Raw genomic sequence first — 288,358 nt, 5'->3', positions numbered from 1 at the left:
GGCCAATCGTGGGTGGCGATCAGCTACGCGCTCTCCCACGCCCGCTCCTGTCCAACCCCTCCAATGGGGAAAAAATTCCCTCCAAAGAGACAATTACCAAGCGAAGACTGGACAAGAATGTTTCTTTTTTTCTCATTCTGCTCTCCATTTAGTCTCCCCCAGCACAGCTGCAACCAAGAAGTCAGTGGCAAGGCAATGGGTGGAACCTCGGTCCTTCCACTCCATTCCACCAAACATTGGCACAGAATTTGCTGGGAGTGGGACATCTCACAGTGTGTCCTATTAGTTAGATTTGATTCTGCATCCCGTTGTGGGGAGTGTGAGCTGATAATGGCATAGTGAAGGAAACAGGGCATCTCAGGCCTCGATGAATGACAGGACCAACAGCATCCAACATCTCATTAACCAAAGAGATTTAGGGATTAAGGAACAAACAGGGCAAGAACTGAGATGGAGGATGGATTAAAGGGGTTGAATTCAATATCAAGTTAGTTTCAGGAAGAGAAAAAAAGGGCAAGATTTGTCAGATTGAGAGGTTTCCTGTCCCACAACCCAAAGAGCAGCACCACAGCCATTTAACACTCCAAGGAGCATTAATCGGCCAGGGATGAGACTTCTGCCTCCCAATCAGACAGGAATCCAAATTGGCTGGCAGCTCTGTAGTCCCAGCAGTGCCAGGACTTGGGCAAATCCAGTCCCAAATTTTATGGGCGGAATTTTACAGCAGCAGGTCTTTTGAATGGCTCATTGCATTTTATGGACCCCGGCCCCCACCACAACAGGGCCGTAAAATTCCACCCTATGGTCCTGGAGTCCAGGACCAGGTAAGTACGACGGGACTCACGGCGGGGAGGGGATTTGAGGCCTCGGGAAGAGGGAGGTGAGGATCTTGATGGAGAGGCCAGGGGGGGAAGGAGCAACCACTAGGGGCAGACGTGGTTAGTTGGAAGGGATGGGGGTGGGGTTGGTGGCAAGCCTGATGTAGAAAAGAGGTCCTTGAGGGAGGCACCTTCCCTCTCACCTTATGAGGCCCGAACAGGGTGACCTGACAGGCGTCCCCCCTGTCGCTGAATGCCTCTTGCCAGCCTCAGAATTGAAACTGGGCGGGAAGCAGCCCTTACTTGGGCCTCCATTGGGATGAGAGCTGGCAAGCCACCTAGGCCTCATTCACCCCATGTGACATTGCAGATAGGTCAGGACCAGGTGGCTGGTCAGCAGGAAGGCTACCCAGGAAATTTTACAGGCAACCCCTGCTTGTAGACCCATTGGTAGAGGACTGTAAAATTCTGCCCAAAGAGGCGGAAAGAAAGATGTGGTTAAGGGAGAGACAAGAGATAGAAAGGAAAATTAAGACAAAAAAAAACCAGTAAAAAATTAATACTTTAAAAATTTCTTATAATAATTCACAAACTGAAGGAATGAGACTCCACACTTTTTAATTGTTCACTTTCTGGCAAGAGAGGTTGATTGTTAGTCATCAGCAACATTTATCATGTTCTTATATGAGTAGTTCCACTATTAATTACAAGTCTTAACTTTATATATCGAGTTTAATGGGTGATTAATGTGAAAATTCATCAAATTCATTGAACTCATGGAGAGTTAAGTGAGAGATGCCGTTTTCATGAAGCTAAGTGGCACAAGGGGCTGAGTGGCACAAATTGACCAGTAACTTGTAACAATTTGTAATTATGGGATAACTTTTTCTCACCATAAGTTGTTGATCAATTTACACATTAATAATGGTGTGCATCATTCAGACGCTGTTATTTTTTCAGTAAATTCTGAGCCATTATAGGTCCAAATGCTTTCAGTTAAAACACCGCCCAGCAGAATCAGAATTCAAACTGTCAAACTCAGTAATTGTTCACCAAATGAGTGTTTGATTAAATCTAAAAAATAAACTTCTTAAATGAGAACACAAATTGATCAAACCTTTGCTGTATGAAGCAGAGAATCCACGGCTGACTACGTGCTTATCTGAGCGGAAAATGATTGACATCACATGCCAGGACGAGGTGAAGCGAGGAGGAAAGACTTGGCCACAAAACTTGCCCAAGAGATTTCCCTCATCCTCAGAAACTCCATTATAGATTTTGATGTAATCATATTCACAGTAAGTGTGAAATTCAAGGTCAAAGTACTGGAAGGTGAGCAGAATGGAGGAGCCCTCTGTAACAACAATGAGCCATGTACATTCAGTGTCATATGGATAATATCCTGGGAAGTTAGGGCTGGTGAAATTCCCATTTGTCGCAGACAGGATGCCACCACATTTAACCCCTAATGAGGAAAAAAGCAAAAACCATAATTCTTCTGCATAACATTTACTTCAATACTTAAAGGATGTTAATAATCTTACATAGAAAATGGCCAGAAGTTCACAACAGTTCAGTGGACAGTGTAGCACCTGGTGTGATACTGAGCTATTTGGGAAGGATGCAGGTTCCATCCCTTGTCTGTGCTGAGCTAGTTGATCTCGATTAAGTGATTGTTACCTCTTTTACAAGGGAAGGAAGGAAAGAATTGCATTTATAAATCACCTTTCATGACCTCAGGATGTCTTCAATCACTTCACAGCCAATTGAGCACTTTTAAAATGAAGTCACAGTTTTAATTTTAGGGAACACAGCAGAATTCTGAGCGAGGTCCCACAAACAGCAATGGGATTAATGAGCAGATAATTTGCTTTCATGGACTCATAGAATGGCAGCAGCGCAGAGGAAGGCCATATGGTCCATCGTGTCCATGCTGACTCTCTGTAAGAACTACACCGCTGGCCCCACTCCCCTGCTTTTACCTGCTATCCTTGCAATTTGTTTCTTTTCAGATAATCCTGAAACCTGGCCACCATCTACAAGGCACAAGTCAGGAGTGTGATGGAATGCTCCCCACTTGCCTGGATGAGTGTAGCTCCAACAACGCTCAAGCTCAACACTATCCAGGCCAAAGCAACCTGCTTGATTGACAACCCATCCACAAACATTCACTCCCTCCACCACCGACACACAGTGGCAGATGTATGAACAATGGAACATTCCTTGTTACAGTCCTACTCAGACCCCGTCCCACAACTCTTTCTACGATACATCGATGACTGCTTCGGTGCCACTTCATGCTCTCGTCTGGACCTGGAAAAATTTTTAAATTTTTCTTCCAATTTACACCCCTCCATCATTTTCACATGGTCCATCACTGACACTAGCCTTCCCTTCCTTGACCTCTCTGTCTCAATTTCTGGTAATAGACTGTCCACCAATATTCATTACAAGCCTACTGACTCCTACAGCTACCTCGACTACAGCTCCTCACACCTTGCTTCCTGTAAGGACTCCATCCCATTCTCTCAGTTCCTTCGCCTCCGTCGCATCTGTTCTGATGATGCCACTTTCCAAAACAGTTCCTCTGACATGTCTCTTCTTCCTTAACCAAGGTTTTCCACCCAGGGTGGTTGACAGGGCCCTCAACCGTGTCCAACCCATCTCCTGCACATCTGCCCTCACACCTTCCTCTCCCTCCCAGAACCATGATAGGGTCCCCCTTGTCCTCACTTATCACTCTACCAGCCTCCGCATTCAAAGGATCATCCTCTGCCATTTCTGCCAACTCCAGCATGATGCCACCACCAAACACATCTTCCCTTCAACCCCCTGGCGGCATTCCGCAGGGATTGTTTCCCTCCTGGACACCCTGGACCACTCCTCCATCACCCCCTACACCTCAATCCCCTCCCACGGTACCTTCCCATGCAACCGCAGAAGGTGCAACACCTGCCCCTTTATTTCCCCCTTCCTCATCATCCAAAGGCCCAAGCACTCCTTTCAAGTGAAGCAGCATTTCACTTGCACTTCCCTCAATTTAGTCTACTGCATTCGCTGCTCCCAATGTGGTCTCCTCTACATTAAAGAGGCCAAACGCAGACTGGGTGACCGCTTTGTGGAACACCTTCGATCTGTCCACATGCATGATTCAGACCTCCCTGTCGCTTGCCATTTCAACACACCACCCTGCTCTCTTGCCCACATGTCTGTCCTTGGCCTGCTGCAATGTTCCAGTGAAGCTCAACGCAAACTGGAGGAACAGCACCTCATCTTCCAACTAGGCACTTTACAGCCTGCCAGACTTAATATTGAGTTCAACAACTTCAGATCATGAACTCTTTCCTCCATCCCCACCCCCTTTCCGATCCCCCTTTTTCTAATTATTTATATTTTTTAAATATATTTTTCTTTTCCCACCTATTTCCATTATTTTTAAATGTATTTCCAACCATTGTTTCATCTCTACCTTTTAGTCTATTTCAATCCCTTCCCCCCACTCCACCCCCACTAGGGCTTATCAGTCACTTGCTTGTCCTGCTTTCTACCCTTAATGTCACCATTAGCACATTTCTTAGCTAGTATCACCACCGTCAACACCCCTTTGTCCTTTTGTCTATGACATCTTTGGCAATATCTTCTTTGCCTCCACCTATCACTGGCCCTCTATCCAGCTCTACCTGTCCAACCCCCAGCTTATAGTTCACCTCATTTCTATTTTTCCTCAGTTCTGATGAAGAGTCATATGGACTCGAAACATTAACTCTATTCCTCTCCGCAGATGCTGTCAGAGCTGTTTTTCCAGCTATTTTTATTTTTGTACAATTTATAAGATGCACTGCAGGAGCTCACCAAGGTTCCTTGGTCAGCACCTTCCAAACCCAGCACCACAGTGTAGGTACAAGTGGTTCAAGAAGGCAGCTCCACCATCTTCTCAAGGGCAATTAGGGATGGGCAATAAATGCTGACATCGCCAGCGATGCCCACATCCCATGAATGAATAAAAAAAGATCCAATTCCTATTTGAAAGCCACAACTGAATCTGCCTCCACAACACTCCCAGGCTATACATTCCAGATCTTAATGACCTACTGCGTAAAAGAAAGTTTTTCCTCATGTTTTCTCTGCTTCTTTTGCTAATCACCTTAAATTGGTGTCCTTTGGTTTGTGACCCTTTGCCAATAGGAACAACATCTCTATCTACTCTGCCCAGACCCCTCATAATTTTGGAGACCTCTATCAAACCTCCTCTCAACCTTCTCTTCTCTAAAGAGAACAACCTAAGTTTTGTCAATCTATTCATGTCACTGAAGTCTCTCATCCCAAGAACCATTCCCATAAATCTTTTCTGCATCCTCTCCAATGTCCTCACATTCTTCCTAAAGTGTGGTTCCCAAAATTGGACACAATATTCCAACAGAGGATGAACCAGTGCTTTATGAAGGTTCAGTACAAGTTCCTTGCTTTTATATTCTATGCCTTCATTTATAAAGCCCAGGATCCCCAATGCCTTATTAACATCCTGCCCTGCCACCTTCAACGAATTGTGCACATATACCCTCAGGAGCTTCTGCTTCTGCACTCCCTTTAGCATTGTATCCTTTGTTTTATATTGCCTTTCCTCATTATTCCTTCCAAAATGAATCATTTCACACTTCTCTGCATTAAATTTTATCTGCTATGTGTCCATCCGTTCCACCGGCCTGTCTATCACTATCATTTTTAAGTTATGTTGATTGAAGGATAAATATTGATCAGGAAACCATGGCGAATTCTCTTTCTCTTCTTCAGGTAGTTCCACGAGATCTTTCATGTTCACCCGAGAGGGTAGACTGAGTGTTGATTTAATATCTCAACAGAAAGCCAATGAGGTATTTCCTCAGTACTGCACTGAAGTATCAGCCTAGATCAGCTGCTCAGTTGCATTAATGTCCCTGAGATGAGGCACATTAACCAGGATTTGCAGTCAGCACTATCCTGTAACCATCTATGGACGCAAGGTGCAAAAATGATTTGGCTAGGCTTGATGACCGTTATAATCAAATAACTCAACAATACGACTGTCTAGACTCATAGGTGAGGAATGTTGTACAGAATTCTGATGACATGCAGTCATTAAGGAGTACAGAAAACTAAGGATGGGGTGTGGGGTGCAGAGGGTGAGAAGAAAATTGAACAGACTGCAGAGGTGATCTTCAGCACAGGATTTTCATTTTCACTAAAATTACAGATTTTAAATCCTAACCACAATTTCACCCTGTGAACAAACACTACTTTGGCAAAGTGAGCTGACACCAAACCCTGCACCCTACATAGTCTGTGTTCTCTAAAATTCATACTTTTGTTTCTACTGGCCCTGAGTTCACTGGAAATCAGCATAATATTGTTCACATTTGTTCTTATCAAGATTGAAAGTAATTTCCTAAAAACAAAGGAAGGAACGAGAGTATATTATCCATTTAAACCCATGCAATATATATGTATCAATTAAAAACACACGATGGATGTATTACCTGGTCTGGCTGTGACTCTGCAGACAATCCACAATAGCAACACACCCACAGCAACCTGCAATACACTATTTTGCATTGCTGAACGTATAAAGAAAACTAAAAACTCAGATAGGAAAGGAAAAATTATATAATTCTTTACAGCAACATATGAAGTAATACACAATGGTTGTAGAATTAATAGTGGCATTAATAATTCAATGCTAGTCTGCATTAGTAACGTGATCCATCTCTGGTTCCTTTCAGTAAATATTAATGAGCTGGATCCAGTGTCCTCATCCTCCATCCTGCACTGTACAACTTGTACAATCTCTGGAACAATGATGTAAATATTTAATTTACTCAAGTCATAAATATTCTCCTGTAAATTTTGGAATGATCCCAGCTTCATTAATTACTTTATGGAAATCTTCACAATTTAACATTAAAAATTGATTCATTTAACAGATGTGGGACCAGTTAAAAACCTGGAAGTACAAAAGAACAGAAAAGTCCCAAAAGGAATTTTAAAAGCTCAGAAGTAGTTAGCTATAATGGCTGTAATTAGAAACCAATGGACAATCAGGTCCATGAGTCCCCCACCCTTCCTCCTGACCACTCTTGGTAGAATCCACCCTTTTAACTTGTGTTCTTTTCTTTATTTTCAATAGTGATTTTTGAAAATCTTTGCAAAATTCAATTCAATTTTCTCCTCTTAAGGCAATGGCCTAACCTTATCAGTCTAGGTAACCCTGGAAAGTATGCATGTGTAGGTATTGAGGAAAAAATATGATCAGGCACAGCAATGAGGATCTTCATGATTGAACAGCTTGCCGACACTCAATATCTAAGCTCATACATGAAGAATAGCTACTTAGGCACAGCACTAGTAGACAGCTGGTGCCCATGGAACATATCCTAGCAAGACTTGGCATGTTCTGGACAGCAGGGGAGAAAATGCACATGAGAAAAGAGTGCATTTTAGAGTCCATTATAAAAGATTTAATAGTTGAACATTTGGAAAACTGTGAAAAAAGGAATACAACAATTTAGGTAGACCATCTGATTAGAAACAAGAGCTCTTTTAATCACTTCATCATTTCAAAGGTCAAAGTCATTCTGAGTGTAAAGGAATGGGAGATTTTTATTCCCAGGATTGTAACTGAAAGGAAGTCTTCTGTCTCCCTCATCTTAGCAGGAGATACTTCACTGCAGTGAACAAGAATATGTTCATTTGCAGGATTTACCATGCTCCATTAAAATTTCAGCAGAATAGAGGAACGTAGTATCTTCAAACCAAGGTGAAAAACAATATAATGTCCACATGTTACTGTATATTTCTTTACTGATATAGCTTTGAACTCTGACTTATGTGCTTGCTCCATGTTTATTTAAAAAGGGAGGTAGAGAGAAAAAAGGGAATTATAGACCAGTCTGATATTGGTAGTGGGGAAAATTCTAGAGTCCATTATAAAAGATTTAATAGTTCAGCATTTGGAAAACAGTGGCAAAATCGGACAGAGTCAGCATGGATTTACAAACGGGAAATCATGCTTGACAAATCTACTGGAATTTTTCAAGGATGTAACTAGTAGAGTTGATGAGGGGGAGCCAGTGGATGTGGTTTATTTGGATTTTCAGAAGGCTTTTGACAAAGTCCCACATAAGAGATTAGCGTGTAAAATTAAAGTGCATGGGATTGGGAGTAATGTATTGAGATGGATAGAAAACTGGTTGGCAGACAGGAAACAAAGAGTAGAAATAAATGGGTCTTTTTCTGAATAGCAGGCAGTGGCTAGTGGAGTACAGCAGGGATCAGTTCTGGGACCCCAGCTACTCACAATCTATATTAATGATTTAGATGAGGGAACTAAATGTAATATCTCAAAATTTGCAGATGACACAAAGCTGGGGGTGGGAGAGTGAGCTGTGAGGAGGATGCAGAGATGCTTCAATGTGATTTGGACAAGCTGAATGAGTGGGCAAATGCATGGCAAATGCAGAATAATGTGCATAAATGTGAGGTTATCCACGTTGATAACAAAAACAGGAAGGCAGATTATTATCTGAATGGCTATAAATTGAGAGAAGGGAATGTGCAACAAGACCTGGGTGTCCTCATACACCAGTCGCTGAAGGTACACATGCAGGTGCAGCAGGCAGTAAAGAAGGCAAATGTTATGTTGGCCTTCATAGCGAGAGGATTCGAGTACAGGAGCAGGGATGTCTTGCTGCAATTATACAGGGCCTTGGTGAGACCACACCTGGAATATTATGTGCAGTTTTGGTCTCCTTATCTGAGGAAGGATGTTCTTGCTATAGCGGGAGTGCAGCAAAGGTTTACCAGACTGATTCCTGGGATGGCAGGACTGACATATGAGGAGAGATTGAGTTGGTTCGGATTATATTCGCTGGAGTTCAGAAGAATGAGGGGGCATCTCATAGAAACCTATAAAATTCTAACAGAACTAGACAGGGTAGATGCAGGAAGGATGTTCCCTATGGTGGGAGAGTCCAGAACCAGGGGTCACAGTCTGAGGATACGGGGTGGACCATTTAGGACTGAGATGAAGGGAAATTTCTTCACCCAGAGAGCGGTGAGGCAGTGGAAATCGCTACCACAGAAAATAGTTGAGGCCAAAACATTGTATGTTTTCAAGAAGGAGTTAGATATAGTTCTTGGGGCGAAAAGGATCAAAGGATATGGGGAGAAAGCAGGAGCAGAGTTGTTTGATCAGCCATGATCATGATGAATGGTGGAGCAGGCTCGAAGGGCCGAATGGTCTATTCCTGCTCCTATTTTTTGCGTTTCTATGTTGTTTATTGCAAGATCATTTGACAACGACTGAACCATGATGATTTAAGTCTTGTACTTTATAGTTCAACCATCTCAATCATGGTCTTTCACCTGGTCTTTCTCCAACCTGGGCTTTTTCCATCAATTTCTGAAGGGACCAATCTACAGCTATCAGAAAGTTCCCCTCAAGCCACTCACCATCCTGACTTGGAAATATATCGCTATTCCTTAACTGTTGCTGGGTCAAAATCCTGGAACTCCCTTCCTAATAGCACTGTGGGTGTACCTATACTATATGGATTGCAGCAGTTCAAGAAGACAGCTCACCACCATCTTCTCAACAGCAATTAGGGATGGGCAATAAATGCTGGCCTAGCCAGTGAAGCCCACATCCCTTGAATGAATTAAAAAAAAACTCTGTTCATTTCATTCTTCTTGGTCTAACAAACTCTGATAATGTACACAGGCTAATGGAGTATGGTAAATCCTGAAAATGAATATATTCTTCCTCACTGCGTTGAAATATCTCCTGCCAGGGTTATGGAGATACAGCAGACTGCAATGCTCCTTTCAGTTACAATTCTGGGGATAAATATCTCTCATTTCTTTACACTCAGAACAACTACACCTATTTAAATAATAAAGCTGCTTATTACCTTAGTTATAATCACTCTATATTCTCTATTCCTTACAAGTAGAATACAATGGTATATTGCACTTTCCTCTTCATAGTTAGAACATATTCATTGATAGCATTAATATGTATATTTTAAAATTTATTTTATTTTCATTAGGATTATTATGAGTATAAAAAGTGTCATGCAATTTGGCTCACATAATAACTGCTCAGCTTTTGATAGGACTATTACAGATGGTGGGACCTGGGAAGCAGAGTTGTTTTTCTGATCCTGAGATAAATGTCTCAATTATACCTTGTAGCATTAAATTATGAGAATGCGGTATAACTGGGCCGTGATATTGTCACTTTGATGGTGCACTAAGTTATGGAAAGTGGTGTGAGACACCTTAGACATCAAACAGCCGAACTCGCGCTCCATGTAAACACATATGCGCAGAGACCACGTGCCTACCAAAGCATGATATGGAGCAAGCAGTATAATTCTATGCTGCCAATATGACTGCTCAAAATAGGTACTGGTGTCAGTTTAATGTCACTATTAAACACGTATGCAAAAAGCCAATTGCTGCTGATGTTGGAAATCTATAATGAAAAACAGAAAAAAAATGGAAATACTCAGCAGCTCAAGCAGCATCTGTGGAGAAACAGAAATCAACCTTTTGATTCTGGCCTGAAATGTCAATTTCTATATCTCCACAGATGCTTCCTGAACTATCATTATACACCAAGTTGAGACAGAGACTGCCTCATTTGGCATCAGTGCAACCTTACTGTTGTCCCTATTTTGATGAGCCCAAAATGCACTAATATATAGAAGAAACATGTGTCCATATAAATGTGTACCAATGCAAATGATAATTATCAGGGATCTTTTCAGTTATCCCCAGAAAATTCATTGTGTCTTACTTTGCGCTGTTCCAAAGCAAGTCTCTCTAAGTGTGATGTAGATATGCAGTAAGGTCACTACTGTTCAGCTTCCATTTGTTATCAAAATCTGACAGCTAAGTGCAAAAAATAATCAGTGCTCTTTAATCAAGTTTATCACTTGCTGACATGGGTCTCAGCATCCAATTAAACCAAAGAAAACAACTTCCCAAATATCAAAGCAGTCTTTTTTTGACATATTGACTGTTGGCTCTCTCAACAGTCTGTTACAAATCTGAATGTAAATATTGTCTCATAGGTGCAGTATGGTATTTGTTTCTGTTGTTGTGGAGTGAAAAATCAACAGAGAAACTGCGATACATGTCAGCAACTGCAGGCAGAGAAGATGTGAAGTGCCAAGACACAGCCACATTCCAACTCCGTATAGTGACTGAAGCTAATTTTGGGTACCTGAGGCCTCTGAGTAGCTTTAAACATTTACAAATACTAAGGGCGGAATCATCCCAGATTTTCACTAAGTGAATAGTGGACGGGAAAATGGCGGCTTTTCACGGCATATCGTCCCCTTCCCGGTGCGTCAGGCCTCATTAATATGCATTCCTGGGAAACACACCGGGTCACTGATGGGGCATCATCTGCTTCGCCCGCCCCGCTGTCAATTCAGGCCTTCAGCAAACCCTGCGCCATATTTAAAGGCCCCCCCTGCACAGAGCTGGCATTCTTCAAGGGATAGGAAGCTGCTGGGAACTGATGGCTGCTAAAGGGAGGAAACATGCTGCCCCCATATTTAGCGACGCCACCCTTGAGCGCCTACAGGACGCAGTGGAGGCTCACTGCAAACCTCTACCCCCACTCTGGGAAAAGCAAGCAAGGTTATCAGTCCAGCATGGGAGGTGGTGGCAGCACCAATGCCCTGGAAAAGAGGGCAGCCACAAGTGCCAAAAGAGGATGAATGATATCCTCCATTCTGCCAGGGTAAGTCACTGTTCTCATCATTCTCAACGCACATACTCACAAACCCATCACACATCCACGGGGATCTCACTCCCTCCACTTCAAGGGATATCACCGTTCACTTAATCTGCCCTCCAGATCGTGTCCTCATCCCATCCATGGCTCCACTCATCACCCACACATGCCAGGCATCCATATTATCTGGCCTGGTAGGCATCCTGCTTCCACTCTCTCCATCTGTATTCATGTAGGACAAGCTGGCACACAACAAAAAGGAGAAGTCACAGACTGGTGGAGGAATGCCTAACATCAAGGTCCTAACAGACTTTGAAAATAGAGTCATCCGGCTGGCTGGTGACGTTCTGGACCATTCCTGTGGTGAGGTTGGCGGTGCTCAACCAAGTGAGGATCCAACATTCCACATCCATCAGACAACCATGCTGTCAGCGAGTTCCCCTGTTTCACAGTCCCCTGCCATGCAGACACATCTGGGAAGCAGCTGAGAGGTTCATGACCTAGGACCTCGACTCAAATCCCAAAGACACCTCGGAAGAAGGATCTGATGACAGCCTCATTGAAGACCCATCAAAGTGCTCGCCCATGCCCTCTGCCAGCTCAGAGACACACACCTTGTTGGGACCTAGTCCTAGAGTAACATCGGGATCACAATCTGGTGACCACATCGCACTGTCTGATCCACAGCAGGCAGCCACAGGGACTTCCCAGGTTTCCGGCACTCGGAGGACTGCTGGAGGCCAGAAATCTGCTGGAGTACTGTGTACAGTTTTGGTCCCCGTATTTAAGAAAGGGTATACTAGTATTGGAGGCGGTTCAAAAGAGATTTACTAGGCTGATTCCTGGGATGAAGGGGTTGACTTTTCAAGAATGGCTAAACAGGTTAGGCCTTTATTCATTAGAGTTTAGAAGAATGAGGGTTGATCTTATTGAAACGTACAAGATTGTGAGGGGGCTTGACAGGGTAGATGTTGAGAAGATGTTTCCACTAGTGAGGGAATCTTGAATTAGGGGTCATAGTTACAGAATAAGGGATACTCACTTAAAACTAAGTTGTGAAGGAATTTCTCTCTCAGAGGGTAGTGAATGTCTGGAATTCTCTACCCCAGAGAGTTGTGGAGGCTAGATCACTGAAAGTTTTTAAAGAGGTGGTAGATAGATTTTTGAAATATCGGGGAACTAAGGGCTATAGGGAACAGGCACGAAACAGAAGTTGAGGCAGATCAGCCATGATTTTATTGAATGGTGGGGCAGGTTTGAGGGGCCGAATGGCCTGATCCTGCTCCTATTTCTTGTGTTCTTATATTCTTATGCATCCAAGTCAGATGAGGAGCCTCTGGACTCAGTCATACTTCAGTTGCTGGAGCTGCAAAGGCAAACTTGGGCACATCAGGAAGGGATGTTCGCTGGACACCTCAGATTGCAAGGCATGATGGAGCAGTCCAACCACCTTCAGTCTGAGGTGATAGCGCTGGCATGCCAACACACCGAGGTCAACACTGGCAAGATGGTGACCGCCATGGAGACCTAGGTCCAGGAATTTGGTCCTGCGCTGCTGTGTGGGCTGAACTCCATCGCTGATGCTGATGCCAATGGTGTCAACGTGAGAGGGATGTGGGGCAGCTCAATCTCACTCCAGCTACCCCTTCTCCTCAAGGAGTCAGCCAGGGGCCCTTGGGCACCCATTCAGAGGAGGATCAACACATGCACACCCCGGGGCTATCCACCCAGGTGACTCCGGGAGTGCTTGACCCATCCAAATCCCCTCTTCCTGTGACCCCAGCAGCTCCAGCTCCACAGGCTAGCACACGGCGGGACCCCAAAAGCAGGCCAGGGACCTTCAAGTCTTGGCCCTCCAGAGGAAACCTGTCGAGGACATCCCAGACAGGGCGTAGCAGTTAGCAAACTTCCTCTAGCTCCGCTGTGGATGTCTGGGGAACACCAAGGTTAGGAATGTTAAGAAAATGTAGTTTCACTGCTTAGGCATGGGTGTTAATCATTTGTACATAATGTTCACTCTTGTAAATAAACTCCCAAGAATGTCTCCCTGTGTATGGCTCCTTGTTATGATGAGCAGTGTTTGTCACTCTGATGTGAAACCTTGGTCCCTGCACACAATAAAGATAGGTGTCCCAGTCCAGGGCCTCTTTCCTGTGCTTTGTGCAACTATCCCAGCACACTGATGGTGTGCATTCACTGTCACTATCAATCACATCAATCATGCCTGTAACTCAATTGGCTTTTCACTGCTGCCAGAATGTACTGGGGCTGCGGCAAATAGTTCTGTCATTCTCTCAGCACCTATGAGATGCGGCTGGGCCCCCATCTCATCAGCATCTGTGTCCGGTGACAGTGTGATCTTAAAGGATTCTGCTCACAAAGGATGCTATAGAACCAAGAGGAGTTAAAGTTTGCCCACTGCATCTCCATGATATGACCCTGTTCCCAGAGCACATGCGAGGTGCCATCAGACAGGCAGGAGTCAGACATTCACATAAGCTATGTAAGGATCTATGGAGTGTCCCCACTGCATGACATCATCATCCTCCTGGAATGTAGGGACTATGGGCTCTGCTGCATCTCCATGACAGGAGCCTTATCACAGGGGGTATGTGCACTGCCATCAGCCAGACAGGAGTCAAAAGTTCACAGATGCAAAGTGAGAATCTATGGAGTGTCCTCACTGCATGTTGTCATCATCCTCCATGAATCTAGCGGCTATGAGGGCCTCTCGAGTGCGCCTGCCTTGTCTAGACAATGCGATGGCCTCATCGGCGTCATCCTCGCCTTCAAGGACCTCATCACCCTCATCCTCGTTGACATCCTCCTCATCGGAGGAGATGTGCAGCTCCTCAATCCACTCCTCAGGTGGCAGCACCGGGTTGTGAAGGGCGCAGCAGGTGATGACAATGCATGACACCCTCTGTGGACTGTATTGCAGGGCTCCGCCAGACTGGTCCAGGCACTAGAACCTCATCTTCAATTTCCCAATGGTTTGCTCCACCAAAGTGTGAGTTGCAGCATGAGCCTTGCTGTACCTTCTCTCTTCTACACTCTGAGGCCATTACACAGGTGTCATCAGCCACATCCTCTGTGGGTAGACCTTGTCACCAAGGAGCTAACCTTGCAGCCTCTGTGGACCCTGGAAGATGTCAGGGATCTGAGACCTACTGAGAATGTAGGGGTCGTGGATACTCCCTGGGAACCATGCGCAGACCTGCAGGATGCGTCTGCTGCGGTTGTTGACCAGTTGAACATTCAGCAAGTGGAAGCCCTTGTGGTTGACGTAGTTGACTTGCTGCCTAAGCACCATGTTAGTGCAGTCAATGGCACCCTGCACCTGTGGAAAACCTGAGACCTGTGCAAATCCCAGTGCTCTTGCTTGCTGTCTTGCCTGATCCTGAACAAAATGCACAAAGTTGTGCTCCTTCGCAAATATGGCGTCTGTGAGCTCCTGGATGCACTTGTGTGGGGAGGCTTGCGAGATCCACAGGGATCATCTGTAGAGCCCTGGAAGGAGCCACTGGCATAAAAATTGAGCGCCGTGGTCATTTTTACTGCCACTGGCAGTGGGTGCTCTCCAAATCCCCATGGCACCAAATCCTGCAGCACATGGCATATGTGACCAATCAGTTCCCTGGACACAGTATTTGGTGACACTGGTTCTCAGTCATCTGCAGGAATGACAAGTGCCATCTATAGACCCTGGCTTTAGCTAGATGCCGACCAACGACGACTCGCTGTGGCTCTTCAGCGGCAGGTGCAGAAGCCCCAGCTGCCCCTTTTTCTTGAGGGTGCTGTTCTCCCTCTGCCCAGCCAGGCACCTCAGTCGCTCTCTTCTCCTTCATCTCTGCTCCCTGTAAGCCATAAGGCATACAGGTAGGTCACCAGGCTCCATGCTCCTGATGTACTCCTCCTGCAGGGTGAAAGAGAGAGACATGTGGGTTAGCATGGCTGTACTAAGAACCTTTCTTAGTTAAGACTGAAAGCCCCTTAACTCATGCCAGAGATTGCTGGCCACCTCTTGGATGGCCAGAGTTTAATGTGCTGCATGGCTTCCCAAAACCCCACCCACCTCCGCCCCACTCCACCTGACCCATTGGACTGCATGCTGTGCTCTCAGCTCTGTTGCAAGCATTCATCTAACCCGCACTGCAAGGCTGCGCTGTTAGCTTGAACAATAGGGGAGGCTGGTCCAAACTTCAATGGACATTAAGGGGCTGTGAGCACCTCCACCAGTGACTGCTCCATGGCCACCTTTCACAAGGAGATTGCACAGTTTCCACAGTCGTCCAATTGTTCTGAAGCCCCCTAAAACACTAATTAATTTGCAGCCTGTGTCTGAGGGATAAAAAGTTTAGGAGCATTTGGTGGCGCTTTCATGCCTCTGTGTTGCTCAAGTGGGCAAATAAGCTAAAGGCACAAGTCCAAGTATGTCAATGTAGCAGTGCCTGCACTGTCTCAGCTGTGGAGGAATGGTCACTTTTTACAAGGTTTCCCTGATGCGTGACTGCTTCCCTCCCACTCCCGTGTGTGCTTGTGCACTACAATCGGACCGTGCTCCCTTCCCCTCCCCCGCACCACTCGCCCCAACCACAGTGCAGCCCTTGCCCCAATACCGCAGTGTCAGCCAGCCGGGAGAAAGTGACTTGCCTGTGCTCTTGCCTGAATGCGCGGTGCCTCTTCCTTGAAGTTGAACGAGTGACCCTCGTGAACGTTGCACAACGTTAGTGTGCACTCACTTCCTCGTTCCCCTCAAAGTTCAGCTCACCAGATGCACGCCTTTTAAACGCCGTTGTGAATCATGCTGTTCTGAAGTCACGCCGACATGGGAGGTAAATTCGACATGGGGGGATGATTCTGGTGACGGCTTATAATTGGATGTAAATGCATTGAAATTATGTTCCCAACGTTGGACAGTGGGAAAGGCAGCCTGCCATTGACAGGCGGTGCAGACATTCGCAAACTGGTTTCATGACGGTGTAAAACGAATTTTTGGCCTTCTCACCATATTGTCCACTCACGCCCACCATGACGCCCAATGTCAATGGGGGCAGAAAATTCCGGCCTAAAAGTTTGTTCCAGATGCACCCAGAGATAAGATTTCATTGACCTGAACTGGCATTTGGCTTTTGTTTTTGAAAGTTTCTACCAAGTTTGTGAGATGTGAATATAGAACTATACAAAACGAGCATAGATTGTGAAATATTTGACATAGTTTAGAGATCTGCATGGATTTCACTACTGTGTTCTTAGAAATTACTTCTAAAATAAAAATTTAGTGACCTACTCTTAGTTTAATGTGTGATCAGCTTAATCTAATGTTCGTCTATGTAAGCAATTAATATTTATGCAAAATTATATTCGCACCGTTGTACTGACATTCATCTGAGAGCTCATTAGAAACTTTACTTACAATTTTTATAAGCTAGCTTCTTGTATATAGCAGTGATGAGGGAGGACTGTGGATTGGTTGTATTTTCACCAAGTGATTTTACCAAGATTAATGGGGTGGATAAGGAGCTAGGAATCCAGAAAAGTTATTAGTCCTGTCCAGCTCAGCCTCTTACAATCTTCAGTGACCACCTGATATCTTCTGACATTGTTTCTGATGATACAAATTCAACCCAAGCAGGAATCTATTTTTATTGACATACTGCATGCTCCTAAATATTCCCATCTCACAAGTCCTTCCAGGAGTTAGTCCCTCACAAATGCTCCCAATCCTAAAGCTCCCATTATTGTTCCCAACCCTCATGCATACCAATGACATACATTCGAACATACATATGAACATAGGAATTAGGAGCAGGAGTAGGCCACTTGGCCTGTTGAGCCTGCTCCGCCATTCAATAAGATCATGGCTGATCTGATTTTAATCTCATATTCCTGCCTAACCCCAATAACTTTCACCTCTTTGACATCCTATAAATACTCCAATAAAAACTTACCCAAAAGGAATACTTGCGAACAATACCATTCTTGATGCAGAATATATACAACCTAAACATGGGTATACTCTAGATGCAGACTACCTACGTGCAAGGCTACAGGATACTAGTCATCAGTAACCGAATGAAATGGTAGATTTAGTATGCATTTGTGTCCATCACACTTAGGCGTCACATATAAAAATTTCTGTGTCAAGCTTAAAAAATGTAAAAGAAAAGAAAGCCAATCACTTGGATCGTAATTTGATACAGAAATATGTAACCTATTAGCAACAATCCAATCACATTGCAAATAGAGAAAGAAAGACTGACATTTCATTCTGGGTTCTGACCAGCAACCTGAAAAGGAATTAAACTCTGATTGATCTTGCCCATTGTTTACTTAACAGTTATTAGAATTTGTGGCCTTAAAGAGATATTGTTTCACATTAGCAGCAGAACACATTGTGCATTTGGAGTATAACATTCCTGTGCTTATAAAACAGAATATCATCTGACTCACAACAATAATGTTTATTTAGATTGCATCTTTAATGTAGTAAAACATCCCAAGGTACTTCACAGGAATGTTATCAAACAAAATTTGGCACTGCAACACAGAAAGAGAACACAGAAGACTAAAAGGTCTGGTCAAAGAGGTAAGTTTTAAGGAGTATAAAGGTGAAGAGAGAGGAAGAGAGAGAAAATTCCAGAGCTTAGAATCTAGGCAACTGAAGGTACAGGCAGAGCAGGGGAGAGGGGGATGCACATGGAGGTAATCAATGGAGCCTGTGCCTTCAGGGGGACCCTGGTTCAGGCAGCACTGGCCCTCTCTCAAACCTTACGTCTCAATATGCTCGCAAACAAATGCACGGTGGGCACTCCGCTCCAGGACAAGCTCCAGCGCTCGTGATTTCCATCGTCCTGGAGCGAAAGCCGGAGTCCATATATGTTATAGAGTTGATTTTCCAGGCAACTTTTCTTGGTGGAAACTTTGAACTTTATTTACAAGACAGCAGCCGTGGCTACATATGTGCATGTAACTCTATAACTAAAGAAGAACTCCACCCTGGAGGTTCCCCGTACTGCTAACTCATTGGTTTACACAGATCATGTGATCTTACAATACAGGATTATTCTTAAATCTACAGTCCTACGTTTATCAAAACTATAATTATTATAGTGTGGTCATTTGTTTTAACAGCAAGGGTGCTTTCTGGATGATTTAGTCTGTGTCCACCTTTAGCCGCACTCTCAGCCCCTGATGCAGGTACCGGCCACTAAAGGATTCCATGTGCTAGTTTCAGAGCACACTGTCCCGCAATGGAAATTGAAATGTCTTCACCTGAGTTTGGCAGAGTGAAGATGCAGGTAAATCTTGTGAGTTTTTAAGTTTCTTATTTCTCTCCTGCAAAATTTCCTCTGATTTATTGCAATGGCTTTAGCATTGTTCTAGTTGTTTTATTGTACGTGACAGGTTACACATAACTAGTGGACCATTACCATTAGACCATTACTTTTTTTATTTCTCTCCTGCTCTTCCTTTATTTCTTTGATTAATTGCTCATTGACTAATATCTTAATTACTACCATAAGTCATGTTAATAATCTCTGTACTATGAATTTCTTCATTAGGTATTTAATTACTAGCTCTCTATATAATTCATAAAACCATTTTCTCTCTTTTGACTACTAAAGTCAAATACCATTGCTATATACATGTAATACACATGGAATGCTCTTAGCAAATATATTTCCAGTTCAATTATCTAAATCCTTTATAAGTTATTTTTTCATTTTAACTGGCCATTTACACAGTATTTTGAAACAAAATAAAATAAAATCAAAAATAAATTGCCTCTTGATGGTGTGCGGTCCTGGGCCAGGCCCTTCCTGTCTCTTGATTGTGTGACATGAGAGTGAGTGAGTGTGAGTATGAATATGAGTGAGCAATTGAGAGAGTGTGTGAACCCTGAGGGGGACTGAGCCATGCATGCACACGCACACACAATCCTCCTTGTACCTCCCCAAAAACCTATCCACGCACCAGCCTGGGAGAGGAAGAAAACCTAGGCTGAAAGGCAACCCACTTCCAACCCCCACTTTTGTATGAATTCCACTGAGGCCAGGTGGGGATGTGTGCCACCAGAGGTGAAAACACAAAGTTGGAGTTAATTAAACTCAACTCCTTAGCTGGTCCCTGGTCCATTTGCCTTTCCTGGTGACTAAAGGAAAATCCAAAGTTATTTTACAAGTACATTAAGAGGAAGAGGATAACTAGGGAAAGGATAGGGCCTATTAAGGACCATAGTGGTAATTTGTGTGTGGAGCCAGAAGACGTGGATAGTGTTCTAAATGAATACTTTGTGTTGGTGTTCACAAGTGAGAGGGACGACATGGGTATGGAAATCAGGCAGTAGGACTGTGATATAATAAAATAAATTAGCATAGAAAGGGAGGAGGTTCTAAGTGGATGGGCAGGCTTAAAAGTAGATAAATCTCCAGGCCCAGATGAAATGTATCCCAGGCTGTTGAGTGAGGCAAAGGAGGAGATAGCAGGGGCACTGGCAATAATTTTCAATACCTCTCTGACCACAGGAGAGGTGCCAGAGGGCAGGCAATGTGGTACTGTTATTCAAAGAAGGGAGGAAGGGATAAACCAGAGAACTATAGGCCAGTCAGTCTAACATCAGTGGTAGGGAAACTATTGGAAGCAATTCTGAGGGACAGAATTAATCTACACTTGGAGAGGCAAGGATTAATCAAGGACAGTCAGCATGGTTTTGTTAAGGGGAGGTCATGTCTGACCAATTTGATTAGATTTTTCTAACAGGTGACCAGGTGTGTAGATGAGGGCAATGCATTTGACGTGGTCAACTTGGACTTCAGCAAGTCTTCTGATAAGGTCCCGCATGGGAGACTGATAACGAAGGTAAGAACCCATGGGATCCAAGGCAATTTGGCAAATTGGATCCAGAATTGGCTGAGTGGCAAGAAGCAGAGGGTGATGGCTGGGGGTTATTTTTGTGACTGGATGCTTGTGTCCAGTGGGGTTCCACAGGGATTGGTGTTGGGTCCCTTGCTGCTTGTGGTATATATAAATGATTTAGACTTGAATGGAGGAGGGTTGATCAGTAAGTTCGCGGATGACACAAAAATGGGTGGGGTGGTAAATAGTGAGGATGAGAGCCTTAGATTACAGGAGGATATAGACGGGCTGGTCAGATGGGCTGATCAGTGGCAAATGGAATTTAATCCGGATAAGTGTGAGGTGATGCACTTGGGCAGGACAAACAAGGCACGGGAATACAAGGTGAATGGTAGGACCCTGGGAAGTACCGAGGATCAGAGGGACTTTGGTGTACATGTCCACCGGTCCCTTAAAGTAGCGGGACAGGTAGATAAGATGGCCAAGAAGGCATATGGGATGCTTGCCTTTATTAGCCGAGGCATAGAATATAAGAGCAGGGAGGTTATGCTGGAACTGTATAAAATGTTGGTTAGGCCACAGGTAGAATACTGCGTGCAGTTCTGGAATCCGCATTATAGGAAGGACGTGATTGCACTAGAGAGAGTGCAGAGATTTACCAAGATGTTGCCTGGGCTGGAGAATTTTAGTTATGAGGAGAGATTGGATAGACTGGGGTTATTTTCCCTGGAGCAGAGGAGATTGAGGGCGGACATGATTGAGGTGTATAAAATTATGAGGGGCATAGCTAGGGTAGACATAGAGGAACTTTTCCCCTTGGTGGAGGGATCATAACCACGGAGCATAGATTTAAGGTAAGGGGCAGGAGGGGATGTGAGGAAGAATTTTTTCACCCACAGCACAGTGGGAAGCTGGCTGAAAGGGTGGTAGAGGCAGAAACCCTCATAACATTTAAGTAGTATTTGGATGTGCACTTGCGATGCCATGGCATACAAGGCTATGGGCCTAGTGCTGAAAAGCAAGATTAGAATAGATAGGTACTTGTTTGACTGGTGCAGACTCGATGGGCCGAAGGGCCTTTTTCTGTGCTGTAGGCCTCTATGATTCTATGACATGGGGCATTGTCTGTGTCCCTCTAGCTCTGCTTCTGAAGCAAAAAGGCAATATAAAGATTTTATTAATTAGCTCTGCTGCTTAGCACTTTTTAATGGCCATTATTACTAATTATTCATTTTTTAAATTATCAATTTATTGCTTTGACATCAATTTTTCTTGTTGCTCATTAAATTGTTTATGTTTTCTTCATAGCTTAACTTTTTAAAAAATGTGTGTTTGATGTTGTGCCAAACCAGATCTGAGGCAGATGCTGCTGGGCTTCTTGCTGAAGGGTAATGAGAGGATCACAAAAAGTCTGACTGCTTTTTGGAGGGCTGGCAATAAGGGTTATTTTTGCTCCAATCGAAACAAGTAGTGTTGGAAATGCTCAACATGTCTGGTGTCATCTGTGCAGAGAGAAACAGAGCTCTTTGCTCCTTCATCAGAACAAGTGCAGATCATGGACCTGAAGCGTTGACTCAGTCTCTCTCTCCACAGATGCTGCCTGACCTGCTGAGCATTTCCAGCATTTTCTGTTTATACATCAGAATTCCAACATCTGCAGTATTTTGCTCTTCTATTATATACACCATGCTGGGCATTTGTAACTGTGGTTCGTTTCAATTTAACCTGAGAAAATGTTTATCACTCAATGCAAAATGGAATTTTTCTGCTCACAGATAGAAATAGCGCATTGTTGCAGGTGAATTGGTTGCTGCTAATTTACGTTTTGCCATTTTTAAACCGCAAGTGAAACCAGGGGCAGAATTTTACATCTCGCGGGCAGGCGCGCGTCTCACCCAATTGGGCGTAAAATAGCGCGAGAAGATGTCAGGCGAGTGTCCCGATGTCATCCTGTATGCACGCAATCTTCAGGTTGGTGGGTGCAGGTGTCGGAGCCATGCTCGCCATCAATTAAAAGGTCACTTAAGGCCATTAAAAACCCACTCAATCCAGATTATACATTGCTGTGTGATTTCACACTCATCACACAGGCAGAACGGGCAGGCAACATTTTGCAAAACCTCATCCAAGGGTGGGATTGAAGAGTGTCAGCAGCATTGCCAATGTGAATAGTGAGGAGTTTAGGAGATAGTTTGTTGCTGGTTGCTTATTTGAACTTGACAGCTTCATCTCTGTTCTGAGATTCATTCTTAGCCGTTCTAGGCTTCATTTCAGGACTCACCAAGGCCCCTGGAAGATTTTGACCGTGTGGACCCTTCCAGGTATCAGACAGCCTTGCGTTATCCTGATAATGGGGATTGTGGTCTCCACTGGTGGCACCTCCTCTGAGGAGGAAGAGAGGGGCAGAAGGGAGAGGAGGTCAGGTGTCCCAATGTAGCTTCCAGAGGTGTGACCTGTGGGAGGAGAGGCGCAGGCAGAAGGGGTGCAGGGCCAGCAGGTAGTCCAAGGCAGGCAACAGGACTCTGAAAGCAGGCTGGGACCCTCCAGGTCTTGCCCCTCCAGAAGATGCCCGCCAAGGTCATCACAGATAGGATGTAGTAGTCAGCAGGCTTCCTCCTGAATGTCAGGGGAGTACCAAAACGTAGCGGCAGGGTTTAGGGAGGTCAAGAGGATGTAGTTGCACCACCTGGGCATTACTTGTAATTAAGGTACACTATTGTCAATAAACTCCCAAGAATGTCTCCTTGCCTATGGCTCCTTGGTCTGACGAACAGTGTTTGTGTCACTTAGATGTGAAACCTTGATTCCTGGACAAGATAAAGGCAGGTGTCTCAGTGCAGGGCCTCTTCCCTGAGCAGTGTGTAACCTTCGGTCCAGCTTAACACTCACTGGACACATTAGTAAGCGATGGCGCTTGTCATTGGTGCCAGAAGCTTGTGGGCAGGAGCCACAGAGTTCTGTCATTCTTTCTATGTGCTCTTTGAGATGGGCTGGCACCCCATCTCTTTAGCATCTATGACTGGTGGCACTATGCTCCTGAAAGGGTCAGGTGCTGAAGGCTGACTAAGGATCAGGTTCGTTTAAAGTTTCACGGCTGGGTCTCCATGATATGACCCTGATCACAGAGCGTAAGCGAGCTGCCCTCAGCCAGACAGGAGTCTGACATTCACAGGGGCTATGTGAAGATCTATAGAGTATCCTCACTGCATGTCGTCATCATCCTCCTGGAATCTAGCAACTATTAAGGCCTCCGCTGTGTCTCCATGACATGAGCCTGAGCACTGAGAGTATGTGCGCTGCCATCAGCCACACAGGAGTTAAACATTCACAGGTGCAAGGTGAAGCTGTCAGAACTGTCCTCACTGCATCTCATCATCATCCTCCACGAATCTTGTGACTATGAGGGCCTCCTGAGCACATCTGCTTCATCGCCGGCATCCTTGCTTTCGAGGGCCTCACCATCCTCAACCCCTTCAATGTCCTCCTCATTGGAGGGTACATGCAGCTCCTTCATCTCCTCCTCAGCCCGGTCCTCCCCCTTTTGCAGTGCCAGGTTGTGGAGTGTGCAGCAAGCAACGATGATGCAAGACACCTTCTAGGAACTGTATTGCAGTGCTCCACTGGAGCTGTCGAGGCAGCGGCACCTCATGTTCAAAACGCCTAGAGGTTGCTCCACCGAAGTCTGGGTCACAGCATGAGCCTCATTGAACTGTCGCTCTGCTGCACCCTGAGGCCGCCACACGGGTATCATCAGCTACGTCCTCTGTGGGTGGCCCTTGTCTCTGAGGAGCCAACCCTGCAGCCTCTCTGGACTCTGGAAAATGTTCTAGGGTGTAGAAGTCCCTGGGAATCGTGCGCAGACCTGCAGGGTGTGTTTGTGGTGGTCACACACCAGCTGAACATTCAGCGAGTGGAAGCCCTTACGGTTGTCATAGTTGACTGCTTGTCGCCATGGAGATCTAAGCACCACGTGAGTGCAGTCGATGGCACACTTGTACCTATGGAAAATCTGAGATTTGCACAAATCCCAGCACTTTGCTTCCTGGCTTTCCTGATCCCAGACTAAATGCACAAAGTTCTCTGCCTTTGTGAAGATGGCACCCATGACCTCCTGGATACACTTGTGTGTAGAGGCTTGCGATATCCTGCACAGGTCACCTGTAGAGCCCTGGAAGTAGCCACTGGCATAAAAATTGAACCCCACAGTCACTTTCACAGTCACTGGTGGATGCCCTCCGTGTCCCCATAGCACCAAATCCTGCAGCAGGTGGCACATGTGACCAACCAGTTCCCTAGACATGCACAGTCTTCGACGACACTGGTTCTCAGTCATCTGCAGGAATGACAAGTGCTGTCTATAGACCCTGGGTCTAGAGAGGTGCCTATGAATCACAGCTTACTGTGGATCTTCAGCTGCATGCGCAGCAGGCCTTGCCACCCCTTCATGTTGAGGGAGGTGCTCTCCCATTTGCCAAGCCAGGCACTTCTGCTGCTCTCTTCTTCTCTGGTCTCTGTCAGCCATGAGACATATCGCTAAATCGCCAGGCTCCATGATCCTGATGTTCTCCTCCTGCAGGATCAAAGAGAGAGATGCATGGGTTAACTGAGAACCTCTCTTGGTTAAGTCTGAAGGCCCCTTCACGCATGCAGGAGAGTGCTGACTACCACTTGGATGGCTGGTGTGTAATGTGTTCATTGGCTATCTGAAAAACCAGCCACCTCCACCCCACTCCACTTGATCGATTGGCAGCAGCTTCAGCTGCTGGACTGCATGCTGTGCTCTCAGCTACGGCGCAGGCATTCTCCTAACCCGCAATGCAAGGCTGCGCTGTTAGCTTGAACCATAATGGATACTGCTCCACACCTTAATAAAGACAATGCAAGGGGCTGAGAGTGCCTCCACCACTCACTGCAGCATGGCCACCTTTCTCAAGAGAATTGTATTGCTTGCCCCGTCGGCCAATTGCTCTAATTCCCCCTTAAAACGCACATTAATCTGTAGTCTGCACCAGAGGGGTGAAAGGTTCTGGAGCAATTGTTGGCACTCTCATGCTTTTGCATTGCTTGAGGAGGCGGAAAAGCTTCAGAGGCCCGACTCCAAGCATGTCAATGGAGCTGCAGCTGAACGGTCTCAGCTGCAGAAGAATGCTCACTTTTGACAAACTTTTTCAGGTGTGTGCCCGCTTCCCTCACATCCACTTCCCGTCACCAACCGCACCCCCCCACCTCCGGCATGTGCTTGAGTATTTCCTTCAGTCTTTCTTTGTGCTGCTTTGCCCCCTACAACCACTCCCCCACCTCTGAGTCACACTGGAGCCCTCGCCCCAGCACCGCAGCAAAAGCCAACTGGGAAAAAGTGGCTTGCCTGTGCCCCCAGCGAATGCTCTTCCTTGATATCCTACAGGTGACGCTCGCGTGCCCTGCGCTATGTTGTGTACACTCACCTCCGAGTTCCCCTTGCAGTTCAGGTGCACCCCTTTTAAAGTCAGTTGTGAAGTACGCCGTTCTGAAGTCATGCCAATGTGGGTGGTAAATTTGACGCGGGGGGGATGAGTCTGGTGGGCAGGGCTTATAATTATATGCAAATATATCAGGATGTAATAAATACATTAAATAAGTGTGTTTATTTCCCGTTCCTGACGTGTGACAGTGGGAAATGTGGCCCGCCATTGATGATCACAATACGACATATTTGCAGGCTGTGGGGGAGGGCACATAAAATAAAATGGGTGGCTCGCCCATCGCCTTGCTGCTTACCTCTGAGCTGTCCCCATATTACGGTGGGCAGGTAAGGCCATCACCCAGCCTGCCTGGCCCTTAACTGGCCAATTAATGGAGAAGCCCTTTTAAAAGTCGGTGGGCTCAAGACCGACTTTTCTGTCTCTGATTTACATGGTAAATTTGGATTTTGCAATTATTACAGCTTGTACTTTGTAATTCATAAAATCCATTCTAGTTTGGAATTTATTCTTTTGCAGTGATGAAGCCATTTTAATTGTAATCTTTAACTGCTGTCATCTTCTGTATCTGGGTTGGATTTGAACTAACTGAACAATAGTTGTTCCACCTTACCAGATGTAGCACCTTCATTTGAAGAGAATACTTGGTAATTACCCTTTCTAAACTGAGTACAGTAGTCATAATCCATAACAGTTTAACTAAACTCAACATCATTTGTCTGTCTGTGTTGGTGCTTTGTTCTAAATTTACTTTCAGAAAAGGAAGGCAGTGAGTTGGACAAAAAGAGTTAAACCAACATAGTAAAAGAGAACATCTTGGAAGCTATTAGGGAGAAAGAAAGACTACAACATTCTGAAATATGCATTGTAGAAACTGGGCAGGGAAAACTATAAAACCAAACACAGGAATAATGTAAGATTTTGGACTTCGGGCCCACGGATACCTAAATAGGCAGTCAACTAGTCATAAGTAATTTTAAGATGGTTTATTAAGTTGATTAAGAAGCAACAATTTAGATATGTGCATTAATTAATTAAACAGATAAAGTGTACGACCCGATGATGGACAGATGGCTGCAGCTGATCTTTGCAGCCCCAAGTGGTAGGGTGGCAGTCTTCCTTTCTTTCCTTGTTTGCCTTTCCCTCAGTTCGGCTGAGACTTCAGGAGGCTCTTGGTCTTCTCTCAGGCAGTAGTTCATTTTCCCTTCCTCCTACGCAGCCATTGATATACTCTATCTCTGGGAGCTGGTAGCTTACCCAGTGTCAATCCCCTATCTCAACCCTTCAAACCAATGGATAGGGGGCAAGTACTCAGACCAATAGGTTGGTTGCCATCCTTCCCTGTTCGTCATCCTGCTCGTGGTCAGTTTTTAGTCTACATCGCGCTGAGGGTCATATCTTGGTCTTTTCTAAACACTTGGGAGATAAGGGGGTGCATAGGACACCACCTAACAACTTAGCAATGTCAGCATGCAGCCTGAGCTATGACTATTTAGAGGTCAAAATGTTTAGAAATCCTCTTTCCAGAAAGAAAATCAATGCTGCTTAGCTAATCCCATAAAATGCTGAAAATACCCGCTTATTAAAGACCCCAATTTCTTACAACAGGAGTTGGCTATTCAGCCACTTCAAGCCTGTTTCAAAAATCAGTTAGATCATAGCTGCATCTAAACTCTACCTACCTGCCTTGGCCCTGTAACACTTAGTACCCCGGACTATAACAAAAATCTAAAATTCAATCTCAGCAGTGGGAGGGAGGGGGAAAGTTGGAGACCTGGGAGGGAGATTTGAAGTCTCATTGGGGAGGTTTGGGAAGATTGAAAGGGTCAAGGGATGTCCGGTTGTGGTTGATTGGCAAAGCAGGTATGCTGGATACAGCAGATGTGGAAAGGCACTTTCTCCCTCACCATCTCATATTTGCCAGGTTTCCTGAGGCTTGGAAACCCAGCTGCCCAGAGTTAAATTGGAAATGTGGATAAATATGAGACATTCAGCCTCATTATAATATCTAAATTGCCTAGCTGCCACATGGGAGCAGGTTGGCTGCCTGCTATCCCCCATCAATTAAGTTGGAAGTGGGTGGGTTGGAGGCAGTTTGGAATCAGGATTCAGATTTTTAACAGTTTAACCTCCCAACTGACCCAAACATGTCTATTTGTTGGGCTTAAAACTCCCCCCAGTGTCTCAGAGGACAAGGAAAACTTACTAAACTGGCAAAGTTACTAAATTGTTACCTTGTGACTGCTTTTACATTTAGAAGTGGAGAGAGGTGACTGGGTTTGAGAGTAATAGGAGGGACTGAGCAGACTGAAAGACATTGTTGGAAATGTTGGGGAGCTGAAGGTTAACTAGGCTCCAGGCTTTGACAATTCCCATCGAAAGTACTAGTGGAATGGATGAGCAGATGGTAAACCCCTTCCCTAATATTTTTCAAAGCTCAATGGAATTGGGTAACATTGTAAAGAATGTCAAATGTGACCCTCAAATTTTAAAAAAAGAGACAAGGATGAATACTGAAATTATTGACATATGAATCTTGCTTCAGTTTTATGGAAAATGTTTAAGATTTAGATAGCATCTGAAAAAAACAGGTCTGATTAGACAGAGTCAACATGGCTTCAGAAGGAGCAGGCCATGTCAGATTAACTTACTTATTGACTTCTTTGAGAAGACTACAACTATGGTGGTTGAGTTATCTACATAGTTTTCATGTCAGATTAATTAACTTTTTCAGTTCTTTGAGAAGATTACAGGTATGGTGGATGAGTTATCTACATAGTTTTCATGTCAGATTAATTAACTTTTTCAGTTCTTTGAGAAGATTACAGGTATGGTGGATGAGTTATCCATGTGGTTTTCAGGGCAGCGGCTGACACTATCCCACATAAGTGGTTGATTCAAAAGGCAAGTGCATATGGGACAGATTAGTCTGTATGTTGTCAGAGTAGAAAACAAAAGTAACACTACAGGGACCACTGTAACTTAGAATTTTTCAGAATGGTTTGAAGAACAGATTATTGTCAAGGGTGTCTAAATTTGTGGGCGATGCTAATTTGGTGCATGGCCAATAATGCTGACCAAAGTGAGATAATCCAAAGACATCAGGACAGTCTAGACAATGGGCAGAGAGATGGCAGTCAGAATTCAACATCAATAAGTGCACGTTAATGAGATTGGGGGTGTCACATTTTAGGATTTCTGATTATTTGTCCATGAAAGGATTTTGATCTATTTTATATTAAACTGATGATATTAAATTAAATTCATCTCATGAGGATGAATCCATAATACAGTGTATGGGGATATAAATAATGGTTCAACTCATTAAGCCCAGCTAAAGCATTTCCTGGAATGGTATTTCTCACATTCCACATCAAGTTGAGACAATAAGATTCATTCCAGAAATGAGATTGGGTGATTACACTTCCCAGTTTGGGCCCAGGTTAAAATACAGTTGTGGTTCCACTGACATAATAGGAGCCTGATTTCAGTTAATTCACGAGGTTCTTGCTCTCCCCCAACAGGCACTCCAGCCACCTAACTATAGTGAGTAGTTAAAATGTTGGCCCGTGGGATTCCAGTGGGAAGGGGGCTGTAAGACACACGGTCCATTTTAAAGCTCCCCCATGCTGTCCCCATTGGCAGGATGAGTTAAAATTTTTAATGCAAAGATATGAACAAAATGTATTTCAAATAGCTCAAAATATTGATGTTGCTCATCAGCTAAAGAACAATTAATAACCATAATATGTGATACAATCAGCCACCAGCTTCTTTGATAAGTCTGCCAGCATACAGAGGCTCCTAATCTCCAGCCATAAGGAATGAAACTAAAGCAGTCTTCAGCTTCAGAGGATTGCTGGCTGTCCAAAAGATTACCAGAAATCTCAAGGTAACAGCCAAAATTTCTAACAATATTTTCAGACTCATTAATTAAACAACTGATTTCGTAGAATGGCTGACTGACTATTTAATTTTTGCTAACTGTGCTTGTGATGCAGCAAATAACTGTTAGGAGACTCCCTATCAGGAATTCAGAATCACAGGGAACCAAGCCTGCCACCATTATCAACCCTCTGGTATAGTCACGAGGGTATTTGTCCCTTCTGAATGTTACTGTAGAATCTGTTTCCACCTTGCTTACAGGCAGTGCATTCCAGATCACAGCAACTTGCTGCATAAAAAAATGGCTACTCATGTCACATGATTCAAAATGTTTACTCATGTCACTTGATTCTTTTGCCAATTACATTAAATCTGTGTCCTTTGGTTACTGACTCATCTGCCACTGGAAAGAGTTTCTCCTTATTTGTGCTATCAAAATAGTTCATTATTGTGAACACCTCTCAGATCCCCTCTTAGCCTTCTCCCCTCTGAGATATAAACATTTATGTTTGTGCACAACCACCTATCTAATAGAGAAACTATACAAATAATGGCTTTAAACATATATTTCCTTCAAGGCATCTGGTTACATACCACATCTATATTTTAGAGGCAGTGGTATGACTGAAGTGGGATGCTTGTCCATGCTTCCATAGATAGAGAACACTACCTTGAAAGGTGAATTTGTTCCCAGGGAGCAAGTGCAGATGGTGACAATTGTAAATGGTAACCAAGGTTGCCATTTAATTTTGGTTGCAGCCCTCTGGCGTTCATGTTGCTTGTCAGTACAAATTCTCTGCTGATCTTGGTGAAGTTTTATGGCCATAATAGTAATGTTTATGAGCTTTGAACAATTAGGGATGTGCAGTTCCAGTCTATATACTGAATCCACCTCATGTTATAAATGGGAAGACTTTGGAAGAGCAGGTCAGAGGCTAGGAATCCTGTGGGCAAATAACTTTCCTCCTGACTCCCCAATGCTTGTCCACAATCTACAAGGCACAAGTAAGGAGTATGATTAAATACTCTCTCCTTGCTTGGATGAGTGCAACTCCGACAGCACTCAAGAAGCTTGACACCATCCAGGACACAGCAGCCCGCTTGATAGTCACCCCATACACAAACATTCACTCTCTCTACCACCAACGCACAGTGGCAGCTGTGTGTACCATCTACAAGGTGCACTGCAGAAACACACCAAGGCTCCTTAGACAGAACCTTCCAAACCCACGACCATTACCATCTAGAGGGACAAGGGCAGCAGATACATGGGGACACCACCACCTGGAAGTTCCCCTCCAAGCCACTCATCAACCTGACTTGGAAATATATTGCTGTTCCTTCACTGTTGCTGGGTCAAAATCCTGGAACTTTTTCCCTAACAGCGGTGTGTGTGTACCTACACCACATGGACTGCAGCGGTTTAAGAAAGCAGCTCACCACCTCCTTCTCAAGGGCAATTAGGGATGAGCAATAAATGCTGGCTTTGAATGAATAAAAAAACTATAGAAAACTACATCAGGCTGAAGCAATAGTGAGAGTCTATTGTACTTTAATAGAACAGAAAGGTGAAGGATTATTTACCAATACTATTCATGTGCAGAACTTGACAGCTATGAGACGGTTGGAGGAAAAGATATTGCCGATAATAGTAAATCTCTTAGGATCAAATATTAACAATGACTAAGCAGGGTACTTAATATCCCAAATTATAACCTTTTATGCATGTAACTGTGCATATTCCACCTTTTTTCTATTTATTCTCAGGAGCAAGGTCACATTTGCTACATATTCCTAGTTGCTCTGATAGCTTGAGAGGTGATATGATTGCTGCTTTTAGGATTCTCAAGGTACTAGATAATGTAGACCATGATGTTTTGTTTCATCATGTCTGGAATAGCAGGAATAGAGGACACAGAATGTACTCGAAGTGGGTGGGGTAGTAAATTCAAAACTAAACAGTAGGCAAGTTATTTCAGTGAGTGATCCATTTATGGAAGAGGATCCCAAAGGACTCAATAGAAGCAGATAATACTAATTAATTCAATGCAAATTAGGGAGATTTATTTCTTAAATAATATTTCAGGATCCATTATAATAGTAATTTGAGACAAGACATGGTAAGTGTAGCATGCTCGAAAGGAATAGGTGATATAAAGTTCCCAAAGCTTTCCACCACTAGGGGTTTTCCTCGCATCCTGTCTGGGCCTGTTGTAGATTAATTAATGGAGACTGATTACTATAATTAGTAAAAAAAATCATCATTGTTGTATCTTGTGATTGCTAGGATGGTAGAAGGCAAAATAAATGAATCTTAATCTTTTTCCATCTAACAATTCGTATGTACTTATTTTACAACTGTGTTTTGCTAGGCCATTGCAAAGGGCATTACGAGTCAACCACATAATGTGGGATTGGAGTTACATGCAGGCCACATTGGCTGGATAACAAGTTTCCTACAACTTTCATTGTGCAGCCCACAAATTACTAGCTTTACTGAATTCAATTTCACAGTGTGCCATGGTAGGAATTAAACTCACAGCCTGAGTTCCTAGGTCAGTACCCTAACCACCACACTACCAACAGCAGTTAGCATGTAGAAACAAACACTGTTTCAGATTAATCCAATTGTGAGTAAAACTGGTTATAAGTAGTTGTGTACTTACCAGCTTTGCCTATGTCAATCTATTGTAAGTAGTTGATTAGCATCCTTCCATCTGCAAGAGATAATGGGAATGCAGCCTCGGAACTTTGGTGAGGTCAGATGAGATCATTTGCTTATTTTGATGGCTGAACAAGCCAATTCTGGAAAGGCAAAGTCTGCCACAAGTGCCACACATGGGGCAGAATATTGTGCTTGTTGGGTGGGCGCGCATTTGACCCGAACGAATGTAAAATGATGTGCGATGACGTTGGGTGAGTGTCCCGACATCATTGCACACTTGCGTGATATTTCGGTCGGCAGGCGCGTGTGGGAGTCAGCAGTGTGCCTGCCGACAGTTAACAGGCCTATTAAGGCTATTAAAGGCCTAATTAAATGAAATTTTTTGCTACAGTCACCAGGCAGGCGAAAAGGCCAAGCGGCCTTTGGATTTTTTGCGAAACCTCATTCACGGACAGGATGAGGTTTCGATCAGTAATTTTAAAAAAAATTTCAAGCTAATGTGTAACATGTCCCTGCTCATGTGACATGAGTGCAGACATATTATTAACATTTTTAAATTCTTTTTGAAAATAAAAAATAAAGCTTCAGCTCCCTGAGGCAGCTCTGAGTGCTGCAGTGTGTGATTCATGCTGGCTGGCCATTAATTGACCAGCCAGCGTGAAACAGCGGTTGCGGCCCAATCGCCGGCGGTGGTCCGATTCCCGGCCACCCTCGCCCGACGACCAGAAAATTCTGGCCATGAAGTTGTTCCTTGCTGGTAGTGCGGGACAATCTCTGCTGATGCCTTGTTTAACACATTTGCTAAATATCAAACCCAAAAAGCCTTCCATTTCCAGCCTGGTGTGTGGATGCAATGCAAAAGATAAAAAGGAATACATACATTTCATTGTGTGGATCAGAGAAATTTATGTAATATATAGACTTTGTATTTAAATTGTAAAAAAAATATATACACTTTTTCTTTCATGGGATGCGGGTGTCACTGGCCAAGGCCAGCATTTGTTGCCCATCCCTAATTGACCTTGAACTGAGTGGCTTGCCACACCATTTCAGAAGGCAGTTAAGAGTAACCAACATTTCTGCAGGTTTGGAATCACATGGAGGCCAGAGCAGGTAAGCATGGCAGATTTCCTTCCCTAAAGGACATTAGTGAACTAGATCCTGCCATGTGAAGCAATCAGGTGCCAAGGATATGGAACTCTTTATGACTAGCTTTATATTCCAGATTTATGAATTGAATTTAAATTCCACTAGCTGCCATAGTGGGATTTGAACCCATCTCCCTTGAGCATTAGCCTGGGCCTCCAGATTACAAGTCCAATGACATCACCACTACGCTACAATTTCCCCTAACTGATGTGAGGAAAGTAAAAATCAAAACCCAGAGGCTAGTTCATTTGAAGGTGTGCAAATTCTGGACATGCGCACGTGTAAAAACATGCCCATTTCCATTTATGCATGCCTAAGCAGATATGCATGAATGTAGAGCCTTGTTTACAATCCATCACTGGAAAACAAGACTTTTCCTGCCAGAATCAATACTGGTTGGATGCTTCACCTGGGTCTGCACTGGGACAAAATGTCACTGATTTTTAATAAGCTTTTTGTGACAGCAAAACAGTGAATTCAGTGAATTAATCAGTGATAGCTAATTAACCCTATTAATCTCTTCAGGCTTGGTCTGGTGTTTTTCTTGTACCAAAAATATCCGGCAGCCTCCAGTGTTTTGTTTCTGAAACCCTTGACAATAATGTTTTACTTATGTGCCAATTATATTCAGTCTTAATTCTAATTGGGGTAAAGGTAACTTCCCAACAAATTAATCAACATATTTTAAATGTTTCCTATTATAATTAAAGGAATTAGATAAAGTAAGTTTATTTTATGTCTTATTTATTCTTATTGCAAACCACAATGTAATTAATAATAACTACTAGCTTGATTAATATATGACTCATAGGCCTATAATTTTCAGTTCACTCATGCCAGTATTTTATTGTCAAATTTCTCCTGAAGGCTGTGACTTTTGCTTCAGTACAAGAGTTCCAAGAGCACTAGTACAGCTCTGTCACCTCACCCATGTGCTTTGTTTATAAATGAGCCCCGATCTCAATGGCTGCTGACTCACTATTCACAGCAAATCACAAAGCGATCCAATTTTACCCGATGTCACACATTTAAAGTAATTATGGTTTTGTGTGAAAGTATAAAATGATAATAGTGAATCAGCAGTCTGCTTAACCCCGCTGTTTTTATTTTCGTCTATTTCAATGGAAATAAAAATTAGGACAGATTTTAAAACGGGCTGCCGACTCACTTTCACCTATTCTACACTATTGCACAAAGTCAAAATTAATCCCATAAATTCTTTCTGGCAGGAGCCAATGAGGAATGAGATCCTGACTGATTTTTCCAACAAAATCACAATGTGCTATTTTAGCATCCCAACTGTGACCTTAGTTGAGATCAGCGCAGATTGATCCTGCAGCCTTCCTGGTCTGAATAACCAGCTAAGCAGTTAATTTGTCCACCAAACTTTTGAATCCTTATGACAGTACTGGTTTCCTGATCCATTTGATGAATATTTTCATTAATTACTCAGTACATATGTCTGAGCTAAGAGATGATAATCACAATATGATTATGGATTTGTGTTGCATAAATATTAATTATACTGTTATTTTAAACTGATATGACATGTATCAATGCATCCTCTAAGTGGAAGCCCATTGCCAGTCACATATGATTAAACAGGAGAGGTAAGTGCAGAGGAATTTCTCTCAATATATAGGTGGAACTGCTATTTCACAATTTTCCGACCTCCCATGCAGCTCTTCTAGTTGTCTATATCAATGATTTGGATGATAATGTGGTGAACTGGATCAGCAAGTTTGCTGATGATACTAAGATTGGAGGCGTTGTGGACAGCGAGGAAGGCTTTCAAAGCTTGCAGAGAGATCTGGACCAACTGGAAAAATGGGCCAGAAAATGGCAGATGGAATTTAATGCAGAAAAGTGTGAGGTGTTACATTTCGGAAGGTCAAACCAAGGTAGGACATACACAGTAAATGGTAGGGCACTGAGGAGTGCGGAGGAACAAAGGGATCTGGGAGTTCAGATACATAGTTCCCTGAAATTGGTGTCACAGGTAGACAAGGTTGTAAAGAAAGCTTTTGGCATACTGGCCTTCACAAATCAAAGTATTGAGTATAGGAGTTGGGATGTTATGGTGAGGTTGTATAAGACATTGGTGAGGCCAACTTTGGAGTATTGTGTGCAGTTCTGGTCGCCTAACTACAGGAAGGATATCAGGAAGATCGAGAGAGTGCAGAGAAGATTTACTAGGATGTTGCCAGGTCTTAAGGAGTTGAGTTACAGGTAAAGATTAAACAGGTTAGGACTTTATTCCTTGGAGCATAGAAGAATGAGGGGAGATATGATAGAAGTTTACAAAATTATGAGAGTAAATGCAAGTAGGCTCTTTCCACTTAGATTAGGAGAAATAAACACAAGAGGACATGGCTTTAGGGTGAAAGGGGAAAGGTTTAGGGGGAACTTCTTCATTCAGAGAGTGGTGAGAGTGTGGAACGATCTACCATCTGACGTGGTAAATGCGGGCTCACTCTTAAGTTTTAAGAATAAATTAGATAAATACGTGGATGGGAAAGATCTAGAGGGTTATGGACTAGGTGCAGGTCAATGGGACTAGTGGAATAATATTTCAGCACAAACTAGAAGAGCCGCATGGCCTGTTTTCTGTGCTGTAGTGTTCTGTGGTTCTATGGTTCTATGGAAACTACTTGAGTAGCTAACTCTGGAGAGACAAATGATGTTGAAAAGAATATTACAAAAGGTAAAGAAATGTTAAGGACAGATTTTGGTTTAAAGCGCTGTTTAAAGGTTGCAAATGTAAATTTGGAGGAGCTTTGAATGAGCACAGCACAGTTGCTGAAATGTCTGCAACATTAGGTTTTTGGTGGCGGATTTGATATTGGAGTAAAGCTTGTACAGGCCAACAATACAAAAGTTGTATTATTGATGTACAGGAGGCAAAATAAGACGACTTCTTGAACAATAGTCTAACTGTCGAGCCAGAGTAGCATTAAAGAAAATACCTGGGGCAGAGGAGAAACTACCCAAATGTACATATGGATATTTTACACAAAAATAGTGCTTCATAACTAGAATAACCACCTGCAAAAATATAATCTAATGACTATAGGTTGAACATGAGAATTGAGTTCATATGTATACAAATAAAAGACTAAATCAAAACAGTTGAACAGCACAAACTCATATTAGATTAGGGGTAATTTAGAGGTCACATTAATTATTATCTGCTTGTTGTTACAAGGTACCAACATGGTCCTCAAAACCAAAGTCTCATTTTCCTTCTGCCAAGGCATGGAAGTTGACAGAGGAATACCTGGCAAACAAACTGTCAGAAATAGCTTATGATTCAGAGAACTGCTCACATTTAATCAACTAAATCATTGAAGATACAAAAAGTATAGTGCAAAAACTTACACCTCCTCAATACAAATTAATTTGTTACACAACAATAGGAAGAAAAGAAAGTGAGGGTATGCTGGTCATAGGTTGCTGCCTGCGGGGTCCTTACGCTAATGATTTTGTCACATACACCTATCAGAATGATTTTCTGTTCTGTGTGGTCACTGTCATCGCTATCTAATATGAGTAATTCAAATTAAATGAACCAATTTCAAAATTTCAAAGCCCATTGTGTTGTGTGGCAATACCACTGTGCTAAATGGGATAGATTTCGAACAAACCTAACAACTTGAAACTGGGTATTCATGAGGTGCTGTGGGCCATCAGCAGCAGCAGAATTGTATACAACCACCATCTGTAACCTCATGGCCCAGCGTATCCCCCACTCTACCATTCCCAACAGGCCAGGGGATCAAACCTGGTTCAATGAAGTAGGCATGCCAGGAGCAGCACCAGGCATACCTAAATTTGAGGGAACAATCTGGTGAAGCTACAACACAGGACTACTTGTGTGCCAAACAGTGAAACCAGCATGCGATAGACAGAGCTATGCGATCCCATAACCAATAGATCAGATCTAAGCTCTACATCCAGTCGTGGATGATGGTGGACAATAAAACAAATAACTGGAGGAGGAGGCTGCACAAATATTCCCATCCTCAATGATGGGGGAGCCCAACACATCGGTGCAAAAGACAAGGCTGAAATATTTGCAACAATCTTCAGCCATAAGTGCCGGGTGGATGATCCATCTCGGCCTCCTCCGGAGGTCCCAGCATTGCAGATGCATCTTCAGCCAAACCGATTCACTCCAAATGATATCAAGAAATGGCTGAAGATATTGGATACTGCAAAAGCTATGGGCCCTGACAACATTCCAGCAATAGTACTTAAGACTTGTCCTCCATAACTAGCTGTGCTCTTAGCCAAGCTGTTCCAGTACAGCTACAACACTGGCATCCACCCAGCATTGGGGAAAATTGCCCAGGTATGTCCTGTCCATGAAAAGCAGGACAAATCCAACCCAGCCAATTACTGACCCATCAGTCTACTCTCAATCATTAGCAAAGTGATAGAAGGGGTCATCAACATTGCTATCAAGTGGCACTTAAGCAGGAATAGGCTGCTCACTGACACCCAGTTTGGGTTCCGCCAGGGCCACTCAGTGCCTAACCTCATTACAGTCTTGGTCCAAACATGGACAAAAGAGCTGAACTCAAGAGGTGAAGTGCATGTGACCAAGTGTGGCATCAAGGAGCCCTAGCAAAACTGGTGTCAATGAGAATCAGGGGAAAACTCTCCACTGGATGGAATCATACCTAGCACAAAGGAAGATGGTTGTGGTTGTTGGAAGTCAATTATCTCAGTTCCAGGACATTACTGCAGGGTAATGTCCTAGACCCAACATTTTTAGCTGCTTCTTCAATGATCTTCTCTCTGTCAAAAGGTCAGAAGTGAGAATGTTCGCTGATGATTGCATAATGTTCAGCACCATTTGCAACTCCTCAGATGCTGAAGCAGTCCATGCCCATATGCAACAAGATCTGGACAACATTTAGGCTTGGGGTGATCAGTGGCAAGTAACATTCGCACCACACAAGTATCAGGCAATGACCATTTCCAACAAAAGAGAATCCAACCATCTCCTCATGGCATTCAATGGCATTACCATCATTGAAGCCCCCACTCAAAACATTTTGGGAATTACTATTTACTAGAAACTGAACTGGACCAGCCATACAAATAATGTGGCTACAAGAGCAGGTCAGAGGCTGGGAATTCTGCAGACAGTAATTCATCCCTTGACTCCCCAAAGCCTGTCCACCACCTACAAGGCACAAGTCCGGAATGTGATGGAATACTCTTCACTTGCCTGGATGAGCTCAGCTCCAACAACACTCAAGAAACTCATCACCATCCAGGATAAAGCAGCCTACTCGATTGGCATCCCATCCGCCACCTTAAACATCAATTCTCTCCATGATCGATGCACAGTTGCAGCAGTGTGTACCATCCACAAGATGCACTGCAGCAAATCACCAAGGGTCCTTCGACAGCACCTTCCAAGACCGTGACCTCTACCACCTAGGACAATGGCAGCAGACACATAGGAACATCACCATCTAAAGTTCCCCTCCAAGCCAAACATCATCCTGACTTGGAACTATATCACCGTTCCTTCACTGTTCCTGGGTCAAAATCCTGCAAATCACTACCTAACAGCAATGTGTATGTACTTACACATCGGAGACTGCAGTGGTTGAAGAAAGTGGTTCAAGGGCAACTAGGCAATAAATAGGCAATAAAAATGCAGGCCTAGCCAGCGACACATCCCATGAAAGAATTAAAAACATTGTTTAGATCCACCAAATGAAATCTGAGTGTATGTGTTTGAAATAGAAAGACTTGAAGAATTATCAGTGAATAGTTTATTAGAATCCAGTTAGCCAATGCTCGTTCATCACTGGTTTTACAAACATGCATTATCAACAGATATAGCAATGTGCTAATAAAAGTACATTAAAATATAGGAACTTCATGTATTTCAGATATGTAAGCAAGAAAGCAAGAACTTCCATGAGTGACTCCTGTAAATATAGCAGTTTTCTTCGACTTGTAATAGGTGAGGCTTCCCTAGTGGATAGTTGGATAAAGCTGGGGTGGAACTAATCTATAACAGTTAAATTCCGTTTTAATCTCTGTTGTGTGCTGAGTTAGCTGATCCCCATCAAAACAAATAGGAATGCTACAATTAACAACTGTGATTCAGTGCTAAGCAGGGTCAAACTTAAGTCATTTTTCCTGCCCTTGATTGCTATTACAAAGCTATTATCCCAGCAAGAGGCAGCACCTTCAGGAGAGGTGAGAGAAAATTGGAATGGAAAGGAAAAGAATTCATGATAAAGTTGACTGTATCATGGATTTCATATCTTCTCTTTCAGCTGGGAGACATCAGCCCCGATGGAATTCTTGAAAAACAAAATCACTGACTAGACTGCATTCTATAAAACATTTTGGCAAAGAATCAGCATTTCTTTCTGGATGGATTTCATTTTGATTTGACAAAAGAATCTCCACTTTGATTGCATGCCTTCCACGTAAAAGAGATCTGTAAAACATTGCACTTTTATCGGCATGAATGGATTTCCTGCACATAAATTATTCATTTGTTGAAAACGCACCATCGAAGTAATATAGGGAACCATCGTTTTGTTTGTTTCGCCTTACTGTTAATCTGTAATAAGTTAATGTGTATCATCTGTGGCTCAGTTGGTAGCACTTTTAACCTCTGATTCTGAAGATTATGCAGATTTTTTGCCCCTATTCGGGGTAGGCGTGTTCGGTGGCGAGATTGGAGAATGTTGCAAGAAGGCCCTAGCCGCGCTTCCCGACAATGTGAATCCAGGACAAGATTGTCCACTCCCCCGTCAATGGCAGGCCACGATTCCCGCCGTCGAAATTCGGGAACTTAAGTTTAATAAACTTGCATATAATTATTGTGGCCACATGCCAGAATCATCCCTCTACGTAAAAGAGAAAGCCCACGTCGCCACGATTTACAACGGCCTTTAAAAGGCATGAACCTGGTGAACTGGGGGACTCGAGAGGTGAGTGCACACAGCTTTGTGCAGTGCCCGTGATGAGCACAGTGGCTCCGTGGATTCAGGGGGGAGATAGGCAAGTCTCCGCGGTGGCTTCTTAGTGGCTCGCTTGTGGTGTCTGGGGGACAGTGCTGGGGAGAAGTGGGGGGAGGCAAACCCAGGGCAAGGGCCAGCAAACAAAGGGGAAAGGGTGAGAAGGCAACCTTGGGGCAAGGGCGACAGTGCAAAGGGAGAAGGGGGAGAAGGCAACCTCGGGCCAAGAGCAACAGTACAGGGGGGATCATGGCAACACCGACTGAAGTTTGAGCAAAAACACATGATGGGGGGCAGGGGGGTGGGGAATCGGCTGGGTTAAGTGCAAAGCATGTCAAAGATGATCACTCTACCGCAACTGAGAGTGTTCAGCTTGAGCTCAATTGACATGCTTGAAGTCAGCCTAATCAAGAACCAGATTGTGATTCCCCAGGCTTCTCTAGAGCTAGGTCCCACCGAGGTGTGTGTCTCTGCACTTGTGGAGGGTGTGAGTAAGCGTTGTGTTGGGACTTCAATGTCGGTGTCTGCGGATTCCTCTTCCATGGTGTCCTCGGAGCTTCAGTCAAGTGCCTGGCTCATGGACTCCCTCAGCTGCTTCCTAGATGTGCATAGAAAGCAAGGAGAGATAATCAGTGCATGGCAGGGGCCTACGGAACAGGGGACCTCATTCACAGTATGGTTGTCTGATGGATGTTGCACTGCTGGATCCTCACTTGGTTGAGCACCGCCAACCTCACTGTCAGCACAGGAATGGTCCAGATTGTCGTCAGCCAGCTGGATGTCTCTGCTTTCAAATTTTGTGATGACCTTGATATCCAACATTCCTCCATTAGTCTGTGACCTCTCCTTTTTGTTGTATGCCAGCTTATCCTGCATGAATACAGATGGAGAAAGTGTAAGCAGGATGCCTGCCAGGCCAGATGAGAAGGGTGCTTGGCATGTTGGATGGTGAGTGGTGCCATGGATGGGACAATGACATGATCCACAGGGCAGATGAAGGTGTGAGAGACAGTGAATGGTGATGTCCCTTGAACTGGCAGTGAGTGAGATCCCTGTGGATGTGTGATGGATTTGTGAGTATGTGAGTTGAGAGTGATGAGAAGAGTAACTTACCCTGGCAGAATGGGGGAGATCATTCATCCTCTTTCAGCACTGGCGGTTGTCCTCTTTTGCAGGCATTGGCAATAACCACTGCTGCCACTACCTCCCATGCTGGATTGGTAAGCTTGCTTGGTCTGTACCCAGAACGGGGGTAGAGGACTTCGCAGCGAGCCTCCACTGCATCCAGAAGGTGCTTGAGGGTGGTGTCGCTAAGTTTGGGAGCAGCATGTTTCCTCCATTTGGCAGTGATGACTTTGCAGCAGCTTTTGATCCCTTACAGAGTGCTAGCTCTGTGCAGGGGTGCCCTTTAAATATGCTGCCTGGATTACTGAAGGCCTGAGGTGACAGTGGGGTAGGCGAACCAGAGGCTACACTGCCAGCAATCTGACATGAAATCCGTGCCTCTGCATTTTTTAAACAAAGTGCCGCATGATACAGCGGAAAAAGCTGCCACTGCCATCAGTGGGGCAAATGCCGCTTTCCCCGCCTAATATCGGACTTTGCTGATTTCTGGGACGATTCCGCCCTATGGCTTCATTGTCTCCACTTCAGAGACTTCAGCACAAAAATCTGGGTTGATAATCCAATATAGTACTGAGGGACAGCTGTATTGTATTGGAGGTGCTATCTTTCACATGGGACTTTAAATGAGATCTCGTCTTCTAAGATGGATGTTCTGATGCTGTGAAAGGTGCTTGTCTTTCTTTTCCATAACTTTGAACTACTGGGGCTTTATTAAAAAGAATTAATTCTTATCAACCCTTGGCAGAATTTATTTAGTTACAGTAGCTTGAGTTACTCAGCCTAAAATTACTTCAATGCAAACACAGTTTTCCCCATAAGTGCCAGGATGCAGCCTCACATTAGTTTGATGTTAGTGACTTTTTCAGACAAAAGAACTTGCATTAAGAAAGTGACTTTCATGACCTTGCAAAGCGCTTCACAACCAATTAAGAATTTTTCTTTTGAATGTAGTCTCCTTTGTAGTGTAGGAAACGCGGCAGTCAGTTTGTGCACAGCAGGCCCCAGAAATTAGATAATGACCAGATAATCTGTTTTAATGATGCTGGTTGGGTGTTAAATATTGACCAGGACACAGGGTGAACACCTCTTTTCTTCTGCAAGTACTGCCATTGGATCTTTGACGTCCATATGGGACACGACCTCAGTCTAACATCTCATCCAAAAGACAACAGTTCTGACAATGCATCATTCCCTCAGTACTGTACTGAAGTGTGAGCCTAGTTATGTATTGAACTGTTTGGATTGGCACTTGAACCCACAATCTTCTGACTCAGAGGTAAGAGTGGTACCACTGAACCAGTGTTGACACAAGGAACCTTGCCAAAGAGTGTCCGATTGTTACTGGTACTAATTGGTAAAGATGAAGTCTTAAGACATTTTTTTATTCATTCATGGGATTTGGGTGTCGCCGGCTAGGTCAGCATTTATTGTCTATCCATAATTGCCCTTGAGAAGGTGGTGGTGAGCTGCCTTTTTGAACCGCTGCAGTCTATGTGGTGTAGGTACATCCACAGTGCTGTTAGGGAGGGTGTTCCAGGATTATGACTCACGGACAGTGAAGGAACAGTGATATATTTTCAAGTCAAGATGGTGAGTGGCTTGGAGGGGAACTTGCAGGTGGTAGTATTTCCATGTATCTGCTACCCTTGTCCTAGGTGGTAGAGGTAACAGGTTTGGAAAGTGTAGTCAAAGGAGACTTGCAGGAGTTGCTGCAGAGCATTCTGTAGATGTTATATATTGCTGCCACTGTGTGTTAATGGTGGAGGGAGCAAATGTTTAAGCCAATCAAGTGGGCTGCTTTGTCCTGGAAGGTGTGAAGCTTATTGAGTGTTGTTGGAGCTGCATTCATGCAGGCAAGTGGAGAGTATTCCATCGCACTCCTGACTTGTGCCATGTAAATGGTGGACAGGCTTTGGGGAGTCAGGTGGTGAGCTACTCGCTGCAGGATTTCTACCCTTTGAACTGCTCTTGTAGCCACAGTATTTATATGGATAGTCCACTTTAATTTCTGGTCAATGGTAACCCCCAGTACGTTGATCGTGGGAGATTCAGTGATGGTAATGCCATTGAAGGTCAAGAGGCAATAGTTAGCTTCTCTCTTGTTGGAGATGGTCATTGCCTGTCTCTTGTGTGGCCCAAATGTTACTTGCCACTTGTCAGCCCAAGCCTGGATATTCTCCAGCTCTTGCTGCATTTGGACATGGACTGCTTCAGTATCTGAGGAGTTGTGAATGGTGCTGAACATTGTGCAATCATCAGTGAACATCCCCACTTCTGACCTTATGATGGAAGGAAGGTCATTGATGAAGCAGCTGAAGATGGTTGGGCCTAGGACACTATCCTGAGGAACTCCTGCAGTGATGTCCTGGAAATTAGATGATTGACCTCCAGCAACCAAATTCCTTTGTTCTAGGTATGACTTCAGCCAGTGGAGAGTTTTGCCCTGATTCCCACTGACTCCAGTTTTACAAGAGCTCCCTGATGCCACACTCGGTCAAATGCTGACTTTAAGGCAAGGGCAGTTACTCTCACTTCAGCTCTGGAGTTCAGCTCCTTTGTCCATGTCCAAACCAAGATTGTAGTGAGGTCAGGAGCTGAGTAGCCATGGCGGTACCCAAGCTGAGCACCAGTGAGCAGTTTATTGCTAAGCAAGTGCCGCTTGATAGCACGGTTGATGACTCCGTCCATTACTTTACTGATGATCGAGAGTAGACTGATGGGGCAGTTATTGGCTGGATTGGATTTGTCCTTTTTTTTGCATACAGGACATACCTGGGCAATTTTACACATTGCAGGGTAGATGCCAGCATACTGGAACAGCTAGGCTAGGGGCGCGACAAGTCTGGAGCACAAGTATTCAGTACTATTGCTGGAATGTTGTCAGGGTTGGAGGTCAATCATCTCAGTTCCAGGACATCACTGCAGAGGTTCCTCAGGGTAGTGTCCTAGGCCCAACCATCTTCAGCTGCTTCATCAATGGCTTTCAGCCATTTCTTGAAGTCATGTGGAGTGAATCTAATTGGCTGAAGACTGGCATCTGCGAAAGCTGGAGACCTACAAAGGAGGCTGAGGTGAATCATCCATTCTGCACTTCTTGCTGAAGATTGTTGTGAATTCTTTAGCCTTATCTTTTATACTAATGTGCTGGGCTCCTCCATCATTAAGGATGAGGATATTTGAGGAGCCTCCTCCTCCAGTGAGTTGTTTAATTGTCCACCACCATTCATAACTGGATGAGGCACGACTGCAGAGCTTAGATCTGACCTGTTGGTTGTTGGATTGTTTAGCTCTATCATTTGCTGCTTATGCTGTTTGGCATGCAAGTAGTCCTGTGTTATAGCTTCACCTCATTTTTAGGTATGCCTGGTGCTGCTCCTGTATGCCCTCCTCACACTTCATTAAACCTGGGTTGATTCCCTGGCTTGGGGGTAGAGTGGGGGATATCCGGGCCATGAGGTTACAGATTGTGGTTGAGTGGAAGTCTGCTGCAGCTGATGGTCCACAGCACCTCATGGATGCCCAGTCTTGAATTGCTAGGTCTTTTGGAAACCTATCCCATTTAGCACAGTGGTACTGCCACACAACATGATGGAGGGCTTCCTCAAAGGGAAGATGGGACTTCATCTCCACAAGGACATTCCTACTGAATCTGTCATGGACAGATGTATTTGCAGCAGCAGGTTGTGCGGATGAGGTCAAGTATGTTTTTCCCTCTTGTTAGTTCCCTCACCACCTGCCGCAGACCCAGTCTAGCAGCTATGTCTTTTAGGACATGGCCAGCTCGGTCAGTAATGGCACTACCGAGCCACTGTTGGTGATGGACATTGAAGTCCCTCACCCAAAGTACATTCTGTACCCTTGCCACCCTCCTTCAAGTGGTGTTCAACATTGAGAGTACTGATTCATCAGCTGAGGTGTGGGGGCAGTATGTGATAATCAGCAGGAGGTTTCCTTGCGCACATTTGACCTGATGCCATGAGACTTCATGGGGTCTGGAGTCGATGTTGAGGACTCTCAGGGCAACTCCCTCCCTAGTATATACCACAGTGCCGCCACCTCTGCTGGGTCTGTACTGCCGGTGGGACAGGACATTCCCAGGGACAGTGATGGTGGTGTCTGGGACACTGTCTGTAAGGTATGTTTCCATGAGGATGACTATGTCAGGCTGTTGCTGGTCTAGTCTGTGAGACAGCTCTCCCAATTTTGGCACAAGCACCCCAGATGTTAGTAAGGAGGACAATGCAGGGTTGACAGGGCTGAGTCTGCCATTGTCTTTGTCGGTGCCTAGGCTGAAGCCATGTGTTCAGTTTGGTTCCATCTGGCTGCATGATGGAACTGGAAACGTCGTGAGTTGGTGCACTGATCTTTCACTTTGTTAGGTTTTTGGGTTTTAATCAGACATTGTTACTTGTGCTCAGAGCTAATGACTGCTTTTGTAATAGATTCTCATTCCTAATGAACAGCAGTGTACCTTTATTCACCTTAATATCTGGCAGGAGGTGTAAACCCAGGCCAGCAAGCATCCTCCAGGTTTCAAATTGTTGTGGCTGTTTGCTAGCCTGCTGCAATGGAAAGAGATACATATTTTGATAGCATTCCTTTTGGTTAAACTTCAAAATGCAATAGAAATTATACCTCAGAGACCAGGCTGCCTTTTCTTCTGTGGCCATTGAGGGTGGAGACTGTGAGTGTAACAGAAACACTTTCTAATGGCTATAAGGGGATTAATTTATTCCGAGTTCAGTTTTCTACTTGCACAAAGCCACAACATAAAATGATCCTAAATTGGCATGAACGGGCTAAATCACTCAAATGACAAAAGAATTATTGAAAAATGCAATTGCCACATTGGCAGTTAGGGTGCACTCCTCCAAAGCTGGGCTAAGACACATTGTTCTTGGAAGTATGGGGAGCTTTACTTTGTATCTAACTCCTTACCCTGGAAGCGCTTAACAACAACAATGAATGCAAAATATCAGAAGAAAATACTGTTTTTCAGCATTGACATCCTTATCTTGATTAGTTTTTTAAAAAAATAATTGATTGAACAAAAATTATATTTTATAGGATTTTAGAGGAATATATAAAGTTTACAGATTTAGAATGGATTTAATTTAAATACATTTATCACTAAAAACAGCAGCAGGTAAACCCAAAACTACACAGTTTAAGACTCCAGGCTTGTCAAGTTTGCCATTTCTCAGCACCAGAACACCATGTTCCTGTTTCATGATCACAAGCCATACAGACTCAAGCCCGTCTTCATAAAATCCATTCTCTCTTATCTTGTCTTTTGTAACAACTACTACAGCTTTCAGTGGTCTAGTATGACAGATATCAGAAAGAACCAATGCAACAGTTTCAACCGCACAGCAGCATGACACTTCAACATTAAGAAAGAGCTGAATCTGTTTCACTGGGTAAATGCACAGTCAGAACGTACAGCCACAGTGGACCCAGGTTTGAACTCTGTTCTATGGTAAGCTAGCTGATTTGAACTAGAGGTATGGGTGCTTCTGATAACTTCAGGGTGATTTGGGCAAAAAATACTGACAGATCACTATTGCTTCTTCTGATCACTATCGTCTAACTTTGCTGAACCGGATTGGGTTTGGTGGTGAATCCCAGCTGAACCCTTTGAATGTCCAGCAGCCTTGTTTTTCAGAGATTAATACGCAGGCTCCTCTTCCAATTTCTGGATTCCAGCATTAATTAATTTAGTCACAGACAAGTCTTTGGAATGCATTCTTCCACTAATGTCAGAAGCTCTGCTACGTATTAAAGTAGGATTTTATGCATATAGGTAACAAGCTTCTAATTTTCTAAAACATAAAATGCAAATCTTCTGAGAAGCCTATACGATTGAGATAGTTGAGGATGTCTTTGTTGAAAGTAATGGATCCACAAACCACAACGAATGGTTTCCGTCTGCATGAGCTTACGAAATTATTCACCATATCCCCACTTACACGTCCATTATAAGATTTTTCTCGATAACTCCAGGGAAGTGTTTCCAGGTCTCGCTCCTAAAATAATTTAGGTCATCAATAATTTGTACAAATGTGGGTGAAACTTGTGTTTGATAACTGGGCTGTTTATGATATTATTGTTACAGCAGCAGTTTCATTTCTTAATAAGTTGTGTTTAAGTGGACAAAATTGAAAAAAACATATTGGTTTCACCTACACCATCCAGTTGCTCAGTCAATGGAGTCACAAACCAGAAGTAAACTGGAGATTTTTTTTTTTGTCTGTTGATCTTTGTAAAATTAAGGAAGCTACTGTGTTGGACAGTCAGTCATCATCTTGTATTGAAGGACAGTCTTCGTTTGTTGGATCAAAAAATTCTCATAGCCTCTAATGCCCCTTATTCAGAGGTACTGGCACCACGAGTAAGGGCTGAAGTGTAAGGAGTTGAGTGTTTGAATTGGGACTTGAACCCACAATCTTCTAGCTCACTTTCTGCTGCCTTTTATTTGTTTCCCTTTTCCCACTTCTGTTTTTTTGGATTCTTCCTCGCTTTTATTTCTCTCCTCCTGGCGTTTTTGCTCTCTCATTTACTTCTATATTTTTCTCACTCCTTCACTTGTTTCTCATGTTCTCTCTTCTCCGCTTTTGTTTCTATTTCACTCCTCCTTCACATGTGTCTCACTCTTTCTGTTTCCCTCTTTCACTTGTTTCTTTCTCTCCCCTCCCTTCACTTTTTCTCACACTCAGTTCACTGGTCTTTCATTCCTCACTCCTCACTCAATCTTGTTTCTCTCTCCCTCCCCCTTTACTTATGCATTTCTCTTTCTTGCTGCTCTCCACTTATTTTGCTCTCTTCCACTTTCCTCCTTCATGGCTGGTTCTTTCTCCCCACCCCTCCTCCTTATTTGTATCATCCTTATTATCCTGGTTGTCTCACTTCTTTCCATTATCTGTTGTACTCCTTACCTTTATGTTACCTTATGGGGTGGTGGGAAGGGTGCATGCACTGAAAAAGCCTATAAAGTAGGAGTATGCACAAAGCAGACAGAAGAAGGGAGACTTTCACCTTTTGCATCCTTGGTTATAAACCCAGCTCTCAATGGTGAAAGGTTGCTGCTAGTTCATTGCATCAGCCAATCTTAATGTGTTAATCTTCAAAGGCCCACATTTTGTGCTTTTAAAATGGTGAAACTGACAGCATTTGCTGTCATTACAACCATGGAACTGACTGCAACTTCTGGTGACTGTACATGTGCAGTTAAATGCAGAAATACAAGTTACTGTTGGTGATTCCCTGCTCCTCTATAGGATGCATTGTTGAAGATCCCACAGATAGTGATCTTTAAATATCACTGACAAAAACTTCTGCTTTTGCACTGTAATATCACTATTAAAAAACCTCTGAAAATGTTATACCTTACTAATGAGGTGTAACTGGGTCTTTAAAAGCACATTAAGTCATAACTACTGCCAAAGAACCTTTCTGACCCTGGAAAACTAATTTTACACTTGTGTTGCGCCAAATTTTGCCACTGTGATAAATAGTGCTTTAATTAAAAAGTATTTTTAAAAATTGTTCCCGCCATTTCAGCTTCCAATGTGTAAGCCTCAACATGTATTTTGTGGTCTGTAAAATTCCTTTAAAAAGTGAAGGATGATCAGTAGATTTTACTTCTTCCTTTGCTGTCTGTGAGACTTCTTCAACGTTGTTATTGGCTGCTTATCCTGTTGCTGATATTATTGTTATTCGAAATCTGAAAATCCCCTTTCCTTGGCATAGGATTTAAACTGACGTCAGGAAAGGGAAAACCCAGAGCACAGAGATTGCTAGATTATTGTGGACAACTTTCTTCAAGGTTTTTGGAGAGTGGCCACTGACCCGCAAAATCTGGGCTAATGTGTCATCTTACCTGGCTCAGAACAAATAACGTTTTCACATTCCAGTAAGCTGCAAGTTCCTGAAGTCGAGACTTCATGTAGATATCTTGGAAAGTCCTGAAGCAGCCCACCAAGGTAACAAAAGTTTCATCCTCTTCATTTGCTACAATATATTTGAGCAGAGGCACCATTGGAGCTATACCAGTCCCTGAGGCAAACAGCAGCAGCTGCTCATACTGCCAGATACAAAGAAATGGTGTCAATACACTGCAAACCATTAATCTTTACCTTAATAAACTGCAGAAATTTAGTACAATTAATCAATTGTTTTAGACTGTCAATGTTAAAGGTAAGTTAAAGTAAGATATTGTTCAGTCTAAGGTCAATGTTTGCGAACTAATAATCAGAGACACGATATTACAGAGCTCTGCATTATTTTCTTGCTAATGTTCAGATATCTCACATAGCCTGCCCAGTAATTTCTTCAGGAGAGATAGAGAAGAAGAAAATATATAGGGACTATTTATGTCTCTTTCTAACTAATCACAACAAATATTTGAATTATATAATTACATTATATTACATAAAATTTTGCCACTATGATAAAAATTCTGGTTTGCAAACTACTCCCACTAAGTGACTGACCTGATTTGATTTGTATGGAAAGCCTCCAAAAGGGCCCCGCCAACATACACTATCCCACTCCTTCCAGGTCTTTACATACTGAGACATTAATCCATCTTCATAGATCTATTATAAAGTCAAAATGAAACAGCTGCATTTATCTAGCACCTCGTTGTCAAGACATCTCAAAATACTTCGTACCATGAATTACTTTTGGAGTGCTATCATGTGTTATGCATTAAACATGTTATATTATAAAATTGAACACAATTGCATGGTAGAATTATCCATTGACTGATAAATTGCTCAATTACAGTACAGTATCAAAAGTGTAACAGTCTGACTACAGCACAGCAATGGCACAGTACCTTTATCAGAACTTCAAAATAACCTTCTGCATCCACAGGGTTCACTGGAGTATATGCTCTCTGAACTTCCAGACCATTCACAATTCCCCTTTCAATTAAACAGAAAGCTTGGAATCAATTACATTATGATACTTGCTTGATAATCATATTTGTGTTCAATTAAATAATCAATGAAATTCCACCATAGTTACATCATGTGGTCCATAGCATCTGCACTCTTTAACTGGGGATATCTAAGCTAAACACATTCCATGTAACATTTTATGTTCTTTTTTCAAATAATTATCCAATTCCCCTTTTCAATGATGTTACAGACATATTCAGTCTTCTTTTCCCAGTCTCCTCCCTTTTACGACTTCTGTTTTAGTGCAACTCTGACTGCAGTGGTTCAAGAAGGCAGCTCACCACCACCTTCTCAAGGGCAATGAATGCTGGCCTAGCCAGCGACTCCCACATCCCATGAATGAATAAAAATAAAATTTCAAGATTTCAACATCAAAATTTTATTCTCCCATCTTGTATCCCAAGGACTGTGTCAGATTCAACCTGTAGAGCTGCTGCCTTTATTGTCCTTTTGCTCCCCTGGCTCTTGTATGTGTGCCTCCACACCCCTTGGTGCTGCTCCCCTCACCTGTCTTTGGACCTGACTCAGTTTTTGGGACACTAGTTCATGCTTGCACTGGCTGCATCCTTGAAACATGTAAGATCCTGAGGGGACTTGACAGAGTGGATGCTAAAAGGATGGTTTCCCTTGTAGGAGAGACCAGAACTAGGGGATGCAGTTTAAAAATAAGGGCTCTCCCATTTAATATGGAGATGAGGAGAAATGTTATCTCTCCGCGAGTCGTGAGTCCATAGGACTCTTCCCCAGAGCGTGTTAGAGGCAGCGACATTGAATATTTTTTATGGCAGAGGTAGATAAATTCTTGACTAACAAGAGAGTCAACGGGTATCGATGGTAGGTAGGAATCTGGCTTTGAGGCCACAATTAGATCAGCCATGACCTTAATAATGGCACAGCAGGATCAAGGGTGAATGGCCTCCTCCTGCTCCTAATTTGTATGCTTTTATGTTCGTTTGTGCTCCAGGCACCTTCATGTCTCACCCTGCCATCGTCGGCTGTCCCTCGATTTGAGGATGCCATCTACTCAGGGTTGTGAATTTCTTGCTATGGACTTCATGTGACGGAACAGCTGGTTCTCAATCCAAAGATCTTTGGACACATTGGGCCGGGTGTCCCACGGAGTGCAGGATTTGCTTCCTTTTCTTTCCTTCTCTCTGACCGCTCTGCCTCATCACTTAGACATTGTGACTCAAAGCTTGATGCAACTTGATGGGTAAGTTATGATTGGTAGCAAGCTCCTCCCAGTCATTAATGTCAATGCTGCCATGCTTCAAGGAAAGCTTCAGAGTGTCTTTGAAATGTTTCCTTTGTCCTCCTCTGGAACAATGGCCATTTGAGAAAACAGTACCTGGCAGGGAAGATGCTTTTCGGCCACCTGGATAGTGTCCAGTGCATTGAATTTGATTTTGCAGGAATTTTTGCCCGATTGCTCATGGAACTGGCTTCAGGAAGGACACTCGCAATTGTTCGGAAATTCTCCTATTGAATCCAGATGATGCAACAGAGGCATCACTGACGGAATCTCTCTGGCGTTCTTGTGTGCAATTGATGCACAGTCCAGGTCTCACTGCAGTACAGAGTGTGGTGACGGCAACTACTCTGTACACTATGACTTCTGTTGGCTTGGGTAGGTCTTTGTTTAAATACTTTATGCTGTAGTTTGTAGATGGCTGACCTGGCGCAGTTGATCTGGTGTTGGATCTCCTCGTAAATGTGGCCTTTTGAGAGGGGTGGCTGCCAAGGCATGGGAAGTATTCAACATTTTCCAGAGTCCCTCCTTCAACATATATGGAAGGTGAAATATTTGGCTGATCAGGTGTGGGTTGCTCTATGAGTTTTGTTTTGGCAACATTCAAGGGCAAGCAGAGTGTCATGTATGCAAAATTGAAGAGATCGATAGTGGCTTGCAAAACAGGTGCAGAGTGGGCAACGCCACTTCAGTCATCCACAAAGGTAGATCATGTATATCTATGATGGTTGGCGTAGTTTTGGCACAGAGGCAACTGAGGTTAAAGAGTTTTTTTATTTTGGTGGTATTTACTGCTGACATCAGAGGACAGCTTTCATTGATGAGGTGAATAGCCACTATTGGGTAGATTGTAAAAAGTATGGGGGTTGTCACATAGCCTTGCTTGACCCTGGTCTGGATCTTGAAAGCATCTGTTTCAGATCTCCCACTCAAGACAGTTGCAATTATACCATCGCAATTGCAGGTAGTGATGAAGCTTCTTGGACATTCAAATCTTTGGAGCACAATCCACAGAGCCTTGCAATTAACTGAGTCAAATGCTTTGGTCAGGTCAATGAATTCAATAAGCAGTTCCCGCTGTTGTTCTTAATATTTTTCTTGTATTTGTCTGGCAGCATAGACCATGTCAGAGGTTCCTCTGGAAGGTGTAAAACCACACCGTCGGGGTATTTTATGGGGCCTGCAAAAACGGGAAACATGGCGGGTGGGGTGACTCAATTAGGTTGGAACTGGAATTTCACTTTCCTAATGGTGGGTTCAAATCTAGAGATTAACTTGGCGCTGTGTTTATGGCAGGGCCAGCCTCACGCCATCCCATGGCAGATATATACTTGTAATACGTTTGCATCTCTTAAATATTCATTAAATGAAAACTGTAATTATGTCCTACCTTCGTGATAAAGTCAGCAGCACATGAGAATTTGTGGCACCTGGTTCATGTTTATTTAAAGTGGTGTGCAACAGTCAGCTTTGTGTAATTGTGTCTGAGCTCAATGGTTTTCCTTGTTGAATTCTGTGACACAAGGGAGGGGAGCAGGAGAATGGCAGCTTGCATAGCAAGGGACCAGAAAGGGTGAGTTAGTGGTTGGGTTTGTGGGGGGGGGCGGGTATGGAGGAGTAAAGTGGGAAGAGCCTGATGTCCTGGGGGTGGTGGGAACAGTCATTCAAGTTAAGAAATGTAGGGACCTAAAGGGCGGTGTCAATACTGTCCACATGTGGGTCCATCTCAAGGTATTGGCTGGCAGAGTCCTTACAGGACTTTGAGTTCATTTAGACCATTTCAATTAATCCCATTGAGAGTGACCTTGGACAAAATCCTTGGACAATGCATTGAAGGATGGGCCAGCTGAGCCTGCAATTTCAGCTATGTCCTACAGAGTAGTGACTATAACACTGGACACTAAATGAACTGTCATGTCAATAAGACATGAAAAGAAATCAAAACCGTGTGCATCAAAACTTTTTTTTGCTATTTTTAAAATGGACTTTTGCCAGACCAAAAGATGACTGCTACAGGTCACATGACTCAGAAGATTGATCATCTGTTCTGGAAGCTTTCAACAGAGATCACAAGAACAAAAGAGTTCTACTCTCCTCCCTGTGGAATCTCACGCCCCATTGTTAGGCCACATCATAATCACGAAACTAGAAGGCTAACGGATGAATTGGCTCCCCAGCCAGGGCTAAAATAAAGAGAGACATTGAAACTCATTATACCTGAAGAGATGTTAGCAGCCACCATTTCACTCCTAAGGGAAGCAATGGATTTTGGCCAGGGGCACAGAAACTGCTTGTGAAGCTGCAATTAACTCATTCACGGGGCCACATAACATGACCCCATGCTTCTAGCCTCTTGGACAGTTTTAATATTACATTTCTAGCCTCCCAAAGGAGTCTGCTGATTACTTCCAACCTGAAATAAACAGCAGCAGGACTCCCAGCTGACCAAGCAGCCAGCCACAATCTCTCAACTCCTGGATGCCAATTTTTATTTTTAAGGCCTGCCATTGCCTGCCAAACAGTCTATATACAGAACTTCTTTTGTTCTTGTGATCTCTGTTGAAAGCTTCCGGAACAGATGATCATTGTGCTGTATCCTCATTTGCTTTCAAGAATTTTAGTGCTGCTGTCTGCAACCAGGAACTCATCTGAACTGAACTCTGCTACAAAGGAAACACCTTCCGGACTTTGACTTTCTGGACTATGGAAATCACATGAACTAATATTTATTTCTGTGGTTCTATTACTGTTGTTATGCATAGTTGTAAAAACTCCCTCCTTTCTTTCCCCCTTACTGGATATATGCGTGTGTATGTGTATGTATGTGTGTCTGTGTATACGTGTATGTGCGTGTGCAAGATTGTGAACATCACTTCCCACCCCACCCTGGATTTGAATGTGGAATAAACTAATCCTCTGAGTTAATCACAAAGAGAGTTTGCTGCATGTTACTTATAAAATTGGATCACACAAACTGACGGTCTGAGGAAACAGGCCATAACCTACTTTAGAAACATTTAAAAACATCTCTGCTTATATACAGATGGTGAAAGGATAAAGAAGTTCAGTCTGTCTCTCTCTCTCCTGTCCGTAACAGAACATTCAATACACAGTGAAGGTAAAAACACAACATTGTTTCTTCCATAATAAAAAAATGTTCCTAACTACTCTGTAATCACCAATGTGTGCCAATCATGAGGTGAGCCAGTATGTTTAGCTCTCTGACTAACTAGACTCAAAAAATAACTGATGCACACATGAAAAGAGTGAAAACAAAGTAAAGTGAAATATTTACAAATGAAATTTAAATTTGACAACACCCATGACACCTTTGTGCTCTCAATAAGTCTTATGTTGATGGCAATGGAGTTGGGCGGGGAAGTTGAGCCTCCTTGTTTGTCCAGGAGGCTCTTTAGTCCACCCATAGCTACTGCATTGTCAGTTGGCGGCGGGTTTCACCACTGAAAAGCTTCCTCCCACCACGTGATCACAGTGTTTCCCGTGCAGGCTGGCAGTGCATTAAATTTTAATTGGAATCACGTGTGAATGAGCAAAAAGCAAGAGAGCAGAAGTGGCGCCATTTCCTGTTCTGTCATCATGAATGGCATTCCCTTGTCTTTGGGAGGACTTCTTTAGCCACAGCAGGTAGGAAATTCAGGACAATGTGTGATAGGATTTTTCCTGTGTCATGCCCAGTAAAGGCATGTCTTATTTATAACTTTAAACATGGGCTGCATTCAGTATATAATTCTCTGGAACTGTCTTTTATTTTAAAATGGACACCAACAGGATTGCTAAACTGGCTGCCAAAGATCAGGTGGCTTTTGCAATTCCTACACAGACTACCTCAAGTCTTCATTGAATGACCATGGGCCATCTGTGAAATTTACACCTGCCATTGTTTGTGGACTCGCCCAAAAATGGAAATCTAGATCCTGAGACTCCATGACTCCGAACTTGATATTCAACAATAGAAAGTTGCAGAAGTCAGTTTATCATAAATGGGTGTGAACAGATCCCCCATCCATTCTTCATTGTAAAGCAGTGGCATCTAACTTTAAACCATTCTGTATGAACCATAGAATTATTTGATCAGGTGGTCACCTGATTGAAATGGTCTTCAGATAACAAATCTAATATCTTAAGAACCAGGGGGAAACTAGTCAGCCTGCAAGAAACACAGCAAGAAACAGCCATTTCATAAAAAGACAGTAATACCCACACTTTTTAAAACCCGGAGAGGGCTACATCTCAAGTCTCCCAGATGTTCCTTTTCAAAGCCCACTAGTAAAGAAACTTAAACTCCCGGTAAGGAAATGACAAGTAACTCACTTCGTGACCTGCTGAACATTCATTTCTTCGAGGGAATCCTGCAATGATCCTGATATATGACTCCAGCTATTGAAATCACCTAGACTACCCTTCAGGAGTAAAAATGCCTTCTTTAATGGGACCGCAATGACTGCTTTACTTATGACAAACCAAACACGTGAACTATGAATTATTCTTTTGTTTAAAACTTTAAAAAGCACACCATCCTCTTTATCTATAATATTTTCTTGAGCGAGCGTGTGTGTGTGTGTGTGTGAGTGAGTGACATAGTATTTAGACTTTCAGGGTGAATGTGTGAATAAATAATCTACTTTATTTAAATCCATGAAAACTTGCTGCTGGTTAATCCATTTGACCACACACTCGAGTTAAGAAACACATACATCTTCCTTTCCAAAAAATTGTTTATGTACAGTAAGGGAAAGGGAACAAGTGTTTTATTTCTCTCCTATCATTGCCTGTAACACTTGTTACGGACAAGAGTGAAATACCTTGATAGTTTCTGCAGCATGATTTATCGCCCATATTGAAGAGAGTTACAATTGTCACATTCCTGAAGTAAGGACGGGAGCAGGGGAAGAGTTCTTAGGATGAGGACTTATGAGCAGGAGTAGGCCATACAACCCTTTGAGCCTGCTCTGCCATTCAATAAGATTATGGCTGATCTGCCTGTGGTCTCAACTCCACTTTCCTGTCTGCACCCCAATAATTCCTTTGTCTACAAAAAATCTATCTAACTCAACCTTGAATAAATTAAATGACCCAGCCTCCACTGCTTTCTGGGAAAAAGAATTCCACAAATTAATGACCCTCAGAGCAAAGAATTCTCATCTCCATTTTAAAAGGGAGATCTCATATTTTTGAACTGCATCCCCTAGTTCTAATTTCTCCCACAAGAGGAAACATTGGCCTGGTATCCACCCTATCAAATCCCCTCAGGATCTTATATGTTTCAATAAGATCACCTTGAATTCATCTAAACTCCAAGGCCCAACTGTTCAACCTTTCTTCATAAGATAAGTCCTTCATCCAGGAATGAGTTGAGTGAACTTCCTCTGAACTGCTTCTAATACAATTATGTCTTTTTTCAAATAAGGAGACCAAAACTACACAGTATTCCAGATGTGGTCTCACCAATTCCCTGTAAAACTGCAGTAAAACTTCTCTACTTATATATTCCACTCCCTTTGCAATAAACGCCAACATTCCATTTGCCTGCCTAATCACTTGCTATACCTGCATACTAACATTTTGTGATTCACATACCAGGACACCCAAGTCCTTCTGTACCACTGAGTTCTGTAATCTCACTCCATTTAAATAGGAACATAGGAAATAGGAGGAGGAGGCCATTTGGCCTGTTGAGCCTGCTTCATCATTCAAACAGATCATGGTTGATCATCTACTTTTTATGCCATTTTTCTCACTATCCCCATATCCCTTGATGTCATTAGTATCCAGAAATCCATCGATTTCTGTCTTGAACATGCTAGATGACTGAGCTTCCACAGCCCTCTCGGGTAGAGAATTCCAAAGATTTACCACCTCTGAGTGAAGAATAATAGTATACTGCTTTTCTATTCTTCCTGCCAAAGTGGACAAGTTCATATTTTCCCACATTATACTCCATCTACCAAATTTTTGCCCACTCACTTAACCGATGTAGACTTTTTACTTCCTCTTGACAAATTATTTTCCTAACTATCTTGATGTCATCGGCAAATTTAGCAACCATACGTTTAGCTCCTTCATCTAAGACATTGATACAGATTATAAATAGTTGAGGCCCTGTGCTGACTGATCCCTGTGGCACTCCACTAGTTACAGCTTGCCAACCCAAAATTTACCCATTTATCCCTACTCTCTGTTCCTGTTAGCTAACCAATCCTTTAATCATGCTAATATGTTACTCCCTACACAATGAGTTCTTATTTATGTAGTAACCTATGATTGGCAGCTTACCGAATGACTTTTGGAAATTCAAGTACATACATCTACAGGTTCCCCTTTATCCACCTTGCTTGTTACTTCCTCCAAGAACTCTAATTAATTCATTAAGCACAATTTTCCCTTCCATAAAACCATGTTGCCTGTTCTTATTATGATTTTCTTAGTATCCCGCTATAACCTCCTTAATAATGGATTCTAGCAATTTCCCAATGACAGATGTTAGACTAACTGGCCAATAGTTCCCTGCTTTTTGTCTCCCTCCTTTTTGAATAAAGGTGTTACATTTGCTATTTCCCAATCTGTTGGGACCCTTCCAGAATCTAAGGAATTTTGGAAGATTACCAGCAATGCCTTTACTATTCCTGCAGCCACTTCTTTTAAGACTAGGATGCAGGCCATCAGGTGGGGACTTGTCAGGCTTTAGGTCTTATTGATATTCAGTACCTTTTCCCTGATGATTATGATTGTTTTAAGTTCCTCCTTCCCTTTCACCTCTTGATTTTCAAGTATCTTTGGGAAATTTTCTAAGTCTTCAACAATGAAGACTTGTTCAACAAGTCTGTTCAACACTTCTGCCATTTTATTGTTTTCCATTATTAATTCCCTGGACTTATCCTCTGGAGGACCAACACTCGTTTTAGATACTCTTTTCATATTTAAATACTTGTAGAAACTCTTACTATCTGTTCTTATATTTCTAGCTAGCTTTCGCTCATACTCTAACTTTCCCCCTCTATTTTTAATCATTCTTTGCTTGGTCTTTTTCCTCCCAAATGTATGATGAGTGCATGGAGTATTGCTGTGAGCAAAAACATACCAGTTTTGAGGACATCAGCTGGAATGCCACTGGGGCCGCAGGCTTTGTTGTTCTTCATTGTTTGATTGCTTGTTGCAGATCTCCCATCAATGTGGTTCACCCATGGATTCTAACACAGGGTGCTAGGGGGATAGCGTGGAGAGTATCAGCCACCACTGTGGATTCATGGTTGAGAGGTTGTTGAAAATGTTCTTTTCAGCACTACCAGATAACAGTGTCATCTTTAAGAAGAGAAACACCATGCTGTAAGCGAAGGGGACTTTGTCCATTTGATCTTGGTCTATATATGGCCCTGGTGGCTTCAAAAAAGCTTTGTGTGTCATGATGGTCAGCATATAGTTGGATCTCTCAGGCTTTATGTTCCCACCACACGTCCTTTATCTTTCAGACTTGTCTTTGGGTGTCAGCCTTGAGCTTTTGGAATGCTGCCTTTTTGTTCTGCCAGGCAATGAAAGTCACTCATTTTTGTTCTAGGGGACTTCACATATTTCAGCATAATTTTCATCAAACCAGTCCTGGTGATGACAATGCTCAAACCCAATGGTCTGGGTACGGGAGTCCAGTACAGCTGACTTTATTTGATCCCGCTGTCTAGAATTGAGTTGGATGTGTGAAGATTTTCCAGATTGGTCATGGGCTGCACTTGGTCAGGTTGCTTAGGTGCTGATCTTCTTCTTCTTCCTGGCTTTTGGGCCTTGCTATGTCTTGGTGCTAGGCGGATGTTCATTACTGACTGAACAAGCCTATGACCTGTCCAGCAGGCATCAATCCCCCTCATGGATTGAGTCATACAGACATCACTTAGACCTCTGTGTTGAACAATTACATAATCTAGGGTGCCAAAGCTTTGATTTAGGATTCAAATGTTTTTTTTATTTGTCCTTCTGGCAGCAGCAGGCCTTTGTTATAATGAGGCCATGCTGAGAGCACACTTCGTTAACAGGAGGACGCCATTTGCATTTGCTTTTCCCATCCTATTTTTCCCAACAGTTCCGCTGCAGGTATGGGAGTCACGGCCAAAGCTGGCATCGAAGTTCCCGAGAAGGATAATCGTTTCTTCTTTTGGGATAGCAGTGAGGACTTTATCAAGGTCAGAAAAGAACTTTTCTTTAAAACCTTCATCGTAGTTAAGGGTTGGGCATAAGCGCTGATGATGGTGGCATATCAGTTACGGCTGAGTTGTGGGTGAAGTGTCAGGAGCCTTTCATTATACAATTGAGGATTCTGACAGTGCATCCAATATCCTATTCAGGATAGCAAAAACATTGTGGACACAAGGGTTGCTGTCAGCCTTTCATCTCCAGTCGAAGGTGTACCCCCCTACATGTTGTTCCCTCAGCTGCCCCTCCCTAAGAAGATGGGCCTCACTGAGGATGGTGATGTCAGTTTGGAGTCTTGATAGATCACATGATATGATTGCAACTCTTCTTTCTGGATGATCACTCATGAGGTTATCCATCAGTGTTCTAACATTCCAAGTTACAAAATTTAAAGTTTTCTTTCTTTGACCACAAAGATGGTGCCCTGCAGTGTTTGGTTCCCCAGCCAAGAGAAAGTGGGGCAGTCTATTTTTAGGGCACCTTTTCTAGCTCCCTGCCTATTTGTGGTGAGCAGAGGATACCCTGTTCAGTCACAGATGTTACTCAAAGATGTCCCAACACAGGCGTCCAAAGGTCTTCATGCATCTATCACCTCTGTGCAGATTCTTGACTGGGGTTCACAGCCCTGTCCCCAGCGCCACAAGATTTAGCAAATGAACCCTAGTAGAAGCTTGCAAGTGATTTTCCTTAATGTGGGGACCTTGGGGTGCCATCATTGTCCACATAATCTTGACAGGCTGGTGGTCAGGTTTCAGTAATGTGCCAAACCATGATGACCAACACATCCTGCCACAGCAGCCTTTTTCCGCCTTTGCAGCTAATGAGACACACAGTCTTCCTTTGCCTGTTCTGCCATTGAGGAATTTTTGGACCATACTTTGTCTGGCACATCCCGTGATCTTGCCACCATGGGTAGTTCTACCAGGAGTAAGGAGCTCCCAACAGCATTGCTGGAGCGCACAAGTCTCTCCACCACATCAAAGGTGATGATCTGTGGAGGATCTCATCTTGCAGTCTGCAGGCAAATAATTCTGATTCTGTCATTTGTACTGCTGCTTTTGATGCTCCATAACTTGGCTGGCTTTGTCCCAGTTATTGTTGACTCTGATGCCACTTCTTTACTAGGGCATCCTCACCACCGAGATGGATCTGATCCAACTGGACCATCCTCTAATCTTCCGGAATCTTGTCCAGTGCCTTCCAAAAGGTTAACCTCCTTCCCCCTCCCCCATCCAATGCCAAAGTTGGAACAACAGTTTCTTTCCCTCTTTGCACCTCCCTCCAGAATTTTCACTTGCTCAGGGTGAATGATACCTGGCACGGACAAACATGATTCCTTCCTCCTTACAGAAACCTCCCTGTCTGGCTACACTTTCCGACATGTGCTCTGCCCAAATAATCATGGCTGTGGTAGAGTCTCACCTCCAAGTTGTACACAGGCATCTCCTGACTTCTCTAGTTTCTCCTTCATCTTTCATTTCTCACAACTTTGATTCAAAAACTTCAGAATTTGTTGCCTCAAATGCAATAGTACCAAATATATCCACTGCTTTCTCTTCCGTGAGCCTCTGCACTGAGTGAGACCGCAGCCTTAGGGATCTCAATTCATCCCTGCTAGACCCACTTTTTCCCCAATTCATCCCCCTACTTTTCCTCTCTCAATGTCACACATCCTATAAACTTCCCTGGCCAGATCAATAGTCAACTAAATAACCTGACCATATTTCATGGTCCCTCCCTTTGTTCCTGTATCTCAATCTTTGATAAGGTGATCTCTGACAATTGCTTGCATCCCTTACTCCCTATCCTCCTCCAATTCCATTATTTTTACCATCTCTAAATGGAAGAAACTCTCCTGTAGGTCGAACATCTCAGCACTGTCAGTGAAACTGGGGCTGCCATTAGCAGCATTACTGTAAAAAAAAGAGTCTATTAAAATGTTCTCAAAATGATTTAATTTAGACAAATTTGGATGAGATGTTAAGCTGAGGCTCCATCTGCCTGCTTGGGTCCGTGTAAAAGATCCATGGCAACATTTTGTAAAAGAGCAGATCTCCAGTGTCCCAGTCAATACTTACCTCTCAATCAATATCAGAATAATGAGATTGTCTGGTCATTATCACGTTGCTGTTTGTGGGAGTTGGCTATGTGAAAATTAGCTGCTATGTTTCCTACATTACCATAGTGACTACGCTTCAAAAGTACTTCATTGACTCTAAAGTGCTCTGAGATGTCTGGTGGTTGTGAAACTTCCCATATAAATGCAAGTCTTTCTTTTTGTTTTTCATAGTATTGATCTGAATGACCAATACCTTGAATATAAATAAATAGTACTCCCCAGGTCTCTTACCTGGCTACAATGTGCTGTCCTACAGTCAACCCCAGACAGCATCCACTGGGCAGCTGGAATCTATACAGGTAAGTGTCAGCTGTCTGCTGCTCCACACACTCTATCTGAAAAGCACTCCATTTCTCAGTTCCAATTAACCGCAAGTCATCCTGCTTTGACTGAAACAAGACATGAAATAAGATATTTTCTAATTAATAATGGCCAATGTCATTGAATTTCTGTTCCATTTGGGTAGTTCTATGCTGAAACAAGGAAGATTGAGATGCATAAGCCCACAGCATTCATTTGTGCTTACATCAAGATGGATTTCAGATAGTTACCACAATACAGTGTTTGAATTTCACCTTCTGCCATCCACACATCATTTCTCTTCTAATCTGTCAGAGTAAACTTTCTTTCACACCTAAAAAATGGTCTTATTGAGAAGCAGTGCCATTTATATAATATATAACTCTTGTAGTCAAAGCAGAATGTTTCTTTTTAAACAGTATGACCTTAGAACTGAAAGTTTGTTATGATTGTTGTGAAGAATTACTAGACATGAAAACAATTTGTTTTCAGTTTCAAAACTATTTATTATTGACCATCCTACTATTAAAAATGTACCAGTGTGCTATTATATAGACTGGTCATTGTCTCAGGATCTGTGCTGCATACATAGGTCTTGGATTTGTAGCAAAGGCAGCGATGCATGCACTAGCCCACTTGTCCAGGGTCAGTATACTAATCTAGTACTCTATTCCTTCCCTGACCTGTTCCAGATCATTATTTTTTTACACTGGTCTCGGATCTGTTCAAAAAGCAGTGCTGCATACAGCAACCCCAACGTGCCCTTGACCCCATAAACTGGCCCTAGGTCTAACCATCAGTGAGTTCGGGAACATGTTAGTTTTAAAACTCCAACTAACCTGCCAAATCTACATCCTATCAGTTTGTATCCAAATCACTTGTTGTACAATGTTGTTTTTGTTTCTAAACTAACTAAACTAGAGTACCCAGCTGTTTCACAACTTATCAAGGGTCTGACTTACGTTCAAATGATATTTACTAAAATTGTTAACTGTACTCAGACACACCATGTGCAAATTATTTTATTTTAGGCATAAGGATTGCAGTGGTGTTAATCTTTTTGTGCTAATATTCTCCCTTTCCCTCCTGAAGATACAAACTTTCAGTACAGTATAGACCCACAAATTCTTATGGTCCTCTAATACCCAAATGGGAATTCTTTGAGCTTGGATGAAGCCAACTTGCAACAGATTATCCCTCTATGGTGGCATCAATGTCAAGCCAGATCCACGTCCCACCAGACACACACACTCAAGTAGGGCTCACCTCAGTGTTAATCCGGAACTTTCTAGTTTGTATACTTCAGAACAACATGACCCATTTATCCATTGGGACATGGCAGCAGGAGGCCACAGGTGGAGGGAGAAGGCGTGTGGAGAAGCTTTGCATTCATTTTAACAGCAACTATGTTTGACTTAACACACATCTTTGAAAGGATTTCCAATCTACATTTACCTCATTGCTCTGAATCAGAAGACTTTGATCTCCTTTAGCTTTTGCCTGCTCCCATTGCCTGAGTTCCCGTTCGTAAATATCAAATACACATGGCTTGCATCCACTACCACAACACTGGATGGGCAAAGGCTCTTGTGGTCGAAGAGAAAACCATTCATCCTCATTATCAGCCATCACCTGCAAAATACAATAGAAATTTTTAAAAAGTAACAGTCTACAACTTATCTTTAACTTGTTAAGTACAAAGACTTAACCCTTCACCACAGGCACAACCATCTCCAGCTGCTTCATCAATGACCTTCCTTCCATCATAAGGTCAGAAGTGGGGATGTTCACTGATGATTGCACAATGTTCAGTACATTTGCATGTTTCAGATACTGAAGCAGACCATGTCCAAATGCAGCAAGACCTGGACAATGTCCAGGCTTGGGCTGACAAGTGGCAAGTAACATTTGTGCCACAAAAGTGCCAGGCAATGACCATCTCCAACAAAGAAGAATCTAACCATTGCCCCTTGACGGTCAATGGCGTTACCATCGCTGAAACCCGCACTATCAACATCCTGGGGGTTATCATTGACCAGAAACTGAACTGGACTAGCCATATAAATACTGTGGCTACAAGAGCAGGTCAGAGGCTAGGAATCCTGCTGCGAGTAACTCACCTCCTGACTTAACAAAGCCTGTCCACAATCTACAAGGCACAAGTCAGGAGTGTAATGAAATACTCTCTACTTGTCTGGATGAGCACAGCTCCAACAACATTCAAAAAGTTTAACAACCATCCAGGACAAAGCAGCCAGCTTGATTGGCAACCCATCCACAAACATTCATTCCCTCCACTACTGACGCAAGGTGGCAACAGTGTGTACCATCTATAAGATGTACTGCAGGAACTCACCAAGGATCCTCAGACAGCACCTTCCAAACCTACGACCACCACCATCTAGAAGGACAAGGGCAGCAGACACATGGGAACACAACCGCCTGGAAGTTCACCTCCAAGCCACTCACCATCCTGACTTGGAAATATATCGTCGTTCTTTCACTGTTACTGGGTCAAAACCCTGGAACTCCCTACCTATTGGCACTGTGGGTGTACCTACCCAACATGGACTGCAGCGGTTCAAGAAAGCAGCTCGCCACCACTTTCTTAAACATTTAGGGATGGGCAATAAGTGCTGGCCTAGCTAATGATGCCCACAACCCATAAAATAAATGATTTCACAAGTTATATTCTGACTTATATTCTTAACTGCAGAGAATTTTGGAAGACAGCTTTCAAGTCATATTTGTAAAGGTTTAACTCTAATAATGGCTACAGAGCATGTGCGTAAGGAGCTATGTCACAGTGATGTCACTCACTGAGAGAAGATGACTTGAAAAGCATCTGAGAGAGTAGCTCCAGCTGAGTCTTGGTCTTACTTAACCATTGTAAACAGTTAGTATGTAAATAAATGTGTTTTCAACAAAAGACTGTTGCGGACTGAGATGGAAGCAGTACACAGTTAATTCTAGCCCCACTTCTCCACAGGTATTAACAATAGATTAAATATTTAATTCACCCACAAAACTGGCCTATTGTTACCCTTTGATACTGTTATTTCCAGTTTAAAAAGACCATAACCAGGCATTTTTCAATAAACACAAAAAGATTGATTTATTAAAAAACAAACATCTTTTTTAAAACATCTGTTTCATAAATTCAGAATAAGTTGGCATTGGAACAATTTCATATAGAACCAGTCAGCACAGTATCCATTTAATAAATTCAACAACTTGTATTTATATAGCACCTTTAATGTAGTAAAACATCCTAAGGTGCTTCACAGTGGCACTATAAAACAAAATATGACATTGAGCCACCTAAGCAGATATTAAGGTAAATTACCAAAAGATGCAGGTTTTAAGGAGTGTCTTAAAAGAGGGAAGTGAGGCAAAGAGAGGTAGAGGTTTAGGGAGGGAATTCCAGAGCTTAGATCCCAGGCAGCTGAAGCCATAGTCACCAATGATGGAACAATTAAAATTGGAGATGCTCAAGAGGTCATAATTAGAGGAACACAGATACCTTGGAGGGTTGTGGGGCTGAAGGAGATTACAGAGATAGGGGGTTTATGGAGGGATTTGAAAACAGGGATGTAAATTTTAAAATCGAGGCATTGTTTATCCAGGAGCCAATGTAAGTCAGTGATCACAGGGGTGATGGATGAATGGAACTTGGTGTAGCATCAAGTTTACAGATGCACTGTATGGGTCTGAGAGCTGGAACCTAAATAAGGCTGATGAGAAGAGGATTACAGCTTCTGGAATATGGCTCTGACAAAGAGTTCTTAGAAACAGCTGGATGGAGCGAAGAACCAATGGATTTTTTTGCAAGAAAATTGGAGTTTTAGCATATCGTGGGCTTTTAACTGAAGTGGAGAAGCAGAAATTGAGAAAATACGACAACTGGAAAAGGCAATGTGAGAGTCTGGTGTTGTCGACAATAGAAGGTGGAATATCAGGAAAGGACAGGCCAGGCTGGAGAAGGATTGGTTGGGTGGACATCATCAGAAACTGGAGGAGGGAAAAAAAACGACAGCAACACACAGAATTGCAGTGAATAGAGAGATGCCTACGGCCCATCATGGACTGTGGCTGGAGAACATGGGAGGTTGGTCAGAAGTGTCTAAGAATTGTCAAATCTGGAGGTAGCAAAGGCATGAATGAAGGTTTCAATAACAGATGAACTGAGGCAGGGGTAGAGACAGACTACATTACAGAGGTAAAGATAATGGTCATAGTGATGCCGTGGATATGTGGCTGATAGCTCATCTCGGGGTCAAATATGACACCAAGATTTCAAACAGTTTGGTTCAGCCTGAGACAGGTGCCAGGTAAAGGGATGGAGTCAGTGGCTAGGATCAATCAGACAGCAACCTACATATTAATGTTACTAAGGACATCTTGTCAATAAATTATCTTATCCATAACTAACTTGCAAATTCAAATCCATCAGCATGAAGCATATGTTCATACTGGACAGGTCTAATATTTTATCGGTCACAGACAGCTACTCAATGATTATTTTTCTCTCCAAATGTCAGATTGGCCCACTAGTAGAAAACTTACTTCTGAATTACAAAGTTGCAAGTTCAAGGCACATTCCAGTGCTTATACGCATAATGTAGGCTGGCACCAAAACAGTCAAGAGTAATGCATTGTCAGAGGTGCTGTTCTCCAAATGAGATATTAAAAACTAGATAGGGTAGTGTAATGGTTACCATACTGGACTAAATCCCACAATGAGAATTTGAATTCAGTATTTTAAAATGTGGAAATAGAAAGCTGATATCAGTAAAAGTTACTCCTGACTGTTTACTAATGTAATTTAGGTGAGAAAACCTGAGGTCCTTACTTTTTCTCAATGCTGACTCTTGACTGCTCCCTGAAGTGGTCTTTCAAGTCACTCAGTTATACCAAACTGCTACAAAGAACTGCAGAAGATTAAGAAAATCCACCATCACCTTTTCAAGGGCATCTAAGGATGGGCAATAAATTCCACCCTTGTCAGCAACACCTACACCCCAACAATAAAGAAAACAACAAAAAAGGAGATGCCTGTTCCAGTCGACTTAAAAGATCTCATGTTATTCAAAGATGGGGGGGGGGGGGGGGGGTACTCCTGATATCCTGGTCAACATTTATTCCTTATCCCTGTAGGTGGGACATTGCTGTTCACAAACTGGCAACTGTGTTTCCCTACAAAACAAGTGACCTCTCTTCAAAAGTAGTTCGTTGGCTGTGGTTTGTATGGGATGCCCTGCGAATGTGAAAGATGTTTGACAAAAGCGCCTTCCTTCTTTCAATTTCTCCATTTGAAAATTACAAAGCAAAAAAAAGCTAAGTCTCACAAGACTGGTGTTCCAATGCTGGATAATGACATAAAGCCCAGGGAGAGACAAAAAAAAATCATATTTTAAAGTAAGGCAGCCGCTCACGAATTAAGTGTTCTCATCTGGCACGGCATTTGGAGTAGCACAGGCCATAGTAGCAGCCTTAGTCTCAGCAAGGGAAAAAAGTCTGTCCGAACTAGTTCACCCTCTCCTGACAACCTTCCACAATCAGCAACTGTCACCTTTGACTCCGTCAACTCGATCGTCTCTTCTCTCATTGGTGCAATATGACAACACCCTGTGTCTGTATGGTCACGTCCAATGTCAATCAAACACGAGACAGACGAGGTCAAAGTTCAACACCCGCCATGCCTTTCAGAACCCCCTTGTTGCCAGAGTAACGCGGCCGGGCCTAACATTTCTCCTGCAGCCTCGGATTTGCCGGCTGATCTTGTTTTTTTTTAAATTCCCCGCGATGTGGAGCGGGGGTTCGCGTGTCCGGGCGCTAACTTTAGTGCCGGCGTTGCCAGGCCGCCGTCTTCTCCGTGTCGCCGCCGGGTTGTCCGCTCAGGCCCAGCGGCTGCAGAAGAAATTGGAGCCGGTGGAAATCCCGGGCCTGGAGCCCATCACATACTGGGACAGGATGCATTACGTGCCGGGCTTGGCTGACCCCAAGTGCCCGGTCTGGGACAGAGGTTGGGAAGACCCGTTCCACCGCCGGGGTCCCAAGTATGAGGAAATGCCGCTGTATAAGGAGAAGCCATGTTACACATTCCACCAGAGAACCAAGATGCTGGAGGGTAAGGATTGGGCTGCCCGGGTACTAAACTGCCCTAAACGGTTCGTCAATGGGCCAGCTTTTTGCTGCCCTGATTATTTCGCGTTTCAGTGTCTAGATTGGCCATTTTGTACAGTTTGGGAGGAAAAAAAATGCGAGGCCCCTTGGATCCCACTGAGGTGCAGACGGTCTTTGCTCAGGAGGCCAGCTTTACCATGCAATCCATCAATGAAGGGTGCAGGGGGGCTTGTCAGGAGCAGCATCATATGTACCTAAAAATGAGGTGTCAACCTAGTGAAACTACAGCACAGGAGGACTTATGTGCCAAACAGCATAAGCAGCAAGTGATAGCCAGAGCTAAGTGATTCCACCACCAACAGGTCAGATCTAAGCTCTGCACAGCCCTGCCACATCCAGTTGTGAATGGTGGTGGACAATTAAACAACTCACGAGGAGGAGGCTCCACAAATATCGCCATCCTCAATGATGGGGGAGCCCAGCACATCAGTGGAAGAGATAAGGCTAAAACATTTGCAACAATCTTCAGTCGGAACTGCCGAGTGGATGATCCAAGTCGGCTTCCTCCTGAGACGCCCAGCATCATAGATGCCAGTCTTCAGCCAATTTGATTCACTCCACGTGATATCAAGAAACAACTGTATGCACTGGATACTGCAAAGGCTTTGGGCCTTGACAATATTCTGGCAATAGTACTGAAGATTTATGCTCCAGAAGTAGTCAGGCCCCTAGCCAAGCTGTTCCAGTACAGCTACAACACTGGCATCTACCCGGCAATGTGAAAAATTGCCCAGGTATGTCTTGTTTACAAAAAGCAGGACAAATCAAACCTGACCAGTTACCGCCCCATCAGTCTACTCTCGATCATCAGTAAAGTAATGGGAGGGGTCATCAACATAGAAATGTAGGAAATAGGAGCAGGAGTAGGTCATTTGGCCCTTCGAGCCTGCTCCACTATTCAAAATGATCATGGCTGATCTTCTATCTCAAAGCCTTACTCCCACTCTCTCCCCATACCCCTTGACACCTTTAGTTTCTAGAAATCTTATCTATTTCCTTCTTAAATATATTCAGTGACTTGGCTTCCACAGCCTTCTGTGGTAGAGAATTCCACAGGTTCACCACCCTCTGAGTGAAGAAGTTTCTCCTCATCTCAGTCCTAAGTGGTCTACCCCATATCCTGAGATTGTGACCCCTTGTTCTAGATGCCCCAGCCAGGGGAAACATCCTCTCTGCATCCAGTCTGTCCAGCCCTGTCAGAATTTTATATGTTTCAATGAGATCCCATCTCATTCTTCTAAACTCCAGTGAATACAGGCCTAGTTGACTCAATATCTCCTCATATGACAATCCTTCCATCCTAGGAATCAGTCTGGTGAACCTTTGCTGCATTCCCTCTGTGGCAAGTATATCCTTTCTGAGGTAAGGAGACCAAAACTGTACATAATACTGCAGGTGCGGTCTCACCAAGGCCCTGTACAGCTGCAGTAAAACATCCTTGCTCCTTTACTCAAATCCTCTTACAATGAAGGCCAACATACGATTTGCCTTCCTAACTGCTTGCTGCCCCTGCATGCTTGCTTTCAGTGACTGGTGGCCAATGACACTCAGGTCCCTTTGTACATCAACATTTCCCAATCTATCACCATTTAAATACAACTTTGCTATTCTGTTTTTCCTACTGAAGTGGATAACTTCACACTTATCTACGTTATACTGCATCTGTCACGTATTTGCTCACTCGCTCAACTTGTCTAAATTGTCTTGAAGCCTCTTTACATCCACCTCACCACCCCCATTCCCACCTAGTTATATGTCAACAGCAAGCTTGGAATTTTTTTTTTAATTAATTCACAGGATGTGGGCTTTGCTGGCTGGGCCAACATTTATTGCCCATCCCTAGTTGCCCTTGAGTAAGTGGTGTTGAGCTGTCTTCTTGAACCGCTGCAGTCCAAGAAGGCAGCTCACCCCCACCTTCTCAAGGGCAACTAGGGATGGGCAATAAATGCTGGCCTAGCCAGCGCAATATAAAAAAAATAAAATAATTTTTAAAAAATTTTTTCCCAAGTTTGCTGACGACACAAGCTAGGTGGGAATGTGAGTGGTATTACATTTGGTCCCCTCATCTAAATCATTGATATATATATTGTGAATAGATGGGGCCCAAGCACTGATCCCTGCAGTACTCTATGAGTACCTGCCACTCCGAAAAAGATCCATTTATCCTACTCTCTGTTTCCTGTCCATCAACTAATTCTTAGTCCATGCCAATATAGTATCCCCAATCCCAGTGCTTTAATTTTGCACACAAACCTCTTATATGGGACTTTATCCAAAGCTTTTTGAAAATCCATATATACGACATCCACTGGTTCTCCCTTATCTATTCTACTGGTTACACCCTCAAAAAAGTCCAGCAGGTTTCTCAAACATGATTTCCCTTTCATAAATCCATGTTGGCTTTGTCTAATCCTGTTAATATTTTCTAAGTGTCCTGTCATCACATCCTTTATAATACACTCTAGCATTTTTCCTACTACTGATGTTAGGCTAACTGGATTGGAATTCCCTGTTTTCTACCTCCTTTTTTAAATAGTAGGGTTATATTTGCCACCTTCCAATCTGTCAAGACTGTTCCAGAATCTATAGAATTTTGGAAGATGACAACCAATGTATCCACTATTTCCATGGCCACCTCCTTTAGTACCCAGGGATGTAGATTATCAGGCCCAAGGGATTTATCAGCTTTCAGTCCCAATAATTTCTCCAGCACTATTTCTTTTTTTTACTAATGCTAATTTCCTTCCATTCCTCCTTCTCACTAGAGGCTTGGTTCCCTAACATTTCTGGGAAGTTATTTATGTCTTCTTCTGTGAAGACAGAACTAAAGTCGTTGTTTAATTGCTCTGCCATTCCCTTGTTCTCTATTCAAGATTCTCTTATTTTGAACTATAAGAGACCTACATTTGTTCTCACCAATCTTTTTCTTTTTACATACTTATAGGAACTTTTATAGTCCACTTTTATGTTCCTTGCAAGTTTACTCTCATACTCTACTTTTCCCCTCTTAATCAATCTCTTGGTCCGACTTTGCTGAATTCTAAATTGCTCCCAGTCCTTGGGCTTGCTGCTTTTTCTAGCGATTTTATGTATTTTCTCTTTGGATTCAATACTATCATTAATTTCTTTTGTTAGCAATGGTTGGGCCGCTTTACCTATTGTGTTTTTGTGTCAGCAGTGCTATCGAGCTGCACTTGCTTAGCAAAAACCTGCTCACAGTTTGGGTTCCATCGAGTCACTCAGCTCCTGACATCATTACAGCCTTTGTTCAAACATGGACAAAAGAGCTGAACTCCAGAGGTGAGGTGAGAGTGACAGCCCTTAACATCAAGGCAGCATTTGGCTGAGTGTGGCATCAAGGAGCCCCAGCAAAACTGGAATCAATGGGAATCAGGGGAAAACTCTGCTGGTTGGAGTTGTATCTAGCACAAAGAAAGATGATTGTGGTCGTTAGAGGTCAATCATCTCAGTTCCAGGACATCACTGCAGGAGTTCCTCAAGGTAGTGTCCTAGGCCCAACCATCTTTAGCTGCTTCATCAATGACCTTCCTCCCCTCATCAGGTTGGAAGTGGGAATGTTCGATGATGATTGCACAATGTTGAGTGATTTACCACCCCTCCGATATTGAAGCAGTCCGTGTCCAAATGTAGTGAGACAAGGACAATATCCAGGCTAGGGCTGGCAAGTGGCCACACAAGTGCCAGATAATGACCATCTCCAACAAGAGAGGATCTAACCATGATATTTAATGGCATTACCATGACTGAGTCCCCCACTATCAACATCCTGGGAGTTACCATTGACCGGAAACAACCGGATTAGCCATATAAATACTGTGGCTACGTGAGCAGGTCAGAGGCTAGGAATCCTACATCAAGTAACTCACTTCCTGACTCCCCAAAGCCTGTCCACGATCTACAAGGCACAAGTCAGGAGTGTGATGGAATACTCATTTGCCTGGATGAGTGCAGCTCAAACAACATTCAAGAAGCTTGACACTATCCAGGCCAAAGCCGCCCACTTAATTGGAAACCCATCCACAAATATTCACTCCCTCCACCATCGACCCAAGATGCACTGCAGGAACTCTCAAAGGCTCCTAAGAAAGCGCCTTCCAAAGCCACAACTGCTACCATCTAGAAGGACAAGGGCAGCAGACACATGGGAACACTACCGCCTGGAAGTTCCACTCCAAGCCACTCAACCATCCTGACTTGGAAATATATCACTGTTTCTTCTATGTCACTGGGTCAAAATCCTGGAACTTCCTCCTACTAACACTGTAGGTGTACCTATTCCATATGGACTGAAGCAGCTCAAGAAGGCATATCACCACCATCTTCTCAAGGGCAATTAAGGATGAGCAATAAATGCTGACCTAGGCAGCGATGCCCACGTCCCATGAATGAATTTTTTAAAAATAAGTGTGTAGGGGAAAAGGGGGCCAAACAAAGAGATAGACTGTGCAACTCTTAACACATTCAATCTGCAACTGTGCAAAACATTGGAATTAATGAATGGGAATTAAGGCATTAAATAGAATTGAATGTTAAAAAAAAGTGATGACATCCTTTTCAGCACCCCATCCCCTGGTCTAAAGTTTGTTGTGGGTTACAGCACCATCTCTGGACACCTGCTCAGGCTGAACCAGACGGTGCAAATTCGTGGTGTGCTATTTATTGAGACGGTGTACTTCCATGACACTGCCAGCACAGTAATGCCAACCCACCTTCTCATAAATCATGAGACAAACTTTCAAAAGTAAAAGATCTGGTAGAAAATCATAAGTTGCTATTCTTTGAAACATAAAGTAACGTAGATTGATAGTTTGTTTTCAAAATTCAGTAGTGGCTCATTTAACCTGGAACAGATCGGAGCTCTTTTGGAAAAAAAAATGATGTGGTTCTGAAAATGCTTTACATAATTTTTTGTAAGTTTCCTGTTATTTGGGTATGATTATGGCTGCACTTGGGGGAAGGGGGTTAAATGCCACGTTATTTTCTGAGGCCAAGCAGTCTGCAGCAAAAAGCACTGGATGTAGAACTCAGGCCTCACAGCCGTCGGAAACCAGACACGGGGAGGCGAGCGTTCCTCACCATGTTAGTGTATTTGCATGCATCAGTCTTATTAGTTAGACTGATGTATCTCTTAAATGAATTTGGCTGCAAATATTAATTTTTAATGTCTTTGATAACTAACATGCAAGTGTGCAATGTCCCTATGTTATTTATAAATGTTTTTATGTATATCAGTTAGTTTGAGCATTTAATTTTAACTGTTGTGTATAAATGTATTTATCTGTGTTACTGATCAGTACATTGTCCTATTTCCCATCTTTTCTTTCCAATATATTTGGGCTCTTCCCTTTATAGTTTGTTGAAATTAGCCTTAGTTAATGTACATTTATCATTAATTGTTTCCCCTCCTTTTCAGTTTTAATATCAAACCTAGTTACATTCTGACCATTAAGTCCCAAGTGTATCCCTAGAAAGAGCTGTGAATTCTGAATCCTGTTTGAGTTTTGGTGGCAATGCTGTGTGTGCAGCAGGTGTTTGAATACTGAGAATCCAGTAGATCCCTGTCCACTCTGCACCAAACCCTAGATTGCTACCTTTCCTACCAACTCCCTGTCATTCTCACAGTGGCTGTCAGTCCATCAACTGCCATCTTTGTCCTAGCTGTGGTACTCACGAGTCTGTGGACAGTTCCCCATATGTCTGTTGGAGGCTTTGCTTCCATACTGAAGGGGAAAGTAGCCCTTGTCATGTGATCCACTAGGGCAGAGCAGGACCTGTTTTTTCCCGTCAAAAATATCCTTGCTTTTGTCACCGCTAGATTCACACTCTAACATTCTCTTATTGCTGTGTTCTCTGACCTATCTTGGCTCCTGGCTAAGCAACAGCTTGATTTTAAAATTCTCACCCTTATTTTCAAATCATTGCGTGGCTTCACCCTCCACCTATCTCTGTAAACTTCTTCAGCCCTTCAACATATCTGCACAGCTCCAATTCTGGCTTCTTGCATATTCATGATTTTAATCACTGCACCATTGGCAGCTACGGCTTCAGCTGCCATGGCCCTAGCAATGGACCTTGCTCCCCAAACCTCCCTTTCTTTCCTCCATTAAGACACTACTTAAGGCCTTTTTATTTGATCAAGCTTTTTGTCATCAGCCCTAATACTCCCTTGGTGTCAAATTTTGTTTAACGCTTTTGTGTCGTGGGATGTTATATTACATTAAAGGGCTGTATAACTGCAAGGTGTTGTTGTTGACTACTCATCCCCACTGTCCACAATTGACAATGTATACAAGTATTCTGTTCCTCAGTGCATCCTGCTTGCCGATCACCTCTTGCCTCCCTGATTTATATTGACTCTCTTAAAGAGAATTCAAGAGGAGACAACATGTAAATGGGAGCAGAAAGTTGCAAAGAGGTAGTGGTAAATTAAGTGAGTAGGCAAAACTGTACCAGATGAAGTGTATTTTGGAAAAGTATTGGTCACCTACTTTGGACCTAAGATCAGAGCATATTCTAAATGGCGAAAAGCTAGGGATTGTGGATGACCAGAGAGATTGAGAAGACCAAGTGCAAAAGTCACCAAAGGTAATTTAAAAGGCTAAAGACTAAGGAAAGAGAGAATAACAACCTATATAGTGCCTTTAATGTAATGAAATGTCTCAAGGTGCTTCACAGAAACATTATAAATGAAGTACTGTATGACACTGAGCTACATAAGATATTAGGTTAGATAATCAAAAGCTTGGCCAAAGAGATAGGTTTTAAAAAGTGTCTTAAAGGAAGAAAGTGATGTCAAGATGTGGAGAGGTTTAGGGAGGGAACTCTGGAGCTTGGGGAATAGACAACTGAAGGCACTGTCACCATTGGAGCAATTATGATAGGAAATGCTCAAGAGCCCAGATTTAGAGGAGTGCAGATATCTCAAAGGGTTGAGGGATTAGAGAAGATTACAGGGATAAAGAGGGGCAAGGCCAGGGGAAATATGAAAACAAGGATGAGATTTTTAAAATCAAGACATTGTTTGACCGGGAGCCAACGCGAGCACGGGTGATAGGGGAATGGGACTTGATGTTAGTAAAGACACGGGCAGCAGAGTTTTCGATGACTTCAAGTTTGCAAAGAGTAGAATTTGGAAGATTAGCCAGGGGCTCATTAGAATAGTTGAATCCAGAGGTAATGAAGGTATGGATGAAGGTTTCAGCAACGGGTGAGATAAGACAGGGCAAAGTTGAGCAATGTTAAAGAAGTGGAAATAGGCGGATGTAGAGATGGCAGGAATATGAGGTCAGAAGTTAATCTCAGGATCAAATGTGCCACCAAGTTTGGGAACACACTGGCTTAATCTTAGATTGTTGCCAGGGAGAGGGATGGAATCGGTAGTTAGGAAATGGATTTTGGAGCAGGGACAAAAAACAATGGCTTCAGTCTTCCCAATATTTAATTGAAGGAAACTTCTGCTTATCCAGTACTGGATACGCAGTTTGATAATTTTGCAATGGTGGAGGAGTCAAGAGAGGTGGTAATAAGATATAATTTACATGTGAAAACAAATGCGTACCTTTGGATGATATTGCCTAGGGGCATCATGTAGATCAGAAGTAGGAGGGGGCTAAGGATTGATCCTTGGGGGACACCATAGTTAACAGTGTGGGAACAGGAAGAGAAGCCATTGCAAGTGATTCTCTTAATGGAACCATGTGAGAGCAGTCCCACCCAATTGGATGACATTGGAGAGGTGTTGGAGGGGGAGGGTGTGGTCAACCATGTCAAAGGCTGAAGATAGATTGAGAAGGACGAGAAGGGAAAGTTTCTTTTGTCATTTGTGACTTTGATAAGAGATGTTTTGTTACAGTGGTAGAAGTAGAAACCTGATTGGAGGGATTCAAACATGGGGCTCTAGGAAAGATGGGAATGAACTTGGGAGACAAAAACATTCAATCTTCAAGGATTTGAAGAGGGAAGGGAGGTTGGAGCTGGGACAGTAGTTGGCAAGGACAAAGGGATTTAGGGTTGGTTTATTGAGTAGAGAGGCGTTGACAGCAAATTTAAAGGAGAGAGGGATAACACATGAAGAGAGAGGCTATTTACAATATCGACTAACATAAGGGCCAGGAGGGGAAGTTGAGTGATCAGTTTTGTGGGAATAGGATCGAGGAAACAGGAGGTGGGTCTCATGGACAGAGAGATAGGTGAGAAACTAGAGGAAGATAAAGATGGAAAAGAATATAATTTGAGCAAATAAATCTCGGATCTTGGAAGAGTGGTAGATGGCAAGAGTGATGTGCTGAAATAGGGAGCTGCTGGGTAGTGAATAGGAATCAAGTTTAGACTATTTTTAAGGGCATTTGATTATAAGTTACATACTATAACTAGTTTGTAAAACTGCATTTACTGCATCTTAGGTTACCTAAAGGTGCACTTCTGTAAAAGGACATGAATAATTTGGAAGATGTTCAGAAAAGGACAACAAGGATGATTCCGAGACTTGAGGTTTCAAGTTTATAAAAAGAGACTTGCAGGGCTAAACTTGTTCTAACTGAAAGAAAAGAGGTAATCTGATCCCGGAATGTAAAATGTATAAATGTATGGGAGTCATTTTAGTTCTACTGTGATTTGTAGAATTAGAAGGCATGAGTGTAAAATTAGTAAGCCTAAAGTGCAACTGAAGATAAGCATATTTCCAGTTTGGACCGATAAAATCTGTATTTGTATTGCTGGATGTAAATTTCATACATCTATTATAAAGCTTTATTGAAATTCTAGAGACAACACTTAAGTAGTTATTGAGTTATGCTTGTCAGTCATCTCAGTTACCTGAACTGTGTCCAAATGATGCCAGGAAATAATATTCACCATAGTGCTGTCACATACTAAAATACATGTCAAAGCGTTTTACAAAAAAGTAGGAAAAATGACATGCAAAGCTGGAGGGAAAATGAAGTATTTGAGGATAGGCAAAAGTCTGATTAAAGAGAAGGATTTTGAAATGGGGGGACAAGAGGAGAGAGTTTCAGAGAATGGAGATGGAGTGGCTGAAAGAGTGGTACCCAACAGAGTGATATGGGTAACAAAGAGTGAGTGAGTTGGTGGGTTTGGGAAGTGTGGCTGGAAGGGATGTCAAATAGAAAGAGAACTTAATCTTGTTACAAAGGGCTAGAGGTGGAAATGCAACAGACTGTCAAGGATCTGACAAAGTGTGAAACTGGAGAAAGATGAATGAGTGGGAACGGATGCAGAAATTGAACTTACTTGTAAACTATCCCTAGAACTATTTGTTTTTAGATCTAAGCATATCCTTTGCTCAGAAGACACCATTTTTGCATCATGCTCAGAAAATATTAATTAATTTGTAAGTGCATACTTCACTGCAAATATATGTAGAGCATAGATGTCTAGCCTGAATCTTTCAAATCACACACAGCTCTTCTGTGCCTAAATATAGCTCTTGAAAGTCTTTGTAACCTGCTCTTCATATCCTCAATGTCTCTTGGCAGCTTACTTCCAGGAGTTTCTCTGTAACCTGTTTCCTAATATTTGCTAATTCTCCCTTTTAAAATTATTAATCTTTCTACCTGGAGGAATGAAAACGACAATGAAACAAATCACTTAAGTATATGTCACAATATTAGTTCCAGGAGTTCATAGAAGGCACAAATTTCTCTTGTTCTTTCCATATTTAATTGGAACAAAGTTATTGTAAATTAGGAAAAATTTTGATCTCAAATTTTAACAATTTGTTTCAGATCTTAGCATAATTTAAATTCACCACTTTCTCTCATTTCAACTTAGAGTTTCTGTCGTATTTAATGGAATGCTTGTTTTTCTCTGAAGATGCCTTTGTTGGACAAACCTTGTAGACATTTCTTGGAAGCGTTCCCTGCTTTGTCTGGACACCACAGGGACAATGTAGAATATACTGCCACAGTGTAAAGTGTAATGATTCGCTCTTTGTTTTACTCTGCATAATAAGTTCTTAGCTTAGCTGATCAATGTGTTCTAATCTTGATTTAATAGCTGCTACAATGTGTAGGTTGATAAAGGATCAATCCTGTATGAGGTGGAAAATGCTTTACTGTGGTAATTGTTTTTTGTCACTACCTACCCACATTTTCATAGATGATTAAAAACAAGGGCTTTGCAGCAATATTTTCTGATTTATAGTTATTGGAGGATTGCTGAATTAAGTGATATTAATGCAGTACTTAATGCATTTTCATTTAATGCCCATTATCATTGTGTACTTTTGTAATTTAAACACCATCTTGGAGTAGGTGACAACTAGTTATCTTGGGAAAGAAATTAATCTAATGAAATGTGGGAGAATGCTGTATTTTCTCTAGGTAATGATTTGCCAATCATGGGGACTTTGAAAAGTACAATTTTTAAAGAATATGACCTTATTAAGCTATTAATTACAGAGGAAAATGAGGATTTTTCTGTTATTCGTTAAGTGAATTTCATTCTTGGAAGGTAGTATAGGCAGTGAAATCCATCACCATTGGTAGTGATTATGTTGATACGAATATCCCACTTCTTGGGGCCAGAGAAAGATGCTACTGATTACAGATTATCCAGCCGTGACAGTGGTAGAAATTTTTTGGCCAGATTGTATTGTCTGTCAGCACTGAACGAAGCTATACAGCAACAAGGAATTCCATCAATTAAATCCCAGCTCAATTTTGGGAGTTAAACAGTAGAACAACATTTTGTATAATTGGACGTGTAGATCATTAAAAATCTTGTATAGGACTCACACTTATTGGCCACATACCTCATGTAAAAATTTATGGTCATTTTATACTGCAGCTTTTACAAATTATATATTTTCCATTCAATTCTGCTGTCAACTTTTGTGTAATTGCGGTCTGAGGCCACTATATGGCTCTGTAAAGCAACTTTTTGAAGTGTCTATGACTACATTCCATTTTTGTATATGAAAAGAAGCTTGTATTCATTAACTTACTATGGGTAACGCCATGGGCAATTTACTAGTATCTATATAAATAAAATTATTGCTGGTGTTACTGCAGTAATGTTGGCTTTCTTTAAATTTGCACACATTAGGATTTGTTTTTGTTTCCAGGTGTTAAACAAGCTCTTTGGCTGACCAAGTCTAAGCTAATAGAAGGCCTTCCTAAGCAGATACTAAGCATAGCTGAAGATCCTGCGAATTGCATTGAAGACCAGGATGAGCGTGTAAAGACAGCTATCAGTCATGCTCGTTTTTGGACCACCACTGAAATTCGTCCCAAAAGAGATCGCTTTTGGTGAGCAGACATATGTTGCTGTTAAGATTGTTAAAGCTAGAATTTTTCTCTATCTGTGCAATTGTTGAGAAATGCTGCATGGTAAATGGTAAAAGGATTTCTTCTAAAATGGGGAAAATGATAGGATACTTTCCTAACAGAAGTGAAGGAATATTTCTGGTAGTATTAGCAGATGCACCTTGCTGCAGAAACTTAGTTGATGGAACTTGGTTTGATGGAAGTTTACGTTATTATATAGATAATCTGAATTAAGAGAAACCAGGGAGTTAATGAGTTTATAAAGCATAATATTGCATTAGGAACCTTTAACTTACTGCAGCTTCCTGTTCGACTTGAATACCTGCATTTAGCCTGATATTGAACTCTAATGAGATTCATGTCCGATTGTGCAAACAGATTGCCAAATTTGTAGTAATTGGTGTATCAATTAAGCATGTTTTTTAATTATGTGTGGTCAAGATTGTGAAACCTGAGCTATGGCATGACTATAGGCTGAACTTGTATTTAAAAAGTTAATTCCGTTTTTATGGTTCCTCACACTATAATCTATTCCAGCCAAGGGAAATACAGATGGCTAATTATGATGCCTTGTTCTTTATCTTGCTGCTCATGGGGAATCAAGCTGCTTTTATATATTATTATTCTGCCACTGGCAATATTGTTAAACTAATCTCATTGGGATTTTAAAACCAGGAAGAACTTATTTTTACTTCCAGACAATTCCATTCTGCAGTAATAATGCTGTTCTAATGACATCAGTGTAGTCCTGGACATGACCTCAATATATGTACTTAAGACTTCCCTATTGCCATATCATGACCTTAGTTGTTGCTGACACAGGTAGTCTGTGCATTTGCAAAATGCTAGGACCACTTTTGTAGCCAATATGCAGTGAGACCAACTACACATTTCAGACAGAAGAGTGGTCCAGTGGACAAAACAAAAACAGAATTACCTGGAAAAGCTCAACAGGTCTGGCAGCATCGGCGGAGAAGAAAAGAGTTGACGTTTCGAGTCTTCGTGACCCTTCGACAGAACTTCGACAGTGGTCCAGTGGGTTGTTCCCCCAAGATCTAATGACAACTTAAAGCAATGACAGTCCAAATCTGGTGCCTTGCTGCCCTTTTTGGTTTAGATCCTTGGTAATAATGGCACCAGTAAACTATTCGTTTGTAGGAATTCAAACTAATTAAAATTGTACTCTTGATCTCTTACTTTGAGTGCTAGCAATGGATTTCTCAGCAAAGCCTGTGTTGAGCTGGAAAAAAACCCACTAGTATTAATAACAATTATGAAGTAGTAGCAGTAAATTGCTGATGATTTTTTTTGTTTGTAGTGACAATACATATGCTGAATCTGATTTTGTGTCCTTAAAACAATACTCTTAAAAGATTTTACATATTAACAAACAAGATTTGAAGATACTAGCGGGCCCATTATTATATCTACCAAGTCAAAGTCACTTACCTTTCAGAGTTTAAGAATGAACAAAAAATTGTATCTGGCGAACAGCTACAAATGTTCAACTTCTAGTAATATTACAGCATGGGTTCTAGAGAGCAACCATAAACATAATAAAAACAGGAAATGCTGGAAAAACTCAGCAGGTCTGGCAGCATCTGTGGAGAGAGAAACTGAGTTAATGCTTCGAGTCTGAATGACGTTAGAGCTGAACAGAGATAGAAATGTGGTGAGTTTTATGCTATTGAAGAGAGGGCTTGGAGTAGGTGGAGTAAAATAGAAAGTCATGGATAGTTTGGAGTTCAGGAGAGATTAAATGAGAAAGATGTCATGGACACAAGACAAAGGGAGTGGTAATGATGTGTTAAAGACCAAGGCAGGTATTCACGGTACCATAAAAGCAGAATGTGTTAATAGTAGAACAAGGGTCATCACTTTCTGAAGGCAAAATATGGCCATAAACCTAAGGCTTGTTGCAATCAAACCCGGGTTATTTGTGTTCAGGATACCACAGTCAGCATGATAACTACACATCTACAAACAGTCAGATTGCTATTCCACTTCTAGTTACTTATCCTTAAATGAAGCCGCACCTTGCTCGCCTGACCTTCCGACTCGGGCTGGGTGAGAAAGGTGCAGTGCAGTGGGCTCCGGAGGCCTTGTGTCGAGGGCAGCTGAGTGGAAAGGGATATATTGGAGGGTGGGGAGGGGAGGGAATTCAAGGGGGGGATGTGGTCATTGGAGGGGGGGGTGGTCAGTGAGGGTAGTCTGGGGTTAGGAGGGTAGTCGGGGGTGTGGTCAGTGGATGGAGGCCAGTGAGGTTAGTTGGGGGGGTAGGGGGTTAGTTGGGGGTTGTGGGGAGAGATTGGGGTTAGTCAGAGGTTCCCATGTAGGTCCTAGAGCGTTGTGGGAGGGAGGGTATTTGGGGGCCCCATGGAGGGCAGTACTATAGTTACCCAGGAGTTAGAAGTGGTTTTAATCCTTCTAATATTTTTGGGTAACTACTGCTAGAGACTATCGAAACCATCTGACATTTACAATTTGTTTCAGAAGGTTCCCATTGCAAGGCAATTGCCCAATGCAAGTTTGAACTTCCCGGGCAATTGCTGTGCAATCCTTACAGGACCTCCTAGGGGGGCCAGCACATCTTTGGGGTGACCCCTATAACGACACCCCTGAGATTGGAAGTTATGGGCTGGCGTAAAATGTGTTATTAAAACATTACTAGGTACTATACTGTGACAGAAGGAGGGTTTTGTTCTGTTTCAACTTTGAACATTTCTATTCTCTTGTTTCGTTTAAATTGTATAGTGAGAGATTTTGAAAATGGAAAACATGGTTGTTGCTTCTATCATGTTTTCTTTTGTTTTCAGTTTACAAGTCTAGGCAAAGCAATTTCTGTCTTGCTTCTTCCACTTAGGTCCCTTCTTAAAACGTATCTTTTTGAACAAGTTTTTAATCACTCATCCTAATATCTCCTCTTTTAGCTTAATGTCAGATTTTGCTCCTGTGAAGTGCCTTGGGATGTTTTCCCAAAGTTAAAGACATTATCAATGTAAGTTGGTACTGTAGAAGCATTACATCCATTCATTCTCTTTCACTCCTGAAAGTAATTTTGATAACTTTATGCCAACATTTGCTACAGAATTTAATTATAAATGTAAAGAGTTGCATGTCACTGTGGACTTGCAGCCTCTTGACACTTGTGGAATAAGTCACATACCAATTGACCAGCATTTTAATTTCTCCTGAAGATAGTGTTTTTCCTTTGTTTATTGGGTGTTTAAAATTGAATTTCAGGTTTCTCATCTTTGTATGGGGAGACTGGTTCCTACTCATCCTGTTCTTTTTACTTTGTGGCATAATGCAGAGATGCCCAATTGGAGAAATGTGGACAAGCAGTGAATGGGCTACATATGTTAGCATAAAAATGCAAGCCCCATACAAACTATCACCCCATATACATACAAGCATAGACCCCATCCTCCTTTCCAGCTCATTCACCTCTTTTTTTTTTCTTTCATTTGCACACTTCCTTGAAGCATGTTTCTTTGACTTTCCTCTTGTCTTTCATCCTGCTCATTTTCTGGTTTTCTGCGGTGTGGACCGGGTGTACATGTACAACTGTTCCTGACACCTTTCCAGTTGGCAGCAGGAGTTAGTATTTCTGCCCCCTTCTGCTATTTTGTGTTTGTTCTTTCCTTCCCTGGTCATTAGTTGGCTGGCTATAGGCATAACACAATTACTTGTAGGATTTGAAATTGAAGAATCCAGTAATTGCTCTGTCATTACACATCAACACAGCCCATACTGAGAGAAGAAAGGACTCACATAGCACTTCTCAAGAACACAAGCTGCTCCATGACACTTTACAGCCAGTTAATTACTTTTGAAGCTGCATCACTGTTATAAATGTGCATGTTATAAGATTTTTAGTTTGCAAATAGTAATTTTTAAATGTAGGATAAATGAATGAGGTCTGAAGGGCCAGCAGACAGGCCTGGGGCAATTAAAGATCAAAAGCAGGCCCACGTTATGTTAGTGAAGCTATGATATGAGGTGTTAAAAGATAAACAATGGGAGCCTCGTTAACTATCTCTTGAGGAGATGGTCTGTCTGCGAGGGCCCGAGTGAGGTTTTAAATTATACATGTAATTTCCCCAGATCAGAGAAGGATTTGAAGGAAACTGGTAAACAAGGGAAAATCTTGAAGTACCCATATACATTTCAGATCAAAGGAAAGGTTTAGAGTTAAATATGATCAATTTGCATTTCTATCTGAAGACAGGTCATGGTTGTTATGTTGCCATGGAGATGGGTTGAGAAGGCAAGATTTCAATGCAACAGGTAGCCTGAGTGAGGTCTGGCAGCAACTTGGAGAAGGCAGAAAGAATCAGCCAGGAGCTGTGGATAAGGGTAACAGAAACGAGGAGTGTTTTTCGCGGAGTGAGTGAATTCTGGAAGTCTAAGTACCAGTCTGGGAAACAAAGGATATTTGGAGTGAGTTCTTGGAAGTTGTGACATAAAAGTGGTTTGGTTCGAGGCAAATCGAATGAACACTCCAGAAACTCAAGTATTGTAACAAGGGATTCTCGGTTGAAATTAAAAATAGAATAGGGAGTGTTCTGTTCGGAATTTTGGTTTAAAGTACAAGTGCCTATTAGATATAATGTTAAGTTAATAGTTTATTCTTTTTGTGTGTTAGAATAAAGATTTTCATTTAAAAAGTGAAATCTTGTGGCATGGTCCTTTCAGTTAATACAGTGAGTCCTCACTTTAAATTGCCCCACTTAACGTCGTTACATTTTAACGTTATTTATTCTTTAGGACTTTTTTTCGACTTGAGGCACCATTTTCAGTTTTACATCATCTGCATTTTAGCCCACCACCCTATGCGCTGCATCTCGGCCAACTGCTGCCATGTTTTGATGTTGCCCCCACAGTCACCAGAAGCTCAGGTTGCAGGGAGAGAGAGCGAGGCCCAAGTTCCAGGAGAGCAAGGCAGTCACTCTCACCTCACCTCTCGTGTTCAACTCCTTTGCTCATGTTTGAAACAAGGCTGTCATGAGGTCAGGAGTTGAGTGGCCCTAGCGGAACCCAAACTGAGCATTAGTGAGCAGGTTATTGCTAAGCAAGTGCAGCTTGATGGCACTGTTGATGACCCCTCCCATCACTCTACTGATGGTGGAGAGTAGGCTGAAGGGGGCGGTAATTGGCCAGGTTGGATTTGTCCTGCTTTTTGTGTATAGGACATACCTGGGCAATTTTCCATATTGCCGGGTAGGTGCCAGTGTGTAGCTTCGTTAGGGATGCGGTAAGTCCTGGCGTACAAGTCTTCAGTACTACTGCTGGAATATTGTCAAGACCTTTGCAGTATCCAGTGTCTTGAGCCATTTCTTGATGCTACGTGGATTGAGTCAAATAGGCTGGAGACTGGCGTCTATGATGTTAGGAACCTCTGGACGAGGCCAAGGTGGATTATCCACTAGGCATTTCTGGCTGAAGATTATTGCAAATGCTTCAGCCTTATCTTTTGCACTAATGTGCTGGACTCCTCCAACATTGAGGATGGGGATATTTGTGGAGCCTTCTATTCCAGTGAGTTGTTTAATTGTCCACCACCATTCACAACTGGATGTGACAGGACTGCAGATTTTAAATCTGATTTGTTGGTTGTGAAATCGCTTCACTCTATCACTTGCAGCATATGCTGTTTGGCAATGAAGTAGTCCTGTGTTGTAGCTTAACCAGATTGACACTTAATTTTTATGCATGCCTGGTGCTGGTCCTGGCATGCCCTCCTGCAATCTTCGTTGAACCAGGGTTGATCCCCTGGCTTAGGGGTAATAGTAGAGTGGGGGATATGCCAGTCCATGAGGTTACAGATTGTTGAGTACAATTCTGATGCTGCTTATGGCCCAAAGCACCTCATGGCTGCTCAGCCTTGAATTGTTAGATCTGTTCAAAATCTATCCCATTTAACAAGGTTGTAGTGCCGCACAACACAATAGAGGGTATCCTCAGTGTGAAGACGGGACTTCTCCACAAGGACTCTGCAGTGGTCACTCCTACAGATACTGTCATGGAGCGATGCATCTGTGACAGGCAGGTTGGATGAGGTCAAGTATGTTTTTCCCTCTTGTTGCTTTGCTCACCACCTGCCACAGACCCAGTCTAGCAGCAATGTCCTTTAGGACCAGGCCAGCTTGGTCAGTGGTGCCACTACTGATCCACGCTTGGTGTACATCCAGAGTATATTCTGTACCTTTGCCACCCTCAGTGCTACCTCCATGTGGTGTTGAACATTAAGGAGTACTGATTCATCAGCTGGGGGGAGGGGGCGGTACATGGTAATCAAAAGGAGATTTCCTTGCCCATGTTTGACCTGGTGCCATGAGACTTCATGGGGTGCGGAGTCAATGTTGAAGACTCCTAGGGCAACTCCCTCCCAACTGTGCTGCCACCTCTGCTGGGTCTGCCAGGGTATGGACAGGATTTTTACAACAATCTGCAATTTTTATTGAATTTAAATTTCACCATCTGCAGTGGTGTGATTGGAACCTAGGTCCCCCTGAGTTTCTGGATTACTGGTCCAGTGACAATACCACTGTCTCCGCTTCTCCAATCATGTTGGTTTTTCCAGGTAAGAAATATCTGAAGGAACTCTACTCCAGCTTTCACATTGATTCATATGGGAACCCATGATTTACTGAAAATTGTGATTTTTCAGGAACGCAACCATAACTTTAAGTGAGGACTTATTGTAACTGGGAGATCGAATTTCTTTTCAAAAGTTATTTGTCTCTACCAAGATTATAACAGTTTCAGTGTAGGAAACACAGCAATCAATTTGTACAGACAGCAATGTGGTAATGATCAGATTATCTGTTTTAATTACTTTGGGTGGGGTCTAAATATTGGCCAGAATGCTTGGAGAGCACTTCTTTTCTTTGAATCGTACCATGGGACCTTTTACGCTCACCTGAGGGGGCAGTTGAGGCTTTGGTTTAATATCTCATCCAAAAAATGGCACCTCCAAAGATGCAACACTTCTTCTGTGTCAGCTTAATTTTGTGCTCAACCTTTTAGCACGGGACTTGAACCCACAACCTTCTCAGATCAGAGTGTCTACCACTAAACCATGGCTAACACCTAATGCAATAAACTCTCTGCAAGTTTTAAAGCTGTGTTGAATAAGTTTTCTTTGTTTCAATCTGCTTGCTAGCAGAATCCACAGCACAAATATATCCCTTAATTGGCACAAAAGTTGTTAAACTCGCCTCAGGATCATTAACAAAACATTTCACAATGATCTAATTCAGGATGCTATTTTGAGTTTAGGAGGGTCTAGAGGAAGCTTTAACTCTTCAGCTGACTGTATATATACACTTGATCTTGTTAAGAAATAATTGTAGGGGAAACTTTTTATCAATATCTACTAACAGATATATTAAAAGCCTAAAAGTACCACCGCACCTGCTACTAACAGTAACAAAATGAAGGGTAAGAAAAAAAGACAGTTTCTTTGTTAACTTTTTTGGTGTTTTTTTTCAGCCCTGTGCTATTGCAGGACCTCTTACACTTATGCGGGATCCTGCAACCTCGATTTCCCACACTTGGAAACAGGATGCTGGCAGAAAATTACCGTGTGGCAGCAATATGGGAGAGAGGTTAGTCAGTATGACTTCTGTTCAAGTAGTAATATGTAAAAATGTCTTTGCCCGTTTTCTTTTTCTGGTAATGCCCATGAGCAATCTAAAAGTTTTCACCCAAATGTAATGCTCATTGGCTTCATTTAGGAACACAGGATTCTATCAAAAATACGGCTTTGCCCATTCATGGCAACTGACAACAATATATAAGCACAGAAGGCTATTTAGCCTGTCATGCCCTTTGAATGATCTGACAATTTAGTCCTATAAACCTGCAACCTAGTCCTTTTACAGGTACATGTCCAACTGCCATTTGAAGAGCCAACGGAATCTGCTTCACCTACTCTTTCCTGTTGTGTGTACCACATCCTAATAACACTATACGTGGAAAACCATTCCTCCTCATTTCCCTTCTAGTCTTTTTGCCAATTATTGAAATCTATGACTTCTGGTTATTTTCTCCCCACTTGGTCAAACAAAACCCCTCATTATTTTGTATACCTTATTTTAAGTATCAGCTATGGCTCAGTTGGTAGCGCTCTTGTCTTTAGCTTCCAGATTCAAGTCCAGGCCTTGAGCACAAAAAAATCAAGGCTGACACTCCAGTGCAGTACTGAGGGAGCGCTGCACTTTGAGGTGCCACGTTTTGGGTGAAACGTTAAACTAAGGCCCCATCTGCCTGCTTAGATGGAAGTGAAATATTCCATGGTAGTATCTTTTAAAAGAGGGGGGAAATTATCCCGTCTCCTGGCCAACGTTTATCCCTCAATCGACACCACAAAAACAGATTATGTGGTCATTATCACATAGCTGTTTATGGGAGCTTGCTGTGTGTAAATTAAAACAGTGACTGCATTTCAAAAAAAGACTCTTAATTGACTGTAGAGTGAGGCGTCTGTGGTCATGAAAAGCGCTATGTAGATACATGTCTTTATTTTACTCTATTAGGTTACCCCTTAACCTTCCCTACTCGAAAGAGAACAATTTGTTTTTCCAATCTTCTCCAATCTCTCCAAATAACCAAAGTTCTTCATCTCTGGTTTCCTCCTGGTAACCTGCTCTGTATTCTTAAGGCCTTGACATCCTTCCTAAAGTATGGTACCCAGAATAGTGTACACTATTCCAGCTGAGGCTTAACAAGTGACTAGTGATATTTATAAAGTCATGTTCCATAAGGTTTCTTAATAGCCCTGACAACTTGCCCTGCCACAAATACATTTAACAAATATATGACAACAGTACTTGTACTTCAAAAGTATTACAGGGATGCACCAAAAAATTTAAGTAAATACAAGTTGATTTTCCAATAAGATTAATGTGCTAACTAATGAATTTGTGCTTAATATAATTTATTATATTAATGCTTTGAAGTAAAACCAAAAATTACCAATGAATCCCTCAGGAAAAGTTGGTTTTGAATTGCATATTCCTTTGTAGTTCTCATAGTTACTTAAAAACAATTACATAGAAACTAGGAGCAGGAGTAGGCCATTCGGCCCTTCGAGCCTGCTCCGCCATTCATTATGATCATGGCTGATCATCCAACTCAATAGCCTGTTCACGCCTTCTCCCCATACCCTTTGATCCCTTTCGCCCCAAGAGCTATATCTAACTCCTTCTTGAAAGCATACAATGTTTTGGTCTCAACTACTTTCTGTGGTAACAAATTCCACAGGCTCACCACTCTCTGGGTGAAGAAATTTCCCCTTATCTCAGTCCTAAATGGTCTACCCCCTATCCTCAGACTGTGACCCCTGGTTCTAGACTCCCCCACCATCGGGAACATCCTTCCTGAATCTACCCTGTCTAGTCCTGTTAGAATTTTATAGGTTTCTATGAGATTCCCCCCTCATTCTTCTGAACTCCAGTGAATATAATCCTAATTAACTCAATCTCTCCTCATTTGTCAGTCCTGCCATCCCAGGAATCAATTGAGTAAACCTTTGCTGCACTCCCTGTATAGCAAGTACATCCTTCCTCAGATAAGGAGACCAAAACTGCGCACAACATTCCAGGTGTCGTCTCACCAAGGCCCTGTACAATTGCAGCAAGACATCCCTGTTCCTGTACTTGAATCCTCTGGCTATGAAGGCTTTCTTTATTGCCTGCTGCACCTGCTTGCTTACCTTCAGTACTGGTGTGCAAGGAGACCCAGGTCTCGTTGCACATTCCCCTCTCTCAATTTACAGCCATTCAAATAATTATCTGCCTTCCTGTTTTTGCTACCAAAATGGATAACCTCACATTTATCCACATTATACTGCATCTGCCATGCATTTGCCCACTCACTCAGCTTGTCCAAATCATACTGAAGCACCTCTGCATCCTCCGCACAGCTCACCCTCCCGCCCAGCTTTGTGTCATCTGCAAATTTGGAGATATTACATTTAATTCCCTCATCTAAATCATTAATATATGTTGTGAATAACTGGGGTCCCAGCACCGATCCCTGTGGTACCCCACTAGTCACAGCCTGCCATTTGGAAAAGGACCCATTTATTCCTACTCTTTGTTTCCTGTCTGCCAACCAGTTTTCTATCCATCTCAATACACTACCCCCAATCCCATGCACTTTAATTTTACACGCCAATCTCTTATGTGGGACTTTGTCGAAAGCCTTCTGAAAGTCCAAATAAACCACATCCACTGGCTCCCCCTCATCAACTCTACTAGTTACATACTCGAAAAATTTCAGCAGATTTGTTAAGCATGATTTCCCTTTCATAAATCCATGCTGACTCTGTCCGTTTCTGCCACTGTTTTCCACATGCTTAGCTATTAAATCTTTTATAATGGACTCTAGAATTTTCCCCACTACCGATGTCAGACTGACTGGTCTATAATTCCCTGTTTTCTCTCTGCCTCCCTTTTTAAACAGTGGGGTTACATTAGCTACCCTCCAATCTGTAGGAACTGTTCCAGAGTCTATAGAGTCTCAGAAGATGACCACCAATGCATCCACTAGGGCCACTTCTTTAAGTACTCTGGGATGTCGATTATCAGGCCCCAGAGATTTATCGGCCTTCAATCCCATCAATTTGCCCAGCACCATTTCCCTACTAATACTGATTTCTTTCAGTTCCTCCCTCTCACTAAACCCTGTGTTCCCCAACATTTCTAGTATGTTATTAGTGTCCTCCTTTGTGAAAACAGAACCAAAGTATGTATTTAGTTGGTCAGCCATTTCTTTGTTCCCCATTACAAATTCCCCTGTTTCTGACTGTAAGGGACCTACATTTGTCTTCAGCAATCTTTTTCTCTTCACACACCTATAGAAACTTTTACAGTCAGCTTTTATGTTCCCTATAAGCTTACTCTTGTACTCTATTTTCCCCTTCTTAATCAATCCCTTGATCCTCCTTTGCTGAATTCTAAACTGCTCCCAATCCTCAGGTCTGTTGTTTTTTCTGGCCAATTTGTATGCCTCTTCCTTGCATCTAATACCATATCTAATTTCTCTTGTAAGCCATGGTTTGGCCACCTTTCCTGTTTTACTTTCGCGCCAGACAGAAATAAACAATTGTTGCAGTTCACCCATGCACTCATTGAGTGTTTGCCATTGCCTATCCACCGTCATCCCTTTGAGTAACGTTTTCCAATCCATCATAGCCAACTCGCACCTCATACCATCATAGTTTCCTTTATTAAGATTCAGGACCCAAGTCTCAGAATCAACTACGTCACTCTCCATCTTGATGAAGAATTCTATCATATTATGGTCACTCATCCCCAAGGGGCCTTGCACAACTAGATTGCCAATTATTCCTTTCTCATTACACAATACCCAGTCGAGGATAGCCTGTTGTCTCGTTGGTTCCTCAATGAATTGGTCCAGAAAAACATCCCATATACACTCCAGGAATTCCTCCTCTACGGTATTGTTACTAATTTGATTTGCCCAATCTATATGCAGATTAAAGTCACCCATAATTACATACGTTCCTTTATTACATGTGTCTCTAATTTCCTGTTTAATGCCATTCCCAACATCACCACGACAGTTTGGGGTCTATATACAACCCCCACTAACGTTTTTTGCCCCTCAGTGTTTCTCAGCTCTACCCATACAGATTCCATATCGTTGGAGCTAATATCTTTCCTCACTATTGCGTTAATTTCCTCTTTAACCAGCAATACGACTCCACCGCCTTTTCCTTTTTGTCTGTCCTTCCTAAATACTGAATACCCCTGGATGTTCAGTTCCCATCCCTGGTCTCCCTGCAGCCATGTCTCTGTAATCCCAACTATATCATACCTGTTTTACATCTACTTGCGCGGTTAATTCATCCATTTTATTGTGAATGCTCCTCACGTTAAGACACAAAGCCTTAACACTTGTCTTTTTAACATTACTTGTCCTGTTCCCACTATTTTTCACTGAGGCCTTGTTTGATTCTTGCCCTTGATTTCTCTGACTATCACTTTGCTTATTCCTCTTTCTATCTTTTGTTCTTGTCTTTGATTCCCCTTCCTCTGACTCCTTGCAAAGGTTCCCATCCCCCTGACATTTTAGTTTAAACCCTCCCCAACAACTCTAGCAAATACTCCCCCTAGGACATCAGTCCCGGTCCTGCCCAGGTGTAACCCGTCCAGTTTGTACTGGTCCCACCTTCCCCAGAACTGGTCCCAATGCCCCAGGAATCTGAAACCCTCCCCTTCACACCATCTCTTCAGCCATGTATTCATCCGATATATTCTGCTATTTCTACTCTGACTGGCACGTGGCACTGGTAGTAATCCTGAGATCACTACCTTTGAGGTCCTACTTTGCAACTTACTTCCTAAATCCCTATATTCTACTTTTAGGACCTCTTCCCTTTTTTTACCTATGTCGTTTGTCCCAGTGTGTACCACGACCACTGGCTGTTCACCCTCCCCCTTCAAAATGTCCTCTAGCCGCTCTGTGACATCCTTGACCCTAGCACCAGGGAGGCAACATACCATCCTGGAGTCTCATTTGCGGCCATAGAAAAGCCTATCTATTCCCCTTACAATTGAATCCCCTATATCTATTGCATTCTCACACTTTTTACTCCTCCCTTGTGCAGCAGAGCCAACCACGGTACAACAAATTTGGCTATTGCTGCTTTCTCCTGAGAGGCCATTCCCCCCCCAACAGTATCCAAAGCGGTATATTTGTTTTGCAGGGGACTGCTTGCCTAGTCCTCTTGCTTTGCCTGATGGTCACCCATTCCCTTCCTGCCTGTGGATTCTTAGCCTGCGGTATGACCACCTCTCTATACATGCTATCCATGATACTCTCCGCCTCGCGGATGCTCCACATTGTCCCCAGCCACTGCTCCAGCTCCAAAACCCGGGCGTTCAAGAACTGCAGCTGGAGACACTGCCTGTCCCAGAGTCGTCCTCTCGCTCTCCCCTCAGGTAGATCAGGTAATAGGAAAGCTTATATTTCCTGCTCGGGTTTCTTGATTATGATCAACATATGTCATCGGTTAATATAACAGGGTACCAGGAAAAACCAGCTAATGATAATTAATCAAATATTATTATTTTATACATTTTATGTAAAAAGAAACTGAACCAGAAACTGAGAACTCAATACCTAGATTTGAGTATGTAAAATAATAATTTATTGACAATCGGATATATATTTGAAAAATAAAATTTGAGGGCTATGGGGCAAGATATGGGGCCTTGGAACTAATTGGACAGTTCTTTCACAAGAGTCAACACAGGCATGATAGCTCCAGTCGCTGCTTCCTGTCCTGTTTGATCCTGTGTGTTTTTTAATAATTTGAGCAAGAAGCATTCAATACATTTACTGTATCAAAGTAATGAATGCAGATGCCCTTAGGCTAGCTCAGTTGACAGATACATTTTCTAATGTGGAGTTGAACCATACCGCCAAGAAAGTCCAGGTTTGAACACCTGTCTGTGTTGAGTTAGCTGATTCGATCATAATCAGGCAGACATTTTATTAGTCATAGCACAGTTGAAAAACACCCTTCAACTATAATTAGAATTTAAAAGTAAATAGGTGGCTGGACTTCATGAGAGCTGAAGCTAACATTTTGGAAGGATTTATACTTAAAATTTTATCTCTTCAGATGTTGATTTGCCAGCTGTTGATTTTCCATATGATTCAAATTTTGAAAACTTGACATTTTTACTAGTTAACCTGGACTTCTACAAGAAAATGTATATGTGATTAATAGGGATAGGATTACATTTGACTACGATGTCTCGGACAATCAAATGACATGTATCAATTTGCACAGTTGACACATATGTACGGTGCCTAAAGATGGCTAGCATCTATGAAGCTGCATCAGCAAACAGTCAGCACCCTCAGGAAATTGACATAGATGAGGGAAAATTATAGGGCAGCTGACAGAACTTGAGCTACAGTCCTACACAATAGTTAGTTCCCTGTTTAATGAATATTTTATTTTCTTTGCAGAGTCTGACATATTCCGGGTTTGCGGTTTAAATGGAATCCTCTTGAGTAGTAAGCAGCCTTTACCAGCAGTAGCAGGAAAAGAGGAGATATTAAGCACTGAAAGTCATGCCCTCCCAACCTTCTATCCCATCTCTCCCAACATTGACCTGCAGCCTACACTTGTCTATAAAGAATGCAATGACACAGGTGGGTTTTTGATACTGCAGTCTATTTAATGTGGCTTAGCACTCATGTTTGGAGTTGAATTAGCAAAATGTTGAGCACACTGTCTTTGTTTTTGCTGTTAATGGGATTATGAAGGGGCTGAAGGAAGGAAAGAAACTACTGAAATGGCGTAAGTGTAATCCAAGAATTTATTTTGACAGTTCAGTTTAATGGAATGCTATTTATGACATGTATTTTGGGACATCAAGTCTTCACAAGTCAATGGGATTTATCTACAGTATTCTTTTTGTAGTTAACACACTTTCTGTAATATTCTCATCCATTTACAATTATTTTAATTGTGTCAATACAGGTTTCCGTGATGGGTACCCTTTTCCTTATGCGCACACGCTGTATATTGCAGAATCCTCTGTTAATATGACAAGGTTCAAACCAGAACCACTGAGGGCCAAGATGATCATGTTCACATTTGCAAATGCTCTTGCAAGGGCCAAGCTTCTGTATGGTGTAAGTGTCGCTGCCTCTGGTACACATATTGCAATGTGCATGTGTTGAAGTAGAAATTCCATTTACTTTAGACTTAATGTGTTTGTAGTTAAATGTGCTTGAATTTAGGAGTGCACTCAGCTTTAACTCAATAATTATGGTATGAGACAATGATGGATTTTGTTGCATCTTTCATTTGGGGTGTGAAAAAATCAGAAAGGAAAAAGATAGAGGAGCAGATTTGCAAAGAAATTAGGGAGGTGCAAGAACCATAGAGTGGTGATAGTGGGAGACTTTAACTATCCTAATATTAACTGAAGGGTGATTGTGTTAAAGACAGAGAAAGGGGGACATTTCTGAAATGTTTTCAGGAGAATTTTTTTCAATCAATATGTTTCCTGCCCAATGAGGAAGGAGGCATTGCTGGATCTTGCCCTGGAGAATGAAGTGGGTGGAGTAGAGAATGTCACAGTTAGGAAGCAACTCAGGTGGTAATCATAACATTGTAAGATTAGTTATGGAGAAAGACGAGGAGCAAACTAGAATAAAAATACTTAACTGGAGGAGGGCTAATTTCAGTGAATTGAGAAGGGATCTGGCCCAGCTAAATTAGAATCAAAGACTGGGAAGCAGAAATGTAATTGAGCAATGGACTGCCTTTAAAGAAATGGTTCAGGTGCAGTCTAGGTACACTCCCACAAGGGGGAAAGGGAGGGCAATCAAAGCTTCCTTGGTGATAAAGGAGTTAGTCAAATGAAGCAGAAAAAGGAGACTTATGACAGGTGTCATCTTAATAATACAAGGGAGAAGGCTGAATATAAAAAGTACAGAGGAGAATTGAGAAAGGAAAGAGTGCATGAGAATAATGTGACAACGAATGTAAAAGGCAATCCAAAGGTCTTATATAGGCATGTTAATAGTAAAACGATTGTTGGGAGCAGCTTGTTCAAAAAAGGGGAGAAGGATAAACCTGGCAATTACAGGCCAGACAGTTTAAGGTCAGTGGTGGGAAACTTTTAGAAACAATAATCTAGAAGAACATTAACAGCCACTAGGATAAGCATGGACTAAAAGGAGAGCCATTATAGATTTGTTAAGGACAGGTGGCATTTGAATTTTTTTATGAGGTAATTGAGAGGTTGGATGAGGGCATTGCAGTTGATGATTTATATATTGATTTCCAATGGGATATAACTGGCAGTGGAAGCACAATTAGCTAAAAGATAGGAAAGTGTTGTGTTAATGGCTTTTTTCCAGAGCGGAGGGAACGATACAGTTCCAAGGTTTAGTACTAGGACTACTGCTGTTTTTGATATGCAGTAATGAGTTGGACTTGGGTGCAGGGGCACAATTTTAAAATTTGCAGGTATTACAAAAATTGGAAGTGTAGTAAACAGTAAGGAAGATGGCATTAGACTTCAAGAGGCCATAAACAGGCTAATCGAATGGATGGGCAGTTAAAATTCAACATAGAAAAATGTGAGGTTCTACATTTTGGTAGGATGATGAGAGATAGACAATACAAACTAAATGGTCCAATTTTAAAGGCAGGATGCAAGAACAGAGACCTGGGGGTGTTTGTGCATAAATCTTTGAAAGTGATAGAACAGGTTAATAAAGCATATGAGATTCTGGCCTTCATAAATAGAATCATAGAATACAAAAGCCAGGAAGATATATTAAAAAAAGAAAGACTTGAGTTTAAAAAGCACCTTTCATGACCACTGGACATCTCAAAGCACTTTACAGCAATTAAGTACTTTTTGAAGTGTAGTCACTGTTGTAATGTAGGAAATGCAACAGTCAATTTGCACATAGCAAGCTCTCACAAGCAGCAATGTTTTGAAGACCAGATAATCTGCTTTTCTGATGATGATTACCTATATAAAATTCGAGTTCAGCTCCAGCTAGAATATTTGATGTTCAATTCTGGACACTAAACTTAGGAAGAATGTGAAGGCTTTGGAGAGAAGTACAGAAGAGATTTTTTCAGGGAGGTTCCAGGGATGAGAGATTACTGTTATTTAGACAGAGTGGAGAAACTAGGGTTTTTCTCCTTAGAACTGAGAAGGATTTGAGGAGATTTGATTGAAGTGTTTAAATTCAAAGCATTTGTATAGAGTAAACAAAGAGAAACTGTTCCCAATGGCTTAATGATTGATAACCTTAAGACACAGATTTAAAATGATTGACAAAAGAATGACATGAGAAAAAAACTTCAATGCAATAAGTGATTAGGATTTGGAATGCACCGCCTGATATGGTCTGGTGGTGGCAACCATCTGTCTCATAAGTTGACTGTTTGCACTTGGTGGTCAACTTTTTGTTAAGCATCTTCAGGTATGGCTCAGGAACCTCCAGACTGGCCTGGCAGTCTCTGACACATTTGCTGCAGAGGAACACAGTGGGCTGAGAGGTTCGCAATTTGTTGGTCTATATTTTCCAAGGGCTCTGTTCTCGGCCAGCGGAGTTTTTCGTTTCTGCTCGCCTCTTCCAATGCAGCTCCAAACAGTCAGCCTCCAGAGGTCACGGCCATCAGCTACTCTCTCCCAGTTGTTAGTGTCAATGTATGCCATCTTCATATCTCACTTGCAGGTGTCCTTGTAGTGCAGGTATGGACACCCAACAGGTCGTGTCCCAGTGGCCAGTTTACTACACCAAAGATTTTTGGGTAAATGGCCAAATTATATATTGATGAATGTGGCACAAAACTCATTGGCTTGGTAGTGAGTGTTCGCTAATGAAATTAGCACGCTCCAGAACCTCTGAGTCAGTGACCTTGTCCTGCCAAGAGATGCCGATGATAGTCTGAGACACTGAAGGTGAAAACTGTTCAGCCTTTTCTCCTGTCTAGCATATATTGTCCAGGTTTCACCACTGTCCAGGAGTGCACTGAGGATGCAGGCTTCATAGACTCAGTTTGGTGTTCTCAGTCGGGTTGCTGTTGTTCCACATTCTCTTTCTCAGCTTGGACATAACTGTAGCTTTTGCGATTTCAGCATCAAGTTGCAGATTGCGGGTGGTTATGGAGCCTAGCTATCTGAAGCTACCAACAAACCCCCAGTGTCAGTGTCACATTGTCAAAGCTGATAGATGGCAAGATCCTGGACCATAACATTTGTCTTCCTGATGCTGATGGTCAAACCAAACTCTTAACAGGCCTGAGTCTGTCCATTTGCTGCTGAAGTGTTCTTTGATATGCAATGCTAGTGCGGCTCTCAGCAAGCGTGGTCTCTTGCAGGATAGCTATGTCAATGTTGTCCTATGAAGTTCCATGTTGATTACAGCTGTCTTGTGCATCTTACTGACCAGTTGCAAGTCATCTGTCAATCCCACGCACATGGTCATGATGTTCTAGCTTGCCAGTCGAAGAGTTGACACCTTTTCTTTTGTTTGCCTGGTGCAATAGATTCCATCCACTTATTGAGCGGTGACCTTAAGCTCCAAAGACCCATTGAAAAAGATGGACTATGGCAGGCCAGCACCTTACCAGTTGGAGGCTGCCCTACTTGAGGTGGGTGCTGGCTGACTTTGACACATTGCTGCTAGCCAGCAGTGTAGGCTGAAAATGAAAAGCAAGCCACAAAAAAGCAGAAAGCATGTTAACACTTACATTTGAAGTTTATAAGATAGTTATGTTTTGGAAACCTAAGGTAAAATGATGGGGTCATGTAACCTGTTCTGAAGTCTGCCTGACAGCAAGCCTGAGTGGTTTGTTTTTTGGAGATTAAACAGGGCACAGATTGTTCCGCTGGGAAGATGCAGCAAGGTATTTACTCTTGGAGACATGGCAGCAGCGAGTCCACTAACATTGGTAGACTGCGAGTCTCCATAGTCCGAGAAAATTGTTGAGAATGTCAGGTTCTAAACGGCTGTTCTTTAACCTGTCCATTTAGTTCCAAGATAAAAAAATATTGGCCTCTGAATGATAATTAATCAGCATCTCTACCTGGATACAAGGCTCATGTGATTCACATTGCCATGGTGTTGGACTTTGAGATGAGAAGGGTACATTGTGCTATTGGATTGCAGGCTTTTCTAAAATATCACTGAATATCACAGACAGGTTGGTCTGTCGGGATCTGGGGGAGAGAGAGAGTAGCAAGAGCCCAAAAGTCCCTATGGTTCACAGCGGTGGAATGCGTGTGGAAGCTTGGGCTCAGCTTCAAAAGACCAAATTTGTGAGGAGTTAAAATAAAGCTGGTAGAGGTGTCTAACTTGTGCCAGAGGGAGGATCTCCAGTAATACTTTCACTGTGAAGGACAGTTCTGAGGTTAAAAGTTACCAGACTGAGAAAGGAAAGAACAGAAGTAAAGCCTCGAGCTAAGAATCGTTTCAGAGTGATTCTGGGTGAGTTGAATGTCTACTTAAAGGACAATGTAACATATACCCGATGGTGGGTTTTTACGGTTGTGCTAAAATTAAGGGAGTATTCCGTTCTGTAGTTTAAAGTATAAGTTGCCCATAAAAATAGTGTTTAGTCAATGTTGCTTTTAGTCTATTACAGTAAACATCTTAAAATGTGAAATCTTGATGTCATTCTTTCAGCTATTAAGTGGAAGTTTGAATTTCTTATAAAAGTTGTCTCCATGGGGATCGTAACGTAACGCTCTTTACCCACACACTAGACACATCATATTGACCTGTTGGACACACCTATTGATAGATAATGATTAAATAGTAGCCGACAAAAGAGCATTGGATAAATACTTGGAGAAAAAATTACAAGGATATGGGAAAACATCAGGAGAATGGAAATAACTGGATTGTTCCTTGAAAGAGCCAGTGCAGATTTGATGGGCTGAATGGCTTTTTGTGCTGTATTATTCCATGATTTATCCCTCAGCATTCCGGGCATCTACTAACAAATGGTTGCTGAAGCGACCATTTATTAGATGGATAAAGAAGAAAGTCCCATGGGGCCAAAAAGAAAATTGGAATTTCCCAAAACCACAAGCTAAACCTATCCTTAAAGGATTTTAGTGTACTGAACAGCTAAAGGATTATATATAATTATGTTCAGTTGTTTATAGTGTGTTACAAAAGTATAATAATTTTCATAATATTTTTCTGGTTTGTTGTAAAGTAGGTTTATGGGTGTGAGTGCAGATAGTCCTGTCTGTGTGATTTAATTACATTTGGAGTCAGGTAGACTGCAAGCTTGAAATTATAAAAAAAAAAGTTAGGTGTAGAATTGTACTTGAAATGCTAATGAGTAAACATGGATGCTATCTTAGCATGCAAGGTGTGAAGGGATTGTTTGGATTTCAAAATGATGTTAGTCTGTTTACAACTAGCCAGATAAGCAAGACTAAGGAGTGTGTTTATTTTTCCCAAAGGTTACTGACACTATTGGCAACATTAAAGTTTTATATTATGGGAAAGGGATAGTTCCAAAGATATATGGAACAATGGAATTTACATATTAGAGAGAGAAACATATATAAAGGAAATGAAAGGCTATGTTGGGGGCCATGTAAGATCTAACAGGAGTGTGTGAAACAGCCTTGAAGAAGCCTCCAGCCATTTATGCTTAAGTTTGTTGTGTCCAGTAACTAAACTTGGAGCAAACCATTTGGAATTCCATTGTCAAGTGGGTACTGTGTTAACTTTTTTTTTATCTAAAATCTATTTTCCTTAAAGGGGGTGTGTAACTGGGAAGTCAGGCTAATTAGGAATTTTAGGATTTGTTATAGTATTAAGTAATTGCAGTCTTATGTATGTGCTTGAAATCTTTTATTTTGTTAAATATTTTAATTCAATTTTAAAAATCTCTAAAGGTCTTAGTGGACTCATTACTTCTGAATTCAGTGCACACATCTTCTCGTAGTAAATACAAATTGCAAAACCGTTGTGATGGTGTGGCCAATTTTCCCTTGTGGATTTGGTCCATCTGGCGCACATCGTCTGCCACGTGTGGTACAGGGAACTTTGAATCTAATATCTGGCTTCTCTCTTCATGTAATTGAAAACAGCTGAAACAATTTAGAATCTTGTTTATTGTTTTGATTGTCTTGCAGCAGCTGAGGAGAACTGATTTTAGATGAACTTGCTTACTTTTTTCTATTTCACAGGAAGAGCCAAAGGAATTGGATAATCCTATCACAGTGCAATGCATTGCCACAAATGGAAGAATGTTCCAATTTCTGGTGTTGCAGCTAAATACCACAGATCTACAATCAAATGATGGTGTGAAAAACCTAATTTGGTTAGATAAAGATCAGCTACTGTATGACTATGCAAAGTGCCGTCCATCAATCAGAAAGAAAATAGTCCAGGTGAGTACAGTTGGGGAAGTGATCCTTAAGAACATGCATCAGCAGTGGCGAGACATTTTTTGTATCAGTGGTTCCTTGCTGGCATGCTGACATCTGCAGTTTTCCATTACCTCATCAAAGTGAACTGTCTTCCTTTGAGGCTGTTCAGTGAAGGTCAACAGATGAGTTCCTATGTGGAGGCATCACCATCCTCACACATATTACAGCATTACCTGCTGAATAGCAACCCAGAGTAGGGTTATTGGCTGAGTTTGATTAAGTTTTCTTGTCTCGCTCTTTCTCCTTTCCTCCCATTGTTATCACACCCACAATGACTGAGATCAACCAAGATCAGGAATGAACTGGGCAATTAAGATCAGATTTAATGGTCCAATAAGTAAGGACCTTGCTGTAAGCAAGCCTTTTCATGGTTAGCATCGTGTTGTGCAGCAGATAGGCCCCACAATAAGTTAATTGGATTCTTTTAACATATTGGTTATGATATCTCCAGAAATGTTTATGCATTCACAGGATGTGGGCTTCAGTGGCAAGGTCAGTATTGATTACCCATCCCTAATTGCCCTTGAGAGGGTGATAGGGAACTGTCATCTTGAATACAACTGAGTGGCGTGCTAGACTATTCAGAGGACAGTTGAGAGTCAACCACATTGCTGTAGGCCTGAGGTCACATGTAGGGGTAAAGTTAGCAGATAAAACCGGAGATTTTTTTTTTTAAAACAACAATCTTGTAGTTTTATGATCAACATTACTTCTACCAGCATTTTATTTCAGATTTATTTAATTAGTTGAATTTAAATTCCCTGGCTTTAAAGTCAGAATTACGAGTCCACCAACAAAACCACTATGTGTCCATACCCCTAGTGTAATTTTAAAAGAGACTTGTATCTGCTTGTGTTCAGAGATTGATGGTTTCTTTTCCCTAGGTTCCTGCTGGACTGTCTGGATATTGTCCAGAGACATTCAGTAAGTTCCTTGCCATGTACTTGCACGGAGCTGTATAAAATCATATGGAAAACAGATCAGTGCTATCATGAAGAACTGTAACTTACCTGGAAATGTCAAGGAAACGAAGGATCTAAGTTGGATACCAGCAGAAATACACTGTAAACTGATTTGAGGTATAAACAGTGTAACCATATACAATGTTACTTAGACTTTTATGAAGACTAGAACTGAGAGATAAATGAATTATGTTGGAATTATTTATGTGAATAATGCTACTTTAATAAAAATATTTTTTTCACAACCCATTTAATGTTTATCTGTATCATAATGCCCCATTTCAGCCAAAGAAAGCATCTGTACTACAGAAACAATGCACTTTGCGAGTGTCAAAATTAACATATTCCTTTTTAAAAGTAAAAGTCCATCCATTAAGTTGTGGGGGAAAAAACTCCAGGCCCTTGTATAATGTCACATATCCATAATAAAATTCATAATAGGCATGAGAACGGCTAAAAGAGCAGTATTATATACTTGAGAATTAGATCAGCTAGAAAGGGTAGACCTTATGTATGCAAAGCCAAGGAGATTAGTAACACTTAGCATAAAGGACTGAAAACAACAGCAGTACAGAGTGAAGAAGATGTTTTATTAACAAACCCTGATGAAATAAAAATATGGAAGGTGTATATTGAAGAACCAAATGCAAGAGAAATAAAATCTGAAATGATTAAGCTAAAAAGAGGAGACCAGAAATGCTAAAGAGTGAGATAAGAGCAGCAATAATCAAGATGAAAAGTGGCTGAAATAGATTAAATACCTGCACTGTTGATTTAGAACATGGGAAAGAATGTAACAATTGTGTTTATTAAGCTGTACAAAGATATTTACTTATCAGGAGAATAGCCAGAGAACTCCATGCAGACTATAATGATCACCTTAAGAAAGAAGCCAAAGGTATGCCAGTGTTCTGACTTATGTACAATTAGTCTGATTTCCATATATTGTAGATTTCGGGTGGGAAGGTGCAGAGCTACATCAGAGAAGGCCAGTTTGAATTCCAGGGATGACGAGCGACTGGAGATGCAATCAGCATTATAAAGTTAATGAGTGAATGCAGTTTAGAGCTTGGACAGGAAGTTCTTTTATTTTGTAGATTTTGAGAAAGCATTCAATTGGGATGCCTGTATTAAGTTCTTGACAGTGCTGAAATATATTGGAGCAGGCTGGTGAGATAGATACTCATAAGAAATCTGTAAATGGGACCAACAGCAAGTGAAAGTAGCCAACAGGGAGTCAGAACCATCTTAAATTGGAATAGGAGCTCAACCAGTCCTTTTTCAATTTCTATGCAGAAGCAATGATTAAAGAAGTGTTTGCAGATACAGAATATGGTGTTGAGATTGGGATGGGGCATATGATTACAGATTTGCAGATGACAAAACACTTGTAATCCTCCTCCTGTGCTTTCTACAAGAACTAGAAGACAGACTAGTAACAGCAGACATGAACTTGGGAATGAAAGTGAGCATCGGCAAAACCATAGTGATGCATATCTCAAAATTACCAAGAAATATTCATAGAAGGAAAGGAACTAGAACAAGATGCAAGAATGCCAACATTTGGGAAACAAAACATCTGCGGACTGAAGCTACAATAAAGAAATAAGAACAAGGATGGTAATGGGAAAGGCTGCATTTAGTAAGGGACAACAGTTGCTAACTAGAAATGCAACCCATGACGTGACTTGTAAAGAGCTTGATTTGGAGTGCCAGGCTTTGTATGGATGCCAGGCTTAGACCTTACGGAAAGAGGAGACCAACCTGCTAAATAGCTTTGAAATGTGGGTTTGGAGGAGAATGGAAAGGATCAGCTGGACAGAAACAGTAACAAATGATTAAGTGCTGAGGAGAGTGAAAGAACAAATTTGCTGACTGTTATTAGGGAACGGCAGAGAGACTGGACAGGGCACACCTTAGAGAAAACGGACTAGTAAGAGATGTTATGGAGGAAAGTTTCATGGAAAAGAGGAAGCGGAAGGAAGAGAATATCAATGCTGGGTGGCTTGAAAATTGAAGGAAATTATTGGAAAATTAAAAGACGCACAGGACAGACCTTGAGCCAAGGACCTTAGGCAGAGCACACATGATGATGATAGGTCTAGTGCTCCATTTAAAACTGCTATGTAAGCAATTTCTATGGGAATTCCTATATTACATACAAAATACAACACAGGAAACAGACCATGTTTCAGTCCACGGTAGTGTTTATGCTGCACTTGAACAACCTCCCATCCTTCAGCATCTAGCTCAATTCTTTTCTCCTTCATATGCTTAATGAGCTTCACATTAAATGCATCTATACTATTTGCCTCAACTACTCTCTATGGTGGCAAGTTTCCCCATTCTCACCTCTCTGGGTAAAGACGTTTCTCCTGCCTTCCTCATTTCATTTCTTGGTGACTGTCTTATACTTTACTCTTCCCCACAGGTGGAAACAGGAATGGTCATTGATCTGAGATATTGGCCCTGTTTCAGTCTTCACAGATGGTGCCAGACCTACTGAGGAAAAACAAGTTAACTTAATTCTGATTTATACACAGCAGCTGATTCCTTTTGACATCATTTGTTGCTTTACTTCTCCCATTACCGCTCCCTTTTGTCATTTATTTGCTCCTGCCTTCTCCGGACCTCCCTTTTTGTTCTTTTCCCACCCTCCCTCATTTCACTTGCTTAAAATCTGTTACATCGCTAACTTCCCAGTTCTGATGAAGGGCCATAGACCTGGGGCATCGACTGTTTCTTTCTCCTTGGATGCTGCTGGACCTGCTGGGTGTTTCCAACATTTTCTGTTTTTGTTTCAGATTTCCAGCATGCACGGTATTTTGCTTTTGAATTAATTTCTTTCTCTTCACTTCACTAAAATGGTTTCAGGGATGAAGGTCTTCAGTTATGTGGAGAGATTGAGGTAACTTGTACTGTTCTCCTTAGAGGAGGTTGGGAGGAGATTTGATAGAGGTATTCAAAATCATGTGGGGTCTAGACAGAGCAGATAGAAACTTCTCATTTGTGAAGGGACGAGAACCTGAGGACATTGATTTCAGGTCATTGGTAAAAGAACTAAAGGTGACATTTTTATGCAGCGAGTGCTTAGGATCTGGAATGCACTGCCTGGAAGTTTGATGGAGGCAGATTCAATGTTTTTTTAAAAGGGAATTGGATAATTATCCAAAGAGAAAAGGTTTGCGGGAGTAGGACTAGCTAAACTATCGGCATGGACTCGACAACCAAATGACCTCTTGTCTGTAAAATATTCTATGATTCTAACTCTTACCAATTTTTACTAAATCTAGGGTGAAAATTGAATTTTGTTCGTTTTATTCTTTCACAAGTTGTGGGTGTCGTTAGCTGGGCCAGCATTTTTGGCCTGCCCTTAATTGCCCTTGTGAAAGTGGTGGTGAGCCGCTTTCTTGAACCGCTGCAGCCCCTGCAGGTACACCCACAGTGCTGTTAGGAAGGGAAGTAAATCATGCATGTGGCCACTCTAATAAAGGTAAAAGGAGCTGTGCAAAACAAAATTTTAAATGGGATCTATTTTCAGGGGTCTGTTGACCGACCAGCCACCTAGAAGGTAGATTCCTCGCTGGGGTGAGAATTCCAACCACTTTGCTCCACATAACCCTCCCTGCTGGGAAAGCTAATAAGTACTAAAGCAGCTCTCTGGATTTAGCCAAGTGGGATGGGCCCCCGAGGAATTTTCTTTGTCCTCCTCTCAGCAGTTAAATAGAAATTCTATGTGCTCAAAGTGACATGGCTTGAAAACTCAAAACACGAGGTTAAGCTTCTACACGCATGCTGCCTTCACTACCTTATCACAAAAACTTTACAAAACATGCAGTGACTATCTTACATTTGCAACTATCTTTTGTTCCAAGAATACAGCTGCTATTTTTGACCCTTGCATGACCTACAGTCTGCAAAAGTGCCTTTTGTATGCAGAGAAGAAATTGCATTCCACAATAAAATATGTAGCGGGTTTCCTGAAACAGAATGAAGTATTTTGCATCAAAGCCTGGAAACATATATGGTATGTATGTATTCTCCTGTATATCAATGTATGTTAACCCAAAGTGAATATTATAGGAATAACCCTGAGTTTGTCTTTGAAAATCAAAGTTGCTTCGTGCGTGTGGTAATTTTATGTCTCGTCAAAGCTGCAAATGAACCTTGCTGGTGCCATCTAATGTTTGCTGCAGGATACAACATGTTGCAGTGTGCAAGCAGCTTGATTTATTCATCCCCTCCCCTACTCACTTGTACCATACATTCTCTTTAGTTCCTGTCACATCCTGCATCCTTATCCTCTCCACAAGGCTAATTTCAATTACATCAACCACTTAGTACAGAAAGCATGAATTTAGAAATGAAGGCGATAAATGCTGGAAATGCACAGTTCATCAATACCTGGAAGAAGGCTAGTTGATAACGTAAGAAATAGGAGTAGGCCATTCAGTGAGATCATGGCTGACCTTTTCCTTCAACACCATTTTCCTGCACTATCCCTGTATCCCTTGATGTTTTTAATATGTAGAAATCTATCGATCTCGGTCTGGAACAAACTCAGCAACTGAGCGTCCACAGCCCTCTCTGGCTGAGAATTACTCCTAATGTAATTATATCTTAAATATTACACACTTACACACAAAGAAATGGAAGAATTGACAAAGCTCAACACATGGCAACACCAGTGGAAAAGACTAAAAACAAAGAGAAACAAATAGAACGTTTGTAACAGAATATCTATAATAGGAAATTGAGTATTTTCAAACCTCATGCTTGGCATCGTTAATGATACTTAGAAGGAAGAGAAGGCAATGCTCCCAGGTAAGAATAAATTAACATTAGTATACTCTTGATTTCAACACAGTGAAGGAAGAGGAGGGTCAAAGACAATGCATTTGGAGGAAATGAGAGGAAAGCTTGGAATAGCACAGACTAAAACAGTACTAATGAAGTGGATATGCAGAGATTGAAAATTAGAGATGAGTGGGTGGATCAGACAACCTTTTCCTTTCCAGGAGATCAAAAGGTGTCACAAGATCTTCTAAGTATGGAAGCAATTTCAAATCTTCAGCAGAAGTGAGCAGCATTTGAAACTCCACACCTCTAACTGGTGGTTAATATTTAGCGTAAAGGAGAGCAATCTTCTTAGAGGTAGCTGATGTAATGTTGGAGATGGTGAGAGAAACACAAGGGGTCAAAGATATTAAGGACAAGAATCTCCATAGCTGATGATTAATATGGTACAGAGCATTGAGTTGACTGAATCAAAATTTCACTGCTCCAAGAACATGACATAAAAACCAAGAGGGTAGTAATATAAGCAATGCATGGAGGATGAGAACTGAAAAGTTGGTAAATGAAGAACCAAAGTCATCAAAAAACTGGATAGGGCTAAATGATAGGTTAATAATATCTTTGATGTGAATCATGAAGAGTGAGTGAGGAACCAACACTCGTAGAACCCAGAGTTAAAGCAACAAGAGCAGGAGGTAGTGAGAGTGGGTGTGTGTGGACTTTATTTAAAACAGAGTGGGGAGACTTCATTTAAAAAGACTGTGGAGAGCAACTGATTGATGAGAATTTTTAGTTTTAGATTAAAATTAAGATCTATAGTTAGTGTTTAGATCTCTAATTTTTATTTTCTCTTTCTTAAAAATAGACTGTTAATTATAAGATCAATACTGGTGTAAATAATTAATTTCAATAATGTGTAAAGAGCAGGAATACTAGAATAATTAATTAATAAATTAAATAAGATAGTGACGGCAGGATAGGCAATGTGTTGCTGCTGTGGCATGTGGGGTTGCTGGACACCTAGGTGATCCGGAGCAAACACACCTGTAGTAAGTGCTTGCAGCTTGAGGAACTTTGGGTCCGAGTTAAGGAGCAGGAGTCTGAGCTGCAGATATTGCGCCACATCAGGGAGGGGGAAAGTTACCTGGACGCTTTGCTCCAGGAGGCGGTCACACCCCATAGGTTAAATAATTCAAATTTGGTCTGTGATCAGGGACAGTAGGGTGTAATGGCACAAATAGAGATTAATGGGTATGATTTATAGCCATTATGGATACATGGTTACAAGGAGATCAAAGGTGGGAACTAAATATTTGGGGTATGTGACTTTTTGAAAGGACAGGCAGGAAGGAAAGGGTGGTGGGGTAGCTTTGTTAGTACAAGATGGAATAAGTACAATAGCGAGAAAGGATCTTGGACTGGAAGATATGGAATCCATATTGGTAGGAGGTAAGAAATAACAAAGGGATAGAGACAATGGTGGGAGTAGTCTAAAGGCCCCCTAACAGTAGCTATGCGGTCGGACAGAGAATAAATCAGGAAATAATGAGGGCATGTAAAAAAGGCAATATATTAGTCATGGGTGACTTTAATCTCTATGTAGATTGGGAAAATCAAATTGGCAGAGGTAGACACAAGCAAGAATTCATAGAGTGTATTCGGGACAGTTTCCTAGAACACAATGTTGTGGATCCAACCAGGGATCAGGCTATTTTGGATCAGGTAATGTGCAATGAGGCAGGTTTAATAAATGATCTCAGAGTAAAAGATCCCCTAGGAAGCAGTGACTACAACATGGTAGAATTTGGCATTCAGTTTGAGAGTGAGAAACTTAGTTCGGAAACATCAGTGCTAAACATAAATAAGGGTAAATACAAAAGAATGAGGGCAGAGTTGGCAGGAGTGGACTGGGAAAGGAGTTTAGCACTAAAGACAGTTGATGAAAATAGTTTTAAGAAAATAGTTCATGATTCACAACAAAGATATATCCCAGTGAAGAAGAAGGTTTGTAGGGTGGGGATAAGCCAACCATGGTTAACTAAGGAAGTTAAGGATAGTATCAAAGTGAAAGAAAAAACATACAATATGGCAAAGGTTATTGGTAAACCAGAGGATTACCAAACAAATAATAAAAAAGGGAGAAAATAAACTTTGAGGATAGCAAGTAATATAAAACGGACAGTAAGAGCTTCTTTAAATATATAAAAAGGAAAAGAGAGGCCAAAGGCAACATAGGCACCTTAGAGAATGAGGCTGGGGAAATAATAATGGGGAACCAGAAAATGGCAGAGGAGTTGAATAAATACTTTGCTCAGTCTTCACGGTAGAAGATACTAATAGCATTCCAAAAATACTAAATAATCATGAGCAAAAGGGATGGAGGGGGCAGTGTAGGAAATAAATACAATAACTATCACTAAAGAAAAAATACTAGGGAAACTAATGGGGCTAAAGGCTGATAAGTCACCTGGACCTGATGGATTGCATCCTAGGATATTAAAGGAAATAGCTGCCAAGATAGTGGATGCACTAGTAGTAATCTTCCAAGAATCCTTATATTCTGGAAAAGTCACAGATGATTGGAAAATGCCAATGTAACACCCTTATTCAAAAAGGGAGAGAGACAAAACAGATAACTACAGGCCAGTTAGCTTAACATGTCATTGGGAAAATGTTGAGGTCTATTACAGAGGATGTAATAGCAGCGCATTTAGAAATACATAATATAATCAAACAGAATCAGCATAGCTTCATGAAGGGGAAATCATGCCTGACAAATTTATTAGAATTCTTTGAGGAGGTAACAAGCAGGATAGATAAAGGGGAACCAGTAGATGTAATATATTTAGATTTCCAAAAGGGGTTTGATAAGGTACCACACATAAGGCTACTTAATAAGATGAGCCCATGGTGTTGGGGGTAGGATATTAGCATGGAAAGAGGACTGGCTAACTAATACAAGACAGAGTTGGGATAAGGGGGGCATTTTCAGGATGGCAACCTGTAACTAGTGGGGTGCCACAGGGATCAGTGCTGGGGCCACAATTATTTATGATCTATATTAATGACTTGGATGAGGGAAGTGAATGTACTATCACCAAGTTTGCGGATGATACAAAAATAGATGGCAAAGCAAGTACTGAGGATGACACAAAGAGTCTACAGCAGGATACAGACAGGTTAAGTGAGTGGGCAAAAACGTGGCAGATAAAAGATAATGTGGGAAAGTGTGAGGTTATGCACTTTGGGAGGAATAATAGAGGAGCTGAATATTATTTAATTGCAAAAAGACTGAAGAAAGCTGGAGCACAGAGGGATTTGGGGTTCCTCATGCATGAAATCCCAAAAAGCTAGTATACAAGTTCAGCATGAAATAGGTAAGGCAAATGGAATGTTGGCCTTTATTTCAAAGGGAATGGAGTATAAAAATAGGGAAGTCTTGCTAAAACTATACAAGGCATTAGTTAGACCACACCTAGAATATGGTGAACAGTTTTGGCCCCCTTATCTAAGGAAAGATATACTGGCATTGGAGGCAGTCCAGAGAAGGTTCACTATGTTGATGAAGAATGAGAGGTGACCTTATTGAAACATGTAAGATTCTTAGGGGGTTGACAGGGTAGATGCTGAGAGGTTGTTTCCACTTGTGGGAGAGTCTAGGACCAGAGGACATAATCTCAGAGTAAGGGGCGCCCACTTAAAACAGAGATGAGGAGGAATTTCTTCTCTCTGAGTAGTCAATCTGTGGAATTCTTTACTGCAGAGGGCTGTTGAGGCTGGGTTGTTAGGTTCATTCAAGGCTGAAATAGACAGATTTTTAATCAGTAAGGGAATCAAGGGTTATAGGGAAAAAGCAGGTAAGTGGAATCGAGGATTACCAGATCAGCCATGATCTCATTGAATGGCGGAGCAGACACAATGGGCTGAATGGCCTACTTCTGCTCTTATGTCTTATGGACAGCGAAGGTGGACACTATTTACCCTTTTCTCCTGTCTAGCAAGTGTTGTCCAGGTGTCTCCACTGTACTGAGGATGGAGGCTAGGTAGACTCTCAGTTTGGTGTTCTTAGTCAGGTTATTGAGGTTCCATACACTCTTACTGAGCTTGAATAGAACAGCTGCATCCTTTGTGCATTGATTTCATCATCAAGTGACAGTATGCGGCAATTGTGGAGCCTAGATATGTGAAGCTATCAACAACACCCAGCATCACATTGTCAATGCTAATAGATGGCTTTATGGCAAGACATGGACTATGATATTTGTCTTTCAGACAAATCTTTCAGTCAAACCAAATCTTTACAAGCTTGAGAGAGTCTATTCATTTGCTGCTGAGGTGTTCCTCAGCATGAAATGTGAGTGTGGCATCATCGGCATAGAGCAACTCTCCGATGAAGACTTGGCAAACCTTTATATTGGATCTCAGTGATCAAGGCTGAACAGCTTTCCATCAGTTCAGGTTTGTGGTTAGACACACTCTGTGGATGACTTGAAGGCATATGACAACAGCAAAGAGAAGAATGTGCCAAAGAGTTTCTGTGCCTGAACACAACACTGTTTGACCCCACTGGGGATCTCAAAGTGTTCCAGTGTTGCCCTGTAATAGCTGACTTTCCCGTCATGCTGCCACAGAAAGGGGTGGTCACACCGAGCAACTTCAGCAGGCAGCCAAACCTCCAGCAACTTAAATAGACTATTTCTGCTCATGTGGTCAAATTCCTTCTTGAGATCGATAAAGGCAATATATGGTGGTCTCCTTTGGTAATGGTATTTCTCTGCAGCTGCCAGGCTGAGAACATCATGTCAATTGTAGATCTTCCAGTTCTGAAACCACACTGGGATTCAGGAAAGATGTGTTCAGCCAGGATCTGCAGTCAGATAAGGGCAACACTGCAAATACTTTATCCACAATGCTCAGCAGGGAGATGACTCAATAATTGTTGCAATCACGCTGATCATCCTTCTTCTTGTACAGGTCACAATCTTTGCACCACATACATCCTTGGGTATTGTCCCTTCTAACCAGAGACAGAAGTTCGTGAAGAGGCTGAGGGAGAGTGCTGGTTTCCTATACTTGATGAGTTCAGGCAGTATAGCATCTGCACCCGGAGCTTTGCCCATAGAAAATGAGTCAATAGCTTTACTAAGTTCCTCCACTCTGGGTTCAATATCCAGCTCTCCCATGACAAACTGGCTTTCTATGGTGATTAGAGGTTCTTTGGTAGCAGTTTTCTCCCTCAAATACAACTCAAGGTAGTGTTCCACCCATCTCGCCCTGTTTATTGTAGTCGGTGATGACCTCTCCTGCCTTTGTTTTCAATGGAGCCATTTTTTTGCTGATGACCCTATTGCCTTTTTGATCCCTTCAGACAGGTAATCTAGCATTCCGTGTCAAAGGACATCTGGATATTCTGGGAAAGTTGTAATCAGTACTCATTGCCACAATGCCAAGCAGTCTGTTGGACTTTACTTTGGCTACAATGACAGGTTCCATCAGAGTGATGTTAGCCTCGAACCAGTCAGAATTTTTCTGCTCTTGCTTCCCATACATTGAGAGTGCAGTATTGTAGATACCGTCTCAAAGTACATTACATTTCACTTCTACACTGTGTGGGGGAATACTGGAGATTGCCTGTTCAGTTGAGTTGGGGGAATGTTGGTTTTCACCTGGGTAGGCTGACGCTGATATGAGGATGTCATTTCTGCTTAAAACTTCGAGGGTTGCTTCCTAACCCTGATGCACAGCACACCAAGGAGTGATCCGTATCACTTTCAGCACTGTGGTAGCTGCATGTGCTGACAATGCTGTTCAAAGAGTCATGTCTGTTAACGATCAGATCCAGCTGATGACAATGTCCTGATCCTGAAAGTTTCCATAACACCTTCTGGCATGGTTTGTTCCGAGAAAGTGGTAGTTAGTGTTAGGGGGAGGTAATGGCGTAGTGTTATTATCACTGGACTAATAATCCAGAGACCCAGGAGAATGGTCTGGGGACTGGGGTTCAAATCCTATCATGGCAGATGGTGAATTTGAATTTACCTGGAATTAAAAGTCTAATGATGACCATGAAACCATTGTTGTAAAACCCATGTGTGGTCTAGCCTAGCCGTGACTCCAGACCCCCACAGCAATGTGGTTGACTCTTAAATACCTCCTGAAATGGCCTAGTCAACCACTCATTTAACTGCTCAAAAGTCTCAAATGAATGAAACCAGATGGACCCAACCCATATCGACCTAGGCACTGGAAATGATAATCCTGCCAAGTCCTCCTTACTAACATCTGGGGGGCTTGTGCCAAAATTGGGAGAGCTGTCTCACAAACTAGTTAAGCAACAGCCAGACATTGTCTGTAAGGTATGATTCCGTGAGTATGATCATGCTCCAGACACCATCATCCCCATCCATCCCCATCCCAGGTATGTCCTGTACACAAAAAGCAGGACAAATTCAACCCAGTCAGTTACCGCGCCCATTGGTCTCTCTCGATCATCAGTAAAGTAACAGAAGGGATCAACAGTGCTATCAAGCAGCCCTTGATAACCTGCTCCCTGCCACTCAGTTAGGGTTCCGACAGGACCATTCAGCTCCTGACCTCATTACTGTCTTGGTTCAAACATGGACAAAAGAGCTAAATTCCAGAGGTGAGGTGAGAGTGACTGCCCTTGACATCAAGGCAGCATTTGACCGAGTGTGGCATCAAGGAGCCCTAGCAAAACTGGAGTCAATGGGAATAAGCGGGAAAACTCTCCGCTGGTTGGAGTCATACCTAGCACAAAGGAAGATGTTTGTGGTTGTTGGAGGTCAGTCATCTCAGCTCCAGGACATCACTGCAGGTGTTCCTCAGCGTAGTGTCCTTGGCCCAACCATCTTCAGCTGCTTCACCAATGACTTTCAGGTCAGAAGTGGGGATGTTTGCTGATGATTGCACAATGTTCAGCACCATTCGTGACTCCTCAGACACTGAAACTGTCCATGTCCAAATGCAGCAAGACCTGGACAATATTCAGGCTTGGGCTGACAAGTGGCAAGTAACATTCACACCACACAAGTGTCAGGCAATGACCATCTCCAACAGGAGAGAATCTAACCATTGCCCCTTGACATTCAATGACATTCACATTGCTGAATCCCCACTAGACTGAAAAGTGAACTGGACTCGCCATATATAAATTGTGGCTACAAGTGCAGGTCAGATGCTAGGAATCCTGTGGCAAGTAACTCACCTCCTGACTCATCAAAGCCTGTCCACAATCTACAAGGCACAAGTCAGGAGTGTGATGGGATACTCTCCACTTTCCTGGATGAGTGCAGCTCCAACAACACTCAAGAAGCTTGACACCATCCAAGGCAAAGCAGTCCACTTGATTGACACCCCCTTTTACAAAAATTCATTCCCTCCATCACCGACGCACAGTCGCAGCAGTGTGTACCATCTACATCTCTGCAGGAACTCAGCAAGGCTCCTTCAACAGCACCTGCCAAACCCACGACCCCTAACATCCAGAAGGACCAGGGGAGCAGATGCATCAGAATATCACCACCTGGAAGTTCCCCTCCAAGTCACTCACCATCCTGGCTTGGAAATATATCACTGTTCCTTCACTGTTGCTTGGTCAAAATCCTGGAACTCCCTCCCTAACAGCACTGTGGGTGTACCTACACCACATGGACTTCAGCAGTCCAACGTGGCAGCTCACCACCACCACAAGGGCAATTAGGGATTGGCAATAAATGCTGGCCCAGCCAAAGCCCACACTCAATGAATGTTTTCAAAAAACTTGGCCTGTCATGCCTGTGCCAGCCCTCTGCAAGAGCAAATCAGCTGGTCCCACTCTCCAACCCATTCCTCATCACCCTGTAATTATCTCTCTTCACACGCTTAACCAATTCCATTTTGACAACCATGATTGGATCTGCCTCCACCACTCTCTCAGGCAGTGCATTCCAGATCCTAACCTAACTTTTAAAAAAACTTTTCTGGATGTCACCTTTGGTTGTCTGGTGTGTGTTTTGGCTGGGCCTTGTCTCTAGGGAGCAGACTTAGAGGGAGGAGCACCGGAGCAGTGACCTCAGGCACAGAGTAATTGAAGCCAAAACTGAAAAAGTAATGTCACAGGAAAGCTGTGACCTGATTGGTTGGTAGGAAATCTGCACCAAATTTGAAAAACAAAACACTGCAAAGCTAATTAATAAATTAATTATCTAAATAGGGATGGCTGAGCAGGTGATGTGCTGTAGCTGTATGATGTGGGAGCTGGCAGATTCCATTGCGAGCCGCAGTGACCACATCTGCAGCAAGCGTTGGTTGCTGGAGGAACTCCGGCTCAGAATTGATGAGCTGGAGTCTGAGCTCCGGACACTGCGGCACATCCAGGAGGGGGAGAGTTACCTGGACGCTTTGTTTCAGGAGGTGGTCACACCCGGTAGATTAAGTACCTCAAGTCCGGTCAGCGGTCAGGGTCAGCAGGATGTGACTGCAAGTGAGGCAGGTAGAGGGATCCTGTGTTCAGGAACAGAGGAGCCTCAGCTCTTGACCTTGTCCAACAGCTGCGAGGTACTTACTCCCTGTGTGGATGAGGAAGAGGGCTGTAGGGAGGATGAGCCAGCTGACCACGGCACCGTGGCACAGGAGGCCATTCAAGAGGGGGGAGCAAAAGGACTAGTGGTAGTTGTAGGGGTTTCTATAATTAGGGGAATTGATAGCATCCTTTGTAAGCAGGATCGAGAGTCCCGCATAGTATGTTGCCTGCCCGGTGCTAGGGTGAGGGACATCTCTGACCGGCTTGAAAGGATATTGGAGAGGGAGGGGGAGGGGGAGGGGGAGGGGGAGGATCCAGTTGTTGTGGTCCACATTGGGACAAATACCATAGGTAAGACTAGGAAAGAGGACCTGTTTGAAGATTATCAGGAACTAGGAACTAAATTAAAGAACAGGTCCTCAAGGGTTATTATCTCCGGATTACTACCCGAGCCACGTGCAAATTGGCACAGGGACGCGAGAATAAGGAAAGTAAACAGGTGGCTAACGGAGTGGTGCAGGAAAGAGGGGTTCCATTTTGTGGGGCACTGGCATCAGTATTGGAACAGGAGGGATCTGTACCGTTGGGACGATCTCCACCTGAACCAATCTGGGATCAATGTTCTAGCGAAAAGGGTAAATGGGGTGGTCAACAGGACTTTTAACTAGAAAGTGAGGGGGAGGGAAGGGTAAAAATTCTGACTAATGGGAAACAAAGCAGCAGGTTAGCATGTCGGGGGGCCGGGGGGGGGGGGGGGGGGGGGTGGGGGGGTAGATTCAACTTCATGGAAAATTATGAAAAAACTGAAAAGAAAGGAGAGCCATGGAGAGGCTATTAAAGTTTCCAGAACACAAAATAGGACAGTGTTTGGAAAGGGCTAGGAATCTAACTTCAAGCACATCAGATAAAGGGATGACGATGAGAAAGGGGACGGGAAATACAGGACTGAAGGTGTTGTATCTGAATGCACACAGTATACGAAATAAGGTAAATGAGCTTGTGGCGCACGTTGAAATTGGCAGGTATGATGTGGTGGGCATCACGGAGACATGGCTGCAAGGGGATCAGGACTGAGAGCTATACATCCTATCAAAAAGATAGGCAGGTTGGCAGAGGGGGTGGGGTTGCTTTCTTAGTAAGAAATGAAATTAAATCAATAGCAAGAAATGATGTAGGGTCAGATGATGTAGAATCTGTGTGGGTAGAGTTGAGGAACCACAAAGATAAAAAAACATAATGGGAGTTATGTACAGGCCTCCAAACAGTAGTCAGGATGTGGGGCACAAGATACACCAGGAGATAGAAAAGGTGTGTAAGAAAGGCAAGGTTACAGTGATCATGGGGGATTTCAATATGCAGGTAGATTGGGAAAATCAGGTTGGTCGTGGATCCCAAGAAAAGGAATTTGTGGAATGTCTACGAGATGGCTTTTTGGAGCAGCTTGTGGTGGAGCCCACTAGGGAACAGGCAATTCTAGATTTAGTGCTGTGTAATGAGGCAGATTTGATAAGGGAGCTTAAGGTGAAGGAACCCTTAGGAGGAAGTGACCATAATATGATAGAATTTACCCTGCAATTTGAGAGGAAAAAGCTGGAATCAGATGTAACAGTATTACAGTTGAATAAAGGCAACTACAGAGGCATGAAGGAGGAGTTGGCCAGAATTGACTGGGAGATGAGCCTAGCAGGAAAGACAGTGGAACAGCAATGGCAGGAGTTTCTGGGAGTAATTTGGGAGACACAGCAAAAATTCATCCCTAGGAAGAAGAAGCATACTAAAGGGAGGACGAGGCAACCATGGCTGACAAAGGAAATCAGGGATAGCATAAAAGCTAAAGAGAAAGCATACAATGTGGCGAAGAGCGGTGGGAAACCAGGGGATTGGGAAGCCTACAAAGACCAACAGAGGACAACTAAAAAAGAAATAAGGAGGGAGAAGATTAAATATGAGGGTAAACTAGCCAGTAATATAAAAGGAGATTGCAAGAGTTTTTTTTAGATATATAAAAGGTGAGAGAAAGGCAAAAGTGGACATTGGGCCACTGGAAAATGACACTGGAGAAGTAGTAGTGGGGAGAAAAGAAATGGCGGAGGAACTGAATAGGTACTTTGTGTCAGTCTTCACGGTGGAAGACAGGAGTGACATCCCCAAAGTTCAAGAGAGTCGGGGGACAGAGGTGAGTATGGTGGCCATTACCAAGGAAAAGGTGCTAGGAAAACAAAGGTCTGAAGGTGGATAAATCATCTGGACCAGATGGATTACACCCCAGAGTTCTGAAGGAGATAGCTGAAGAGATAGTGGACGCGTTATTGGTGATCTTTCAGGAATCACTGGAGTCAGGAAGGGTCCCAGAGGACTGGAAAATCGCTAATGTAACCCCCCTGTTTAAGAAGGGGGTGAGGCAAAAGACGGAAAATTACAGGCTGATTAGCCTGACTTCAGTCGTTGGTAAGATTTTAGAGTCCATTATTAATGATGAGATTTCAGAATATTTGGAAGTGCATGGTAAAGTCGGGCAAAGTCAGCATGGTTTCGTCAAGGGGAGGTCATGCCTGACAAATCTGTTAGAATTCTTTGAGGAGGTAACGAGTAGGTTAGACAAAGGAGAGCCAATGGATGTAATCTACTTGGACTTCCAGAAGGCCTTTGACAAGGTGCTGCACAGGAGGCTGCTCAGTAAGATAAGAGCCCATGGTGTTAGAGGCAAGGTATTAGCATGGCTGGAAGATTGGCTGTCTGGCAGAAGATAAAGAATGGGGATAAGGGGGTCCTTCTCAAGATAGCAGCCAGTGATTAGTGGAGTTCCGCAGGGGTCAGTGTTGGGACCACAACTTTTCACTTTACACATTAATGATCTAGATGAAGGAACTGAGGACAATCTGGCTAAGTTTGCAGATGATACAAAGATAGGTGGAGGGACAGGTAGTATTGAGGAGGTGGGGAGGCTGCAGAAGGATTTGGACAGCTTAAGAGAATGGGCAAAGAAGTGGCAAATAGAATACAACGTGGGGAAGTGTGAGGTCGTGCAGGTTGGTAGGAAGAATAGAGGCATGGACTATTTTCTAAATGGGGAGAGAATTCAAAAATCTGGAGTGCAAAGGGACTTGGGAGTCCTAGTCCAGGATTCTCTTAAGGTTAACTTGCAGGTTGAGTCGGTAGTTAGGAAGGCAAATGCAATGTTGGCATTTATTTTGAGAGGACTAGAATATAAAAGCAGGGATGTGCTGCAGAGGCTTTATAAGGCTCTGGCCAGACCACATTTAGAATATTGTGAGCAATTTTGGGCCCTGTATCTCAGGAAGGATGTGCTGGCCCTGGAGAGGGTCCAGAGGAGGTTCACGAGAATGATCCCAGGAATGAAAGGCTTAACATATGAGGAACGTTTGAGGATTCTGGGTCAATACTCAATGGTATTTAGAAGGATGAGGGGGGATCTGATTGAAACTTACAGAATACTGAAAGGCCTGGATAGAGTGGACGTGGGGAAGATGTTTCCATTAGTAGGAGAGACTAGGACCAGAGGGCACAGCCTCAGTGTAAAGGGAAGACCTTTTAGAACAGAGATGAGGAGAAACTTCTTTAGCCAGAGAGTGGTGAATCTATCGAATTCATTGCCACAGAAGGCTGTGGAGGCCAGGTCATTGAGTGTATTTAAGACCGAGATAGATAGATTCTTGATTGGTAGGGGGAATCAAAAGTTATGGGGAGAAGGCGGGAGAATGGGGCTGAGAAACTTATCAGCCATGATTGAATGGCGGAGCAGACTCGATGGGCCGATTGGCCTAATTTCTGCTCCTATGTCTTATGGTTCTTCTGTTATTCGCCTTATATTGGTGTCCTCTGGCCCTTCTGCCAATGGGAACATTTACTCTATTTACTCTGTCTGGATCCCTTATGATTTTGAACAACTTAATCAAATCTCCTTTCAACCTTCTCTTTAAAGCGACAATAACCCCAGCTTCTCCAATCTATCCACATAATTGAAGTCCCTCATCCCTAGCACCATTTTCATATATCTTTTTTGTGCCTTCTCTAAAGCTTTCACATCCTTCCTGAAGTGAGGTGTCCACAATTAAACACAATACCCCAAGTTGAGGCCGAATCAATGTTTCATAAAGGTTCACCGTAGCTTCCATGCTTTTGCACTTTACGTCTCTATTTATGAAGCCCATGATCCCATATGCCTTTGCAATCACTTTCTCAAGGTGGCCTGCCATCTTCAACAATTTGTGCATATTTATCCCGAGTTCTCTCTATTCCTGAACCCCCATTAGAATTCTACCCTTTACATTACCTCTTCTCCTCCTCCATGCCAAAATGTATCATTTCACACTGGTCTGTGTTAAATTTCATCTGGCATGTGTCTGTCCATTCCATCAGCCAGCCTATGTCCTCTCGAAGTCTATCACGATTTTTCTTTCATTTCACAATACTTCTAAGTTTTGTGTCATATGCAAATTTGAAATTGTGTCCTGTACATCCAAAGCCAGGTCTGGGAAATTGGCTGAAGGGAAAAGATTTTTAAAAAAACTGTAAAATTCCACTTTGTGAATGTCAGGCTTTTCGCTGATTTAAAAATACCACAGCTTAGTCTACAATAAAGAGTCTCAGCCTTGATTGATTTCGCCTTCTGTTACAACAAATGGACTTTGTCACAGGTAACAGTGAAGGGTTAAACAGATAGTCAAGGTGAATAGCACAGATGCATTTAAGCGGAAGCTGGATAAACACAGGGATAAAGGAACCTCTATTATTGACTTCGATAAAGGGGCTGATTGTATTGTAGCCACATTTACTGATGATACAAAAATATATAGGAAAGCAAGTTGTAAAGAGAGTACAAAAAGTCTGCAATTGGATATAGGTAGATTAAGTGCGTGGGCAAAACGTGGCAGATGGAGTATAATGTGGGAAAATGAGAGGCAGGAAGAATAGAAAAGCAGAATATTATTTAAATGGAGAGAGACCGGAGAATGCCACAGTACAGAAGGACCTGGGTGTCCTTGTACATGAATCGCAGAAAGTTAGCATGCAGCTATAATAAGTAAATAGGAAGGCAAATGGCCTTTATTGCAAGGGGGAAGGAGTATTAAGTTAAGGAAGTCTTACTACAACTGTACATGGCATTGTTGAGACTGCACTTGCTGTATGTGTACAGCTTTGGTCTCAAGGATATACCTGCATTAAAAGCAATCTAGAGAAGGCTCACTCGGCTAATTCCTAGGATGAAAGGGTTGGCTTGTCTGAAAAGTTTGAACAGATTGGGCCTATAGTCATTATAGTTTAGAAGAATTAGAGGTAATCTCATAGAAACATAAGATTCTGAGGGGGCTTGATAGTGTGGATGCTGGGAAGAAGATTCCTCATGTGGGAGGATCTAGAATTAGGGGGTAGTGTTTCAAAATAAGGGGTCTTGCATTTAGATGGAAGAGGAGGAATTTCTTCTCTCAGAGGATCATTAGTCGTTGGAATTTTCTTCTAGAGAGCAGTGGATGCTGGGTCATTGAATATATTTAAGGTTGTTAGACAGCTTTTTGATTGACAAGGGAGTGAAGGCTCATGGGGGACAAACAGGAAAATGGAGTTAAGGCCACAATCATATCAGACATGATTTTATTGAATGGCATAGCACCCTCGAGGCACCGAATGGCCTACTCCTTCCCCTCTTATTATCTTATAATAGGTTATGCTGAGAGTTAGATGAAGAGGGATGGGAGGCAGCTCCCATAGAGCATGAACACCTGCATAGGCTAGTTGAACCATTCCTCTGCTGTACATGCTAGCTAGTTTTATCTAATCTCACCCGTGAATCCACAATCATTTTTAAACAAATTAATACAGACCTTTACTTGACTGGCATTTCACATGACAGGCAAAGGTTGCACAAAATAAGATTTACCTGGACATTACATTGAATGACTTTTTCTCATTTTTTCCTTTAACAACTTGCTACTCATATGAAGGCAATGCCTCATCTAGTATCTCACCCAAGTGGCCATCTTCATGCCTGAATCTGGACAAGTGATTCAAATATATGGCAACACAGTCCCTAGCCTAGAGGGATGAAACATCAGATAGGGTCTTTGTTTCTGAGCTCGGTGATGCCCTCATCTAACAATCTCACAAACACAATTGTCAGTATAGTGACCATGAAAAAAGACCTTGCCTGACTTTTCATCTCTGGCTTGTTATGCTCAGTAAGGATATCATATTCCTAACTTTCAAGATGCACACTTCAATGTGGACTTTTTGAAATTGACTTTAAAAAGTGGACAATGTGCATCAAAGATGGCCACCAAAAGGGTGACCTTCAGTGTTCTCTGCACAAAGGATTAACTCATGTCTGAATGTGCTTCCAGAAAGTTCTTAAAATGTAAATAACAGTGGATGGGGTGTCCTCCCTTGAATAGGCATGCTGGAGATGAAGCCACTTGTGGAATTTACAGCCTCATTGTCTGTATATTTACCAAAACTCAAAACCAATAGTTCCCCAGATGCAGTGTCTGTGAGCTTAACCCTTAAAGCAAGGTGCAGAGAAACCAGTTTATTACAAGGAGGTGCAAACAGCCACCATTGAATTCCCCCTCCCCGTTCGTTGCAATAACCTATATTGTCCACATAAAATGATTCAAAGTTAGAAGTATTGATCATGCAATTAGATGATTGAAACTCACCAGCAAAGATAATTCAGTCTAGAAACCAACAGGATCAATAACCAGGGGGCATAGATTTAAGATAAGGGGCAGGAGGTCTAGAGAGGAAGAATCTTTTCACCCAGAGGGTGGTGGGAATCTGGAACTCACTGCCTGAAAGGGTGGTAGAGGCAGATACCCTCATAACATTTAAGAAGCATTTGGAGGTGCACTTGTGAAACCATGGCATACAAGGCTATGGGCCTAGTGCTAGAAAATGGGATTAGAATAATTAGGTACTTGTTTGACTGGCACAGACTCAATGGGCTGAAGGGCCTTTTTCTGTGCTGTAGACCTCAATGACTCTATTACTTTGGACCATTCTTCCAGCAATAGAACCCTGCCTGAACAACCAGTCAGTGAGATTCCAGAGTGGGTGGGGTGTGTGTGGTTATTGCAAAGGTTCATCTCTACAGAAACTTGGTCATGACTTTGTCTAAAGACCCAGAGGCTTCCAATTTCCATTTATCCAAAGAACCACAAGAAAACACACATCCAGACATGGAATGCATGCATCTCAAAGGACTGAAATTTGACCATGTGATTTACTCATTGTATTTTTGTTAATAACCTAAACATGTGCTTTGTCTCTAGAATTCATCTTTATTGTGTGTGTCTGTGTACACGAGGGATGAATGTTTCATTGCATTTACATTTTGGAGGTGTATGAATAAACATCATCTTTTCTGATTTAAACTTACCTGAAAGCCTGCTTTGTGTTTATTACCGAAAATCAGAAAGCGTTTAAAAACACTACCTCTAAATCACATATTGTTGCGGAGAGCCGAGGGGTGAGCAGAAAGGGGGAAAAGTTATCCAGCAACTCTGACCGTAACAAGCCAGAGGCAATACCTTTATTACTATAGCCTACATGAGATTAACTAACTCGGCAGAGACTGGAGTTGCAGTATTCCTGTAACATTTGGATCAGGGGAAAGGTTGCTGTCTAAGACCTTTCTGCCATAGTGCACCAAGGGGCTGGGAAAGGTATAGACCCTGAGGCTGTACGGCTCACAATAAACGTATGCATTGAATACTAAATGTATTATTATTGTATTGAAGCACCTCAGAGTGCAACATGGTGTACGTTGATAACTCAAACACCATTGCATTGTCTGACAGTCTGAAAACCATACTGAAATGATTGTGATATTCATTGATTGTATTGAAACACCATGATTCATGTGTAAAAGTTGAATGTGATTGCACTTTTTGTGATGGTGATTTAGAAATGTTTTGGAATTTTCTTTCAGATATTTTATGAATAAAGTATATTTTTCAAAAAAAAAACATATGGATCAGTGCCACAAAGATAGTGCTTTTACCCAAATCACTGGGGCACAAGAGCGGTGTAGCTTCATATAAAAGCTCCCTCTTACCTGTGCTGTGCAGTTACTCAAGAGTGCAGAACTATCAATCAATAGAGAACTTCAAGACACAGGCTAAACAACCATCCTTACCCATTGATTTTAAATGGAAATTCTTCTTTGCTTTCTCGCCAACCCACAATGAACTGTCAATTAATGTACCTAAGACAGGACAGAAGATGCTAATATCGTTTTGCTTCGCTGTAGCAGATTGCACATTTAAGGTGGTAAATTCGCTTCAATGTAACATTAAAACATTTCTAGACAACTCAGTACTCTGTGCTTGTCAGATTGTTTGAAATAATTTGCTGTCAAACCCAATTTACCTTCAAAAAGCAACTCTTAAGTGTTACATAAAGGCTCTGACTCGCCAGCTAAGAGCATTAATTACACAACTGCAGCGTGCATGCTGTTTAAAATGTCAGTCATCAGTATGCAGCAACTAACATTACACAATGACATTTGAAAGCAAATGTTGGAGTAGAATTAGGTGGATAATGCTCTTAAGCATTACAAATCTACCTGTATTAAAGTTTTATTAGGAAAGCTTTGTTCACATTTAAAATGATATACAAGGAGCAGATTTAATCAGTGACTGCAAATTAATATTGAAAGCATTTGCTATTAATGACAACTATAAAAATAGCCATGTGAAAATAACTGGAGAAAAAATTGACACCAAAAATGAATAGCATTTTTCTTTTACATCATATAATCTGACCAGGGTTTCTCAAATATCGCAATATCCAATTTGGATACAACTAATTTTATTTTGCTCAAGTAGTTTTTAGTAGCAAATATTTTGAGGTTAAATCATAATGAACCTATCATCCAGCACACATCCTTAAATATACCTGTAATTAGCTGTAGGCAATATTAACATGAACACAACCCTCTTATCTGTAGCACTCTCATATTCTTGGGCTAATATTTTTAATTTATCTCCTTGTCTTCTAAGGTTTGATTTTACCAATCTATCAAGATCAACCAACTTCCAAACTGGTGTTCTGATGTATTGCATTTTTATTATATTTAATAGCAAGAATTTTCAAAATGAGTTCAATGGACCCAATAAGCTGGGTGGGAGGAGGCTCATGCACCAGCATGAACCAGTTGGGTCGAATAGTCCGTTTTACATTCCACTTTTTTTTTCCATCAGTCTTCTCGCCCAACTCAATTTCTGTCTTCCAAGGATGCATTTAATTATCTACTGAACACTTTTACACTGTTCCCTTCAGTATATTTCACTGGTAGTATATCCTGCAACCATCACCACTTCCACTCACTTCTCACTTGGTTAATTGTGCCTGGTATTTGACCAATTAGCTAAAGAACAATTTAACTGAAAATTTTATATTATTACAAATTACACAGTTCCAGTGAATTTTTAAAGTTTATGAATCTCTGGCCCAACATACTATCCTGGACAGACAAGACTTTAAAACAATTAGGATTACAGAAAGATTTATGGATTTTTGTAAAGTACATCCTATGGTGCATTTGACCATCTGTATAGTTTCAAAAACTTACAAGAAAGCACAAAGGCAGCAAAGCTAATGATTGCTGCAAGTAAAGATTAGGATATGAAGGAAGAGCTAATTACAGGAATTGAAGCAACCAAGAGTTGAGTCTCTGCAATGTAGTTAACATTTAAAAAAAAAAATACTACCAAACATTTTAAAACACCACAGGTTTCCTATATGCTCATTTTAAACAGAGGAATGTTCAGACATCTGAGAACTGAAATAGTCCAGCTATTTGGAAATACCAAATCATATTTTGTTACCACCTGGATATATTTTCCAATATTAAGCATGGGAAACAAAGGTATTTAGTGTTTGCAATCACTCAGATGCAGGGCAGATCAGTTCCTGAAATCATTTGTGCCCTTCTCTATGAGAGCATTTAACAGAAATTTGATGTATGGATGAGCATATGCACTCAGGGTGGGACTCACTGATTACTTGAATGCATTGTATAATTTTTAATATATATTTTAATTAAAGTTAGATCTCTATGATAAAATTATTTTATTATGCATGATGTATTTTTTTTAAAACAAAGGAGCAATGTAATCAAAATGTATGGACAATAAAGGTTAATTTGATTGATTGATAAATGCAGAGAAAATAACAGCACTAGTTCTAAGAAATTAGGTTACATCTACACAAAATATTGGCGATTTCTTCCAACAGAGACAATTCAACTCCAGTCACGCTTTAGTAGTTTAGGGACATCACTTGGGCCAGGACCACGGATCACATATTAGGCCAAAACATTCTTAAAAGTCTCATCACTGTGCTAAATATCAAGAGTTAGAAACGTATATTTGATCTAAATACCTATTTTTCCCCAAAGCTTTTGTGATATACCAAAAGCAATTTGAGGGAGAGCTGTCAGACATGCCAAGACAGAGGTAGACAGTCTGACAACTGATATATTAAACTTAACAGCTCACGAGTCATTTTTACAATTTTCACAAGTTTGTGTTGTTTGGTTAAACTTTTTTTTTGAGTATCCCAGCTCCCTCGATTATCTTCAGTCCCATTAAAAATTTGCTGGCATTTACCATTCTCATTCACTGCCCCTGGGTCAACTGTCCCTAGTAATCCCTTCTTGACAGCACAGTGGGTGTATCTACACCACATGGAATGCAGTCTTTCAAGGCAATGGCTCACCACCACCTTCTCAAGGGCAATTAGGAATTGGCAATAAATTCTGGCCTTGCCAGGCGATGCCCACATCCTGTGCAAGAATAAAAAAAATACATTCAACTCCGCCAACTGAGAGTTACTAATTACTTATTTAAAATCTTCAAATTTGTAGTGTGTAAAGGTGCCAGATTTGACTCCTGTTCTGTGCGGAGTTGACTGATCTCAGCCTGGGTGTCAACTGAACAGCTACAATAGGGCTTGGCATCTCACAGATGGCAAGGCTATGGGTGGAATGACTGCAATGCAACCAGCAGTTGGATTACAGATTTGTCACACAAGCTCCAGCACATTGAACCCCCTGGTATTATCTTAAGTGGCTGCATGAAAAGAGGGCATTGATTCTCCCCTGTGAAACACAGAAGAGGCATGCAGTGATGAGGAAAAGGTGAAGGAAGGGGAAAGTGTGGTTTGATATTTCCAAACAGTCAAAAGTTCAAAATCCTACACAAACTTAAAACATTGTTTAAAATATTTCTCCCCTCTTTTAAAAAGTTAGATATTTTAAGAACAGCTAATGAGTTTCATTAAAAACAAGACAAGCATCATCCAAGGGTAGCACTGTTTTAATACAAATTTGTATGCTACAGACTTAAAACAGTGCAACTCTTTTGGAATTTCATCAAGACCAACACTGAAAGAAATGCTTCAAATCAATTATTTCACTTTAACAATAGCACTTCAAATCAGAACTGCTTGGTTTTGGTACCCTTTTTCCTGAGTAATATGTTTATTAATACCCCAAATTAGCATAATGTAAATAGTTGATTTTGCTTCCCAGTGCTCAAACGTTCCAATGCTGGCAATGTTCTGCTCTAATGGACTGTGGCTGATCAGGTAAAGTCCCCCACCAAAACTAAATCCGAGCTTATTTTTTGTACTGACTACAGAAAAGGGAATCACCACCAACATGCTAAACACTTTAAAAATAATCTACTGAATTTCACCAAGTTCAACTTGCACTATTCAAAGATTCCCAGTTTTCATTGGTTGCAACTCACTCCCACAATGGGCACTCCCATTGAATACCTGTGAAATTGCAAAAAAGGTGTTTTGCCACTGTTACAGAAGCAAACCATCCCATACGGCAATATGCACAGTCAACAGAAGAGCAAATAGGAAAAGAAAAAAAGGGTGGTCATTTGGCCTCTCTAGACTGCTCTGCCGTTCAGTAAGATCATGACTGATCAAATTGTGGCCTTAACTCCACTTTCCTGCCCCCATAACCTTAAATCGTTTGTAGATCAAAAATCTGTCCAGCTCAACTTTGAACATATTCAGTGACCCAGCCTCCACAGCTTGTTGGGGAAGAAAATTCTAGTTAACGACTCTTGAGAAGAAATGTCTTACCCCCACCTTATATGGGAAACCCCTTATTTTGAAACCATATCCTAGTTCCAGATTCAAGGGGAGACATTATTTCAGCACCTATCTTGTCAAGCCCCCTCTGAAACTTGCATGTTTCAATAAGCTCACCTCTCATTTTTCTAAACTCCAATGAGTACAGGCCCAACCTGCTCAACATTTTCATTTAGGATAATCCCATCAACACAGAAATCAACCTAGTAAACCTTCTCCGATCTACCCCCCCAATACTGGTATATTCCTCCTTAAATAATGAGACAAAATTATACACCATTCTCAAGGTGCTGCATCAAAAATGCCCTGCACAGTTGTGGCAAGGCTTCCCTACTTTTATATTCCATCCTCCTTGCAATGAAGGCCGACATTCCATTTGCCTAATTACTTGCTGTACCTGCATACAAGCTTTTTGTGTTTCTTGTACATGGACACCCAGATCCCTCTGTACCGCAACATTCTGCAGTCTCTTTCCATTTAAATATTATGCTCTTCTATTCTTCCCAAAGTGGACAGCCTCACATTTTCCCACATTATACTCCATCTGCCAAAAAATTGCCCACTCACATTTAAGTCTCCCTATATCCCTTTGCATACTCAGTGTCCACCTCACATTAACTTCAACATTATATAGTCCATTGTCACACAGCACAAAGCAAATAAATATGCTTAACGTTCCAATGTCAGCCACTTTCCCCACCCATCCTTTTTTTTTTGGTTTCACTGTTCTTCATGCTTTTGACTTTCCTTCATGTTTATCCCTTCTTTGCAGTTTAGAAGCTAACTTTCTTTGCATCCAGCCCTTATTATTTTAACTTAATTCTTACAAAACAACATATTGAAAGAAGTATTTACTTTCTGCCTTGCCTTCTATTGCTTATATTTTATTTTCTAGAATTTCTGTCTGTACTCCTCTTTCATAATGTATTTTCTTTTTAACCATTTTAATACAATATATATATACATTTATTCAGTAAAGTTGCTGTATGATCTAGTCAAGTGGTACTTGCAGAGAAATGCATCGACACACCAGTTTTATTTTGGAATGCATAATTTTGGGATCCACTGTACATACAAAATCTTATTCACTTTTCATTCTTTTTCCGCTCCTATTTCTTTGGGACAAGTTTATCACATGACCTCCTCAGGGTTGATGCCTCTTTGTATCCTTGGAGATTTAATCCATGCATTCATTCTGGGTGAGGTTCTTCACCTAATACCAAGAGATTTTCCAAGTCACAAAAAATTCTTGGAGATGGTAAATGACAGAAGACTGCTTCATAAATCAGTAATTGGCTGGAGATTCAGGAAAATCCTGAGAACAAAGGCGGCAGACAAAAGTACTTTCTTTTATTTTAAATAATTTAATACTTCTGACAAGTGGTTACTGAGGCAGCGGACATAATGTCGCTTAAAAATGAATTAGATTTGAAAAGGGATAGTAAAAAGCTACAGGAAAGCAGCATGGAAATGGGATAACAATAAATGCTCCATGAGAAATACAGAAATACTGATGTGATGGACCAAATTCCCTTGCAAAAATCTGCATTTCACCCAAGAAATGGAAGATTGGAAGGTCAGTCAAAACTTGAATGTAAACACTGAATGGGGCTGAAGCTGATTTCCAGTCCATATTCACATAAAAAAATTCGAATTACAGCTCATAAGAAACAGGAGATTACCATTCAGCCCCTCTAACCTGCTCTATCATTCAATATTATGGCTGATCTGATTGCGGCCTTAACACCACTTTTCTGCCCCCACCATCCAAATATAAAATTAACTCCCTTTTAACCAAAAATCTGTCCAGCTCAGCTTTGAATACATTCAATGACCCGGCCTCCACTGCTCTCTGTGGAAGAGAATTCCACAAACCAACAACTCGAGAAAAAAAATTTCCCCTCGTCTCTGTCTTAAATGTGAGACCCCTTATTTTTAAACCAAGTCCCCTAGTTCTAGTCTTCCTCACAAGGAAATGCCCTCAACCTCCACCTTGTCAAGGCCCCTCAGGGTCTTTTCAATAAGATCACCTCTCATTCTTCTAAACTGCAATGAATACAAGCCCAACATGCCAACTTTTCCTCATAAGGCGACCCATCACTTCAGGGGTCAGCTTAGTTAACTTTCTCCGAACTCCTTCTAATGCACTCCTTAAATGACCAAACGATATACAGTATTCTAGCTGCATTCTCACCAAGGCCCTATACAGCTGTAACAACACTACCCCATTTTTATACTCCATCTCCCTTGCAATAAAGGCTAACATTCCATTTGCCTTCCCAATCACTTGCTGTATCTGCATGCTAGCTTTTTGAGATTCACGTACCAGGATATCCAGATCCCTCAGTACCGCAGATCTGTGCAGTCGCTCTCTGGTTGAATAATATTCTGTTTTTCTATTCTTCCTGCTCACATTTTCCCACATGATACTCCATCTGCTAAATTTTTGTCCACTCACTTCACCTATCTATAACCCTTTGTAGACTCTGTGTCAACAACAAATTTAGCTACAATACACTCAATCCCTTCATCCACATCATTAACATAAATTGTAAATAGTTGACGCTCCAACACTGATCCCTGTGGCACTCCACTAGTTACAGCTTGGCAACCTGAAAATGGCCCATTTATCCAAACTCTCTGCTTCCCGTTAGCCAACCAATCCTCTATCCATGCTAATGTTACCTCCAACAGCATGTGTATTTATCTTGTATAGTAACCTTTTATGTGACAACTTATTGAACACCTTTTAGAAATCCAAATACACATTGACTGGTTGCCCATTTTTCACTGTTTATTGTCTCCTTAAAGAACTCCTGTACCATGATTTTTTGAATGTCCCACTATCTCCTTAATAAATGGATTCAAGCATTTTCCCAATGACTGATGTTAGACTAATTGGCCTATAATTTCCTGCTTTGTCTCCCTCCTTTCTTGAAGAGAGGCATCACATTTGCTGTTTTCTAATCCGCTGGATCTTTCCTGAATACAGGGAATTTTGGAATATTACAACCAATGCAACCCCACCAGCCACTTCTCTTAAGACCCTATGATGCAGGCCATCAGGTCCAGGGGACTTGTCAGCCCTTTTGTCCCAGTAGTTTACCCAGTACCCTTTCCCTAGTGACCATTTTAAGTTCCTCCCTCCTTTCTCCCCGTCTTGATTTTCAACTATTCTTGGGATGCTTTGTTTCTTCTAGGGTGAAGACTGATACAAAATACCTAGTCAATGGTTCTGCCATTTCCTTGTTCCCATGATTAATTCCCCAGTCTTACCTTCTAAGGGACAAATGTTTACTTTAGTCACTCCTTTGCTTTTCATATACCTGTAGAAACACTTACTGTTTGTTTTTGTATTTCTAGCTAGCTTTCTCTCATTTTCTAATTTCACCTCCCTTTTTTTAAGTAATTCTTTGCTTTTTCTGCCTACCCCTCTGAACCCCACCCACTGCTGTGCCAATGCGAGATCACCATTTCCCCATACCATCCTGTGTTATTTGGGAATGCCAATGTTTTCTCCAATTCAGGTCATTTGTGCTGCAGACCCAACCCACTGCAAATTGAGATGAGGCTTCACAAACTCGCTTCAGCATAACCAGCAGACAGGAAAGGTTTTGATTACATAATCTTGGTCTGGATTCAAACCCTGGCTACAATTGCACTGGGCTGACCTGGCTTACTACATATCCAGACAGTTTCATCTATGTACTCGCCACAGCTTCGTACTTTCATAACTAATTTCCTTTGCCCTATTCAGGTGAAAACTCAGTTTTTCCTGATGTGGCATTACAATCAAGTGTGAGCATCACATTTCAAACATATCCATATCCAGCTCTGCCACAGACTACTGCATTTCACTTTTCTGCAAAATATAAAAGGAAATGTATTTCAATGGCAACTTCTAATTTTGCTAAAAGTCTTTTTAGAAGAAAAAACATTTTTTCAATACTTCTTCGACCAATCCTTATGGTAACAAAGGGTCAAGTTAGCAGAAAAGAATCAAAATTAAGTTTTACGTTTATATTTATTACAGCGTTGGAGAAAAGAACCGTTTCATTCAAAACCATCCCAATGAAGACAATAATTTAGCGAATTTGTAAAATTACATTTGCCAGACTTGTCTTTTTTTCTCAGTTTAAAATGCACGATTTCCTGGAGACTGGAATCTACAGTAAAACACCAAAATTTCATCAGTATGTTCCAATCTGACTGCAAATAGGAGATTTACATACTCGTTCAGCGACTCTACAGCTAAACACAGTTAGAATGATTTTAAACACATCTAAAAAGGCAATTCATTTAGAAAGATCTTGCTATTCCCCCAACCCCCCACCACCCCCCCAAAAAACAAAGAACAAAGTATGGTAACATCCCATAACCTGCAGTCAGCACAATAAACACAGTTGACGTTCCTGAAAACTCTGTAAAGGGATGCAGAAAAAACATCCCTCAATAAAACATTAGCAACAAATATTGAACACAAAACTACAATGTAGAATTTTTTTCTTTTTTATAACCAGACTACAAGGTAAGAAACACAGAACAGCTACAATGTTATCAAGAATCAGCACAAGGGTTTGTCCAGGCAAGATAATATTTTACATAACTTGATACACATTGTATAGAAGTGGGTTTAAACAAAAGACCATCTACAGGTAGTGTGTAACTGTACAGAGATCCCAGCACGATTGTAGTGCCACTAAAACTGTTTATTTTCCTCTCTTTCTCTCAATCACGTGTCTGCAGTTGTCTCTTTCTTGTATACAGAGTTTTCCTCTGGATCGATAAAGGTAAGTAACAGAGGGTTGAACCAATCCAGATTCGAGGTGTAAATGTACGTGTGGGCGCAGGGAAGGGAGGATAGCGGGAGCTGGGGAAAAGATATACAATCCTCGCAATCTGCAACCCACTACGCAAATCATCGTTCAGCTACACAGGTATGGAACAAGCCACTGATTAACACCTTGCAACTGGAGGGGAGGGCTCACAGAAGCAAGAAAAAATAATCTGCGCCACCAAAAAAAGGGTCTTCGAAAGTAAACCACATTGTGTAAACGTCCCAGATAAAATGGCTACAATATGGACAACATCGGATCTTATACCTAGACTAGCGCCTTATTCAGTTCAGCACAAAAATACACAGGTTCAAAGGATGAAGCAGAGGAGGTCTGTTCGGGTGCTAGAGGCGTTTACATTTTTTTCTTTGCTTCAAAAAGATGCGATGTGTAACGTACAGTCCTTCCAGGAGAAGGGTTTTATGTCTTGAATCTTTTTTTTTGTCCTTCATGTTTATGGAATAAAAGAAGTTCAGCCTTTTTATTGCGTGAAACTCAAAATTGGGGTTTTGCCCCCAGTTCCTCGTCAACACGTTGAACTGCTTCTTGCATACGTTCTTTAATCTTCCAGAGGGCAGCCGTCTCGTCATTCTGGTCCTGGAGAAGGGGGAAGGGGAAAAATCACACGCTCATCGTCATGCTGGGGGAATACTGAAAGAAAGTGACAAAGATTACATGGGTTGGAACCACACATCTTATACCAGACCAATTCAGAAAATCTGGGTTCTATTAAACATGGCAGATCTGCAAATATAGTTTGAGACTGGCTGTTCATCCCATTGGCTACAAGGCAATGATTTAATCTCCACTGCTGTGTGGGTGGGTGGGTGGGGGTTGGGGTGGGGGGGGGGGTCACTCTCTCATTTAAGCAGTTTCCTCTTTCTTTGACACCGAGAGAGAGCTGAGCAACTAAGCTGTAGGTTTCCAATGAGCAGCAGGGGCTCCAAGTTAGTTGCATGAGCATAACTCAGCTTTCCCATAACCTCTCCTCCCATTCTCTACCACTCGCCCTCCCCAACACCAAGGCTGGACTTCCACTCAGAGCTCCCTGTAAGGACCTGCTTGAGATCAACAATTTAGCATATTTTTAATAAAGCACTTGGATCTTCAATTTCTGAAACGAAAAAAAAAAATCACTTACTTTCAATTAAAGCTTTTCTCGCCAACTGTTTTTGAGAATTTACTAATTTCGAGCTAAAGTTAAGAAATTGCCAGATATTCACCTAGGCACACAACTGCATTTTGTGATCCTTGAAACAGTATTACTGCAAGAAGGGAAAACTAACAGCATTTAGGAATTAAAACAAATGGCTATTTACAATGGAATTTTCACCATTTCCATTTTTCTTTCCTTAATCTTTCTTCCTAAGTGTAATGGCTCCGTGCTTTGGTTCTTCAGGTACTGACAGCGCTTCAGCATTTTACTTAGTTTTAGGGAGAAACTAGAGAAACCAGAGGTTCTTCTCATTAGAGTAAAGAAGGTTAAGAGGAAATCTGTTCAAAACAGTGGTTTTTGATGAAGTAAATCAGGAAAACCCATTTTCACTGGTCAGTTAATAAGTGAAAGGTTTCAGTGGTTTTACATAAAATGTGGGTTCTAATAATCATGGCTGACTTTTATTTTCAATTCATTCATGAGAAATGGGCATCGTTGGCTAGGCCAGCATTTATTGCCCATCCCTAATTGCCCTTGAGAAGGTGATGGTGAGCTGCTTTCTTGAACAGCATCCACTGTGCTGTTAGGAAAGGAGCTCCAGGATTTTGACCCAGTGATGGGAATATCCTTCACTAAGTCAGGATGGTGTGTGGCTTGGAGGGGAACTTCCAGGTGGTGGTGTTCCCATGCATCTGCTGCTAGATGGTTGTGGTCTTGGGTTTGGAAGGTACTGTCGAGGGGGCCTTGGTGAATTCCTGCAGTGCATCTTGAAGATGGTAGACCTGTGCCACTGTGTGTCAGTGATGCAGGAAGTGAATGTTTGCGAATGGGGTGCTAATTAAGTGGGCTGCTTTGTCCTGGATGGTGTCAAGCTTCTTGAGTGCTAGAGCTGCACTCATCCAGGGAAGTGGAGAGTATTCCATCACACTCCTGACTTGTGCCTTGTAGATGGTGGACTGGCTTTGGGGATTCAGGAGGTGAGTTACTCACCACAGGATTCCTAGCCTCTGACCTGCTCTTGCAGCTACAGTATTTATATGACCAATCCAGTTCAGTTTCTGGTAAATGGTAACCCCCAGGAAGTTGATAGTGGGGGACTCAGCAATGGTAATGCCATTGAATGTCAAGGGGCGATGGTTAGATTCTCTCTTGTCTAAGATGGTCATTGTCTGGCACTTGGGTGGCCATTTGTCAGCTCAAGCCTGGATATTGCCCAGGTCTTGTTGGATTTGGGCATGGATTGCTTCAGAATCTGAGGAGCCGCCAATGGTGCTGAACATTGTGCAATCATCAGTGAACATCCCCTCTTCTGACCTTATGATGGGTCATTGATGAAGCAGCTAAAGATGGTTGGGTCTAGGACACTACCCTGAGGAACTCCTGCAGTGATGCCCGGGAGCTGAGATGACTGACCTCCAACAACCACAATCATCTTCCTTTGTGCTAGGTATGACTCAAACCAGTGGAGAGTTTTCACACTGACTCCAGTGTTGCTAGGGCTCCTTGATGCCACACTTGGCCAAATGCAGCTTTGATGTCAAGGACAGTCACTCTCACCTAACCTCTGAAGTTCAGCTCCTTTGTCCTTTTTGAACCAAGGCTGTAATGAGGTCAGGAGCTCAGTGACCCTGTCGGAACTAAAACTGAGCTTCAGTGAGGTTATTTCTAAGCAAGTGCCGCTTGACAGCGCAGCTGGTGATCCTTTCCATCACTTTACTGATGATCGAGAGTAGACTGATGGGGCAGTAATTGGCCAGGTTGGATTTGCCCTGGTTTTTGTGGATGGGACATATCTGGGCAATTTTCAGCATTGCTGGATAGATGCCAGTGTTGTGGCTATAATGGAACAACTTGACGAGGAGCACAGCAAGTTCGGGAGCAGTCTTCAGTAATACTGCTAGAATATTGTCAGATCTGTAGCCTTTGCAGTATCCAGTGCCTTCAATGATTTCTTGATAACATGTGTAGTGAATCAAATTGGCTGAAGATTGGCATCTGTGATGTTAGGGACCTCCAGAGGAGGCTGATGTGGATCATCCACTCAGCACTTCTGGCTGAAGATTGTTGCAAATGCTTCAGCCTTATCTTTTGCCTTGATGTGCTGGGCTCCCCCATCTTTGAGGATGTGATATTTGTGGAACCTCCTATTCCAGCGAGTTGTTTAATTGTCCACCACCATTCGTGACTATGTGGCAGGACTATGTGATCCATTGGCTGTGGGATCGCTCAGCTCTGTTTACTGCATATTGTTTATGCTCTGTGGCATGCAAGTAGTTCTGTGTTGTAGTTTCACCAGGTTGACACCTCAATTTTAGGTACGCCTGGTGCTGCTCCTGGCATGCTCTCCTGCACTCTGCATTGAACCAGGGTTTATCCCCCGATCAGGTGGGAATGGTAGAGTGGGGAATATATTGAGCTGCAAGGTTACAGATTGTGGACAAGTACAATTCTGCTGCTGCTGATGGCCCGCAGTGCCTCACGAATGCCTAGTCTTAGTTGCTAGATCTGTTCAAAATTTTTCTCACTTAGCACAGTTGTAATGCCACACACTATGACGGAGGGCATCCTCAATGTGAAGACAGGATTTGGATTTGTGCCTGCGGTAGGCAGATTGGAGAGGATGAGGTTAATTATGTTTTTCCCTCTTGTTGGTTCCCTCATCACATGCCGTAGACCCAGTCTAGCAGCTATGTCCTTTAGGACTCGGCCAGCCACTTTTGGTGATGGACATTGAAGCCCGCCACCCCAGAGTACATTCTGTACCCTTGCCACCCTCAGTGCTTCCTCCAAGTAGTGTTCAATATGGATGAGGTACTGACTCATCAGTTGAGCGGGGGTGGGGTGCGTGAGGGGTCGGATTGTGGTTATCAGCAGGAGGTTTCGTTGTCCATGTTTGACCTGATGTCATGAGACTTCACGGGGTCCACAGTCAATGTTCGGGACTCACAGGGTAACTCCCACCTGACCTGACTGTACAGAGGCACCACCTCTGCTGGGTTTGTACTGCTGGTGAAACAGTACATACAATGTCCCAGACATCACCACCCCTGGGTACGATTCCATGAGTATGACTATGTCAGGCTGTTGCTTCACTAGTCTGTGAGACAGCTCTCCCAATTTTGGCACATGCCCACAGACGTTAGTAAGGAGGACTTTGCAGGGTCGACAGGGCTGAGTTTGCCACTGTTGATTCCAGTGCCTAAGTCGATGCCAAGTGGTCCATCTGGCTTCTTTCCTTATAGACTTCATAGTGGTTTGATACAATCGAGTGGCTTGCTAGGCCATTTCAGAGGGCATGTAAGAGTCAACCACGTTGCTGTGGGTCTGGAGTCACATGTAGGTAAGGATGGCAGATTTCCTTCCCGAAAGGACATTAGTGAACCAGTTGGGTTTTTACAACAATCAATAATGATTTCGTGGACTTTTAATTCTAGATCTTTATTGAATTCAAATTCCACCATCTGCCATGGTGGGATTTGAACCCATGGCCCCTGAGCATTACCCTGGGTCTCTGAATTACTCGTCCAATGACAATACCACTACGCCACCACCTTGCAAACAGAATTGGCTGATGTCACCAGAAGAATGGAGAGAAAGGTTAGGGCACATAATACTTATGGAAGCAGAACCCATAATAGTTTTTAAAAGGGAAGTAGGAAAAAGACAAAAATAAAACAGGGTATGGGGCATGGGGCTGATTGAGCACGTCTGCTCTCCGCATAAACCATCCAATGGACCAAATAGTCTGCTCCTGTTCTGTAAAATTCTATGAGCTGTTCAAATGGTAATGGGACATCAAAGCCAAGCCCAATTCTTTTCTTGCCTAATGGCCACATTCAATTTTCCTCTCCTCTAATCTGGGATTCCGTGGCAAATTGTAGCTCTCCTTTTGCCAGTTTGCCACCTCTGCATAAATTGAAAAATCAAATCCAGGGCTTTCCTGCTCTTGACTGCTCAATTTTATGCATTCAGTTGAAAGAATTTTACATTGACCACAGGGTCAAGAAGTGTTCAAGGGGACAAATGTTTTGCTACTTCTAACAACCCTATTACAGACAGTTTTGTGCAAAGCCAAACACAGCAGGTATAATCAACCCTCAAACACTGCCATCTTGTAACTTTAAAATGTATTTTTACAAATTTGCCAAAAAAAGAATTCTTGGTGATACAAAACTTTGTCCTTCTTCAAAAGAACGCCAAGCAAAATCTGCCATGGTTATTTGTAAGTACTCTTCTTTGACATTCACATATACTCACATTATCATTTTGGAAGGAGTGGAGAAAATTGCCTCCTAATTCACCGTCATCCCTTGGAGTGCCTGGAGGATTAGTAATGCTGCTCATGTTGTTGGGAGAGTTCTGGAAATTAAAGTTTCACTGTCAGTAAAACAGATATTTTCCCCTGCAAAGATACAACTAGCGTATCAGCCATATCAAGCAAACCCAAATCCACACAGCTGCTAAACAACAACTTTAAATTTCCGTTACTGGTACATCCTTGTTAAATTCTAAATTTATACTTCAACATGGTGTGTATTGCTCCCTATTAACCAGATTTTAATCTGATGGCATGGTATATGTCAGCTCAGAGAGAGAGCAATGCCACTCAACATTCTGGATAGGGGTCATGTTGTAAAAAATAAATAAAAATAGAGTCCAGCGGGTAAACCTTTAAAAAGTTTGTTACTGGATTACGTCTGCAATTCTTAACCCGTGGGTTGTGATATGGAGTTCCTGGTTCTCCACTCCCCAAAGAGACAAAAACACCCAAAAAACTGTACATGCCAAGAAATCTGAAATAAAAATAGAAAACTGCTGGAAACATTCAGCAGTTCAGGCAGTATCTGGGAAGATAGGGCTAGCATTACAAGTCAATGACCTTGCGTCAGAACTGGAAGATTACATAGGATATATGGCACAGAATCAGGCCGTTCAACCCAACTAGTCCATTCAGTGCTTAAGTTCCTCCCGAGCCTCCTCCCATCATTTCTCATCTATATCTACCATTGTAACCATCTATTCCCTTCTCCCTCATATGCTTGTCTAATTTCCCCTTAAATGCATCTATACCATTCTCTTCAGCCACTCTGTGGTAGAGAGTTCCGCATTTTTACCACTCTTTGAATAAAGGCTCTGAATTTCCTGCTGGATTTCTTGGTGGCCATCTTATATTGATGGTCTCCAGTTATGCTCTTGCCCACAAGAGGAAATATTCCCTCTACATCCACTCCATCTAAACCTTTCATAATTATGAACATCTCAATTAGGTCACCCCTCAGCCTTCTTTTTCCAAGAGAAGATTCATCAATCCTTTCTCAAAATGTATACCCATGCATTTCTGCTATCATCCTTGTAAATCTTGTCTGCACCCTCACCAATGCCCTTCTATCCTTTTTATATGGTGACCAGAACTACACACCATACTCTCAATGTTGTCTAAGCAAGGTTCAATACAGGTTTTGTATAACTTCCCTACTTTTCAATTCTATCTGCTAGAAATAAATTATGGCACAACTTTTAATGATTGATGCATTTGTTCCTCTATCCCATCTAGATTTGCACTTTCCAAGTAATAACTGACCTCCCTATTCTTCCTACCAAAATATACTACCTCACATTTATCGGTGTTGAATTTTATTTGCTAGTGATTCACCCATTCTGAAAATTTATTAATGTCCTCATGTAATTTGTTGCAGTCCTTCCCAATTTGGTGTCATCTGCAAATTCAGAAATTGTATTTTTTAACCCAATGTCCAAATCATTAATATATGTTGTGAACACCTGTGGTCCCAGCACTGATCCTTGTGAAACACCATTTCCTACCTTCTGCCACTCTGAATAACCTTCTGCTCCCACTCTCTGCAGTCTGTCTTGAAGCCAGCTAGCAATTCACTCTGCACTTGTTCCTGACTGCACATTCTCTGACCTTATTCATTAGTCTATTATGGGATACTTTATCAAAGGCCTTTTGAAAATCCAGATAAACTGCATCTCCTGCATCACCACTGTCTACTCCATTTGTCACCTCTTCAAAAATATCAATAAAGTTGATCATCAAACAAAGTTTTCCCTTTTGAAATCCATGCTGACTATTCATTGCTATATTTCTCTCCTTTAGTTAAGGGTTCCATTATTTTTCCTACCACTGATGTTAAGCAGACTGGTCTATAATTCCCTGGACATGTTCTGTTTCCTTTCTTAGATATAGGAATTACATTCACTATCTGCAAATCCTATACAACTTTTTCTAACAAATTATTAAGTAAGTGTAGCAATGCCTCTGCTTCTCGTCCCTAGATTCTTTTGAAATATGTGGATACAGTCTATCCAAACCAGGGGCTTTATTCTCTTTTGAGTTTATTTAGTTTACTCAGTACACCCCCTATATTTTAAATATACTTAAATAATTACTCATCCCATCATCAATGCCATGTTTTCCTGTTCTGTCTAATAGTAAATACTGCAGCAAAATAATTATTTAATATTTCCGCCATCTCTGCCTGCGATATTATTCTGGCTATCTCTTAATGCCTATCCCCATCACAGCCTCTCTTTTCTCATTGGTGTGCCTGTAAAATATTTTATATTTTGTTTTATGATCTTCAGTAATTTAATTTCATAGTTCCTCTTTGCTTCCGTAACTTCTTGGCTTCAATGACAACAGTGATAATGGTGAAAGGCAAAAAGAGTCAATTTTGAGAGGAATTGGAGAAATAAAAGACAAAATGAGATCCACAGGATGCAGTGTAACAGCAGAGTGGGGAGTGTGTGTGTGTGTGTGTGTGTGTGTGTGTGTGTGTGGGGTGGTGGGGGGGGGGGGGGGTGGAGATGAGAAATGAATTCCCCATTTCCTTCCCATTCCAACCCCTCTATCCTTGGTCACCTACATGGTTCCAAAGAAGCTCAATGCAAGCTCATCTTTCTGTTACACATGTCACGTTCTTCTGGCTATAATATGGATTTCAACAATTTCACACCTTTACCCCAACTCGCATTTACTCTCAGACAATAGCTGTTGGCAACATAGGGTAGGGGCATGACCGTTTCCAAGGACTGGGACTGAGGTGGTGGTAGGCTGATGCTCGGGACTATCACCCTTGATATCTCTCTGCCTTTATCTTCCATCAAATTCCTGGGACACTGCAGCTTTCTCCACTTCTCTAGATTTTTCACCCTTCCCTCACCTTTCTATTCTGCTGTAATCATTCACATATTCTCGGGGTCCTGTATACATCTTTTATTTCTCCAATTTCTCTCCGTCTTGCTTCCTTTTGTCACACCATTACCACCACTGTCACTTAATCACTACCGCTTCTCCGTGTAATCACAGGCCCCTCTCATTTTTCTCCCCACCTCTTTTTCCCTGGCTGCGGTCCAAAGAGAATTTTGTTCAGACTTTGTACATCCAAAATCTGCTCTGACTCAGATTACACATGTCAACAGCCCAGCACGTGCTCAGGAGAAAGGAAGTCAATCAACATGGGGCCCTTTTAGGAGATGAAGTTGTTTGTACATTTAAAGAAAACCAGATGGTAATTATAGCCATCTGTGTAGTGTAGGCAAGACCCAAAAATGAATGTATGTTAAAGCAATTGGCATGATTATCCCCTTTAGACGATGCAAAGCAAATTGTAAATTTCAACTCGATTCATGTGCATTATCTACAGAAAGGAAACACTTGTGCTCGTGCTCCTGAATGAGTTTGATGTGCTGAACATTATACACTCGTGCAGGAGATTAAATTAGTGGACTCCAAGAACCAAACTACTGCTTGTGGTTTTGTCTACAGCGTACAGCATTTATTAGCATGGAAGTAGTAATACTTTTCTCCCCTCATCCCCTCCATCCCACTCTCCACTCTTCAACAATTCCATTTGTGAGTAAAGAAGCTCTTCACCTAGGAGTTTCTGTTGGAAAGTTATATTCGGTAACACACTTTGGATGGAATTAAATATTAAAGCTAGACTTGTACCTTAGGGATCCCGTCCATATCTCCTGATCCTGAGGAGAGTAACAAAAGGAAACAATTAGTTTAAGATGTGTTTTTCTTCTAAAAATTACCATGCATGTCAGACAACACAACACTATATTGGAAAAATATTGTTGGAAAATCTATCATTGTTTGCAACGTTACATGCATAAGGCTCACTAAGATACACTATGACGGTACTTCACTCTTGCAGGTAAATAAATCCAAATTCGTCTCCTTACTGACTCCAATACCTCCTTCCGATTCGAGAACTCAGAAGCATGCTTACTTACAATGAATTTTATACCCCTGAACAGGCTTCAGTTTTAACACAGATTTCATCATTATTTCTGGTAGGAAGACAACTTACCTAATGATCCATTCATGTGATGTGGCTCAATTCCTCCCATTCCACCCATTGGTCCCTCAGAGCCAGGCCCCAGTGGGAACTGAAATAAAAACAAATGGAATTGAAATAAAACTGAGCGCTCATGATTCCTGTGACTGATGCAGTTCAGTGACAAAATGGCAAACAATCTGCTTATCATGGCCACCGGAGAGTCTCTGGCGATGGGTTGCGATGATAAAACCTTGAACACAATTAATGGTTATTGCCATTGAAGAGACAATATCAAAAAACATTTAACTCTTGTCGTCTTTCCTTCTAGATGTTAACTGGCCTGTTGTCTAAGTCCACAACTGTCTATTTCAATCTTTTTAACGTTTCAATTAATTGAATTGTTTTCAGCCTAAATGGAAATTTTGTGCTTTATGAAACATGAAGGAAAAAGTTGGCATTTTTGTTTCCATTGACTTGAGTTGTGATGGATCAAGGGGTTTTCCCTAGTGGCATTTTTTTCTTTCTTGTGGAAACTAAACTTACATTTGATCGGCTTCCTCCGGGTGGTACTGGATTAATCATTGTGTACATATTGTCACTGGAATTCGTTGAATCTGTATTTGAGAAAAACAAAAAAACAGTCAGCATCATTAACTAAGCCTCCATTCATACAGGTTAAACATGCGGCACTTGCACAGGAAGCTCAGTTTCTTGGCCTCAAGTGGCCTTTAAAACTGAGGTTTTCCTTTATTGAGCTGCAAGTCATTTGGCGTTGAAAGAGTTTGTTTTGGCTACTTTGTTCATTACATAATATCTACAGCATAGAAACAAGCTATTTAGTCCAACAGCTCCACACGAACTCCTCCCACCCTTCAACTAATCCATGAACATAACCTTCCAGCCCTTTCGTGTTTTATCTAGCTTCACATTAAATGCATCTACACCATTCACCTCAACTACTCCATGCAGAGCGAGTTCCACATTCTAACTGCTTTCTGGGTAAAGAAAATTCTGCTAAATTCTCTATTGGGGATTTATTAAATAATGTCTTATACTTATGGCGCCTAAATCTGGTCTTCCCTAAGTGGAAACATTCTCTCTGCGTCCACCCTTTCAAATCCTTTCAGAATCTTTAAGATGCATATCAGATCAGCCCTCAGTCTTCTCAAAGAGTCTCAGCCTGTTCAATCTTTCCTGATTGACAGAACCTCTTAGTTCTGGTATCATCCTTGGGAACACTTTTTTGTACCTCATCTGGTGCCTCTATATCCTTTTGTGATATGGAGACCAGAACTGCACGGTATTCCAAGTGTAGTCTAACGAATATTCCATACAAGTTCAATGTAACTTGTCTGCTTTCAAACGCTCTCTCTCTACAAATGAACCCCAGTGCCTTGTTTGCTAAAAACGGCATTAACTTGCGATTTAGTGATTTGTGCATCTGTGCCCCCATAATTCAGCTATTTTCACCAGACAAGTGCACCACAGAAAACATTGCTGAACTTGCAGTTTATAGATGAATTAGCTTAAGCTTGCCACCAGTCCAGTCTCTAGTTAAACTCTACAACACAATTATCCATGTTAATCTAGTGTTGTGCACTAAACTTCTATTGAAGGAGAGATAGAATTGAACACAGTTCATGATGTATCATTTCATTTTTTTCGTTTTAAATTGAATAATGATGGTAACCAGCTGTTAATTGTAACTTAGCACCACCACATAAGGAAGCGCAGTTGAAGGAACTCAAAGTCAATGAAGCATCCCAAATTACAGTGAATTGTAAAAGTCCGTTCCTTTACACGTTCAGACCTTCTCCTTTCAGAATCTTTAAGATGTATATCAGATCACCCCTCAGTCTTCTCAAAGAGTCCCTTACAGATTTAAAAGGAATGAGGGATTTTAAAATCATAATCCTTGAGGAAACAGAAGCGGTAAACTTAATCAATCAGTTTCCAATATAACGGATCAAACTGGGTGCCGCAGCTTGTCATTTGTTCCTAATGTTCATGGTACTGAAGTGTTTCAAGTAGGTTAGTGGTACAACAAAGGAGGGGTGCAGTCTTCCAAACCACTGTTTTCCTACCATATAATCACAACAGACCAGTGATTAACCAGTAATTCATGGAATGTTGTTACTGGAACCAAGGAGTAATCACTTTAATCTTATTCATAAATTTACTACACCAAAAACAGTAAAAAAAACTAGATTATGTAAACCCTGACACTTTACACCAAAGTTCTGGACTCCACAATCCGGTTAACAAAACGATTCAAACATGTTCTTTGGTTGTAGAAACCAATATTACAATCTTAAAAATGATCCAAATGGTATCTCAGAGACTCGCCAGAGCAATTTCATGTACAATTTATTCAGTATACAAGTTAAACAGGCAGCTCAGATAAAAATATAAAATTTTATATAACTAGTTTCTGAATTGTATCAAATTTTAAGTGTGATTGTAGTGTGCTTTTAAGAAAACATTGCTCATGATCAAAAGGTTAATTTATCCAATTGTACAAATCAAAAAGTAAACTATGTAGTAAGTGCTGATGACACAGTTGAGGGTATTAATTTGGAGTACTTATTGAATCCAACACATGGGGGAACCCATCAACACAGAATTATTAATCTCTTCTGTTGGCCTTCTCTCAGTCAGTGACAAAATTGTGTAGGACCGGGACTGATGTCCGAGGGGAAATATTTGCTAGAGTGGTTGGGGAGGGTTTAAACTAAAATGGCAGGGGGATGGGAACCTATGCAAGGAGTCAGAGGAGGGGGAATCAAGGACAAGAACAAAAGACAGAAAGGAGAATAAGAAAAGTGATAGGCAGAGAAATCAAGGGCAAGAATCAAACAGTGTCTCAGTGAAAAATGGTGGGAACGGGACAAGTAATGTTAAAAAGACAAGCCTTAAGGCTTTGTGCCCTAACGCAAGGAGAATTCGCAATAAAGTGGGTGAATTAACCACGCAAATAGATGTAAACAGGTATGATATAGTCGGGATTATGGAGACAAGGCTGCAGGGTGACCAGGAATGGGGACTGAACGTATTCAGTATTTAGAAAGGACAGACAATAAGGAAAAGGCAGTGGAGTTGTATTGCTGGTTAAAGAGGAAATTAATGCAATAGTATGGAAAGATATTAGCTCCGACGACGTAGAATCTATATGGGTAGAGCTGAGAAACACCGGGGCCAAAAAACATTAGTGGGGGTTGTACATAGACTCCCAAACTGTAGTGGTGACGTTGGGAATGGCATTAAACAGGAAATTAGAGACACATGTAATAAAGGAACATCTATAATTATGAGTGACTTTAATCTGCATATTGATTGGGCAAATCAAATTAGAAACAATACCGTAGAGGAGGAATTTCTGGAGTGTATATGGGATGTTTTTCTGGACCAATACATTGAGGAACCATCTAGAGAACAGGCCATCCTAGACTGGGTATTGTGTAATGAGAAAGGAATAATTGGTAATCTAGTTGTGCAAGGCCTCTTGGGGATGAGCGACCATAATATGATAGAATTCTTCATCAAGATGGAGAGTGACGTAGTTGATTCTGAGACTAGGGTCCTGAATCTTAACAAAGGATACTACGATGGTATGAGGTGCGAGTTGGCTATGATGGATTGGGAAACCTTACTTAAGGGGATGACGGTGGATAGGTAATGGCAAACGCTCTAAGGACGCATGGGTGAACTGCAACAATTGTTTATTCCTGTCCGGTGCAAAAGTAAAATAGGAAAGGTGGCCAAACCATGGCTTACAAGAGAAATTAGAGATAGTATTAGATCCAAGGAAGAGGCTTACAAATTGGCCTGAGGATTGGGAGCACTTTAGAATTCAGCATAGGAGGACCAAGGGATCGATTAAGAAGGGGAAAATAGAGTACGAGAGTAAGCTTGCAGGGAACTTTAAAAGCTGACTGTAAAAGTATAGGTATGTGAAGAGAAAAAAATTGGTGAAGTCAAATGTAGGTCCTTTACAATCTGAAATGGGAATTTATAATGGGGAACAAAGAAATGGCTGACCAACTAAATACATACTTTGGTTCTGTCTTCACAAAGGAGGACACAAGTAACATACCAGAAATGTTGGGGAACACAGGGTTTAATGAGAGGGAGGAAAAGAAAGAAATCAGTACTAGTAGAGAAATGGTGTTGGAGAAATTGAAGGGATTGAAAGCCGATAAATCCCCAGGGCCTGATAATCTACATACCAGAGTACTTAAGTGGCCCTAGAAATAGTGGATGCATTGGTGGTCATTTTCCGAGATTCTAGAGACTCTGGAACAGTCCCTACAGATTGGAGGGTAGCTAATGTAACCCCACTATCTAAAAAGGGAGGTAGGGAGAAAACGGAATTATAGACCAGTCGGCCTAACGTCAGTAATGGAGAAAATTCTAGACTCCATTATAAAAGATTTAATAGCTGAGCACTTGGAAAACAGTGGCAGAATCGGACAGAGTCAGCATGGATTTACGAAAGAGAAATCATGCTTGACAAATCTACTGGAATTTTTCGAGAACGCAACTAGTAAAGTTGATGAGGGGGAGCCAGTGGATGTGGTTTATTTGGGCTTTCAAAAGGCTTTCGACAAAGTCCCACATAAGAGATTAGTGTGTAAAATTAAAGCACATGGGATTGGGGGTAGTGTATCGAGATGGATAGAAAACTGGTTGGCAGACATGAAACAAAAAGAGTAGGAATAAACGGGTCTTTTTCCAAATGGCAGGCAGTGACTAGTGGGGTACCACAGGGATCGGTGCTGGACCCCAGCTATTCACAATATATATTAATGATTTAGATGAGGGAACTAAATGTAATATCTCAAAAGTTGCAGATGACACAAAGCTGGGCGGGAGGGTGAGCTGTGAGGAGGATGCAGAGATGATTCAATGTGATTTGGACAAGCTGAGTGAGTAGGCAAATGCATAGCAGATGCAGTATAATGTGGATAAATGAGAGGTTATCCACTTTGGTAGCAAAAACAGGAAGACAGATTATTATCTGAATGGCTATAAATTGAGAGAGGGGAATGTGCATCGAGACCCGAGTGTCCTTGTACACCAGTCGCTGAAGGTAAGCATGCAGCTGCAGCAGGTGGTAAAGAAGGCAAATGGTATGTTGGCCTCCATAGCGAGAGGATTCGAGTACAGGAGCAGGGATGTCTTGCTGCAATTATACAGGGCCTTGGTGAGACCACACCTGGAATATTGGTCTCCTTATCTGAGTAAGGATGTTCTTGCTATAGAGGGAGTGCAGCGAAGGTTTACCAGACTGATTCCTGGGATGGCAGGATTGACATATGAGGAGAGATTGAGTCAATTAGAATTATATTTGCTGGAGTTCAGAAGAATGAGGGGGGATTTCATAGAAACCTATAAAATTCTAACAGGACTAGACAGGGTAGATACAGGAAGGATGTTCCCGATGGTGGGGGAGTCCAGAACCAGAGGTCACAGTCTGAGGATAGGGGGTAGACCATTTAGGACTGAGATGAGGAGAAATTTCTTCACCCAGAGAGTGGTGAGCCTGTGGAATTCGCTACCACGGAAAGTAGTTGAGGCCAAAACATTGTAAGTTTTCAAGAGGAAGCTCTTGGGGTGAAAGGGATCAAAGGATATGGGGAGAAAGTGGGAGCAGGCTACTGAGATGGATGATCAGCCGTGATCATAATGAATGGCGGAGCAGGCTCGAAGGGCCAAATGGCCTACTCCTGCTCCTAGTTTCTATGTAATCAGCACATGCTGTTTGAAGAAAAAAATACAGCGGGGAGGGGGAGGGGAAGGAAGGCAAGGCTTTGATTTTTTCGAATATAATTACTGACAGGACATTCGTCAGGTTAAAATGTGGTACCTGTACACGTTTTCATGTGAAATCTTGACAAGTAGTTAAGATTAGCATGTGTTTAAGATTTTAACAGCAGTATCGAAAGACTCATGGGTAAAGGTTTACCTGCTGGACTTGGCATTATCGGTGTCCCTGGAGGACCTCCACCACCAGGGGGCCCCTATGAACAAAACACACAAATCAGCCTCACGATTGAATTATTACAGTCTGCACTAGGTTATGCTGCTGTAAGCATACTGATCTGGGACCTTGATGCATTGCTAAATATTCTCAATGCAACACTAGAAAACAGTCTACTGAGCATAAAGTGATTTTTGAGGGCCCAAAGGTAACAGGGGATCATTCCAAATGTCAGGTCAAATTTTGTCTGCCTCCAGACTGTAACCGACCCAAGTTCCTGGTCACAGGCGGTCTTTAATTGACAATTAAAAATATGGTTGGAATATCACCCTTTGCTTAGTTGTTTTACCTTCATGGTCTCTTTCCATCAGGGAAATTTTTTTTTTTTAACCTTTGCAGCCTGTCTGTGGAAGTCAATGCCAAATATATTCCAAGTTCAGCATTTTGCACAAGTCACTCACCAATTTAGCAAAATATTAAATGTTGCTTTGGTCAATTCAAGAATTATGGGGAGTTTTTAAAAAAAAAATGTAAATTGCATATTTGAAGCTTAACTGAAGAACAGCAATGTTTCATTGTGACAGCTTCTCCCAAAATAAAAAGATTTTCAATTTTCAAAATTTGCAGTTGAGTACGTTCTAGTGCATTAAACCATAAGTGGCAATTGAGGTGCTGATGCTAAAACTATCCCCAAAATATACTCTTTGCCTGGGGGCAGAAGTACACCATTTGTTTCTAGCTATATCAATTTGATCATCGCCCTCGGTACCCCGGTCTTCCAGAGAACCTTTTTACCACCTATCCTTCCCTCCGCGACATCTTAAAGGGATGGGGTTTATACTAAAACAGACATGTCAGTTTGAAATTTCCCACAATCATTTCAGATCATCTTCAGCAGTCCTAGAATTTTTCTTCATCTACAAGCATTAGTACAGTGCAAAACATGCTCAAATGCAAATACATACCCCATATGTGCCAGGAGATGATGAGGAATATGGAATCTGTAAGTGAAAACACCACATTTGAGAGATTTAAAATCAAATTTGCCAAACATTAGTGAAGCCAGTCTCAAACTCTACTCAAGTATTATGAATTATGGTTTGGGTGAAGCCTTGCACACAGAATTGCAATAGTTTGCCTCAAAATCTAAACTGATAGACAGTTAAGATCTACGTCATGAAAAGAGGGGAATATACTGTTCCATTTCTTGTTTTTTTGCCTTGTTTTTCTTCCTATTTCTCTAGAAGACTTACCCAAATGGACATTGTTCACATTTAAGCTGGCACAAGTATTGGGAAAATATTTAAATGAGGAGGACATGAGACAATCTCAATCCTGCCACCCATTAGTAAACTGATTTTTTTTAGGTAGTGATTAACAGATTGATAAAATTCTGTTTTATTTCCCCTCTCCCAAGTTCATGGGCACCAAAAAAAAAAACTAGAATTTATATAACGTGTGATGACATTCCAAAGTACTTTACAGACAACTTTTGGAGTGTTGTCACTGTACTGTAACGTAACTAACTAATGCAAGATTAAGGGATAAATATTGGTCAGGACTAGTGTTGAAGTAGTGTCATAGGATCTTTTAAGCCAATCTGAAAGGGCAATACAGGACCTTCGTTTAATGGTCTCAACTGAAAGAGAGCACTTCCAACAGTTCAGTGCTCCCACTGTACTGCAGTGGGGTACACTGCAGTGATTCAAGTTCACACTTTTATTTCAAGTATTATTAATATTCAATTGCTGTATTGCAGGAGCGCTGCACTGGAGAGCCAGCCAAGATTCTTGCTCAGGTCGAGTGGGACTTGACCTCAAGTGAATTGACGGACAATTGTAGCATCTTCACTGTCACTCTAATTGGCGCAAACTAATTGAGCAGGGGGCCATGGACTACACCTTCTACTGTGTTTTGCTTAATTCTGCCAAAGTTACGCACTCACTCACCCATTATCAGGATAACTGCTTTTGTCTACTATTATTATTTACAGGAATTATCACCACAGAGACTGATGAGTTATAAAGGCACGTATTCAACTCATCTTGCAGGGAGATGACAATCACAGATAGCTTAAGGAAAAAGAAAATCAGTTCTTCTAATTGTCATCATACAGTAAATGAACCAAACTTAATGTGCTAGAGTTGGGATATTCAGAACAAGTAGCTGATAGACATAATTTATGGAAAGGAAGAATGTTTATAACCTCTCAGGCACACTATTGATCATGAAACACAGATGATTTTTTTTCTTTCATAATGTTTTACACTAAACTACTTAATCACATGGGGTAGAATTTTTGGGCCAGCAGGCAGCCACGATCGGCGGGCCCAGGAGTAGCTGAGGAACGGGCTGCCACCTGCAATTGGCCACTGGCCGCGATTTCACGCTGGCTGGCCAATTAACAGCCAGCCAGCCAGTGTGAAAGGTGCGCTGAAAGGCACAGCACCGCCAGGGTGGAGGTGGGAAGAGGACAAGCGCTAAGGAAAGCTCCCTGAAGGGCAGAGGGCTGACGAATTTAAAATCAATAAAGACAGAATTTGAAATCTGGAAACAATGTCCACGTGTCAGAATGAGTCACCTGTGCAGGGACTTGTTAAAAATTCTCTGCAACGGATTAAAAAAAAAAATTTAATTACGAAACCTCATCCCACCCTTGGGTGAGGTTTCCTGAAAAACGGAAAGGCCGCCTGGACGATTCACCTGCCTGACAACTGGAAGGGTGGACAGGCAGCGAAAGGTCACTGTTAATTGATACTTTAATGGCCTTAATAGGCTCCTTAATTGCCGGCGGGCATGCTGCCGACTCTCGCACACGCCTGAAATATCACGCGAGTGCGCAATGACATCGGGACGCTCGCCTGGCATCATCGTGCGCTATTTCACGTTCGAGTGTGTCGGGCGTGCACCCGCACGCCGAGCTGAAAATTCTACCCATGAACTACTACACATTATGCACAGGAAGCTTTCTTGGTTCACGCTTTACATATGGGTCACACTGCTTTGAATGATCTATCAAACAAAAATTATTAACACTGTGTTTACATGGGAAATTATAAACATTACTTCTTTTTATAGCAGGTAGCTTTGAGCCACTTGTCCTGAATATCACAGCTCTGGGACATTAAGTTTGGTTTATAATAATTGAAAGATAAGGCACACAGATAGAACCCCTTGTCTCTGCTGAGTTATCAGTCTCCCACCAGGGCAGCAGTGGGAATATTACAATCTGCCTCAGCTACCATGATGTAGGGCAGGAAACTGCAACTAATGCTCCCTTGCATCGTTACCCAGTGACCTCTAGCAGAAAGTACACTTTTGTGTACATCAGACAAGGAGAATACAAGACTCAAGCTAGACTGCGATGGTCCCTGGTGGTCAACAGACTGCTGGCGCTCTCTGCTGAGGCCTACATGTGAATAATAGGCCAGCTGGTAAAGTTGTCCGTAGGACTATATCCCAGCAGAGACAATTTTCAGAGGAAAATGAAAAAAAAAAAGCAACTCGTGTAGTGATCCTGAAGCCACAAACAACATGTCACAGTGGTTGAATGGTTGCATGTATTGAAACTTGGTTGCAAATGTCCTTGGTATGTCCATATCGAATGGCTCTCCACTGTGCACTGTCTGAATTGCACGCACCACAGTAAATGTTTTCTAGGATTAATAGCCATCACCAAGACAGCAGCTGCTCTCTGACCTTTCTGAACCAACTTTACAGCTCGGGAGTCTCATCAGCCCCCTGAATAGAAGGCACCGATGTACTGTGTCAATTTGTTAACTCCCATTTCCTTACACTGGTACCGTTAGGGGTAGCACAGATATTTCAGCAGATCCTAAATGGTTGAGGACTTTGATGTTTTAAGGCAGAATATGAAAAATTGTGTTGACAACCTCTCACTGAAATCCAACATGTTCAACTTGTGCTTGAAAATCACACCCCCACCCCAAAGTGAACCGTCGATTTCATTCATAACACTGTAGGTAGCTATTGCTTCTCAGTCCTGCTATCAGCAAAAATTAAAGCAGCTGGGGAATTGGGGGGTCTCTTTAGACAAGGGAAGGCTGAGGGGAGACCTAATTGAGGTTCGTAAAACTATAAAGGAGCTCAGTATGGTAGACATGGAGATGATGTTTCCACTAATGGGGGTGTACAAAATTAGGGCTATAAATATAGACAGTCACTTATAAATCCAAGAAAAAATTCAGGAGGAACTTCTTTGCTCAGAGCATGGTTAGATTCTGGAACATGCTAGCATGCGGAGTAGTTGAGATGAATTGTTTACATGCATTTAAATGGAAGCTAAGTAAACACAAAACATTATGCAAATAGGGTTAGATGAAGTAGAATGGGAGTAGGCTCATGGGGAAGCATAAACATTAGTATAGATCAGTTCTGCTTCTGTCCTATAAATTATATGTAAAAGAGTTGCCTACCACCTCCCACAAAAAGAGGGAATAAAACTACAAGGTCAATAATTCTGTTTTGTTAGGGCCATTCTATTTGCTGTATGGTAATGTGTAATAAGCCTACTGCCCAATAGTAAATGAAGCACTGAATCCCAACTTTAAATATTCCACAGCTAGGAACATTATAATTTAGGACCCAGAGTCACATGGAACTGTGAATTTATCAAGAATCCCAGTTAAAGGATAAGGCTGAGGCAAAATAACTCGAGTTGCATTTCATGAACCATTAAGACATTGCCAGTTCAGCTTTTTTGGATTTTATCAGGACATGAAAAATCACAAACTGCTTCAGCTTACCTTCCAAATATGGAAGGAATCCACAGGATTCACCGTTTGTAATCAGTGGAAGGCATTAGCATTAAAATCAAAAGCAGCAAAAATACATGAGATGGACAAGAAACGTGACAAAAACTGAAAGAACGAGCTGGTAAGAATATGAGAAAAGCTTTCTCTTGCTATTTGAAGTGACGTGAATGGAGTTGATAATGGAAACAAGGGAAGTAACAGGGTAATGATATGCCTCATACAGAAACTCTAAGTAGGATGAGAAAGACCTTACAGTACAGAATGATCACCAACCAATTGGATAAGTAATCTGCACTTTCTTGTTGGACTGCCAAACATATCCATGGTGCACAGAAACTAATAAATGAAGAGCTCATCGTAATAGGCAGATGCAGGTAACATGTTGTTTGTATACATCCTGAATCAATATTAAAAAAATTCCCTAAAGATTAGTAATCAAAATTAACTGCTTTTCTACCGAATTCATTATTAAAGTTGACGGCCATTGGAAAAAAAAGTGCATTTCACCATCTAGTTAAGTCATAAAGAGTGGCATGCATCAGATGGAAAATGTACAATCAATACACAAGCAATTGTTTCATAAAGCATGTAGCTACAAGTTTTCATTAAATTTTTAACTATGCTTCTAAAGAACACCTTACTATATTATAATGGTAATGAAATATAGAATAGATGCAACAAGGAAAAGGACACCCTATATGAGATGACAATAATTAGAAACAAAACACATTCCTGAGGGTGAACTGACAGACGTATTTAAGATTATGAAAGGATTTGATTGGACAAACAGAGAAAATGATTCCACTTGCAGAGGAGACCAGAACTAAGGGCCATAAATATAAAATAGTCACTAATAAACCCAAAAGAGAATTCAGGAGTAACTTTTTTGCTCAGTGGTTAGAATGTGGAACTCGCTACCACAGGGAGTAGTTAAGACAAATCGCATAGATTCATTTAGGGGAAGCCAGATAAACAAATGAGGAAGAAAGGAATAAAAGGATATGCTAATGGGATTAGAGAAGGGTTGGGGGAGGCTCATGTGGAGCATAAACACTGTTGGGACAAATGGTCTATTTGTGTTGTAAATACTACGGAATACAGCACTACTTACTGAGTTAGCATTGGAAGGATTAGGCCATGGTCGTCCAGCTCCTGGGCCCCTGCAACAAAAATATATTAAAAGCATTTATTTTCACAATGCATTAACTCACCCTGTCCATTCTTGCAGCACTAAGTCAGAGCTGCTTTCACTAAATCTTTCGTCGTCTTTGTCACAAATTAAAATTCTGCTACAACTAAATTTACCCATAGCATTAAAGTTGCAAACTCTTCAAAAATGTCAAAAACATACCTCAATTTTCCTCACCTAACATCTAAAAACATGCAACAGAATTCAGCAGAGGAAATGGTTATATCTTGCAAAGTGATGATCATCAATGTTATAAAAAGTTTAAAATTGACTTTCCCCACTTTTGACAATGACTTATCTGAACACAGGTAAGAGACTTACATGTTCATTCCAGCCATGCCTGGACCTATTGAATTGGGTGGAGGTCTCATTGAACCGCCGTAGTTCTGCAACGATAACCAAGGATCAGACTACCATAACGAGAAGAAAAGCAGAGAAGGGGACGGAAGGGAAGAAAAACAGAACATTAATTACTAAGTATTTTACGCAGGTCCCAAGAGCTGTGCTAAAAATTAGCCCCAGTTGAAATCAACAAGTTCATGCTCTGCCTTTTTGGGCAAGTTCAAACTCAACTGGAGTTTGCAATCCTATGGAGACTTTTGTTTTCATTATCTCACTCACCCCCACCATCTCAGACCTCAGCAGCAGTGGAGATTCATCTCAATCATACACCCCATAAATTCACAACCAGCGCAGTCATTTTCCTTTATTCCCATTTGCTAAATGACTTGCCTCTTCCGGGTTATAACACCTGATCAGGTCTGAAAGGGTAACTTGGTGTAAAAAAAATCAACTAGCTTTGATGCTACGCATGTTGATTAACAATGCAACATTGTATATTCTAAATATGTAATTTCTACCAAATGTTCAGTTACCACCCAAATATTAAAAGGCGTTGTACTGCTACAATACATCATTCCTTTCATTCAGGCACTTAACTGGTATTTTCATAATTAAAAATCCTGAGAACTAGCAATATTTAACAGTTTTAACTATCACTTCTGCCCAACCACTTGCACCATATATCACTCTTGAAAATAAATGTTCCAAGGCACTTTAAAGAGTAGGGAGAGGAACCAAACACCAACCCAGGGGAGAGCGTTTGTGGTTAAGTGTTCACAATTGCACTGAAAAGCACTGGGACATTTAAAACAGCCTTTTCAGCATGTTAGTGAATGGGTGAATGTGTAGGTGGACAGGGAAGCAGCTGGGAAAGGTGGGTCCGGGTCTAGTCGGATTTGGGGGGTGGGGGGGGGGGGGGCGTCGGGTGCTGTGGGCTGGGGGCTAGGCACTAGGCAGGTCAGGTCGCAGGGAGTGTGGGGGTTCATGGTGGGAGAAGAATTGGGTGTTAAGGGCTTGTTGGGCTGGGTCAGGGCAGTGGGGGCTACTCAGGACGGTTTGTGGGGTGGGGGAGAGTAGTCAGGGGTGCCAATTATATAGTTACCCAAGAGTTAAACTACGGCTTTTCTGTCTAACATTTCCTGGGTAACCATCCAGGTAAGTATGTTGGAATGGTCCGAAGTCTCCAACTCTAACTCAGAGTTGTAGACTTTTTCCAGAGGGTCCCAGGGAGCAGGGCAACTGCCCATTGGAAGTTCAAACTGCCCGGGCAATTCCCACGGAGTCAGTGCATTGGGGTTTGGACACTGGATTTTATGGAACCTAAGGCAAAGGAAGACAGTCGGCCAATTGGATAGTCTGCTTTGGTGACATTAGCTGAGGGATAAATATTTGCCAAGAGAACTCTCCAGTTCTAAAGTGTCACAGCAACTTTAAGTCCACCTGAGGGGGCAGATGAGCTTCAGTTTAACATCCCATTAAAAATAGCACCTTCCACAATGTAGCACTTCCTCAGTGCAGCACTGAAGGGTCAGCATGGATTTTGTGCTCAACTTTCTGGAACGGGAGTCGAAACCATGACTTTCTGACTCCAGCAAGTGCGCTATCAACTGAGCCAAGGCTGACAGGGAAATATTCATTATGGCTGCTATTTTCTCTCTTCCTAGATCAGAGGTACTGTGAACAATTGTTGCACCTCACCTTCAGAGGTGAACTAATCGCAGTTTGCAGTTTAAGCAACGTTACTGATCTACACGGAAATACATCATGGAAACAGGGAAATTGCAAGAGGAGGCGGCCAATCGGTCATGCCAGCTGCTGGACACTGAAAATTAAATAAGAATGCTTCAATACCAGAAGGTTCAAAGACCAGAAGCTGAAAAGATGCAGCCCCTGTGCTGCCTACCTGCTGTCCCATTGGACCCATGCCTCGTGGAGGAGGATTCATTCTCTGCATTGGCCCACCCATACCAGGGTGCCCTACAGAAGGAAGAAACAACTCTTATTACATACACAGCACGGAAATATCTCTAAAACCTCGGTAGCATTGTGAACACATCTCACCTTGCTGTCGTGTGGGATCCAATGTGTTGGGTAGCAATGGCTGTGCACCTGGAACACCACCTGGGGGCTGAGAACAATTACAGCGTTACCATGCAGCATCCAATTTCAGAACATCTGCCATTATGCTAACTCAAGAGATATACACGAATGCTTGTGCATTGAGAGATGGGCGAAAGGACACAGGGAAAAGCAAACGAGGAGGGGGTGAAGTGAGTGCGAGTGATGAAAAGGAGCTAGGTGAAGAGAAAATTGACACTAAAACATCCTATTCCCAACTTAATACTCCTGGATATGTATGCTTCCAATTATCAACAATTCTCCACAAGTACACTCCTGCAACTCAGAAATTTAAAAACCAATAACTATTGTATAGAAAATTGAATAATAAAGTCACAATGTAAAATAACCATATGCTAAAGTAATTAAATGACTCCCGCCCTGCATCAGATTTCTTCCCTCCTCTCCTGAAAGCACTGCTTCTTTCCGGGCTACGGAGTCAGAAGGTGCTTGCAACTCACAACCAACTTTCCCAAGTCATCTCCAAGGAGTGTTAGTTGGCTGTTTGAACTGTTGGGGAAGTCACAAACCAACCCAATCCAGTTCTTCCCCCAATCTCTTGACAGGCATTTCACTAGAGAATAATTTGACATAGGAATTCTTAGATTTTTTCCCTGCCTCCCGGAATCATAGAAGCTTACAGCACAGAGGGACAGCCATTTTGCCTCATCCAGGATCTGGGGTCAATAAAGGGCATAGGCTAGGCTACCTGGTCGACAGGGCTCGACTCAGCTCTGAGCTATCTGAAGATCTATGCTTATTTGTTTTGTGTATTTTGTCAGAGCTTAGTTCCACTAGATGAGGACGCACAAATGAAAACAAGCTCATAGCAAAATGGACAAAGTTTGGTCTTGGGTTTAAAAAAGTAAGAAGTGGCCCAGGGTCATGGATATTATTTAGAAATTATATCTTCTAATCATCAAGCTAACACATGAGCTATTTATGAGATTAATGGGAGATGTGTGTCCAATCCAGAGTCAAAGAAATTCCCCACCCCCACCCAAAAAATTTTGATTCCAAACCATCAGAAATCAAACTGGATGACGATTAGAAAATGTGGCCAAAACAATGATTTTGGCAGCATAACAAATAGTGCATTGTTGCAGAATCATGAGCTCAGCAACAATTCTGGCTGGGTGCACCTTGTAGTTAACGCTTAAAAATATCCTATGCTGCACAACTAGAATTTTCTCCAATTTTTAGGGTAAAAACAGAGACAGACTTGCACGTTAACCACTGAAAATTTCTTAACCAGTTAGTTTCACACAACCACACCATAAAAACGCCACATCTACTGAACTCTTCAAGGTCAGTCAGCCCTTCTGTTGCTACTACCTTGTTAGTTAAACTGTGTACATCAGTCACTGAAACACACTCGCTTAGGTGCAGTGCAGTACAATACAGCAAGGTCATTTTCTTTAACATACTCATGGAAGAGTCTGGAGCCATTTATGGCTCACCTCAGCTTCACTTATGGTTCTCAGTAGAATTTCTGCTCAATCTGTTTCTATACCTCTATTCATGGCCAAGGTAGTTATGAAATAGTAGACTGAACTAAAATTCAACACTGGTCTCTCTTCATTTCTTGCTCTCCAAGTGGATTACTCCATCTTCTATAAAGGATAAGGTTCTATTAAAATTAAACCTGGACAACATCCGACCTGACTTGGAATGGGTTGGCAATTGCCCACTCTGGCCTGATTGAAATAAGATGTGCATCATTCGGGTAATCCCATTTTTATATCCCACTGTCCACAGTACAACAGTTATAGCATTCCAGGATAGCCCTCAAATAAGATATTCATGAGGACTGTGTTCCTGGAGATAAAGCCAGTGAACTCTGTAGTTCCAATGTGACAAATGAATTGACAGCAAACCCTTCTGGCAGCTTTGGATACTTTTAAGGAGCAGAAGCCCCTGATGGAATCCATTCCATGAAGAAAGGAAAGAGAAGGCTTGCAATGCAGCGCCATAAGTTATTTAATCCTTCTCAGGAGAGTGGGGTCTCTGGAGATGAAACTCTAGCAATCAGCTGACATCCACTAAAGGAATAATGAATAGGTTTGTTGTGACACAGGGAAATGGAAGCCGCATTTCATAAGGTCATCGGGTGTGGGGAGCAGGCACACAGCGCAAGGACTGGACTCAAGCTCTGGAAATGGAGCTGCTGACTGACATTTTGGAGAAACCAAGTTAAAAGGATGATGGGGAGAGAGAGAAAAGCAACATCTTTACAGCTTAGAATTACTTGTAGGAAATGGTGGCACAGTTATATGAAATAGTTTAGCAATGTTAAACTCATTTAAAACCAATTGGGTAAGTTTAATTTCAGATTTCAGTTACTGGTGAAATTAAACTTTTCCTCCTTACATTTAAGAAGGGGCAGGGGAGGGAAATAGCATATGGTGGAGGAGGAGGAGTAAGAGGAAGCTAACTGATTAAAAACATAGCATACTAAATATCTCAACATTTGCCACCAGGGCTAATGTTGAAAGTGTTGAGGTTTCCCGCTCCTGAGCATCATACCCAGCAGGCCAGTGGAGGAGGGTAAGATCAGATTCAGCTGTGATGCTACCACAGTTGAAATGCCTGTACTTGCTGTCTCAAAGTATAATTGAAAAATGGCCATTTGAACAGGTACCAGAGGATCATTGGTGTTCCTAGAAACATGCCTCCCTGACAGTCACCTAGGGAGCAATCGGGGGGGGGGGGGGGGGGGGGGGGGGGGGGGGGCAGATAATCCAGACACTTGGGCACCACAAAGCAGTGCTTTAATTGAAGGAATCAAATGGCATTGCAAACAATAAACAGACTTTGAATTCCAAGGTGTACCTGGACACCCAAATCGTTAATTCCCAGTTTAGGCACAATGGCCTTTTACAAATAAATTGTGCATCCAGAGAACATTGTAAAAGCAAATGTGCTCCCATTAGCATTGTCAGGCCCTAACAAGATGGATACACCATGCAAATAACTAAGGAGAGCCAGCTCTGTAATCAGGCTTTCAGCTTGAATTCCCACAGGTTATACTGCAGCAGAGATGGGCTGCTATACATTTCAACATATTTTTACTGTGAGCAATATTCCTCAGTATAATTCCAAAGATAAAATCACTACTTTGACAGCTTGTGTCAGAGTTTGAAATTCAGAAGGGAACCAGGGACACTGATGCCAAACTTTACATCAGCACACAGAGAGCGCAGCTCCATGTCTTTACAAATCTGACATTCAAACCAACTGAGGTTACAGCACAATATTTGCATAAGTGCATTGAGCAAAACTGCACAGGTGGTATGACACCATGCACAACCTGGGTCACATGTGTCACACATAATACAGAAAACCATTTTGAACTAAAAAAGGATAGATCCGAATTTCATTCAAATGATAAAAAGCTAAGAGCAGTGGAACTCCGAAGAGATTTAGGAATCCATAAACAGATCTCTAAAATGCAGCTGTCAGGCAAAGGCAATAATCAGAAAAAGTTAATGGAATGTTAGCCTTTAAAACTAGAGGATTAGAATATGAACAGGAGGAAGCTTTTCTATAGCAAAACAAAGCCCTGGTTAGGCCACATCTGAAGTGCTGTGTACATTTCTGGGCGATGCACCTTAAAAAGGATATAGTTGCCTTGGAAGGAGTGCGGCCAATTTTCACCAAAACATTACCAGAACTCCAAGGGTTAGAGTACGAGAGAAGACTCGGCTCACATTTCTTGGAAAACAGAAGGTTACAGGGTAAGTTGATTGAAGTATTTAGGATCTTAGAAGAAATTGATAGGGTAGATATGGAGAAACTTTTCCACTGGTGAGGAGAGTCTAGGATAAGGACACATAACCTGAAAGTCAGCCAGGCCGTTCAGGGGAGAAGCTACAGAATACTTCCTCATGCAAAGGGTGGTAACAAAGAGCAGTAAAAATGTGGAACTCACTCCCACATCCGGTGCTAGATGGTAGCTCAATTCATCTTTTAAAATCTGAGCTGGTCAGATTTTTGTTAGGCAAGGCATAAAGGATATGGAGTCAAGACAGGTGGATGGAGTTAGGACTTGGATCAGCCATGGTCTCATTAAATGGTGAATTAGACTATAGAGGGGGTGAATTTGGCCTAGTCCTCTTCCTATGTTTCTAACACTCATTCAGTATTAAACAACTTTGGCAAGCCAGTTAACTAAATACTGTTACAGGATGGGAGCATTAAGTGTAGCAATGTTAGAAGCACAGTGGTTACAATACCTGGCTTCCCATTCTGATGGGGGGCCTTGGACCTCCTGCGTATCGCGGTGACATAAAAGGCTGCAATCACACAGAATTGGTTAAATCTACAATCAGCTGAAATTCTAAAAGCTTTAATATTCCGTAGTGGAAAACCTAGATAACTCATACAGTTTTAAAAAAAAAATTACCAAAGCCAAAGCAAGTGATTTGGTGCTGCGTGATACAATCTTATATCAAATCCTCCGAATTCCTGCACTTTTGTGCTGTGTGTGGGTAGCACAATTTGACCACCCAAGTATTGTCATTTTGCATAAAAGGTCCTGCTGGAAACGAATAATGAAGTTTTGAGTGATATATCATTGTCGGCAATAAATCACTTGCCCGAGCCGATGCTTGAATGCTGGATGAGGACTTTGAGGTAACATAAAGAGGAAAATCATAACTCACTTTTTAAACAATATGCTATGCTTTTAAAAACTTAATTTCCCTTCAAATGCCCCAATGAACAGCACCGTAGCAAAGAAAGTTAAACAGAGACTGGGTACCGTACCCTGCAACTCAATTTCCCTGACCCCCACCCCACCCAAAATAGGGGGGCAGGGGGAAGGGGCTTTGTAGCTTTAATATTGAACCACCTTTATTCACACAGTAGCAAACTGCTTGGTATAATTAAGCAACATATTCCACTCTTCAGTGGTGTCTGAAATAGTAAAAAGGCTCGTGCATTGGTTTCTGGCAAAATAAGGAATCTGTCCACTGCCAAGGACACCCCTCAACAAGCCAATGTTGTCAAAGCAACACTTTAGAAATGAGAGAATCGGCTCTGCAAAAATTGCAAAGAGAAACAGATCAAATGTAACTCAATCTCTGTTCAGTTACAAAGAACTTGCCTCACTTTACAAACTTAAAACTGGAATCAAAGCGATTTTACTAATTTACTGAAATTCATATTTACACAGACACTATTTTCCTCTTAATAAATAAAGCTACAGTAAAATGTGAACAAAACCAACTACTGCAAATGCTGGAAATAAGAAGCTTTTTTAAAAAAAAAAATAGGGTAAAGAAACGAATTCAGAGGTCCCTGATGAAACATTTGAGGCATCCACATAAGAGGTGAATCTCAGCATACACTTCACCAAGATTTACAATTCTAATAAATGCTAATTTTCTTGTGAAATACTCTTTTTTGGAAAAATAGCCAGAAAGTGAAGGGGAAATTTGTGAAGAATTGTTGACTTCTCTTGGGCACCTCTTACTGGCTAGATTGGAGCAGCCAAAGGGCAAGGGAGCTAAGGAGGCAGAAACAAGAAAAATCAATATGAAAAAAGTCATCCAGATTTCTTGCTGGAATAAAGTGACCATGTTTATTCATAACTACCAGTAGTTTAACACATTAAGTATGATTTTTAGCACAATAAATTTGGATTTATGTACATATTCACTTATGGGTCATCAGGAGTACTAATGCTTTCTCGTCTGTCTCGTGTGTTGAAAGGATTCAACACATCAGGAGTTAGAAATATACAACTTTGCAGGCAATGAGCTCAATATAAAGGACGCTGTGACTGAGGAACTCGGTGATCAAGAATTTGATAGCAACAGTGTGATTGCATTCCTTAGCACTGCAGAGTAATGTGATAAAACAATCCTGCAAGAAGGCTATTAACGGGGATTGCACATTTTATATGGACACACAGATATACACACAGACATATACATACACCAAGCGGTCAACACTTCAAACACACGCATTTTTGGAACACAGTTGCAAAGAAATGAAAATGTTCACAAGCCCAGTATCAGGGCAGTGATCTGCTCACTAAGCTGTGTACATGTAAAAGCATTTACAACCAGAGAAGAAAAAATTATAGAAAGAACTAATCCGGTTATCCCAGGAGTGAACCTTCCTAACTCCCATGGATCACTTGGTTTTGACCATTGGGCCATTACCCTACAAAGACTCCAAACAAAAACAGAAGTAATTGGACTTTCTATCTGAACTTGCAAATGTTCCTACGATGCTGTGCCAAACTGACTTAACACACAAGTTTAAGACAGGGGTTTCACCCTGCCCAATGGCTCAGTGGATAAATGCACCTTATGGGATCATATTGAACCATGCGGACCAAGAAGTCCAAGGTTTAGATTATGAACCGTGCCAGATTAGCCTAGCTCAGCCAGGACAAAGCGTCAGTAGTACTACTGAAAAGGGTGATTCTGAGGGGGTAATGGAAGAGTGGGTGTGTAGGGCAGGTTAGAATGTGAGGCTGGGAGAACAAAATTTAGCCGGGTTCCTGCTTCTGTTTTATTATCCATCGGTTCTTGTGGAAAAGTATGCGCGTTCTGTATGGATGACGGCTCAGAACTGGGCTTGGGTTGAGATGCCCTGCAGGGGCAAACAAGCTCCTCACATTCACCAGGGATCAGAATAACCACTTGAGCTCATCATCAGAGGGCAGCCAACACCTCAGAACCATACCCCAGCAGCATGCCTTTAGGAGAGGGCACAGGAGCAGCGGGGAAGAAAAGCTGATTTAAAAAAAAAAACGTGACCTGTGGGCTGACAGAAGCCAAAACAAAATCCATCTAATTTAGAAGAACCCCAAGTGGAAGTTTCACTTCTGAGGACAACCTGATCAGGAGTCTCGTACATAAGACAACAGCAAGCAAAGTCAAATCATTAGTCAAATGTAGAAACTCTTGCCCCTCTTGAATGAAAGAACCCAAGCAATTGCACCAGCTCATTACCTGATTGTGGGGTCCCATCATGTTGTTAGGATTGTGAGGAGGCGGCTGTGTATGTGGCGAGGGCTGAGAACCTGGGGGTCCCTGCGAGAGGTTAGAGAGCAGAGGAGGGGGGTTACAGCGTCAGTGCATCAAGTTGCAGACGGCTCAGAGAACCATAGAGCCACTCAAAAAAGAATCTTTTTTAAGAAGTGTAACAGCTGTTGCAGACCTGCCATGTTTATGCTTTCAACAAGTGTTAGTCTCTAGGCTGCTGCCAGCGACAATGTAGTTTGTTACCACGAGCAATTTTCTTAATTAACAGACATTAATTAGCCATTTAGCATTTCTGCAAAGCAGCTTTACCAAACATGAGTACCACTGTGATAAATAGTACTGATTAGAGGATGCCCTAATTAACAGCAACGAGCAAGAGAGAAAATGAAATTACGCAAATTAAAAGGGAGTGGAAGTTAATGAAGCTGGAATGCATTTGCACCTGTAGTTCTTTTGTGTTGGTGAGAACGGAACACCACTACAGAATTTACATCTCATCATTTCATTAAAAGATTCATGGTGAAACACAGTAAATAAAGCTTTTGGACCAATTAGTTTGAGACTGAGCCAACCACTTCCATTTCTAGACTTACAAGAAGCAGCTTCATAGTAATTCACTGCACTGCACTCACTGGCAGTTCTGCATTTTTAAAATTCTGGGATTTGGGTTTTACGTCTTAAACATCGTTGAACAGAAGGGAGAGAGAAAAAAAAAGACAGAAGACAACAAACTTTCTCACAGAGAACACTCCTCCCTCACCTCATCAACTAAGCCCAGTTTGCTTTCAGCTTGTGCAAACCCACGAAGTACTTCAAAATTAAACATGTTCCACCACATTTTTTAAATTTAAGAACAGATTTAATTCTGGAAGGTCAACTCATTTAAATTGGAGGTTTAAAAGTCACAAACTGAGGACTTCCATCACCTTCAACGATCACATTAAAGCTGCACTGCTTCAAGTTATTTTAGTCGGGAGTACTCTGGTAACTAGCTACCTAAAGGAAACATTTTTCTTCTTACCTCTCCTGAAGGTACAGACATCTTCTGGGACGCAATTCCATGAAACACCAAAAGCTCTGCACATGAACCTGACATGCTATTCAACCTAAGGCCTTGAGAGAAAAACCCAGTTCTGTCCTGTCCACACTTTCCATCAAGAGTCCCTGTATAGCAATTGGAAGCAAAAGCCAGATTTTCTTCCCCTTTACCTAGTCCAGTGTTGTTAGTCTAACACTACAATTAATGCCCGACCTGAGGTCAGCTAAGTCAGCACAGACCTGGAAAAGAACCTGGTATTTTGCAGATCTGTACGCTGCAACCTCACTAACACAAGAGCTGGTGCATTTACTCACTGAGCCATTTGGGGAGCAAGTTTTTTTAAAAAAATTTGATTGTTGTTATGAATAAGCCAATTTTACCTATCCCAGTGTAATGGGAGGAAGCACATTCTTAGGAGGAACAGAAAATGGACAAATATATTTCCACAGAATGGGAGCTGGTTATGTGGATTGAAACTCAAAAGCAGAAACATCCATATAAAAAGTTAATTTATCTTAATCTAATCTATCTTGCCACCAGGACAAACAAGTTTGAATGGTCAAAGAACCCAAACTATATTTTACTTGAAATGTAATCCACATGAAAGCTCAAACAGGACACTTTTTCACCCTGCACACTCCAAGACATTCAGATTACGAGTAAATTTCCCCCGTTGTTTACAAAATCTGGTTATGCTCCCAGACAACATGCTAATGTAAGGGTTCATTGACTGGCAGCTCTCTAATAAACTTGAGGACTTTGCTGCAAAAGCTACTGTAAAACTAATGTATCTGCTTGCAAGCACTTGAAGAAACTGTTAAGACACTCCCAGAAAATCTAAGACCTTGCAAAGCCTCCCAATTGGCAGCAATTTCTCAGACGCGCATCAAAATCTCACGGCGACTGTGACCTCTTGCACTAATGCTTCTGACAGATACTTCCTGGATAATGTAACTGCAGATGCAGCATCAATGTAAACATTTCAACAAACATCACATCCTCCAGCCAACTCACTTTGCAAGGGTGGGAGGGCCCAGCTGTCTGCATAACAAAAGCATTTTTAAAAACCATGGCTGTCCACTTCCTCCCAGCCTCCCTAGAGACACTGATTAAAACACACTGCGCACTGCACCTCAATATTCTTGTAGTAGCTGAGAAACAGGATGCATGCGAGACAAGCAGATTTTCGAAGGAATGCAACTGGTTTCATATTACAGGAATATTCAAAGAGTTCATAAATTAAAGACAATTTTGTTTCCTAAAAAAATTCTTATCCATGTTTTTACAAGTTAAGCTAACTCTCCAGTTTGGAATATTGGAATGTGGGGGAGCATGGTCAGAAACATGTTTAGAAAAACATTTTAATCCAGAAATGATGGATGGGGAGGATAGCTGGAATTGGTCACGTGAACTCACACCATTTTGAAATCAGCTCGGAGTCTAATTTCAAAGTACAGCACAATCTGACCCATGCAGTAGCTGGGGCACATAGCACAACATACACAGAATCCAACGTGCAGCACAATGTACATACAGCCCTGCACACGCACCATCAGCATAGACAACGTAGACACAGCCCTGCACATAGTACCCAACAGACAACACAATGCACATGTAGCCCTGTACTTGCAGTAATAATTCAATTTTAACATCTGTGTCATCTTTGAGTTATAGTAAAAGTATGGTCTGGGGTCAGGGGAAAGTGCCCTTAAGTATAGTCAATATCAAAAATAGGTTGATGCTTACATAAACTCACTTATCAATTACAGACCCCTGCTTATGTTTAAATAGTACTCCATAGTGAAAGTGCAAAGTGTCTTAAATAATCAGATATGGATGAAGCAATATAGAATTGCATATGGTGGTTTATTATATTTTAATTATTAAATAGAATTGCAGTGTGCCCTCCTGCAGAAATTCTGTCCAAGCAGTTTCAAATCAGAGCCACTGATGGCAATAACCAGCATCAGCGTATTCTGGTCCAGTGTGCTCTGCTGCTGTGATACATTTTGCAGCAATTGCAACACATATACACACAAATACATGGTCACACGCACACAAGAGTAGCATTAATAAAAAGTGCAAGCATGTGTGTGGCAGTGGAACAATAAATCTTTGCAAGGTATCAACTGAATAGTCAAGTGGATCCAATTACCTTTCCTCTAGTGCATGCAATGTGTATACCACTAAGTATTGCATCTAACAACTCATTCTACAGAAATCGTTCTGAAATTCCACTTGTACCCGGTTCGGTGCAAATGCCCATTTGGATCTGCACAAATTTAGATAATGAATCTATTGTTCATTTCTTAGTAGTGCACTATAAAAGCACTAGGGGGCAATGTTGGCACATGAGCTTTACTGCTTTGTTATTCAACATGCTGCAGACTAACTGCTGATGCATAGCAAACACAGCAGTGGACATTGATTTATGAGCAACTTTCCATTTCATCAGTGGAGGTTCGAACTCTACATGGCTAGTTTTCATAGAAAAGAAAACCTGATTGCTGCAGCCTAAAAGTTTCCAATTTACAGGTGAACAGATATAAATCTCCATGAATTATAAATGAAAAACTATACCATGAACATTTGATAAGTCTTTGGTTCATAAGGAATTCTCTTTTACGGAAGAAGCAAGAGCGAAAGCAATCACATCTACCTTGCAAATTTGGAAAACAAGCACAACCTTTTAATGGTGGGGATGCTGCAATTGACCTCAGAGTGCACACTTCTTTTTGGGTGGTGGGGGAACGGGTGTTCATGGAGAAGTCAGTGAGGGATCCCACTCCCGATCACTATCTGGTGATGCTGCCAGAAGGTGCATATACGCGTGTCTATCAAACTTATCACCTGAAAACCGAATTGTCTGCGATGCCTCTCACATGGATGAAGAACCTGCCAAGCTGACTATCTGGGTTCACAAATTATGACTGGCCCTCTCGAGTGAAGTGATGCAGAACAGCCAAGTGTGCACCACAGCACAAGTCAGTGACATCGGCGGAGGAGAGAACAGTGTGAATTCCAGAGTTTTGAAGTACTTTAGAACTAACCCACAAGTGCACTCAACAGCCAAACCTTGATGCTTAGTACCAAAGATGCTCATAAATCTTTAACTCTAAGCTGAGGTAGCATTATCAGTACAACGATTGGCCTGTGTGTCACTGGGACACAGGTAAAGATTAAGTCAGCAGGATGCCCACTCTATCACTAACCAATCACGATTGCTAGAATGATAGTACACTCTAGTTAATTTGCTGTGATGCTGCACAAAAGGAGCCAAAACCAGGCATTTTCTTAAGGTGAAGAGGAGTTACGCTCGGGCGGAGGATAACCAGACCAGTACATCCACCTGTAATTTAATCCTCCATTCAAACTCACACATTGTCCTTTTAAAAAAAATATTTCCATTGTAAATTCCTATGTGCATGGTTATAATAGAATGAGCTATGTAAACTTTGCATGCTTTAACTAAATCTGGTAGTGTTGTAGCATCTCCACTGGCAGGAGGGTGCAATTACAATGTGACAAGTTTAAACAAGCAGCTTACGCAAGCAGTTTCCATTATAAATATTGACATAGGAATTTATAATGAAAAATGTGTGTAGACTTGAGATGTTTTATTATATTCAAGAGAAAAATGGGCGTGGTTTACTATGCCGCCATTGCTGAATAGCTTGCCAACAGTTATCACCTAATTTCAACCTGTATCCATGGAACGATACTCCAGATTGAGTCAGCATCTCTAGAGGTGGGAGAAACTAAAATTGCAATATGTTTGTTTACCATGCAGTTAGAATGAATAAGATTGCCTTCGCTTGAAAAAACACTTTTCTCAAAGTCACCCTTTAAGCCCTTCCCCACCCATGAGGACAGGTATATGTTCTTGGCTCAAAAGTCCTCTGGAAACAGCCTTCAGAAAGTTATCTAGCAGTGGTCGAAGGCGAGAGCAACTTAATTTCCTTCCCTACAAGAAACAGATGTTGTGTTGATGGGCTAAAGACTGAAGTTGCAATTGTGAAACCATGATCTTTACCTTCCCCTCCACATCAACATCAAACAACTTCATCCCCGAGTTCATCTAGTCTACGAGCATAAATATAGAAAATTCACACAATACAAAACCCATGTTAACTTATCACCCAAAACAAACCTACAACTCTTAAGAGTTACTGAAATATTTAGCATTTGTACAGTGCCTTTTGTGAACCTCAGTGTGTCCTTAAGTGCCTTACACCAATTAAGTCGTTTTGGAGTGTAGTCACTGTTAGAATAATAATGTCACCCATGGTATGGCACCATGTTTCCAATCTCATTTGGACACTAGAGAATGTTTTATTCCTTCTCTGGTTTCAAGTTCTCTTGTACAACCACTGGTTTAAACTTTGAGGAATAATTTCTGCTGGTCCCAGCCTGGGACTAGTGGAATTTTTTTTTACCCTGAGCGAGATTAATACCAATTTACATATTTCCTGTGCTTGCATAATTAACACATCTGCCTGCTGGCTTTGTGCTGAATGTCATTTTTCCTTTTCCATTATGTGGCCCTATTAAGCCTGCTCTCTGGTGAGTTGACTGCATGTTTGTTGTAAAATCCTCCTGAGATTCCGACATGATGCCTATCACAACAAGCAGCATCTATTCCTTCAAACGTCATTCGGCTGCGATAAAGAACATAGCTAAAAGCTGTACGAGAGGCTCCAATTAAAATTTCTAATTTGAGGGGAGGGGAAAAAAATCTTTAAAAAAAAAACTTAACCCAGTCTACACATGGTGATGTAATACTGTTCATAAATCATTTCATTTTCCTAATTTTCTCTTTGTTCCAGGGCATCAAGGCCTTGGTGAGGGCGCAGAGATTTTCCAGAATAACAGGAGTGAGGGACTTTGTGTAGAGGGATCAGAGAAGCTGGGATTCTTGCTCTTAAAGCAGTAGAAGTCAAGGGGAGACTTAAAGAGATGCTCAAAATTACGAAGTGTTTTGATGGAGTAAATAAGGAGAAAACGTTTCTACTAGCAGGGGAGTTAGTAACCAGAGGCTGCAGATTTAAGATAAAGAATCACAGGGACTTTAAGAACACATGATGATGATTTTGAATGCACTGCCTGAAAGGGTGGTGGAGGCAGGTTCAATTGCAATTTTCAAAAGGGTATTTGGTATATATTTGAAAAGGAAGAAATTCTATGGCTCTGGGAAGAGAGCAGGGGAGCTAGACTAGTTGGATAGCTCTTCCAAAGAGCCAGCACTGACACAATGGGTCAAATAGCCTCCCTTATGTGCTGTAGGATTCTATGATTTTTAAGTTGCTGGTTCATGGAGGAATATGGTTCCAAGGATACTTCTTGTTCTTCATTTTCCCATCCAACAGGACATTTTTCAGTTGAGCTCTCAAATGAAGTTGATGACGGCCTTTACAATTCACCTGCAGAGCTGGTGGAGGCCAAGCTATCACCCATGGTCATCTATACATGCAAACTTTCCATTAGGTGCCCTTGGACAGCCATCAGAAATGGCTGATTTTTCCCCTCCATACCACAAGGGTGCAGCACAGCCAGCAATTACAGCACGTACCTCCATGCAGCTGAGAATAGTTGAACAGTGCCAAGGGAGCCAATCTGGAATTTTCCTGATGTTCATGACTGAATAACACCAGGCAGTAAACCAGGTGCCAGGGTGGGCAGGGTGGTCTGGGCGCAGGGACAAGGGAAGACAAGATGCAGCAGGGTGACATGAGGTGGGCAGGGATGGGAGGGGAGAGAGATGGAGGGTGGGGAAGGTGTAATGGCGTCCTCTTCTGGCCATTTATCTATTTACGTAAACCAATCGGGATTGAACCAGCTCTCACTTGGGTACTAGGCTCCATGCTGTACACTGTTATCGTACTGCAAAGATATCACGGTTGGCAACCAAGGATGGGATTGCGGATTCCCTAGCTGAACAAATTTGGGTTGGAGAAGCTTCCAGAAAACCAGAAGAGGAACTTGAGAGATTTATTTCAGTGAGAAATAAGCTTAAAACACCAATCTTGGACAGAAGGCTGTTTGTATATGTGGGTGGATTGACCTTGGAAGAGGGCTGCGTCAATAGGTATTATTGGGCTACTGGGAGTGTACAGCTGTGACTGAGTGTCTTTCGGTAGAAGGTCTAGAGGTATTTTTCATTGCTAAAACCTCAAAAATCCTGATTATCCAGCTGTTAATCAGACATTGGGGGAAAAAGTAAAAGGGTGATATTTTTGATTGGAGCGGGCCCAATTAAACACTGAAAAACTTGCTCACCCCTATTAAGCCCAAAGACACGCCGCTGTTGGACATTTTGCATAAGCTTAAGCAGCACTACAATCCTAAGCCAGCCATTGGAGAGTGCAGAAAAGTCTTGGTTTGGAACAAGGAATCAGTTACCCGGTGAGGACACAGGAGTTTTCCATTCATTGTAACTTTGGAAAATTTCAAGAGAACACATTATGTGTGTGCGGTTTAAAATGTGAATGCATTTGCAGTAAGTTGCCAACATTGCCAAAGTTAACTTTCGACATAGCTTGCCAAACGGCGTTGTCCCTGTACATGGCAGAACATGACTTGAGAAAAGTTAGAGTTAACAACTGCCAGTTGCCTGAAGTAGATAAGCTGCAGCTGAATAGGCAGAAGGCCCCAACAATGAAAGTTAGTAGTAGCAATGCTACAGCAAAGTCCTGTTACCGGTGCTTAAGCCAACTTTGGGCACAAAATTGTCAATTTCTGACGGTAGAGTGCTACAGCTGCAAGAAGAAAAGGTCATCTTGCCAAGGCATGTGGGAAGAAGGTAAATCGAGAATACACTGACTGAAGGAAATGGCAGTTACTGCATATGGTTGTCGAACAGCAGGTCATTGACAGGCCAGTTGAGATCCATACAATCCAAAGCACAAGGATGTCTAATAGAAATTCACAAGGCATTGGTGGCCCATGTAGCATCGGACGGAGCTCTGATAAACACCGGGGGGGGTGGTCAACACGGGTGCATCAGTTAGTGTGATTTCTGAATCGCTGTATCTTGAAAAGTTGAGTCAACATCAGATGGAGAAATTGTGAATACAGTTACAAACTTATGGAGGAGGGAAAATTCCCATGGTTGGAACTGTATCAGTTCTAGTCACATACAATGAGCAAAAGTGCATCTCCCAGGTGCAAATCGCTTCCTAAAAGCACTGTGGGTGCATCTACACCACATTGTTCAAGGAGGTGGCTCACCACCATCTCATGGGTGATTAGGGATAGGCAATAAATGCTGGCCTGACCAGCAACGCCCACATCCCATGAACGAATATAAAAAATAAATTGCCCATCATTGTGGAAAGGTGAAGACCAGCCTTGTTAGGAATAAACTGCTTAGTAGTACTTAAGTTAAATTGGAATGAGTTTTTTCACGTTGAAGCAAAATTCCCATTGCATGATAACGCGATTGACAAATACCCCCAGGTGTTTAGTGAAACTGGCAAACCGATTACAGGATACAATGTATGGGTTGAGAGGAATGCAAGACCAGTTTATTGCAGGCCTCATCCAGTATCCTATGCTCAGAGAGAATGGGGACGACAAACTTATTTCACTTCCAAAAAGGCAGACCCATGATAGGTTGAAAAAAGTGCACCCCGTTTTGGAAAAACATGGAGTTCAGGTGAAAACACAAATGTAAAATGTTTCAAAACTCTGTTGGGTATTTGGGTCACAGTAAACTTTCTACAATTTCTATGGATGACTTGGATGAAGGGACTGAGGGTATGGGTGCTGAATTTGCTGATGACACAAAGATAGGTGGGATGTGAAGGGGACACAAGGAGACTACAAAGGGATATAGATAGATTAGGTGAGTGAGCAAAGACCTGGTAAATGCAGTATAATGTGGGAAAGTGAGAAATTGCCAATTTTTGGCAGAAAAAATAAAAAAGCAGCATAGTATCTAAATGGTGAGAGATTGCAGATCTCTGAGACGCAGAGGGATCGAGGTGTCCTAGTGCATGAATTGCAAAAAGCTGGTATGCAGGTACAAGAAGTAATTAGGAAAGCTAATAGAATGTTATAATTTATTGTATGGGGAATTAAGTACAAAAGCTATGCTTCAGTATTACAGGGCATTGGCGAGACCACATTTGGAGTGCTGTGTACAATACTGCTCTCCTTATTTAAGGATGTAAATGTGTTGGAAGCAGTTCTGAGATAATTTACGAAACTAATACCTGGATTGGGCAGATTGTCTTATGAGGAAAGGTTGGACAGGCTAGGCTTATATCCACTGGAGTTCAGAAGAGCAAGAAGCGACTTGATTGCAACCATCATGAGGGGTCTTGATAGGATTATGTGGAGAGGATATTTCCTCCTGTGGGAGAATCTAGTACTAGAAGCCACTGTCTGAAAATAAGGGTCTCCAATTTAAGACAGAAGATTAGGAGATATTTTCACTTAGAGGGTTGAGAATCTTTGAAACACCCTTCATCAAAAGGCGGTGAAAGCAGAGTCTTCGGATATTTTTAAAGCAGAGGTAGATAAGCAAGGCGGTGAAAGGTTATCAGGGGTAAGCGGGAACATGGAGCTGAGGTTACAATCAGATCAGTCATGATCTTATTGAATGGCAGAGTAGGCTAGAGGGGCCGAGAGACCTACTTCTGCTCCTAACTCGTACGTTCGTAAGATGGGTTACATCCTACCAAGAGTAAGAAATGTGCCACACCCTCAAAACATCTGAGTTCAGATCTTTTTTCAGCTTAATGAATTAATATGGTAAATTCATACCAAATTTGGCAACCTTATTGCATCCATTGGATAAACTCGAGGAAAGGGGTTCTGTGGAATTGAACAAAGGAATGTGACTTGTTCAATTTACGTAAAAGTTAACTGGTAGATGCCATAATTCTTGTACATGTGCCCAAAAAGATTAAGCTAGCATGTGATGCCTCTCCATATGGAGGTGCTGTGATCTCTCATGCATTGATTAATAGTGAGGATGTCCCAATTGCATTTGCCTCAAGCACCCTCAGTGCCAGTGAGTGAAATTATTCTTAGAGAGAAGCGTTGTCTTTGATTTTTGGGCTAAGATGATTTCAGAAATACTTGTATGGTCATAGCTTCACAATCAAAACTGATCAGAAGCCACTTATGGCTATTTTGAAGTCTCCAGGATCCACTTTAGCTGCAGACTGAATGTAGGGATGGGCTTTGATTTTGTCTGCTTATCGGTACATTAAGTACAGACGATTAGATGATCATTATAATGTTGATACAATGTCGAGATTATCACCCCCCTCAGAGGTAGAACCCATAGGGTTCTTTTCGCACAAAGAAAAGTGGCCAGTCACAGATAACATTGCAGGAACAACTCATCGGGACATTGTACTGGCAAGCGCATGACTATATGCAAATGGGTGGCCAACGCAGGTACTGGGTTTAGAAATCAGGCTGCTTTTTTATGCAGAAGAATGAGTTGTCAGTTGATAAAAGGCTGTGTTATGTGGGGAACCAGAGTTGTAATTCTTGAAAGGTACAAATCATAGTTGCTATCCGATTTATATGGTCAACACATAGGGATGAGCTTGACAAAGAGTCTAGTGAGAAGCTGTCTTTGGTAGCCAGGGTTAGATAAGGACATAGTAGACATAGTAAAACAATATAGAGTATATCGAGCAGTAGAGAGGCTGCCATCATTGGTGCCTTTGCAACCGTGCAAATGGCCAGCTAGCGTGTGGCTGAAGTTGCACGCAGATTTTGCAGAATTTGAAGGACAAGAGTTATACCTTGGGTTAAAAAGCCATTCGAAGTGGGGTGCAGGGTTTCTGGTGAATCGAACAACTAACAAAAACTATAGATAATTTGTGTAGTTTGCTGCTTATGGGTTCCCAGAGGAAATTGTGCCTGATAATGGGCTTCAGTTTTGATCCGAAGAGTTTGTAAAATTCATGGGAATGAACAAGGTAATACACACTGAAGTTCCACCATATCACCCTGTTTCCAATGGAGCGGCAGAGCACACAGTACAAATTAAGGGTGCTCTTGCTATGAAAATGCAAGATTCAAACTGGAAGAAACATCAGTTATCATTGGATCTCAAACCAGTGAATTTTCTGTTTATTTATTGTAATGTACCTCACACTACTACTGACAGAATGCCAGCTATTGTTCTAGACTGTTTCTTAGAAGACAAGGTTTTATTGTTGAAGCCAATTTTGGCAGAGTCAGTATAGAATAAAACAATCAAGGCAGAAAAAGAGAATCATGATAGGGGCAGAGTGAGAGAAGGAAGTCTGAAGTTGAATCAAGAGGTTAACATAGAAACATAGAAAATAGGAGTAGGCCATTCGGCCCTGCTTTGCCATTCATCGTGATCATGGCTGATCATCCAACTCAATAGCCTGCTCCCGCTTTCTCCCCATATCCTTTGATCCCTTTTGCCCCAAGAGTGAAATCCAACTCCTTCTTGAAAACATATAATGTTTTGGCCTCAACTACGTTCTGTGGTAGCGAATTCCACCCACTCTCTGGGTGAACAAATTTCCCCTCATCTCAGTCCTAAATGGTCTACCCCGTATCCTCAGACTGAGACCTCTGGTTCTGGACTCCGCCATCATTGGAAACATCCTTCCTGCATCTACACTGTCTAGTCCTGTTAGAATTTTATAGGTTTCTGTGAGATCCCCCCCTCATTCTTCTGAACTCCAGCGAATATAATCCTAACCGACTCAATTTCTCCACATATGTCAGCCCCGCCATCCCAGGAATCAGTCTGGTAAACCTTCACTGCACTCGCTCTATAGCGAGAACATCCTTCCTCAGATAGGGGGACCAAAACTGCACACAATATTCCAGGTGTGGTGTCACCAAGACCCTGTAAAACGGATGAGTTAAGGGTGAGGATTGACACGTGGAAGTGTGATATAGTAGCCATCACTGAGACGTGGTTGAGGGAAGGGCAGGATTGGCAGCTCAACATTCTGGGATATAGAATCTTCAGGCAAGACAGGGGAGGGGGTAAAAGAGGAGGAGGCGTTGCATTATTAGTTAAGGAGTCAGTTACTGCAGTAAGGAGAAATAATATCTTGGAGGGGGCATCTAATGAAGCTTTGTGGGTAGAGCTTAAGTGTAAAAAAGGGGCAGCCACACTGTTAGGTGTTTATTATAGACCTCCAGATAGTCAGCGGGAAATTGAGGAGCAATTATGTGCACAATTTGCGGAGGTGTGTAAAAACAATAATAATTATATAAGGTGATTTCAACTTTCCCAACATTAATTGGGATAGACATAATATTAAGGGCTTGAATGGAGTGGATTTCTTGAAACGTGTACAAGAGAACTTTTTAGGTCAATATGTAGAAGGTCCAACAATGGACAGTGCATTGCTGGACCTAATTCTGGGGAATGAAGCCGGACAGGTGGCTGAGGTGGGGGTGCATTTTAGTGATAGCGACCACAACAGTTTAAGTTTGTTATAGACAAAGAAATAGACAAGTTGCAAAAAATTGTTTTGGATTGTGGAGAGTGGATTTTAGTAAAATAAGACAGGATCCGGCCAAGGTAGACTGGGAACAGTTACTTCTGGGGAAATCTACAGAAGAACACTGGGGGGTGTTCAAAAAGGAAATGGGGAGGGTACAGACTCAACATGCTCCCTCTAGGGTGATAGGAAGGAGTAACAAGCCCAGAGGACCACGGATGACCAGAGATATTCAAGTTACGATGAGAAGGAAAAGAGAGGCTTTTAGCAGGTACAAGGGAAGCAAATCAGCAGAGGCATTAGTGGAGTACAGAAAGTGCAGGGTGGAGCTTAAGAAAGCTATTAGGAGAGCAAAGAGGGGATATGAGAAAGCTCTGGCTGGTAAAAGTAGAGAAAATCCCAAGATATTCTATAAGTATATCAATGGGAAGAGGATAACCAGGGAAAAAGTAGGGCCCATAAGGGACCAAAAGGGCAATCTATGGGTGGAGCCAGAGGACATCACTAGAGTATTGAATGAGTACTTCACATCCGTCTTCACCCAAGAGAATGAGGAAGAAGGTATCGAACTCGGGGAGAGAGATTGCGAGGTTCTTAAGTAAATTGATATAGGGAGTGACAAGGTATTGGAGGTGTTGGCAGGCTTAAAAGTGGACAATCTCCAGGTCCAGATGATTTGTGTCCCCGACAGTTGAGGGAGGCAAGGGAGGAGATCACAGGGGCTCTGACCCAAATTTTTAATTCCTCTCTGGCCACTGGGGAGGTGCCAGAGGACTGGAGAACAGCTAATGTGGTTCCACTATTTAAGGGCTGTAGAGATAAGCCAGGGAACTACAGGCCAATGAGTCTCACGTCAATGGTAGGGAAACTATTGGAGAAAATTCTGAAGGAGAGTATCTATCTCCACTTGGAGAGGCAAGGTTTGATCAGGGATAGTCAGCATAGCTTTCTCAGAGGGAGGTCATGCCTAACAAATTTGATTGAATTTTTTGAGGTGGTGACCAGGTGTTTAGATGAGAGTAGTGCAGTTGATGTAGTTTAAATGGATTTCAGCAAAGCCTTTGACAAGGTCCCACATGGGAGACTTATAAAGAAGGCAAATGCACATGGGATAAAGGGTAATTTGTTAAAGTGGATTCAAAATTGGCTTAGTTGTAGGAGGCAGAGGGTGATGACAGAAGGATGCTTTAGTGACTGGAAGCCAGTGTCCAGTGGCGTACCACAGGGATGTGTGCTGGGTCCCCTATTATTTGTCATTTATATAAATGACATAGATGACTATGTGGGGGGTAGGATTAGTAAGTTTGCAGATGACACAAAGATTGGCTGGGTGGTTAACAGTGAGGTTGAGTGTCTTGGGCTACAGGAAGATATAGACAGGATGGTCAAATGAACAGCTAAGTGGCAGATGGAATTTAACCCTGAAAAGTGTGAGGTGATACACTTTGGAAGGAGTAATTTGACAAGGAACTATTCAATAAATGGCATGGCACTAGGAAGTTCTGAGGAACAAAGGGACCTTGGCGTGTGCGTCCATAGATCTCTGAAGGCAGAGGGGCATGTTAGTGGCATGGTGAAAAAGGCAAATGGGACACTTGCCTTCATCAATCGAGGCATAGATTACAAAAGTAGGGAGGTCATGTTGGAGTTGTATAGAACCTTGGTGAGGCCATAGCTGGAGTACTGTGTGCAGTTCTGGTCACCACATAATAGGAAGGATGTGATTGCACTGGAGGGGGTGCAGAGGAGATTCACCAGGATGTTGCCTGGGATGAAACATTTAAGTTATGAGGAGAGGTTGGATAGACTTGGGTTGTTTTCGTTGGAGCAGAGAAGACTGAGGGGCGACCTGATTGAGGTATACAAGATTATGAGGGGTATGGGCAGGGTGGATAGGGAGCAGCTGTTCCCCTTAGTTGAAGGGTCAGTCACAAGGGGGCATAAGTTCAAGGTGACGGGCAGGAGGTTTAGGGGGGATGTGAGGAAAAACTTGTTTACCCAGAGGGTGGTGACGCTCTGGAATGCGCTGCCTGGGAGGTTGGTGGAGGTGGGTTGCCTCACATCTTTTAAAAAGTACCTGGATGAGCACTTGGCACGTCATAACATTCAAGGCTATGGGCCAAGTGCTGGTAAATGGGATTATGTAGTAGGTCCGGTGTTTCTCATGTGTCTTGATGGGCCGAAGGGCCTCTTCTGCACTGTGATTCTGTATAATTGCAGCAAGACATCCCTGCTACTGTACTCAAATCTTCTTGCTATCAAGGCCAACATATCATTTGCCTTTGTTACCGCCAGCTGCACCTGCATGCAGGCGCAAGATCATAAGTAGTTTTAAGTGGCTACCAGGAAGAGTTGTAAAAATATGTGGTCCTTGCACATATTTGGTCATGATGTTTGATAGTGGAAAGGTTAGGTTTGTACATATAACCATGTTTTACCTTCAGAGATTCACAAAGGAGGGGGGAGTTGGAAAGGATCAAATGAGTCCGATGAATCAGGTATTTGAGACATGAATAGAGTACCATTAATTAGTCCAACACAAGTCATGCCTGAAACCAGTTCAGATCCAAGTCAGAGTCAGACAGACAGGCTGATGAAGTGGAAAATTTATCTGAACGCCAAAGTCAATATTAGTTTTAGTGGCAAAAAAACTTCTCAGACTCAGACGAGATGGGTCTAGATCTTTCCCCAAATTCTTAAAGTTTGGGTCAAGAAAGGAGGTATCCAAGGAATAGGAAACCAGTGGATAAGTTTGATTTGTAAATAAATGAAAAAAAAACAAGAAATGTATGAATTGCGTGGAAGTTGTTTGTGCAACTTTCCCATCGAGACATGAGTGTATTAGCACCCTCTTGCGGCTATTTGTATATGTATGTATATAAGCCAAAACAGACTAAACCAGTTCTCACTTTGGTAGCAGACTCAATGCTGCATGCAGTGTTTTTGTAACCCAAAGATATCAAGGGAGGGGAGAGGGGTTGGCCAAGAGCTGGGAAGAGAGAAGGGGAGCAGAATGGAAAGGTTGGAGGTGGTGTTGGGAAACGGATGAAGAGAGGGGGCAAAGGGAGGAAGGGATGGGAAAGAGGGGGAGACGATGGAGGGGCTGGAGAGAGGGTGGCGTGGAGGGGCCCGGCGGGGGTGGGGGTGGGGTGGGGGCCCAGTTAAGGTGACGTGGGTAGGAGCGCAGAGTGCATGGGCGAGTGGGGGTGAAGCAGAGACAAATTCAGCAACAATTTTAACATTGAGACGTTGCTGGACCGACAGCTAATGTAGGTTAGATTACAAGCAGCAGAATTTTGAATGACTCAAGTGTATGAAAAGTGAATAGCATACATAACCAAACACTCTCATGCCCATTGTTGACGCAGTTATAAGTGTTCTAATTCCATAAACAGGGGAATTCATGGAACATAAGTCGTCATTTTTACCACGCTCAGTATACACAATTCCTGGGTGGGAAATAAAATTGGCTAACACTGATCTGGATTGAAGAGCGCACACACGATCGATCAAATATTTCTTCACCGCATGCCGCAAAACCCTTTGGAACTGACCATAAAAGGAATACATTCCTACATTACAACAGTGACTACACTTTAAAACTAAAACCAAGAAATTCAAGGGCCCTTGCTCAGGTTCGGCAGTCACTTCCCTGATTTGAAATTCTAATGTGGGATTTGGCAACAGAAATTAGTGTGCAGTCAGCTTTAGCTTGGCGACTCATCTAAGCCCCTCTGCACCTTTAGAAAGGCAAATATGTCAGATTCTCAAAATATAGAATCTACAAAAACCAAAAAAAAACTTCAGCAGCAGTTTTAAAACTGCAAGTAGACAATGATTTGGGTATTGGATGAACACAATTGATAACAAGGGATCTTGCATTTTGGATTGGCCTGTCACTCTTAACTGTTCCTTTGAATTTTGGTCCACGATACACAAACCTGTGGGATGAAATAGTGCAGCAACACACAGCTCACCATCTTCTAATCACAAAGTCAGCTGGCACACTCCCCATCTAACTGGGAGCGGGTGAATCAACCAATTTTTAAAAATCCTATGAGAGGAGTAAGGGGATTCCAAATCCCTGCCCTCCCCACACCTCTTCACACCAACACCACCCCCCAAGCAAAAAAAAAACCCTGAAAGCACAAAATAAAACGCAAATAAATCTCACAGTAAACATGCATTAATTGAAACTTTTTTTTTTGTAAAAATCGTTCCCAATATTTCAAGTGAGGATGATATCACTGGTACCTGAAAGAAGCCTGGAGGAATGGGGCCTCCTGGTATCCCATCATTGGGAGGAATGTTTCCAAGCACTGGACTTGGAGCAGCGGCTGCACTCTGTAATAAACAAAATACACATTAAGATTCAACCCTGGTACATTGATAAACTTGATGTCCTCTCAGTCAGCCTATGAGCAGTTTGGCTGCCAAAATGCCAAAGATTCAGAGGCTAGCTAGGCTCAGTGGGAATCTGTGGTGGTATTCTACCTGATGTTACTTTCTTTTATTCAAAATAGCAAATTGCAAGCTCCTCTCTTCTTTGTCTCATCCTCTCATCTTTCCATCATCGCTCCAGAATGCTTCCAATTCTTCTGAGGTACTAATCACTCCAGCATATTACATAAGTGGCCATTCTTGTGCTTGAATCTGGATGTTGTCTCTCTACTGGCAGCCGTTTGACCATTGAGAACATCAGAGCTGAACCAGAACCTGTCCATAGGGAGGTTTTCCAGCAGGGGTCACTGGAGAGTAAACAGTGGGAGCCCTGAGTGATTTTTCTGATCTCTGCGCAGAAAAGGGTTCAAACATGGGACATCTGTGGTCTATACAACTCATTACCACACAGAGTGGTCCCTTTACAAAACAAAGAGAGATAAATCTATGTCAAATCATCACAGTTCCTTTCCACATTGTTCTGGAAACTCAGCACCCACTGATCCATTATTATATCACAGTTCTTTCACCCAAAAAAACTGCATCACTTCCCTCACACACTTGTTGTTAAATGCTAATGCACGCAAATAGAGTTCCCGACATTGTTCGTAGGGAGACCCGACCCACCTTGAAAGTCAGGAGCACAAAATTCAAACAGTTTGTCCTGCCACCGAGAAACAGGCTTTTTGCCTCCTACCCACCAGCACTCCTGTCTCTGGCGGGACCGAAAGATTTTGTCCTAAGCTGTCAGGAAAGATTGAACAGGTTGGGGCCTTTTCTTTAGAACAGGCTTAGAGGGGGCCTGATAGAGATCCTGAAAATTATGAATGGATTGGATAGGGTAGACATGAAGAGATGTTTCCATTTGGGGGAGAATCCAAAACTCACTGCTGTCAGCCTTCCGCTTCGTAAGAAGATCGATAGCACCATGGTGGTCAACTCTGTAATGGGCCGTGACAGGTCAGCACCTTAAAGAGTCATGTCTGCCTAGCTTGACGTGGGCCATGGCTGACCGGTGAGACACATTGGTCCCCCTCAGTCAGAGACAGCCTGTAGCACCCGTTCTCTACGTCAGTTGAGTTGGATTTATCACCCTTAACTGGTGTCCCTTGTGCTGTGTTAATGCTCTGATGCAGCGAAACTGGAATTTCCTCTCCCCTGCAAGCCTGGACAAAATTTATGAAGATCCTGGGCTGCCCAAACATTGGGGTCTCCCTCTTGACCCTCACAGTTGGGTCAAAAGGAATGCAAAGCACTAGGTTTGGCACTGGCTGGGTTGCAGAAGTTGCTGGAAAGATTGCATATTTAGACTTCAGTGGTTTAGGCTCCACTCTAAATTTTTCTTGTTAAGAGTTTACTCCCTTTACCTTGCTCTTATCCAAAATTAGAGGCCATAGATACAAGATAGTTACTGATAAATCCTAAAGTTACTAATAATCAAGGAAAACTTTTCTTTACTTGATTAGTATGTGGAATTCGCTACGAGAGGAAGTGGTTGAGGCAAATGGCTTACTTAGATGCCTTCTAAAGGAAACTAGATGAGTACATGAGATAAACAGGGATTGGAATATCTTCTGAGATGAGGTAGATGGAATGAGTTATGCGGGGTGTAAACACCAGCACAGACTAGTTGGGCTGAATGGCCTGTTTCTGTGTTGTATATTCTGTTATTTTATTTATTTAAATATTTCAATTTTTACTTATCCTTTTTATAAGCCCCTTGATATGCTAACAACCATTGCTTTCCCTCTCCCCACCCCACCACTTCCCAATCTTGGAATGCCTAGTTCCTCTCAAATACCCTCTCAGGTTCCAGGCGCATCTGACAATTCGACTAGTGATCTGGTTCCTAGCAAGTACGATAATGAGGCAGGTGCTGATTAGCTCTCCTTTGACCGGTTTAACTACAGTCCAAGTGAGGAGATGTCTCAAGAACAATCAGTGGCTGGGCAGGACGAAGAAACATAAATTCAATGATTAGTGAAGTTGCATCCGTAACATATCATTCTGCTGTGTTAATAGCTCAATGAGAGAAACATTTTATCTGTGGAAGCTCTGTCCTTCACATTTCACTTGACATCTCTTGGTATTTCATCCACACCCCAACCCCCCACAAAAAAACCCACAAAATTCTCCACATGTTTGTACTGGCCTTGGCAATGAACAATAGCTAAGAATATTAACAGTGTCAACTGTGGCTCAGTGTATAGCACTCTCACCTCTGAGTCAGAGGCTGAGAGTTCAAGTTCCACCCAAAACTTGAGCCGAAAAAGAAAATAAAGGGTTGATGTTCCAGTGCATAGCTGAAGGGTTCTGCACTGTTGGTGGTTCAGTCTTTCAGATAATGAGTCAAACTGAGGCTCGGCCTACCGACCAAGGTGGTGATAAAAGATTCTGTGGAATTATTTCAAAGAGCCACTGGGTCCTGGTCAATACTTATCCCACAATCAAGATCACAAAAACAGACTACCATCAAATTGTTGTCTGTGGGAGCTTTGTGCACAAATTGGCTGTTGCATTTCCTAGACTATAAGAGTACTTCATTAGCTGAAAAGCATTTGGGACATCCAGTGGTCGTAAAAGGCAGTATATAAAATGCATGTCTTTTTTTCAGTGTAAGCGCCATTTAACTTGCCTACATGTCCTATCCACAAGCCTTGAATTTCCACCATTCTCAGCTTTTCAATTTATTTCAGCAGCATTAGCACTTCCATTACATTGGTCCTACAGGAAACATACAAACTGACAGTTATCACATTTGATTCCTGACTGAGTTACCTGATCACAGCTGGGGTACAGTTGGTTTCAGCACCTCTTGGCTAGGAAGGAAACAGGGCAGGGGAAGAAATGTTCCCTATTCCTAATCATTATCTATTGATCCACTGCTAGGAAACGCATGCGTAGAAATAGCAGATCAACGAAAGATTGGGCTTTGGCTGTGATGACTCCAACAGTCAAATGGCCTGCTGACATGAAGAATGATCACTTGGATGAGGTACAAGAGATTTGTCATCAACCCATGAAAAACTGGAGAAAGAGGCTCTTGCACATCATCTCATTGGTCTTTCATGGTTCAAGTTGGCAGGCTTATTTGGGACTAGAAAGGGGAGACGGTGTCATGTTTTTACACTGAAATATTTTGAAATTGTTTCTAACCAAGTTACTGACATTTAATACCCTCATATTTCACAGAAAAGTAAAGTCAATTGCTCTAAAAGAAAAAAAAAATCTTTTGCTGGCAGCATAATTTTACAATTGGGAGACAGATTTGTTCCTCAATTGATTTTTATTAAATAAAACTAAGCTGGTCAGCATTGTGTTTTCTTTTAAATGGGACGTGATAAAAGCATTGTGACTATTCTCCAAATCTATGCCATTTCGATTCATAACTTTCAGAATTCAGAGGGAGTTACATTCACAACATGAACTCTGCAATCAGTTTCGATGGATTTGATTAATTATCTTTTCAGCTTTTTTTTTAATTTAAAAACTCCTGCTTTGGTTTAGTTCTGGTTTTCAAAAAAAGTAAATGTCAATTTTTTTTTAAATGCTCAGAGCCAAGCGAGCAAAACAAATTCACAAAGTAAGAGGAAATAAAGTCACTGCAGATATCAACATGATCTGCAGAAACCCAGGAAATAAAACGACGTATTGGAATTTGGTAATGGTGAAAACTATTTATGGTGTGACACGGTCAAGTTTTTTTTTCTTTATTCTTTCATGGGATGTGGGCACCACTGACATAGCCAGCATCTGTTGCCCATCCCTAATTGCCATTGAACTAAACATTTCAGAGGGCAGCATCAGCCATGTTGCTGTTGTTCTGGAGTCACATATCGGCCAGACTAGGGACAGACAGCAGATTTCCTTCCCTAAAGGGCATTAGGTGAACCAGATGGGGTCTCATGACAATCAATGGTAGTTTCATGATCACCATGACTGATACTTGCTTTATATTCCAGATTTATTAATTGAATTTAAATGTTACCAGCTGTCATGGTGGGATTTGAACCCCTGTCCCCAGACCATTGGTCTGGCCTCTGGATTACTAGTTCAGTGACATTGCCACTATGCCAACAACTCCCCCTAAAGCAAGGGTACAATTTCTGGAATGACGGGATAGGGTGGCAGGGGACAAGAGGGAGACTTACTAATTTTTTAAAAAGTGAGGGTCATCTCCCTCATTCTTCCATCCAAGCTGTGTGATTGCATACACAAGGGCAAAACAATCTTTTAAAAAATGTGGCCCCAACTCTTGGTGGGTCAGGTTATCAATGCCATGATGTTGAGCCATTTGGATTTGACTAGGGATGAAAACAATTACACGAGATTATGGTATTTTCCACAATCCAGTCATTCTGGTCAAGGACAGCTTAATGAACCACTCAGTAGGAATGCCATCCAGAGGCAAATAACCTCACTTTCCAGAATCAAAAATTTGAGAGGGATGCTAGAGACATGCACAATTGTGGAAGTACATCCCAGCAGAAATATCTACCCTCAGGACAGGCGGGATGATCATCTGTAGGAGGCAAGTGGGAGAACAACGGAATGAATGGTCTTACTTCTGCTCTGACTAACCACAAAAAATGCAGAGATGGATTACAAAGTTAACAAAAATACACAAATCTGTGCAAACATTTTACACTCTACTAATGTCCAAAACAGATACTTAAATTACAATAATAGAATACTCATGATTGATGATCAAACTCAAGAATGAATTGTTTACTCTTTCCTTCAAACACACTATTGTCACAGCCAAAACTAATAACAAATATTTTATAGCATTACAACCAGTGTCTAACTGTAACCATAGCAGCTACCATGTTAAGATAATGTGCACTCCACCTAATCTTGGTTTGGGTAACATTTATTTTTTTTATATTTTCTCTAACTGATCAGCAAAACTCACAGGGAATTGCTCCACTTCAGTTTTTAAGAAAATAATTCTGCACAGCAATAAAGAATTTGGGAGACTTTCCTGATGACTCAGCAAATTTATCATGCGAGGGGACAAGGAAGATCACAAATACTGCAGAATCCTCACCTGGTAAGCGCACTATATATGGTATGAAATCACACAAACTTAGGCATGCCCCAAATCAATCCCTAATCTCTGCTCAGTCAGCTAGTTGCAATTGGGTAGTGACAGAGTTGCCTATAATTTGCCTCAATGGTCAAGGAGGTTAAGAACATAGAGTTCCTTGACTGTTATCCAGTAACCTCTACAATATTGAGGGGGAAATAGGATTGGACTTCGGTCTGCCTCTCTGATAGGCAGAAGTCTGACAAAACTATCCAGCATCATGTATGAAGTCTGGCCACTGAAACAAGGTTCAAATGATTCCTCAGGGACAGAGGTGCTAATTCAACCAGAAGTCTTTGGGTGGGTGGTGGTGGTTTGGGGGGGGGGGGGGGGGGGGCGTCAGGGGTTGGAAGGAGGAGGAGGTGGAATACAGTACAAGATTAGATTTCACATTTAGCCAGAGAGATTTGCAAGTGGAGTTCCATTACACCATAACTTGACACCTATCACTGTCTGTGACACAGCATTAACGAGTCAACAAGTCAGAGTGACAAACAAGTTCTCAGCCCCTCAAATGGACTTCCAGCAAATTGAGGGACACGTGCAGGAAGCCTCCTGTCCTTTGTGTCCTCTTTTCTAACCCAGGGAACTGTGGCTATTAGTGTCCCTACCACCCACTGTGGTTGAGAGTCAGTAAACTCAGTCAGGACCTTCCTAGTCTGTGTGGTTTAGTATTACTCCATGCACCATATTTATCCAGTGAACCTCCAGCAGAGCTAAGTAGAGCTTTTTTTTTAAAAAAGTGGATTTAGGGGGTGAACATATCTAAATCTTATTCTCTACTTTCCTATTTGTGGTCTGCTCTCAGTCACTGCTGAGCATTTTTTTTTGCTAACTAGTTTTGTCCCTCCATTCTTGCCTGAGAAACTGCTTTCACTTGTACGTTCAGTGACTCCTTATTAAAACTAGACATTTTTTAGAGGGTTCCATTTTAGCAGACTACCCATCCCCCATTACTTCCTCTCAGTGACTTGCAAGAGCTATGATAATCTCCAGCTGGGTCACACATGCTCTCCATAGCTTAGAGGCAATAAAGAAAGGAGAGACATAGCCTCTTGTACTAAGAATGAAACTAACCAACAACACTACCTTTAAACCAGTTTGCATTCACAAATGCAAAACATTTCTCTATAGTTACAGCTCTGTTAGCTAGGCAAATAACATTGAAAATAACATTACACAGGAAATTACTGCATCGTTTTTCTTTTGCCTTCCTTTGCAATCTTACAAAGCAGCCAATACTCAAGCCATTAAATATTAAACACACTTTAGGAGAATGCAGCAGATACTGGAGGTAGAATTCCCAACTGGTCAGACAGCACATTGCCAAAAACACAAAAAAAAGACTTGTGCATTAGAACATGCAATTCAGAAATCAAACATTGCAAAGTTTTGACTCCTTTGGTAAATTGTCATCTTTCCACTCAATGAATTGTTTTAATTTATTGGAGAAAATGTCAATCTCACTATTCATTGTACTAGCAAACAGTGAGACACTGGCAAAGAAAATACAAGTGCACAACAGAAAAGAAACCTTTAACTTACAAGCGCAGAAGACATTATTGGGAGAAATATGGGGTGAAGTTAAGCAGCCAACGTTTCAGCAGATCGCAATTAAGTAAACGGTGCCAATCATATAAAGTCAGAACAACACCCAAGTAAAGGTAGCATGTGATTCAGAAATTTCCATCAATCCAAACCAATTTTCACCTGCCCTCCACTAGAGGCACACATGGCAGTGCAGCAACACAGGCACCAAGACCCTCCATTACACCTCGTAAATGGCCATTCTTCATGCCTTCATAATGAGTGGTGGCAGCTATACAATGTTGAAAGAAATTGGGGGTGGGGAAGGAGGAAGAAATTACAGCAAAGACCAATTGCACCCTCACAGAATGACCATAAACATGTATTTTTATAGCAAGCTTTACTGGAGAGTGACCAGGATCAGTAAATGTATTTTCCCTTCCATACTACATGAATGCTTCAGCCAACTGTTGCACTCCATTGTTAAAAAACACCTGGAAGTTCAGCAAAACATTTAATTAAACCTGGTCAGAAAAACAATCAACCTACTTTATTTTAAATATAAAAAAAACCTGGCTGTTTCCCAGGGATTACGTGACTCCTAGTGGGAGGTAACAATAGATGTCACTATTCATTGTCACACCATGACTGTTTAGGACAGGCTTGATGGATCAGTTGGTCTTTTCCTATCTCCTTTTCATATGTTCATGCAGGGAAATAGCACATGCACAGATCTTAGAGCTGGAGTGCACATCCAGATAAAATCCAAGATTTGGCCACATACTCCCATAATTTCTGGCTTATTCATAGAGTGCCCAAGACATGAGATGGAAAGCCTTATGAAAAAAAAATCAATGAAGGCACTGTAAATGGGGTGGCCAAGCTTAATGCTGTCATCTCAGATAAAGTCACAATCTGCCCTACATAATCCTCAAGACCAACATTCTGCTTGTATGTTAAGTCTGTCTATTGCAGTAATTGGGACATATAACACTGCAGGAATTCAAAGAACCACCTTAAGATACACCAATAAGATTCTTGGAATGAAAATAAAAAATGTTGGAAATGTAGGCAGCATCTGTGGAGTGTGTGTTAATGTCAGACTATCGCAATTCTGACAAAAGGTCTTAGAACTGAAACGTTAACTCTGTTTTGCTCTCCACAGATGCTACCTGACCTGCAGAACATTTCCAGCCTTCACAGTATTTTGTTCTTAAATTAGTGAGATTCTTGGGTAGCTTTCAGGCTGACTAGGATCTTGCCCCTTGTGGACAGAGTCACAACTGCACATAGGAGCACCAAGAGTTTTATGCCTCCCAAACAGAATCGTATTCACCATACTAAAATGCAGCTTTAAGATTGGTTGCCAGTTTCTGACACTGTTCTCAAAGGTCATTGTCATTCCCTATTTCCCCACCTCCAGCCAAAGCTGCTTTTGAGAATTCAACATGAATAGCATCCACAACCTTCCCATTATGTAGAAATTACTACATTGGATATGCCATTTGGCCAAACAAGTCCTTTGGTTATTTATCCTCTGTGGGTGGTATTCTTAACTCCACGCACCACTCTGTTCCCATATCCTTTTATCCCCCTTTCCTTCAAACACTTACATAACCCATTTTAAAGCACTGACATTGAATTAGTGATTAAAGTAGAAACAATCACAAGGCCCTGCAGCCCTGTGTAAAAAGGTTTCTACTCAGTTTGTGTTCAAAATCTGAAATTCACACTCCCTTATTCCAGGCCCTACAATGAATGGAAAGAGTGTTTCTATCTACTCTGCCCTAATCCTTCATAGTTTTAAACGCCGCTCACAAATCACTCCATAAACTTCCTTGGCCATTTTGCATTTCTTCATACCGTACAGCATCCGAGTGATTCTGTATTGTATCCTCTTTATTGCTTCAATATCCTTCCTACAGAGGCCAAAATTACACAAAATGATTCAACTGTAGTCTTACTATGCTCATTAGATAGGTGGCACAGTGCAGAGGCCACTTCCTCCTGAGCTCTTCACAATCTCTGCACTACTTGCTTGTGATTGTGTATTCCATTGCTTGCTGTCACTTTGCAGACAAGATTGTTGAATCTGCTGTACTGCATTGGAGTTGGCTTCCAGATGCCCCAGTTAGTGATATCACAGGGGCAGTTAAAAGCCAGGCTTTAGGCTATAAACTATAGGAACATGGGTGAATTATGTCCTGGTTGGAGGGATTGTGGGAGAAGCTGCTGCTGCTGCTGAGTGAGTTCAGCATTTTTCCTATATCTTGGCAGGTCCCAGTTTATGGTATCTAAGGAAGGGAGAGTGAAGGTCACTGTATATATTTGCTATGCACATTCCCAATACACATGGCCGTTTTGTATGCAGCCTAGCAGAACTAAAATAGGCTCCTTCTGCTGTTTATGATGGCTCTAACATGGGTTTAGTTTTGAAATGGATTGTTAGGATGCATTTACAATTTGGATCCACTCAATTTCTGCATGCAGTTCATGCACAGTGCTCAATTACGGGAAGGGCTCAGCTCACAAAATCCCAGCCACTAGATCAGCTGTTTTTTTCAAACTGTGAAACTGCCAGTTGGATTTTATAAGCTGGATCCTCCCATTTACAGAGCTCAGCTGGAGAACTGTAACTCATATTAAGGAAGACTGTGTACATGGATTGAATACAGAAATTGAGTAGATCCAAATTATAAATGCGCCCCAAGCAATTCATTTTAAATCGAACCCCGAGTTGGAGTCAGTGCATCCCTCATACACAACAGAAGGAGCTTTTGAGAACTGCCTGAGGGGAGTATGATAAAACCAGAGAACAAAACTCAAGAGGGTGAAAAGCATAGCAACCCTGATTCTGGCAGCAGAAGTACTGCCTTGGTCAGGACTCAATTTCTTACGCATTAATGCAAATTCTAGTAAATATTTCAGCCCTTAAAAATGATACCGAAAGGTTTGTTTTGGAAACAAGAAGTGATGTAAAAATAGAAATGCTGATAAAACCTAGCAATGATCTTTAGGAAAAAGCAGCCAGTTTGTTTGGCAGCCCAGCCCTTCACCACCAGTATATTGTGCAATGTTGCCCCTAAGCAGTGTGGGTGCGCGGTCATGTGGCAACCTGGAATGTGCCACGCCATGCAACAAACAGGTCACACACAACTAACCTTCTACATAAGATGTGCACATGCACAGCTGTGGACTCTTAAAGGGACCTCACAGCGCAATAAATGGGCCACACACAAAGAAAAATTAGAGGGCATATTGGCTGCAGTGCATACAACCTACAGAAAGCAACGCTGCCACGCGCCAAGGCTTATTCGACAGCAATCAAACCCGCAACCTCCACCACCTGGAAGGGCAAGGACATCGGGGTGCACGGAAACACCATCAACTCCAAGCTTCCCGTTAAGACACACACCTCCTGACCATACATCACCGTTGCTTCACAATCACTGGGTGAAAACCTTATAATTCCCTTCCTAATGGCATCGTGGAAGTACTTTAACTACATGAACTGCAGCAGTTCAAATTGAAGGCTTACCAACTTCAAGAGTAACTAGGGATGGGCAAGAAATGCTGACCTTGCACATGACACACGCATCCTGAGAACGTTCTTTTAAAAAGGTACCAGCTATGTATTTTTTTTTTAAATCGAAGTTCCATACTTACCTACTTATTAAATTATGTTTATATGTGAAACACTGGGATATTAGAGGCATCATTACAAATGATTGTTTTATTTCCTTTTCTCCCTTTCCACATTTTTGCAAAGCAAATATACAGGCTCCACAAACAAAATTCCAAATTCCTGGAAGACTGAAAAAAAGCTATTTGGATAGTATTAGAGGCGGGTTCAGATTTTCTCTCCCTTATAAAAACCTGAAAATAAAACCCCTTCCAAAAAAAAAGTTTTAAAAATTGGCAATAAAAAAAACTTCACTCATCCTCAAGTTTTAAGGATTTAATAAATTTAATACATGACGTGTAAATTTAAGAGGAAAGCACTTACCACAGAGTTATCATATTCTGCGAGAAACTTGAATCTCGAAGTAAAGTATACCTGGTTGGATTGTGTATTTATCCAATAAAGGGAGAAATTATTGGCTGGCAAAGTCTTAATAATCCAAGCCAAAGTTGCTGAATGAATCCACGAAAGGATAACAGGGCTATCCCAGACGGATATCCCTTAGCCGTCAAATGAACACAAAAACCAATCAGTACAATACATTTATAGCCACTATTAATATTTAAAATGTCAAGTTAATGTTTATAGAATGTTTAATTACAAAAAGGAGTGTTTGTACTAAAAAGATGCAAGCAAAGCCAGCAGACTTTCACTATGTGGAATCCCTGTTACACCACGCTTTGCTGCTAAACTATTTATAGAAGCTGATTTATTCACCCCAACCTTAATCAGATGGCTTGCCATGGGTGATCGCAGAATGCTACAAAATTTCCAAACCCATTTTGAAGCTCAACCCCATGGCCTTTATGGTTGAACAGCAGGCAATTAAAAATTGAATCAGCAACTTTTAGTTGTATGAACAGGAATGTTCCTTCCTGTGATAGCGATGGAACGAAAACACAATGCTAATAGTTTGATATGTTTGCATTATTAGCAGGTCAAAAAGCAAACACAAGCATGGCACCTCCCACACATATGGGGTAAAGGGGTACTGTGAAGAGCAGAGTAAAAATAAAACACAGGAAGTGCAAGCTGTTGATACACATCTCCAGGCAGCCAGTTCAGACAGAGTTGGTGAAAGCTGTGGAGAGAACTTAGCTGTACAGTCATTTGGAAAGAGAATAATGTGTCTTAAGATCATTTAGGATTTTGTAAAATGTGAAATTATTGCTAATTCTAAGACCAAATACTTAGTTCTCTGTAATCTCCAATTCTTCAAGATCTGTGCTTCGCCAATTCTGGTCTCTTGCACATCCTCAATTTTCATCAGTCGATCATTTCCGACCTTGCAGTCAGATACTTGGGCCAAGGCTCTTGCCTCCCTAAAGCTCTCCGCCTCTCTCTTCCTTGAAGACACTCCTTTATCACCACCTCTTTGAATGAGCTTTCGGCCGCATGTTCTAATAACTCCTTTATGGGGTTCTGTGTCAAAATTTTGTTTTACCATGTAAAGATGCTACATAAATGCAAGTTGCTGTTATTTGGCAAAACTGAAGAGATAAAATGTACCAAAACAATGCCAAGAATCTATTTGGTTTACAAAGGCCTGAATCTGTTTCTCTGAAGAAGCGGTGTACAATACAACCCTTGTTTATCTCCAGAGAAACAATCTCCCCTTTGGTTGAATTAAAATTCAATTTTGAAAAGATAATCTGCACAGCTCACTCCCATCATACCTGCGATAGACAATACTTGTTCCCATACATCAGCAAAGGCCACTTATACTGGGTAGGTAAAGTGATTTCAATTCCTATGGAAGCCAGTCACGCATTGTCGGGCAGAGCTCTCCTTATGCTACAATGCCTCCTGTACCTTAAAAAGTAGCTATTCTTCCTGGGTGACAGAAGATAGTGACAGTATTGCAGTGAAGTCCAATCACACGCTTATACAATGTCCATGCACTCACTTTCCTACGGGGGGGGGGGCGGCGGGACGGAACGACACAGATCAAAAGAATCTTGGCTTCAATTTCTGACAGAAACCCTTAGCAGTACGTGACAGTATCTGCGGCCATCATCAGTATTAAAAGGAATAATATACAGATCCTTTTGAATTACTGCTCGAAATTTGCAGTAGATTCTGCACAGGGTGTAACATCAGCTCTCCATAAAAGAGCAATTTTTTGAAAGATTAGAGTATATGTGATTCAAAATTCAATAATACATTAAGATATCAGAATGTCTTCATTAGTCTAATCAGAACTCAATCCCAGAAAATGCAAAATGCTCCATAGTTTCTTCACAAAGAACTCTACTGTTCCTACGTACAACCCAAGTCTCTCAAAGCACATCTCTCTTGCAATTATACCAGAGTTTTCCCAAGGTCCAATTCACAATAAGCAAATGTTTTTACTCGTGGTCTCCAAACATCTGCCCATTCAACACAAATTCAGATGCACAAGGAACAGAGGGAACACAGCCTACCGTGTACCAGTATTTATTAGAAAATTTATCAGCATGCAGCTGGTTTGGCTTTGCACTGATAAATGTGTGTAGTGAAAACTGGGTGTGAATGCCCAAACCAACTCTTTCACAAAGCAGGGGTATTACTCTACTCCTCCAGTGTCAGATCGGGCCCCAACACCAGATTCAAGTCACATCCACACTGTAAATGCAACAGTATAAAATCGTTCCCCACCACAACAAGCAATGCCATTTATTGGAGCTCCAGTTAAGCCTTATATCTTCCAAACTTATAATTAGTTAAGCCTTATATTTTCCAAACTTGCTTCCCTCCTCTCCTGAAGGCAGCAAGTCACAGACAGTTCCAAAGGTGCAAGGCAGCCTGTTGAGTGTCACTCAAGAAGGCATTTCTTTCCTTAAAATGTTTGGGCTTGGCAGTGTATGACTCCAAGGCAACTAAGCTGAGCTCCTGATTGACATGCAGGGAGAGAGTTCAATAGGGGTGATTGGATCATAATCCAGAACACCTGTTAGATTTCCTATGGGTCTCAAAAAAAATTTAGCATCCCAATAACAGTGCAGAACTGGAAATTAACCCTGGAGCCTTGTACATTTTGATACCTTACATGCCAACTTAGCCAAAAAGATCAAAAATTTGTAACATGGTTTGATTTTGAGGCGAAAAGCCAACATAAATGATACATTAATGAAAGCTAACCCACTTGAGATGCAAATTCAGAGTACTCTAAAGGATGCTGTAAACTTTAAATGACACAATAATACTTTTCGGGGGGGAGGGGGTGTAGACATGTATTTTCTTTTAGTCAATTTTGTTATATTTTCCTCAGGTTCTAATCTACCACGAGCCAATCTCTGGCAATAGGGCAGAGCTGCAGATCCTGCCTGGACTATCACTGTGAATGCCTTACTGCTATTACAACGGCAGGATCTGCACATATACAACAATAAATATTTATATAATACCTATGATGTAGTCAAATGTTGCAAAAATCTTCACAGGAGCATTAAACACAATTGAAAACAAGCCACATAAGGGAATCTTAGGGGAGGTGACCAAAAGCTTGATCAAAGAAAAAGGTTTTAAGGGCATCTTAAAAAGGGGCAAGAGAGGTAGGAAGCCAGAAGTTCAGGGAAGCAATTCCAGTGCTTAGAACCTTGGCAGCTAAAGTCTAAGCCACCAATAGAGAATTAAAATTGAGGATGCTCAAGAGGCCAGAATTAGAGCAGCACAGGTATCCGAGATTAGAGATAGGGAAGGGCAAAGCCATGGGGGAATTGAAAGCAAGGTTGAGAAATTTAAAATCAAGACATTGCTTGACCAGGAGCCAATGTGGGTCAGCAAGAACCAGGGTGACGGTTGAAGGGGTTTGGTGCAAGGGAGGGAATTGGCAGTAGAATTTTGGATAACATAAAGTTTACAGAGGGTAGAATGTGGAAGACCAACCAGTAGTATGTTAGAATAGCCAAGTCTAGTAGTAGCAAAGGTGTGAATGAGGGCTTCATCAACAGATGAGCTCAGAGACAGGGACAGAGGCGGAAATGTTGCAGAGGTGGAATTAGGTGGGTCTTAACAATGGTGCAGCTATGTGATTGGACGTTCATCTCGGGAGTCAAATACAGCAAGTCCCTATTTTAAGTTGCCCCATTTTACATAGTTTCCTTTAACGTTGGTCATTATTCTTGTTTAGCATCGTGAGTTTTGTTTTAAAGTTGTTTTGCGCTGTTCTGGCGTAGGGCCATGGTGACACGATCAGCAGGGTCAGTGGCAAACAGGATTGGCAGCAAGCAGGAGGGAAGCAGAAAGCTACCATGCTTCTTTTATATTTTTACATTTATTTTGAGTTATTTCATTTACCAATATAGGAATTCAGCAATGTAAAGTATTTCAACTTACAGCGTATGTTTTAATGTTTTTTTCTGATGCGAAAGATCCCACAGAACCTAATTAGATACTTTACATTGGTTTTTAATGGGAAAATTGGATTTAAGTTGCAGTTTTCAGGAACACAACTACAACTTTAAAGTGGGGACTTACTGTATGACAACAACATCGCAAACTGTCTGGTTTAGTCTTTGGCTGTTGCCAGGGAGGGGGATGGAGTTAGTGTTTAGGAAATGGGGTTTGGAATAGGGACTTAAAACAATGGCTGCATTCTTCCCAATATTAACCAAGCAAGTTTCTGCTCATCCAGTACTGGACGTTGGATGGCAGGCTGATAATTCAACTTAAGACAGATTTTTGATGAGAGTCAAGGGTTATTGGGGGGGGGAAGGCAGGAAAGTGGAAAGATCAGCCATGATCTTATTGAACAGCAGAGCACGGCCCAGGGGTCAGATGGCTTACTTCAGTTCCTATTTCTTGTGTTTTTAACAATGGAGGAGTTGATAGAGGTAGTGGGAAGTAGTGATAGGTGGTGTCAGCATACATCTGAAAATTAACACTTACAGATGATTGTCACCAAGGGACGGATTGTAAATGAGCAATAGAACAACAACAATCTTGACAGGGCAAGTGGGGAAGGTATACTCAGGTGGGGAGGCTCCATTTGGGGGGGGGGGGGGGGGGGGGGGGAACGTGTCATCACACCTCAGCCAGATTTTTTTGTTAAGATCATAATGTTGATGCAATCATTCACAATAAGTTTATGAATGGCAAAGGCATTGTTCACAAATGAATGGACATTCTGGAAGGAGATGTGTAAAGAGGTAGTGAGAATTGATCCAACCGCACAGTCCACAGAGTCACCAATGGGAGGGATGATCTGATCAGGAAGGAGATTGGCAAGATTAACCCCCATCAGTAAAGCTGGGCAGGAAGTTCAGCAAGAGTGTAGGATGGGGCAATTGAGTTGCTGCTTATAATGAGCCCATGCCAGCTGCTAACTGTTATGAGATTACATCATATTTACAACACAGAGGAGCCAACAGGTCCACACTCCACATGAGCCTCTTCCCACCCTTATCTACATACCTTCTATTCCTTATTCTCTCATCTTTATATCTAGTTTCCCCTTAAATGCATCTATGCTGTTCATTTCAACCAACCCATGTAGTAACAAGTTTGACATTCTTAATATTTTGCTGATAGAGTAATTTCTCCTGAATTCCATTACTATTTAGTTCTGTTCTCCCTCACGATAAGGAAGTGTCACTAAAAAAGTGACTGTATCCTACGGAATTACACAGAATAGGAAGTCAGTAACTGGCAATGGCGTAGTCTGCAATCAAAAACTATTCACATGCATCCAACAAATAGCACAATTGAATGCCTAAATGTTATGCATCCATCCATCCATCCTCTGTTCCAGAGAAGGCATTGAAATGAACACAAACATTATGCGCAGTGTTTCATCAAAGATTTCAGGTGTTTATATCATTGATGAAGATTCACTATAATCAAGGTCATGGGCAAATGGTGCATAAGTCAAAGGATATTTTTGTTACATGGGTTTCTAGGGTTTTTGCCAGTGTTTTGGGAATTCTCTATTCCACTATACCATCTATTTGTTATTGAAAATAGTGGCCATCAGTGGCCTTGATCAAAATAATTCAGTGTCTGGCTTTACCAATAATGTCTGATGTGAAAGTTTGAATTCTACTTCAAACATCTTTGTGCAGAGACAGACATCGATGAGCTATGGTGTCCATCAACTTGCACGTCAACTCTGAAATGATGCAGTAACACCCTGCATTCTACTACTATGATATCAAAATATCTCCCCTCCTCCAACACACATGCCATTTTAAACTGCTTCCAATTGTGAGTAAAGTTCCGTCAACTATTTGATCTCAAGACATGGCATCTGTCATCTAACTGAGCATGACATCAAAATCACAATAAAAACTGACTGCTTAGTTGAGACAATCTCAACATAGAACAATTTTCTAAAATTGTGAAATTTCTTCCCTCTTTCAGTTTATTGCTGTCTTGGTAAAGTCATTAGTGCACTGGGGTTCAGTTATATGTACTTGCTGCTTTCCAATATCCCACAAACAAGGGACAGTTATTCAAAAGGTGAGCTTAGTGCATTGGCAAGCTGTGAGACCAAGGAGCATTACAGCTGAACCTACTTCTCACTTTTCTGGAGATCTGTACACCAGAGTTAGTGAATTGCAAAAGAGGAGCAAGAACCCTAGAGCCAAGAGAGATCAACTGTAATACCCCTATTATCACCCTGGCTGAGAATCTCAGACTTTGTTTTATGGTATGGTTCGGTTCAGTCAGTACAACTACCCACTTGAGTTACTGAACAAGAGCTACATTATAAACCTTTGATTAAAACCAACTAGTTCTATTGCATATTGAAGGAACCTTTAAGGAGTCCACAGAAGTACTCATTGCCCTGGTGCACAGGATATATGTATCAAACAACCATAAGTTATGCACTTAGCCGTAAAAGCCAAAAAGGTGTAAATAAAACTTTGGCATAGTCAAAACCAAACACAGCAAACAACAGGGATTCTGAACAATTTGCTCCTCCTTCCTGTACCTGAACATTAAATTTAATCTTATTACTTTGACTTTTCACACTTATTAACCCATTGCCACTATTGTGGCATTTTTCCTTTAGTGATTGAGTACAAGCAACAACAAGCAACTAACATCATTTTCACATTACACCATATTCTGTCTGATGAATAGATCACTACTATCCACAGGGTGTGCCAGTCAGAAGAACCACTTTACTTTGACGAGCATAAGAGTTAGGTAATTTTATGTCTAATTCAATTTCCTCAATGGGACCAGTGCTGTCCAGACTGATTGCAATGAAAACTTCGCTCTCCTCCAGCTTCAATGAAATAGACTGGGGTAGTCTCAACCCTGTTCTTAGTGGGTGTGAGCCCGCAACACAAAACTGACAGTATTCTGGCTTAAAATTGGCAACCTCAAGCCACAAGGATTGACTGGACATTGGAAGTGAAATCACACTGGTGCAGTAAAGGACATTTGTCTGTAGCTGTGGTTACGTGATTGTGTTCAAATATAGTAGAAAGTGCTTTATTTTGCATCTTTCATGGCCAAAGCTGACCAAGGCGTGCAGACTATATCCAACTGCAATAAACTTGATACAGGCATGTGGAATGGAATAAACGTTTAATTTTTGTCACCAACTCAGATACCCTTTTCTTTGAAGGGCTTAGAAATTAAGTAAATTTTGTGTCAATGTGATTGGGTACAACATTTGTCATGGGGCCACTTTTCTTGCATAAATAACATTTACGAACAGAATTAGTTTCAAGCAGATGCAGGGTAAAGCCTGCATTCAAATCATACACTAATTGTGCTAATTGAGATAACGAGCACTGTTGAGCTCTCTACTCCAGTCAACAAGCGGTCTCTAATATTACTGCAGAGACACAAGCTGTTGGCTTTCATGTTATTGTGTTAGCCATTAAATGATTCGGAGTCATTAATTGATTTATTACTGTTGCCTGGAAGTACAGCATTGCAAATAGAGAATGATGTAGGTCGCAACTTGGATGAGAAAAAAATGAGACTAGAACGGTGTACTTAAATTATCTGTAGGACTCCATTCACTCAGTCCCTCGACACTGGGGTACAAATGACAGTATGTTGATTTGGCTGCATAGCCAGAAACCTGCTAACTAGACTGGCATGCCAGCAGAAGCAGCAAGCATTAAATGCCAGTTCTTCATTGTACGAGGACTTTATATGTGTCAAAGACTAATGATGTACTCACATAATGCACTGTTCAGACCACAAATGTGTATTCTCAATTTTTATTCCCAATTCCTTAGAAACCCTCGTACTGCAGTTTCTCTGTGCCCCACAGCAGCTAATTGAGGCCAGAAGGATGGCATCTTCCTCCCTTAGACCCCAGCAAAGCCTTGTCCTTTCTCCCTGTACTCACCATCTCTGCAAGCCCAGATTTGGTTTTAAGCAATCTCTATTTTCAAAACGCATTTACTTTTAACTTAGCTGAGCAGAAAAGCAAAGACCATATATTCCCAAACAACTTAGAAAACAAAAACAAAAATAAAGATACCTGGAAAAACTCAGCAGGTCTGACAGCATCTGTGGAGAGGAACACAGTTAACGTTTTGAGTCCGTATGACTCTTCAACAGAACAAGATAACTATGGGTGAGTGAGGCTATTTAGCCAATCTTAACTCATCCACCCAGAAAGAACCCCCACTTTTCCCCCACCCCTTGCAATTGCAATATCCAACTGGTTCTTAAATTATTCTAGAATGTTTGCCTCCACTACTCTATCCAAGAGCCCATTTCATATGTCGGTTACTTTGCGTGAACACAAATCGTCTTGGCTAGTCCTCATTGGTCTCTTACTAATCAGAGCCTGAGAAGTTTTATCCAACTCACAATCAGAATGCAAGTATATTCCAGACTGACCTTTCTACTTGTACCACTAACAATCTTGTACACCTCTAAAATAATCACTCTGAAGCCTCCTTTGATGACTCAAAAGGCCAGATTTCTCCACAATAAAAGCCAAATACTACAGATGCTGGAACTCTTAAATAAAAACAGAAAATGTTGGAAAAACTCAGTGGGTCCAGCAGCATCTGTGGAGAGAGAAAGAGTTAATGTTTCAAATCCAATATGACTTCGACGAAGAGTCTCTCTCCACAGATACTGCAAGACCTGCTGAGTTTTTACAGCGTTTTGTTTTTATTTCAGATTTCTCCAGCTTTTCTTGATAACTTAGCTTCAAGTCCAAGCACTGCTTTTATCACTAGAACGTTTCAATTGTGTTGTGCTGGTCACAACTGGACACCAGCACTCAAGATGTAGTCTGACCTGAACACTACAGTTTGACTTGCTCTGATTTATATTCTACCACTTTGGCTGTGTAGTCAATCGACTTTAATGATTGTTGCTCTACATTAGTTAAGCACTGAGTCAATTAAGGCCTGTCCCCACCAGTGATCTTTTCAAACTTCCATCTTAGCTACTGCAATCCCATAGAGTACACATGTTCATTTTTCCCTCCTACGATAGAAGTACTTTATTACAGTTGTCTGTATTAAATTTCATCCATCATTGTTCAGCTGACTTTCATACTTAAGAATAACTCATTCTATAATTTCTGAGCTACCTCCTCTGATTTCAGTTTGGAGTCCAATGGTTTGTACACTGAACCTGGCTGAAGCATTAAAGTTCGTAACTGCAAAGATGATGAATTACCTTAATTTCTGAATAGACTTTGTCCTAACTTCACTTACAATACTAAACGCAAAAGGGGCTGTGGGAAGGAAACAAATACTTATATGCACAAAACCCTCATTTCATAACTGTGCACTCATCTTTCACTGTAAGACCAACTTCTGCCAAGGCAGCCAGAAGCAGTACCTACAGCTTCACTGGAGACGCTCAATACTCATCATGGGGCAAATATACAATACAGAAATGGTAACAAGGAAACCAAAGGGAGAATATGGCCAAATCTTCTCATCTGACATTTGATTTATGATGTGGCAGAACTGATCACTGATGATCATACTCTCAGAACATACTCTCAGCACAAGAATTAGAAACCAAAATGTGAACAGACTGATATTCGAGGGAGGCAGTTTGAAGGCAAAAGGTATGAGACTTCCAAATAGTCCGAATGCCAAAGTGCAGACAGAAATGCTGTCTTTAACTTACAACCTGGTCATCACATGGCAGAATGTTTTTTTTTTAAAAACTAGAAGGCCAAGTTCCTCTGCTATCTATCAGGGGGCACTTTCTGGAACTGACTTACAGGTCTGTTCCACTGGTTTTTCAGTAAGTGGATTAGTTTTTTAAAAAAAACAAGGTCATTTAAGGCTTCAAGAACTGCAACAAGTCATGAATTCGAAATTCAAATTCTATTTAAACAAGGCAAGAGGACTGCAGCAAAGCCATCTGTAGGTCTTGTGGAACAACATTAAGAAACTACAAATGCCATGGACAAAAAAAGATTCTAATCTCTGTCAGACAACACTTACTGGATTCAAATGCTCCCTTTAAAAATCAGTGAATGGTAACTGCTCCCTCCAAGGATTTTTCACTGCAAATATTGTTTTACACAACCTCAGCTCCTCCACTGGTAAAAATGAAACCCAGCTTGTTATCCTGCATAAACAGGGCTTCAGACCATCATCCTTCTGTTCAGCAAGATTGCTTTATACTTTGCCAATTATAATAGATACTTAACTGAAGGTTAGAGGTTGCCCTGTTTTAATAATGTTTTTTTCTTTTACAGAACCCTCATTGTATTTTTTAAAAACTCATCCACCCTGCCTGACCTTTGACTTTAAAAGGATGTCAGCCATCTTAAATACAGCAGTGTATTTCATGACCACAAGTTCATATAAAGCACCCAGACTTCTTATATAGTTCAGATAGTATATTTTTGTGTTCTTTCCATCATGTTATATTGACCTCTCAATGTTGAAGTGTTTACCACCCATTTTTTGGATGAGGTTAAACCAAGGCCCCATCTACCCTCTCAGGAGCACCTAAAAGATCCCCTGGCATTATTTTGAAGCGGAGCAGGGGAGTTATCCCTGATGTCCTGGCCAACATTTATCCATCAGTCAACATCACAAAAATAGATTACCAAGTCATTATCAAATTATCAAATTGTGGTTTGTGGGAGTTTGTGCAATGCTTCCTATATTACTGTAACTAGTGGGGTGCCACAAGGTTTGGTCCTTGGGCCCCAACTATTTACAATTTATATTAATGATTTGGATTCAGGGAAAGACGGTACTTATAGCTAAATCAGCAGCAAAATAGGTGGGAGAGTAAGTTGCAATGAAGAAATAAGAAATTTACAAATGGATATGGACAGGTTAGGTGAATGGGCCAAAATGTGGCAGATGGAGTTTAACGTGGATAAGTGTGAGGTTATCTATTTTGGTCGGAAGAATAAAAAGGCGACTTATTATTTAAATGGAGAGAAACTTCAGAATGCTTCAGTGCAGAGGAATCTGGGTGTCTTCGTGCATGAATCACTGAAAGCTAGTATGCAGGTACAGCAGGTAATAAGGAAGGCAAATGGAATTTTGGCATTTATTGCTTAAGGAATAGAGTATAAAAATAGGGAAGTGTTGTTGCAACTGTGCAAGGCATTGATGAGACCGCACCTGGAGTACTGTGGACAGTTTTGGTCCCCTTACTTGAGGAAGGATGTAGTTGCACTGGAGACAGTTCAGAGGAGGTTCACTAGATGAAAGATTGAGCAGTTTAGGCCTACACTCGCTTGAGTTTAGAAGGATGAGTGGAGATCTCATTGAGGTATATAAGATGCTTTAGGGGATAGTAGACGTGGAGCGGGTGTTTCCCCTTCTGGGGCATTCTAGAACGAGACACAATAGTTTTAGGCTAAGGGATGGTAGATTTAAATCAGAGATGAGGAAGAATTACTTTTCTCAAAGGGTCGTGAATCTGTGGAATTCACTATCTCAGAGTGCAGTGGATGCCGGGATGCTGAATAAATTTGAGGCGGAGATACAGGTTTTAAATTAGTAATGAGTTGAAAGGGAGAGGGCAGGAAATTGGAGTTGTGGCCGAAATGAGATCAGCCACAATCGTGTTGAATGACGGGGCAGCTTGAGGGTCTGAATTGCCTACTCCTGCTCCTAGTTCTTATGTTCTATTACAACAGTGACTACATTTCAAAGGTGCTTCATTGGTTGTAAAGTGCTTTTGGATGTCTATTGGTTGTGAAAGGTGTTAATAAAAATGCAAGTCCTCCTTTTCCCCTAATGTCTCAGGAGTATGATACAGATCCTTAAAGTTCCCTGCGCAATTCTCAATCTGTATTAAGTAACCAGTGGGCTACAATTGGCTTCAGCACTACAGGGCTAGAGAGGGGAAGGGGTGAGGAAAGACCTAATGGGCCCCGTTGGAAAATGGACATATAGAATTAAGCTCATGGGCAATATCTCCATTTTAATTTTCACCAACAGCCCCCTTCAATGGATACCCAATAGGTAGCATCTCTTCTCTCCTAATCACCTCCACTGAATTACAATTAATATATGCTAACAGCAATCAGTTTACACAACAACTGTAGCATCTGTGCAAAGCAGTTTCCTCCTCTGGGGAGTTTTCATTCTGTTCCGCATCAGAATCAGGTCAGATCCCAATTCTGGATTTACATTACAAAGCTTAAACCAGATTACGGTAATAGTGCAAAATAAATCAACTGGCAATGCATTGCATCAGCAATCATGTAATACAATGCTTCATTTCATGTTTGTGGACAGGACAAGACTTTCAAGTGGTCAAAATAATGGGAATGAGGTGGGAGAAACAATGGGAAGGTGGAAATTGAAATTAGGTGCCAAAATGTCCCATTAGCAGGATCATCTATCCTCAAAAGCTGCAGGTAAACATTGCAAAAACAGAATTGCCTGGAAAAACTCAGCAGGTCTGGCAGCATCGGTGGAGAAGGAAAGAGTTGACGTTTCGAGTCCTCATGACCCTTCAACAGAATTCAGGTCACTGAGCATGATGGAGAGATTGGTTTTCATGAGGGTATTGTGTTCACACTTCTAACAGGGTCACTCAATAATCTGGAATGGGAAACCAAGCTAATTTTTCCATTCCATATGCAGGCATAGCAATCACCCAAGATGTACAGCAACTTGAGAAAGAACCATGGAGCTTCCTGGTTTAGGGGGCTTAGTACTACACCATGTATATTTACTGACTGTGGCATTGAGGAAGCTCCAATATCAATTCAACACCGCCTGCTCCTTCAGCATGAATGTAATTGAGAGATAACAAAATTACTTGGAACTGTGGAGGGGAAGAAATAAGGTCCACTCTCTCAAATGTTTATGGCACCAATCCAGGAAGGCTGCAATTTTAATAGAGGCTTTTGGACTCTTTGAACAAAATTGTTCACTGGGACCAGAACGATTATGGTGTCTATATGTCCTGTAGGGATGAGGTTTTTTTTTTTAATTTCTATATGTTGCCAGGTTAACTAAGTTTTATATTTACCCTAGAGAGTAACCAATGTACTTAGAACCTCAAAAACAGATATGGTATATACATCAAAATATTTTTCTCTCTTGTTGGGTATGTTATTAAATTGGCACCATGTCAGGAAAGTAAACTGCAGTAGAGGTCCTTAGATAAAGTCCTAAATGTGCTTGAAACCTTCATTCTTCAGAATTCAGTTGTTTCTTTTCATTTGATCACCAAGGTAATTATGATCAAGAAAAGCCATTCAGTCCCTCTTAGTTGATGTATGTATGAAGATCCTACACCTTCCTCCCCACCCCACCCCCAAACAACTCATCCTGCCCCACCGTAGCATCTAATTTTTTGTGAAATTCCAGCGTTTGCCAGCATTACACCAAAACACATTTCATGCATTTGACAACTGTGTGTGAATAATTTCTTGACATCAGCCCTAAATTTACCCTTACTGGTTTGAACCCGTGACTCCTTGTTCTACTCATGCAATTTAGCTCCTGGCATTCTAGATTTACCTTTTCCATATCATTTACAATATTGCATACTTCCATATGATCACCTCTCCACAGCATCTTTCATAGCTGACAAGTCCATGTTTCCACAGATTTTCCTCAATGTAGCTGTTCAACATTGGGGATTCAGCACAAGTTCTTCTTCACATTGCCTTTAGTGCTCCAGTGTGTCCCTATGGCTCTAGTTACCAGAACTGCCCACAAAATTAAATACGTGATCTGGCGAAATCACTAAACACGGTTTTTTCTGACTCGTATACTACTATTTTAGTGAAGTAGTTCACCATTCTATTTGTTTTGCAGATAGCAACTCTACCTTGAGTGGACAAGCTACCAAGAGCTCGAGCTCTTTCCTTGACATTCTTCAGGTTTGCATTTGGATGGATTTTGAGGTCGGGCTTTACATAATTCAATCACCTTGGCTATGAAAAATTCATCATCGCATCATAAAACAGTGGAACCATAAACTTAGCATATCACACAGGGCAAGAGGCAAGTTTAAAAAATAGCTATAGAGAAAAATGAGGACAGATTGCATTTATTGTCACATCTTAAATTTTCCCCATTTGGACTCTGTTGTGGGAAACCCTGCATCTATTATCCACCCCTCATAGCTTGCCATCACCACCTCAGCACATTCTCCTTGAACAGCTGAGGTTCTTTTCCTAAAGGTGTGCATGCATTGGTGTTATGTAGGAAATTCCAAGATGTCAACCAAACCTGCTGGAAGTCTTAATGCAAAACCCCAGTGAGCGACAACAAACGAAACAAAACATCTTGAAATGCAGTGACTAATGCAGGTAAACCTTACCATGCAAATATTAATGTTTAAGATTTGGTGGTTATAGCCGTTAAAAAGAACCCAATTAGTAGCAGGGGAGGGGTGGGGGCAAGAGGGTACTGTCAATCTACATTTGGACATAAAGATTGAAAGTCTTAAAAGGGGCAAAGAGGAGATGATTTTTGCGACAATTAACTGATCTTCAGGGAGAATGACTGTGCACTTATTTTGACAATAAAACTTTCACAGCAGAAATGCTCCAATATCCTGACCCAGTAATTGAGCACATATCAATTCTGAGGAAGGGTGCACAACCAAAGCATCATGATCCGTCTCTTCTCAAAGATACAGACTAATTTGCTGTATATTTCACGTTTTTACTTGATTTGCAGCATTTAGAAATTTTCCATTTTCTTTAAACATCTCTGAATCCAACTGTTGAGCAGAGTGTCGCGCTGTGACCAAACAATTAAAAACATTGGGCCCAATTCACAGATGTAAAATGCAATTCAATTCCAGCTGTACAACAGCTCTTCCTACAGAGCCTACATTGAACAGAAGGAAATCATAGCTGCATGCAGCTACCTACCTCTATAGAAGGAAACCAATGGAATTACAAGAGTGGGGTTAACAATGCAATCATACAATGAATACAGTGACTGCACTTCAAAAAGTACCTAACTGGCTAAAATGCACTTTTCAGTCGTCTAGTGGTCGTGAAAAAGATATATAAATGCAAGTCTTTTTTTAAGGTTGCAGTTGCTAGGAACAAATGCAGGCATGTTGTAGCCAGCAAGTCAATGGAATACATACCAAATAATCCAGAGAACATTTCAATTGTTTTTTAAAAACTGCTAATTTCAATAGATAGGTATCAAACCAGGAAATTATTTCATTGAGAAGTTCTGAGGTAATGAGATAAAATACAAATACAAGTTGTGTGGAATGAGCAACACTACACATTTATTATTATGCAGTAACCCAAATCCTGATGACAATCCTGAGAGAATACAGAACTTCTGCTCAATTGCTGGGTTTAAGCAATCAGAGCCTGTTATATATACATACATATATATATATATATATATATATAAATACACACACACACAAACACCCCCCCACCCACCACCACCAACCACCTTCCAAGAACAATAGCTGGACAACTTAACTATATCCTAGTCATATACAGCACAAAGAGGCGCCATTGGGCCCATCAAGTCCATGCGCACTCTATGTTGAGCGAACCAACCAGTCAGTTCCATCCCTCCGCTCTATCCCCATGGTCCTGCAAGTTTACTTCACTCAAGTGGTTATCAAATTTCCTTTCGAAATCATTGCTTATCTCTGCTTCCACTACGCTCATGTATATCCTATCTGCATACGCAAGGGCAACTACAAATGATTATCTACACCAGATCCACTAATTGTATGGGATCTGACATGCTGTGGTTAATATCATGTATTCTGAGAATAATGTTTTTAACTCCAGTATGTAAAACTACTGCTGCTGTTTCCACAGGTTGAATGAATGCAAGACTCTTGCCCCTTGACACGAGATAAATCTAGTTCCTTCAAAATTGACATACAGTCAAGATATTGAGAGGCAAACAAATTTCAAGAAAACAATGAGAAAAAAGTAGAAAATGAAGGGAATTCACATTGGGTGATGACTCCTACTGAAAAGCAAAGAGAACTCTTAACGCCATGGAAATCCTTGCCTGATAGGTGACCTTACATCACTACCAAGTTTGAAATCTTGGCTTTTTTCTTCTCTCAATGGAGTTTTATTACTACAAATCACCATGTGCCAGCACCTTCAGCTGTGGGGGGAGGACAGGAGTGAAAATGGAGGGAAAAGGAGAGAGAGAAGAATCTAGCAAAAAACTGAAATACTGCAGGTTTATATCAGTCTCTTTTGGAGCCTTCCTGGGCACTAGAGCCACAAAGGACCTTTTTTGAAAATGTACTTTATATTGTCATTCTGCAGCCTACATCATTACTCAAACAAATAATAGGCACGCTTGCCCCAAAGCAGCAAACTCATATGAAAGCGTCAACCTCATGCGTAGAGGTGGCCAGCTTGAGCCAGCAGCAAACCTTTGACCTTTCTTGCAGGTCTCTTGGTCACAGCATCTGCAACTACTTTTCTTTTTTTAAAAAAAAAGTCACGATGTTGTGACAAGATCATCCATTGCCAGGGAGTAATACACGTCTATGATGGGGTTGGGAAGAGGAAGCAGAGAGAAAAAAAAAAGTGTATTTGGAGAACCCAAGTCTAGATGTGGGACTTGAAGATTATCTTTTTGAAACTGACACAAGGTGCTTTTTAGGTTGGGTTTAGTGGTGAAGGACGTTTGGGGGAAGTGGGGCTGGAGTTTGGTGTGGTAGTATCACTGGTTCCCAAAGTGTGGACCTCACCCAGCCATCCACAACCCCAAAGCAAACTTGCCACGTTTATTATGGTTAGCAGCTGTGGAAAGTGGGACTTGCTGCCCACCCACTTTAACAAAATCAGGCCAAGTTCACTTTGGGATTGCCAGCAGCTGGTGGAGGCCCACATGCCAGGAGCTAGTGGCTGCAAGCAACTGGAGAGATAGTACAACTTGGAATTGCTCTCCAGACAGCTAGTTAATTACAGTTCACTTTAAATGACATGCAGGTCACAGAGATGAAGTTCTGATTAACAGGCAGCTATCAACACCTTCAGGTACCACGAGACACTGCTGGTGACAGACGCTAGAGAGGCTTTAATAAAGCAGATTACTTAGCCGGCTCAGACTTCATGGACTGTAAACAGGTTAAAAGGAGGACTTTAATCTTTAGGATCTTTATCTTGTTATAACTGCTCTTGTGGCCTGCGCTATGATTTCAGTCAGTTCAAGTGGAGCAGCCAGCACATCTTCTGTTAACCAGGTATGCTGGCTCCCCATAAAAAGAAGCACCAGAGGATGGATCTAAAATTATCACTTCCCTCAAGTTCAATTTTCCTGAAGTGATACAAATTCAGTGTTCAATCTGAAAAATGAACACGGTACCTGAAGCTCCTGTCAAAGGCAAAGCTTCATCACCAGGTTGCCCTTACACATCTGCTGGCAGAGGTTAGAAAAAGCTGCCACCCACTGGGCCACAGCTGTGAGCAAACAGCCTGTAAAGAGAAAAAAAAAGGGAAAACACGCAAAAAACGTACAGCCGACCTTAGTCTTGAACTAAAAGTGCTTCAGTCAGCAGGAGAAACGCCACACAATAGGACTATTGGCAACTGGAGCATGTTTTTACTGTGGGTTAAGCTGCTAGCCATTTTGTCCCCTTCCTAAAGGAAGCTATCCCGCTGGTAACTTGATTCATTTCAAGACAACAGAGTTGAATTTTTAAAGTGACCACATCAGGACTCAGAAGTAAATCAGTGCCCTATCACTTGTCTGATCTCTGCATACAAAACTGAAGTTGGGGCACCTTGGCTGCCCAGCATGCAATTTTGATGGTGTACACTATATAACGTTCAGACATAATGAGTAAGGCAGTTAAGAAATTTAAAGCCTTCAGCAACACAACCTGCAATTATGTGGTATCTTAATTTATGTAGCATCTTTAACGCAGCAAAACCTCTCAAGCTGCTGTGACAATTTAACAACAAGAACTCGACATCATCCAGGACAAAGCTGCCCACTTGACTGGCACCCCATCCACCATCCTTCAACATTCACTCCCTCCACCACCAACGTGCAGTGGCAGCAGTGTGTGTACCATCTACAAGATGCACTGCAGCAACTCACCAAGACTCCTTTGACAGCACCTTCCAAACCCGTGACCTCTGCCACCTCGAAGGGCAAGAGCAGCAGACATAGGAACACCACCCATCTACAGGTTTCCATCCAAGCCGCTCACCATCCTGACTTGGAACTATATTGCAGTTTCTTCCCTGTCACTGGGTCAAAATCCTGGAACACTCTCCCTACCACACTGTGTACCTATACAAGATGGACTACAGCAGTTCAAAAAGGTGGCTCAGCACCACCACCTTCTCAGGGCAATAAAAATGTTGGTCTAGTCAGTGACACCCATATCCCGTGGAAAGAATTTTTAAAAATTTGAGCACATGCTGGAAGCCTATCCACTGGCTTGTAGGAAAGGATAATTCCCATAACAAAACATAGATAGGCAGAAATGTGCAACAAATCAAACCCATAATTATTTATATCACAAGTGTGGATTGATAAGAAACAAAAAGAGAATTACCTGGAAAAACTCAGCAGGTCTGGCAGCATCAGTGGAGAAGAAAAGAGTTGACGTTTCGAGTCCTTATGACCCTTCAACAGAACTGAGTAATATTAGGAGAGGGGTGAAATATTAGCTGGTTTAAGGTTGTGTGTGTGTGTGTGTGTGTGTGTGTGTGTGTATGTGTGTGTGTGTGTGTGTGTGTGTGTGTGTGTGTGTGTGTGTGTGTGTGTGTGTGTGTGTGTGTGGTGGTGGGGGGTTTGGTAGTTGGTGGTGGTTGTAGGGACAAGCAAGCAGTGATAGGAGCAGATAACCAAAAGATGTCACAGACAAAAAAACAGAGCTGCTGAAGGTGGTGATATTATCTAAACAAATGTACTAATTAAGAATGGATGGCAGGACACACAAGGTACAGCTCTAGTGGGGGTGGGGTGGAAAGACTAACAGGCCATAAAAAGGTATAGATTTAAAAATAGTGGAAATAGGTGGGAAAAGAAAAATCTATATAAATTATTGGAAAAAACAAAAGGAAGGGGGAAGAAACAGAAATGGGGTGGGGATGGAGGAGGGAGTTCAAGATCTAAAGTTGTTGAATTCAATATTCAGTCCGGAAGGCTGTAAAGTGCCTAGTCGGAAGATGAGGTGCTGTTGGATTGATAAGAGTTGGATTAACGATTTTCCTTCTGAACCTAACTACTTGCCCCAAAATGTGCTGACAAAATTATTAAACACAAAGTGATATTCCACAGAAGCAAAACACAAAAATAATTATGAACAGTAACTGCGTCCAATTCACTATGTTTGAAACAAAAAATGAGGCCACTTCTCTCCACACCCAAATCAAGACCGAACAGTGCCGCTGGGATTGGGTTCCATTCTGTCACAGCTAACAATGCTTATAGGCTGTTCCAAGACTTCCTTCCATACCCTCAGCAAGATTTTCATCATTCCGAATCTTACCAAGCCCCCAAAGCTGAAGAAAGGGGAGTTCTTCCTGTTTCACAGCCTGTGTTTTGGACACATTTTTAGCAACAGCAGACAGTTTTACACCATTCTTCACAGCAACTGGATCAAATATCACACTCTGACTCGGATTACAGGCACAACATCTCAATAAAGTTAAATATTGCAGCTCATTAATCAATAATTTGGGTTTTTGCTTTGCCTTTCAAACGGTTTACAAAGTGTATGCGTACACTTGTGGGCAAACTCCGATTGATTTTGCAAACTAAGTTTTTCACCATCAATTGCACTAGAGTTGCAACAACTCGATTCTCTGTTCTTGCTCCTTTTTGAAAAATAAATTGTATATCTGCAGGTAACTTTTGCAAATACAACTAACCAAATGCAGGATGACAACTTGTGGTCAAAATAAAGATCTTAGAGTTCAGGGACAGTTTCTTTTCCCAACAAGAAGGAACCTCCTCCATCATAAATTTCTCTTGTATGTGATTTGTTGAAGCGTTTAGGTACCAAAGAACAGAAGTTAAAATTAGAAAGTTAGAGATAGGGGAAGTCAGGTTCATTCTTTAAAAAAGATACAAAGAATAATACACCTGGGAATAAGTTAACTGGAAAGGCCACTGACGCAGGAGATGATTTGACATGTTTCCAAAAAAGGTTGACATACGTGTGGTGACAAATGGCCCAGACCTGAAACGTTAACTGTGTGTTCTCTCCACAGAAGCTGCCTGACCTGATGTGTTTTTCTGTTTTGCTTGAGCTTTCCAGGATTTGCAGATTTTTGAGGAATATGGTGAGTTAATTAAAGAGGGGTGAAAAAGGAACAGGCTTGTTGGGCTTAGGGGCCTTTACCTGTTCTTGTTCTAAGACTGTAAGAACTGCAAATAGATGCAAAATCTCTGTTGTGATTGGGGATGCTCTGCTGGTGACAATTACAGACATTCAACTGCAAATAAATCTTTAAACTTCAGATTTGGCTGAAATTTCTAGGCATTGCTGTAACATTAGTAAATACTTTTAAGAAGTTATGGGGTGAGGTGGGTTTGGAGGAAGGGAAGAGGAAAAGGAGGAACAAAGAAACTTACAAACAGAGCTGCAGCTTTGGTGCACAAACAACAAGGTACAAGAGTAAGCATCACCACCGCTCCCATACACCAGGAACAGGAAATATGGTCAGCCCAAAACAGGCCTGTATGCACAAGCTAGAAGAGGAATCCACTTAGAAACAATAACATCCACTCATTCACCTTTGCTCTACCCACCCACTAAGAAGTTGCTTGGCCATGGAGGGCATAATAACTGACTCTGATCTTGTATTCAGACGTGGGGTTTCTGGAAAGGATAACTAAAAAAAGTAAACATGGCTGATCTTTACCCCTTCCTATTTGTTGCCACGTAATAGCTGTGGTATTGAAATCTAATCAACATCAACACTACAGGCACCCATACGCATCTGCCACCAACACTCAACAAACTGTTAGGAATAAAAGTTAATCAGCCTGCTGAATATCCATTCACAATTTTATATCCAATAAAAAGTACAGCAAGAGGTGGGGTGCATTACTGACCAAAGGTGGTCCAAGGTTTCAGCTTTGGTCTGTGCTGAGTCAATGCTCAGCCAGAGGGTTACTGTAGTTAGCCTCAGTAGAAGACATTTCCCATATAAACTAATTTAGTTGCAATGGAGAATAATTTTCTGAAGGCAACCAGTTCCAAAGTTATTTCAAGAGAAAAATTATTGAAGTTCTGGTTGAACTGGATAATCATTGAGCAAATATTACAAGTTTTTGGTGAACTGAAAACTCCAGAAACAAAACCCACCCCCCAAGAATTCTATGCTTCAGTTTGTTTTTTTTAAAAATTCATTTACGGGATGTGGGCGTCGCTGGCTGGGCCAGCATTTATTGCCCATCCCTAATTTCCCTTGAAGGTTGTGGTGAGCTGCCTTCTTGAACCGCTGCAGTCCATGTGGTGTAGGTACGCCCACAGTGCTGTTAGGGAGGGAGTTCCAGGATTTTGACCCAGCGACAGTGAAGAATCATCGATATATTTCCAAGTCAGGATGGCGAATGGCTTGGTGTCGTTAGCCAATCGGCTTCTTGTTACCTATAGAACATCTTCCGTATTCCCATTTCTCAATGGCTGAAAGAGTCAAGATTGAATTCTCAATTCTGCATCACTGCATCTAGCACAGAAACAGGTGTGATAGCGGTCAGCCACAACCCTTTCACCCATCAACCTTCAAGTTAATGGGGTGAAGAAACCATTGCTGGCAAAAAGACCCCTGCATGAAATGAGCTGGGGCAACCTAGTGGCTTCTACTGCGTGCAGCATCACAATATAAAACGCTTCCCTATGGCAATATAATGATTTGTGTGGAAAATGGAAATGGAACAACAGTACAAAAAGGGGGTGATCAGCTTAGAGTGAGGTTATGGTGCATTTTGGAGGGGGGGGGCGCGCCTGCGGAATGACCTAGCAAGAACTTTACTTTGCACAAAACCACCTGCCCAGGGGATGGTTGGTGGGGACAAAGAAATCTTTATTTCATTGAGCACTTACTGTTCCTGGCCTGCAAACTCTTGTGCAGCTAGAGGTACAACACCCCATGAAAGATCAAACAGAAGCAGAGGAGTTTTCCAGACCAATGTTTATCCCTAAACTGGCATAATTAAACAGATCATCCAGTCAGTCATTTATTTCATTGCTTTTTGTGTGACCTTCCTGTGCACAAAGAGCTACCGTGTTTCCTTATATTGCACAGGCCACACTACATATAAAGCACTTTGTGATGTCCTGAGGCTTGAAAGATGCAATATAAATGCAAGTTCTTTATATTAGGTATGATTCTGCACGGCAGCAATCAGATAAAATCCCTCTCCCTTTCCATGCTACTCCCCCAATTTTGCCTGATAGTTTATTGCTACTGGAGCCCCAAGACTCCCATATGATCACAAACGCCACAAGTTTTAATGCACTTATATCAACTGTGCAGCTTACATCAAGACACATGGACATCTGGAATGGAACCAACCTTCTGCATTTAAGCTAAGCCAAAGAGGCATAGAAATCAGGCAGCAGCCCACAAAAATGAGCATCTCCATGCTATTTGTATAGTGCAAATGGTAGAACACCTGCTACCAATGATACCCCTGCAATATAAGCTGCCTGTAGAGCTAAAAACAGGAAAGGGGTTAGGGTGAGAGTGCAAAGCAAGGTCACTATTCACTACCCCACCTATGAGTAAACAAAATATGCACACTGTTGGGAGGTGATAAAGGTTTCAACTGAGAGTTCCATTTTAGCCTCCGCCCATTATGCAGTTTTTAAACTTAAGAGTATTTTTAGGGTAGGGGCTCTGTGCAATTTAAATACAGAAAGATATTTTCTCCACACCCCACACCCACCTTTTGGCTGTGAGCAGTCATCCCTGAACCTCAATAGGGTGGTGCAATCAGCAATGAGACAAGGAATATAGTTAGTGCATCAGAGCTAAACCCAAACCTGAAGAGGCTTAGTGTGCAAGGTCAATGGTGTAAACATTTAAATCAGCTCCAGCTCTCCACAGGTCGTTTCAGTGTTGGGGTGAGCTGCAGCTGAGGAACCAAATCATTTCAAGCCATATGAACTATTCAGTGTTCCACACCATTACGAGAAGCTTCTTTTTTTGTATAGTTTTAAAATATGCCACTGTCCATTCCATACCACTGCAGTTAAATATTTGCATCAAACACCCTCTACTTTCTGCAGTTGTATTAATTGGTTTCGTAATTATTTCCTACAGATGCAGAATCAAGTTCCTTTACAAAAGTTATTTTAACCCCCATCTTAAGGGCCATCCTTAGCACATATAAAATGAGTTTCTTAATGCCAAAGTGTATAAATGTCTCACCTGTGGGATATTCAGTTAAACAGGTAAGAAGATCCAAGCTTAATTTCACTGGTCTTCATTGAATTAGATGGTCTCAGCCAGGATGGCAATTGAGACACAGGAACTGGCTTCAGTGCCTCTCAGCAGAATAAGTGTATTTATAAATCAGGTTTCTGCCATTGACGCTATCCTACTGATTCTTCCTGCAACATTCACACGTGGATATTAAGTCAGGAGAGGTTTGAGTCCAACTGTGAAGGTCCCCAGAGTTGAATTGCTATTAACATAATATCCAGGCAGATACCATCGAAGTTGCTACTTAATATGTTGAAAGTTTGCTGGCACCCATGGAGATATACCACAGTAAGAGTCAGGGCCTTCAGGAAAGTAGATAAGAGAAATACACAAAAAAAACTGCAAAATGACAATTATTGGCAAAAGTACAGGAATTAGTAAACAGGAATCGGTACGCTAAGCTGACTGGGCCTTATTTCCTCCCATACTTGCTTGATGCAATTTTTTGCTGTAGACCAGACACAGGGGCTTCAAGAGACTGTCTGCGAGTTTCTTTTGGAATGATGCCAATAGCCGATATCACTGCCTAGAGCATTAGTCACACTTGCACAGTCCCAATGGTACAGACAGTACAAACACTAAGTACATAAGAAACCTGCGTTAGGCTGGTCTGTAACACTGCTACTTGGGCAGCCCCATTAAAGCACAACATCTGATAGGAGGAGCAAGAATCGGGGAACAGCCATTTCTCAGAATGCATTGCAAAAGTTGCTGTACTAACAGGAAGTGGCATGAAGGCAAAGGCACTTTAAATGTGAAGCATTCCCACTGAGGTTTGGGTGGTTCCTCGATAAGGCTCCTCAATCCCATCACTGTAGGGAGCCCCTCAATTTCCCCCTCCCCCAAGGCAGCGACTTTTGTGACCTCTGCCTCGTCGACCCAGGCTGGATTTGTTAATCATTAACTCTGATCACTTCTCTCTGTACAGGAATTACACTGGTTGTTTTGCCTTCAGCGATAATGAAGAACCTTCTGCTTTTAGTAACAGGTTACAAAAGGACAAGTGAGCTGGAGCACGCTGTCCCTTTCTCCCCTTTTCCAAAATTCTGTTTGAAACCGATGAGCTACTTTCCACTTGCATGCTGAGGAATACATCCGTCACGGGATGGCTGAATGTATCCAAATTCAAGAGCCAAAGTGGGCTACCCAAATACATAATGGGGATTTTGGACCTTTAGATTTTTCTCTGCCCAAACTCCAACACCATTCTTCTCCCTCCATGACAGCAGTTCAACAACAACACGGGCATGTTGAGACAGCCATCAATTTAATACCAAACAGAATATTTAGCAGCACAATGGTGCTCTATGATAGCATGGGATAGCATGTTAACAAGCAGCGCTTGTCTGTTGACATGTGGTTGGGATTTAAAATTTGACACTTGGGGAATTATAAGACCTTAGCTATACTATCCAGGCAAAGCACCATGCAGCAGTCCTGCTAGTTTCAATGCTGGCTCAAGGTTCTCGCTGGCAGTAGGCTGAATGCTAGCTGCATGGCACATGAAATTTCTCAAGCAACAAGAACCACATTTCACTCTACAGATGCTGCATGGCCTATCGAGCATTTATGAAAAAAATGAGGCACAAACTTATCAGCAAAAGATTCAATGAAGTTTTAAAATTGAGACACTGCCAAACAACACCACGCCCATTAATCAGTACTGTGACATTTCACTTTCTGACAGGCTGTTCTCAGGCAAGGGTCTCACCTTAAAAGTATGACGCAGCTACCTCAAAAAGTTGTCCCCCTTGGCCAAGCCCAAGCAGGTCTTCACCCAACATCCATACACAAGGTATTTTTTCAGCAGCAGTCATTGGACTGTAAAGAGCAGGGGGGGGAGCGGGGGATCATAACTATATTCTTCACTCTCCACGGGCAGCACGATAAATAGCAGGTTTGCTAATGTTGACCTGAATGAGGTTAGTTATCTCAACAGAGACTTGAAATCAATCTTATATGGATTTTCTAGTGGTACAATGATTATTATGCCAGGCAATTCCTAAACCATTAAAATAAGTACAGAACACACTCAACAGATACTATTAAGCCGTAATCAGACTTAAAAAAACTAAATTCCAACCTGTATCACCCAAGCAGGTTCTTGTGATCTTCAGGTGGTTCTGCAGGTTTGCCATTTCTTAACTGTCCCATATCTCCTTTCCAGGTTCAGTCCAAACACTCAAGAAACTCAATGATATCCAGGGAAAAACAGTTCACTTTTCTGAGACTTCACCTACTAGCCTAAACGTTACCCCTCCACCATCATCACACCATGGCTACAATATGTACTAACTACAAGATACAGTTCACCGAGGCTTCTTCAGCAGCAATTTCTAAACACACGACCTCCACAATCTGGAAGAACCAGGGCACCAGGTATATGGAAACTAGTCACTTCCCAAGTCAAACAAGCATCCTGACATATTTTGTTGTACCTTCATCAGTGCTGGGTCAAAATCCTCAAGCTCCCTACCAAACAGAATTGTGGGAGCACCTTCATCCCACTGACTGCAGCAGGTGAAAAATACCCACTAATAAAAAAAAGGATGGGCCATTTATTCTGGCCTTTGTAGCACATCCTGAGAATGCTGGAAAAAAAATCTCTCGTCTAACTAAGTTGTATTATGTAGGGAACTCCAGAGTTTTGAGCCCGCATGTCATCCTTGGCTCAGTTGGTAGAACACTCGCGTCTGGGTCATAAATCTGTGGATTCAACACTACTTCAGGACTTGTGCACACAATCTAGGCTGAAACTTCAGTCTGTACTGGGATGACTGGAATTCTAAGTTAAGGCTCCATCTCTTCCCTGATTATTGCCATAATAAAGGAAAGAGGCACTCAGGCCAATATTTAACCCTTAATTTTAGAAACAAATCAACAGGCCTGTTGCTGCTTGTGAGATCAGTCTGCGAGCAAATTTGTTATTTTCTAAATAACAAAATGGCGACACATCAGAAATACATCATTGTCTGTGAAAGATGTGAAAATATTATATAAAAATAAGATTTTTTTTATTTTGCTATCCTGTTATTATACAGGCAGAGCGCAAATTATATATACATACCTATATATATATATATATATATATATATATATATATACACACACAAATTATAAAACTCCTAAGTTTTATTTTGCAAATGGATTCTCTATTTTGAACATCTGTGCAACATTCCTCAAATATTTATGCTTTCACTTACCCAAAATGCTGATTACATTTTTCTGCCACCAATGTCTGAGTACTATTGTACCCGGTAGTCAAACTTAAATTACACTTAAGTATCAAGTCACTACTCCCTCCATGCGCGTGGTTCTCTTATAACAAAGCTTCAATTCTCAAAAAACTGTTTCTATTCTGATGAAAGGCCATCGACCTGACATATTATTTGTTTCTCTCACTATGGATGCTGCCTGACCTGCTCAGTATTTCAACATTTTCTGTTTTTATTTAAAAGAAGTGTTTGCTGACCTCATGGATACTTACTGAAGTGCTGATTATAAACAGGTCAGCTTTGGCATGCGATGGTTCACAGATTTAAAAAAAATAAAGAACTTCACTATTCTAGTCTGTTCTAAAACCGCAGCTTTAAGAGCTATCATCTCACTTGTAACTTTGGCTCACGTTAAGTTCAGCATGGTCATTTTCAAGTTTCAACTCAATCAGGTTACAATGATACCACATACAAATCAATTTAACATTAAAAATGGCAGAAAAATTACAGTGATGGATGTAACAATTTGCATTTATATAGCACCTTTAACACAGTAAAACATCCTAAGCTGCTTCATAGAAGCGTTCTTAAAATTTAACATCACGGCTCCATAAAGGAGATATTAGGAGGGGTAACAGGTAAGTTTTAAGTTGCATCTTAAAAAGGGGAAAGAAAGGAATAGAAGTGGAGATTTAGAAAAGGAATTCCATAGCTGAAGACTTAGGCAGCTGAAGGCATGGCCTCCAGGCCAATGGTGGAGTGATTAAGAACATAAGAAATAGGAGCAGTAGTAGGCCATTCAGCCCCTCAAGCCTGCCCCATATTCAATAAAATCATGGCTGATCTGCACCGGGCCTCAACTCCTCTTTTGTGCCAGCACCTCATAGCCCTCAACTCCCCGATATTTCAAAAATCTATCTACCTCCTTTTTAAATACGTTGTGATCTAGTCTCCGCAACTCTCCGGGGTAGAGAATTCCAGGCATTCACTAACCTCAGAGAAGAAATTCCTTCGCATCTCAGTTTTAAATGAGTGTCTCCTTAGTCTGTAATTTTGTCCCCTAGATCGAGATTCCCCCACTGGTGGAAACATCTTCTCAACACCTACCCTGTCAAGACCCCTCAGGATTTCAAATGTTTCAATAAGCTCACCCCTCATTCTTCTAAACTCTAATGAATAAACGCCTAACCTGTTTAGCTGTTCTTGATACGTCGGCCCCTTCATCCCAGGGATCAACCTAGTGAATCTCTTTTGAACTGCCTCCAATACCAGTATACCCTTTCTTAAATACGGGGACCAAAACTGTACACAGTACTCCAGGTACGACCTCACCAACACCCTGTACAGTTGTAACAGAACTTCCCTATTTTTAAACTCCAACCCCCTAGCAATACTTGCCAAAATTCCATTTGCCTTCTTAGTTACTTGCTGCACCTGCATGCTAACCTTTTGTGTTTCATGCACAAGAATATCCAGATCCCTCTGTGGAATCTCTCTCCATTTAAGTGCCTTTTGATTTTTCCTACCAAAGTGCATGATCTCACACTTTCCTATATTAAACTCCATCTGCCAAGTTTTTGCCCACTCACCCAACCTGTATATATCCCCTCGCAGATTCCTTATGTCCTCATCACAACATGCCTTCCCACCTATTTTTTTATCATCAACAAATTTGGATACATTACACTCTGTCTCCTCCTCCAAGTCATTAACATGGATAGCAAATAATTGAGGCTCTAGGACTGATCCTTGTGGCACTCCACTAGTTATGTCTTTCCAACCTGAAAAAGACCCATTAATCCCAACTGGCAGTCTAGTGTGTTAACCAATCCTCAAGGCATGCTAATACATTACCCCCAATATTGTGAGCTCTTATCTTGTGCAATAACCTTTTATGTGGCACCTTATCGAATGCCTTCTGGAAGTAGAAATGCACTACATCAACCAGTTCCCCTTTATCAACTCTGCTTGTTAGATTTGCAAAAAACACTAGCAAATTTGTCAAACATGATTTCCCTTTCGCAAAACCATGTTCATTGTTTGATTACGTTTTAAGCTTTTCTAAATGTCCTATTTCTTTCTTAATAATGGACTCTAGCATTTTCCCAACAACAGATGTTAGGCTGACTGGCCTAAAATTTCCTGCTTTTTGTCTTCCTCCCTTCTTGAACAGGGGTGTCACATTAGTGGTTTTCCAATTCGCTGGCACCCTCTCAGAATCCAGAGAGTTCTGGAATATTTCAACCAATGCCGCCACTATCGCTGCAGCTATTTCCTTTAAAGCCCTTGGATGCAGGCCATCAGGTCCTGGTGACTTGTCTGCCTTTAATCCCATTAATTTGTCAAATAATTTGTCCCTTGTGTTGGACTTTTACAAGATCTTTCCTCCCATTAGCTCCTTGCTTATCTGATATCTTTAGAATGTTTGTAGTGTCTTCCACTGTGAAGGCCGATGCAAAATATTGGTTTAAATTATCTGCCATTTCCCTGTTCCCTGTTATCAATTCTCCAGTCACATCCTCCAGGGTCCCATGCTCACTTCAGCTACTCTCTTTCTTTTCATATACCTGTAGAAGCTCTTGCTGTTTGTTTTTATATTTCTTGCCAATTTACTTTCATAATCAATGTTATCCCTCTTTATTAGCTTTTACTTTTATTGCTGTTACTAAAAAATTCCCAATCCTCTGGAACACCACTAGTTTTCACTGCTTTATATGCCTTAGTTTTTTTTGGATACTCTCCTTGACTGCCTTTGTTAACCATGGGTGGTTCATCCTTCTCATCAAGTCCTCCTTTTTGACTGGGATAAATTTTTGCTGAGCGTTATAAAATATCTGCTCAAAAGTCTGCCACTGCTCATCCACAGACCTTCCCCTTAATCTATTTTCCCAGCCCGCTTTAGACAACTCTTTCTTCATACCTCTGTAATTGCCCTGATTTAAGTTGAGGACACTGGTTTGAGATCCGAGCTGCTTGCCCTCAAACTGAATTTGAAAATCAGGGACACGCCAAGAAGTCAGAATTGGAGGAGCACAAAGAAACTTGACGGGCTGGAGGAGCTTACAGGGGTGATGGGGAAGTACAACATAATGCAAATGAGGTGAGATTTACATAAAATGGTGCTGTCAAACTAGTGAAGCTGAACATATAGTGATATTAGCAAGTTCACCACTTAATTCAGTCACTGTGAAGTAGGAACCAAAGTAAATAGAATGCCACATCCTTTCTCTACATCTGTACTGTAAAATTGGAGGTTATGATATTAAAGCTGTGTAGCTTTACTGATCTGTCAAACTTTGCCTCAACCACCAAGCTCAGTATTGGTCACCAAGGTATAAGAGAAACAATCAAGTCCGAGAAGCATTACCAACATGTGTAAAAGTTGAATCTGATTGTACTTTGATGATGGTGATTTTGAAATGGTTTGGAATGTTCTTCCAGATATTTTATGAATAAAGTATATTTCTCAAAAAAAAAAGTCCAAGAAGCATTACCAACATGATGCTGAATCTCAGAGTCAGCAGACTGCATTGGGAAGTTAGACTAGTCAGCCTTGAAAGGAAGAGATGAATAAAGTCTTCTGTATAGAGGCACACCATGTACATGGGGGGGGAGGGGGAGGGGGAGCTTGAAAAAGAAGCACAATGTGAAGTCTCAACCTTTGAAGGAATGAGTCAGAGTAGCAAAGAGAATCCAACCATTACCAGATTTATAGTCAGCAAATCACAGTGAAAATAAATTTATGCCACTACATAGAGTAAGCTCTACTGTTTCGTTCACAGCTTTTGTCATGTCAATCGTTAGAAGAACAAGACAGCCAATATTTTCTGCTCAGAAAGACGGTGGGGTGCTGAAACTGGTTGCCATCTTCAGTGAGTGCTGAATGGCATCTGCTCAGATAACTTTGTGGAATTGATTAGGATTTATAAATTGTGTAGATCGGGTGGTTCCTCTGGTGCTGGTAAAATGCAGAAAGGCTCTTCCAAAAATATTACTGCTAGAACTACCATTCCAACAGAAACTTTAAATGGCCAAGTTTAGAAGTACAATCAGGTCTAATATAGCCATAACCACCATGGAGGCATTAAGTTTATGAGGCTGTCCAAAGGACATAACATGGATTATCCATTGTTCCTCCCCATACCCACCTCTGGAACTTAGTTGGATTATTTCATGAGGTTTCACGAGGCACCTTAGCCAATGTGGCCATGCTTGGGAAAGGCACGCAATGTTGAGCAGGCTATTTCACAAGACATAGCACAACTCTCACCCTGCTGCACAAGCATTATTTTCTAGTAAAAATATCAGACAGTGAGCAGAAGTGAGAATGTGGAATTTTTTTTTCCCTTCCTATGCCTAAGAACTATTGCAGCTCCCAACTCAATGCAGACAAGGATTTGCCTGGTCTACATGGTCCAATTTTACGTTTGGAGTGTGGATACTATCTGCCACAACTACTACAGCAGTGCCTAAATGATGGTAACATGCCATCCAGGCAGGCATTGCACTCAACCCTGAACAAAATTAAAAACAAAAGGCAAATTAGTTCGCTTGTAAGGCTGATGTTGCACACCCTGTCTGTACATGCTTCACGAAAGCTGCAAAACAGAGCACACAAATGTTCAAAAACATCAGATAAACTTGCTAAAAAGGCAGTTTCTGCTTCCCATTGTGCCAAATACATCACATTTAAAATGGGTGGGTAGACTGAGCTGCAGAAGAAAAATAATTATGAATTTGGCTTGTGTGCTCACAATTGCAAGAATTTTCGGAACAGGAAAAAGCTGATGAGATCTAATAAACCTGACCTTATGACAGAACTCAACCCCATTTATATTAATTTCTTACCATATCCTTCAATCATCTCTGAAACCCATAGGAGCTTCCGCTCCAAGGGCCTTGCTCTGTAACTCATTTTACAACTCTTCTAGAAGGAAAAATACTCTACCCGGATTTCTTCTCTATGCTAAGTTATCCTGTTTCAATTTGTGCCCACCTATTTCAATCCTTCCCCTTTCAATGCTTTTCACAATTTTGAAAACTTCTGTTAGATATTCTTGTAGGGTCTTCCTCATCTAAAGAAAACAAAAATAAAAGCTTTAATAGGATCATGGGTTCACTCTCGATACCTTAAACAGAACAATCTACCCAGGCTCAAGTTCCATCATCATCAATTCCAAGCATTAAGAATGTATTGTATTTCAAGCTTTCTAAAATCTTCACAAATAATATCAAGACCCTCAGTGCTTCAAAGAGAAACAAGGCCTCAAGTTTTGCTATTTCCTGCCTGTTGTTTCAGTAGCCATCAATGTCAAACAACAAGGAGCTGCTACGAAGGCAAATTTTGGGAGTGGAGGACAGCTGCAACTTTCCTTAGAAGCCAGATGCAAGTGAGTTTTCCATGTGAGATAAATTGTCAGTAATGCTCAAGGTCCTGGTGGAAGAGAATTCACTGCAGCAATAAAAAGGCAATTCTATCTAAAGAAGCCAGAGATAGGATGGCATTTGGGGCGGGGGGAGAACAGTGGGTGGTGGTTTGAGGGGGGTAAGGGGGGTGGGGGAGACAAGAAAGAGGGTGGAGCAAAGTAGGGAAGAGTGAGAGAGGGAGAGGAGTGGTGCGTTTTAGTGTTGTATTATCTGTAAATATCTGAACAGAGTTAGGAACTAATTGATATGTCTAAGTGTTCCAGGGACCACATTTCACAGCTACTCTAGAGACCTGAACTGGTGTAACAGAACCATTTCAAACTGGCCCTCCTTTTGAGCAAGGCAACATGGCCAGTATTAAACAAAGAGCTCTCATCTTTCCAAGCTTAAAAACTGTGATTATTACCAACATCAGGGATCCAAAAGGCAAGAAGAACACAGCAAGTGTCTGTGAGTAAACCTCAAACATTTTAAATTAACATAGTGCTGATTTGGAAAATCGACTCACATTAGTGCCATAAGAAAAACTGAGTGAATAATGCAAAACAAAAAACCAAATGTCAAGTGGCACAACAATGAATGGGAAGCTGATGTCGTAGAGGCATTTATGAAGTTTAAACATAAGTACAGATTAAAATTCAGTAGTTTCGAAAAAGGCACAAGCAATGAAGAGAGGGTCAGCTATATCCTTCTGTGGGCAGGAAGTGTAGGATCAAATGTATTTAACACCTGGGAGCTTACTGAAGAGGACAGCAAAAAACCCAGACAGAATTTTGAAAGATTCAGTACCCATTCTCCAGTCAAAATCAAATCATCGAATCATTCAAAAAAAGCATTCCAGAAATTGCAAGTACTTCAACTCTAATTAAACACAAAAGCAATAGTCCAACAGGAGGTTACTTTCCAAACATTTGTGAAAAGCAAAATTCCTAGTATGAATACCGGTATGAATTTCAAGGCCCCAGACAGAAATTAGCTGAATCTATCAGATTAAAAATGCAGCTAGAAAATTCAAGTTTAAGGACAGAGATGAAAGGTTGATAGATAAACTAATTTGGGGTTCTGCACACCCTGAAGTACAGGGAGCACTAATTGGGAAAGACTATCTTACAATGTCACAGGTTGTCGACAGTGCCAGAGCACACAAAGCCATGAACAAACAGATGGACACTGACTACCTAAATGGCTAGCCTTCACTTAAACCAAGAGAAAGGCAGCAGGATTGATGCAGTAGAGCAACAAAAGAATGTACACCAGAGAGAAAGATGTGCAGGAGATGTGGATGACCACATGAATTCACAGACAGAAGGATCAACCTGCAGAACGTGTGGAAAGGCCAATCATTGGTCAAAGATATGCAGAATAAAGGAGATGGTGTTATACAAGGCACCAGAGCCAAAGCAATTGGGGGAACGGACAAAAAAATACACACATACCCTGGAAGATGATGGTGAGTGTGAGGACATGATAGACATAGGAACAATACAACTGTATGAAATGGCTGGATGCGACAGTTCCCAGAGAAAAGAAATTCACATCACCACAATCAGGACGAGGTTGGGGGAAAAGTCCACAATGATAAATCTGAAGGTGAAGATTGCTACCGAAGCGCAGAGCAACAGCATCCTGCTCAAGACTATACCAGAAGATCGTTCCTGAAATTTTGGAAAAAATGGTTATTCAAAGAGAAGTGTTCTGAAACCGAACAACGTCATACTAATAGCATACGAGAGAACTGAGATTCGACAGCTAGAAACAACCCAAATTAGAGGTACACACACGCATGGGAAAATGTTAACTGTATATTCTATGTCACTGAAGCAAATAGTCCTGCTATCCTGGATTTGAGCAGTTATGAAGAGCTGTAGATTATCTCAGTAAACCATGAGGTGAAGGAGGCGACACTGAGGGTTGAAGAAAGTACAACACTGAAAAGTACCCTAAAATCAGGTGCAAAAGAAAACCAAGTGAATATAACATCACCGAAACAAAATCAAATTAATGATGAGACCAGCAAAGACAATAAGCTACAGGTGCTCTCTCAGCAAGTGACCCAGGGATGACCTGATAAGATGCAGCAAACACAGCAAGGAATACAACAGTACTGGTCTACCAGAGAAGACATCTCACTGAAAGATGGTGTTCTACTGGCCAGATCCAGAATAATTATACCCAAAATAATGCAGGAAGAATTTTTCCAGAAGATACATGAGGGCCACATGGGAACGGAGAAGTGTAGGCTCAATGCTGGATCAGCTGTGTACTGGATAAGCATATACAGAGATATTGAAAATATGGTGGCTATATACAATGAAGTACCACCCAGACCAAGACATTATGTGGGAGCTGGTTTATTCATACACAATCAAGAATGGTATCTCATACTTGCAGACTACTACTCAAAGTTTCCTTTTATCCAGAAGATGAAAGACTCGAGAGCCATAACAACTATCTCAGCAGTACGTGTTCTGTTTGCTGAGCAAGGAGTTTCTGGAAGATTAATGTGTGACAATGGCACCAGTTCTCATCCAAGGAAGTTAAGGAATTCACTAAACTTTATGGGTTCAACATCATTACCATACTATGCTCAAGTTCACAGATTTATAGAAAGACATGAAGTCATCTACAGAACTGAGTTGAATGGAAGAAAACATACGACTACTCTGGCAAGCAAAATACATCTAAGTGTCCAGGAGGAAGTGAGGCAAAAACTCTCTGAAGCACAGGAAAGAGAGCAGCACTTCAACAAATATGCTAAATCTTTTCCTGAGCTATTGAAAGGACATAGTGCACATATACAGGACCCTATCATGAAAACGTCAAGCCCAGCAAAAGTTGTCACTCAATCCAAGGTACCAAGGTCATGATTGAGACTGAATCCAGTAAGCAAAAGAACTAGAGTCCATATTTGATATACACCAGAGCTGCAAAAACAGAAAAGACCATCAACAACACTAGAAACATCAATATCCAGGGAGACAACATTAACTTTACCAGCTAATGCGTCAGCATTAGCAACAGCAAGCGCAACCCATCAACACCAGGGACAACATGCACAACATTGCCCATGCAGCATGCTAACTCATCACCAAGATTAACGAATGACAATTCTACAAGATAGAGGCACAACGTCTTACTACCTAAGCGATACCACAAATAATATTGTTAGAACAGAATACACACTTTTCTAAAGAAAATGATCAATGACTGGATCAGCTACATGGACAAGGGCAATAGGTTTTAAAGAATAATGTTATATATTGTTGTGTTATCTGTAAGTATCTGCAAAGAGCTAGGAACTAATTGTCCATGTGTAGGTGTTCCTGGGTCCACATTTCACAGCTGCACCAGAGACTTATGTGGTGTGTAACAGGACCAGTTCAAACTTCCTTTTGTACAAGACAGCATGGCTAGTATTAAACATAAAAGAGCTCTCATTTTTCCAAGCTTCAACCGTGATTATTATCAACATCAGGGATCCAGAAGGCAACAGGAAAGCAGAAGAGGGGGGTGGCAGGGAAGAGAAAACATGCAGATGTGGGGTGAAGCGACATGCACTTCAGCAACTCAACAAGGCTCCTTCGACAGCACCTTCCAAATCTATGACGTCTACCATCTGGAAGGAAAAGGGCAGCAGATAGATGGGACTACCAGGACCTGGAACCTCCCCTCTAAGCCACTCACCGCCCTGACTTGGAAATATATCGCCATTCCTTCACTGTTGCTTGGTCAAAATCCTGGAACTCCCTTCCTAACAGCACTGTTGGTGTACCTACATCACACGGACAGCAGCCATTCAAGAAGGCAGCTCACCAGCACCTTGTCAAGGGAAACCACGGAATAGCAATAAATGCTGTCCTAGCCAGCAACACCCACATCCCATGAAGAAATTTTTAAAATCTATTTATGCGATTGGGAGCACTTTTTTGAGGCTGGGATTTAATGTTTGGCTAGGATAATGTAAGGAGTTTTAACTCTGCCTCTAATCCACACTCTACTCAACCCGAGAGTGCTTAAGGATTGTGCAGAGGGTGCTTTACATTACACTGAACCTAAATTCTACTGAACTGAGAAAGCTCAATGCTGACTAGGTGTTTCAAAGATTGGAAGATGATGTTTAACTTCCCTGTACAAGCATTCCTCGCCTTCATAAGCATCCAAAGGAGAGAAAAAACAAAATAAGCATATACAAGTACTTCTTGTATTCAGAAAAATCCAGCTAAATATGAAATACCAAATTAACATTTTGAATACTTCAATTAATTTGCCTAAAACTCATGCCTACAAGTGTTTAAACTTCAAGATGCTGGATACTTTATAAGCACAATAACTTTAGAATGATCCAAGTTAATCTGAGCCATATTAATACAAAATATTTAAGCTCCACATCACTGAAGCAATCCCCCAGCCACATTGCTTCTTTCTTTCTTTAAAGCAGCACTTCAGGAGGCATGAAATATAATAACCGACTCTTCATTTCCTCCCCCCACTCCCGGCCGCCAAGCTTATGTAGCATTTAGCCAAAGCTTCCTTTCCCAGCATTCAACCTGGAAATTCTCCCACTGGAACCCTTCCTTAACCTCCTTCCCATACCAGGCCAGGTGAGGAAAGGAGTTTAGCACAAACAGAATGGCAGGGAAAAATTGCATTCACTTTCTCATTAATCTTTGCCAGTCTTCCTGAACATCTTGATTAATATCGCTAACATGTAGGTATCTGAAGAACTTGCTTTTCTTCATGAGCACTGTTCTGCTCCGACAAATAAAGCACCGCAATACATTGCTCAAGACAGAGGAGAGTGCTCCCATCTGCTGTTTCGAGTGCACTCTCTGTGTCATATGGAACACACAGCCCAGCATCTGTTGTTATCCACCCCTCGCAATCTGCTAAACCGGCAGTTTGGCAGGCATCAATCACATGACAACACTGACCACAAGCCCCAGAGGGATGCCATTTTCAAGTCAAATGCAGCAGCAAGCATCAATAAAACAGACTCCTATCTTTTATGGTTCTACAGCTGCAACAAGGCAAATCACAGTACACTAAAGGAGGCCAGGAGGGTGCAGGGGCAACAAAAATGCAGTTCTGCTTTTCAATAAGCAGCAAGCATAAGAAATATTTCCAATTAATTTTAAAATGACTGGAAACCCCTTCTTGCAAAGGCCAAGGGGGAACTGAAGAAAGACAGTAACTTGACAGTTTGCATTCCGTCAAACATACACGCACAACACTATCGCAGTTTTCCATTCTCGTGTTCATACTCCTAGTTCATTTTATAACAACAGCTTCAAGCCGAAGTGCACCAAGCGTTTTCTTTGTTGTAATATCGATTTGCAAGAAATTTAACTCTTGCGATCTTCCTGTCACTCACTGATCTGATGTGGAAAGTACCAGTTAAAAATTTAATCCTTTATCTTTAACTGTCATTCCAAAAATACTAGTAAATGCAAATATGGTCGCTGCTGCAGCTGCTCCAGTTCTGCCTGTGCTAAGGAGACTTTCCCCCTTAACCCTTTAGCAGGAACTAAGCAGCAGCACTCTTTGCTCAATACATAATTAATTGGTAGATGCAACAATACAATTCTTAAAAGGATCTGAATTTCACTTCAATAATTTGCAAAACAAACAGTTAAAGGAACGCACCATATTTAAGTGTTTCACAAATACTCCCTGATAATTTGTGTTGAAATACATCATTGCTCCACAAAAACGTTTGACACAAACGGCAAGCGTTCTGCAACTCCTGACAGCATCTCGTTAATTAACTATTTTTTTCAAAAGTAACCATTAGAATTAATGGATTCCATTCTTTATTTACTCATTCGCATACCATTCCTGCTTACCTTGAATGTTGCCAGTCTCTGCCCCTGAATTTGTTGATATATTGATAAAGCAGATGTGCCATATACCCAGACAATAAAACTGGACACTTGACCCATTCAATTTGAATAAACTAGCAGTACTTTAGAGAACAGGCAGGATGGTTAGCAAATATGCTCAGCAGGATACAATGGTTGCAAGATCAAGTCTAAGGAGCAGCAGAACAATGAACCCATCAAAAAAGCTGACTGATGCAATGAGTTAGAGCAATGTTCTCTGCCATCTGGGACTTCGGTTGAATTGTGACACACCCAGTGACATAACAACCTATTGGTTATAAGGTCCTCAAAGGAAAATTGATTGAAGGAGTCTGAGTGGGCGAGAAAGGCAATTTTACACAATTCACATTCTTAAAAAAAAACACTATAGTTAAGAATGCGAAAAGTGTCACAATAAGGGATGCCCTTCTGTAACTGGGTTGAATAAAAACTGTGGTGTAGGCAATAACCCAAAGTGGATTGTGTCATGGCTGTCTAAACTCATTTCACATGGAGCCCTTCATCTATAGAGACATTAATCCAGGTCAGGACTTGTTCTCACTACTAGTCAGAAGTGAAAGAAAAGTATTTCTCAAAAGTCATTTTCAACAGCACTGACAAGGTCACCTAATTTATTCCAGATGAGCCTCATTACACAGTCGGCCACTTCACAGGCTGGATGGAAATCTATCCCATCACTTGCTCCTGGACTTTATACAGCCCAAAGCCATGAAAACCACTGGCCTGGATAAAGATGACTTGATCCATAGTAGTACATTCGCACCATTGTAATCAGTCCCGTGCAAGGTAATGACTGATGCCACACGAGTTAACAGTGCTTAAACCAGACCTTTGTATGTGTTAAGAACACAACAGCTGCTACAGCTGCACCAATGTTCCACACCACTCCCAAGTCATCTAAAAGGAATATTAGCAGTAAAGCCTGACGCACATTTCCCCTTGCTTGTGAAACTGTCCCTCATGCAGGATTACAAAGGACTTTTCCCATTACAGGCAGAACGGCAATTAACCATCACCTGGTTTCAGCAAAACATTAAACCATCATTGGTTTTAACAAATGGGGCAAATACCTGGTTCAGAAAAAATTGCAATTTTACAGCTGTAAAAATTGTACCGCATTATTAGGGTCTAATGCTTCCTCAGCCATACATGAAGCCCCATGCCCATCATTCCTCTGCAAATGCAGTAAAATAAAGACCAAAGCTTCAAATTGTAGAGGTCTAAAACCTCCACTATATCAGCTGCCAGCAACAAGAAAATTAATGGAATAAATGTCCTCGTCTTCCCCCTGCCACCACCCACTTACATACGCTCCAACTAACAAGATGATCAAGGATTATCAAACAAACACATCTTCTCTTCAAATGCTAAACCGCTGTTCTCATCACCATTTTTACATTTACCTGCACCCCTGTGTGTCAGGTCTGGTGTCTTTCTATACAGTGCGCACTTGTACATAAATATTGGCATCCAGAAATACAATATTTATCCAGGTACAGAAAATGCTATTAACTCCATTAGAATATTTTCAATATCAGCAACTTCCCCTTGAGCAGAGGAGGGGGTCAGGCAGCAACACAGTTGGATGTGATACATTGCTTAATTACGCCCAGGCAATGTAGGTCCATGCTCTTTCCAGCAGAATTTCAATTGCATAAAAATTTATTTTGCTGAGCTTACGTTTTCAGATGATATTTTGTAGGTGTCTTTGTTGACATGCATCATTTACCATCAGTATTTCAAACACCATTTTTATTTAAAAGGACTGATTTATAGTTCACCCTTTTCTGGTATAAACCAGATGAAATAATTATATGGACACTTAATTGAAATGCCTAAAAACTTCACTTCAGCTGGGACTTTATATATTCAACTCTCTTGAGGCTTGGAGCAAAGAATCCTGATAGCTTGGAGCTCCATCAGGAGCTCCAATGGGCATTATTGCTTTGACATTCTAGTGGTTAAAAGGTGACAACTGTCATAACCCAAATGTGTACAGGAATGATCTGTCACCATGAGGTGTGTTTTAATATATTTCAACTGGTACAGTTAGCATTAGACTGTTGAGGTAATGGCAAATCTTGATCTGGATTAGTTTCCCCCTCTCACTCCTCCTGAAAGCCAGACTAGACAAAATCCCTTAATGCTGACATCCCTCCTCTCTCTAGCCCAGATGTCACTTCTGGTCACCCAATACAAAACCTGCATTGGTGGGTGCTGTACTATTTTCTCTACCTATGGGTCTCATAGCTGGCAGAAACCCTACTTTAAACACACTGGATTTGATGAGGTTGGCTTTTTTTTTTAAGCCCATCAGTTCTTTCTCTAAGCCTTCCTTAAAAAATCTAGAAGGTTTACAATACAGCTGCAGGAGATCATCTACATTTAGGGAACCAGCATACCCCACTGACACCAACAACTACACATATCTAAACAAGCTCCAAAACGAGTTGGATAGCAACCAGGTGCAGGAACCCCAGCTATCTTTCTCCTCTCCTGAACCTGAATGCCAAAGTCAATCTTAACAACTAAGCAATCAGCCAAAGCAGAACAGATCAAGGAATAAACCCAGGATTTGCCTGCCAAACAAAAAATGATACAGCACAAGAGCCCATTTGACCCTTGGTGTACCAGCTCTTTCATAACGCTCCCCGGATGGGTCACCCGGCATCGACCCAAGCACTGGAAATGACAACAGCGAACCCAGCCCTACCGACACTGCAAAGTCCTCCTTACTAACATCTGGGGCTTGTGCCAAAATTGGGAGAGCTGCCTCACAGACTAGTCAAACAACAGCCTGACAGTCATACTCTCACAATCATACCTTACATACAATGTCCCAGACACTGTCCCTGGATATGTCCTGAACCACCGACAAGAGAGGCCCACCAGAGGTGGCTGCACAGTGGTATACAGTCAGGGAGGAGTTACCCTGGGAGTTCTCAACATTGACTCTGAGCCCCATGAAGTCTCATGGCATCAGATCAAACATGGGCAAGGAAACCTACCGCACCCCCCACCAACCGGCTGCCCTCCCCACCCCACCCCACCACCTCAGCTGATGAATCAGTACTCCTCCATGTTGAGTACCACTTGGAGGAAGCACTAAGGGTGGCAAGGGCATAGAATGTACTCTGGGCGGGGTCTTCAATGTCTATCACCAAGAGTGGCTCAGTAGCACCACTACTGAGCAAGTCCGAAAAGACATAACTGCTAGTCTGGGTCTGCAACAGGTGGTGAGGGAACCAACAAGGAAAAAAATCGAAAATAAAAATACCTGGAAAAACTCAGCAGGTCTGGCAGCATCTGCGGAGAGGAGCACAGGTAATGTTTCGAGTCCGTATGACTCTTTTATCTTAAGGTAAAAATCTACTTGACCTCATCCTCCCCAACCTATCTGTTGCAGATGTATCTATCCATGACAGTATTGGTAGGAGTGACCACCGCACAAGTCCTTGCAAAGATGAACTCCCGCTTTCACATTGAGGATACCCTCCATCGTGTTGTATGGCTCTACCAGCATGCTAAATGGGATAGATTTGGAACAGATCTAGAAACTCAAAACTGGGCATCCATGAGATGCTGTGGGCCATCAGCAGCAGAATTGTATACAATCATTATCTACTATCTACAACCTCATGGCCATACCATATCCCCCCATCCATTACCATCAAACCTGGAGATCAATGCTGGTTCAATGAAGCGTGCGGGGGGGGGGGCATGCCAGCTACAGCACCAGGCAAACTCAAAAAATGATATGTCAACCTGGTGATGCTACAACGCAGGACTACCTGCATGCCCAACAGCAAAAGCAGCATCTGACAGAGCTAAGTGACCCCACAATCAACGGATCAGGTCTAAGCTCTGTAGTCCTGCCACATACGGTCATGAATGATGGTGGACAATTAAATAATTCACTGGAAGAAGCTCCATGAATATCCCCATCTTCAACGATGGGGCAGCCCTGCACATCTGTGCAAAAGATATGGCTGAAGCATTTGAAACAGTCGTCAGCCAGAAGTGACAAGTCAAGTGAATGATCCGTCTCAGCCTCCTCCTGAGGTCCACAGCATCACAGATGCCAGTCTTCAACCAATTCGATTCACTCCACCTGATATCAAGAAATGGGTGAAGGTACTGGATACTGCAAAGGTTATGGGCCCTGACAATATTCCAGCAATAGAACTGAAGAACTGTGCTCCAGAACTGGCTGTGCCTTTAGCCAAGCTGTTCCAGTAAAGCTACAATGCTGGCATCTACCCAGCAATGTGGAAAACTGCCCAGGTACATCCTGTCTATAAAAACCAGGACAAATCCAACCCAGCCAATTACCATCCCATCAGTCTACTCTCAATCTTCAGCAAAGTGATGGAAGGGGTCATCAACAGCAGTATCAAGCAGCACTTTTACTCAGAAACAACCTGCTCAGAGTTTGGGTTCTACCAGGGACACTCGGCTCCTGACCTCATTACAGCCCTAGTCCAAGCATCGACAAGAGAGCTGAATTCCAGAGGTGAGGAGAGACAAGAGTGACTGCCCTTGACATCAAGGCAGCATTTGATCAAGGGTGGCATCAAGGAACCCTAGCAAAATTGGAGTCAATGGGAATCAGGGGGAAAACTCTCTACTGGTTGGAGTCATATCTAGCACAAAGGAAGATGGTTGTGGTTGTTGGAGGCCAATCATCTCAGTTCCAGGACATCACTGCATGTCCTAAGGGGAGTGCCCTAGGCACTACGATCTTCAACTGCTTCATCACCGAGCTTCCCTCCATCATAAGGTCAGAAGTGGGGATGTTCGCCAGAAATTACACAAGGTTCAGTACCATTCTTGACTGCTCAGATACTGAAGCAGTCCATGCCCATATGCAGCAAGACCTAGATAACATTATTCGTGTCACACAAGTGCCGAGCAATGACCATCTCCAACAAGAGAGAGTCCAACCATTTATCCTTGACATTCAATGGCAAAAATCCCCCATTATCAACATCCTGGGTGATTACCATTGATCAGAAACTGAACTGGACCATTCAAATAACCACTGTAGATACAAGAGTAGGTCAATGAATGGGAATTCTGCGGCGACTAACTCACCTCCCAACTCCCCAGAATCTGTCCACCATTTAAAAGGCACAAAGTTAGGAGTGTGATGGAATATTCTCCGCTTGCCTGGATGAGTGCAGCTCCATCAGCACTCAAGAAGCTTGACATCATCCAGGACAAAGCAGCCCACTTGATTGGCATGGCATCCACCACCTCCAATATCCACTCCCTGCACCACCGACAAAGTGGCAGCAGTGTGTACCATTTACAAGATGCACTGTTGCAATTCACCAAGGCTCCTTCAACAGTACCTTCCACACCTACGACCTCTGCCACCTAGAAGGACAAGGGCAGCTGACACATGGGAACACCACCACCTGGAAGGTTGCCTTCAAACCACACACCATCTTGGCTTGAAAATATATCACTGTTCCTTCAAGGTCGCCGAGTCAAAATCTTACTACTCCCTCCCAAACAGCACTGGGGTTGTACCTACACCATATGGACTGCAGTGATTTACCACCATCTTCTCAAGGATAATTAGGGCAATAAAAAACTGGCCTAGCCAATGACACCCATGTCCCGTGAAAGAATAAAAAAAATCCAACTATTCCATTGCCTGTTCTTTCCCCATAGCTCTCTAATTCTTTTGCCCTTCAAGTACTTATCCAATTCTCTTTTGAAAGTTTTAACTGAATCAGCTTCCACAACATAGTATCACACCACAAAGATGCATTAACCAATCTAAGGATGGGAAGTGGCAGGAGAAGCTATCTTCATATTCCTCAAAAAGTATTCAACTGCTGCTACTGTTGGAAATGTAACAAGACAGACTTCCTCTTTGTCTACTTCCTTAGCCAGGTGATTTTGCAACTGCAGCTCTCTGTATCTTGATCACGTAAATTTCATTGATCTCTTTCTGGGTCTATTTTTCTCGACAACTGCTTGTCGCATATATTCATATCACAACCCACCAGAAGTAACCTGCTGAATGCTGAAATTGCTTGAGACGAAGCTAGAATAGCAAACAATGCAGAGCTGCTGCTGGGGTACAGGGTTTGGGCGGGAGGAGAAAGGGAGCAGAACACTTCAAGAGCACGGGTTGCCTTCTTAATTCTTCCTGCCCTAACTGGAATTCTGTGCATTTTTGTGGTTCTGTCTTTCTTATTATCGAGGGGGTGGGGGGCTAAGTTGTCTAAAATTTTCCCTGTCCTCACAATGCCCATTACAGGAACAGCAGAAGATTTTTCAGAACAGGAAAATACCAGCGAGCCTGTATCCTCCTTTTGCCAGCTTTCAGCCCGATCTACCCTTCTTCTCACTTTGGAGAGTCTCTTGGACCTAATTATACTATTCACTCCAATAACCTTCTTTAATATTTTATTCCTTGGTTGGAAAGGCTCCACCCAACTTCCTTTTTGCAACTATAATTTATTTTTCAACTTAAGTCATGTGGTACTTTGATCCTTTACCAGAATGAACAATTGCCCAGAATTAGCTTGTTCAATCCTCTTCATATTTTTTTAAAAATTCAATTGTTACTCTAAAAGCTTCTCTTCTCAGAATGAAAATCATCCCAATTCCTTTAACTTTGTCTTATAACTTGCAACAACAACTTGTATTTATATAACACAGACCTGGGCCAAACGACAGGAATTTCTAAACCAGCCCATGGCTGCAACCAGACTGATTAACTGAATGACTGACACCAATCAAGGTGAGTAGATATCCATGTGAACCAAGTGCACATGTGTAACTGTTTCTGGAGCCTGGCTAATTAGCATCAAGAGTTCCTGTTAAAATAAAATGCAGGTCCTATGCAGAGCTTCAAGGGAAGAGCTTCAAGGCCAATGGAGCTACTTCAGGTAAGCCAATGATCGGAGGCAGGATTTTCTTGGGGAGTACGTGTAGCCATCATGTTAAAAGAGGCAAATGAAAGTGGAGGAGCAATGAGAGCAGCACAAGGCAAGTGTGCATTCACCATTACTTATTAAAATACTGCAGTTTTGATTTGCATTTTAGTTCTGCAATTACATTCAGTTGTAATTTCAAAACTTCTTTATTTTTCCACCTAGGTTTTAATGATATTTATGAAAAGGAAAGTCAATTCTTATATAGTTTTGTTTCCCCATTTTCTCATTGAAGCAGCTGATTTTTGTTGAAGTCTGGTGACACGGGTGCTGGCAGTCCAGGATTTGAAGCTTAAACCTTCAGGTCTGCACCAGGATTATAGAGTGCCTTTACTCACTAGAATGGTTGCACATCTGTAATCTATCAATAAGTGTTGCATCTGTGTGCAAATCCTGTTAACTTTTTGCATGATAAATTCCAATAGCCACATTTATAAAGGCACCGGGGATGTGTAACTTGGGTTCAGTGGAGAGATGAGGAGACCTGGGATTGTTTTCCTTAGAGCACAGAAGGGATAGATTTAATAGAAGTGTTTAAAGTCGTGAAAGGAATTGATAAGATAAATAATGAGAAACTGTTTCTGGTGGCAGAAAGCTCAATAACCAGAGGGCACAGATTTAAAGTAATCATGGGTTGCAGATTTGTAGACCTGACAAAAATGTGACCTACAATTCTGCTGGTGGACAAGGGATTGAGAGATTGAAGCATAAACGCTACTACCTGCAGCCAGTCCCAAGATATATATGACTGAAGGTCTCCACAAGCAATGTGTTTAACATTTTGAGATGGACATCTCAGATTAGTCGTTTATGTACTTCCAAAAATTAAGGTTGAAATAAGCTTCTTCTGTTCCTGCCAGAGGTGCAGCTAAGATTGGGATGATGAATGTAGAAGAAAGAGAAGAGTGTGGGGTTTGGGGATAGGGTTTTGTGTTTTGAGAAAACTGAAAATTAAGATCGTGTTCCCTAACAAGTATGGAACAGATTACAGATGCACTTGGTATCACCTTTTTAAAAATGTGCTGTGAGGTTATTAAATCCCAGCTTGAGGAATGACAGGTAGATATATAATACAGATCATTACTCCCCTCAAGATGTGTTGACTGCCTTAGAGATGCCTTAGTCTGTCCACATTTTCTCTTTTCTTTACTGTTTTCCTTGGTGGTGCTTGCAACACCATATCATAGATCACAGTAAAGCAGCATTTATATTGGCAAGACAAAAGCAAAATACTCCAGATGCTGGAAATCTGAAATAAAAACAGAAAATGCTGGAAGTACTCAGCAAATCAGGCAGCATCTGTGGACAGAGAAACAGAATGACCCTCGATTTTGATGCCAGCGTGAAGAGAAGTGACCAACTGCACTGTTCACTTAAGCCAGGAAGGTGTGAAAAAGAGGCTGCGTTTGGTTTTGTTTCTCTGTGTAATGCACTGTTTGATAGTATAATTATCATAAATGTTTTATTTATACCAAAATTTATCTTTAAATTAACTGTTCATTTCTTGAGCATCTATGACCTGCCCATCTCCCCCCCCACCTCCAAATGTGGCCGTCTGCCCGAAAAGTTTACCCACCCCTGATATAACACCTTTAACCTAATAAAATGTCTCAAGGCATGTCACAGGAGAATTGAAAAGCACAATTTGACACCCAGCTACATAGAGACACCAGGGCAGATGACCAAAAGCTTGTCAAAGAGGTAGATTTTAAGGCACCTTAATGGAGGAAAGAAAGGCAGACAGGTTTAGGGAGGGAATTTAAGAGCTTAAGATCTTGGCAGCTGAATGCAAAGCTGCCAATGGTGAAGCAATTACAACTGGTAGCGCTCAAGAGGCCACAATTAGAGAAGTGCAGGTATCTCAGAGGGTTGTGGGGCTGGAGGAGCTTACAAATATAGGGTGGCAAGACGATAGAGAGATTTGAAAACAAGGGAGAGAATCTGAAGATCATCTTGATACCTTATATAATGTATACTGCTCACCCCTATTCTCTCAATGCAAAAGATCTTCATGAACAAGGGGCTAAAACTCTGGCTTTAGCAACCTTGGATTTGCATCAGTCTAAACCATTGCTAATTTAATCCAGTACCTTATTTATTTTCTTAACGACAGTTAAGCATTACAGTGATTGTTTCATAAATATTTCAACTACAAGTCCTAGATATGAAACACACCAAATTAAAAACTAGATTGAAAAAAAATGTTGAATATTCCTACAGTGCTCCTGAAACCTTACAATGCAGAAGAAGCTAATTGTAGGCAGTTTGAGACCGAGAGACACAATGTAGTACCTGGTTAACAGCATAACCAGAATTAAAATTAAAGTCTAGACTCTTGTATTAAAGGCAGAGCAGGATTATTTCCCTGAAGTTACCTAGTGCTGGCGTTAGATTGGGAGTACTGGTACCTGGAAATTATAGGTATCATATTTTATTGTGGTTCAATATTCAATTATAAACAGGGTGTTTTACCAATAGCCTGGCCAGCATTAATTCCTCTCTTGAATATCACCAAAATCAGAATAATTGGTCACTCATCTCTCAACTATTTGTGACTTTGATACACACAAACCAGCTGCTACACTTCAAAGGTATAGTGAAACACTTTTGAAAGTGCTGAGGACATGAGATGGTGTAGAAATGTAAATTCTTGATTATCTTTATCACTATCACAGACATATAACCAATACTTCATCCTAATGTTACTTGGCTCAAAATTTTTTCAAGGCAACATTAACTTGGAAAGATAAAATCTAACAATAGCGTTGAATGATTCTTCCCCCAAAGGTCAAATCAATGTCGTATAAACATTTTTATGCACCCACGATAGGTACCTCAAATCCAGCTACCCAAAGTCCTCCGGTGTCTGAAAACCAGACATTTTTGTGGTAGAGAACGTTACTATTTGAGCCATTACACACTAATTTTTGTTTGTTTGAAAAATGCTTTCCCAGATGAATGTCCACAAGGAAAACAATAAATCAATATAAGTAACCGGACATGATTGAAATGGCATGTTGGTCAGGCATTGTATAGGTTGAGCCTCACTATGGATCAGTTTTAGCTTACAGCACAAGGAGCTTAGATTTTTGACTAACCAGGGAGTCAAAGGTTATTGGGAGGGGGTAGGTGGGAATCTGGAGTTGAGGCCACAATCAGATCAGCCATGATCTTAACAGCGGGCTGGAGGGGACAAATGGCCTACTCCAGTTCCTAATTCATATGGTTTGTATCATTGCTTGTTCCCTCCAACTCAGATTGGCAGCACGCCCTCAAAATGTAAAAAGTCCATTACAAAACTGCTAACTGAAGATCGATATTGTATGAGAACTGGATATAAACCTGATGCATTGAACTCTGTGACTGAACCTACTGCATGGCAACAAAGTGGATTATTTTGAATGACACGCGAGGTTGGAAATCCAAAATCTGGGAAAATCCAAAGTCTGGCATGGTCCTGATCCAAAGGGTGCTTGATTTGGGGTACTGTACCAGTATTGTGTGTTTACTGAAATCCTGGCATCAATACAAGGGCTTAATTGTGACATTAATTCTATATAGTTGTAAATATGAAGAAAAATATGGACAGGAGGCTCTATTTTACTTTATGTTCAGTTATTGTTCAAATAACGGACCAATGCAACACTTAAAAGATCAATGCCACCACTGAACTTAACTGAGATAATGTCTCCGTTCAAGTAATGGGGATGCAAAAGTACCTTTGAATATTAACTAATTTAAAATTAAAATAGATCATTGTGCAGTGTTGAACACGTCCCTTCTAATTGGACAGACTGGAATACCAAGATTACCCACCCTGTTTTAGTTGCGCTGTATTCAAAGCTGAATACAGGCCTGGAGGTTGGACATGGGTCTTTGATGGAGGCTTCTTCTTACTGCTGCTCCATGTGCAGCTCACTAACTAAGATGGCTGCTGCATCATGTGACATTGCATTATCTTCTGTGATGACAACTATTTACATAATCACATATTTAAATGAGTTTATCTTACACATTAGCAAGCAAACTATTACAACCTCCCCCCTTGAATAAAAAAAGCTCAATATAATCTAACATATGTACATGAACTACCTTCAAGAAGTTTTTTTTAAATCAAAAGGTGTACAAGTTGAAGAATAAAAGGAATAATTAATAAACATTAGAAACATGACAGATGAATTTTACTGTAGGTCATAAATCAGTTCCTAAATCAACCCAGGTGGGGTTAGTCCAGCACCCTACAAATTGAAAATGATCTGAAGAGTCCAATGTTGTGTTTTGTAGAAACCTAATATAATTGAAGTGACAAGTCCACAAACAGTAGCAAAATAAGCTTGTTTGTGGGCCAATAAGGGTTCAACACTTGATAAACAAGTATAAACTACAAGTATAAAACTGAGTAGTTATTCTACAAAGCTTTATTTATGTTTCTTATGCCTCATTTAGGGTTTGTGCATCTAACATTATGTTTGGAAATAAAGCTTTAAACATTACAGCTGAATTGCTTACAAGGTTCAACAAGACAATATTCTCTAAGTTTGTCCCTCAATTTCTAACAGTATCTCCCTCCGTCATGGAGGGTTAGTAGATTGTGCTTCTGATGTGCCCCAGGTTCCAGTGACATTGGCTTTTTCTCCAGTAAAGGGGGCATAGCACTTCACTAACTGTGGAGAGCTTCTTTTGGTATAAAAGTAGCCGAGTGCTTTGAGATTCAAAGGTTTGCTTGATCAGTGCAGCAGGAAAGCTGAACAGCAGATCCAGAACTCAATCTGGACCTTACAGTCATATGGACTCGAAACGTTAACTGTGTTCCTCTCCGCAGATGCTGTCAGACCTGCTGAGTTTTTCCAGGTATTTTTATTTTGGATTTCCAGCATCTGCAGTTTTTTGCTTTTATCTTTGGACCTTCAATAGTCACTCTTGAGAGCATTCCTACCAAATACAATGGCTTCAAAATTATATTTATTCTGTTTACCCCTGGGTGCTGGTAATGTCAAAAAGATGTCAAAAAGACCAGTCTTCTCAAACTTTTAAGCAGCACAGATGAAACATCATGATTTTTGTGTTCACACAAGCAGGGAAAAGCCATTAGACCCAAGAATCTCTGCTCTTTTTGGTCAGGCTATCTCAACTTTTCATCAGGAGATTCAATTCTTTCTACAGAAAGGTAATTAACTGCCTCCTTAACGCTTCTTTTGTTTCTTCACATTTCCCTTTACCAGCACCACCCCTATCCCCCCCAACCCCCGATTACCTGAGCTAGAGTTTTTCACACATGCCAGCAACTTTCCGCTACTTCATGCATGGAGCTATTCATAACATTGAGCCTAGATAACAGGTGTTAACAAGATATTCAATCATGGATGGCCATGATACCGAGCCCATTACCACCATCTCCATCTGCAATGTCCAGCAGAATGCCACTGGATAGCAACTCAGAGTGGAAGAAAGTAACCCCTCTCCATTAAACTACATATAGGTGGATTCTGCATGTACATGCAATGATTAAAACGGGCAGAGCCACTCTTCCCCAACCCCTATTCTATCCAAGCCACCTAACAAACGTTTCTTTTAAAATGAGATTGAAATTATGCAATCGCATGCTGGCATTTTTGGAAAGAGCTATAGAAGAAACTTACTTTAAAATAAAAAAACTGCACACTGATAATCTCAACACCTGCTTACTATAATTTCTGAAAAGGATATGCTTGCCATAAAAGGAGAGCAATGCAGGTTCACCAGATTAATCCCTGGGATGGTGGGATTGCCTTACAAGGAGATTGGGTCTGTATTCCCTAGAGTTTTGAAGAATGAGAGGTGACCTCATTGAAACTTACAAAATTCTTACAGGGAGTGACCAGGGTGGATGTAGATAAGATGCTTCCCTTGTTGAGTCTAAAATCAGGGGACATAATCTCAGGATAAGGGGTAGGCCATTCTGGACTGAGATGAGAAGGAATTTCTTCACTCAGAGGGTGGTGAATCTTTGGAATTCTCTACTCCAGGGGGCTGTGGAAGCTCAATCATTCAGCATGTTCAAGGGGGAAATTGCTAAGATTTTTGGAGACCAATGACATCAAGGAATGTGGAGATAGTGTGGGAAAGTGGCATTGAGGTAGATGATTAGCCACGATCAAGTTGAATGGCGGAGGAGGCTCAACAGGACAAATGGCCTACTCCTGTTCCTATGTTCCTAAATGTACACAATCAGCAACTTGGGTAGAAACTGGGGAATTCAAATGACAAATTGAGCAACCAGTTTATGAAACTAGCTGCCTCCTCTAATAGCTTAGTGGCTAAATGTGCAAGCTAAGTGGGCACTCAAAAAAAAAAGATGCCAAAGATCAGTGGGAATATGTGAAACTATATCCTACTATAACATAATAGGATTTTTTGGCAGGGAGAAGGCAGAAAGAGATAGACAGCCAGGCGTAAAGAGAAGAGGCAGAGAGAAGGCTAGAAATCTGGAAAGACCCAAGTAGAAAGACCAAGTGGCTCACCACCACCTTCTGAAGGGCAATGAGAGTTGGACAATAAATGATGGCCAAACCAGCAACACCCACATCACTTGAAAGAATTAAAACAAAACAATCCCTCGGGCATTCATACCCAGACCAAGTTGAAATTCTATCAGAATCTAGCAATTTTAATTCAATGAACTGTCATTAAAATAGATAAAATAATAATAATATTAAATCAGTCACCATGCATCAACTGCAGCTTCAAAATGAATTTACAGAAAGCAACAGGGCAAGGGTTATCAATCAGTGTGCAGTAAGATCTGTGATAGCTCCCTGATGCTTTGTATAGCTGGGGAATCTGCTGAAATGAATTACACGTTCCATCGAGCAGGATACACATCTCACCTTTACCAAGTTCTAAACACTCCTGATTAATTTCATGTCCAAGAATTCACCTCCAATCTACCACATACCAGGGAACCTATGCTCACATCTGGATCTGTCAAATCAAGGCTATTGTCAGGATATTACAATTTAATTCGATCTCAGTTCCACAATAAAACAGGCTCATCTTGAAGACTAGTTCCTCTATGACCACATTATATTAAATGTGGTCAATCTCCCAAAAAACTTAGACAATCTTCAATTATAAATCTTATAATCTCATCTGCATGTTTACACTTTCCATATGCATCCTGTAGTAAGACAACAGGAGTGTGCTCAAGCAATATTAATCTACATCCTATAGGGACCTAAAATTATGATAATTTATACTGCTTGGAATAAGCTGTTATAGAAGAAAACCTGAGCATTTTTGCTAAATGGCAAGAACAAACCACCCAACTACTCCAAAATCTGTGGCATGGTTTAAAGAAATGTTAAAACTCTACAGATGATTTGGCACCAAATTCTGTTTCAATAGGAAACAGACATGACCGGCGCCCAGCACAGCAGCTGCAGAAAACGAGTTCATCAAGAGATCCTATAATCAGTGCATTCCAACTCCCATCTTTATGGGCTGAATGGTGCAATAACATAGAAACATGTTCCCAAAAAAATACAACTGCAGAGCAGCAGTTATAATTGCAGAGCAGGAGTGGCACGAATTCAAATGATGCTCCGTGTTTACTACAACAGATATTCAAAAGTACTGTGATAGCCTCAACCCACACAGGAATCCTCCAGTTGTTGCAGTCTCAACTACAAGTAGAAGCTGAAGAACCTCAAAGCTTTTACTGCACCCAGCATCGACCCTACACCTGCCTTTTCATATCTTGGTTTGTGCATTAGAGTTTCAAAGGGTGTGTGCTATAAATATGGAAAGCAAAGGGGAAAAAAAACATGCAGCTTTGAGAGATTTGGTTTCCTGTGTATTAAAAAAATATTTTATCCATCTGACAATTTCCTGATATTCAACTTAAAAGCAACCTCTTCTGCACATGTTCTGTTTTTCAAAACAAAGGAATTAAAACCTCAAGCATAGAACAATCTTTCCTCTTTTCTCATAACCCACTCCCCATTTTAGAATACTTCACACCACTGACTCGTGACCCACTCTTAAGGGTCGATTTTAAAAAAATTGGTGCTAGAGACAGACTCTTGAACAAAATAAGAAAAATTAATTATAATGGGCTTTAACCAGGTCTTCCCCTTGCTCTATGTCTTACATCCGCACTTGACATCAAGGCTAAAATCAGGAACTAATCTCAAGGGCAACTGTAGTCAGAGGCCTGCTATTTAACACATTTCTCTCTCACCCCTCCCCCTTGCACTATTAAGTCAATGTGAGGAAACAACACTCGCACTGGCCAAATGACCGACAGAGACGACATGCATGCTACTTTTCCTAGATACACTTTTTACCCCCTCACCCATTAAGTATTCAGCACCTCCAGAACTCTATTCATTACCAAACACTCAAATTGCATTTCACCATCCTTCAGGTGCGCAGCACTTTCAGCACTGCAGTGCCTAAGTTCCATATTAATTTCTGTCTGCAATGCTATCTATTGAACTCTTACAGCAATACGTTTTGCATTATGTTCAGTCCCATCCAGATCTTCATGAGCTTGCTTTCAACCCCAGTTTGTAGTTCCAATGACCCTGACCTTCCACTTCATCCTTTTGGGTTTTCTCATGTATCACTATTTTAGTAAACCACAGAAATAAAACCATTCACCAACTGTCCTGCTGTCTTGGTGCAACAATACTTGTGTTTTAAGAGCTATCAGCATGATTCAAGTTCTTTAGGCAGAAAAGCTTTGCACTAAATTATTTTCAAATGAATGGTATTAAAATGACAAAAAAAATCCAAACAGTACCAGAGACAAGTTTCTGACCTAAATAAGATAAATAGTAATGATCTTTTATCAAGTGAGCCAATCAAACACGTTGTGGGGATTTGAAGGTTTTTTTTTACACTTTTTAATTGTTACAGGAGAAGAGGTTTAATATTACCTAAAATACAGTTCCATTCTCTAGGTTAAGCAGCAATGAGCTATGACTCAAGAGTGCTAAGTTTCCAGGCTGTGCTCTAGCCACGCCCGCAGCATGGACAGGATGTGATTGTGCATTTCCAATTTCCTACACAATAGAGCCCTACTCTCAGCTGTACTCTTGAGAGACAGGGTGACAGTGCTCCATGGAAAGGAAACTGCGATGCTTGACCCCTCACACACAAACAGAGCTGTGGCCAGCTCAGCTTTCATTTCACACATTGTTTTGAAGTTAGAAAATGAGCTTCCCGGGCATGTGCAAAGTCAAAAAACAACTTCCAACTCTGCATTATAACAGCATTAATAAATTAAAAGGGCACAAATGTATTCATCAAAGCAGAAAAAGAAAACTATGTAAAAGACTCAGATATGATTCTCGTGCAGCATTAAATTATAAATAGAAAATCATTTGCTGTTCCTAGTGTGACCATTGGACAAAAAAAGTTGATTGTTTGTGATAATTGATCTAGAATTATTAGCAAACATAATTACAAGCAGAACTCGGAGAGCCTCACACTTACACAAAAAGATCACACACTAGTGTGCAGATAACACAGGCTGTGCAATTCCTCCCCCCATAGAAATTTAAAATAACTTCTCAGCATTGGCATTACTGAACAGTCTAGCGATTACACATCAGCCAAGCAGCAAGCAAATTCCATCTGTCATTTGAGAAAAATCATGCAATTCTACACAAAGGGCAAAATTTTCAATAATGAAGCACAGTTGAGAAGCACACTAGAACTTGTTACTGCCGGCTCTTTTTAAAAAAAGTAGTATCTTTTCAACGAAAGCATTTGTTTGCAATCATTCTGCACATCGTCATCGATGAGGGCTGCACTTCTTTGTTAGGTTTTCAACTTATTCCAATGAAACTTTTGATCCCCTCCATCCTGCGTATCGAGGAGGACCTCTCCTTGGCTTTCAGAGATGGAGGCGGCCAATGGTTTTCTTTAAGGTTCTGACCAATATGCTTTGAACTTGTACAACTGAAAAGAAAGAAAAACTAATCCAGAAACCAAAGGGGTGTGAAGTTTATGAAAAGTCAGGTCATATCTGACATGGTAATAAACCAGTACAATGGGAAAGCAGAACTATGGGAAAGGTCAAATGGCTTCCTTCTGTGCTCTCTGGTTCAAGTGCTCTTAATCCCGCATCGTACTGAAGAGTCCCTAAGAATCCTCGATGTAGGTTCACAAACCTATACACATAATATCTCTTGGTCCATATCCACATGAATGTCTTTTCTTTTCATGCTCCATATTAAGATAACCTCCAGTCATGTGCCATCTCAAAAAATACATCTAACTTAATTTCATTCATGAATTAAGGACAATAAACTGTTTCCTGAGGCAGGAAAGGAAAACTTCATAAAATCACAGGTTATGATTCTCACATAGTCTCAGCTTGCTGAAACAAGTCGGAACCCACAAAATAAACTCATTGAAACAAAGATGTGAGGGGGCTTCACAGGATAGATGCTAAGAGGATATTTCCACAACAAGAAAATCTAGAACTAGGGGACATGGTCTTAGACTAACGGAAATAATCCCTTCAATTGGGATGGGGGGAACCTTCTACACTTAGACAGTTGTGAACCTTTGGAATTCTCTACCCCAGAGGGTTGTCAACACTCAGTTGTTCAGTATATTGTGTCCATAACCAGAGATGTGAACATGACCACTGAGTTAGATCATGGTGTTTGAGGAGACCCCACAAATTTTGGTTTAAGAACCAATTTTCAACTGGCATTTACTTAGAATGAATTTGAGAACCTGCTCCCTGAATTTACATGACTACATCGGTCTTCCTTACCCTTGTAGCAGAACCAAAGATCCACAAAAGGCTTGATAATAAATTCTGCTGCAGGGAAATAACTTAAGATTTATTAGTGTAAATGTAAAGAAGAAGAAAATGATCTTTCATTTATATAGCACTTTTCACGATCACCAGATATCTCGAAACACTTTACAGTCAACTAACTACTTTTTTTAAAAAAATCTACTCACTGTTGTAGTGCAGGAAATGCAGCAGCCAACTTGCACATAGAAAACGCCCACAAACAACGTGTTAATGACCAGATAATCTGGTTTTGTCATGTTGATTGAGGGATAAATATTGGCCACCACATCAGGGGTAACTCACTTGCTTTTGTTCAAAATAGCACTATGGGATCTTTTACATCCACCTGAGAGGGTAGATGGGGCCTCAGTTTAACGTATCATCCAAAAGACAACACCTCTTGACAGCACAGCATACCGTCAGAACTGGAATGTCAGCCTTGATCTTTGTGTCCAAGTCCTGAAGCGGGACTGGAATCCAGAATCCAAAAAAGGTGAAAGACGATAATGAAGAATTTTATGTTTTAATTCAGATGGCATCAGCATCATAACTTCCAACTTATTGCCTCATAACTCTGCCTATCACGAGAACAGGGTCAAAAACTAGTAGACCTAACTAACGCAACTAACTTAGATTAGGTCAGAGAAAGAAAGAAGATGGAAAACAGGAAGGAGTAAAGCGCTTCAATGACTGCACTAAGTATTACTGACAGAAGTTTATAGCAAGCACAAATACACTTTGATCTGCAGCCAGTAAACCTTGAACCACAGCTCCCCCTTTTCATACATAATTCTCTCCACCCTTACTGATGTGAAGTTAGGAGCGTGCAATCAGTTTGAGCAGTACAATAGCCTACACCATCTCCCCACCATGATCTACAAATTGGAGGGGCCACATCCCAACAGGAGGGGCAATCCTAGCTTCTACACAAGAGGCTGCTGGCAACAATTAAAGCTCATGAAATTGACATGAAAATTATTAATTGGTTAGGTTGTAGAAGACATATACAGATTACGTGTATGTATTCAAATTGTAAGGATGTGACTAGTTGGATCCCATGAGGATTTGTGCTGGGGCCTCAACTATTCACTATATTTATTACCAACTAAAAGAATAGAAACAGGCACACGGGAACACCATCATCTTCAACTAAACAACATCCTGACTTGGAAATATATTGCTATTTCTTCATCAACGCTGATCAAAATCCTGGAACTTGCTACAGCTACGCTGTGGGCGCACCTGCAATACATGGGACTGCGGCAGTTCAGAGTTAAGACACAGGTCAGTTCAGAGTGTAGAAGAGCATGCAGGGAGCAGTACCAGGTATATTTAAAAATGAGGTGCCAACATGGTGAAGCTACAATATTCAAGTTAGACAGTAGAAACGGCTTGCTATAGGCAGAGTTAAGTGTTCCCAGAACCAGTAGATCAGATTTAAGCTCTGCAGGCTTGCCACACACAGTCATGAATGATAGTGCACAATTAAACAATTAACTGGAGGAGGAGGGTCCACAAACATCCTCAATGATGGAGGAGCCCAGCTCGTCAGTGCCTAACAAAGGTTGAAGCATTTGCAACCATCTTCAACCAGAAATGCTGGGCAGGATCATCCACCCTGGTCTCCTCCTAAGGTGCTCAGCATTACAAGTGCTACTCTTCAGCCAATTCAATTCACTCCATACGACATGAAGAAACAGCTGAAGGTACTGAATCTAGCAAAGTCTACCAACCCAAACAACATCCCAGATCTTTTCTCCAGAAGTAGCCACATCCCTAGCTGACCTATTCCATTATAACTGCAACTCTGGCATCTATCAGACAATGTGGAAAATTGCCCAAGTCTGTCCTGTCCACGAAATGCAGGACAAATCCAATTCAGCCAATTACCATCCTAGTGTACTCTCAATCATCAAAGTGATGAAAAGTGTTGCCAATACGCGGCACTCACTCTGTGATGACCCGCTCATCAATGCTCACTTTAGGCTCTGCCAGGGTCACTCAGCTCCAGAGCTCATTACAGCCTTGCTCCAAACATGGGGAAAAAAAAGTTTTATTTCGGAGAAGTGGTGAGAGTGACTGCCCTCAACATCAAGGCAGCACCTGACCTAGTGTGGCATCAAAGGGCCCTGGCAAAATTGGAAGTCAATAGAAATTGGAGGAAAACTCTCCATTGGTTGCAATCATACATAGCACAAAAAGATGGTTGTGGTTTGTGGGAGACCAATCATTCTGGCCCAACACATTGCTGCAGGAGCTTTTCAAGGCAGGTGGGCCCAATTGACTGCAGTTGATTATCAATGGCCTATCCTCCAACATAAGGTCAAAAGTGCACTGATGATTGCAGTGTTCAGTACCATTTGCAGCTCCTCAGATACTCCAGCAGTCAGTGTCCATACATAGTAAGATCCGGACAACATTCAGGCTTGGGCTAAGTGGCAAATAACAGCTGTGTCACACAAGTGTCAGACAACGATCATATCCAACAAGCGAGAATCTAACCATCTCCCGTTGACATTCAATAGCCCACTATCAACATTCTGGGGGTTACAACTGAACAGTGAGTGAACTGGACCAGCCATATAAAAACTGTGGCTACAAAAGTAGGTCAAAGGCTGGGAATTCTTCAGCAAGTAACTCAACTCCTGACTCTCCAAAGCCTGCCCACCATCTACACCGCACAAGTCAGGTCTGAGATGAAAAACTCTCCACTTGCCTAGAGGACTGCGGCTCCAACAACACTCGAGAAGCTCGACAACATCTAGAACAAAGCAGCCCGCTTAACTGGCGCTCCCTCCACCATCAGCACATCGCAGCAGTGTACACCACCACCAAGATGCAATCCAGCAATGCACTAAGCTTCCTTCAAGAGCAGGTTTCAAACAAGTCCTCTCTACGTGCCAGTTCCCCCCCCCCCACCAAGTCACACACCATCCCAATTTGAAACTCTATCGCCACTCCTTCACTGTCATGGCATGAAAATCCTGGAACTTACTCCCTAACAGTATGGTGGATCTATTGACATCACATGGACTGCAATGGTTAAGGCAGTGACTCAACACCATCTTCACAAGGGCAATTAGGGATGGACAACAAATGCTGGCCTTCTCAGCAACGCCCACATCCCATCAACAAATAAAAAAAAAGCCTCAATCCCACCGAAAGGGCAAACAGGTTCACAAGGCCGAAACAAAAAGGAGTCAACCTTGGACAACTTTGCTATAATCAAACCTTTGAACTTTACACCAAGAATCAAAACAAACCACTCTCTCAAGGCAATATCAACTATACTAATTTGATACCAAAAGTACCAGTAGAAGCCAAGACCAAGGAATAAAATATTTGAACCATCACCACAGATCCAAGAAAGGAGCACAAAATTACAAAGACATTAACAGAATAAGTGAATAGGCAAAATTGCAGCAGGTGAATTTCAATGTAAGCAGATGTGAGATCATCCACTTTGAGGATAGAGTACTTTCTAATAATGGATAGATAGGTACAGGCTTGAAGGCAAGGTACATAGTTTCCATGACATTTTAATAATCTGCAGGAAATAATCAAAAAGGCAGATGGAATGCTGTCCTTTCTATCTAGGCAGCTAGAATACTAAGGGGTAGAAGTCATGCTTCAGGTCTAAAAAGCCCTGGTTAGATGATACCTGGAGAGCAGTTCTGGACATCACACCTGTGGAAGGCTATATCGACATTCAAGGGAATGCAGCATTGCTGTATCAGAAGCCAGAGTGGCTCAGTTGGCAGCATTCCTCTTAGGTGGAAGGCCCCAGGGTTCACGACCTACTCCAGGACTTGTAACGCCATAGGAACAGTGTTCATCTGGACTGAATTTTCACATGTTCTCTGACTATATTTAAGGCTGGGATAGACACATTTTTGGACTCTCAGAAATCAAGAGATATGGGGAATGGATGGGAAAGTGGAGTTAAAAGCCCAAGATCAGCCATTATCACATTGAATGGCAGAGCAGGCTTGATGGGGGCATTAGGTCTACTCCTGCTCCTATCTCGTGTTCTTATGATACCTGACTGAAAGGATTAAATTATAAGGAGAGATTATACAAACTAGGGTTGCAAATTTAGAAGGCTAAGAGGTGATTTGATTGGAGCTTTAAAAATGTTAAGGAGAAATTATGGGGTTGATAGACAGTAACTACTTCCAATGGTTATGGAGTCAAAGACCAGGGGACATGATCTAAAAGTTAGATCCAGATCTTTCAGGAGTAAAATTACGAAGCACTTCTATATGCAAATGGTGATAGTTTGGAACACTTAAAAATTGCAATTTTTAAATCTGAGATTGATAAATTTGTTATCCAATGGTATATATAAAATATTAATTATATTTGTGCAAATGTGTTTAGATATGTAGTATATGCATTTATATTATTATATAGTTCATATTATATATACAGTTATATAGAAATGGGGCAAAGGCAGTTTTTTGGGGCTATGCTGCAGATCAGCTATGATCTCAGTTCATGACAGAACATGCTCGAAGTGCTAAATGGCCATTGCTGCACTCCTATCATCACTGCTCAGAACACCATTAACCTCCAAGCTTAGTCACCATTCAGTCCGATGTAACCATTTCACAGTTCAAATGCAATAAACTCCAACACAAGGCTTCTCTGTACAAAACAATAAAACCAAGCAGCAAACCACGGATTGTAAACTGGAACCAGATTTAATTGCACCACTGCACAGCAGCAAACAGCACAGATCTGGGATCTCACGTGAGGCCTCCCTGCTCGGTTTGCCTTATTTTAAGAGTAAGCCCTTATTTTCAGTAATTCCTTTTCGCCTACCAATACATTTAATTCAGCTGAGGCATACCACACAAAAAAAACATACATTCAGAACCGTAAGAGCGGCACTGAAGTTTCATAGCTCAGCCATCTCTCAGCCAGCTTCCAGGAGAGCCCAGACGCGACACATCTATGAAGCCACTCACTTGACTAGTTCTAATTATTTGATGTTTACAAGGCAGCTGCCAGGTGTGTATAGAGACCAAAAAATTGCAGGCCTCAATACCAAAGAGAAAGAAGATAGCACACACAAAAAAAAACCCACATGTTATCTCAGATGTGCAATAATTTGCTGCATGCACTGGAGACACCAACCTAAGCAGCTACTTTCCTATGAGCTAACAGCAGTTTTAAACAGCTGTCAGCTTCATTTCACCAACAGGACCAATTCCCTCAATGCTGCAAAGCATCAACAAATAAAAGTCACACCAACACTACAGCCATTGAAAATAATTTAACCATCAGCCAACAAAACCCAAGAAATTTCCAAATATCTAATCATCACACATTCCACGGCACCAAACCTTCCCTCCATCACTGCACCCTCCAAACACAAATGAAACATTTGGCTGCACTAACATTTGTCAGTCTTGATTTAGTGGTAGCACTTTCACCTTTAAGTCAGAACATTATGGGTTCAAGTCCTACTCCAGAGAGCTGAGCACCTAATCTAGGCTGGCATTCCAATGCACAATGAGGGACTGATGCACTGTCATAGTGCCTTCTTTCAGATGAAGCACCTTTTCAGGTGGATGCAAGAGACCCTATGCCACTATTTCAAAGAAAAACAGGAGAATCTCCCCACTGCCCTGGCCAACATTTATCCCTCAACCAACATCATGAAAAAAAAATATTATCTGGCCAAAATCTGCTATCCTTGCTGGCCAAATTGGTTGCCACAATTCTTATATTACAACAGTGACTACACATCAAAACTACTTAAATGGCTGAAAAGTGCTCTGGTGTATCCTGTTGTCATGAAAGATGCTATATAAATGCAATTCTTAGAAAAAATTTCAACATAACAGTTTTTTAAAATTAGTTTTAACACACACATGTTGGACAATCCAATTATCTCAACACTCAAAGTCTCCCTTGGCATGCTAAACAGCTTCCTATAAATCTGCCACATACAAATCAATAAATTTAAAAGGGAAATATAAATGTCAATGAGGGTTTGCAGAATTGCGATCACTCCGATATCACTACCACATCCCAAAACAAAGTTCATGCCGTTATTGGAAAGATAGTCAAAAGGAATATTTCCAAGTGCTTAGAACCAAACCAATGTCAGGTGGGCAAATAGTTTCAACAGTTCATTAGAATCAGTCTATCATGGTCTTAAGGAATTTATTTAAAAAGGAAACAGGATGTTCTGATTTAGAACCAGGTCCTCCTTTATCGGGATGTCACAAAAAGAGATTTTTTTTGGAACGGCTTGCGGACAGTTTAAAAAAATCAACTAAGGAACCTGCTTTAAAACCATGAAATAATCAGAGAGATATAGAGTTTCAAGTAATACTTTACTACTTAGAATGAACTCCCTGAAATGATAAATCGCTCTTAATTGGGCAGCAACTGAACATAGCAAATTAAAGACACCCAACCAGCAACTGGATGCATTTCTCCAAGACTCAAGAATATAGCGAAAGCCACAATTTTAAATTCACTCCAAAATGTTACGGATAAGCCAGGAGTTGGTTCAGAGGCAGTTTGAGAACAACAGTGCACAAATTCATCATTAAGTACACCACCCGGCCGCAATACAGACTGGCTGGCTGTAGAATGAAAAACCCAAACCCAGAATGGAGGTTCTCTGTGCTCCTGCTTTCATTTGCCATTGTGGTCACGCAGCACTTCAACTAGGCTTTTTCAAATCAACTTTGGTGGATGCTCCTGTCAAAAAAGATATGTATCAATTTAGGATCCGTAGTTTTAGGGTGTTCAGGGCTAAAGGGGTTAATGTGTGGGACTACAGAAATAGTATCATCAACATGATGATGTACGAGAGTCACATGACTAGGAGAAAGCTCATGGGTAAGACTGAGTAATACCTGTAGTCTTGTATATCTGCAAATAGCTATATTTATACAATAAACCAGTTATCGTTCAGGCATATCAATGTCTCCACAACCATTTCTTAGCCAGTCACAACCATGATACAGCGGCGAAGGACCCCGAAATCTCCAAAAATCAATTTTCAAAAAGTTTGCAAGTCTGGCCTGAAAAAAAGTGCCAAAACTGAAGGCTTTGGTAAGACAGTTGAAAATCTCCAAAAGAGCTCCAGAGAGGGCGTGGAGGCTGAGAGGCAGAGAAGAAATCAACTGTTCAGCTTACTAAGGACTACACCACAGCACGTGGTGGTCCATGAAATATCCCGATCCCAGCAGCACAGTCAAAGAACCTGGCGATGATCAAGGAAGGGTGAACAAACCTTGAAGAGGGCTTAAAAAAGCTTCATGTTAACAGTGCAGTAAGCAGGCAGCACTGGGAGAATTCCATTTTAATGAGCGCAGTTTTGATACCCCCATCAGCCTGCGTCCGAGGTTGGTGCTATTACCCGTGGCGACCAAGTGGCTGCAATTGACAAAAAAAAGGACTGCTCAAAACGATTCCCAACAGGAGGAAAGCAGTGAACTGGGTTTAATAATTACTCCCAGCGATTAATTTCAAAATTCAGCAAAGATTAGGAACGACTACCAAAGGGGGTCAATGACTGCAGCAGACATCAATGGCAGCCTGATCAACACGGAAGAACTCCATTACTGCAAAAGAAATTTTAAAAAAACCCAGGCCAATCCTCTAAGAACTTAAAACATATATGGAATCCAAACTCATCTTGCCAGACCGATTTGGACCCATTTGGAAGGGCCAGATCAGACATGGAATCAGGCACATGGAGGAAGAGATTTTTTAAGATTCAAAATAGTATCTGGATTAAACAATAAGTCAAAGGCTGAACAAGCCAATGCATTATTGTACTCTACTGGTGCAATTGCTGACGTGATGGCAAGGCAAGGTATTAATGAAACATCAGAAATTCGAAGAGATTTTAAAAGTTTTTAATAATTATTTGAATTTACAGAGTAACAAAATATTAGAAAGAGCCAAGTCTGACAAAAGGGTCCAGAAACCTGGTTATACCTTTATCAATGATCTGTATTGACTGGCTGAAAGTTGTGAATATGGTGATCTTAAATCTATGACAAAGACCACATTGAATCCACAAGACGCCCTTTCTAAACTACTACAATCCAAAGACAGAGCTTTGGAGAGGGTGATACAGTTAGTCAATAAGAGGTTCGTCAGCAAAATAGAGCCATTCTGAGAGGGCAAGGCAAACCATGGTCCAGAAAACTCCCAATGACAGTACAGCTTATTAAACAAAGGAATGCCAAAGACACTATGAGACAAAAAAAGACCTTATGGAACAAAAGCTCAAGAGGCCAAAAAGCCCCACTGGCACAAACAGTGCCCTTCAAGCACTGCAGAATGCTTTCATTGTAAAAGGTTTAGACACTTTGGAAAGATGTGCAGAACTAAAACCTCATGAAACACATAGGATCATGAGAGAATCTTTGTAAGCAAGGCCATTAATGAAATAGAACAGTCTCACCAAAAAGAGGAACAACATTTCCTAGACAAAATCAAAGATCCAAGATACACTTTATTGAATGCGGACATTTCTGTCAATGGACAAATCACTTAATTCAAATTGGATACAGGAGTAGGTGTAACAGTCCTGTCTGATTAAAAAAAAAGTGGCTAGCAAACCTATGGCTGGGGACAATTGGAAACCCATTACATAGTCCAGGAGGTCTTAAACTACTAGTCATAGGCATGTAACAAGCACCGCTCCAATACAGGAACAAATACTGGAAACAATAAATGTGATTCGCAATTTCTCTTCTGGACCCCAAACCTCAACCTCATCAAAACAGCAGAAGACATCAATGAACTGACAGTCATCGATTATGCTAAATTGGAGGTCCTCAAACCGTCCAAATACTCCAATGGCCTTGATTGGGACTTCAGTGCTGATTTTTCAACAGTCTTTACTGAGGCCGATAATTCACCCTTTTTTCAAGATGACATCCAGGGCACAGAGTGAACTTGTTCTTACTGAAGTAGTAACACACCAATTGGGCCAAAGAATACCTGCGTGTGACCATCATCCTTCATCAGTGTGTGTCAGCTGAGAAGGTGGAAGACAAAACTCAGGTGACAGAATACACTGGTACATTACCAAATTCATCTGACAGTGGTGACCCTTTAATAAGCACATCCATACCTATCCATCCACCAAAAGTCGTCATCCAGGATGAAGGCAGCCAAACAGGTCCAAAACTAGAGACACAACCGAACCAGGCAATGTCCATCTCTTCCATGTTGGAGGACACTGACCTTCCTGCTATACTGGGGTTACTGGAATTTGTGGGACAGCAAGATGTTGATCAAATGCCTTCTTCACAGCTTCCTGTCTTGCCCATGCAATTGTCTCCGGAGACAGCAGTTCAAGATTCCCCAAAACTTCACAAACCAGAGGCTACAAGGAGTCACTGCTCCAGAAGTAAAGAATGGCAGATGAAACCGTCAAAGGAACCAGGGTCAACTCAACAAACAAGGATAAGGAACACACTAAACATAAAGGGATAAACCCATAAAATCCGACCGTGAGAGAGAAACAATTGGTTGAGAGAGCACAAAGAGGAAGAAGAGGATCAAGTTTAAACCCAGATAAGAGAACCTTCCATTGTACATTTGGGAGAACCAAGTGTTGAGAGTCCAACTGACAATCGTAAGAGTAGCAGTACATGATGCAAAGACCAACTAGGTCAAACCAAAGAAGGCCAAAGGAAGAGTACTAATCTTCCAAGTCTCACAGGCACACCATCAGGGAGAGTCTTAACCTCCAGACCGATTAAAGCTATGAAGTCAGAGACTTGGGGAGAAGGGATAAGATGTAAATATAAACTTGGCAGGGAGATGTAGTATTATGATGTTTGGGGCTGAAAGGATTAATGTGTAGAACTGGAAAAACAGTACCACCCACATGATGATGTAGGAGTCACATGACTAGGAGTCTAGAAGGAGAAAGCTCATGGCCTAGACATGTATATCTGTAAATAGTTATGTTCATACAATAAACCAGTTATTGTTCAGATATATCTATGTCTCCACAACCATTCCTTAGCCATTCACAGCCTATACCACTACAGGATCAATTTTAGTTAGCAGATGAGAACCTGTGCTCATCAGGAAAAACAAGCAAAAAAAAATCCCAAGCAGAAAAATAGGAACCCCTTCCAGCAGGCAATAACATCATGTTTCGAGAAAATCAGCTTTGAACCGAAAGGAAAGAGCTGAGCCAAAAACAAAATGCATGTTTATTGCCTCTGCAAAATGGTGAAATACAGAAACCCTATCACTCTTCTAGTCACCTGCCACACACACACACACACACACACACACACACACACACACACACACACACACACACACACACGCACGCAATTAACTGCATCACAAAATGGAAAGCCAAAGTTATGCAAGCAAATTAACTTTACAGGTGTTTGCTCACAAGTTTATTCTAAAGGATGTAATATAGGGACTGGTTAATCTGCTCACTCACATCTGTCCTTACTTTTACAGAGGGGGAAATGTTAACAATGTTACAATCTGTCATGACACTTTTCACAAAGTTAAAAAAAATGATGCATTCTCCCTCTTCTTATCGGTCTCCTAATTCTGTCCCTCTTACTTTCTTTACTTAAAATAGAAAAGATTCTGTTGTAGTAGAGGGTCACTAATTCTAGGTTGCAAAAAAAAACATTTTAAAATTTATTCCATAGCTTCCAACATCACTTCTGAAATATGAACGTATTGAATAGTTAAACATTTTTAATTAGCATTTCTTTAAGCACCAGGATTTCTCCCTCCTTAATAAACAGACATTGGCCATTAGTTGGGGGGGCAGGTAGGAATAGAAAGCAGGGTTAAACAAGGTTTCTGCTGTCTACTTCCCAGAAGTCAGTTAGAGAGCGAGAGAGCGAGAGTTCAATTTGACCATCGTGGAGGTGTGGGGTGATGACAACTGAACCTGATCCTGTCCTAAAAACAGCATCCAGAAACTCTTCTGATCATAAGAAGGAAGCTAAGTTGATTCTTCCCTCTGAACTCCCTTCCCTGCACCTTGTAACAAAACCTTTTCAACAATGCTCTTTTCAAATGCATCTTGGGACGCGACCTCACACCCTTTTTTCCAGTTCCTGTTTGATGTCTGAAACATCTCTTCTCTGCCACCACTCCCCCATGAGACACTCTGGGACATCTCAATATTTTAACGTGCTATATAAGATGCTCTGACCTTTAACTCACTACCATACCACATAGTTGATTGCATGTATATGTGCGAGTGAGATATAATTTTTCACATGCACAAGATGCAAAAGCTTCATGCTTAGCTTATATTCTTAAAGACCATAAAAAATTGGAATTGGACTTTCAATTCGAGCATACAGGTATACATGATCCAATCGGAGTTGGGGCAGATCAGATCTGCTTCAGTCCAACTCCATAGGGATTGGCAATCTGCCTGCCTGCCAACCTAACCAATGCTTGATAAACCACATTTCACCTCTCAGTGCTTACCAGGTTCACCTGTGCTATGCACTAGTCAGCCCCACATATAATTCCCCATCTGTAACGCACAGCACAATCTGTGGCAGTTGAATTTATCTTCATCATGAGGAATTTGAGTGCCTGCTTTCAGAAAGCAATATTAGCATGTGGTAAGCAAGCAAACCATGGCAGGCAGATTTGTGAATTGGATGAAACAATATGCTGCCTAACAGTGGGTTTAAACTGTGGTCAACTCATTTTACAAGAATGGATGAGTGTGCGTATACTCCATGAGCAATGGATTGGAAAATTCATCTCTTTCCCATCCCTGCCTGCAAAATGCCCACCAACTTACACATTATATGCCTGTCAGATGACAACCATTTTGTTATTTAACCCTGTCCCTGGTTCCTCAATAAAATTATTTATCCACGACTTCAAATCTCATATTCAACAAATCTCACAACATAGCAAACACATCGAAATCTTAAGATCACAGGAGCAATGAAACTTGATATTAAATGGGTCTTTATGGATGTTAACAAGATTAAAATGGTTAAATTTTACCACCAGCATAGTATGAAATAGAATGAGAAGTGCATCACCACCAGGCATACTTTGGTGCAGACAGATGTCTGAGAAATTCGGAGCACTAGCACTGCATTGTAATGCAACTTTGTCAGGAAGGGTGGGAAGGGCAGATAGGTTAAGAAGACAGGATGTAATGTGCATCAAGGAAAAATATATTTGCCATATTTTTCAACGCAAATTTTTACAAAAAACTGGGAGATGTTTTCAATGGGATCACAATCGATTGATTGCCTTTCTTTTATAAAAATAAATGCATTTATATAAATAAATTCTCGTTTTAAAAGCTACAAATTTATGTAAATTTTGTCAAACAACAGGAAAATTGCTCTCATCCCTCAAAATTGTTTCTCATACAAAAAAAATCAAAGTCTTGATCCTCAAGTGATAAAACATTTTTTTCTGAAAATACAAGGTGGCATTCTTTCAACTTTATTGATAACATTTGAAGCTGCAAAGTTGATGCTGAAATAAAACACATCATGAAACGCTGTCGACTCCAATTCCCTTGGCAACCCCTATGGCCCTGCTCATGCCCTTTAGCAAAAGCAGAACCAGATGACAGATCAGCTACCAAGTAGCTACATGTGTCAGCAGGATGGAATGAACAGCCCGCAGAACAGTCCAGTGGCAACGGACCCGCTACATCAGGAAAATGGCCTAGAATCCACATTCCACACTTCTGTGGAACTATCTTCACTTGCCAGTTACCCCAGCGCAGCAATCACTTATACAAATAACAATTCCCTCTTCCCTTTATGTCCTGTTCCTCTCTGCCCATCCACCCACACATGCCTCCCCATCCCCACAAACCTACCCACACTGAGCAAACTGCACTTCATACACCAGACCCTTGTGCCGACAACTCGGTGGATGAGATGTGTGCACATAAATACACCAAAATATATCCTTAATTCCAAGGTCAACCAAACAAGAAACATGCAGCTGGGGTTCAAACTTACCTTTAGAAAGTTAAAAGTAGGTTAAAACTTTAATAAGATTTTCTGAAGCATCTGGATACTCCTGGAGCTCACTTGCTTTGTTCAAATTATGAGTAAACAAGGACTGCACAAGATTTTTCAGTGCCCTGCGCAATGTGTATTGGTATTTTCCTGGTTTGTGTATCTCGAATTCTATCCTTGGTCTTTGCTGATCTCACCAATCTTGGCCATGGTGATGGCATGGGGTACAATTGTCATCAATGTTTCTAAGTTAGGGAACAATTATATCTCTTCTCGACTGATATCCAACAATCTTGTTGGCAAGTGCACAAACAGGAACACTAAAGGAGGGAAGGATCAGGCTCACTTGTCACGGCTCCCATTGTTGAATCATCTGCCAATGATCACCGTCGAAGTTCACACTTCAGAAACAATCTAGTGGCTTCCCTAAGCAATAGGTCAGCTGCTTAATGCAATCAATAGTTAAATCATCAAACTAGAAAGAGCCCAAGCTTTACTTCTAATCTACTCCAAATTAATAATTCTTACCAGGGGCGGCAGTAGGGGTACTACAATTGCTCTCAGTACTCACTCCTGGCTGTTATGCAGCAACTTAAAGAAGTGCACAAGCAAATCTCCACTTATGACTGGATTGGATTTGTCTTTGATATTGCCTTGTACATAGGAGGAGTAGGCCATTCAGCCCATCAATGAGATCATGGCTGATTTCCTACTTCATCATTTTCACGCACTAACCCCACATCCCTTGATATTTTTTAATATGTGGAAATCTATTGATCTCAGTCTCGAACATACTCAATGACTGAGCCTCTACAGCCCTCTGGGGCAGAAAATTCCAGAGACTCATCATCCAACGAGGGAAGCAATTCCTCCTCATCTCATTCTAAATGGCCTGCCCAGTATTCTGAGACTTGTACCCTAGTTCTGCGCACCCCCCCCCCCCAAACCCCAGTCAGGGGAAATATCCTCCCTGCATCTATCCTGTCGAGCTCTGGAAGAAATTTATGTTTGAATGAGATCACCTCCCATTCTTCTAAATTCCAGAGAAAAAGGGCCCAGTCTATTTAATCTTTCCTCATAGGACAATCCCTCCATCCAGGAATCAGTCTGGTGAAGATTCGTTGCACTACCTCTATGGCAAGTAGTCCAATAGCCTGCAAGCACCCATCCATCTAAACTCACAAGGAAAAGGTCTTTTGGGTGAAACAGCAGAAAGCTCCTGCCACCGGAACTTTCCCCTTCAAACTGTCAAAGCCTTTGTGGAGTAGGACAAGAGGAAAATTAGCATAAAAGATGGGCAAAAATATCCACTTGGGCAAGGTACCAGAGCACTACAAGTACCCCATCCCATCATGGGCTCACGTCTGCGGGGCAGACTATTTTGGCAAGGAAAAGGTGCAAAATTTTTAAAATGACAGTGCAAATGTATCACAGAGGAATACAGCTACACTAGAAAGGCCGCAGGATCAGGTGCCAACTGCACTGACCTGGCATACTAACAGGCACTGCGCAGTACACTTTGTGCAAAGTGTACAGTTGTCTCACTAGCACACATTCATGGCCTTGTAGACGTTACATTCTTGTTGCAAAAGTGCTAAGTAAGGTATTTGTCCAATGGGGGCAGCAGAGCCAAGCCAGTTCTATGGTCCAGAACCATGGCCAACTTTTCCCTCCCTAGCTCAGGGGCATGCAGGGCAGATTTACGGATTACTGCATGTTTAAGACTAGTATTACAATTAACTTGTGAACAACTTGTGAAAGATGCACATTGTTGAAACAATGCGGTTTTTGTATGAACCCCACCTGTAACTTAAGCCCGTCATGATCCACGCCCCCAAAATGAGGCACACTCCCATCATCTAGTTTGTGAGGTAGTTTGTGTATACACAAACACTTCAATTCTGTAGACAGCAAACTACCTATATTAACTTAAAGCATAATTAACTTCAACAAAGCAATCTTCCCACAATTATAACCGGTTTGGAAAATTTATTCCCCAGCTTTAGAATGAAGCAAGTTTTACATAATCGGTAATGTCTTGCACACAATAATTCAGATTGCAACTTTTCCAATAGCTCATTGGGTCAATCCAACAGATACACTGAAATGTACAGGTCATGAAAGCCTCAAATTTAATCCCCAGTGTGTGATGAGTTAGCAAGGACAGCAGAGCGAGCAATTAGTGCCTTCAACAAAGTGTGGCCTGAGGGTGGTGGGGAAGGGAAGGGATTTGGGCTCCTAGTAGCTATCCAGACACACTACCCACTCAGAAGTGAGCATTCACACCGGTTTAGATGTGACATCCAACACAGCCACCACCGGTTCATTTAGCATGGTTCTGGAAAGCTGCCAGAACCTTTGGACACCTTCATGAGAGGAAGAAATAACTAGACAAAAAAAATTGCAAAAGGTGCCCATAATTCACTACAAAAAGGGTAGGCAATCTTAGATTACATATTAACTTGTAAAAGTGCACAAAGGCCTTGGATGTACCCAAAGTGGCAACATATACAGCTCACATACCATTTAAAAACAAATATCTATTCATGAATGAAAGCAAAAGACTGGATGCAGAACCAAATCAAATATAAATGCCAACAATATCTACAAAACAACTTGGAGTATTCATATTGAGTCTTTAATGTATTAAAACATACCAAGACTCTTCACAGTCTTCAATGAGGCCACATACAAAAGGTCAAGTGGTTCCTGGCTGCAAAATCAATACATAAACTTCAAGAGACCTCACAAGTACACTGACACACATCCATCTGTCAACTGAGCAGCATAAATGGATCAAGCAACATGCTCAACTCTGTCAGGCAGCCTGCTCAACAAAATTCTAGTCAGGCAAATTAACAGGTTTCCCCATCCCAGACTCCCTCCATCCACCATTTCCCTCTGCCGATGCCTCTTGCTCTATGCAGCTTCTCTACTGGGGAGGAATTTTAAAAACTGAAGATACACAATTGAAAAACATAAGTTCTGTAGAAATCAGTGTGTATTCTGTACACTTTATTCTGAGGTTTAATCTTCAGTGAAGGAACAGTTATTTTCTCTCAGCACCACAAATGGTGACCAGAAGCAGTGAACATTTTATCACGTTTTGGTCAATCCCCTTGAGTGAGACTGCCAGTTTATGACCAATTTGGGACAGTTTCATGCTGTGCCTGTACACACTAAGAACCACATTGCATCTTATAACCACTGCTTACAACCAATACCGATTTTCATTCCAGGATGTGGTCTGAGTTTGAACCCAGATTTGAAAGGTTAGTATTTCACCCACTTCACCACTCAGTCCTTCATAAAAGCTTCATTTCAGGGCTCTACAAGAATCAACATTCCTGTGTGCAAGTGCTTTCCCAAAACATTCAGAACAGTGAAATCATGAGCCGTACCAAGAAAGCAATTTTATCAACTTATTGTTTTATCTTTATAAAACAACTCTTGTCTGTAGCCTTTGATCTCAAGTTAAATGATATGGACCCAAGGAACTATTCCTGAAATATTTTTTTTTCATCTACACAGCCAAAGATCCCGAGTGCAGAAATGCCCAATTTTCTATACCTGCACACAGCTGAGTTAACCTGGTTTCAGTTAGGGTAACAAAGAGCAACTACTGCCTCCATATCGCCCGGGGGAAGGTGGTGGAGCTGTGCAACTAAAACGGCCTAAATTCACACTCCTGACTGCTGCGCAGTGACCTCTCGTTAGAAAGTACACATGGGAACATCGAGTAAGGAAAGGATTTGATTAGGCTGCTGCACTCCCCAGTTAAATTGCCCTCTGACACTCAGCATCCAGTTACAGGTGAAGGAAAGCAAATTTGAGCAAGGTACCAGTGCCAAGAAACCACGTACTTCAACACCTTCGGAAAAAAGAAAAAACACAATCAAAGCTGTGCAAAAGAATGAAAAGTAATTACACCTAAATTATAAAAGCTGCAGATAAGCTCAAAAGTTATCAATCACCATTCATTCCATGCAAACTAGTCCAGTTGGCAACAGATACACCTACAGCTAACTTGGTTCTGAGGACAAGGTCATCTCCATTTTGCTGACTTAAAGTCCTCCCAGCACCCAAAACCACATTAGCCAAACCTCATTCTGTATGCTGCAGGAGGCAAATACAAGCACCAAGTCAATTTCCTTGTTTGCCAGCAACCCACTGGTAGACTAAGCAAGACAACAATTTACATCAGCCTGTGAAAATCTTTTCCATAAAATATTAAATTACTTTAAGCCAACAAAACTTTGCATTTCTGACTGACAAGATTCTCTCCTTGAAACATTGAGCTCTTTTTCTATTTAAATGGACATTTTGCTTTTGTTTAGGACTTCCGATTTACCAGACTGTTTATAGATAGGGAAGTTTCCTGTCCACAGTTCCATCATCAGTTCATTGTGAATACAAAGAAACCACTTAATTTTTAAGGGCCTGGTCCCCATCATCAAGGAATATCTGAAGGATCATTTAGATTTTACTTCTGGGATAAGCTTGAGAAAAGACAAACACTTTAGAAACAAGAGTTTTCTTTTTTTTAAAATTCTGCTTAATTTTTCACCATATGGTCTCTCTCCTCTCAACATATCGCAAATCCATTTATCCTCTATAATTAATCAAAAGATCCAATCCTACATGGACATTTCGAATCGTCGCCACCTCCCCAACAACAGTGCATCTGCTGACAAAACACTGCTGCCAATTTCTCAAACAGTTAATGCTCCCCTAGGTTAAACAGAAGGCATTCATTTGCAGGGTGTTATTCCTGCTCCTCTTTTCAGATGAAAGGGAACCAAATATTGGAGCTCACAATTATCTAGAGCCTTAGTTTTCCCTTTTTTCACACAATATTTATTATTGACAAGAACCAGAAACTCATGCTGAGTGAGATACTTACTCAGAAACTGCTTTTTCGCAAAAAAATACTTTCATTCATAAAATTTCTAAAAACATTACAAAATATTTTAAAATGGTCATTACAGAAAGTGCAATGATTTTCAAATTATTCACATAGATCATGTTGCACTCTTGACATGCTTCAATGCAATTGTAAGACATGCAATATTTACTGTATACGTTCAATGTGGGTCATGCAAACCCAAGGGTTTCTGTAAAATTTCCAGCCCCTCGGTGCATGGTGGCTGAAGGGCCTTCGACAGCGACCTTAGCCCATTGTGCCTCTGCAGCGGCCGTCCCAAGCTCTAGTGAATCCCTCAGCAGATAGTCCTGGACCCTGGAATGTGCCAGTCTGCAACACCCGGTTGAGGACAACTCTTTGCAGTGGAAGACAAACAAGTTTCGGGCAGACCAAAGATCATCTTTCACCAAGATGATGATCCTCTAGCTACAGTTGACGCTTGTCTTGGTGTGTGCCCCTGGGAACAGCCCGTGGAGTACAGAATTTTGCCCTTCCTCAAACTGGGCCTGACTGAAAAAATATTCAGTTATCATTCACACCAAGGAGAAGGCAGATTGCAGGAATGTTGACAGGAACCGTGAGATGCAAAGCTTTAGATCACCAATTCAAATTGGTCTAAGGATGATGTTAGACCAAGTCAGAAATTGGGAACTCAACACATTTACTGCAGACGGAGACAACAGCACAAAGTACGGACATGTACACAGGGTCCTACAGCAAACTCAAAAAAAACTTTACCACCCTGCAAAGCTTTTTAAAGTGTCATTATGTAAACTTACAAGCATTTACTCTGCATATTTTACACTGTGAAATAAGCATTAATAAAGGCACATTATGTAAATGCAAGTTAAGATAGAAAGATGCCAAAAGCTACTTCACAGAGGCACAGCTGGATGCCAAACCAAAGGAGGAAATATTAGGAGAGGTGTTGAAAACCTTATTCAGAGATGGGATTTTAAATTGAGAGGAAGGTGGAGGAGGTCAGTGAGGGAATTCCAAAGGAAAGGTCTGGACAACTGATGGTGCTTCTATCAACAGCAGAGTAAAAGAGAGAGGGTTAAGCCAGAAACAGGGATTTTTTGGGAGGTGGGGGGAGGTGTAAGGTCACATAGATTTGGAGAGAGAAAATCAGGAAGGGATCTGAACACAAGGATGAGAATTTTAAATTGGAGATTTTGGAGGGCCAGGAGCCAATGTCAGTGAGAAAGACGGCAGGCCTTTTTTTAAAAATTCATTCAAGGGATGTGGGCTTCGCTGGCTAGGCCAGCATTTATTGCCCATCCCTAATTGCCCTTAAGGTGGTGGCAGTGAGCCTTGAACGAATAAAAAAAAACTCCTGTCTTTCTCCTAGCCCTCCAAAATCTCCTATTTAAAATTCAATTTAAGGAGTGGTGGGTGAATGAGATAGGAGACGAGGCAAAGTTTTGTATGAGTTGATGGTTACAGAGTATGGAGGACATGAAGCCAGGCAGGATGGCAATACAATAGCTGAGTCTGGAGGCACCAAAGGTATTCTTGAGTTTGAGCAGAAGGATAATGCCACCATGTTGGAAGTCTTTGTGATAAAAATGATTAAGAGTTGAAAGCTCAGCTAAAATAGATGGTTTGCAACCATGACAGTCAAATACAACTTGACACAGTGAGAAAGAGAGAGAGAGATACGGAATCAACAACAACAGAGTTTGTGAGGGGGGGGGGGCCAAAAGATGACACCTTCATTCTTCCCAAACCTTGATTGGGGGAAACTGTGGTTCAGGTGGGACCGGATTTCAGACAAAGCCGAGCAAAACAGGGGCAGAAGGAGAATTGAGAACTGATGGCAGAGAAGTAGAACTGAGTTTTGTTAGTGTACATGTGAAAGCTGCACAAGGGGCAGCACATAGATTAAATCTGAGGGGGCCCAAGGCGAATCTTTGGGGACTTTGAGGCAATGGTGCAAGGGCCAAAATAGAAGCCATTGGTGATGATGCTCTGACTATGATTTGATAATTAAGAGTGGAATCAAGTTGGACAGAACAAAGGCATTGGAAGAGTATGGTGTGATTGATCTTGTCAAAGATTGCAGAGTTCAAGGACTGAAAATGCATCAGTCACTGTAGCAAATGATTTGATTTGTGTCTTATATCATCAGTTGAGGCTGTACCAAAATGAGAAACTTGATGAAGAAACTCAAACATGGAGTTGTAGAAAAAAAGGCCACAGATTTGGAAGGCAAATTCAACAGCTGTGAACAAGAAAGGGAGATTGGAAATGGGGTGTTAGTTTGCAAGAACAACATGGTTGAGGATTGGAATTTGAATGGGTAGGTCAGCAGTTTTGCAATGTCAGCTTGCATGGGGCCAAAGCATTTCATGGGATCAAGGAGACAAAAGGTGGAACTCATGGACAAAATCAGTTTGGAGACAGGATATGGGGAGATAGGAAAGGGACTAGAGAAGGACTCAGCAACAAGGATAATGCAAAAGGAAATTTTAGCTGCACCATGGCAGCTGTGCCTTTAGTTGCCAAAGCCCCAAGCCCTGGGAATCCCCTCCATTAATGTCTCCTTCATCAAGATACTCCTTAAAACCTACCTCTGATAAAGCAATTGGTCATCGGCCTTAGTATCACCATGTGGCTCAGAGACACGTTTTGGTTGATAACACTATGAAGTGCCTGTGGATAATTAAAAGCACTATATAAAATAAGTTATTGTTGTAGGCAAAGGGAAATGGAGGAAGCAACAAAAGCACTTGGTCAGATAGTCTTAATCTTAGTGACAAAGAAATCCACCAATTCATTGCAGTTTATGGTGGCAGGAAGTGGGGTTGAAGTGGATACTTGGTAGTTCAGAAAAGAAACTTGGGGGCAGGGAACAAACAATAAAGATGGAGGTGAGGTAGCGGTTAATTTAAACAACAGATAAATGCAGATAAAATCTGCAGAAATAATTCAGGAAATAGTTAATATGCCAGCAACATTAATAGTGGCTGCAAGTCAACATAATTTACAAATGTAATAATTACATTCAACGCTATGATTCTGCTACAAACTAAATGCAAGTGAAACATTTCTGATCTTTAACCGAGATGAAGTGCCGCAGCCACAGGCGCCAGTCTGCCTGATACAGCAATGCTGTCCCAGATGAGTTCCATGTTGAACAGACAAACGGAAGTCACTTGTCAGGTTTGGTGAGAATCTGGGATGAAGGAACACCCCTTCCTACACGCATGTAAACAGAGCATGGGGTCAGGACTGAACTATGAAAGAACAGTTTAGTTAAGATCTGATGAAGAGCTTTTGAAGCTATAAATCAGTATTTGCTGACAAACCAGTCAGCAACACAAGACAAATCCTTGGCGGTGGATGAAGCTCCGTCAGGAGAAGGGGTAGGAAGAGAATTTTTTTTTAAATATATATATAAAAATGGGGCTCTCTCTTTACAAAGAAACTCCTTAAATGTTAAAGAATCTCCATAATTTCACAAAGTAAGCATAAGACCAGGCACTTTTTAAGCTACCACTTAAACAGGAGGTTTCAAACCTCAGGAATACTTTTAGGCATGCAGTGTCTATAAAAACTGACCATAAGAATGCTACAATGTAATTTATTTAGCACTTATCACAAGTCAGCTGCTGGACCCTACTAAGGGTTCATGCAGGATACTTGCTGACTGGTGCAGAACAGAGTCGACTCATTTCAGCGGAATTGACCTCTGTAGTTTAGTCTGGGAAGTTGGGAGGGGCGGAACAGGCAGGGAGGCAGGTGAGGGTTGAAATCAGCCAAGATTCCACCCGTGGTCATCATCCCATGACCCCCCCCTGGGAACGCACATATGAGGTGACGACAGAATTAGCTGCAACATCTTCTATCAACTGACATTTGTTTAGGTCCCACCTGGATAGGCTAAATTTGGTGTTTTGGTGGAAAACACAGGGCAGTGTTCTTTTAATCCAATTCCATTTTTCAAAATAAAGTCCACTTTTAATTCCAAATCAGCAAGATTAGGTTTAATGTGGTGATAAGGACAGGCTAGTTAGTACCTAGCAAAAAAACTTCACTGCAGTGGATCCTTGCTAAAGCTGTTCACTCCTCCACTCAGCAAGTGAATGTTTTACAAGAGCCAAAACAAACCCAATCTCAGTAAAGATTACAAAATTCTGGAGGTGGAAAGCATCTTGACAATTCACTTCCTCCCTCCTCCCCCTCTACCCCACTGTGCGTCAGGGCTTAAACACTGAATGCTCGCTAGAAATCTCAGCAGGGTCATTGGCTAACTAACCCTCCCCCAACATTCTGAACTCCAAAAAAAAAGCAAATAAATCCAGATACGCCACTACTTCTGAAAGCAAGGAGTGAGTTTACGATGTTTCACCAAGAGCACATAAGGGACAGATGCCCTATTTGAATAGAAGAGCCCAAATAACTGAAGCTTTTTTTTGTGGTTCACAAAGCAAATCATGCTGCAGCCCCCAATACGAATTGCAAATTTCCCTCCTTTGTCTTCCTTTTGTCCTTTAGAAACAGAGATTGTGCAGAGAACCTGGATGGAGGCCCATACACCATCAAAAACTACAAATCTGTGATTAAGTCTTTTTCCCTAAGAAAGGCTGCTGACCCCACCCTTCAAAACCCCACCCTGCTACCCTGGGAGGGTCAGATACCTCAAGAGTGCAAATTAGCCAGCAATAGCTGCCCCCAAACTAACACAAAGGCTGATCTGAGTGCTGGCCCCTATTACACGTGGCCATGTCATCCTAGGAGCATACAATGAACAACATTCTACAAACAAAAGACTGCTCGCACTGGGCATCAGCCACGCCAAGCTCTGGTGCTATGAAAAGCAAACATTCGCTCGGCTCAAGGTTGGGGGGAATTCTTGCTCTGCCAGCAATATTTTAAACCAGTAGGAGGAAACAAAAATCAAGCGTTAGTGCAACAACTCATAGAAGAGTCTAAGCTGATAAACAATACTACCACCCGAAGCTCACAGGAAGCAGCAGAGTGCCATGTCCACGCAGAGACTAATCAGATGTGTCGCTCAAATTTAATGTTACCGCTCTAACAATTGTTTGCAAAGTACTGGATACGGCAAACATTTTACAACTATTGAGGCCAGAAACGTCACAGATATATTAACTTTATACATTTATCTGTGTGAAACATCAGTTAACACTCAGGTAAAACAGGGAAGGAGGGACGGGTAAACACGAATATCACTGCCAGGGCTTGTCTCTAAACACTGGCACACAGCTATTCCAGGGTCATGGAGGAGCAGAGCTGAAAGGAAACTTTTGATTGTTGACACCCTAGTCATCCGTTCCATACGTTTTCCGTATCATAGCCTTACTTGTGAGGACTGCTGGATTAAATCGAGAACCACCCAGGAATCTGTACAGGGCATGTGGCCTTTATTCTGACTGTGGCGAGCATATATTGTCTTACCAGTTTTTTAAAAATATTTCTTTAATAAATAGGCACAGTTGAACTCAAGTGTTTAATTGCCATTAGAGTGCAGTCATTTCATTTCTGTAATTTTACTCAGTTTTGTTATCCATCGAACACCCCATCCATTTTAGTGAATGATTAGGTTCTACTAGCCCACTAATGTGCAGTTTTGGGAGTCACTTTTGAAGAGATCCTAAGAAATAGGCTTTTTCCTCTTGGAAGGAAAATCTATTACTATTTTCCCATCCATCTGCCTTGTCCTGGAGGACATGTTGGAGATTTAGATGACTTGGATATTTCCATGTTCCTTCTAATGAAATGTCAGCACACACATTCTATCAAAAATTAAATATTTCTTTGAAAGAGAGATATTAACAAGTATAGTGTGGGACAATACTAAGTGACTTGGGGAGAAAAACACTGGGACAGACTTGACAAACCTAATAAAACATTCCAATAATTTTTTGGCCTTACTGACTATAAGAACACAAAATATTCACCATTTGCATTCTTTTTAGGAATGGTAGACACTTTTTAGGCATGAATGTTGACATTTGCATGGGTTATTCTTGCTTCAGGACAAGAGATTCCTACTCATCAATTTTGGTGCAAAAATGAACATTTCAAGCTACCTTACATTCAGTTTCAGCTGTGGGAGAAGTTAGATCACTACTAGTGGCCTCAGCACTCCTGAGCTAACAATGGAAAGCATCAGCCAGGGTCTCCACTCCCAGTGACTCCCACCGGAAAACATACATATGAGCACAACACCTGAGAACAGGATTAGCTTCTCCTGGAATGCCACACAGTCAATTAGCCTGCTGGCACACACAATCCAGGATCAGACACGCAAGGGATAGCCACTTGGATGTATAGCAAGTGGTCCTTGCGGAATGAGATTCCAATATAACTCAGCTCCACCATGAAGGGAGGAAGAGAAGAAAGAGAAAATGTTTATGCAAGTTCAATAGTTTAAGACTCTGCAGCTACATAATGTTAATCACACTAATATGTCTGCACAATTCTCCAAGTATCATACCTAGCAATGGTTAATACTCTAGCTTCTAAATCAGAAAGTTGTGGATTCAAGCCACATTCCAGGTGTTGAGCTCATAATCAAGGCTGACACCCCAGTGCAGCATTGAGGGAGTACTGTATTGCCAGAGGTGTCATCCTGCTGTCCTTCAGATGAGCCATTAAACTAAGGGCCAGTTAGTTACTAGCTCCAGTGGTTCAAGTGAATGTTGAAATGCAGTTGTAGAGGAAGTGTTCTAGCCCTCTACCACCACCAAAAAATTAATGGACGGATCATCTCACTGTTGTTTGTGGATTCTTGCTATCAATGAAATGGCTACCACATTTTCCCAAATATCAGTAAATGCACCTCAAATTATTTAGTTATGTCAATGATGCCCTTTAGAATGTGAGGTGCATAGATGACATACAAGTGCAACTCTCTTTTTGCTATCAATACCATTTTGGGGAGGTACTCTTTGGGGGAACAGAGGCACAGGCACCAAAGCTCCTCTTGTACATCTCATGCCAGCCAGTTTCAGCAACGTCAACAAGTATACAATCTAGTGACAGCAGGTACATGTGACAGAGACACTGGGTGCTGGAGGTTGATGGGGCGGGGGGGCAAGAATGAAGGAAACAGGGAGTGCAAGAAAGAAGCTAGGTATTTTGAAATTTAACACATCGCAGTAATTAAAACACTCCTGTGGAAAAACACACAACATTTTCATTTGTCTGACATATTACTGCAGTTATCAACGAGAGTTACACCCAAGCCAGCTTCTGTGTGCTGTCAGCAAGCCATTAGTCAGCAATTTTCCTCACAAAACACTAGAACTGTACCTCCTTCATACAATTGAATCTATTCATCCACAAATTCATACACAGAATGACACATCCGACAAAAGTTTCAATTAAGTTCACTACAGAAAAGGTCTGAAAACAACTTGCAGTTGAAGCCCAATAAACTGGCACTCTGCTTCAACTCAGCTTGAGCAATTGTTTATGCCACATCAACACTTGTGCAGTTGAGGCACTCTGTTCAATCATCAGTTATAAAAGATCTACCAGAGAACAAATATGAAATTTGTGTTCCCAAAATAGGATTTATTTCCTTTAAACATCCAGTTTGAACAAAATAGAACAGTTCCAGTTGCCACTTGGTTTCAGACCAACATTTTTCTCCTCCTTTATCTGCCAGTATTTGCATCACCACCTTTTTTGAAGTTGATGATTCATCACTGGGTCACAGTTCCACAAGTGTTCTCGGGTATCTTGCCCAAACAGGTACTAGACATGGATTAGTCTTTCCCATGTTGATTTCAGTGGATATCAAAGCTGACCCAAATTAAGTTCTCACCAATGATCCACACAAACGCAAGCAAGATTCATATAGATCAGAAAATCTGGTTTATCCCTGCCCCCAAACTCAGGGAAAAATTGGGCCAATTAATGTTCACGCCACCGCCCAACCACCCAAACCCAGCTGAATTCAGCTGTCAGCACAAAAATCAAATCTGGGATTCCTGGTCTGTACAGCTCAACCACTTGGAGCTACTGGAGGAGCTATAAAAAAAATTAATGCATCGAACCATCTGTTGCATGCGTAATACCCGAGTATCAGCCACACAATGCTGTATCAAGTGTTTACTTGCATCACTGATACCATTTCCAAGATACAAGGAGTATAAACATGCTGGCCAGTTGCCTGGAACAGTTTGGCCATTCATTGTCTTTTACATCAGTACAACCAAACCTTCGGCTTTAGGTGATGCAGTCATAGAAGTGGACAGTGCAGCCCACTACTGATGTTGCATCATTGCCTAGGATCAGTACTCAAATCTGCACAAACAAATTTGGCAGAATTCCTCCCCTTTTTTCAAAGGGTAAAACATTAACCTGACCTCACTCTTTCCAAATGTTAATTAGCCCATAATACAGTTCCAACATTCATATCATACTTCCTTTTTAATTTTACTAAAACCTGCAAATATGTTTAAGTCAACTTAATCTGATGTGTATAAAATGCTGCTCAGCCATGACTTCAGCCCACTGAAATACAGGGTTATGGAACCTGAAGGGTTCATTCTTCTCCATTTGCTCTCAGTTCCTTCCAATGCTCTGCAGGATGCAGGCACCATGCTATTCCCTGGTTACATTCATTAATGTTTCAACAATCCTTACACACACCTACCTAGTATATGTTCCCTACATTAGAAATTTCTAGAGTCAAGTTTTCATGACAGAAGCCTCTCTGAAAAATTGATCCCAAAGCTCTCCCAGTGTCACAGATATAAGCGATGAAGCGCAGAGCAGGAGGCCCCGTGTTTAACTCCTGCGTTTGTGTCAAGTTAGCTGAACTCAGTCAGAGCGATAACAGAGTCATTAAAATTGGCCTCAGCAACAAGGAGTTAAGAAAAAGGAAATTTAACAGCCGCCACTTGAATATACATGTGTGATGTTGAATGATAACAACATAAAGATTCAAGTGGAATACCTTCCACAGTCAAACAGCCTGTCAATAATGTCTAGTAAGGCTCACATAGAATGAGGTCCCCTTGGCTGAGATATACAAGTGCTGCAGTCTTGTGGGACTGAGCAATCTTCAAGATCGGGTAGAAAAGGGAGACGAGGAAATTCTACCTGCTTCTAACCCTGTGATAGCTGCTGCTCGAACACATCGGATAAGTGGCAGGAGGCTATCAACTAGTGGAGGACAAGTTTTTAAATGCTACAATTTTACATTCAAAATAAAACTCCCACTTGGTCACTATATACAGTTTTTTTTTTAATTAAACCCCAAGCGGTACAGAGACAAGGAAACTTACAAGCATTCTAACAGAACATTTTGGTAATATTGCACATTAACGCACAATGAAAATGAATTATAACCAGCGAACTAGTCCATCATTTTCACTAATTTTTTAAAGTAATTTTTAATGAACTGTGTCCAATGATTCAAAACAATGCAAAGTCAACTTGGCGGTCACCCGTCTCATCTCTATGACAAATTAAACCTCAGCAACTAACTGGCCCATTTCTAGTCATTATGGTTAAAACATTCCTTCCACAAAATGAAGCTCAAACCTCAGAAACTCAAACATTCAATTACATACTCCTTACAAGAGTAATGGTATAGTTGGTGCATGTTACAGAATGTATTACATCAGGAGCACCCACAATGAGTAGAACTCAAACAGAAAACTATTCCAAGCCAAACTAGAGCTCTGCGATGCTGCACAGTTGGTAAGTGCACCAGAGCTAAGTGAAAGACCTGCAAAGTCCACAGTTTGACAAACAATGTCCTTATTTATCCGATCTCAGCTGGGCATCAGCATGACGGTTCCACTGATAGAACAACCTCAGAGTTGCCGATGGCAACTAAAATCCAAGTTCCGGCTCTAGTGACACATGCAGGAAGAGATTGCATGCAGATAACCAGCAAGCCAGGCCTAGGCTCAACCATTGTGTTCTCATTGTTCCATAGCCTGCTGACAGTCACTGCCTGTGATCATAGTTTACGAATACACCCTTAGACCAGAACAAGTCTGGAGTTGTGTAGCTACGCCCCAAGCTCAAGTCAATGGCTTTGGGGTTGGCAGCAAGAAAAAGAACATAATTGCACATTCCAATTTTCAACCAAATGATTGCTCTGGTGAAACGGGTATATTAAACACCAATTCTAACTATCAGTAATCTACACAAGAACAGCAGAGCAGTGCAGTTAGATTGACATCACGTGCATCACAAATTGCTGTAACTTGCCACAACATGGGACAGTTACACACAATTACTGCAAAAAGGACAAAGTGGTGATAAACCTCTGTTAATTGCATCTCTTCCAATGGAAGCAGGTAAACACCATCCAATAAGGTACTACATCACCCAATCCATAGCATCTCAAATTCAAATCTCAGTCAAGTAAATCTCTGTGGGTACGGCTATTAGGATGATTCGCTTTAAGTTCCCAGGCCAGAGGCAAAAAAACCCCACAAAATTAAGATAGATTCTTGTCCTTAATCATGATCCAGTGATCCCTGCCAGAAAATGCTCATATAGATTCGGTGAAGACCATCTCTGCTGCTGTGCCCACAGTCAAAAAGTCCATCGACACCAACAAGAATAAGCACTTGGGTAATGTACTGACTTCTGCTGAGCAAAGCCCTTTAAGCTGGAGCTGCTGTTGGGTCCCAATTTTGTGGTCTCAGAGAAAGCAAAACAGGAAATCTCTTGCAACGGAAATTTGGTACACACGTTATAATATCAATTCATAAACAGATGTATACAAGCCATTGAAAATTCACATAAAACATTTAGCTGGTGCTTGTGATATTAATTCATGTAACCAGATTTTAACTATTAGGTCAGTGGCATAATGAGATCTTGGACAGTGGTTCTGGATGCCTGAAATAGGCAATCACCTAAGAAATAAAACAGAAAATTCTGAAGTGCTCAGTAGGTCAGGCAGCATCTATGGATGGAAACAGAGTCAATGTTGCAGGTCTGAGACTTTTCATGAATGGTTCTGGAAACAGGTCACATACCTGAGACATTTAACTCCATTTCTCTCCATGGATGCTGCTTGACCTGCTGAGTATATCTAGCATTTTCTGTTTTTGTTTCAGATTTTCAGCACTCAGTATTTTGCTCTCAAATCACTTAAAAAAAACCTTGAGAGAGAATGTAAGCATCCTATTCAACTGTAGACATAGATGCTCTATGATGTAATCTACCTCCAAGTAGACATACATGATGCAAACCTATAATCCCTTTGGGCACACTAACATGTGAGAAGTGCTATCAATGATAGAGGCACAATACAGTTTTAATTGCATTCTATTATAAATTATCCAATCCATAAACATTCAAAATCATTGAAAAGTCACATTTTCATGGATCTGGCAAGCTGCCATTGAAAACTTTATTCACAACTGAATCCCAGGGTTCCAGCCTTCAGTGAACTTTTATTACAATAACAGCTGCTCTCTGGACCGTCTATGGGCAATGTAAAGATGCCTTCTGGTCTTCCTACAGAATCACTGGCCAAAGGGTTGTGACGGTAACCACACCAGCATTATATAAGCTTTGGTAAAGAAAGCTGATCAACATTGGGCATGAACACTGAGCAATGATCTTCCAGTTCTGGAAGTTGACCCATTTCTTCCCAATATTCCCCCCTCTTCTTTAGGCAACTAATCATCCAAGTGGCCATTTTTTAATTCAGATGCCTAGGCAATGAGACCAGTATCATGGCCAAGTCCAATCCTGCTCTAACCCAATATCCCATTTCCAGTAGGAATTACTATAACAGGAGTTGATTTTACGGTGCTAAAATCCAGAGGTGGGTAGCCAATTTTAACGCCCTAACTGCTACTTCAATTAAAAGCAGTTAACTCACGATTAAGGCTGGAAGCTTCTGGTTTGACTTTGTACAATACCAAGTAAGGTCTTAATTTAAAAACTAAGTAATTAGGAAAGATCTGAACGAACCATATTCAAGTTCAGGCACTAGACATGCTTGTTTTACATACAGGGAAGTCTAACTTTGGGGCAAAAAGATTCCAAGGAGCATTGGAAATAATTGTTCTGTCATAATTGTCCTGGTTCTGATGAACAGCTACCTAAGAGAAATGAAGCCAACATCTTCCAGGTCAGTATTCCTCAATACCACAAAACCAATGCATTTAGGCAATGAGCTACTGAGACTCAAGACAAGATTCTATTAACCTAACGCTTTTTTTTGCTCAAAATTGAAGTCTTGTCCGTAATTGCCGACTTTTACATTCAAAACTATTCACCTCGGAACTATTGTATTGCAAAGAAACACATTTCCACGATAGCTACCCTTTATAGGTCATCCGATAGTTACAGCAGACTAAACAGAGAACTTGGCAAAACTTGCAGGTAAATTGTGATTTACATGAACAACTTTAGCAATGAATGCACTGAAACTTAGTGTAGCCTAGAGTTCTATAACACCTTCAACTTTTTATCCACTTTTTACTTGGGTAACAAATTAAATTTATAAAACACAAGAAATGAAAGATGTACAGTTTTGTCCCACTGATGGAGTCCCTGCATAGGCTACATACAAAATCAAAAAAAAGAGAATTAATAATGTCAAACTGCATTTTTCTCATGTGTTGCCGCACATATGTGACATTATACGCCATATATGCTTCAACACCTTTTCCAACAAGTTTGGTAAACTATCGTTACTCAACCGGTCACTTTAGCCTGGCTCCAACTGCTCAGTTCCACCTGCAGTTCAGTTAATCATAAACAGGTTGTTGTCACTTGGCCAACAAATAAAGCCTCATGCCAGGGTTATAAATTTTCTAGGCTCTAGCATAGTGACGCTGGGAAGGTGCAGCTCTCACTCTTACACAGGCACACTGACTTTACTTCATGTTCCATTAGCAAGCAGATGAGAGAACAGAGCCCGACTCAAGAGTTGAACAAGAGACATACCAACAGTTATCATTGAGCTACAGAGCACACCAAACAGTCATGGCAGTACGATGACCAGGCCTAACCTACTAAACAGCATCACAATATCACAACATCTGTTAGCAGATATCCTGTGTATTCTGGGCCTCAAGTTGGTTATTATTTTTATTTTAAAAAACTTCTGTCTACGTAAGCATCTGTTCTGACCCAGCCATTTAAAGTACAGCTGTAAGTGAAACAAATTAATTTTTGAGACAGCCATACACACACCAACATGATAATTTTCCAAAATAAATGACTCCCACAAAGGCAGCTTGCTCTTGTAGCACAAGCTTTACACTGAGGAAGCAGCTTGTACTATTTATCATTCACTATCGCTGACATACTAAGTCAAGGCATCCCAGCGCTCAAGTATTAACTATGCAGAGCATGTGTCACCAGCCAGTCGAACCCATCAACAAAAACAGCCATTCAGCAGGGAAGAAGAGCAAAGCAAACTAACAATCTGTTACAAACTCTGCTCCAATACGCATCTCATTTGAGCTCAATTCACAATCGCCAAGTGCCTTCAAAAAAAATCTCTCTGCTAGGTTGTCAAATTATAGAAGTTTCCATTTTCTTTTTCATCACGGGATCTATTTTAAAACTATATTTTTGATATGCACGAGAATTATTTCCATTCTGTAAGAAACACATTTCCATAGATTGTTCTTCAATAATGCAGATCAATCTCCAACCTCTATCAATCTCTACTGAAAGTTTCAATGCTGGATCTTAGATACAACACAGGTTTATCCTGGATGCTTTCGCTGCACTGACATGCTCCCGGAACCTGCTGAAAACGATATGTACCAGTACAGAGTAACGACAATAACCAAAAGGCAACAGTGGCAAATGATCTTTCCTATGAACAGACCAGAATTCAAGGTTTATGTCAAACTACAACATGCCCAAATGTAACTCAAATACCTTAGAAATCTTTATTTTAAAAGAACAAAAGTACACAATTTTATCACAAAATCTTTCTCAAACCTTCTTTCATTTGCTTAGTTATAACGCAGCAGCGCCATCAGAGACTGGCAGCACCCAACAAAGCCAAACCAAAATCTCTTACCAGTCAACCAATATTCATTTAGGCTAGAAAGCCACAATCAATCATTTCAAACTATAAACCAGTAAATTCCTGTAAGATCTGTATTTCATACAGGTTTTATAAACAATAAAATTCTTCCCTCCTGCAAAAAAGCTAAGTATCTGCAAATGAGCATCACTGTCAATTTCAGAAATGACACTCCATTTGGCAGCCATTCTCTCTGTACCCAACAGAATTATTTAAACCTAATTCACAGGAATTTAAAAAAAACTCACATAATCATGGAAGGCTTTTGCTTCACTCGAATGTTCACATGTGTCTCGCCTTTCAGGAGCTGCACAGTAAAGGTCCCAAAATACACTGGGGGAGGAAAAAAAGGTTGTGTTACTATTTCTCTTACGCTCAATGCAAAAGATAATATACCCCAGGCATGCACATGCAAAACAGTGTTCTGTTCACAAAGATCATTAGGCTGCAATGCACAGTGCTCAAGAGAATACACTACTCTCAATGATAAGCTATATAAATACAGGATGTATACTGGCAGCAAAGCCACAAGAACAGCTACGATTTTTAAGTAGTAGTTAATAAATTCACAGCTTGAAAAAGCAGATTGAACAGAATGCAACTCAGTTCATAACATTTACAACAAAATGACAGAGCTAAAAAAAAAAGTAATATTACTTTTAGGCCAAGTAACAATTAAATAAATTTATGCTCATAGGACTTGACTGTAAATACTAACTGCTAGGAAACAAGTTACAATTCCAACCCATAACTTCTCTCAAGGCATTTGCTCAGTTCCATTCATACTGTCTGCTGCACATTCACAAATCCCCAGGTTCCACCCCAAGCCTGTACCTGCAGGTGCTCAACTAAAACATTTACCTGACTGAACCCGTAAATTTGCAAACTAGTCAGTCATTATTCCATATAATTAGTGTCCCGTTGACAGCTCTCCAACTTGTACTATATATAATTCACAGCCATCAAACCAAAATCCTGCTTTATCTTAAACAGGCCTACTTGTGAGAATTCTTAATTAATAATTAGGGACAGGTTATTGTAAACGTGATAAATAAAGCTGATTTCCACACACCACCTTTTTGTCAGAAATTCCAATCCTCTCAGATGGCACACATTCATAGAGGTACAATTTCACAGGCACCAGTATCTTCTAAAAGACTAGATAGTCCATCTAACAGTGGTAGCAAGCTACTCCACTACAGCTATGTGTCATATAAACTTCATCTTATCCTTCACAAAACCCCATCTTACCCTTACCCACTTCACAAACACACAATCAGATAAACACAGAAGACAGTCATTTGCACCATTCAGTTCAACCATAAAGCCTACAATCTCCCAACTGGCTGCCCCTTGAATGACTCCCAAGCTTTCACTACCACCACTTAGCTAGAAGACCATTCTAATTACTTTTTACCTGACATTAGTCTAGAAGTCGCCTTCTGTTGCTTTATATATAGGTTTCAGTCCTGTTTCTACTACCAACTTTTCTACTTCTCCTGGTATTTTATTGAAAGCTCTAATGTCCCTTTACATTTGCCTCCATTCAACAGACACCCTGCCAGCAGGAGTTAATGCATAACAATAACTAACTCTAGCTGGTTCTACCCCACCCTAGCCTGGAGTCACCGAGGACAACTATAGCACCCTACTGCTTAGGCCAACATTAGCACAAATGCAGATTGAACCTAATCTATATGGCTCAATCTCACACTGAACAGTGTATCAAACCTAACCATCTTTCAGGAAGGTTAGAAGTGCTTAATCACTAAAAATATTAAACATTGCTCCCAGGCCTATGTGGTCTTTCAGCTTGCTCATTGGACATGGAACATCAGGCAAACCTTACCACCTTCACCCAACTCCCTCCCATAGCACTGCAGATGAGATCCCAGTGACTGATGAAGGTGGGGTGGGGGTGCGAGGCACATTTTTTTTTAAAAGTTTATTTATGGAATGTGGGTGTCACTGGCTAGGCCAGCATTTATTGCCCATCCCTAATTGCCCTTAAGATGGTGTTGGTGAGCCGCCTTCTTGAACCGCTGCAGTCCATGTGGTGTAAGTATATACACACACACACAGTGATGTTATGGAGGGAGTTTGAGACTAAACATGCATGCTTTGTGCTGCTATTGCACCTTGTATCAGTGCTTAGCCTGTCAATAGATTTTTTGTACACTTAAAAGATTCTGGTATAAAGGTTCCTATTAAATGCAAGTAAAATATGATCATGAGATTCTCACAATTATGCACAGTACATAATTAGATTCAATTAAGTCCAAAAAGATGATAAAATCTATATAGAAATCCTACAGGTTCCAAACATTAGGTGCTGTTCAGCTGGGATTAGCTTCAGCACAATTTTAAGTCAATCACTTCTATAAAACTAAGTGGACTAATCAGTAGCAAACTTAGAAAAAAACAGAATAAATAAGTACACCTTCTGGCTTCTATCAGTAGATGAATCCGTATGATATTTATTAGTACAATACACAAACAGCTAAATTAGTTACTAGGCTTCACAATCTTTGCCCCACTGAAGACTTGAGCTTTTTAACAACACACAGAAGGGCCAAAGAAAATCACTGAGTTTAGAATTGAGGGGGTGAACAAACAGTTCAATAGTTATACCACAGACTCTCCAAAAAGAAAAATCCAGACAAACAACGGGCTGTTCAAATGTTACAAAGAGAGCAATATCAAAATGACACACTTTGCACATTCAACTACAAGGCAATACAAATCTGTATCAACTTTCCCATCATCACTGAAGCCCCCTCAAGAGAGGCTTTTATTGAAGAGAGAGAGAAAATGGGAGACTAAAATAGAATTTTGCGCCCTCTCCAACAGTTTACTGGGTTGTGTGCCGATAATGTGCCAGCTCAGCCTTCAGACGACTGAGGATGAGTATTTCAGGGCCAGGATCTCAAACCCAACACTAAAGTCATGGCTTACCAGGCAGCAGTGATCCCCGTGCTTCCACATACAAACATACAAATTAGAAGCAGCAGTACCCATTGTGGCCTCAACTTCACATTCTACCTGCCCTCAATAGCCTTTGACTCCCTTATTAATCAAGAATCCATCTGCCTTAAAAATACTCACTGACCCTGCCTCCACCAAGGTGGGAAAGAGGGCTCCAAAGATTCACAATCCTCAAGAGAAAAAAATTTCTTATCATCTCCATTTTAAACAGGGGACCCCTTATTTTTAAACTATTCGTCCTAATTCTAGTCTCTCCCACAAGGGGAAACCTCCTTTCAGCATCCACCCTGTCAAGTCCCTTAAGAGTCTTATATGTTTCAATAAGATTACCTCTCATTCTTCTAAACTCTAATGGATACAGGCCCAGCCTGTCCAACATTTCCTCATAAGATAATTCCCTCCACCCCGGGTATCAATCGAGTGTACCTTCTCTGAACTGCTTCTAACGCATTCATATCCTTCCTTAAACAAGGAAGCCAAAACTGTACACAGTACTCAAGACCTCACCAATGCCCTGTACAACTGTAGCAAAACATACCTGCTTCTCTACACCATTCCCTTTGCAATAAACGACAACATTCCATCTGCCTTCCTAATGACTTGAAGTACCTTCATATTAACTTTTCCTGGTTCAAGTATCAGGACACCCAGGTCCCTCTGTACTTCAGAGTTCGGAATCTCTTTCCATTTAAATAACATGCTACTTTTCCATTCTTCTTGCCATAGTGGACAAGTTCACATTTTCTCACATCTGCCAAGTTTTTGCCCACTCACTTAACCTATGTCCCTTTGCAGGCACCCAATGCCCTCTTCAAAACTTATTTTCCTACCTATCTTTGCTTATATGCTTATATGGAGAGTTGAACAACCCACAGCACATCAAAACACTGGAAAAGTACCACCAGTGGTGCCTTCACAAGATTCTCCAAATCCAGTGACAAGGAAGGTGGTCCAGCAACAGCATCCTCATCCAAGCCAACTTGTTTAGTCTCAAGGTGCTAATCACTCAAAACCAGCTTCATTGGGCAGGACATGTAGTTCATGTGCCTGATACCAAACTCTTGAACTGCTCTACTTGGAGCTCGGTTGCAGCAGGAGACTCCCAGAAGGACAGTGGAAATGTCCTCAAAGCATCCCTGAAAAGGTTAGGCATCCCCACCGACTCATGGGGGTCTCTGACTTGTCACCAACCAAAATGAAGAAGGTTCATTCAGGAAGGCACCAGACACATCGCGAGACTTCACCAGGAACGTGCTACAGCAAAGTGAAGGTGTCAGAGGGGGCGCACAAAACTCAAAAACAACTCATCTACCCAGCCCTTCAAGCACCACCTGCCCCATATGTTGGCGAGTCTGCAGATCACACATTGGACTTATCAGCCATCTCAGAACCCACTGAACCAAAGTGGAAGTGAGTCATCGTCGATCCTGAAAGACAGTTTAACAGAGAGAATACACATCCATGCAGACTAGAAGATCTGAAGTTCAATGCTAATTTGATCAATATCAGCTGCTATAGCAACTGATGTGGTAGAATTGGCTTCTACACTCTTTGGCTGGGGGGGGGGGGGGGGGGGGGGGGGGGGGGGGGGGGGGCAATCAAATATGGTTCCATTGTTGACTTCTGTTAAGTAACTTCTGCATATAAGGGCGTTGGATGACTTATTACATTCCAATTTACACATAACCAGTGAAGTAATTGATCCTTTTGTGATGGGGGTGAGGGGGTGGTATTGTTTGTACTGCCTGATATTCAGCACCAGTAAATCAATCCCTATGAAGATATGGGCCCCAAGTTTGGTTTGTTATGCAGCCAAGACTAAATAGTATGGTATAGCGGTGCCAAGCAAAAGCAGATGCCCTGCCCAAGAAGAGTGATGGAGAGGTGGTGACTGGAAGGTTGAGAGTGGAAAATGGTTGAAGATGATCTGCTGGACTTCCTTCCGGCACCTTAGCATCCAGCCCACAGTGACTGATACAAGCAGGCCAATTACTGTAAATAACTGAAGGCTGGCCAAAATTTTACATATAAAATGTACAAATGCAAGTACACTAATAAATAAATGTTTATCAACACTTTAATTCTGTGACAGGGGTTACACAGAAACAAATTGCTCCACATCAACAATCTGTTTATTCAGAAGATAGTCTTACACATCACAGTCTAATGTAGATGTCAGTCAAGTGTATGGTATGGAACTCACAATCCACTTTAAGTATGTCCAGTATGAAATTCCCCTGTATCTTTCCCACCCCCATACATCCCTAAACAGCTGCCATTTCCTCTTTTAGTTTCAGCAGGACTGTATGGATGGCTGTTAAGCTGCAATCAGCATCGCTCTGTAATCAGTTAATAAAATGAATACCATTGTGGGGACGCCTCTCAATTTTTCACTCCAAGATGTTTAACTGCAACTTGGGGGTTGAATCCAGTCCTGAATGAATTTTTAGTTCTCTCAGTTTTTCTGTCTAAGACAATATATTGAAACACCACTGAAAAATTCAACAATTCTATTTCCCCCCCCCCGCCCTCAAAGCAGAGAAACCACCACTATGTGGCCCTATCCAAATAGCTAACAAACCAACAGGCAAAACTGATCCCAATAAAGTAATTCTGCTGTGAAAGTGAGTCAAAGAATGCAGATTCCAACTTCAACCTCCAGTCTGTACTGGGTTGTACCCCAACTGGCAGGGTGGGAATGACGACAGTCTTTTCAGGGGTGGGGGCTTTGGAGAAATTAATTATTTAGCCACGGTGCCCATTCAACACACTAACACCTACTTGAAAATGGGCACGTGTGGGCATTGGGCAAGAACCCAATCAAACTCGCCTGTGTGTGAAGGGTCATTCGGACTCGAAACATTAACTGTGCTCCTCTCCACAGATGCTGCCAGACCTGCTGAGTTTTTCCAGGTATTTTTGTTTTGGATTTCCAGCATCCGCAGTTTTTTGCTTTTATTTTCACCTGTGATATCATTCATGATTAAATAGTTTGCCAACTCCCACATGAAAAATAGCGACTTGGGTGAGGTCTTGGAAAATTGTTACCACCTGTGGAACCACATAGCAGCAACAGGCAAAGTGTTCATTAAAGAGGATAAAAATTGGAAGTTGCATTCCTCTTAGGTTTTAAAGAATCAGTCAGGGTGGCATTCAACCTCCAAGGTGCACTTTACCACTTAACCAACAAGTTCTAATAAACCACCAAAACAGCCAGGATTTCTACCCATTTTAACAAAGTAACGTCAGATCCAAGAGCATGAGGTTTTAAAAAAATTTTAAACCTACATGATAAACAGATGCATCTGAATCTTAAAACCAACAGCAAAGCAGCTAGAGTTTGGAAGCACTATCCAGTACAGTAACTTGGGGGAGGGGAAAGAGGAGCGATTCACACAGGTAATATTTGTCTCTGCAATCGTTGCAAAACGTTCTCATCTACACTTGCAATCACAGCATATGGCTGCATGGCTCACATAAAATTTTGAAGATAACCCATGAAAGCAGTATTTAAAAAAAAACCCACAGCGAATAAGTAACGAAAGAACGTTTAAATCAACACCAAAACTTCCGATTTTATCAAGAGGTGCCTGTTGCTATTAGAGCCTTTTGTGTTGATTCCCATTATCTGTGCTTTCTGGTACAATGTTGCCAAGAAGTTCCAAGAGAAAACAGAAAATAAAAAGTATCCACATTTATCACTTGGAGTGATGATGGGAACTCTGCACAAGCCCAATGTGGGACACTTAAAATTATCTACTTACCACCACCAGGAGTGTAAAAACCCAGGAGGTTCTCCTAATGTAATATTTTTCTCCCATCGTATCTGCAAAATAAAAAAAACAAACACTCAGAAAAAGTACAGAATAGGGGGGAGTGGGAGAAGGTGGGGAGGGGGAAGTGGGGGGAAAAGAGAGAGAGAGAGAGAGAGCGGGGAATGAGGGGCAGGCTGCATTCGGAACTAGTCAGCTGAATAGATTCCTTTTTGTTTTGTAGCCACAATAAATGGCAAAAGGTTAACACAATTCAAAATGGAGGCGAGATTGTCCGCCCGAGAAACAAAGGCTAAAGCGGAGCGAATGGAGACATGCAGTTACCTCTGAGAGGAAGGTCTGTGCAGATTTCTGTGCCCCGACATGAAGCAGATATTCGTACACGTACAGAGCCAACCTGCGGGCGAAGGAGACACAAAAGAAGGAGCCGGTTACCAGGCTTTCCATTTATTACAGCGGGAATGCAGAGAGAGAGAGAGAGAGAGCGAGCAAGGGGGGGGGTAGCTGGTGGTGCTGGTGGTGGTGCTGGGGTGTGTGTGTGTGTGTGTGTGTGTGTGTTGGAGGGGGTGGGTTGTTGCTGGTGGTGGTGGTGGGTTTGTCAGCGAGCGGCGCTGCACCCCAAGCCAGCCCCGCCGGACACAATGTTTCATTCAGTTTCTTTGCAGAAGCGGAAACCCCACAAGCGCTTGTGCGACTCAAAAAGAAACAAATAATAACCATCACGGTAACCAAAAGAGATTTAATTCCCCGGGATCTGCTGCGGCGGCCGCTGTCCGGCCCCGGGGAAGCCCAGTTAAAAAACGGGGGGGAGGGAGAGAGGGAGGGAGGGAGGGAGGGGGGGGGGGGGGGGGGGGGGGGGGAAGGTTGGGAGGGAGGAGGGGGGGAGGGGGAGAGGTGGTGGTTGGTGGGGGGGGTGGAATTTTTCCTGGATGGGCATAGACAACAAAAACACCATTAAAACTTACTTTTCTCGAGCCTGCCCGTCCGAGGGCACCGCCGAACCTTTGCTTTTGGCGAACATGCTCTTTTTTTTGGGGAGGGAAAGGAGCTTGCCTTGGCGTCGGGCACCTGTCAAACCATCAAACCCGGGGCGACCCCATCGCCGCGTCCGCGCACGCAACAAACGCACAACAACGCGCAACAACGCAGCCCCAGCCCCGGCCCTGGCCCCGCCCCGGCAGCGGAAAGGGCGCGGCCCTCGGCCCCACCTCCGGCGCCGGACCGGCCAATAGCCGGCCGAGCTTGCCCGTCACTCTCCCTCCCCTCCCCTCCCCACCGGCCGCCGCCGGCCAATTGGTAGCCTTCCCTGCCGTGTCAATCAGCCACGGGTCCCACCTCTTCCCCCCCACCGCCGCCGGCCAATTGGTAGCCTTCCCTGCCGTGTCAATCAGCCACCGGTCCCACCCCCACCGCCGCCGGCCAATTGGTAGCCTTCCTTGCCGTGTCAATCAGCCACCGGTCCCTCCCCCCACCGCTGCCGACCAATTGGTAACCTTCCCTGCCGTGTCAATCAGCCACGGGTCCCTCCTCCCTCGCCCCCCTCCGCCGCCGGCCAATTGGTAGCCTTCCCTGCAGTGTCAATCAGCCACCGGTCCCTCCCCCCGCCGCCGCCCGCCAATTGGTAGCCTTCCCTGCCGTGTCAATCAGCCACGGAGTCGCTCCCCACCCGCCCCCCCCCCCGCCACCGCGCGCCTCCGCCGGAGTGACTGGCCAGTTTTGCTTACGGAAGAAGGGCCGCGCTGATTGGTCGCCGGCTGAGATACCTCAGCCAGGGGAGCCTGGAAACCGCGTGCCCAGCAGTTTCCAAAACCCCCTCCCCCTTATGCTATTCCGGGCGAGGGCGGCATTCCCCCTGCTCGGTGGCTGCTGTAAAAACCTGGGCCGGAGTGCTGCATAATGTCCAAACAACAACAAAAAAAATTAAACAAAATCCTCTGGTGCAAACGCTCAATTTATTCCCCCCCCCCCCCCCCATCGCATGTATTTTTGTCCCGGTTCAGCCTTGTCAATGTTGCATTTTTTTTCCCCCGCGTTATTTTCCTGGTGGTAATTGATGTTTTATTGTTACTTAATTAAAATGGATTTTTTTTTCTCTGCTTTAACAAAGTCGACCTCCCCCCCCCCCCCATTCCCTCGGGCAATGAAAAGGAGATGCTAGGTTCATACAGAGTTAACTGCAGATCTGTACAAAACCCCCCCTTCTGATTACTCGGTTTTAAAATCAATGTTGCAAGGTCCCAACTCAATGAACAAAAAGCCCATGCAGCGCAAAGCATGTGCTTCAGGTAGAAATACAGCGAGCCGAGAGAATAGAACTGCCACCAAAAAGTCATTCATTATTCGCGATGTTTTAATATCTTTATTTATTTATTTATTTATTTTTGGTGTGGTGTTATACACCCGTCTCCCCTTTTTCTTTTAAGACTCGCGCGAATCAAGTGGACGAGAAACGCAACAGTTTGGAACTGATCGAAACCGGTTTGCATGCACGTGATGGGCAGTAGTTTTCCATTCAGCTGGACCTGGTTCTGCCGACTGCCACTCATTCAGGAATAGACCCGGCCGGGAACCCAGTAGCGTTTCCCGGATTGCTAAATCCTTCTAGATTGTAACAATAGCGGACTCTTATCCAACAATAACGAGAAAGCTTGGGCCATCCTATGCAACATCAATGTGAGGCTTTTAAACCTCTAGACCTTACGTTTAACTTCTCGAGTTTTTAGAGTGGTTTAGTAAATTGTTCAGAAACCGGCTTCCTGTGTGCATGAAGCATAAACATGGGTAGATCAGTTGGTAATTTCTGCGATCACAACCAGAATTATTGCCTGAATCTATGTGTTTTGCCGTGGGTCGGTTTTAAATTCATTCGCGTGTGTTTATTCAAGATCTGTTTGTTTGTATATTGCAGTGCATATAACAGTGTAACCATAATGAAATACAAGACATTTAAAACTCTGCTTTACGAATACTGTTCAGGCAACAGTCAAAACCATCCCCTTTTTAAAGACGTTACAATTCTCAGCTCAGGACTTGAATGAATTACCTTTGTGAATAATTACTTCAATTTTTTTAATAAGGCAGAAATCTTGAACCGTATCCTCTTTGGTTTAAACCTGGTGTCAATATTAAATGTACCGCACAAACTACTCCAATGCATCATGGTCTGTCTAGACAACTTAAAATGCTTTTTTTTTAAATGGCTTTTAATGCCAGCCTTCGAAG

General features: G+C 41.8%; 3 protein-coding genes across 22 annotated transcripts in view; 1 reads left to right on the top strand and 2 right to left on the bottom strand.

Annotated features, from left to right (window-relative positions):
* LOC121289430 (NADH-cytochrome b5 reductase-like) overlaps positions 1-68,154 on the bottom strand; it is a 72,329-nt gene extending 4,175 nt beyond the window's left edge. The window contains exons 1-9 of one of the 11 annotated variants that reach the window (XM_041208907.1): positions 68,004-68,154; positions 64,024-64,200; positions 62,500-62,657; positions 50,578-50,665; positions 50,231-50,335; positions 49,618-49,821; positions 46,220-46,300; positions 32,468-32,518; positions 6,331-6,409 (exon numbers count right to left, since the gene is read on the bottom strand). In XM_041208907.1, coding sequence (XP_041064841.1) covers positions 32,504-32,518; positions 46,220-46,300; positions 49,618-49,821; positions 50,231-50,335; positions 50,578-50,665; positions 62,500-62,657; positions 64,024-64,197 — 825 coding nt within the window. In that variant the 5' untranslated portion in view covers positions 64,198-64,200; positions 68,004-68,154 and the 3' untranslated portion in view covers positions 6,331-6,409; positions 32,468-32,503. Of the gene's footprint in view, positions 1-1,935; positions 2,284-6,330; positions 6,410-32,467; positions 32,519-39,290; positions 40,088-46,209; positions 46,301-46,452; positions 47,765-49,617; positions 49,822-50,230; positions 50,336-50,577; positions 50,666-62,499; positions 62,658-64,023; positions 64,201-67,420; positions 67,677-68,003 lie in introns of those variants that run through there. The other 10 variants (XR_005945557.1, XR_005945559.1, XR_005945558.1 and 7 more) reach the window with 10 other exon arrangements.
* Positions 68,155-68,264: 110 nt separating this feature from the next.
* mrpl37 (mitochondrial ribosomal protein L37) lies at positions 68,265-102,251 on the top strand. The gene is made up of 7 exons (XM_041208379.1): positions 68,265-68,698; positions 79,859-80,042; positions 87,558-87,673; positions 94,077-94,262; positions 94,594-94,748; positions 100,802-101,005; positions 101,929-102,251. Exons 1-7 carry the CDS (start codon positions 68,374-68,376, stop codon positions 102,004-102,006), a joined length of 1,248 nt encoding a protein of 415 aa, XP_041064313.1. The 5' UTR covers positions 68,265-68,373; the 3' UTR covers positions 102,007-102,251.
* Positions 102,252-131,458: 29,207 nt separating this feature from the next.
* LOC121289032 (single-stranded DNA-binding protein 3) lies at positions 131,459-286,275 on the bottom strand. 10 transcript variants are annotated; one of them, XM_041207946.1, is made up of 18 exons: positions 286,102-286,275; positions 285,461-285,533; positions 285,128-285,189; positions 278,627-278,711; positions 179,911-180,000; positions 163,126-163,206; positions 160,393-160,452; positions 156,101-156,167; positions 155,943-156,016; positions 154,019-154,083; positions 153,620-153,668; positions 148,699-148,734; positions 147,719-147,773; positions 142,297-142,367; positions 141,784-141,862; positions 141,417-141,445; positions 137,702-137,803; positions 131,459-132,939 (listed from the first exon to the last, which is right to left on the bottom strand). In XM_041207946.1, the coding sequence occupies exons 1-18, from the start codon at positions 286,155-286,157 to the stop codon at positions 132,910-132,912; spliced, it is 1,164 nt and encodes a 387-aa protein (XP_041063880.1). In that variant the 5' UTR covers positions 286,158-286,275; the 3' UTR covers positions 131,459-132,909. The 10 variants fall into 10 exon arrangements, with proteins under 10 accessions (XP_041063880.1, XP_041063877.1, XP_041063878.1 ...); XM_041207943.1 differs by having other exon boundaries at positions 131,459-132,885; XM_041207944.1 differs by having other exon boundaries at positions 154,019-154,107; positions 286,102-286,273.
* Positions 286,276-288,358: the final 2,083 nt, after the last annotated feature.

Source organism: Carcharodon carcharias, chromosome 16, assembly GCF_017639515.1.
Source record: "Carcharodon carcharias isolate sCarCar2 chromosome 16, sCarCar2.pri, whole genome shotgun sequence".
In the NCBI taxonomy this organism is placed as follows: domain Eukaryota; kingdom Metazoa; phylum Chordata; class Chondrichthyes; order Lamniformes; family Lamnidae; genus Carcharodon; species Carcharodon carcharias.
This window is presented reverse-complemented; position numbering and strand designations above follow the sequence as displayed.

Bases quoted from the DNA above. Each gene is read 5' to 3' on its own strand.
- mrpl37 (XM_041208379.1), top strand. From the start codon at position 68,374: ATGTGGAGCGGGGGTTCGCGTGTCCGGGCGCTAACTTTAGTGCCGGCG. The intron at 87,674-94,076 runs GTTAGTCAGTAT...TTTTCTTTGCAG, and splicing joins GGCAGCAATATGGGAGAGAG to AGTCTGACATATTCCGGGTT. The intron at 94,749-100,801 runs GTAAGTGTCGCT...TCTATTTCACAG, and splicing joins GGGCCAAGCTTCTGTATGGT to GAAGAGCCAAAGGAATTGGA.
- LOC121289032 (XM_041207942.1), bottom strand. From the start codon at position 286,157: ATGTTCGCCAAAAGCAAAGGTTCGGCGGTGCCCTCGGACGGGCAGGCT. The intron at 285,190-285,460 runs GTAACTGCATGT...TTTATTTTGCAG, and splicing joins CACAGACCTTCCTCTCAGAG to ATACGATGGGAGAAAAATAT. The intron at 160,453-163,125 runs GTAATGAGCTGG...GTGTGATTGCAG, and splicing joins TGATGGGACCCCACAATCAG to CCTTTTATGTCACCGCGATA.